The 261848-nt window shown below is 31.8% G+C and overlaps 2 protein-coding genes and 1 long non-coding RNA gene across 12 annotated transcripts; 1 reads left to right on the top strand and 2 right to left on the bottom strand.

The window, feature by feature from the left end:
* Positions 1-49306: 49306 nt before the first annotated feature.
* LOC139513445 (corticotropin-releasing factor receptor 2-like) lies at positions 49307-230576 on the top strand. Of its 9 annotated transcripts, XM_071301926.1 has the most exons (14): positions 49307-49353; positions 78729-78787; positions 148992-149109; positions 203075-203194; positions 210406-210509; positions 213402-213502; positions 214391-214511; positions 218508-218661; positions 220121-220199; positions 220748-220838; positions 221943-222028; positions 224366-224501; positions 225722-225763; positions 229711-230576. In XM_071301926.1, exons 3-14 carry the CDS (start codon positions 149013-149015, stop codon positions 229933-229935), a joined length of 1356 nt encoding a protein of 451 aa, XP_071158027.1. In that variant the 5' UTR covers positions 49307-49353; positions 78729-78787; positions 148992-149012; the 3' UTR covers positions 229936-230576. The 9 variants fall into 9 exon arrangements, with proteins under 9 accessions (XP_071158027.1, XP_071158023.1, XP_071158029.1 ...); XM_071301922.1 differs by lacking the exons at positions 49307-49353; positions 78729-78787 and adding an exon at positions 91127-91352; XM_071301928.1 differs by lacking the exons at positions 49307-49353; positions 78729-78787 and adding an exon at positions 96960-96982.
* LOC139513446 (uncharacterized) lies at positions 75052-91717 on the bottom strand. Of its 2 annotated transcripts, none has more exons than XR_011662447.1 (3): positions 91633-91717; positions 76046-76158; positions 75052-75145 (listed from the first exon to the last, which is right to left on the bottom strand). It is a non-coding gene; the product is annotated as an uncharacterized lncRNA (long non-coding RNA). The 2 variants fall into 2 exon arrangements; XR_011662446.1 differs by lacking the exon at positions 91633-91717 and adding an exon at positions 91530-91601.
* A 9225-nt stretch (positions 230577-239801) lies between the features above and the next one.
* On the bottom strand, positions 239802-250408 carry LOC139513406 (glycine amidinotransferase, mitochondrial-like). Its single transcript, XM_071301837.1, has 8 exons — positions 250328-250408; positions 249751-249905; positions 246953-247216; positions 244350-244521; positions 242839-243004; positions 242611-242732; positions 241787-241937; positions 239802-240260 (listed from the first exon to the last, which is right to left on the bottom strand). Exons 2-8 carry the CDS (start codon positions 249888-249890, stop codon positions 240139-240141), a joined length of 1137 nt encoding a protein of 378 aa, XP_071157938.1. The 5' UTR covers positions 249891-249905; positions 250328-250408; the 3' UTR covers positions 239802-240138.
* Between the last annotated feature and the right edge of the window lie 11440 nt (positions 250409-261848).

Genomic DNA, 261848 nt, shown 5'->3' on the forward strand with positions numbered 1-261848 from the left:
CAAAGTACCAATTTACTTTCTGTTTCAATAAGATGTACTTGTTTTTCATATTTTTCTTTATAACCAAAAGCTATGCCACCAGATTTTACTTTTGACTTAGTTTTTCTATTTTGCATAATAAATTTATAACCCGGTATATCTATCATATCAAAGTCATCTGTTTTTGACTCAGATAAACAAATAAAATCATGCTTATGAATAAGTTCAACAAATTCCGGATATTGCATCCTATTTTTTAAACCACAACAGTTTAATGATAACACATTACATATTACTTCGTTTACTTTGTTTTTTTTGTTCATTTTTTATTGAAAAGTTATATCTTACTTTAAGTAAAATCACTTGATTCAAATCGGAATAGTGGGAGTTTGTGTCATAATTAGAATATAATTAAGTTTGATGCTGCATATATGATTATTTCTTAAGGTAGAATTGATTACAATTTTCAGATTCGCCTCCCTTTTGAGAAATAGTCTTACGTCTATTAAATCTTAAAGGTTTTACTAAAGATTCATAGAACGAACAAATTAATTGCACAATCTAACAAGGACAAGGTCGCCGCACAGCAGATCACTCATGATTTGAATAATAGGTGAATTTGATCCCTGATCGTCTTAAACTTGATATATCGTTGTAAACAGGGTTTAATTATTTATATAATGTTAAGAATAGATGTATGCGTTCATCAACAAGGAGTGTTTTGATGTTAAAAATATTTAATCAACACGTGTTATTGACAAAACCCTGGAAATTGGCTGGAATCGGTATAGATACATGCAGGCGTTGAGCGATGCAATTGAGCAACCAACATGTCCCCTACTGCTAAGGACTAGTTACAGAACAAAATGTTTAAAATAGAATGTTCAATGCCAAATATGATTAAGAAGTTCCTTTATTATTATATTGGTATATAAGTTAAACATTGAGGTCATTGATATCACATTTCAATGGTATTTAACGTACCAGTAATGCTAACGAACGTTTGTAGTTGCACGTACATTTACTATGCAAAGGAGTCAGTACTTTGAAAATGGCATAACGTATCATACATATACTACGACTTACATAATGAGTCTTTAATATCCGTTTGGCGTAGCCCTTGCTCATCCCGTCATTGTGTTGTTTGTATTATCTTTCATCATTTCTTATGTGCTTTGTCAGTGTGACTTTTTGTGTATCTTTAATACATATGACGTGGCTCTGTACTTAATCATCCCGCCATTGTGTTGTTGTTCTATTTTATTTTTGGTTTCTTGTCTTTCATATTTTCTAATGCTTTTCTATATGCCCTTTTGTGTTTCTTTGATACATAATGACGTGGCTCTTTCTTTTTTTTTTTTAAACAAATACACAAAAAACATATTGAGAAGCGGCAAATAGAACTAGGTAAACTCCAATTTAAATTCTGCATAGGATATACCTAAAAGAACTATATACTTTGTCTCAATAATATTCTTTTTATTCTTTGAACGACAAAATCATTTTATAACTCTGCCTGTTTAACGTTTACATTCTACGTCAGAGTTGATGTTAAGCTAGCCATTCGGTCCAAGTACTTAAAATCTTTCAATCCTTATGGTGGATTTTTATTTAACATATTTTTCCTCGGAGTTTTTTTTTGTTATTTTACTTTTTACTTTGTTGTTACTTCGTATCATTTTCATGTTGATATATGGAGAAATTAAAATGCATAATATTGATTGAAAAGAGAACTCAAAAACAAAGGAATTTGACATGAAATGTTAGTTTATATGATAAAATAAATCTCCTGTCAGAATATAAAAAGATTTCTTACAAATGATTATTACATTTGTCTGATGTCGAACAGTTATCTACACTTTGCCCTTTTATTGACATGTCATATATAATACGTAGAGTTAAAACAAAACCGCTTCATTTGATCCCATCTGGTATCTTAATATTTTTCGTCCAATAAAAAAGTCTTACATTAGTTTGTTTAACTTTTGATCACATTGTTTTTTTTAAACCATAATAATATTCATATGAGAATTACGTAATTCAAACACAAATGGGAAACTTCGTCCTACAACAATTTTTTCTCAATGTCAAAATGGAATTGTGAAGATTATTTTAGATCATATCTTATCCATCACGATTAATTGTTCATCAATTTGGCCATTCCAAGTCGTGACATCCAGCCAGATATAGTTTACATACATCGTTATACAAATCAATGTTTCTAAGTTTAAGGTGTAGTTCTAGGTTTCACAAGATATTCTAATTAGCTATTGACTTTGATGGAACATCAATAAAAAACATGGTTGTAGACACGATTAAAGTAATGAAAGGAATTAATAGATTAGGATATAACTATTTAATCCAAACCATTATAATAAGGCTATTATCATATTACAACAGCATTACATTTAATTTCATCACTAATTTAGGTATTTATTGAAAACACATAATTTCACTAACAGGTTTTTTTCATTTTTTGTTTAAATTAAATTGATTTTTTTTTTAATCATTATTGATATCGATTCAGTTACTTACATTTTAAATAAAGATCGATATTGTGTTCTGCTAGGTATTTGAACTTTTTGCACTAATATGTGTTGATGCTGAAGTTCACATTATCCTATTATAAGTAAATGGGGTTTCCATTTCAAGGTAATTCTATTTTCTTTACTCACTTATTCTATTATTGCTTTTTGTATTTGGAGTGTCCAAAAATCATTAATAACTGAATCTTTTGCTTTTTATGAGCTACATCATGGCTTATTTTAAAAACACATTTTGGTCATTGGACAAGAGTGTTATTTTTCTGAACTTTCCAAGATGTTGCTATCTATAATCTGCTTCGAACAAAAAATCGACCGATAAAAGAATATAACAAGACAAGATTTATTCTTTCAGCAAATTTGCTTTTAGGAATTGAAATCATTATACTCATTCAAAGACACGATGTAATTCTCTAGGCTTCAAGAACAGAAAGATAGTTTACGTTATACTTCACTAAACTGATCGAAATAAAAAGAGATTAGTCCTGAACCTTCTTTTATTCGATTGCCGTTTTTTTGCCATGATAGTGTTGGTAATTATTCGGCATATGTTTTATTGTATTCGAATAATCTTCGAGAATTATTGAATTTGAATAAACTAATCTTACGTGCACAATAGTAAAAACATGTTATAATATGTTCCCAACTACCTTATGTCCGTACCAAGTCAGGTATATGACAGTTGTTATTCATTCGTTTGATGTGTTTGAGCTTTTGATTTTTAAATTTGATGAGGGATTGTCTGTTTTAAGTTTTCCTCGGAGTTCGGTATTTTTTGTTATTATACTTTTTTCTGCCATTCTATGTTTATTTATGTAGTTCGTATATTGTATGCCTATAGTTGTTAAGACTTTGGTGAATACAGATCAATAAATATTGTCCCTTGAGTGTCTAATGAATCTTTCTTTACATTCAGGCATTTAACATGCATAACATGAGGACATATTACAATCGAAAAAAAAAGAAGAAAAAAAAGGCAGAATAGACAGGAAACTATAAAACTAAAATGTAAAATCAAAACATTTCAGGGGATGTGGTACGACTGCCAATGAGACAATCGTTCGGTTTTAAAGATGTGTACCATCGGCGAGTATATACTGGAATTTTAATATTGTAGGTTTTCAGTATCAAAATCTTCAGTATATTGTCCCCTTGGAACCAAATGTATATTTGACAACTGTACTGAATGTAACTTAATAAGAACAGATCTTCTTTGTCTCAATAGCGGATTATTTAGTGCAAATGGAACTATTGGATATATAATAAGTAATTGCTGACACAATTGAATTCGAGTATAGATCGTTGTCATGTTACAGAAGACAAATATTGTAATCGTTTACAATAGTTATCATAATATTATTAAAATTCTCTGAGTGAAACACTAAAATTTGCTACAGCAAAAAAAGATGTAATATTGTTTCTTGATTTAACACAGCTGGTCTAAACAATATTGGATCTGCTTATTTCATGTGGCAAATGTTTGTCCTTCCTCAAGGGATCTCAACACATGCATATATGATATTGTGATAACTCCACTATTATTGTGTCTGAAGAACTAGACGGCTCGACAAACTATTGACTATAGTATAGACATTAAGCTTTTATTAGTCTTCTGATGTATGGAGGCATGTAGAGGGCATAAATTGCATACCAGCTGTTTACGTAACTGTTTAAGTTTGATATTAATAGTTATCATGTAGTCGCATCAATATTTTTTTATACACATTTTATACATCTAAATTAATGATAACCCTACGATTGACATAAATCGTTCGAATATTTAAGATTATATAGAGCTTACACCACGAATTACATATACTTCAGTGAAATTTGACCTAGGTATGACGTAATACATTTTTTTCTAAAAATGTCCTGAACTAAGTCAGGAATATGGCAGTTGTTATCAAATAGTTCGTTTCTATGTATGTTGGCGTTTATTTTTGTAACAGTGCAGTGTTTCTGTTGTTTTCTTCTAATAACTGGTGCATTACCCGCGGTTTTGGTTTGTTACCGTATGTGTTTTATGAATATTGAACATCGGTATACTACTGTTACCTTTATTTTGTCCATTTATCAGCAGGTTGTATTCATTCTCCCGAGACATAGTGCCAAAATCGTCTGCATTGTGTCAAGTGACCTATGCAACTAGCCCAAGTATGTTTCATGAAAATACGACCTATGTAAGTTGACAGATGTGTTTCATCTTTGGCATCGGATATTATAATATCAAATGAAAGTGACAGATTTTTTAAAACTGTTTCAGACATTTTTGTGACAATCTTTCAGAAATGCTTTTGCCGAAAAAAGGATTTTGTTTTAGCAAACGAGAGAAAAGATTCGTTGAAGTTTTACAAATTACTGATGTTTTTGTCAATTATCTCTATATTTTTGAATTTAGATAATTGTGACTGTTCGGCATTGAATGAATTCACTCATAAACTATCTTGATAAAAACACGAAGAAATAAGGCGAAGCTACTGTTGAACTAAATAAAAAAAATCGATCGAGTATTCTTCCGATACCATAGTTGTGTTGTTATGTCTTATAATTTTTTTCTCGAAAAAATATGTCCTTGAATTTGACAGGTTATAGGAAAAAGTAAAATACAAAAATACCAAACTCTGAGGAATATCAAAAACGGATAGTCCGCAATAAAATGGTACGATCAGAGGCTCAAACACATCAAACGAATAGATAGCACCTGTGATTATTCTGACTTGGATTAGACATGAAAACGGTGGAATAAACCTGGTTTTAGAAAAATAATTGAATTGCTCTTAAAAATTTCTGAGTCATAAACATATATATTGGGTGTTTCAAAGCACCATAATGTCATTTTGGGGGTTTCTTTAGAATATTTTGGAAACTTGAAGTAACATTGTTGCTAAAGCTTGTACACAGGAAGAAACAGGGTGAACATTTGATTGGTTAACTTCCAGTCATGGTCATTTTCTTATATGCAATGAACTATTATGTTAATTTACCCCATAGTACTGGACAGGATAAAACTTAACTCATGCCAAGTATTTCTTTGTTTGGAACATAGATAAACTCTGCACAATTTTTGAAAAGTGCAAATTTAGCAAAGACTAATTGGGAAAAATTAATGGTTGTATTACACCTTCGCCGACTATTTTACTTTATCTATGATTAGTAAGTGAAATAATATGATGTCACATCTTATGGTCTTCAAATAAGTTAATTTTAAGTAAAAAAAAAAAACATTCGGTGACAATTTCTACTATAACGATTCCTCGTTGCTTTGAATATTCAAAGTTTTTATACCATTCAAAAATGTTCACTCAAATGAAGTTTATTTTTTTAAATCTTTTTCGATGTATATCTGCCAGTTTATGGTCCCCTTGAAGATCTTGCATAATGACTTCGTAGTATAATTCATATGAATGTTATACATGACGTAACAAACAATATAATACAGCTTTTTTAGACAATGGTGTGTCTTTTGTAGACGAAAAGCGCATCCGGCATACACAGTTTTAATCCTGGTATCTATGACGAGTTTATTAATATACAGAGGAACTGCATCTTGATGCTTTTACATTATTTGGCTTATCATATGTTGGAACGAATACGTAAATGTGGATAATAAAAAGGTTATTTTTAGCTTAAAATAGCATAATAAGTTTTACGATTTTTTTGTATAAATGGTTACTGTAACTTCTTGTGTTATGTTTAAAGCACTTTACTTCAAAAAGTATATATAAAACAAATTCAAATATTTGTAAATGCTGAAAATGACCCCCCATTGTATGGATTTAACAATATAGTAGTAATAACGTCAATTCTTAGGTAGTACGCCAACCTCTTTCATTTAAAAAAAAGTTTATAATTCTGTTTGCAGCTAGTTTTGAGGACAGTTTGTGATTATAACCTTTAATGTTCTATCATTTTTTAAATCACTTCAGTCTGTCAATCTGGTGTAACTTTTGAACATCGATATACTACAAATACCACATTATTTTAATGGTATAACTAGCTTGTCTCCATATCCATGATAATTAAAATGCTCTTTCCATTCAGATGACGCCCCTCTTTATGCTCTCATTATATTTTTCAGATATGATATAAACAAAAAAACCACAAAAGTTATTAATATTATCAAGATAGTATCTTAAATCTTTTAGAAACAATTAAAATACATTATGCAGCATCTTGTATTCATAGAAATAAATAAATAAGTATGATTTGTTTTTGTAAAATGCGCATATGCTTATACAATTAAAAATGCAATATGATAGAAATATTCCATCTTTGGAACAAAACAGTAACATTTTCTCTGAATATTGAAACTTTAATGGAATACAGCATTATTTGATTTTAGAAATTTAAGTCTTGGCTAAACCATGCATCTATAAAGACGTTTATCGTTAACATCATAATTTGTGCAGATCGATGTCGTCTGCAAATTTGCTTGTCTTCAATTGTTAAATATTTCAAATGTCATGGCAATAATTTAAATAATTAACCTTCTGAATTATACTGTTAATAACAAAATTCAAATTTATCATTAACTGACAGTAAAATGTTTAACAAAATACTAACATTTGATTACAAGAAATTGCTATGTTACGATGGCTGTCAAATACCCTCATGAAGATGGATTATTCTTCTAGTGAATTAGAATAAAATGAACTGCTATAAAGATCTGTCCTAATCAACAACAACGTTTTAATTCGATAAGAAATATATCAGCCAAAAAAGTTAAATTAAATTTCCACTTCGATAAATTTTGGTAGATTTGTTTGAAATGGAATTTCCCTGACATGTATGTTACTATATAAAAGAACCTCAAATTAATCAAAGGAAATTAAGATTTATAAACAAAATCAAAATTTGTCTGCAGTAAATTAGTTAGCATGGTCATCATTGTATACCGGAAAGCACTTTTGAGCCCACATCTTCTAATGTTTTCTCTGTTTTGTTTAGACAAAAGTTAAATTACAAAAATACCGAACTCCGAGAAAAATTCAAAACGGAAAGTCCATTATCAAATGGCAAAAGCAAAAGCTTTAACATATGAAACGAATGTATAACAACTGTCATATACCTGACTTGGTAAATGTATTTTTTTAAGTAGAAAATGGTGGATTAAACCTGTTCTAAACCTCTCACTGTATGATATTTGGTTAGTTTTTCCAGTAACTGTCAAGATTTAGAACATAAATAAAACCCCATTCTTTTACGTGGCAGGTTTTTTTCTGGTATTTCTTTAACTCATTGTTTATACACCCAATTCCATTTCTTAACGTTCTATTGTACTTGCGAGGAAATATATTGATGTTAAGTCACCTCCTAACCAGTTTGAACATACTTTAATAAACAGTACAAGTATGAAATGAAACAACCTTTTAAAAATGATGCTTTATGCTACGTCATCAATGGAGAACCTAATCGTGCAAAGTGGAGTTACCGTCAATTTTGGATTTTGATCGTCATCTTTTTTTAATGTTAATGCCTTGCAGCTACTTTAGACTTAGTAATGTTACTGTTTTGGCCACTGAAGATATATGTATTGTCGAAATGCGCATCTGGTGCAGAAAAATTGGTACCGTTAATGTTATTACTACCACTGGGTCGATGCCTCTGCTGGTGGACTTCAAAGCTCTGTTCCTTTAACGGATTTGGCTATACTTTTTGGACCTTTTGGATTATAGCTCTTTATCCTTTATATAAGCTTTGGATTTCTATATTTTGGCCACGAGCATCAATGAAGAGACATGTATTGTCGAAATGCAAATCTGGTGCAGAAAAATTGGTACGGTTAATGTTATTACTACCACTGGGTCGATGCCTCTGCTGGTGGACTGTTAGTCCCGAGGGTATTACCAGCCCAGTAGACAGTGCTTCGGTACTGGCATGAAAATACAGATTTTTTTGTGAAAAAAGACATACAAAAAACAAACTTTTTTTTTTGTACGTCAACGATTTTTCTCAGAATAGTCGGTCTTTTGTCAAACATATATTCTTTTAAAAATGTTACGTTATTTTTTTTGTAGATAAAAAAAGACATTTGTCTATTTCGAAATTAAGAAATATGTCTGCTGGTTAAACCCTTTGATAATATGGAATCTGTCTGCTTGGTAAAGGGTCTTCAAAATTATGCAATCTGTCTAATTGGTGGAGGCGTAGTACATTTAAATTGTAATATAATAATCATGTAATGAATTTCGAAAGATCTTTCCATTAAGTCGTGTAAAACATTTGGCTACACTTAATAAAGAACTTATTGACGAACCACTTGATGGATATCTTTAGAACATATCGTATTATTAAGAGGACATTTTCTCTGTAATGGATGCACATATCGAAATCTAAGCATACATGAATTATTCACCTTAACTTATTGTTACTGAATCGAAAGTTACTTTATAAGAAATGCTCGTGGCAATTTAAAAAAAAAATGTATTACAAACAGTACGATGTTTTCGTTTTTGTTTCTTATTTTTCGTGGAAATATATACTTCGTAAATGGTCAGATATGCTCCTGTTACAGAAATTCTGTATTTTGAACAAATCAAAGAACTGCGAATACACAAATCGTGTCTTCGTGTGCATTACCACAATTATAAATTAATACGCAAGACGCGCGTTTCGTCTACAAAAGACTCATCAGTGACGCTCAGATCAAAATTGTTATATAGCCAAACAATTACAAAGTTGAAGAGCATTCCTACTGGAATCGACTACGAAGTACTGTCCCCAACATAATGGTGTATGACGGTTCCTTATCAGCAGCTTTATTATTTTTCGAATTTTATTGACTGCATTGAATCTTTAATACGGAATTGTTTAATATTGCTGATTGTACTTGTACATATTGTATCTTTAAAGAAAATGTATTTATTTGTGTATTCATTTCAATGGATATTACAATCTAACTATTATTCTAAGTAGGCACATGTTTAACCCCGCCACATATCCGCGTACTTGTCTCACTTCAGGAACCTCGTCGCAACCTGTCTTTACCTAAATAAAAAATGTTATTTACGAAATATTGTTTGATGACAGTACTGTGATATTCCCCCCTAAATTTGGGGTAATTTGAAGTTGTTTATTTGAAAGGACACTCATACGGCTGGTAAAACACTTTATTCTAATGACTACATGTCTTGTTTTCTTAGTACATGGTTTGTACGTTGTTTTATTGACGACTACCAGCTTCTACTTTTATTCTAATTAAGAGTTTATTAAACATTACAGAAACTTTTCAGATTAATGTTATCAATGGATTATGCTTTTTAAGTTGGTAAGGATCACAAGATAAATCAAGGTGATTGATCTGGGGAAAAAGAAATGCTGGACTGAAGAAAACCATGTCATTGTTTAATGAATTGATGAATGAACGTTCTTTGTAAATCGCCAATTTAATATCTTAGGACGAAATAAACAAGCTTTCGAGTTTCGAGCATAATATTCCAAACAACATGTTTCTCACGAAAAATCCTCATAAAATGATAAAATTGCTCTGACTGCTCACTTATCATTAAAAAGGTAATTGGGATACTTGCTATGTTCAGTGCAACTTTAAACGTTTTAGAACAAGCAATGAAATATCATTTATAGCACGTTTTAACAAGTATTTATAAATCAATTATAATTATATACACATCTGAAGATTCTCTGGGTATGGAAGAGTCTGGTGAGTAAACAAGTTTGGATTTTTATATTTTTGAAAATCACTCATTTAAAGTAGATTTCTAGTTCCCAGAAATAATAGAGAAGAACTGAATGTGTTCATATTAATGATGGAGCATGACTTTCGTTCTGATTTCCATATTAGGGTATATTTGCTTTACCACTTTCGTTTTGTTAGGGTACATTAAAATTTCATCTTGAGTATCTGGCTTAGAGTATAGGCTTCAGTTTTCAGTCAGAGAGTTTACTTTTGTGAAATATACTTCACCAGTGGATGTTCGATAGTTGTTGAACAGTCTGGCCGCCGTAGCTCACCAAATTAATAAGCGGAATTTTTCATATGAAAAAAGTCGGTTAAAATGTCACCTGCATGCTTTTAATTATATTTGATTTTACGATATTTGTAATGGTTATACCGAATAACCTTTTGTTTGTGAAGGTTAAGAGGTTGCATTATTATAATATCATGCTCTTCCGGCAATGTGGTTGTTATTGATAGTTTGGTATGTTATTGGAACAAATTAAACTTAGTTGTTGGTTGATAGTCATTTAAAAAGAAAATTACAAATAAATTTAAAACATTATACAAAATGTTCCGGTTCTAGAATCGTCGAAAAATGAACGGATTGTTTCAAATCTATGATTGAAATTAAGTATCAAAGGTACCAGGCTTAAATTTGATATGCCAGATGCGCATTTTGTCTACATTAGACTCATCAGTGACGCTCACGTGAAGTTACGTATATTTGAAATAGTATATAATATAATTTGTAATTATTTCTACATGTTAAGTGTGTGTGGACTTTCTTTTGGTTTGATATCTCAATGCATTTTACCCATGTTTCCTTCACATTTACAAATACGTGAGTCTTACTTCGCTTTGTTGATATGATATAGCGCTTGGACATTAACAGTTTATCAAGCTCTAACTCCTGTCCATTAGCCAATTCAAACAACAGTCTACACGATTAACAGAGAAGATCACTGAATATCAAACACAGTAAAAGATGTAAAAGAACCTGTTAACAAAAGCTATACTGTATAAAAGAACATTTATTTGAAATTTAACAAAACATGAAGATTGTTTTAATTCAAAAACATTTTCAGAAAATATTTAATTTATTAACCCGAATAATGTTTCATTATTGATAATTAATGTAAAATTGGTTTTAATTGTGTGTGATTTAAAAAAAAAATTCAATAGTAGTCAGACTATTGAATATTCCTGAACTATCATATCTACGTATTTTTTTATACCTCTAGGTTTTTTGTTTGTAGTATTTTCCCAATAACAATACTCCATAGTACTTTTACTTGTACTAGCAGACCTTATGTCATATATATATAATAATTCATATTATCAAATACAAAAACAATAATTTCGATTTTGAATGTATACCCTTCAAGCATAATAGTAGCAGATGTTACGTTCATATTTTGTTTAATTTAGTCTGCTTCGTATAAATTTCTTGCATTTTATTTTATGAAATGGTTTACACTTACTTCAAAACATAAATTTTCAGTAATTTTGCGAAATATGAAAAGTTAATATGCAAAAACTAACAATTTGAAAGATGACATCGTTAACAATATAAAATCAGTTCGAACTAGTTCTTCAAGGAGTATGAATATATTTTCAAAGAAAGGATATATATGAATTATGAACGTGAGTACTTTAAAAGTACCTTGATAACACATATTTATTACTTTCGAACAGCGGCATACTACTGTTGCCTTTACTGTCCCTTAATCAAACTAAAGCACCATATTATTCATGTTAAGTTGCTAAACAAAGTACAGATAAAAGCTCAGTTAGATTGAATATACAAACTTACATGTACATGACGTAATAAAAAGCACCAAATATATATACATGTTTCAGTTGTTAGCCTCTACAAAGAAGGAAGCACTGTTACATATTTTAATCTGTGTTATTTTTCATGTTCTTACACGAATTTAACTTATATATTTAGAATTAATAAACTCATCATAGATACCAGTATTAAAGTGGTGTACGATAGACTTAAACAGCTAAGTTAATCTATTCCTTGGTAAAACATCTTTAGTATTAACCCAACATTCGAATTGTGGCTAAACATTCAACAATCAACCTTAGTAAACTAGTTTGATTAGGTAGCTCCCCGAATCTGTGTGCAGCTCCATATTGAGGTGCACACATTGCCTTTTGATGAGGTAAATTTGTTTGCCGAATTGAATATCAATTTTCATACAACCCATGAATTCTATCAAAAGACAAACAATAAGAACTGCGGCATTTTGATTTGTTTTAATTACATGTATCACCAGCATAAAATCTACAAATTAGTCATCATTAGACTCAAATAATCGTCCGATTGCTATAATATTAAGTTGTGCAATCAAATTTTTGAATGAAATTCCATTTTTAAACACAAGTTATTATGTGAATTCCGGTCGGGTTTCCATCCCTGTCAATTCTAATATCATCAAACAAACTATGACAATTATGGAAGACAATGGTGTTATGATTGCTTTTGACATAAAGCTCTAAATAACAAGAACATTATAAGGTTGCATTGAATGTTTGTCTTTCCCAGTAGAAAGAAACAGAAAGCGCTCACCAAGACTTGCAATATTAAAATATGTGTCTCCATTACTCAATATTGGGACTTTTATTATTCCTTGTTATTATAAATGATATGGCGGACGTAATTTAATGTTAAGTAAGACCGTTGAGCTGTTATAAATAATGTTGGCTACAGAGAATTCAAAATGAATGATAATAGTCCTCTTGGATCTAGTATGCATTGCGTTTTGAACGTTAATAATCAGTGGCATTTAAATGATGATTCGGTTCCAAGTAGAAAATTCAACATTTTTAAAATGTGACTATGATAAAATGAGACAGAAAATATATTTGTATTAAAATGATATATAAGATTGAAAATACACAGAATGTGTTATTAGTAATGAACATCCTAAAGCTTTAATGAACAAATTTATTCCAAAAAGTAGGGTAAATAGTTAGAAAAATTGATAAAATTTTTAATAAAGACGTAAGATATGCTACGACGAAACAGAGGCAATGGACCCGCTACTTAGAAACTCAGGATAGTAGACGATACTGATAATATAAAAAGCTACCAAGGAAGTGGAAAACGTTACTAGGAATGAAATAAGCTTCACGAAAAAAAGCAGCTGAAAGTGCCAAACAATAACTACCAACACTTACTGTAAAGTGTGTAAACTCGGAGAGAAAATCTATATCTGATATACAAGAGTCGCACATATACCTAAATGGCACATCATCTACAAATAATTAAAAAAAAAAACAGAAGTTTTAGCTGAAATGTTCCTTTGAGTATTTATAATAGAACCATACATGAAGCTGATAGAAGTAAGAGATCTTATGACTTAAATATAAGAAGATATGAGTAGCAATGAGATAACTCTCCATCCACTTCATAATTTGTTAAAGTAAAACATTATAGGTAAAAGTATTGTCTTCAAGACGGAGCCTAGGCTCACATCGATCATCAAGCTTTAAAGAGATCCCACAAGTGACTAGTGAAAACCATTTATATGGGAAAACCAACGGTCTAATCTATATAAAGAAACGACAAACGAGAAACATTTACGAACAACATCAACAATCGACAACCAATTGAACATTAGATTCCTGACTTTAGACAGGTGCAAACAAATGCAGCGGATTTAAACGTTTTGATAGGTACCAGCCTCACCCTTACACGGAACAAAAATGTTACATCAAGCATAGAAATTGTGAAAATAACTGGAGCTGGCACAACTTAACCAATGTGATACCATACCGCATAGTCAGATATAAAAGGTCATGAAATGACAATGTAAAACAATTTAAACGAGAAATCTAACGGTCTAATTCATGTACAAAAATTGAACGAAAAACAAATATGTAACAAATAAACAAACAACAACCACTGAATTACAGGCTCAAGCATGCTACAACATGAATTCAATAATCAATGATTTCGATTTTCGTGTTGAATTAATGCTATGCTTCCTTCCTTATCAATGCAAAGTAATGGAAATTTATGATTTGCCAGAAAAATATTACACAAAACGCTTTTACACAAAACTGCTCCAACAAAGTTATGAGGAGGACAGATTAAAATTGACACTCCGTAAATTTTATGGACACCATCACGATTTGGTGGATCCATACGATGTTTCGTTGACCAAACTAGCTAAGGACATTTTTACCACATGGTAGATTGTGTTTTGTCATAATGTCGTCTAATCTTTTAATTACCAAACGTGACTTATTCCCGATTGTGACTGTTTTGCCGAGTGTGAACTCGCATTACTATAAGACGTGGTACGGTACTTATACATCCCATATTCATGTATTTAGTTTAAATGTTTAATGTTATATTTGTAATTCTCATCGGATTTTGTCAAATGTGTTGATGTCTTTTCTATTATATTTCTGTGTTATGGTAAAGAAAATTAATCACCGCCTTCATTTATCAGATTTGATTTCGTTCAAAGTAATCAGTACGATATTTTACGTTTGAAGTTAGATTCATAACAAACCTGACATAGTTTTATAATATAGTTAATTGCTACATCAGTTTTATATTAATAAGAATTAAAATGTGCTTTGTTATTAAATGCAATATCAGTATTTAGTTCAAATATATAATCTTAAATTAATCCTAATTCTAATGACGTCATTTTTTCGTCATTTTTCATTTTTTGATGCTCTGTTTTACTAATTCTAATGACGTCATTTTTTCGTCATTTTTCAGTTTCAAATAGGACGTCACTTGGCGTAGAGGTTTATACGTATTCGGATGTGTCTACTTTTGTGTTTCATATGTCTGGTTATGTAAATGTATTTCAGTTGTTTCCTGTAATTAGTTAATACTTCAGCTTTATCATGTACATCTTTTGAATATTCATTTTATTAAATTTACTGTTTGCAAAAGTATAAATTACTCTAAATTATAGGGATTTTCTGGTAACTTAACGGAAAACCCTTGCCGTTTTTGGCACAACCTTTTTGATCTTTTGGTCCTCGATGCTGTTCAACTTTGTACTCGTTTCGGCTTTCAAACTTTTGTATCTGTGCGTCACACATAGGTCTTGTGTGGACAAAATACACTTCTGGCGTATTAAAATTTTGAACTTGTTGCCTTTTGTTGGCTGTTGTTCGTGTGATTCTTTGTCTATTGTGTTCTCCAATTTATTTATATTGTAGTCCTGTGTTGTCATTTTGATGTTATATTTCACATGGCCATAAAAGTGCGAGGTTTGGCATGCCACAAAACCAGGTTCAACCCACCATTTTTTCCTTTAAAAATGCCCTGTACCAAGTCAGGAATATGGTCATTGTTATATTATAATTCGTTTCTGTGTGTATTACATTATAACGTTGTGTCGTTTGTTTTCTCTTATTTTTGAGTGTAAATTCACATTGCGATAAGACGTGTCACGGTACTTGTCTATCCAAGATTCATGTATTTGGTTTTGATGTTATATATATATGTTATATTTGTTTTTCTCGTGGGATTTTGTCTATATGTGTTACATTTTAGTGTTATGTCGTTGTTCTCCTCTTATATTTAATGCGTTTCCCTCGGTTTTAGTTTGTTATCCCGATTTTGTTATTTGTCCATGGATTTATGAGTTTTGAACAGCGGTATACTACTGTTGCCTTTATTTAAAATGAAAAAAGAAAAACAAGGTATTACAAAACTATATGAGATTGATATAGAAAAAGATATTGGAGTAACCGCAGACAATTATCTTGCATTTGACAAACATATCCAACCCAGGCAAACAAGACAAACAAAAGAGCCAGTATCACCCGACAAACATTCAAATATTTAGATTATATAACATTCTGTCTGTTATTTTAAAAAGAGTTGGTTAGAACACAGTTAGAATATGTCAATAGTGTACGGAATCCATACAGAACAAAAGACATTTAATCATTAAACAATTTCCGAGAAGAGCAACTAAGATACTGCCCTGTCTCCATGTCAAAAGTTGTGAAGAAAAACTACAAATATTGAAATTACCAAAAATGAAATGAAGCCGAATGCGTGGTGAAAAGAAAGAAACATTCAAAATATAAGCCGAAATATATGAGAGTGAAGCAATCAGTGAGCTTATATATTAGAAAAAAATCATCATATGAATTTTAACTATATTTTTAATATGGACAATATTTAAAGAGAGGAATCAGAAAATATGATAAAGTGATATGAATGAACATAACGGAACAGCTACTAATGCGTTCATAGCATCAATAGGTAGGTAGGTAAAAACGTTCTTGTCATAAATGTTTATATAAATGTGTACAATCAAAATTACTTTTTTAAATGGTCCGTCACTTACTTCACAACTGGTCATACTTCTTGATAAACGGTATGCATATTAAGTCAATAATGAGTTGATGTTAAAACTATTTTATAATCAATCTTTGAACATTTTACAGATAATCAAAGTCATATGAAACGAGTGACTGGTGAAAAATAGTGTAATCCAATACTTGAACCAATGCATGTATATATCATAAACTTAGTTTTCTTTTCACGGTTTTATTATTTTTTACGGATCCATTTGGTATAATCGTGGAAAAAAATATTTCACTCGACAGTGTTGTTGTGAAAATATTGCAGCTAATTAATGGTTGTGTTTTGAAGTCGAAGTTTACCGATTATCATCTTTGTAAACAATCAACAAAGAAGCATGAATATTCAGTCAGGCACGTGTATAATATGTACAGTAAGATATAATTTATTTCGATGACGGAGAGCGATGTTTACGATTATTGATTCTTTCTGCCAATTTGCGTTTCCCCCTTCGCACTTGCGTAATTGCAATCACTGGATTTTACGAGAACGGTCACGCCGGGGTAACTGCATACGGAAAACATGTCAGCATATTGTTGTCTGGAAGCTAATATTTAAAAAAAATACATTAAGCCAAATTTAAGAATTTTCTTCAGAAAAAGTATATGTACATAAGTTTTATAATAAAAACTAGCCATATTATAACAGTTATAAAAAAAACATACGCATCATTTTTTTTTAAAGTTGATGAATACCTTTGTTACTTTGTATGTGGATTTTTCGTTGTATATTTCATTTTTTTTAAACCCCAACCTGCTGAAATAAATAGAACTAAACAAAAAAATCAAAAACGAAATAATTTAAAATACAGAAATATCCATAGTTTTGTATGCCATACAGAGTAATTCTTCGGTTTGAATTGTTGTATAAAAATAGAATTTTATAAATGATATGAGTGCGAGGCGTCTTTTCGGAATTTAACTTGATCTTAGCCAACATAATTGATAACGATTATGTATATTTACCTTTGTGCACTTCGAAAGTCATAAGAAGTTTTTTGACCTATTTAGATAGGCTCAATCTTTATAAATAACATTATAAATATTTCGCGTTATTAAGAATTTTAATAAAATTTGTCTTTGTCTTATCATAATGAACTATGATGCATGGTAATGTTGTTTCCAAAGTAACCTAAATATTGAAAATACAATTATGATATATATATTATAAGCTATGACAGTATCACACATTTGCATAAGACAATACAATACAATGAGCTTATATGTATGACCACTCGATAGTCGGAAATATAAATATACTTAACATTTCAACATAATTTTAAGAAACAGGAACCATAATGGTCTTGATACAAGAAATTCGTTTAGTTTATCCCTGGGGTATTATGGTTACCCGGTATAATATTATACAGCATGGATTCCACATAATCATTACAGATATAATTCAAATGTGAGGTATTTCAAATAGGATATAATGACATGAGACACTTAGACACCGATCTTGTCTAGACAAGGAAATACTCATTTGATTCTATCCAGCAGAATCATTATAGTAAATGTTGAATGTTTTTCGTAAACTTTGCATTTTCGTTTTTTTTCAAATTTTATTAAGTTTCGTATGACATTTATCTTCATAATGTTTGAGATATCACGTATTTGCAAATCTAAATGAAATGTATGCTGAAGGATCTAGAAACCCACTCAGCACTGTTCAATTGACATGCTCTTTATATAAAATATAATTCATCAGATAGGAAAAAGGCAGAAAAACAAAAACACAGAACGGACGTGGCAGGACATTTCTACGTCCTTTACAACATAAGGACGATAAGTACATATTTGATAGTTATTACAATTGCTGACAGCTACTTCAGAGTCAATCACAACTAATAAAAATATGATGCATCTAAGATTAAAACATGACACGAGTGAGTTAATGCTGAGACTACGATACACGGAGTAATAATAGTCTTAGGTTTAAGTATCCAGAACCATCGGAAATCTTTAATCTAAAAACAAACATTCAATAGTAATAACTTCGTAATCATAACTACTTTTGAGCTTAAAATACTTGTTATTATCAATCCATCTCATACGTGAATACACAAATTTTAAATGTTTACGACGTTTATGAACAAAAACCTTACTACTCCAAAGTAAAGGATGTTTGCTCCTCTTGTTTTAGAATTTTTGCAAGATTTTCGAAACCCATTGGTTTTGTCCATGTTTTGTCATTAAAACAAATTGTCAATTAATCTGTCATCATTTTATGACATAAAATTTTTGAAAATCTTACAAAATCCTAGTTATTTTTATAGCTTCTAAATAAAGGCAACAGTAGTATACCGCTGTTCAAAACTCATAAATTCATGGACAAAAAACAAAATCGGGGTAACAAACTAAAACCGAGGGAAACGCATTAAATATAAGAGGAGAACAACGACATAACACCGAAACGTAACACACACAGAAACGGACCAAGCATCAGACAAAACACCACGAGAATAACAAATATAACATGAAAACCAAATACATGAATTTGGGATAGACAAGTACCGTGCCACGTCTTATCTCAATTTAAAAGAGATAGGTGGACAATTTTAAAAATCAGAAAAACCTAGAGATTCATTTCCCGCCATTTTTTTTATAGTTTCATATCTCGAAAACAAGCACACGGACCCTTATTTTTTTCTTCTTTTTAAGTTGCGTATATACAATAATTTTATAACAGTCTTTTAAAAAGCTTATTATTCTTAAACAGAGAATCGAGCAGCCTTCAGTCATTTAAAGGCAATCCATATCCGGTATAACGTAGAAACAATGGAGATTAACATTAGTCAAACATATATACACATATTATTCTGAAGAGTAAAAGATCATTATAAATAGCGATTGTCGACAGACTGTTTGCTTCTATCCTATTCCGTCTCCTTTAAAAATCCGTCATGAACTTTTGTATAAGAATAACGAATCTAACGTTATGTACCATATGCTACCGATTAAAGCAATACACAGTTGATGTATCTGAAGACCGTCTAATGCATTTGTCAGATATTAAACTTATAGATAAAAAAAATTAGGATAGTGTTCTGAATTAAATGCATAATGTGGGAAAATTACAGTCAATCATTATAAAATGATAAACTAATTATCTCTTTAGATATCATCCATTTGTGATAAAAGGCTACAAAAGTCGACTCAACTACAAAATCATTATTAATAACTGATACTGTTATCTTCTTTACACATTCAATCAGCTTTTAAGAATATTGAATTGTATAACTAGTTGAAATTATATTTTAGCTAAAGACATGCGAATGGCACTAAGATCAATGTTTTATAGCTATGTAAACAAATTAACGAAACTAGGTGGAATCCGTCCGTTTGACTGTTCGTCGATCCGCTCGTTTATCCTTCTGTAACACTTTCGTAACTATTCCTGAATTGCTTGATATAATAAAACTAAACTTTCACAAGATACAAACACTTAATGGAATTTTAATTGACTATGTGTCAGTCTCTTTCAAACTCAAGTGTTTTAGTTTTCAATTAAGGTCATAATTGTCGTTTTTCATAATCAGGTGCCGTAGCCTTGTTATTTTGTGTAATCGAATGTAACCAATAAAGAGGTGCAAGCGGTCAACACTTTGCATACACCATATAGATTATGCAGCAATACTCATAATATGTGCCATCAAATAATGTGATTCCAAGCAATTTCCTGAACTGTCATATGAATAGATAAACTGATACAAAGACCACTTTTCAGAAACAACCTTAATTTTATATTGACATGAAAGTATTTGTTACAAGCAATCTGTGTACAAATGTACAAAATTACTTATAATGATGATTACAAGAAGGACGAGTCAAAATCAATTGGTTTATGAACAATTGAAAGTCTTTCTTTCACATAATTTACAATACGTTATCAAATATTAAAAATTATTTGTGAAAAAAGTAATACAAAAGTCGCAATTTTTAATGAACACACTTCTGGTAATAAATGGTAGGTTTCGTTACACTGATTATGAAAATATATGGTTTCTAAAATCTTTTCTCAAAAAAATTGCCTCATTGCTGGTAAAACACAATTACGGTTTCAGTATCAGCAAGTAGTCTTAAATCGGTTATGTGTTCTTTGTCGTTCTGTTAATTGTTTTTTCATAACAACTTTTTCATGAGTCAAGTCCATTAGAACTGGGTTTTTATAGTTTTGTCTTATAAATTACTGTTTCGTTATTTCTCGGGCTATGAGACTCACACTTCCAAATCCCATCACAGTCGTTATTTGCCGATCTTTAGACAGGATCCTTTATTCCAGGGTTTGTTGTTGCTGGGTGTCTGGCACTATTTGTTTTCGTTTATTGTTTTAGAATCTTTTCTCTTCTTTTTAATTGTTTCACAATTTGTGCCATTGCAACGACGTAAGGAACATATCCGATATTATCTGATAAACGGTTATCCCATACCGGTCAAACAACTCGTGATGGCGTCTTGATAACTTTACCAGGGTCGTTTTTAAATATCCAGGCATGTTAAACAACGTCTCCATCAAAAAATGAGGATGTGATATCCCGATTAAGGTACAACCAAACTTCAAAACCAAATTTTATATCCATGGAAGAATTTAGTAAAGATTTTAATTAATTTAGGATAACGAAATACCAGGCTTAATAATTTACAAATAATACATAGATTACGTTCGTTAAAATCAAAAACGTCACAACAGACACAGGCATAACTAACGAGTTGTAAAATATGAACAGCGTAAGATGGTGCCAAAGGAACACCACCATCCATATCTAAATCTAGGAAAGGATAGTTATTAGTGTTTACATTTGATTTATTTTTAGTGAGTTCCTTTGGGTAAATTTCGGCAGTATTTTTCGAAAATTCTTGATTATTTAACGAAAAAATAACATCATAATCACATTATCAATTAAATGCAATTAAAAAGGGTCTTTACTGAGTTTGGTCATAAACTGTGATTCGTGAGAGCCCAAAAACAAGTCTGTTATTTTACAGACGCAACTAGTGCCTATAGGAAAACCAACAATTTTTTGATAATTTTAATCCGAAAAGTACATAATTTCACCAAGGAGAACATTAAAGCCCCAGCCACACTGTCACGTTTCAAGAGCTACGTTTTATTGTGTTTTAAAATCGTAGAGAAACGGGAATATAGTAACGAAGCGTATCGAAATGTAGTGATCCTTTGTTCAAAACGGGACCTGCCCCGTATGTTTTTGAAAATTCAACAACAAACGTAGCGATAATTGAAACGAAGTAAAAACCTAGTAAATACGTATCAAAGCTTAGCGGAACGTAACAAAACGTGCAAACTACGCATCGAAACGTACCAATGTGTGGTGGAAACGTGGGTCTACACGTATTAATACGTATCAAAACGTGGTAAGAACGTAGCACAAACCAAGTAAAACCTAGCTTTCAAAATAACGGCACATTTGTATTCAAAACGTAGTTGAAACGTAGCATTTTAAACCGTCGCAAAACGTGACAGTGTGACTGGGGCTTAACAGTTTTCAATCGTCTCATCACACCTCCAGAAAGTGTATCTAGCATATTTACCTTTTGCATAAGAGAAGAAGACTTTAAATGAGTTGCAGCACATATATTACATTTATATTTACCAAACGTCTACTTAATTAAAAAGGAAAATGTTTGGTTGATAAGATGGTGTAGGGGGTAGTGTAAGGAGTAGAAAATCAAAACTGTCAACAGAATCAAAATGACCACCAAGGGCATGTAATTAATCTACATCAAAGATTTTTTTTTACACTCCAAAAATAGTTAATTCCACTATTTTCATATATTCATTACAAAAGTGTATGATAAGTTCTTTGTTGGTGGTTAAACAACTTATTAAGAGCACTGAAAGATCAGTTGTAGAACACTTATTAGAAGGATGAAATGATATTTTACCGGTTTTTAGTGGTGAAGCTTATGTAACCGATACATTGTGGTTGTTAACTATATGAATTTATGTGAGGCGCACGGACTTGAATGTAGATGAATTTCAAAATTCCTTCTATTAAGAACGTCCGTTTAGTATTTACGGCATTTCACTACCACATGTTTTGCTGCTTTGTCGGCCGGTACAAACACAAACCACTTTGAACGTTCTTGAGGTTACTCATTATTACTTATTCTGGAAATAGGCGCATTATGTTCTTTTTAATTATTTTTTAATTATTTTTAAAATGTGATATTCGAGTATCAACAACATGCATACATTGTTGATTAACTGTATAACCACAATACAACTTTTCAAACTTTTCAAATGATGATAACGTCGCGTTTAATAAGTACAACGACACAAAACTCACGTTCAACAATTCCCTCTGTAATAGACAAGTGATTGCTTGACATTGAAACGAGATAATCATTCATTTTCTACATTTTTTACTTAACCTGATCGATTGGTTTTCATTATTTTATTATGGCGCTTCCCTTGTCAAATTACGCTTTCAGTGTTAGACAGATGAAGAAATACGTAAATTGTTAATGCAAGATGGATTTTACAAAACTTTGTAATTAAATAACTGATTAACATGTATGTTGGAGATGTTTTCCCTATGTATTTGCGGATAAAGAAAAGTATTTGAGATAATTACTATGTTCTATATTAAACAAATATAACTTGCCATTTATTGGTAAATCCACAGAGTATTTAACATATATATCAAAAGCAAAATGAGAGCATAAACCAAGTTACAATCTTTTCTGATTTGTAGTAGAATATTTACTGTCCGTTTGCAATTCTTCCGATGAAGAATACGGTCAGCTAGATATCTAAATCAAAATGTGGTAGTTTCTCACGTTCAATTGTGACTTTAATGATTTCTCTCGCAAAGAACATGTCTCCCTTGCTCCTGTCCATCAAAGGCACAGTGAAATTGACCTTTGGCCTTCCAATTTAACAATTAAGATATATTGATGATGTTCTGTCATTCAACAATCCACATTTCAGTGAGTTCTTGCATCTCATTTATCCAAGTAAACTTAAAATTAAAGAAGCAAGTGCAACTAGAAAGTCTGCCTCATATATCGATATTTCCCCCTATATTCACACAGATAAAAGGACTCGAAACACAAATCTACGACCAACTTGTTGAATCCAAATGCAACAGAAATAACATACCGCCTGTCTGATCATATGGCTGCAACATGCATTTGTTATTTGAAATAGTTTTGCCATATTAAATTTTGATGCCAATTAAAGCAATTGATTTCAATTATTATTAATGACGTAAAAAGTATAATCTCAACAATACTGAACTCCAAGAAAATTTTTAAAAGGTTAAAACAATTTTGTGACATCATTCTATTGTTGTATCCGTTCTTTATTTCAGTGATTGGACTATCATTTACCTGTAAGAAACCATTATGATACATTTAGCTGTCCAATATTTTTCAGAATAGCCCTCCTCTTTGGGCAGCTAAAGGTAGCATAACTGATTCTTACAGGTACATGATAGTTCAATCACTGAAATAGAATAACTATTAATTACCCCAATTGTTTTCATCATGTAAACAAAAATACAACCAAAGAACAAATGACAATTAAAAAAAGATTTTATTTAAGTAACCTTCCAATACAATAATTTTGTCAGGCATGAAATCGGTTTTTTTTAGGAAAAAAAATCACTTTCAAATTGATTTTTAACACCACCAATACTTATATCACAGCCATTTTTCTCATATTTTTATGTTGTTTCTTTTAGCACTAATTTAATAAGTTGATTATGCTCGTTGTAAGTCTGGTTTTTGTTGCTTATTTGAATTTCTTTTTTTCAAAAAATGTTTCCTCGTCTGCCTTTAGGTTATCAAAATTGACCTCTGGTGTGCACTTATTCCTCCAAACACCATTTTCAACTACAATTAAAATGAAAAAAAAACCAATAAAGTAATGCTTCTCAAATTTGGCGGATCATGCCGCAATACAAGGGCCATGAACAACCTAAATCTCTTCCTGTGTACAAAGTGCGAATCTAGAACTTCCTTCATAAACTAGGGGACTATAATACTAGTAGTTTTTATTATTTTCAGGTTTGGGCGTTGATTTACAATTTTTTTTTTTTAAAGTCTTATATTATTGCTAAACATGAATATATTGCAACACTTCGCTTATGAACGACGATGATTATGGGAAGCAGAATAAAGGAAGACATAACCGCATTTTATCTGTCAAACAAACATATCGTGTGTGCACCTTGTTCGCAGTGATCGTTTTATAAATGGTTTATATAAATTACGTTTCGGTAACATTTTAAAATACACAAAGCACTCAATGCACAAATTAACGAAAAAAGAACGACACGACCTTGCAGAAAGAAAGAAAAACAGAAAAGGGGAAAAAGGGGGGTATTCAGGTGGTACCGTTTGGGTAAACAATAGCAGTCTCTTGAAAATTCCAGCAACAGAATACAACTGATTGCATGTTGTTATTTCTTTATTTGTTCACATTAATTATATATTTGAAATAAAATCAACTGCGGTGCACTCGATATGGTTCAACAAGAACCTGTCTTCATATGCTATTCTTTTTTTTCTCATTCACCTAGTAAAAAATAAAACTCGAGATGAAACAAGAAACTAATGGGAGAGGACTACATTTTGAAATATAATATATATAAAACTTGCCATCATTAGCTGCTTTGACTATATCCTCTTTGTAATCCACACTGAAGAAATGTATCTGAATAGATTCTGAATACACATTTTATTTTAATCAAAAGTTTGAAACAACGCAATCACAAATAACGACTTCTCTTTCTTCGTTTTTGCATTAAGGATATACTTTCACCACCTTATCCATTTTGAAACACAAAACGCATGTAAAGGTGTTCAGGGAAACTATGAGCTGAAAATATATATGAGTAGTCCTTGCGCACACAAAATCATTATACGCACACCCTGTGTCTTATTGTTCATGTAGCAATACATGTTGCTTATCTTCAGCTGTACTTTCTTTTTGTCTATTTTTTTTTTAAAAGTTGAGCTACTGTTTAAAGGTGCCACCAAGTAGGATATATTTTAATGTAAAGAAATTTTTTCACAAACAATTTTTATACTTGATGAAAATAAATCCTTGCTTGCTTTTTCTTTTGTTTATCCTTTTTTGACGTGTTAAACAATGTTTTAAGTAAGACATAATCCTCTAACAGTCCATTCTGTAAAATATTGAACAGGTCTTCGGTCTACGGCCTCGTCCCTGTCCAATATTTTAAAGAATGGACTGTTATCGGCTGATATCCCTTACATAGTTCCTAATCAAATGGCAAATCAAAAGCTCAAACACATCAAACAAATGGATAACAACTAACACATTCCTTACTTTGTATGAGCATTTTTCCATGTAGAAAATAGCTGTAATTTATAGTATACATTTATATACTATATTTATATATGTTTTAATAAATGACGAAAAAACATTTGACCTGTATTGATAAATCGCTTGTTTTAAAATGTTAGGTTTAGAGGTTTACCTTTGAGGGCAAATTTGAAAATTAACGCATCGAATACACGCAATTTCGAAAGTAACATTTCCATATAGGAGTTAGCATGTGTAAGAATAGGACAAGATATTTCATCTAAACAAGAAAATGTCTGTACCAAGTCAGGAATATGACAGTTGGTATCCATTCGTTTGATGTGTTTCAGGTTTTTGATTTTGCCATATGAATTTCTACTGAGTTCGGTATTTTTATGAATTTTATTTTTATTTTCAGAACGAAAAAGGTTTTTGTTTTGGCTTTGTTCAATTATTTTCAAAAAGTTATTTGTAATGTTTATTATCAGTGCCAACTGATAGATACACATTTGTGTCATAACAAAAAAGACACATTCATATTTATTTCTCATAGGATGACGAATTAACAATTACAACTCCACATTCCTATTTCATTGTTTGTTTATTTTGAAAGATAGATGTCTAAATGGTATTGTATGAGTTCTATTACCAAAAAAAAAAAAAAAACCACAAAAAAACAATAACCATATTGACAAAACTAATTTAGTAGAAAAACTTGATTATAACAACTCAATATTTTCAAATAACAAATTTTTCACATTTCATTTGTTCATATACAATGAAACTAGAAGTATTGGGAAATTTATTCCTGTGTAAATGGATCTAGTGGCTAATTAAGGCGAAGTAATCAATGTTCAAATCTCGTAATTAACAAATGAGACCAATCAATGTAACAAACTTTTAAACATGCTTTAAGGTCACCTATTTCATTCGAAGTTGTTGTATTTTTGACAACATCCGATTGACACCTTTGTATCCATGGTGACGTACCATCAAGTATGTTTGTTATACACGGATACATCCTACATTATTGCTAATTAGGAAAGAGTTGGACCAAAAGTTACATCATTTTGATTTTTTTATAAACAATCGTTTGGGAATTCAAGTACGTGATTCTATACTGCTTGATGACAGAATCATTGATAATGCATTATCTTTTTACAATGGCAACTCGCATCCGAATTTCATAGCATACCACTCATATGATAGCGTGCGAACTGAGGTTGGTGTGTGGTGAAAATGGAGAGGATAAAAATAGTGAAGGTGTCAAAATGAGAACAACCCAACAAAAGAACAGGAAACAGCCGATCGCCATCTTGAATACATGCATAACCCATGTACAGCTAAGGAGCTAAATTGAAGGTCACATGAATACGAATGTAATTAGGACGAGTAATTGACTAGCGATGTTGCTAAGCTTATTTAAACAAAATTGAACCAAATTGACTGCTAAAAGGAAATAATAACCTCACTATTTCATTATGATTCAATAAAAAAAATCATATTTTGATTTTTAATATCTCGAACCTTATTTCCCTTTAGCATGAGTAAAACGAAATGTGGGAAAAAATATCTTAATGGACAGCTAACCAATAAAAAAAACAGTAGACAAGTGTCAAGCTCTTTTAAAATCATCAAGAATCTTGAAAATTGTGAATATATTCATATCCTCCTCATGTTATTCAAGTCACATATACATTTAGATATGGGATAAGACCACTAATGTGATTCCTGAAATAGGAAAGGCACAAGCTTATGTTATGCGTTAAGATTTAAGTGTTATATTGAATCTTACAGGCAAAGAAATGGTGTAATAAATCCGAAAACCTACTGCAATTTATCCGACCACGTTTTTTCCAAACTTTAGGTCAACCTTGCCTGAAGGAGTTTGGTTTTAAAATAATCTATTGATTTTATCAAACGACAATTGTTTTTTTAATTTGTGAAAAATTATGGCCAAATTATGGACAAACCAACTACTGAGAATATGATTCCCGTCATATTTCAATCCACTATCAGTGTATCAGATCCTTTCTAGAAACAACACATTCAGGGCTATGTGACTAAAATGAACATAAAAGTAACCAAATAATCAAAGATCAACTTTACATGAGAGAGTTGGATCCTTGGTCTCATTTCAGGACAGATGGACTACTGAGCTGAAGAAATTCACCAGGACTAACAGTGTACCAACTCTTACAAGTCTCCAATGCAAATTGAATGACTGAAATGATGCGTTCGTCTTTGACATGAAGTTTTTTTTTTACCCGAAGCAGGTGAAAATCAAACTGACATATCTCGAAAATTGAGTCATGAATTCTTTTTTGCTTACTTTGATAGTGCATATCTACATTGATGTATGTAACAACGATCATTGAGACAGACCTTTTTTGTAGTATGCCTTAGTCGATATTTTCAACTGAAACAGCGGTAAACAACAATTGCCTCAATTTACCATTTGTTCGCACCCTTGTTCAGTTCTCTAGGTCCACCCTCTTGGTTTGTTTTTTAAAAAGGGATTTACGAGCTCGAACATTGACACAACAGTAAACAATTGATTTTGCAGAATAATGTGTAAAGTTAACTGAGGAATGCTTGTCATATTTTGCTGGCATGATAATCTTTTTGCATTTTAGATTCCCAATGACGATTTGATTAAATTCAGTATTAAATATTCTGAATGATCATATACATATATAAGCTCTTATTTACACCTCACTAATGATAAGGTTAGTGATATATCAGTTGATATAAAAATATTGTTAACTGGTGAAGCATTAATAAACTTTTCTGTTATCACAAAAAAGAGATGAACTGATATATCAGTGAAATTACATAATTTTGTAAAATCTTCTCAAATACTGGTATCGACCATGTCAAAGTATTTAGACAGACAGAATGTCGGGGAGTAAAACATGTCAGGGGGTCCCATTCCTACCCATAAGTACTGTTTGCATGACAGCTACTACTAGCGCGTCCTATGCAGTACCATTGGTTGATGTTGATTTACTCTCTCATTCCCAATAAGTTTCTTGTTGCTTTGATGTTTTTAGTTTATAATTGTTTGTAATCTGCACATTTGTCATTGATTTGAAATACTGCAAACGTTTATCTGTCTTCCGTTTTGAAATCCCCTCGTGTAGCTTTAATGTCATCACATTATTTAAATTTGTCTAAAATTCAACTATATATTATTTGCTAACAATGGAAACCTTTCTTGTCATCATCGATTTTCTGAATATTTATTTGGTTATACATGCATTTTAAGAATTACGTTGATGTTTGTGTGACACTTTCTTCAGACTTTGAGGTGAAGTACTCTTTCACTACATCAATCATTTATCTTTGACAAACAGATTGAGGCATTGCAATCCCATTTGTGTTAAGCATTGCATCTCTTTTTTTTCATGAAATTTGAATGAAGTTGATTTTTGTTTTCCTGTCAATTTAGTTTTTCATAATTTCAAATTTTTCCATTTTGAAATTTCAATTTCTTTAATGTCATTGTTTGAACGAATTAATGGGTATGTTAAAAATGTTTATCTTTGATATGGCACCTTGTAATTAGGAAACCATACGGCATATGTGTATTGAATTAAAAAAAATCACATGCTACACAGGGGAACAAGTGCTCAGTGTGCGATATTTTCTTATTGACAACATACTTGTTGAATTTGGAGGCAGACTTTTTAACAAATTGTCGGCATTTATATGGGACAGTGCGACTCGTCTTTTCGACCTCTTCATATTGCCATATGAGTAAAAGTACCTTCAGACATTTGTCAGCAACAAGACGACCAAAGTAGCAAGATCGCTTTATTTCACATTCAGATAAATTGATGATGTTCTTCCCATTAACAATCCAAACTTTCTGATTTGTTCCATTAATATATCCTTCAGAACTAGAAATTAAAGAAACTCAAGACACAGCTTCCTGTGTTTCATTTTAGATGTGCACCTCGAATTTGATATAAACAGTCATCTCATTACCAGAATCTATGGCCGTGTTCACATTGACCTTAACTCGGTGTTGTGTACGTGTTATTAACACGTAAACTAAAAACAATTACGTTCCCATTGATAAAACTTAATGTTTACATGTAGTTTAAATCTTGTTTTGTCTACATGCAGTCGATAGTCAATGCAGACGTTTTTAGAACGTGAATTTTACCCTCTATATGTGTAGGACTCGGAGGTGCGATGGAGACGCTGAAGTGCGATCGTCACGCTGAAGTGCGATGGTCTACGCCGAAGTGCGATGTTCCTTTCACTGATGTGCGATGGTCTATTTGATGCATACTGTCTAGTTTAACATCTACAGATGTGCAATTGTTATGAGAAGTACATGTATGTTTTAATAGCTAGTACATGTATATGAATTTACATTCATTTTGTCTATGACTGTCCTAAATAACAACTGCATACTAAATGACAGACCGTCCTCTTTGATTTTCTTCATGTGAACTTAATTCTGCATTAACATTTTATATTTACTTGGTTCCTCTCATGAGTACCTTGATAACCGTAATATTATAACGCAGAGTGTCTGTATGTGAACCCGTATGTAGTAAGAGAATGTCACGCCCCATCGTACGTAAAAAGGAACAGTTTGTAGATTTCGCAAAAAAGTTTGCAACAGACGGTTACCTTTCTCCTATTTATCAATCTTCGCAGTTTCTCGCATATAGTTTTTAAAGTTAACAATCCCCTAAAAAACTTAAATATCCAGAAAACTGCTTTTAACATACAAATTGACATATATATATCCATGAAAAGCTTTGAAAATGTAGTTTGTGTGTGGACAATCGCACTACAGCGTTATCACCGTCGCACTTCGGCGTAGCTATCAACAAGATGGCATCACAATGCCACTATTGCACTTCAGCGTAATAACAAACGTACTTTAGAGTCGAACCATCGCATCTCAGCGTAACCATCGCGGTTTGGAGTACCATCACAGTTCAGAGTTCTACATATTTAAAAATGAAACATGTTTTTTTTTAATAAAATAAAAAAATAATTAATAACGAACTTAACAGAACTATTTGTCTAATATTGATATTTTGCTTTGTTTTAATTTTTTTTTTATGTATCTTTATTAATTTCTTTAAGATTCAAAGCATCATAATTGTCAAACACACAATTTATTTGAAAATGAATAGACTGGACGAACATAGAAATATTTGCCATTTGTCTTTACTCAATGAACGATTCCCTCATAACTGAATTGGGCAAAACGTAAGCATGATTCACAAAACTCATCAACTCTCTATGATATTTATCTGTTCAAAATGTGCGTTAATGCGAATAAATACGTATATATACGAAATTTGCCCCGTCTACTTGTGGAAACCGTTGATTTGCCGAAAATCGCTTATTTTATCAATTATTGTTTTACCTTAAGGTATACGTATATACTTCGGCATGTTATATTTTGTAATTGTGAAACATGGCGACTGCCTAACAGCACACAGATGTGGAATTATTGTCACTCCTTTGTCTTTGCCAAATACTCCTTGCAGGAGAATTGCCATTTGAAACAAACAGAAAAGATAGAAATGCAGTATGCAGTAATCCTAAACATCTCAATCCATTTTCGACGTCTGTAAGAACGCTGGAGGGGGAGGGGTATGTTTTTTTTCTGTATGAGATTTTTTTTTTGTGCGAACGCTTTTTTTCCCGTATAAATCGGCGCTATCAATCAAATAATTTTTCAACATTTGACACTATACGATCATATTTGGTCATCTACTTGACCAGATTTGTATTTTTTTTCTCCATCAAATTGGGGATCAGAATATCTTTGATGGACAAAACATTCCCCGCCCCCTTTAAAGTCAAATGCTCGTGACCTAACTGCTAAGAAAGTTGTCAAAGAAATTTGAACTCGATTCTATACATTCTATGTAATGAGCTTTTAAATGACTTATAGCTTGTTTACAAGTGTGAACAAATCTCATGTATATGTTATTAAACCAGGTGTATAGATGATAACATATTTAATATGAAACCAGTGTACATCATATACCAATCACTTATCCATGTACTTGTACATCCCGTAATTGTGCTATGGTTAATTTTTGTATTCTTGTCATGCATTTTTTTTAATGTGCTATGTAAATATACCTGTTTGTTTTTGTTTTGTAGTGATTATGGTTACAGACAATGTTGACAGCTTTACCATTATTTTTTACATTTAACCTATTATGTCTATTTGTTTTGTTCACGCATCGTTGTAAATATAATGAAATAGTAGACGACTGTCATACAAGTGAGAGTTTCAGATAGTTTATATACAGGTTTATTCACTATTTTCTACACACGAAAATGTCTCTACCAAAATAGGAATAAGACAATTGTTATGCATTTGTTTGATATGTTTGAGCTTTTGATTTTGTCATTTACCTTGTGAGTTTCCGTTTAGAATTTTCTACGGAGTTCAGCATTTTTGTTATCTTACTTTTTATAGATATCTTGTTCTAAAGCACCATAATTATTATTAGGAAATCTGATCGATAGTCAATATAAGTATTCATATATTGATTTTGTTGTAAGTCATTTGTACTTTTGATTTCAGTCTCAACTTGATTCCCTCAAAAGATAGTATTATTTCTGCTCAGGATCTAAATTCAGAGACAATACAATTATTTTATCCGGAAGTAAAGAATAATTTACACTGTTAAAGTGCAATTTTATAAAACAAATAATTGTACAAAGTCAGGAATATGACAATTGTTTTCCATTCGGTAGATGAGTTTGAGATTTTGAATTTGCCACTTTCCCTTAGGAATATTCTTTGGAGTACGGTATTATTGTTTTTTTATTTATTAAAGTATATATATATATGGAATAAAATTGCCCTCACTTAAAACCACACAGAAAGATGAAATGAAATGTCATTCAAAAAGGAGGTTTTACATTTCTTTTTATGAAATACATTCTTAAAATGTTTGAAAACTTAGTTTTTGCGTGAATTATTTAATATTGGCGATGGTACCATATTATAAATATTTGTTTTAGAGTAATTATAATTTAAAACTATCAATCAATATTTGTTCATATTTGACACATGTGGAGCAGGATCTTCTTACCCTTCCGGAGCACCTAAGATAGTGTTTGGTGGGATTCGTGTTGCTTATTCTTTGGTTTTCTGTGTTGTGTCATGTGTACTATTGTTTGTCTGTTTGTTTTTTTTTCATTTTAGCCATGGCTTTGTCAGTTTATTTTCGATTTATGAGTTTGACTGTCCCTCTGGTATCTTTCGCCCCTCTTCTATTTTCAAAATTACTTATTTTAAAAATCAAATGTTTAGGCATTTGATATGAACAATAAGAATCATAACAATTTCAAAGCAAAAACATAATCTTGCAAGTTCAGCAAATAACAATCTTGGTTCAGAAATTAAGTACTGTTCCAGGGTTAGGCAGAGCATGGTACATTGATATCACAAAATTGCATCTTAAGTTATCTTTTTATAACACCTTACCCATATCATTATTTTTCATTGTTCAAATCTTTTTTATTTTTCACCGTTACATGGTAACGCAAGATAAGGTAATACTGCTTGAAAGGTCATTAAAACATAAAAATACACTAATTTGACCATATTTTTAATATCATATAATCAAATACAGTTAAGAAATGGCAAAAACAACTTAATTATATGTTAAATAGTTACATTTAAGAATGCATTTCTGTACATAAACCTCTCCTATCTTACTTTCTATGTTAATACCAACGTTTTCTATTGAACATATAATCAGAGAAAGCGAAATTGTCCAAAAAGGCTGTTTTTTTAACATTTTTGAGCAACAGTTTCAAGAAAAAACACATTCACAGGAACATTTCATTTATTGTTATTAAAAAAAATGCTGTTTCTGAATATTTTAATGAAGAAAAACAATTCGTGTTTTTTTATTTTGTACGGGAAAAAAGTTTATCAAAATAACACAAAATTTCGCAGTACACCAAATGACCATTTTGACCCTTGAAATTGACATTTAAAAAAAATATTTACTTTAGTAAACTGTATCAAAAAATTTGTCAATCAAATACTTCAGTTATCAATTCTGTTAATTGTTTTCAACTATTGATGACCTTGACCTTAATATAATGACCTTCAACATATCGCCTAACTGCTAAAATTTCAGAAAAAAATGGGATCATCGGAACTCTTTTTTTGCTATTTTACAATACAATGCTTCATTCAATGAAGACCAGCAAAAGAACATGAACTTGGTTAGTTAATGGCAACACAAAACAATCAGTTGTTTTCTATGGTGTGAGTATTGGAAAGATTAAAAACTAGAGGCCCACAGCCTAAATAGCTCAACTGGAGGCAAAAAATTAAAAAAATCACTTTTTAAAAAATTCATGTTCCATATGCCACAATCCAAAAGATCATAAACTTAGTTAGAATTATAAGTTAATGGAAACACAAAAAATCAGTTGTTTTCTAGGGTGTGAGGGTTTAGTCACGTTTCTCCAACATTTGATAATTAGACTAAAAACAACATAAGGGATTAGGAGGTCCTCATAAGGACTGGCATCGTGATAATTACCTGTAATTCACCAATATCAGGTCTTAACTAAAATATTGTAAAAAGGGATATTGTTATAAATATATATATCAAAACATTAACAAACCATATATTTTTGGTCGAGTATAACCAGAAACGGTTACGTAATTATGTTCATCCGCTGTATTTGATTTACAAAATTAAAAAGGTTATTCAACAAAAAAATCCTTATATAAACAAGGGAAATTCTAATCGAACTGAAAATTTCATAAAAAATTATGAAGAAATAATCTCGAAATTATTTTTTTTAAAAGATTTTTTTTTATTAAAAGTAACATGAAAAATCGAAAATGTTCACTGACTGTATCTCATTTTAGTAATTTATTCTATTACTTGATATATTTTTGTATTTGTGTTACATGTAGATGTTAAAATCTAAACCGATGCAAAACAGCCAAGTTTTATTTATGTAAAAAGTCCCCAAAAGCGATTGTCTTCTAGTGCGAAGAACCATATATCTACCTAGTCGTTCTGTCTGTATATCACTAGAGCCGAAGCCAGTTTTCGTGGTATGCTGCCTTAGCAGATGAAATAGTCAGTCGTACATCTGTCCACTTTTTCCACGAAAACGGAGCTGATGCAAATTGGGTACATCACGTCGCGTCGTGATCTATTTAGTGTTTAACTGTGGGAACTGGCTTGATGAATATTGTGCACTGCTAGTATTTTCGATTTGTTACTTAAGCTTTGGACAATAAATGCAAGTTGACTAAGAATTTTGAATAAACTTGTTAATGTCTGTGTCATTTGGTCTCTTGTGAATAGATGTCTCATTTGGCAATCATACCACATCTTCTTTTTTATGTATAATTGTTAACTTATGTTTCATTTGGTCTCTTGTAGAGAGTTGTCTCATTGTCTATCATACCATGCACATCTTTTTTTATGTAAAATAAAAAAATACATCCCTGTGTAAGACTATATGGACTTTTACAATTTGTGGAGACTATCAAAAAATATATATATCTTAAAAAAAATATACCTTTTTAACAATATTTTGGCCAAGAACAGGTGAATTACAGGTAGATATCAAGATTCAGTCCTTAAGAGGACCCCATAATCCCTAATGTTGTTTTAGTTTAATTACCAAATGTTGGAGAAACGTGACCACACCGGTGTGAGTATTTAAGAGATTAAAAACTGGAGGCCCACAGCCTAAATAGCTCAACTGAAGGCAAAAAAAAAATCAAAATTCACTTTTTTTTAAATTCACATTTCATATACCATTATTCAAAAGATAGTCAGATTGTTATGGGATCTTGAGAGTGTGTAGGTTCCATCCTTCTTAAATATTTAATCTTACTACACCTTGCATCAAGCTACTATATACATTGTATTTATCTATAATAGCTTAAGAGGAAAAGTAAAATTTGAAAAAATCACAAAACATTGACATTTAAAAAAAACCAAAAAAAAACTGAACATTTGTTGAATTTGAGATATTAATTAAAGGTAACCATCTTTGATGTTTTGTCCTAAAATATTCTGAGACAAAGACAGTTGAAGGTCTTGAAATATGCTACAATTTAAAACAAAGACATAAGTCTGCAATGTGACTGTATTTGACTTCCTATCAGAGCAAAAAAGAATGTGTCCAAAAGTACACGGATGCCCACTCACACTATAATTTTCTATGTTCATTGGACTGTGAAATTTGGGTCAAAATATAATTTGGCATTAAAATTAGAAAGATCATATAATAGGATACATGTGTTCTAAGTTTCAAATTGATTGGAATTCAACTCCATCAAAATCTACCTTGACCAAAAACTTTTACTTGAAGTGGAGCAGAGGACCAAATGAAAGCACAGACCAGAAAACACAATGCCACTCTGATATAACACGTGGGGCATATAAACATGAATTTAATAGATGACCTTTCAATAAAGTTTCTTACAAAATGTTATGTTTAGACGACTGAGGTACGAACAATGAAAGCCAAATGAATGATATCCCCCACAATGAAATTTTGTCACAGTGCTACTTTAAGATTTAGTAACAAACAAACAACATTGTGAATGACTATAAATGTAAGTTTTCATGGATTTCTTGATGCTCTATTTCGTTCAGCACAGCCAATAAATCATTGTCACCAGCGTCTAAATCAACACTGTCTATACACATTATTGTCCTCCCTGCATTCATAGCAAGTCTTGAAAAAAATGATGCAATTTGGCTAGGTTGTAACCATTCATTGGAGGAAAACTTTCGTCTTCCATTTTCTGACATGTTACGCATGTTCATAGCAACAGCTGCTGGGTTTTCTTTCTTGCCACTAGCCTCTCCAATCTTTAATAATTCTGTAAAATATGATTTCACATTCTGTAAAAATCTGACGTATTTTTTCTCTTTCTTTAATGTCCAACCCATTGGAGGTATATTCAAATTGTTGCTGCTAGAGGTTCCAAGATCAGATTCAATAATGACATGAGTAGAAGCATGAAGATTGTCACATTTTTCCGCCCATATCTTTTTAGCTCTGTCATAAGTTGAATTATTTAATAGTTGTTTCGTGTGTTTTCCAATGAGAATGTGATCTTGCATTTTTTCAAATGACTGGTATGCCTTGGTGCAACCATACTCTGGACAATAGAATACGTTGTCAACATTATTGCCTTCATGTTCTTGTAATGAAGTGTCTAATTCCTCTAAGACTGTAGTACAACTTGATGATTCAGGAATGTGTTGTTCTATTGATTGGTTTGATGATGAGGAACTTTGTTCATTAGCATGGTTTGATGATGAGGAACTTTGTTCATTAGCATGGTTTGATGATGAGGAACTTTGTTCATTAGCATGGTTTGATGATGAGGAACTTTGTTCATTAGCATGGTTTGATGATGAGGAACTTTGTTCATTAGCATGGTTTGATGATAAGGAACTTTGTGCATTTGCAAAGGCAGTTTGATAGGATAATAAATGGTGTTCATGAACTTCTGCTGATGTTCCTTGTTTAAGATTGATGTGCCCTGATGACTCATGATCTTGAAAGTCATCACTGATGATCTGTAAACAAGTAGCTGGTTGTTCATCGCGAAACATTTGCTGTACCTTGTTGTTCTCAATCAAGCAACCATCTCCTATTCTGTATGCTTTCCATGTTTTTATTCCAGAAGTTGTGTACTCTGAATTTGTAATAAAGCTTACACCTTTCCAGGAATATGGTTTAAGCTGATGCTTTGTTGTATCAACATCAACAACTGATGTATAAACTCCTTTTACTCCAGCTCCACTATCAATCGCTTCTTTCATCTGCATAGCTGTAGTGATGTTGTGGCCTTCTGCAGAGAAGATTCTCATTTTTGCCTCATATGGGCTATTTTAGCATTACAGTAGCTTTTACCACTCTGGGCCTCACTATAATCATAACGTTTGATTTGTATACCTAGAAATATAAATAATGCTTCTGTTTTGTTTTATATTTATAAAGATACAACCTACGAACATTGAGAGTAAACATATATATTGAAATAATTCTTATATGATTTGCATATCAAGAAAAAAGTTAATATGATTGGTCGAGAGGGCTTCTGGTAGTGTCTTTTAACTTTAATTTATTTTTTTAAGATAGATGATCCTGACAAACTTACCTCTTTTCATTTTGATAAATGTGAATATGTAGATATATAAATAAAAACAACAGCAGAAATAAAGGCAACAGTAGTATACCGCTGTTCAAAACTCATAAATCCATGGACAAAAAACAAAATCGGGGTAACAAACCAAAACCGAGCGAAACGCATTAAATATAAGAGGAGAACAACGACACAACATCGAAACGCAACACACACAGAAACAGACCAATCATCAGACAAAACACCACGAGAATAACAAATGTAACATGAAAACCAAATACATGAATTTGGGATAGACAAGTACCGTGCCACGTCTTATCTCAATATCTCAAAAATAAGAGAAAACACAAACGACTCAACGTTAAAATGCAACACAAAGAGAAACGAACAATATATAACAATGACCATCTTCCTGACTTGGTACAGGACACTTTTAAAGGGGAATAAAAGTGGTGGGTTGAACCTGGTTTTAAGGCATGCCAAACCTCGCACTTTAATGGCAAAGTTAAATATAACATTGAAATGACAACATAATATTACAGGACTACAATACAAATAAATAGGAGAACATATTAGACACAGAAAAACATGATTAATAGATAACAAAAAGCATCAGGTTTAAAATTCAATACGCCAAAAACGCGCCTTGCCCACACAAGACTCACCAGTGACGCCCAGATATAAAAGATCGAAAGTGAAAAAAGTACAAAGTTGTACAGCACTGAAGATCAAAAGTTGAAAAGGTTTCGCAAAATACGGCATTGTTTTTATGCCCGGGATAAGAACATTCTTATTATATAGAACAATTCATGCTATTGCAAACAGTAAATTTTATCAAATGAATATGAAAGAGATATACACAAAGAAACTAAAGTATTAACTAATTACAGAAAACTGTTGTTCAAAAGTCGTAAATAGATTTTTAGATAACAAATCCAAGTTAAAATCTAAAACCGAGGGAAACACATCAAATATAAGACCTTAGTTTTTAAAAATAAAAAAAAAACTTAATCTTTTTTTTAACTTGGTAATGTGGTTGCATGGAAATTGAATGATTGCGTTAAGTAAATGTCAGATATTCCAGAAATAAAGATTGATGAGCTTATAGTTGTCAATAAAAGTAATTAGCTGTTTACATAAAATGAAATCAATGTTAAATGGTGTTTTTCGATAATACTCTAGTGAAAAAATGTGTCGTCTAAAATGTTGATCTATAAACATTTAAACTCTGCAGCGTACAGGGCGGTTTTGAAAGTGAGAGAACTAGATGTTTAATCTGAACATGTAATTAGTATGTATTGATCGTTTACGATATTACTTTAAATATGATTTGGAATACCTATTTACAAGTATGCTTTCACTGTATACAATACAAATACAATTCATATTTTGTCAGCTATCAAAGAAAAATTTCATAAAACATTACGTATTTTAAGGATAAAATCCTGATCATTATTTTTAGTGAAAATTTGATAGAATTTGAGTTTTCTTTTTCTATGATGCAGAATTTTTAAATGAGTTACAAGTATAATAATATAAACGGTACCAATTTTTCTGCACCAGATTCGCATTTCGACAATACATGTCTCTTCAGTGATGCTCGTCGCCAAAATATGTAAAATCCTAAGCTTATATAAAAGATGAAGAGCTATAATCCAAAAGTTCCATATAAGTTTCGTTTTATCTACTTATTTTTTCAAAGCAATATCATTTCAAAATTGTCCCCAAAACAGCTCTTCTTCAGAAACCACTGCCTTTTTTTTTCTTAAAAGAAATACTGATTGCAAATAACATATAAGGTTTATCCAAAATAATAGTATTTCCTGATTAGGTTAATATGTACGGTACAGTTTTGCAGTTGCAGTCCCAAAAAGGCTTTATAATGGGTGCGGGAATTTCTCGCTACATTGAAGACCTGTTGGTGACCTTTTGCTGTTGTTTTTTTTCTATGGTCGGGTTGTTGTCTCTTTGGCACATTCCCCATTTCCGTTCTCAATTTTATTCTTTGTGTGATAATTCTTTTTTGCGTTTAAACATTTCAAGTGGCCTTTCAATTGCTATAACATTAGTATAAAGTAAAAGGTGAGTGATACAAGGTTTGATCTCTGCGTTTTATAATCACTATTCATTAAGTTATTAATAATGATTTATTAAATTCTGAAAAATACACCTCATACTAGTAGGTTAACATTGACACACCAAAAACCATGACAACTGCATTGAGTACAACTTTCAACTCATTCATAAATCGTTTTCAGGCTGCACCTCTATGCCTGAAGGTTTATTTTAAGTACTAAATGGCACATATGAACACACTATTAATCTACGAGTTAAATTGTGTCGAAACTTATTGTAATGACACTGCATCTTCTGAAGTTTTCCCGTATATTGTAACACTAAAAATATAGGACATCATTGGTACTGCATTTTATATACGACCACAACTGTATTACAATACAATGTAGGATGTCATTGGCACTGCATCTATATGACCACAACCGTATTACAGTACAATAAAGGATATCATTGGCACTGCATTTTATATACGACCACAACCGCATAATAGAGTGATTGATTATTTAACAAATATAGAGATACTAGCTGCAGGTTACATCTGTTGTCATTTGATATGCACCATTTATTCAAATTGATAGATTTTTCTGCAAAAAGAATAAGTGAATTTGTATGCAAGATAAAATTGATTACTGGACACCTCTTCCACAATCGAATCGAAATTTTCAAATCGGTTACATTTTGTTTGATTTTAGCATTTACCATTTCTTGAAGTGTGAAGGAAAACCAGTTACTTGTGTAAATTTACAATCTTTTGAAATATCCTGACAGCATAGCCATAATATACATATTCAAATTAACTACTTAGTATGGCACAAATTTGAAAATTCATTGAAAGCACAATGTGGCACGTCTTTCAAGTTCAACGGAATCAATATTTTTAATAGCTTACTACCACCAACTTTTAGAATATACAATGTATTAAAGTACAATGCCTTAAAGTAAATTTTTTTTTTTTTTTTTTTTTTTAATTATAATCTTTATTGCAAAATTACACCCATAAGGGTCAAGCAATACAAACAAACAAATATACATTTTAAATACATTTTAATTACGATGCAATACAATACAATATAATAGAACAGATTTTAAAAGTTCAATTATAAATTTATGTATAAAACACAATCATGTCGAGCTTGTCTGAAATATACACGCGTTTTTGTAATTCTTTGACTTTTCATGGTTTTTTTTTCAATTTCTTTTATGATGGGAGATGAGCATGCATTGTTAATTTAAATAAGTCCTAAGTTCTAATTCTAAATTCTTAATTTGAAAAAATACAAATTGAAAGCCTACATGCAATACAATAGACAAGACATTTGAAAAATAATATTTTGATAATTTTATCATGAACCCGAAAAAAGAAAGAAATGCATAATAAACAAATAGTTCCTTGTTTATATAAATGCATTGAATGACCGGTTGATATTGTAAATTGGGTCACATATTTCGCTTACCTCAGAATTTAAGTTTAAGTAAATTAAAACAAATGTTAGCATGTTTCTTATGACGTGGTGGTTGATTTTTTGCCACGAGACGCAACTCGTTTCGATGGCTATACTTTATGTTTTTGCATCGAATTGTTGATTATTTGTTCTTTTAAATTTGAATGATAAAATCACTGGCCATATTTGTTTTCTGTCATAGAATAAGAGTTGTGGTGTTCCATTTAAAAACTCCGATAGTGATTTAATACTCTTTGAAGACCTGCGTAGTTTTATGACCTTCAAAAAGAACATAAAATTTTTCCAACAGAAACAGAACCATTATTTATTAGTAAAACAGGTTTATTCTCCTCAAAATTACATCTGTTAACATTTAGTAATGTTGTAAAAGTGAAATATGAGAAAACTAGCGTTGACTAAAACATTCTTCAAATGAAAGGTAATTGCCCTGAAAAGGAAGCGAAAACTGAATTTTTGCTATAATTACTACCAATTCTATCATCACAATTTGGTACTAAATGTAAAAATACACGATTCGTGGAAAAAAAAGTCCGGATTTTTTCTAAAGAAATTGTATGCCTTTTTTTATACTCATCTGCGCTATCATCTGATAAAGTAGTTTATTTAAATCGTTAAAGATATCAAAATATTCAGTATTAAAACCTTTAAAAAAGTTTGTCCGACAAATAATAAATAGAAAAATTCTCTTTATTGATGAAGGTATCAATTCAAATAAGTATTAACTCAGTTTAAGTATAAGTTAATTGTAACAAATATTAGAAGTTTCAAATAAAATGACGGAATTAAAATTATGCGACATAACCAACCTATCGGAACGTATATCGGCATAATGCATTGAAGCATGACAGAGGGAACACAGACTACATGGAATGTGATGATCGTGTAATACACACATTTTGTTGGTATAGATACTATCTAAAAAATAACTAAATCTGCTATTTTGATTCTTTGCATATTTTGTTATTATATATCGATAGGATTTTTATTGACAACAACCTATTAGTGAAATACTTTACCAAGTTAGCGATCATTAGATTAACCTATCATGACATCGTAATTTCACTTGACCGAAATATTTCTTTCTCAAAGGTTGAATTCTTTAAACTGCTTTATCGAAATTAAGTTTGATAAAATAAATATAATGAAGCTTAAGCGAGATAATATACTTATCATTTCGATTTATAAGTTATATTGCTAAAGTATGAGTTTCAAACACAACAGAATGTAAAAGCTGTAGAAGATTTCTTTTTTTAGCATACTTCTTAAATGTATGCCAATAGTTATCAAAGGTACCAGGATTATCATTTAGTACGCCAGACGCGCGTTTCGTCTACATAAGACTCATCAGTGACGCTCATATCAAAATATTTATAAAGCCAAACAAGTGCAAAGTTGAAGAGCATTGAGGATTCAAAATTCCAAAAAGTTGTGCCAAATACGGCTAAGGTAATCTATGCCTGGGATAAGAAAATCCTTAGTTTTTCGAAAAATTCAAAGTTTTGTAAAAAGGAAATTCATAAAAATGACCACATTATTGATATTCATGTCAACACCGAAGTGTTGACTACTGGGCTGGTGATACCCTCGTGGACGAAACGTCCACCAGCAGTGGCATCGACACTTTTGTGAGAGGTAGAAGAAACTCAGATCACTGATGAATCTATCTAATATAACTTTGTAATTTTTCTGTAAAATTTTGGAAGATGAAATTTATGAGGATGCATCTGCAATAAAAAAAAATATGAATACACTTTACTAAATCAGTTAATACTATTAGTTGTTATAACGATGCATGAGTTCTAGAAAGAGTGTGTACAATTTTTTTTTTTTACGAAACGGATTTCGTTTAACTAATACGTATGAAAAAACGGACGTGCATGAATATGTGATTTCAGTTTTGATAAGTAAGCTGATACTTTTAGTGTCATGACATACGTATGATTTTATATTTTCGAACCTGTTCTGTTCCAAATAAAAAACTTAGAATTTGAGACCTAAATTACATCCGGATAAAGTTGTTCACAGAACATAAAAATAATGTGTGGGGGCATGGTGACTTAAGGTCACTTATTCTTGATTCAAATGTTTGAATATCCATGTACATGTATGTATAATTATATTAGCATGATTTGTTTCATTTTTCATTATGTTAAAATCATTTATTATGGTTTATCTGAATTAGGGAAGTAAAAAAACAAATGCAAAATTAAATTGAATACACACTCGATAGACACAAATAATCGGCTTAATTTGCATATAATTTTAAACAATGTAGTCCCATCAAAATATGGTTCATTTTCACTTATTTATCTAAGTGAAAGAATTCCGATTACAAAACATCCATGAATTCTAATGAATAAGATACATTTTACTTTTGGCACACATATAATCGAAGCGGTCATATCGTGTTGAATGATAATTAGTCATGAAGCGTGGATAAACGGTTCTTTGACAGACAACTTAGGGAAATTAATTTCAATCTAATTCAATTCCTTCATAAGGTTAAAATTACATGCCTTCTTCTATTACAAACGCCCATAGACAACATAATACTATACTCATAACCAAAACTTATTATATCTTAATTATACTAATAAAGACAAAGTACAAAACCTCAAATTTGATATCGTCACGACAGTGTTCATGTACTGAACTAGACAGAATAGACCCAATAAATATATCTTGTTTTTATAGGATTCAATTTGCTTGAAACAGTCAATATCAGGTAATAAATCTGAATTTTCAGATACAGTTAATCTATTTTTTCAAAGAATCTATAAATATCCGTCATTGGCAGTCATGGAACGTCATCTTACAGGATTACTTTTAAATAAACAATTGACAATTCCTAAATTAAGTTGTACTTTCACAAAAATAAAAAAATGTTGTACATATGTCTAACAAGCAGCTGCAACAGTTGAACAGCTAGAATGAAATATTTCCCTGTACGAGATAGTTGAATTTCAATTGCGATTTTCATTTGTGAATAATTGTAGATGAATAACTCAAAGTTAAAATATAAAAAAGAAGGTTTGATATGATTGCCAATGAGACAACTCTCTACAATAGGCCAAATGACAAAGACATTAACATCTATATGTTACCGTACATCATTCAATAATGAGAAAAACCTCAACCGCATAGTCAGCTATAGTTCAACGTATGGTCTTCAAAAATGAGCAAAGCCAATACCGCATAGTCAGCTATAAAAGGCCCCGAAATCACAAATGTAAAACCATTCAAACGACCTAACCTTGGACAGTGGTGTAAGAGTAGAACAAAAAGAATGCACTATAAAAATCACTTGAAAAGGCTTAAATTCATGAGAAGGATACAAATAGAAATACATTTAGCAAAAACACGTGGACGTGGCTGGGTACTTATAAATCCCAACAACAAAAAGACACTAAGTACAGATCTGACACTAAAAGCATATTCTGTAAAGTTGAAAAATAGGTATATGGTTTTAAATAATTTTGAAAAGAACGTGCACTTCGTATACAAATGCCTCATCAGTGACACTATAATCGAAAAAAAATCAAAAGGTCAAGTAAATTTTAATAAAGGTGGTCGAATGCAAACCAATCTTATTATTTATATAGTATGATTTTCATAATCTCATGATCCACTTAAGAATTCATCTTTATCATACTCGTGATCGTAGTTTCCAAAAGAGGGGCAACAGATACCATAGGGACAGTCAAACTCATAGATTGAAAATAAACTGACATCGCCATGGCTAAAAATGTGCAAGACAAACAGACAAATAATAGTACACAAGACAAGCACAACATAGAAAACTAAAGACTATGCAACACTAACCCCACTGAAAACTGGGGGTGATCTCAGGTGCTCCGGAAGGGCAAGCAGATCCTGCTCCTCATGTGGCACCTGTCGTGATGCTCATGTTTTTTAAGAACCCGTTAAATAGTCTAATTCGGTAGGCCACATTCATAATGACAATGGAAGGGGGTTGTCATTACGACATTAGGAACATATCCGATATTTGCACCTGTTAAATACCCTTTTACTGGATAAAAAGTATGCACGAGTGAATCAATCAGCATGATTTGTACAATGAATCATGTTTCGCCAATTTAACATCTGAAACCTGTGTCACTATCATCACTGTATATAATGCTAAAGGATGATTCTGGAACACTGAAATGTTTTACATTAGCTTCTCAAGTATACTACGAATAGAATTGTAACGGTTCAATACTATAGTTAAAAAGTTTTATGTAATACCAAATACCAGATGGCCCACGTTTATAGTTGAAGGGTTTGTCAATAATTTTAAAGCTATGTCTCCAATAACTAAGCATGAAAATATAATCTGACATATAAAAGACACAACTTTCTCAAATAAACGCCATTAAGCGTCGACAAACTCGACTGAATGTCTTCCATAGTATATAATATCTTATTTATTCTCCGATCTGGTATTTTATACAGCAACAAGGCTCCGTATCAATGAAGATTACTAGCTTAACAAGACGTTTAATAGGTTCCCACAAACATTTGTCTGATTTTGATAAAAAGACGCTTTAATAAAATATAGCTTGATTGATTCTGCTACGATCTTACACAAGTTTTTGTCTTGGTCAATGTCTAATCCATCATCTAGGTACAGAACAAATTGTAAACCTTCAGATTGTCTTTTCTGTAACATAGTCAGTTTAGAAAAAAGATAGCAAGCTGTCTAAATATTAAACATTAAGAAATGTTAAATGTTAGAGAATATAAGCAGCCATTAATAGTTGAAGAAAAACACAAAAACTCAGTATATGTTTTGCTCAAAGATATATGCATAGAAGTAAACAAAATGAACGTCAAACTTAAACATAAAATAATAGAATCATTCAAACGCAGTTGAGTAACACTCTTATCCTTATATTTAACGCTACATATTTCATGAAATGTGTTTTTACGCTCTCATTTCTATTATCAATCATTTCTTTTATTTAGATTAAAGTGAAATGTGCTTGTTAACATTTGACTATCTAACTCTTATGTCATGGATCTTGAATATCACTGTATGTAACAAAAAATCAGAACAATTCAAGCTGATTAATAGTTATATCAATGCGGAGGTTGAAGAATAAAATAAAATGATATCGAATGACCATCTCTGATTCTGCAGTGCCAATTTTAAAATCATATGCACCACCAGTATTCAAAAATAACAATGCATAAACATTTATATATACGAATTTGTTGATTTGATTTTGCCCTAAAGAGAAAAGATTCGAAATTAAACTCATATTTTAAAAATATTTGGTGTTGATACTGCATACCACTACACCCGGTCACCTTGTAAGCGAAGTGACAAAGAAAGCTGATGTAGAGCGACACACATGTGTTGATGTATTAACAGATGGTTTGCTTATCGCTATTTTTTCCTAATAGCTCTTTTTATTTTTGCTTTTATAGTCTGAGGCTCATTTTCTTAATTACATGTACCGGCTTAAGGATTGTCCTCGTGTTGTCAAATATTATCACTCCCTCCATCAGAGATATCAGCAATCTTAATATAATTCTTTGGAGTACGCAAAACAGGATACAACAGAACCAAGACAATGCCATTTTTAATAGCCCATAAAACTTGTGTTAAATCTTTAAGATTTTTGTTGTTGTCGATTCATTGAATCCTGTTACCTTTAGAGTGTCAATTATACTTAGTGCCGTCGATTTTGTCGCTTAAATAGTTAATTTTCTCAATGATTTTAGTGTCCACAATTAATTTAATACCCTGCATTTGACGACTTTCGCATATTAAGTTGTTTGTAAAAGGGACATATTTGAGATATGCCTGTCGTTCTAATCTTGAGGCGCAGTAAAATAAACAACAGTCTACAGTCGAAACGTAATTTGAAAAAAAAGTCTAATAATGAATCTACATGGTGCAAACTGATTTAAAACATTTGTCTGTATTTAAAACGATAACCATATTAGATCTATCTTTAGGAACAATGATGAGATGATTGAAGCTCTTAATTTTATCTTTGATATAATTATTGTTCGTTTCAGTAGTACAGGATATCGAATCGATAAGTTTTAGGTATTCCCATGTGCCTCAATTTTGTCCTTTTGATAGTAAATACAGTATTGCATTGTCATGAATAAAGAAAGGCAACAGAAGTATACCGTCGTTAAAAAGTCATAAAATCGATTGAATGAAAACCCATCAAGGTTACAAACTAAAACCGAGGGAAACACATTAACTATGAGAGGAAAACAACGTCATGCCCCTTCTTTTTTTTACACAACTTCCCAGTTAAGGGCGTACGGTACAGTTAAAGGAGAGGTTAAAAGACGTTGCTAACGTTAAATGTTATTTTTGCGACGTCAAACTGTGACATATCGGGAAAAGATGCATTTTCGACTGATTTTTATCATTCAAACGTAATTAACTTGAAACGAGTTCATGGACCCCTCGTTTTTAAAATGCCATTTAGTTTGATTACGTAAGAAGATTATGTGTGCCAATTTTCCTTTTTTTTTTTATATGAAACAGCAATGGCAATTAATTTAACAAAAAGCAGCTTGTGTTTATCGTTTAAAACAAAAACGTTATGTATTTCTGTCGAAAGGAAAAATACGTCCACAAATCCTAATTTTGAGTAAATATCTGAAATTTCAATCTCATTTTAATTTACTCATGAAGGTATATTTTTATAACATATTTGATTTTATCAGGTAAAAAATAGCCTATATGGAAATTTTTATCAAAATTTAAATACGGGATCAAAACTGTATCGTATATTTCGTTCCGAAAACAGGAACCTGTAATTCAGTGGTTGTCCGCTACAATTGTTTTTGTTTTGTTTATTGTGTTAAGTGAAAACCATGCCAGTGGTGTTTTCTTCTGCAGTGTATCACATGTTTCCACAGGGGGGGCTTTGTAATAGCTTACTATGAATGATACTTGGTACAGGGTAAGCGTCTCATGCTATCAATGCATAACACTCAGGTTACAAAAATGTTGCATAGGGAAAAGGACAAAATCTGTATATTTTCAAATTAGACCACTTTTCTGGTATAGACTTTGGGAACATGACGCTTATGATTTGTTTTGTATAAATAGCAAACCTCGGTAAATGAAGTTTAATGAAATGAGAATATGAATAAACTTAACGTCTTAATTCAGATATGTCATATGATGGGACAGAGGAATAAATCACAAACAAAACAATAATTGATAAAGTAATACTCTTTAAAAAAAATGCTCACTGTTACTAAGTACAATTATGTATTCCACCGGATACTTTTGTACTTCATATTTTGTTTTGTACAGCAACATTTATATAGACACATTAAGAGGACGATGAGATATTCTGCAATGACAAGAACAAACTGTATAGAATTTCAATTCAGAAAATAACATTTTAACTTTGCTCATGTGTGGTTTTTACTAAATATTAGAAATAATTGGTTTGATAGTTGATGAAAAATGAAGGAATGATTCCAGTTCGCTACGGAAATCATTCTAATCAATGAAGAAAACACGTTGGATAGTAATAACCACTTAAATTGACTTGTTCTCAGAATATTCCAATAAACTGGTATATAAAGTTTCTTTGGCTTTAAGAAAAACAAATTTATTATTTGAAAAGAAAATATATTAACCTAGCACGAGATGTTCGCATAAACATAGTTAGAAAAGTTTGAACTGGTTTAATGAGACAACTGATTGGCTGGAATTATTGGATTTAAATATCTGACGTTTTGTCTATTACAGGTTCGGATATTACACTTGTTGGGATAATAACGAACCATTTTATTTGGAACTATTTACAGACAGAAAGGTAAGGTAAGGTCTAGCTGCTAGCATTTATTTAATAAAGATCACAGTCCATTTTCTATATGTCATTGCTTTCTGTGTAAAATCGTACCATATTTTGGAAGTTTTTTGACTCACAGAAAAGTTTGTCCATATCTTTATTATAATGAGTACTATCTTGCAGTACACTATTTCAAAAAGAATACTTAGTTTGAAACATATGTTCAGGAAATGCACAATATACTCTGTTTTGACAACTATCTACATAAAGTTATAGGAAAAAATGTGATATTGTTTTCTAGTTTCAAATCTTGTTTTAACAATAAATCTTGCCACCTTCTGATCGAACCGGTTCAATTGCAGTATTGTGCAAGTTAACACATTGAGCAAATATAATTTCAAATCAAAGTTAAAATTCATCATAGTAGTACCTTGTGACGCTTTCTATCTACCAAAAAAGTAAAAAAGGAATTCCAAAGTTCGCTTTGAATATTTCAGCAATAGTACAAATACCACATTTACAATTATTAGACAGAAAGGTATCCCCTCATTGCCGTCATTGTAGAATGGATGATAATCATTCAATTGGTTTTTTGTCAGAATATATACTACGTGATGGTGCTATTAAACAATGTGCATTTAGATTTCAAATAATAAAGAAATAACAAGGTAAACAAAACGTCTCTTAGCAGAAGGCAAAATCAAAGCCCAAATATATCAAACAAGCAGAAAACAACTGTCATATTCCTAACGTTTAAACGAATATTAATACATGTTTGTATGTTGTTGATATTCGCATACCACATTTCGGAAACAGAAATTGATAAAGGAACAAATAATACGCTCATTTCTAGGATGAAATTCTTTAACATGACCAAGTTTTCTTCCAATTTGAAACATCCAATCACAAGAACAAATTAAATATAATAAGATGAAACTAACAAATAAAATATCATAACATAAACGTATCATAATTAGACAACTTGAGTTTGTGTGTATACCTCTATTACTCTATTTTGCATCTTTTCCTGCATATTAAAGTTGTCATGTTACTATTTTGTAATCTAATTCATTATTGTCATTTTCCTCTCTTTCGAAATAAAACTATTACTTTACCTCATATGATCGTTACGCTGAAAAAACAGAACTAAATATATTTTTTTTACTTCAAATAAGATAATTATTGTGAAACTTAAGGTCAATAGATATCGAGATGGATGTTATCAAAGGTCACAAGTTTTGAAATTACCACTGTGGCTGGAAGTTTAAATACAGGTGAACAAACTCATCAAAGATAACACGCCTTCGTTTTTGGTATAACTGATAATATAGAATGGACTATGGCTTTTTATGGAATCAGATCAATACACATTGTTGTAACAAGATTTTGTATTTCAACAAATCCTATTTCTTAATTGAATTCGACTATCAAAACTTGAGACAGACCAATATATAGTACTATAAACAAACTGCTATTGCACCCTTAGTTGTACTTTGCATTTTATTTAAGAGCAAAGAACCAGAAGACTTGACAATATAACTAAACATTCAACCCATGTTCGTTTGAGCTATTTGAATATTTTAATTCTTAATTTTAATAATGGTGTACTTTCATAGAGGGAAATCAAAGTTGCTGTTTCGTTCTTATATAACAAGTGATGTAACTGGGATGAATCTGACAAAAAGTAACTTGATTTATGTGTAAATAAATGACAGAGAATGTTGTTGATATTCGGTTACCGAATTCCGAAAATAATTTAGAAATTGATAAAACAGCGAGTAATACGCAAATTGCTAGGGTTAAACACTAAATTCAAGTACTTTTTGGACGCGTCTGTATTTTTTTTTCCGATGTTTTTTTCTTATTTGTATCTATCGGATGAGTTGAGCATTTTCAACTGTATATAGATAGTTCATAAGTTGTGCTGTAATATTATTTTCCTTGGTTAGAGGAGAACACTCGAACATGTTAAACCGGGTAATATTCTTTATGTACCTGTCCCGAATAAGGAGCCTGTTGTTGGTTAGTTTTCGTTGGTTAGAGGAGAACACACGAACATATTAAACCAGGTAGTATTCTTTATGTACCTGTCCCGAGTAAAGTTGAAGAGCATTGAGGAGCCTGTTGTTGTCTAGTTTTCCTTGGTTCATGTCTCTATTACTAGTATTTAGTTTTCGTAAATTTTTTTTTTTTTTTTATATAATAGTTATCAAAGGTACCAGGCTTATAATTTGATACGCCAGACGCGCGTTTCGTCTACATAAGACTCATCAGTGACGCTCAGATCAAAATAATTAAAAAGCCATACAAGTATAAAGTTGAAGAGCATTGAGGACCCTAAATTCCAAAAAGTTGTGCCAAATAAGGCTAAGGTAATCTATGCCTGGGATAAGAAAATCATTAGTATTTCGAATAGTTTATACTCTTTCTATAAGTTAGACCTTTAGGTTTTTGCACGAAGAAACATTTTATAGCCGACTTGACGGTATGAGTTGTTCTCATTATTGTAGGCTGTATGATTGCTAACATCCAATTCAATTGAATTTTGGTCGATAGTTATCTCATTGCAATCGAACCACAACTCCTTATTTTTTATCAATGATACAACTTTTCAAATTGACTTTTTTAGTCAGATAACTGATTCAACTTAGATTGACTATTCTTCGTACTACACACACCATAATAGTTATAATTTAGAATTCAATAACAACTATTAGAAATTTGACTTTCTTAATTTTTTGATATACATATTCTTATGTGGTGAATACCAACGTGAGCAAAAAAAGTAAAATCACGAAAATACCGAACTCCGAGGACGATTCATACGAACAAACTCTTATCAAATGACAAAGTCAAAAACTCAAACACATAAAACCAGTGGATAGCAACTGTCATATTCCTGAGTTGGTACAGGTTTTTTCTAATGTAGAAAATGGTGGATTAAACCTGGTTTTATATTTAGCTAAACCTCTCACTTGTATGAAAGTCGTATAAAATTCAATTATGTTGACAACAATGTCTGAACAAAACAAACAGACATAGGAGGGGAAAATGTCAAAAAAGTGGTACAACAGACAACATAGTGATATAATCTAAATCACATAAAAACAAACAAATTCGTAACAAAGAAACACAAAAAGACACATAGAAAAATCAAATAAGCGAAATTGAAGACAAGAATAATAATAAGATTATTATAGCACAAAAACACAATGACGGGATGTATTAGTTCGGTGCCACGTCAAATGGATATCACCAAAAAGAGACTAAACAATAATAGCAATATTCAAAAGTGTTTCATTAATATTATTTTTTTAAATTATAAGCATATTTCTGTAAAGCGGGTTAACGAAGACATAGTGAAAAAAATGACCAAACTTAACAACGCTAATGGTGTGATAAAACTAGGTGGGTTTTTTTTTTTTTTTTTTTTTAACTTTTAATGAATTATTTGAATGTCATTAATTCAAATTAAAGAAACAGGTAATATGATTGCCAATCAAACAACCATTGAATACAAGGATAATTACTTTGATCTTTTTGTTGGCATTTGTGTAATTGAAGATTCTGCTATAAAAAAAACATTTAAAATATGAATTACACAGGTTATTCCAAACAAACAAGAAATGAAGGCTAGTTCTAATTCAATAAAACAAGATTCAAATTAATACCGATATTATTCTGGAGTTTGTTAAGAATATGAATTGGTCAAAGTTATGATTTTGCTATCAATAACTTATACAAATATTACAAATCCGTTAATCTTGTATTATTACTGTTTTTTTTTAACGTTAGCGTATGATTTCGGTTTTAAATCAAGTTTGAAGTTGAAGAACATTGAATATTAGAATTGCATATAGTTTTGCCAGATATAGATAATTTTATCAATATCTGAGTTTTGTTTTTGCAAATATGCATTTAACTACCGTATGTGTGTCAAAACGATAATTCAAGACAAAACATGTATCGGGAACCAGTATGAAGTTGTTGTAACACTGATCGAAGATAAGCGTTTATGGTATAATGTGGTTGCCAAAATTGTGAAATATTATTACAGTTTCACGGGTCTAGAATACCTGCAAAAAGTCAAATTTTAATCAAAAACAAAAATAACGAACACCAAATAAAATTCTTTAAAAAAAGGTATCTTTTCAAATGGCAATATAAAAGCTCAAACACATCAAACAAGTGAAAAACAACTGGCACATTCATGGCTCGGCACAGGCACTGTCTTATGTAGAAAATGATAGATTTAACATTATATCAATAAGAAGTTATAATGTTATCATTACTTATTTGTGAAGTCTAGTTAATCACTCAGATTAACGTAAATAAAAACATTTCCACTATTCCAACGTTAGTTATTGTTGACTTTCTAAGACTTTCTTATAAGAGTTGGCGTAAATGTCAACCATTTAAAATACCTCCGAGCGCTGTGTTATATACGGTTATCGACACAGAATCCGGAAGTTACACGGGGATTTAATAAAAATAAAGAAGTTTCAACATTGAATATAACACTGGAACTCCGTTTCATATCCATGACAACTATTGAACAGGATATGTGTTTTATATGGACAATTAGTAATTTTTTAAATGCCAAAAGACAATTATACGTTTTTGATAAAAGTGTTTGTAACTTTGTTAAAAAGTAAACAGCAAAATAACCAAAAAAAATTCGAACTGCCAAGAAAATTTATAACGGAAATTCCCCCCGAACTAATGACAACATCAAAAGCACAAACACATCAAACGAATGGAATATAACTGCTTAATTAAGCATTTCCTTATGTAGAAAATAAAGAATTAAACCTGATTTGAAATTTGTATAATCTTAATCACTATAAATACAAACAAATGTGTTCATAGAAGATAAAAAGATTAAGATCACATGTAGACAAATCACATAAGCAAAAATAAAAGACAAGAATACAAAAATTACCATATGTGCCTGTCCCAAGTCACCAGTCTGTAAAAAGTAAAAAAAAAAAAAAAAAAAATACCGAACTCCAAAGAAAATTCAAAACAGAAAGTCACAAATCAAGTAGCAAAATTAAAAATTCGAACACAAAGTTTTTTTGTTTCTGTTTTGCTCGTTTATAGTTTATTTATTTTATTCATGTGTTGTCCCGTTGCGACATGTTACTATGAGAAACAGCAACTTGTTATAGAGTTTAAATTCTTTGAAACTTATGAAATTGGTACAAATATGTTTTCTTGGTTTTTTTCTAATTTCTGAAATGCAAACAAAACAAAACCATACATTATGAGGGCCACCTTTTGATGGAATTTATTGGTTTATAAACCGCACTAAGTCACTCACAAACATATGACTGTCCTTTTGACTCATTTGTGTTTGTGAGTGAATAAGTCCGAGTTCCAAAACCAATGATTTTCCTTAAAATTGCGTTTAATCTTTCTATACAATGGTGTTGGAACATTATATAGAAACAATATTATATATATAGGATATGACAATTTGCTATCACGCAGCGGGACGTACCAGATCTATAAAATGTTTTTTTTCCTTTTCAGGCATTGGGTATTGATATCACCGCATGTAGATTTGTCGTTCCGATGTTTACGTTATCTCAGTAACTGAGATAATTTAATATTCAGATAATGAATGAAAATAAAGAACGGTTCCAACTTCATTAGACAAATTAAACCTGTATGAATGTTTTGGGTTTGACCTTTCCTTATGAATAATTATGGGGATGAATTATTTCCCTTCAAGAATGTACGAAGTATTTGTACTGAAATCATTGCACTTGTCTGTTACGTCAGAAGACAAACATGATAAACTCCTCTTTGAGAACATGTAAACCAGTATTCGTTACATCTGGAATGTTTCTTGTGATACTCTGATTAACGGCAGAGAAAATTAAGAAATAATAGAATACATAATTTATTTCTATCAACTAATTGGTCTAAACTCTTATTGGCTTGTATTTGATTCATTAAAAGGGGTTGTTTTATTTTTACTCCAGATTTGATTAAAACCATGTTTAAATTCTAAATTATTGAATGGTAACGATATACTTCGTCATTATTTTAACTTAACTGTACTGACATGAATTATCATTGATATGGTTATATTTATAAATTAACTGTTTACAAAATTTTGAATTTTTGAAATACTAAGGCTGTTCTACCTAAGGCATAGATTACCTTAGCTGTATTTGGCAAAACTTTTAGGAATTTTGGTCCTCAATGCTCTTCAACTTCGTTCTTTATTTGGCATTTTTAACTTTTTTGGATTCGAGCGTCACTGATGAGTCTTTTGTAGACGAAACGCGCGTCTGGCGTATATACAAATTTTAGTCCTGGTATCTATGATGAGATTTATTTAAACCGAAAGGTATGTATGAAAATAAACTTAATCTCGCTTGCTACACACACACAAGTGACTATTAAAGTTAAAACTTTCCAAAATGAATACTGCGAAATCATGACTAACCTTAGTTTAAAAGTTTAAATTAAAGTCACCAATTTAAGCAAATATCCACCCATCAATTTAACTCTCTCTAGACATGAGGAGAAAAAAAACAATAATTCTATGGTAATTATTTTACAATATTGCGCAACGAAAAAACAACTCCAAAATGAAATTATTATAATTCATTTAATTATTTGACTTTTACGTTTTGTCAAAACTCATCATAGATACTAGGACTTGAAATTCGACTTCATCCAATATGTCGTGCACAATTGTCTTCAATCTTTTTCACCAAAAATAATAACTATTGAAACTGATCGTAAGTTATACTGAAATATGTATGATTTACCAGTATTTTGACTTTTTGACAAGAAATTGTGTTAAAAGAGCCGCAGGATTTTAAAGATGAATCGTTGCTTGTTTAACTTCAACTGGTCAATATTTACATAATCAGGTCGACAACAAATCAACAATTAATAAAATATTTGGGTTCTACGAGGTATGTCTAACGGGGTAAAATTTTGACTACCAATAAAAATGGTTATGTTTAGTTGGGGCAGACATGGGTGTCTTGTAGCAGCCAAGCTATGGTCTTCTCATAGAATTCTTACAAAAAATCTATAACATACAAATCAAACACAGAGCATTGTTTCCCTATTCGAACCGGACATAGTTACGTATTTATATATCTTACAAAGCCAAAATAACACTCAACTCAGCAAGGGATTTGCTTGATGTTTAGAGCTATTCAATGTGTAATTGATAAAAACGACCAATTTTCAAGTTCAACTCAAATTATTCAATTCTCTGAATCCTTTTCTTAAGTAGACAATACTTCAACATATCATATTTTGTTATAGCACCTCTTCGAGGATTGCTTACGTTTTTGGTTTTCAAATATATTGTCCTCGAGGATCACATAATATAATTTTATTGTCGAAAAAAGCATCTGGTGCAACTTAACTGGCAACGTTAATGTTATTTTACAAAATTGTGATAAATATTTCTGTACCTCAAATCACTATTTTTATTTCAATAATATACAAATATAGCCTTTGTATGAGGTCGATACAAGGATATATTGACCTGAAAGAAGTATATTGACTGAGGACGAAGTCCGAGGTCGATATACTTCTTTGGGTCGATATATCCTGTATTGACCTCATACAAAGGCTATATTTGTTATATTATTAATTTCCGACCATATTTGTATCAAAATCGTCATTTAGGTTTGTTGGGATTTTATAGATATTACATTGTCTCCTTGACAATAACAACATATTAGTTGTTATTTCATTTACTTTTTTTTTTGGACATCTTATGTATTTGAAGATTTTTTTCGTCAAATAATCGATCACAGATATCATGTGTTTCAAAACGTTTAACAATATCCTGAAATTCATTACATGACGTCACAAAGTATATCGGTTTTTAGATATTCTAAAAATAACCGTGCAATATGCTTTTTGCCGGTCAATATGGTTTTTGCTATCCGCCGTTTTCTCTCTACCTTCGAAAATATAGTTTAACATGTGACTATCTCTAAACGAATCAAATTTGATAAAATATACGAATTAATAATATTAAACTATATCTATTTTCTTGTTACATTATATACTTTTGTGATGCACAAATCAGTCTTAATTTATGTATAATTGCACTTCAAGTATTCCATTATTCCTATGCATATTTATTATAATTATTTGGCCTTGTATGTATGTTTCTTTTTTTTTTTATCTACTAGTAACTCACCTTCGAAATGAATGACAGAGGGACATATATACAAAACTTAATGAATAATTGAAATCAAGATATTTGCGTTATAACGCAAACCTCGCAAAAGTTTGCGTTATATCGCAAAGATTTGCGTTATAACGAAAAAGTTTGCGTTATATCGCAATATAACGAAAAAGTTTGCGTTATAACGCATAGGTTTGCGTTATAATGCAAAGGTTTGCGTTATAATGCAAAGGTTTGCGTTTATAACGCAAACATAGGAAGAAAACAAAAGTGTGGCGCTAATACGCTTCCGTACTTTTTCGCTCTGTCATGTATTTCAATTTTATTTTCATAATCAACGTGGTAACTAACTGTGCTTTTTCTTCTTGTCAACTTGTTACTTTATTCATATGAGGCTGACTTCATACAAGCACTTCTTACAGAAACAAAGACAAGAAGTTTTTGTTATACAGATGTAGTTCTCTTACCTAATAATTAAAACGTTGGTGACTATGTTGAACGCATCTATCCCATCGAACTTATGATAAAAAATACGATAGACAAAGATAACAAATCTGACATTAAAACTCATAAGTCGAAATAGAAACTGACAATGCTACGACAAAATAAGAAAAAAGACCAAAAGACAAACAACAAAAAACAACATAGAAAACTAAAGACTGAGCAACATGAACCCCACCATAATTCAGGGGTAATCGCAGGTGCTCAAGAACGAAGTAGGGACTGTTCCGCATGCGGAAAGCGGTGTTGCTTATTTAAGTACAAACCCGGTCATAGTCTAACTAAATAGTCACATTCAGGGAAAAAATATGGTATTTTGGTTACAATGGGACCATACCCGTCTTCATCTGTGAAATATATATTATATAACGTATATGGCGTCCATAGAATGATTTTAACCTCACCACTCAGAACTGTAAATTTGATAGCTCCCTTATGAGCTGCAACTATCTATCAAAACCATGATAGAAAATACAAGCACTGGAATATCGTATTACCTTGGAGATATATACTCTACACGAAATAAGATGTAAACCCATCGATGCAGGCAAAATACTACTAGTATATGTAAAGTTTGACAAATGACTACTAGATAAACTACGATTGTACAGAATTGGGTATAATTGAGAATTTTAACCCCATAGTTGAATTAAAGCTGACATGTAACATATGTTGAGAAGAAGGATGGCTATAATATCGAAAGTAATCGACTTTTAAAATGATTTGCAGTGCAACAGCATTGATTTTTAGTTTAAATTGAATTCAGAAAATTGGAAAGATAAAAAAAAAAAGATATGGTGATACTAAATATATCGTTCTTTACTACTCTTAAGCAAGAAGTTCAATGGATTCAATCTAATTTCAAAACAAAACCATTAAAGAATCTTACTGGAAAATCAAATCGGTTTTTCTTTCTTTTTACAAGAACGTTTAATTCGAATTGCGTTGTAAGACTTAATTTTTAATTGTTGTTTATTACAAGCTGCGACAGTATACGGAGACCTACTAATGCTTAAAAACTACAGAAAATTACTTTTGCTAAAGTATATTTTCAAGAAATATAATTAAGAGTTCCGATTTTCATATTAATCAAATCAGTCTTTTCTATTAAGAAGTGCAAATTACTTAACAAACCATAGTTGAAAATATGATTGCAAATAAATTAATGAAAAATGTTTTGAACGTGGATAAAGTATATTGAAAAAATAAATAAATAATTGAGCATGGTTTTGAACCGAATCAACCTTTTCTTTGGAAACTGATTATTGTAAATGCCAAGTTATCGCCTGTTTCGTGATAGAAATAAAGGTTTGATATATGAACAATGTACTTTCCTCAATGACTTCGGTATAGATGTCAATTAAATTTGATAAAAATATGGGTTTTTTAACATTTTATTTCAGATATAAAAATAACTGAATTTTAAAAGACTGAATATCTTTAGTGCAGACGAAAATGTACTTTGCTCTCCTCTTTTAAATTTATTTCATCGAGTTTACATGCACTAGTACAAATTTGTTTGAATGTTTGAATGATGTTACAGTTACACAAAACCAGCTGAAGTTCATATTATTAGCACTGAATTAGATGTTGAAAAACTCAAAATCAAAAGGATCTTGATCTAGTGTGTTTTAACAAAAAGCTGTGCTGAAGGGTTGAATTTAAAAGAGAAATTCACCATACTCTGTTAACGATAGCATATTGTGTTTTTTTCAGTATGAATACAAATTTTAGTTTCCATATGTGTATCTTTAATAATTTGTCTTGAAATATTTTTGACAAGAGCAGTCCACTTTTATGTTTACTTCTGTCGCAAATGCATTTTAAAGGCCAGATTACCATTTTCATCCAATGAGCAAAACTTATCGGATAACACAAATTTTATATTCAAATACATGTAAATGAATATACACATTTGTGAAGGTGTTAGAGTGAAAGAAAATATTGGTCATGGATCAAATAGAAAACATTTTCTGTTCATTTTATCTTAATATACGAGAACACTTTGCAATATAAATACATTTCACTATTTATATCTCATAGTACAAAACGCAATATCCGATATCTCAAAATTTATTGAAAATCCCAATATGGGCAAGTAAAATCCGTGGATGAAGGTGTATTTTATATAGATAGTAAAAAATAGTCCGACTAACATTAATCACAAAATTTCGTTTTGAATTTGCCCATCTATCATTCGGCTTAATCATATATCATTTGAAAGCATATCATTGTGATTGTACCATCTTTTTTTGCCCGCTCGTCAAGTATTCCTACGGTGCATTTATTTTTGTCAAATGGCGGTAGAATGGTCAAGAATGTCAGAATTTGCATATTCTGACTCAAATAAAAAACAATCTGTGTGGAAATGAAAAACAAATTTTAAGACCACATATTATTTATCAATTGTAAGACACACTTTAACATTACACTTATGTTTTTTTCTTCAAATTCATAGCGTTTATTCCAGAAATGACAGTTAAATTGATAAAAAAAAAAAAGAGTGAAAACCAAAATAATTGTCTGTGATTCAATTATTAATCAGCTTAAAACTACATAACATATTGCATTTAGTGATGAGGTAGGTTTTTAGCATCATCATACTACTGCTATCACGCTTCTTTCTTATTATACAACTAATCATAACAACGTATACAGTTGCACTAAATACAACTACCTGCTTAAAAGTAAAATAACAAAACTTACCGAACTCCGTGGAAAATTCTAAACGGAAAGTCCCTAAGCAAATAGCAGTATCAAAAGCTTAAACACAACAAACGAATGGATAACAACTGTTATACTCCTGACTTGGTCTAAAGCATTTTCTAAAGTCGAAAATGGTCGAATTAACTTGGTTTTGCAGCTAGCTAAATCACTCACTTGCATGACAGTCGCAAAAATAATCGTGAAAAGAACCAACAAACATAATAACTAAAAATATAAAAAATAGGGGTATAGCTGTCAATAGATATATTTCTATTATGAATTACAATATACGTTGAACCACAAACGTCAAAATCATTCAATCGCGTAGTGGTATTAACTATTTTTGTATTCTTATAAATTCTATATATAACTTTTGGACTAGTTTAAATCTCGGTCTATTTCTTAAATTTATTCTTACATACTTTTGATTTTTTAACCCTGTATGCTAACATTCCCATAAAAATTTTAAAATTGTTTGTACGCACATTGAACGACAAATTTATGTGACGTATAAAATTTTCTGACGTCAGACACTCAATAAATGTGTTCGTAGATAGTAGATGTTTTTGTGTTCTGTTAAATTGTTCCTTTTAATATTGATAAACGATGATGACTGATGTACCCATATTTTGACTATTATATTTATTGTGTCTGTTTATTTAACGCATCAATGTAAAAATATCGGAAATTGATGAGACTGTCATTAAAGTGAGAGGGTTAGCGCTATAGAACCAGGTTTAATCCACCATTTTCTACATTTGAAAATGCCTGTACCAAGTCAGGAATATGACAGTTTTTGTCCATTCGTTTTTGATGCGTTTTGTTATTTGATTTTGCCATGTGATTATGGACTTTCCCAATTGATCTTCCTCTAAGTTCAGTATTTTTGTGATTTTACTTTTTGTTATCATCTTAATCACTTAAAAAAAACAAAGAAAATGTAAACGAAGAAAAACAAAAAGTCACATTAAATAGAAGAAAATGAGCAAAAACGAAAGTCAAGAATACTTGAAATTATCATGGCACAAAGATTGCTTTTCAGCTGTTTTTGGTAAACAACATTTTATGTAGTCAACATTAGGTTGGAGAAGCACAATTCGAGCGTCCCTTTTGTTGACAAATCGCGCGTCTTGCATACAAAAAACCCTAGTATATATGAGTTTATTAACAACCCTTGGGTCGATGACACTACTGTTGGGGGTTTCCGAATCGTCGGTATTAGAAACCTAGAGTTAGCACTTCTGTATTGATATGCATTATCACTGATATGGGGTAGATATGCATTATCACTGATATGGGGTAGATTTAGACATTTCAATTTCTAAAGGGAATTCCATACTAAAATTAATGACAAAAGAGACGATTTTTCATTCCCTATTGTTAACTTTCCTTTTTTAGAAGGCCTTTGGTTCCATCATACGGTGTGTATATATCCTAACTCGTTCGGTTTGCCCGTGTGTGAAGTGATGTCATAGATGTTTAATTAATGCATCACTGGTGAATTATTATGTCAGGGATTTCGTTACCATAAATAACTTAAAACATTTACTAAATTCTTTCGTAGATACAAAGATTTGATTTGTAAATTTGGCTGTACCTGTAGAAAACTAGAAATGGTATTTAGCATCCTAAATTTTACGGTAATATTACTTAGTATACTTAAAGCGAAAACTATGTGATCCGAGCAATCTCATCGAACCTTTAAACAAACTTATTAGTAAGGGTTGTCGTACTTATGTTGTAATTAGATCTCTGAATATAGTTGACATTGGCACTAATATCGACTTTGTAATTAGCAAATTAAAACTTAACTAAATTTGTATTTTCTTTTCAAACGGGATGTAAAGAGACACACACACGTTCATTTTTATCTATAAAGAAGTCACTCCTAACTATCCTACTGCGATACATTTATCTTTGGCATTGCACAAGCCATGTCTTCTTTGACTATTCATGACGTTAAAATACTAAATCCGTGGGATGTGTTAAAATTGATTTTAGTCTCTGATGCATAAAATTTTATTATTAATTGTTTGGCTTTTAACTTGCTATCAGTAACTGCGAGTACTTTCATATCGTACCTGACCTGTTGTTACTATTTGTAATACCATTTTGTTATTTAATGTTAACATGGATCTTGTCTATATACCAGCTTTGATTATTTGGAATTAATAAAAAAAATTACTTCTTCGTACTATGAACATCACAATTATTTCATTTTTCCTTAAAAACTGTTTTTGCACCTGTACAGGAAGTTTTATCTAGCACCAATTGCTTAGTTTTATTGTTGATATTCACCCTATATGAACCAAGTGTTAGATTAGTTTTTATTGATATTAAAGACATTTCTTGATATTCCTAAACGGCAGATTTAACTCTTCCGGAGCACCTGAGATCACCCCTAGTTTTTGGTGGGGTTCGTGTTGTTTATTCTTTAGTTTTCTATGTTGTGTCATGTGTACTATTGTTTTTCTGTTTGTCTTTTTCATTTTTAGCCATGACGTTGTCAGTTTGTTTTAGATTTATGAGTTTGACTGTCGCTTTGGTATCTTTCGTCCCTCTTTTAATACACACAGGAGAAGATGAATACTTAACAACAAAATTATTTTCATTTACCTGTGTATAATATGACGCAGGTTTTTTCAAAAGTGATGATTTTCTAAAAATTGTTGAACAGTTCACAGTGGTATCATACTTTAACTTTGTTAAAACCTGTTTATTTACTTTTTACCGTAATTATTGTATTGATTCCTTATCATTTTTATTAACTATGTATTTGCATTCAGGTATCACATATCAAATTTATTTGTGCATTGTGTGTTTAGTTGCGTTTTTTGATTGAGTTAAGCCTTCCAATTGATATTTTATAATGTGTCTTTCTTTGAATATATTATACTATTGTTTCAGAAAAGGGAGAAGGTTTGGTACCATTGAAACGTTTAATCCCGCTGCAAATGTTTGCACCTGTCCTAAGTCAGAAATCTGATGTACAATAATTGTCATCTGTTTATGTAGTTCATACGTGTTTCTCGTTTTTGTAGATTAGACCGTTAGTTTTCCCGTTTGAATGGTTTTACACTAGTAATTTGTGGGGCCATTTATAGCTTGCTCTTCGGTGTGATCCAAAGCTCCTTGGTGAATGCCGTACCTTGACTTATAAGGTTTACTTTTAAAAATTGTTAATTGGATGGAGAGTTGTCTCATTGGCACTCATACCACATCTTCCTATATCTATAATCATAAATTAACTGTTTACAAATATTGCATTTTTACAAACACTACAGATTTTCTTCCTCCGGGAGGATATAACTTTAGCTGTATTTTGACCTTGATCTTGACACACAAATGCACTTTCTGAATTATTGACAACCCCAACGGGCAAACAGAAAATACAATAATAAGCTTTCGAAAGACATATGATATAATATATGATAATACCGTATATTGGGTTGGTAAATTAAATCGTTAACTAAGCGTGATTCTGAAATATGCCTAAAAATTCAGTTATATTCCATTAGTCTACGATACATAACTTTGATGTATATGTAAACAAATATCTATCACGTTTAAATTTTCGTAAAATAACACTTTAAAAGAAATGATACCAAGAGAGAAATAAAACGGTAAAAGTTGGAGACCAAAAACAAAAAACACATTGATTAAAAGTAAAACGACGAAAAACTAACAATATACAAAACAAAACGCTCACAGAAAACTGCAGATTGATTGACGAGAATAGCACCAAAAATAAATTTATGCGAAAAAGAGGTGTAAGAACTTCCGGATTCACTAGTCGTGTTTCTCCTGAAGTATTTCTTGAAAAACAATATTCAGTGATTACGAATTATAAAAAAGCAGATTGAAAAATACTGTGAATTCATTTATTTTCGTGGGGATCAATTTTTCGTGGTTTTAGGGAAACTTTCATATCCACGGATATTTCATTTCGTGATTTAACCAATCTCTGCATAAAAGCCTGTAGGAAATTAGCAATCCGTTGAACATTTGAATTCGTGGTTTACCTGTTCCCAAGCAACCAACCCCACAATTGGTACCCAACGAATAATAATGAATCCAAAGTATTACTATTTTTGCCATCGTAACTTGAAAGTAGCTATCACTAAAGCCTGACTGAATTGAAAACAAATATTTGCAAAATAAATTGTCAAAATACTTCAAAAACAGAATGTACACACAACCTTTACTTCGATAATGGGTCTGATGTAAAATAGTTTTGGGAGAAATAGGTCAAACTTCTTTCGGATGGGAAAGATTATAGGACTAGGGTATCAGAATGTTATCCTTATTTCATTTGTAATTGAAAAATGAAAGTGTAACAAATTCAGGTAGAAATGTATTTCTTACGGATCATCCAGACTGATTGACGGTCCCAGATTCAAATGTTTGAACATGGGTCTTTCAAGTAAACATACGTACTTTAAAGCCCATTTTACAAAAATTGCACCATATGATTTTTTGACGACAAGTTAAAATGTTAAGTTTGACCTTTGGAATACCAATACTGTGATTTATAGCTGTATAGTCCGAATGACAATTAAACTCCTTAAATAAGCGACTTTTCCTTACTCGGTCACCGTACTATAGGTCCTACTTCTTTAGGATGGGAACGATTATAGGACTAGTGAACCAGAATTTCATCCTTATTTCATTTATAACTGAAAAATGATGCATTTCATACTGTTACTGTTTGTTCTATGTGAAAAGACGTCGATGCTATAACAAATTCAAGTAGAAATGTATTTTTAACGATCATCCAGACTGATTGAAGGTTCCAGATTCAAATGTTTGAGCATATGTCTTTAATACTAGATAAGTAAGGCATCATTTAAACAAAACGAGTTAATTCGAATACGTTCTACGATCACCAAGGATAAAGCACAGGAAAAAGTATTAATGGAACTAAAACTCACAGTCAGTATGAAAAGACGTTAATTAAATCCTATACTATAATTTAAGGACAAGGAAAGTCTTTGTGTAATACTTCCATGAAAAAGGGATTTATTTTATTTGAGTAGATTGCCAGAAATATAGATCTGAGCTTTTTGTTAAAACATCACGTACATCTATTAAACGTATATTTATTCACAAAATTGAAAAATAGATTCATTTGAAAAGCATTCTAATCGGTCAGTTAAGAAAGGCAATCAATCTCGTCACTTTTGAAAAAAAATGTCTCGTGATGATTTATCTTGTAAATATATTTACGATATATCCTTCACACAAATGCCAATTACCTAGACAGCATTACTTAATTGATGTAATGTTAAGGTAAACAGTGGCATCGTCTACAAATTGCTGAGAGGATGTTATGTTATTTATGGTCATCTAATATGTCGTCTCTAACACCGCTTCAGGAGACTAGGAATGGTCAAATAATCAATACAAACACTGATTCGGTTGATGTAATGGACGAGGTTCCAAGACAAGTGTCAACGTCTCAATCCTTTTCCCATTAAGCAAATCTTTCCAAACATCGTGATAAAGATCAACAATTTTAACTGACGAATCAAATGAGATGTTTTAATTTTCTTTTCTTGACAATTTATCGTATGCACACAGTAGCATAAGTCAAATCAGAACCCCATATTCTTTTTCCTTTTCTTTTTCCCATTTATCATAACAATGATTAAGACAAACGACTTATTTTATTCAATTTTCTGATTATTCAAATTAACACGTCGAAACTTATATGTTATATAGTAGAGTGAAGATATGATAATGAAAAGATATTTAGTAAGACAGATACAAATCCTGATAAAGCTCATTCATTAAGAATCGATTTGGTAGAAAATGTCCCATGTATTTTTGGAGGTTTGAAATTTCTTATTGCAAATAAAACCTGTTTACTACTTTCATTTTAGTACACACATTGTCTACCATATCGTTATAGAAAGTATATTGTGAAAAAGTGTATACAGAGTCGGCATTAATATGTATCAGTAAAAACATAAACATAAAACTCTAACTCCACACTGCAACGTAAATACAAAATGTCACAATTTTAAAATCAGGTTGCCAATAAAAAGGTCGTTAAACCCATCTTCCCCTAACAAGAAACAAATAAAATAGCCAGACAGTTGAGTAATGTGAAGAAAAAAAACAAAGGTCTGTACAAGTATCAATATCAAAAAGTCTAGCTCATACCAGAGAAACGATATTGTCATTTAAACAGTTTATCTGGTATTAGTTACACATTTAGATACATTGAAGTATACCGCTTTTCAAAAGTACTAAATCGATTGAGTAATAACAAATCCAGTTTACAAACTAAAATCGGGGGAAAAACGTCAACTAAAGAGGAAAGTAACGAAACAACCGAAACACTGAAGTGCAACAACAAAATAAACGACAATGCAGCCTTATGGTTTTTGTAGTTACTGCTATATCAAGATGTCACCACGGCCTCATATACATGATTGTCACAGCCTCATATTGTCACAGAATAGAAGTTCCACCATAATATTTATTCTGAAGATAATTTATTATATAACAAAAATTCCAGTTGGAATCAATGTTATGTGATACATATTCCATAAGCATAATAAAATGACCGATGCTTCAGAATTTTCATCACTTAAAATAAATTCTTAAAAGAAGTGTTGTTAAATAATAAAGTATAATGGTATAAATATAATGGTGAAAGTTTTATCGTATGACTGGAATAACATTTACACTTTTATCACTTTGACAATTTGACATGTCATTCATCGAAAAGAAAAGATATTATGTAATAATTATTCCGAATGGGAAAAAGATAAGTTTACTATATCAGTGTAACAAATATAATACATATGGAAAAACTTTTCTATGACAAAAATTCCGCAGAACATATACTATTATGCTATTGTTTCCCATAGGAATAAATATTATTAGGAACAAGTATACAATATCAACGATTGACACAGCCTCACTTTCGTCATTGTCACAGCCTCATGTTCAAGATTATTTTAGATATTTCTTAGCTGAGTTAGATAATTATATAAATCATGACATTTGTCTGACCCAAACTGATATAAGGGATAATTATGTAATTTGTGTTTAAAACCACTTCGTTTATTATAAAGCACGTTACAAAGAACGCTATGAAGATACTCAAAAGTTTTATCGGCTTTACAAATTCGATACTCAAGTTATATTGTAGATCAAAATCATCAATAAACTTTTAACTTATCTAATAAATGTCATGTTATAAACCATTATAATATACTTATAAACCTTGCTGATGAACTTTTGTTGTTTATCGAAGACAGTTAGTTCCTTGAAATTATTACAATAAAAATAGATGTTTAAATACAGTTTAGATACAGTATCTGATTAAATTAACTGTTATTACAATCGGTCGATTTGTATTACACAGAATGACGGTAGGTGCCAATAAATAAACCATTAGTCTTTAGAATGGCATAATTTCAAATTTTAGAGCATACCATGCCTCATTTTTACAGTACTAGTATTCCGTAATACGCGTTATACCGACAAACGTATCTTGGTTATTTGAATTGCTTAAATACAATTCTGACATTTATTTAACTATTATTGGTTGTTGCTTTGCTTTATAGGCAGTGGTGACTATTCAATGCATCTTAAGGATGAAACATAAGTATTACTATGAAGTGATTAGATATAGAAGTGGGTTTATAATTTTAACTGGTTTGCTTGAAGTTGAAAAATAGATGTTTGGTTAACTTCAATGACAAAACAAAGAAACCCAAAAATAGCTTGAAGATGATATATGCGATTGAGCGGAGATAGTATTCATTCACTAATAATGGATACCTTGACTGACATTAAGTATTTGCGCCAGACGCGTGTTTCGTCTACAAAAGACTCATCAATGTCGCTCGAATAAATAAAAGTTAAAAATTCCAAATAAAGTACGAAGTTGAAGAGCATTGAGGACAAAACATTCCTAAAAGTTTTGCCAAATACAGCTAAGGTAATATATTCCTGAGGTAGAAAAACCTTAGTATTTAAAAAAATATATATCCTGAGGTAGATAAGCCCTTGTATTTAATTTTTTTTTATTAACAGTTAATTCGAATAATGACCATATCAATGATAATTCATGTAAACACAGAAGTGCTGACTACTGGGCTGGTGATACCTTCAGGGAATAAAAAAATCCAACAGCAGTGATATCGACCCAGTGGTTGTAATTGAACTCAACATAGATACCAGGATTGAAATTTAGTGTTTGCGCTTAACGCGCGATCCTCTACAAAAGGTTCATAAGTGACGCTTGAATAAAAAAAAAAGTTAAAAAAGGCCAAATAAAGTACAAAGTGATAAATGTAATATTCTAAGAATCTCAATCGATTTTGAACTGTTTACTATCTTTGGTTTAGTCCTAAGTTAAACCAACTCATCACAATATACATTATGATCCTTACATTAGTACATGATACCCCAGTTGGACTAAATATGTTTTTACAGAAGTAACATGACAACCAATATCTTAGTTTTAAAAGATATGACAAAAAGTGAAATAACAAAAATATTGAACTCTGAGTAAAACTCAAAACAGAAAGTCCCTAATTAAATTGCAAAATTTAACACATCAAACACATGAATACAACTGTCATATTCCTGATTTGGTACAGACATTTTCTGTTGCTTAAAATGGTGGATTTAACCTGGTTTTATAGATAGCTAAACCTCTCACTAACCACTTAGAATGTTTACTATCAACTGTTGTATGATCCCAAATTTTGTCACATGTACCTACTAAAGTATTATGTTCGTGCTCACCTAAGTTTGTCAATATAACAGAACTATAAACAACTGTCATACAAGTGGGAGGTTTGGCTATATATAAAACCAGGTTGAACCCACAATTTGCATCGGGAAATTTCTTGTATTTAGTGAGGAATGTGACAATTATTTTCCAGTTGCTCTGTTGATTGATAATGATAGCGTATTATTTTTGTCAGTTTTTATTGACATCCACCTTAATACGAATGTGCCTTGGAAATCGGGACTATTGTTAAACTGTTTTCCTCTGAATAATGTTTATAGAAATGACAACGGTTCATTCATACTTGTCCTCAAAACATTAATGTCAGAAGTACAATCAGATTATATCACGAATTGTAAAATGCACTCGGTTAAACTCCAAGCTGTTAAATAAAAACAACAGGTTTATATCGACATACAACCTCCTCATGAAATGTATTGCGAAACCATTATACATTAAAAGATACAACAAACAATATTTTAAAACATATTAAAACAGAGCTACTGAAAAACCTTGATAAATTAATTCCAAAGAGAAACATGAGATGAAAACACTCAATACCACATATAAAATGATAACGCAAACATCACAAAATCGTCAAAACAAACAATTTTAAAAAGACTAAGGAATGAAAATGGAGAAATTTAAAAGGCAAAATTGATAGAACTATTTTTTTTATATTACCAGATGAGTTGCCAAACACCATAAGTTAACAAAGTAAAATATTAACTAAAACAGGGATATGAAGACGATCAATTTGTTCCATGAAACAAGATAATCAAACTATAGGGAAGGTTGTTTTACCCAAAAGAATGGTACCGAGCTTAAACTTTTAAAATAAGCTTTCGGAAGAAAATGTGTTGTGCTGCTATACAAGATGGTTCAGGGGCTGGTGCCGGCATCGCCTTCGGATCACCATGTTACCAAGCAGAGAAAGAAAAACTAACGTTTGAACATGTTTTCAAAACAATATTATTTTTGACAGGAAAGTAAACATTTATTTTAAAATAAAACCAACCGTGAGGAAATAGCAACATAATCATTCATTTACGTGATTAAGATTCTTGTAAAAAGTGAGAAAAAAAAAATACTGACCTCAAAAGGAAATTCAAAACGGAGAGTCCCAAATTAAATGACAATATCAAAAGCTCAAACCCATCAAACGAATGGACAACAATTGTCATATTCCTTACTTGGTACAGGCATTTTCTAATGTAGAATATAGCGGATTAAACCTGGTTTTATGCTAGCTAAACCTCTCATTTGCATGAGAGTCGAATACAGTTCCATTATATTGACACCAATATGTGAACAAAACAAACAGACATAAAAGGTAAAAATGTCCAAAATAGGGGTACAGCCAATGCTGTGTTATATTCCCCATCGCTATAAAAACAAACAGATATAAAAACAAACAGATTAAAAAACAAACATTTACAATGACCCAATAACACAATGACGGGATGTATAAGTACAAAGCCACGTCACATGCAAGAAAGAAACTAAATAAGACGCACAGACAAAGCATATTAGCAAAAACGAAAGATTACAGGAATTATCTTAAAACAATAACACAAAGAAACACAAAAAGGCATACAGAAAAATCATATAACCAAAAATGAAAGACAGGAATACAAAAATTATCATATAACAATAACACAATTACGGGATGAAAAGTACAGAGCCACGTCAAATGGATACCTCCAAAAGAATAGACTAAACGGTAAAAGTAATATTTGTTTGTGTCGTGTAGTAAACATGGTACCTCCACATTACAGAACCTCACGTCTTACTTCTGGGGAGGTCAGTAGATGTATTTTTAGATATATCTTAAATACCCTTTTTCATTATAGGCAGTTTAAATTTCTATGAATGAACTATTTATAAAATTTGAACATCTCTAGTTAGACTTCTGATATACCGAATTTATATATTTTGATAGATATTTTTTAAGATTTTCAATTAAGTTTGAATGAACAAGGAAGGTTTGATCCAAATAATCATTATGTTTTTCAATTCTTTTATTTGATAACCAAAGGTAACTAAAAAAACAAGTATATAAGAATAAGAATACTCTATTAATCCAATTATGAACCCTTGTGGGTTTTAAATTTCATACAATGATTACAACGATTTGTGTCATAACAATGAAATAATAAAATGAAATACATCACAATAGAACATGGAATGATCGCCAATCCTACCAGATCTTAATTAATAATATACTACCTTGTTAGAAATATCGTAGATGAGCAGTGTTGCTTTGTGTTATGGCAACTGATGTTTATGTGTTGGATATTGTGTCGTCGTTCACATTGCTATAGGGTTAGGCAATGAAGAACCTTTCATACCTGCAACACTATTGGTATATATTGTTATAGAAAACATTTTTAAGAATGAAAACAGTTGATAATGCGGCTGTATAACAAGACCATTATCGAAATTATAGTCAGTCAACATTTGTTGTTTTACATTGAGGCTGAACTGAAAGCACCTTTATATACTTATTTTATCTTAAAATTGTGATTTTTGTCTATACGACAATATGTTTAAAACGAAATAAATAAAACGATCAGTTAGTAAGTAAATTGCTAGACGGCTTTGTGATTAGGATGAGACATTTTGAAATCTTCGGTATGTAATTTAACTAAACACCATATTTCATGCATATTTAACTTTATTGTAAATCAAGTTAATTCATTTACGTTTTAAGACATTGATGGTTACAGCACTAGAATAACTTGTTTATTCATTTACAAATTCAATGAATCTTTATTGATTGTTTGAATTAATCTTGAGTAAACAGAACATATAAGAACAATAATACGTAGGACTAAGATTACGTTTTTATAACAAAAATGTAAAGTTGATTAATTTTGGATGCAATTTCTAGTTGTAAACTATTCATTTGTTTTAAAGGCAATATTATCAAGAACTAGATATATTGCTTTTTTGGTGTTTTTTTTCGTAATTTAACTCAAATGAACACAAAGTCAGATGATGCGTCTTTTTACAATGAAAATGTCTTATAATTGATATATATTTTTTATGGTACATACAAAAAATACGAAAATAAATAGGCATAGATCAGAGATAGACACTCATTTCCTGTTTTGCAGCTGTATGCATGTATTGAATTTTAAGCTTTGCTGCAAAATTAATTTGAGATTTAAAGTACGAGTTATTTTATCTGAGAGTACAGTATTTACAAGATGTTCATTTACTAACAAATTGTGAAACACATATTTCAATTAACGGAAGAACTGTCACGCAATCCGAAGTATATCGTAGGTGGATGATTAAATTTTAGCAATTCCTACTTCATTTGCACAATTCTTAAATAAACCTGATTGCACACATTTTGATATCAATAATGTTTTCAATTGGACCTCTATGTTAACAGAACCTTTAAAGCTCAATTATACAGGCGTACACTTTGCCTTTGGTTTTGAAAGATAGATCAGATTTTGTTGTAAAAGAGATGAAAGTACCAAGGGGCAAAAAAGAAAAAGAAACATAAAAGAGAAAAGAAAAGAAAACCATTGAAAGGCTTCGGAATGACAAATAAACAATTCAAAAGATCAAACGAACGACCTGATTTATACAACAAACGATAAAAAAAAAGATGACACACAGTAACTTACGACAACCACAGCAATACAATCTCCTTTTTGAGAAAGCCACATAGTGAATCATTTAGTACATCTCCAACGAATGTAGCGTATATACGACATAAGAAATCTGAAAAAAATCATAATCGTGTGAAATGGCTAAATTTATGACCAGAAGTGGAAACAACTAAAGAGCGTTACATGTGCTTTATTGAGTATCAACCAGTTAAACAACATCAATGGTTAAACCAATAAATACAGTCAAAGATCTTGATGGTGTGAATGTTAACCCAGCTAACAATGTTACGTCATAATTACGTCGTGACAATGTCATGTTTTCGTCGCATTGACGTCAGGTTATTACGTTGTATTTACGTAAAAGTGTATGGTTTTCTTGACGTTGTCACAACGTCGTACATTAACGTTGTGGTGACGTAAAATTACGTTTCTACAACGTTATTCCTGACATTACAACAACGTTTATATCACGTTATGTCGATGTTGTCACAACGTCATTCATCAACGTTGTGGTGACGTAAAATTACGTTTCTACAACGTTATTCCTAACATTACAACAACGTTTATATCACGTTATCGCAACATCATACATTATTGTCGAAATGCGCATCTGGTGCAAGAAAATTAGTACCGTCAATTTTATTACTACCACTGGGTCGATGCCTCTGCTGGTGGACTATTAGTCCCCGAGGGTATCACCAGCCCAGTAGCCAGTACTTCGGTACTGGCATGAAAATACGGATTTTTTGTGTTATTGAAATTTCCCGTTACAAAATATAAGAAATTATTATAAATTAAGGAATGAATCTCCCTCATGCAAAGCTCTGATTCCTTTCACGGATTTGGCTATACTTTTTGGACCTTTTGGATTAAAGCTCTTCATCTTTTATATAAACTTTGGATTTCAAATATTTTGGGCACGAGCATCACTGAAGAGACATGTATTGTCGAAATGCGCATCTGGTGCAAGAAAATTAGTACCGTCAATTTTATTAACGTTGTGGTGACGTAAAATGTAAAATTACGTTTCTACAACGTTAATATCACATTATGTCGACGTAATATACTTGCACTTTTATATCATACTTTATAATTGGCCAAAAAATGATCGTATATACACACACAAAGTATCAACTGTGTTTGGGACCTGTAGATGATATATGTTGGTGTTATTCTCTGAAGGAATTCGTATATTCTGCATCATCATCTTTTTTTTTTGTAGCTTCAATCGAATTACTGTTTCAGTAATTGTGATATAACAGAAATGAATCCTAGGGCCATCTATAGCTGAGTGGCTGCCTATTCGTATGCAGTTCTTGATAGTGCTTGTAAAAATAATATGCATTTATCATATATGTTACTCTATAAGAGGGATGTTGCCCCGGTCTCTTTAACCCGTCTTTAATTGCTGCCTATACGATATGGGATTTGCCCATTGTTGAAGGCAGTACATTGACCTTAATAGTTATTTTCTGTGTCGTTTGGTCTCTTGTGAAGAGTCTCGTTGGCAATCATAGTACCACATCTTCTTTTTTTTTATATTCAATTTATTTCATCGTAGTATACATTTCTCATTAAGCATGTTCACCGTCTGAATATAATATCTGGCTAGATAAATACCCACCCATGAAAGTTATAAAAAAAAGTTTATGAAAAGTAAATAATGTCTGCAAATGTTTGCACCTGTCCTAAGTCAGGAATCTGATGTACAGTAGTTGTCGTTTGTTTATTTTATATAGATTATACCGTTGGTTTTCTCGTTTGAATGGTTTTACACTAGTAATTTTGGGGCCCTTTATAGCTTGTTGTTCGGTGTGAGCCAAGGCTCCGTGTTGAAGGCCGTACATTGACCTATAATGGTTTACTTTTTTTAAATTGTTATTTGGACGGAGAGTTGTCTCATTGGCACTCACACAACATCTTCCTATATCTGTATATCAAAAAGTGAAGAATTGATCGTTAACTTTGTTTATTTTAAATGTTCTCCTGGGTCCCTGGTAGTCGTATTTCCGGAGCTGCTGCAATTATCCTCTTAACAGTTGGTTCCTGCAATGATAATACAAGAACTTATTTGTACAAAAAGTTAAATTGTAATTATTCTAGGTCAAACATTATTGCAAATAAATACTAGATCTATGTAGCTGTGTGTAAGACGTGGCTTTCCAAATCTCCTTGAAAAACACATAAACCACATAATTATATATTCAGTTAAATTAAATGTTACCCTTAATTTATTGTCCCAAAAGAGTATAGATCTTGATCTTCACAATGCTAGTTACAAATGCATATCTATAAGGCCACCCTTAAAACATTGTTTGTTTGGTATTGCCTACCCACACTATCAGCAGGTGGGTAGGTAGGTAGGGATTTTTTTTTTTTTTTACATTTAAAAGCTTTATACATGTAAATCATGAAGTCTCTAGATCAATGTTGTCTAAAGCATTGCAGCATTGTTGTGTGTACATGCTGGTGGTTTCTTTGAAAGGGGCCAACCGTCAATGTCACATTCTACATCATACACAGAAACAACATCAAGAGCATACCAGGCACTAGTAAGACCCATTGTAGTGTCTGGGACCCCCATATGAAAGAACAACAGATCCAATTAGAAAAGGTACAGAGACGTGCTGCTCGTTATGTACACAAAAACTACGATTACACGAGCAGTGTCACAAACATGCTAAATCAGTTGAAATGGCCACCACTAGCTGAGAGACGCTTAAAAACCAGACTTATTTTATTTTATAAAGTAATACATTGTCTTGTTGCCATTCCCTCGCATATCAGTCTTGGACAAACAGACAGCAGAACAAGACAAAAATTTAGGCCTAATAACAATTTCGTACTGAATTAAAAAAAAAACATAGAATACAAACAATAATAATTTTGGAAATATTCCAATATAGGTTGCACTAGTACTATACGGGGAAATAAGGGTATCCTTACCTTATAGCGTGTTCCGCCTGGTTTTGGGGGTGCATGTTTTAGGGTTTCCCCAATCAATTCTTCAATATCTGATGTCCTTGCTGAGGGGTACATGTAGTTCTTCATGTAAGACTCTACAAAAATTGACATTGATAAAATTTGCATAGTGATATTAAATATAATTTAAAAATAAACCGTAGACTGTCAGGGAGCAACAATTTAACTCTAAGGAGGGTCATGGTTTTTGATTGAGTCAGTGAAGTGCACACAATTTTATTAATTTTTCAACGATATCAATCAAATTTTTTTTTTTAAGTCTAACACTATAAGGTATGGGTGGAATCTGGATTCAGAATATTTTTTGTCCTGTACTCGAACAGAATATTTTGTTTCATCAATTTGGAAATCTTAAGAAAAAACTCCATGACCCCTCCCCCCTTTTTTTATAGTTAAATGGTGGTTCCCTAATTTCAAAGGCAAATTCGGTATTTTCATTAAATATTTATGAGTTTGAAGCTATAATATTGATTTTGTTAGGTGGCATATTGATTTATCATTTAACAAATTAAATACACAGCTTTTTTACATTTTTTATTACTTTTTACATTATGACATATTCCAATCTTCATTATGACTGATATATCTTTTTAAACTCCACAAAGAACCGGTAAAAAACAAAATTCACAGTATTGTCAGCGCCGGCAAAATAGCCATTACTTTTGAATTATGCTATAGCTATTTATAGCTCGCTTTTAATCGAGTTATTATAATCATATTATAATTACTGTTTTACCGGCAAATAAGCCACTGCCAAAATATAAAGAAAAAAAATATAATTGAAAATTATGACCATAAATGTATGTTTTACATTTACAAATTTGCCATATATATGTTCCAGACCATTGAGTATTTGGACAGTACGAGTACGGTCCGGACCGTATATACGTATACTCGTACGGTCAGTTTCTTTGAGAATTAGATTGTTTAAAATACCAATATATTTATATTGATTGTTCATCACAAAGTTCTATAACAAAAGTTACTGCAAAATGCACAAAAATAGGATATGATTTCCATATGTCAAAGATGTCTACAAGGTCTGACAATCTTTAACACAAAATATTAGTATGAAATGTTGTAACATCAACTTAGTCGAAACGTCAACTATCGGGCGATTGAACCTCTGGTGTATACACAAATTGGACGCTGTGGTATCAACTCAGTTGTAAACATTTAGGGTCGATTTATTTTTCCTAACAAATGTTTTCCATTTTTACTAAAATGAGGAACGATAAAAAAAAATCAAAAGCTTTGAATGTATGATCGCAAAAAGAATAGTTAAAAGCAAAAGAGATAAAATAAATAACAAAGCATCCCTATATCTTTACATCCCAGCTCCTTTGTTCTAACAGGGGTGATCTGAGCCGGATCACCCCTACCAGATCACCCCAGTTTGAGTTTCTTTGTTATGCATGCTTTCCTTTGTTCTGTAACATTTTGGCGGGAATGTCAAATCCACTTTAAAACTTATAATTGAAAATACGGAAAAGACTATCTATCAGAATTCGCGTAGAAAAAAATCCAGTGAATATGCTGGGATTCGAACTCAAGACCTTTAGCATATCAAGCAACGACACATACGACTACACCAGGACAACTGGATACGAACTATCAATAATTTAACATACTTAAAGGAAGCAAGATATTTTTATAAGTGGGGCGAGTTGGCAGACCTTTTTTTCAGTGGGGTTTAAACCCTTTTCGCTATAAAGTGAGTTGTCAGACTGATTGTTCAATTTTATTTTACACTTTTACAAAAATGGGTCGAGTCGGTAAACAAGAGTGGGGCGATTTTTTTATAAAGTGGCGATATAGTGTGGGCCGATGGGCCAGTGGGGCGAATTGACATTATTTGATATCTACTCATCGTGTTTGGGGTCATAAAGAGTATACATCATATAATAATATATAAAGTATATTATAATGGTTGTGTGGCGTTCTAAACTAGATTTTATGAATTGTAAATGGTTTTTCGTCTAATAAAAAACAGCTGGGATGTAAAATAGTTATCCCATTCGGACTTGGTGTGTCAGTGTTAGATCACCCTCTGACCTCCGGCCATCGGGTGATCTGACACTGACAAACCGCGTCCTCGAAGGATAACCTTTACTGAATCGCTCGCCTAGTAAAACATATGTCATTTTGATATTTATCTTTTCCTTCATTACAATCAGATATCTTTCCATATATGTAGATATTATTTAATGGTATTTTGTGAGTCTTGTTATTTTTCCTTTCTACAGGTTTCACCTTTCTTTTGGCGTTTTTCAGATAAAAAATGTGATTTATTGACAAGAAATCCTATAACTTCTGGTTTACATGTATTTCTTTAAATAATCGGGTTTTTACCAAATTTCAACCGAATGTATCATCTAAATTGTCAAAAGATAAAAGCTCGTGAGTTTAAAATAGTATAGTTATGAAACTTTGGTCGATGTTTCTGATCACCAAGCATTTACTGTAGTTTTGTCAAAAAAGGGTATTGGCTGACAAAATTATTTGATATTGACAGAAAAACATAAAGAAACAGAACCATTTATATCATATACAGTTTACTCTATATCATTCAACTTTTTTATAAATAGTGAATGAGTATTAGCATTCAGGAATGAATAACATTGTAAAAAATAGTTTTCTCTTTCAGGAATGAGATACGATAGAACACTACCAATGTCAAATTGTTGACTTTTCTGCACAAGAAAGGTTAGTTGTTAGTATATAGTTAAATTTAAAGATAGTTCGCGTCAAAGTCAGCGAACCTAACAATCATTAACCATAACTATATATATATATATATGCATAAACATTATTTTTACCACACCAACCCCCATAACCATAACTATATATATATATATAATATCAAGTTTAAACATGTACTTTTGGAATCACAAAAAAAATTAAAATATATGATATGTATTAAATAAAATAGTAATAGACGTACTGTGATACTATCCTTTTACTTCTTTTTGTATCTAATCAAAAACGTTTTCTTTTGCAAAATGACAATTAGGCGCATATTTGATGAACGTTTTAAACTAAATCAACTATTTGTGAATATTAAAGTCATAATGGTACTCTTTCAATTTACTTTCAATGAAAACCCATAATGCGATTTTGAACGCCAAATAGAAAAGTTATATTTCCAATTTGAACAAAGGTAAAATGTTTGCATGGTTGATGCTATACACGATATAGTAGAAACACTAACTCCAACAGATATGCCACTCTTATTCCCTGAAAAATCCTTCCGAAATAGTTTGCTTGCCCTGAATAACAATAACAAAAACACTTAAAAGACTGAAACTTAAATATTATACCAGGAAATTTATAGATGTCAAGAAATAGACAATTGAAATGAAATTAGAGATTATATCGGTTATATCGGTTATGCCCGCGTCACACTGTCCCGATTTTTATATACGATGGACACCCGAATGCGAAAATTGTAAGTTCGTACGAAGTTGGTCCCGATCTCGTTAAAATGCCAAAAAGTGACCGAAGCAAGTACGATGAATAACGAAGTCTATACGATGGTGCCGAAATTATATACGATAGCAAAAGATGGACATACGAAGGTTAACCGAAGACGGGTATTTAGCTTCATATCTCAGCCGAAGCGTACACGATGGATCACGAAAGCTACACGATGGATTACGAAGGCTACACGATGGATTACGATGATGGCGCGATGGCCATACGATGTCTAAAAGACGTCGTGTACAGCTTACGATGCATTTAAGTTATATGCCGAAGGCATCACGCGTTTTGTGATACGAACAGAATTTCGACAACATATATCGTTTCTGTACAAGTCTGCCATACATGGCGGGAAATCGATCTTTTTGTCTAATTCTATTAAAACTTAGTTTATTATCTCCTCGCCGACTACATGTAAGTTGCGTGTAGATAAAATTGTTATGGACACTCTAGAACCAAAATGCTCAAAACTTGGTATGGTGTTACTCGTTAAGAATATCTTAAGCGCTATTGACTTAAAAGTTCAACGGTCAAGGTCACAGTGGCAGTTGTAATACAAGTCAATATCACCCTTGTGGACACTCTAAAACCAATATGCTTCAAAACAATTTAACCACATTTGGTATATTGTTCCTCCTTGTAATGATCTGACATTTTTTACGTTCAAGGCCAAAGGTCAAGGTCATGTATATGGACTTGTTTTTTCTCCTTGAAATGGCATAATACACAGGAAATTGGTTGCTCATTTTTTTACCTGCTGGTTCTAAAGATAATATTAAAGGTATTTCCAGTTACTGAATGTTTTGTTTGATTTCTAAAAAAAATATTTTATGTATCAAATATGCATATTTAATTTACCATTTTCTGCATGGGTTATATACAAATATAGTGTCCATATTTGTCCCCAATATGTTACATACGAGGGGATGCCACGCTCGGTATTGCCTTGTTTGAACTGTAAAATGTGTGCACTAGTCTGAATAATCACCCCTAATTATGCCCATGTTTACTGATCTATCTTAAAGGTAAGGTAATGGGTTCGTTGATCCCTTTTATTCAAAAGGAGCTCTTTCCAGGAGAATATCATAATAATATAGGCAAAAGAAAGGATGCGAGGAAAGCAACAAATGCGGCAAAATATGACATATAGAAAAACAAAATGGTTATGGAGTAAACATTCGTGTGACAACAACTCAGACGATACATAAAAGATTAGAAAATTGAAGAAAAGTTGGTTTCCCTATATACGTGTACCTGCAGTGTTGGTGTACGAGGCGCGTTTATGATTTTCATTATGTTACTTGATATGGAAAATTGACAAAAAATAATATTTTACTTGTAAAAGTAAATCCTGAGCCTGTAATAGCTGCTCTTCTTGTTCCATTTAAATTAATAGAAAAAACGCTGTCGCCTTTCTTGTTCTCATAGAATCATATGATATGAGCTCCATGTTTTGTGAACGTCTTTCTTAACTGTCGCATTAGACTGACCAGTGAATATCGCGCATAGCACTTTAAATGTATTTTAGAGCGAAAATTAACTTACATTTAGCTGGATTTATTGCCGTCGTAGTTCCATCTTGTCGCCTTCGTACTTTTATTCGATGGCAACACGACGGGATTACGAGGTCTTCATGAAGTCGTGTTGCCATCGTAAGACCTTCGGGTAGCTTCCTGATTCATTCGTGTAGACATCGTAATGTCAAAACTGTCCGATGGAAACGATGGAAACACGAATGCAATACGATGTTCAAAGATGCATTCCCGGTAACATTACGATGGTGAGGATGGTGATACGAACTCAATACGAACCCTCAACATCGGACGCACCTTCGGGGATTTTTTAACATGTTAAAAAATTTAGAACCCTTCCCGAAGTTTTCCCCGAAGGCTAGAAAAAGTGGCCGATGGTTCTACGATGGTTAAAGATGACACTACGAATAGCCCGATCTTGATACGATCAGTCCCGATTTTGAAAATTTCCATTATCGTGTTGCCATCGGCGTAAAAATCGGGACAGTGTGACGCGGGCATTATCATTTACTTTACGATTTTTAAAAGATAATCCCTTGCACCATAGTTGTTGAATATAAGGTATGATGTCATTAACCACTCCCATTTGCAACACCAATTTTCATTCCTATTTTACATTAACATTTTGTAACATTATATAAGCGTATGATACCAATGGTATGCGAATGACACGTGATTTTGTATAACTTTCATAGTTATATATAATCAGATTCATTGCATGCATAATGCCTTGTATTTGGGCATTCAGTTCCAGAGGATATCGTAGGCCACTTGAGACAGTGCTTTATGATTTAATGATACATTGTGTCTGTTCATGGCTTGTTTTTACAACTATGTTATTAAATCAAAAGTTATGTCAGACTTAATTTCAGAAACAGACCGAGATTTAAAATTATCCAGATATTCTTAAGAATTTATAAGAATCCATATAGTGTTTATACCACTAAGCGAGTAAAATGATTTTGTCGTGTGTCGTTCAAAGTATTATCAAATTTATAATATATCAATAACATAATGAGATATAATAGAACAATAACGTAATGACATATAATAGAACAATAACATAATGACATATAATAGAACAATAACATAATGACATATAATAGAACAATAACATAATGACATATAATAGAACAATAACATAATGACATATAATAGAACAATAACATAATGATATAATAGAACAATAACATAATCACATATAATAGAACAATAACATAATCACATATAATAGAACAATAACATAATGACATATAATAGAACAATAACATAATGATATATAATAGAACAATAACATAATGGTATATAATAGAACAATAACATAATCACATATAATAGAACAATAACATAATGACATATAATAGAACAATAACATAATCACATATAATAGAACAATAACATAATGACATATAATAGAACAATAACATAATGACATATAACATAATGATATATAATAGAACAATAACATAATCACATATAATAGAACAATAACATAATGATATAATAGAACAATAACATAATCACATATAATAGAACAATAACATAATGACGGTATCTTTAAAAGTACAGAGTCACGTTATAAGAACCAAAGAAACACAAAAAGTCGTATACAAAACACACCAGCAAAAATGAAAGATAATACAAACACATTGACAGGATGTATAAGTACCGAACCACGTCAAATGGATATCTCATAAAACAGACCAAACAGTAAAAGTAATATTAATAATTGAACAAATATTGAACAAAGACAAATAAAAGAACAATATAACATGTAGTTAAGATGATAAACAACGTCAGTATGCAGAATTTATATATCAAGACCATCATGTATTATTTGTGAAGTTGAAACGGAATATTTATCAACAAGGTCTTGATACCTTCTGATGATTTTTTTTTAGAAAAAGGACGAGTCGTTCTTTGACATACCCCTGGTTCCTCAACTTTCTGCTCAGACACTGGTGACGTTTTACTATGTTGTGTCATGTGTACTATTGTTTGTCTTTTTTTCATTTTTAGCCATGACGTTGTCAGTTTATTTTTGGTTTATGAGTTTGACTGTCCCTCTGGTATCTTTCGTCCCTCTTTTACAAAGTCTGAGTAGGAGCTGCAAGCTCTTGAATATCGAATAAGTTGGGAAATGTATATCATATGCTAAATATTCTTGCCTTTGTTTGTACTGTATTTCTGTCGCGCAATGTTGTCTGTAATTTTAGCGGTATGTTTTAACATTGACAAAAAAACGGGAGGTTTGGCTAGCCATAAAACCAGATTCAACTCATCATTTTTGTCTTCAAATGTCCAGTATTAAGGGGCTTTCCGCTTTGAATTTTATCTATTCTTTATGTGTCTCTTATAGCTATTTTGAATTATACAGCCTCGGTTTTTTAAAGTCTGTAATAAACCCAAGTAGTAAATCTCCAGCAGTAATATGATTTATAACTCACATTCCTTAATTCTCGTTGATTTTTTTTATAAAGTTTTAAAAAAAAACTAGGGCTGTCCATCCAGTTAAGTTGACCTTATATTTTGGCCAAAAATGTATGATTTTATAGCTTCAAAGTTTAGTTGAAGCCTCCTACGGGAAAGAAACCCAAAAGCGCTTAATGTCGCCATGCACCGCAAATTTCATGTGGAAAATTGAGGATTAATTGATTGTTGGTGGTTTAATATCAAGTGTCAGATATTTCATGAACTTTTAACACGAGGACAAATCAACATTAACATCAACAGGAAGGTTCAATTAGCTGGTTCATCAAAGAAAACGTAACGTCTGCTGGATAGGTGCAGACATTTTGCCTTGCTAAAGGTAGTCTATGGCACATTAAAGGGGTTCCAGGACTCTTAAACGCACAGAGAGCAATCCTACTATACTGGATATTTCTGTCAGTCTGCATGTGTTTACGTTTGTATATCTCAAACCACCAGAAGGACATCCGCTATACGCAAGGATTAACTGCTGGACGGAAGAAGTACAAAAATGATTTTTTTATAAACACCTCTTTTGGTTATAAGGGAAATATGTATCATTTTAGGCCGTAGTTTATATAAATTTTTTAATACTCAATTTTGTCTGTTCCAGGCCACCTTTGTTAATAAGTCTGCCCCACTATTGCATTATCCAGCGGTAAGCAGTATATACAGAAGGGCGACATGGTTCAACGCGATTCAACAGTCTTCGATCCGTTTGTTTTTTTTAATTACATAATACATTTGTCACCATTTACCGTTCCTCAATAAACCATCAACCAGACACCATTGAATTGCATCAAATCATTTTGAAATGTCGATACTGAAAGGTATAAACATGAAAAGTTTGAAATGTCAATACTGAAAGGTATTAACATGAAAAGTTTGAAATGTCGATACTGAAAGATATTAACATGAAAAGTTTGAAATGCCGATACTGAAAGATATTAACATGAAAAGTTTGAAATGCCGATACTGAAAGGTACTAACATTAAAATTTTGAAATGTTACGCTTACACACATGTTTATCAACATAATGTTTGAAATTAATTTATTATAAATTGCACTGAGGTGATTATTTGCTACGTGTTGTATGCCTCACTGTAACTTTGAAATAGTATTCGAGGCCTAAACAATGTTTTCTTGGAAATTAGCGTAAAATGAAAAAAACACCTTTGGTGTGTTTCGTGCTATTTTTTTTAATTACCTTCAATATGAACAGTCAAACTTCCTGAAGAAAAAAAATCAAAAGAAACATAATTGTTAACTATAGAAGGTAGAAAAATGTTATGTTGTATGAACAACTTCTTTTACATGACTTCAATGTACTAAGTACTCAATATCTGCTTTACGCATCTGAAATAGCAGGTGTCCAATTATCTTTCAATTTATCACACAAAGATCTGGATTATGAATCTACTAATATTTGTTCACAGATTACTAGTAGATGGTCGGTTTATGTCAATAAAACATAATATATTAACTAACGATTGTGCATATTTTCAAATGACGTTACTCATAATCACGTTAGTTATACCAAATGTTCAATGCGAGTTCGCAACTTCTACAAATATACCATCGGATAAAAAAGTAAAATCACAAAAAAATAAATACTGAACTCCGAGGAAAATTCAAAACGGAAAATTCCTTATCAAATGGCTAAATCCAAAGCTCAAACAAATCAAAGTAAAATTGAGAATGGAAATGGGAAATGTGTCAAAGAGACAACAAACCTACCACAGAACAGACAACAAGGATGGATTACTACTGTCATATTCCTGACTTGGTACAGGCATTTTCTTATGTAGAAAATGTGGGTTTAACATGGTTTTAAAGAGCTAAACCTCTCCTTAAAACGCTGGTCTTTAGATAAACAACAAAACTACTTGATTCAATAATTTGAAACTATGACACCCTTTGTTGTAATAAATAATGAACTATATCTAGAACCCCTCCTGTAGCTCGATAAATCTCGCTATTATGCATAGTCATCGTCAGAATACATTATAAACTCTGCATGTTGTCTCGATAAATGACCATTTTTACCATTTTTTTAGAAGCGGGATATGCATCGACGTCTTTGTCAACTTACTATCAACTTCAAACACTTTTTTATTGGCGTCTTTGTCAAATTAACTATCAGCTACAACATTTTTTTCTGACGTCATTGTTTGTAAGCTTGATTGAATATTGTACCTTACTGTGTTGTAGTTCTGTGGTATATGTTTAAAGAATTTTGGCTGCTGAATCACATTTCCTGTCACCTTCAAATAGTACGGTGTGTTGATTGCTCGTGACAATATAACGCAACAATAAACAACTTTCATACAATAGTGAGTTTTATCTAGCTTTAACCAACCCATATTCTCGGGTAATGCCTGTTCCAAGTCAGGAATATACCAGTTGATTCCTACTGGGTTCGTTTGTTGATAAAGTTTTTCAGGTTTGTTTTTTTTGGTATTCACTATCTTGAATCTACCTTTGAGGACGACATTTTTGTTATAATATTTTACATTTTGCACCAAACCTTAACAGTATTTACTACCATTTGGGAATTTAAAGATATGTACAAATCATGTTTTAAAACCCCTGTTATAAATGTCCATTCAAACAAACACAAACTTACAGCTATCATCAAGGATATATCCGGTCACGGAAGGTCATACTAGTTTGCATTGGGAAAGACAAATTAAGACCAAAGTATTTTACCGACTCCAAAAGGAGCGAGACCTTATGCGTCGACATAAGCGTCTCTTGTTATTCAGGCATCACTAGCCCATAAGCGTCTCTTGTTATTCAGGCATCACTTGCCCATAAGCGTCTCTTGTTATTCAGGCATCACTTGCCCATAAGCGTCTCTTGTTATTCAGGCATCACTTGTTATTCAAGCGTCTCTTGTTATTCAGGCATCACTTGCCATGCAAATTCACTCTGTAAAATTTCACAATCGAGAGTATGACACAATACTAAACTAGTATATATCTAAGACCACGAATACATTCTCTATAAAAGGTTAAGATACCAAAGACTGCGAATACGTGTCACTACAGAGTGAGACATCGACACATCGTAACGGTGAACCAATACGTGATGATGACAGTAAAATTTATGTAACGTTGACCTCAGCCTTTTGTGGTGTAATGAGCACTCCCTGTTACTGAGACATATTTATACAGAAACTCTACTAATGATTTTCACTCACTGAATAATGCAACTTTGGTGACTCTACTGATGAGATCTTTCTTATTAAACTACTTAACACCTTGACTTTCATCTAAAAGTTGGTCATTTGAGAGCAAGCAATAACGACATTTTTCATATAAATGTTCCATTTAAATTGTTTTAAGTTGTCTTTTGTTCAAACGTGTCACAGACTCTTCCTGATTTAGATGACCGCTTTACCACATCTATATCACATATTACCACAGAAATATACCACTTGACGTTGCCACAATCCGTTTTCTGTCCAACGCTTTTGATATCACCAAATGTGACTTAGCACCGATTTGCCACAAGCAAAAAAAACCAGAGTCAACAAATGGAAACGAGATATTGAACATCGAAACCACTGTTGCCTTTATTTGACATATTACGAATTCTTCTAGCTCTCTACATAACAAATAAAAAATTATATAACAGGACTTTCATTTTCCTATCAATAAAAGTACACAAAACAATCAAAGTCAAAACCTTCAAACTATATTAATACAAGTAAATGAATTGTAGAAAATATGTACGATTACCAAACAAATCTCATTGCAATAGAATATCATAATTCATATTGGACGCGCCGTCTGCCACTTTATCAAAATTGATATATGCCTATGTAGAAAAAAAATAGTATTCCTTTATATTTTTTCTTAACAAATATAGTCAAGTTAAGACAATGTTAAAGACTGAATCATTTCCTTATGACATTGCAATGAAGCGAACTTTCTGATCAAAACTGAATTTGCCGGAGTGAGATATGTCTTAATGTGTCGGATGTTTAAACATGATCATATCTTTATTGCTTAGTATTAAAAAAAATCTATTAACTTGTTCCTGGAACTGAAAAAAGATATACAAGGAACAAAAGTATATCGAAACATCGTATTGAATAAACAGACAATTTAAAAATTATATAATCATTGAATTTGTGTTAAAAGTAGTGAAATACATAGGTGAACGGGAATATATAAGGTACATTGTTTTTCGAGAGGCATCGGCCAAACATGCACGAAAACCAAAACATTGTAGGGGAACATCTTTGAATTACCGCCATAATATGCTACCTCCTCACTTTCCATAAGTCAGTGTAGTCTCGATTACCCAGACGACGCTCTACTTTGAAAAATAAAGCGGTTGGATGATCGAGACTAAAATCAGTGCAGAGGGATAAACTGATACCGCTGAAGTCTTAATGGTACCTCCTTATCGTTATATAATTCAAACCAAAATGGCGTTATCCTTTCAAAACATATTTACTTAAATCTGAAGTTGTAAGATGACAAAAAAATGCATGGAAGTAAAGACTAATATAACAGCATATCACATGTATGGAAAATTGTCAAAATAATTATATAAGAACTTAGTGATGCATGAAAAAATTGTAATAAGCAGTTGTCATCTTTTTTTTTGTTATTTATTGTATGACCTGACAGTGTATTGTGTTGTCCTAATTGTAAAGTACATTATGTTACATAATATTATTATATATGTTTTTGTTAGTAGGAGAATACTTTGAAAAAATTGATTTAATGTATCATGCTGTTGAAATAGTTTATTAAAACTTGTTGGCAGAAATAGTCTATTCTACACTTGCCATTGATCACGGAAAATAATAGCTAAATTTTTTGTGTGTTTTAAAAGCGAGATGATGCTGCCGATGAATGAATAAAATAATATTTGTCTACTTATAATAGTCAGGTCACTAAATACCGCTTACGTTTCTATATTCAACCTTTTGATTACTTTACACAACGTTGTCTGGAGCGGTAGGAGTTTTATATTTATCTGCATAGGTTTTATCGCCGACGTTGCTTCTAGACTTGTTGTTTTTTTAAAAGAATGTCTAAGTTTATATTCAAGGGGCCTTTATAGCCTTTGTAAGGCTCCGCCACTTAGTTGTCTGGTCATATAGTTCTATCCTTGTCCGGCACTCCGTCATTCTCTTATTTCGAAACGAACAATTATATGATATTTTTTCTAAACGCCTGCATTGGACTGTCATACAAGTGAGAGGTTTAGCTAGCTATAAAACCCGGTTCAATCCACCATTTTTTACATAAGAAATTGCCTGTACTAAGTCAGGAATATAGCAGTTGCTGTCCATTCGTTTGATGTGTTTGAGCTTTTGATTTTGCCATTTGATTAGGGACTTTCCGTTTTGAATTTTCCTCGGAGTTCAGTATTTTGGTGATTTTACTTTTCACATATGAGAGTTTACTACAATGAGTTAAAGATCGAGTTTATGTTTGGTTCCGCCGCTCCGTTGATCATTGCTGAAATTGCGGACTGTTTTATGCTCTTTTGGTCGGGTTGTTGTCTTTTTGACACATTTCAGTTTCCATTTTCAATTACTTTTTTATCATGAAAAGTTCTTTATTTGTGTGGACGATGCCATTTGTGTGATTTTGGCACATCTATTTTTAGTTAGAAACAGGCCTTTTTTTGCCTTTCGCGTAAATACTAGATGAAGCTTATAAATCATCTGTACCTTAATTATATTTCTTTCAATGAATGAAACTATAGGTACTGTGAGAAAAGCTCACAAAATAATACCCCGACTCTTGCTAAGTCCATAGGTAAGGTTAATCTCAAACATATTCTTGAAACCAAAATAAATATGACGTGCACTCAATAGTCTAAATGAGGAAGATTCTGAGAAAGTTTCAATTAATTCGTAAATCGATTGAGATGAACCAAATCTGGGATACAAATCAAAACCGATGGAAACACATGAACTTTTAGAAGAAAACAAAGGAACAACAAGAACAACAAGAACAACAATAACACCAAAGTACAACAAAAACAAACGCTAAATCACATATAAACGAACTATTTAATAACAACTGCCAAATTCCTGGCTTAGTACAGGACAAACGGTGGTTTGAACCTGGAAATCTCCCGCTTTATGACAATGTTAAAAATATCGCTAAAACACTACGTGACAGAAATACAGTACAAACACACGCAAGAACATTAATAACAGAGAAACAAGAAAGAGTTTAAACATATTGATTCAAATGACAGCAAATCTTGGTTGTATTACATGTACCAGTGGCATTGTTGTAGCAAAAAAAATGACCATCACTTCTGAACGGCAAAATTGACCATGACCTCGATTGTAAATAAGTTACAAATCTTATTAAAATTTGAAAACCATTGGTTGAACAGTTTAAAGTATCTTTAAGAACAATACCCTGTAAAGGCAAAAGTGGAGATAGGCAATATTAATGTTGACCTACTTTTTGTCATCAGTAACAATTTATACTAAAATTGTAACGATATTGAGTCAAGATATTGCACGGAAACAACAGAAAGTGCCATTTTCCAATCAGTTACAATCTAAGGGTCATACATTTTGTAAATATAAATCATGAAGGACAAAAGTGGAAACTGTTAATATCAAACATAACTTCACCTTTGTCATTAGTACCAACATTTTTGGATGTGAAAAGCAATTGTTTGAGAGTTTAAAAGTAATTGCGCAGAAACGGCATAAAGTGTCATTTTTCTTATCATCAAGGATCATAACTTCTAAACGGTAAAAGTGAGAGAAAAAATCAATCTTATGGAAAATTACCTCTTTTGGGAATGAATAGCATTGATTTGAAATCTGAATAAGTTAATGCACAGAAACAACTAGAGCCGCAAAACCGCCTGAACGCACGTCTTCTCGCACACTTGCGATAAAACTCCAAATCAATTATTATAATCGATAACTTGAAAAAATACATCATTCCGCATACGAATTGAAACCCTTCAGTTTGAATGCTATAGGTTTATATATAATAAAACATGCCATACAAATTTAAATGTTTGTCTCTACATATCATAATGGTACATGAGATATGTCAACATTTATAAATTTGAAACTAGCAGACCACCTGAAATGCGTACAATTTAAATTGTCGTGGGCATTGTTTCTATCTGATAGTCATTGTCATCTTACCGTCGGACTCAGTTACATAACCCTTAATTATAAGTCAAGAACTGTAACTTTTTATTAATTAAAATATAAAAAAATTTGATAAATGGTATATTCTCAGATCATACGAATCAATCTCTAATGAATATTTTAGAACTCAAAGCAAAGTATGAGACATGATTACCGCCTCAAGTCAAATACAGGCAAGAATGCTAAATGTATTTTAATACTTAATGAAATGCAATATCACGGTTAAGCTGCTTACTTAGATCTTTACATAACTCTGATACAATTAAAAAAAATAAAAAAAATATCTTTTATTTAAATGTACCCGAGTTACGGTTATATCATAGATAACTTTAACGTGTTTAAATATATAAATAAGATAAAATATGCATGGAAACACAACCGGATGATAGAAAATAACACCTTACTATTTTGCCAACAGGTGAAATTCACGCCCCGATTGTCTTCATATTTTTATGTCATTTTGTCATTTTCTTAATGTTTTATTCATGTGGCTACAGTGACAAAATAACCTGTTATAGTTTTTAAACACAGACTGTGAGAACTTATAAATAATCGGACTTTGATTAATCTCGGTTATAATGTTATAGTTTTAACTTACATTCATCAACATGGATAATACAAAAGTCAGGTAAGAATACCTTTTTTACTTTTATGTTTGTATAGCTATTTTCATTAAAACAAGTCACTTTAAAGGCTTCTGTATGTCCTTGACTAATTCTCTTAGATTACATCCATGCGATTATCATGGAAGACTACGAAGGATGTTAAACTGTAACGATTTACATATTTCATATTATGTACATACCTCATATTACTGTATGAACCCTTTGGACGAAAGAAAAGGAAAATAATATTAAGTACTTTTCCAAGAAATTCACTTTGTTAATATAAAAAAAAAGATGATATACCCCAATGAGACCGCATCAGTAAGACATCTAGAGGTCAACATATGACCTTCAACAAAAGACAAGCGTTGGCATAGTTACATCATGTTTCCATGTCTTATGTATTCCTACGCATTATTAATAATAATATGATTATAAAGTAGGAAAATCTGGAGATATAACTTCTAAAAGGTCAGCGACCCACCACAGAATAATTTCCCTATAATAAACTAAAGCAACTGCCTCGAATTTGTAAAGGAAACTTATTCACTTAACAATTGCCATTTTGTTTATGCATGATGTTACGGAAGTTTTACTTTTTGTTGTATGATATATGAGTAATCTATCTTAATGTGAGTATATGATTACATGGTTTTCGTGTCTATCTTGCGCAATGACAGAATAAAATAGTTGTTCTTTAGTAAGAGACGTAGATTATTGATGGACATTTTATGAGTGGGGGGATTAAATTGGACGGCGGTGTTCAATTAATGTATGTTAAATAATAAAAGGTCAACGATATCAATGATGTCTTTTGAAAAATGTAATAATTTAACATCATTTATAGATTGCTATTATTACAGAAAGTTAAAATTCTAATTAATTAGTTTACATATTGCAAGAGGGTTATCCAGAATATAAACAAGCGACTAGTACCGTTTTTTTAAATGTATTTTAGTTACAGACTTCTAGAGGAGCGCTGTCAAAACTCCTAATCGATGGTAAACTTATGCATAGTATTTAAAAACACGAATGTTAAGATACTCAACTACTTGTTTAGTAACCAACAGTGAATTAATGATTCCATTGTGGTGTTTCGAACAACATGGGATTTGTACGAATATTTTAGGCTTATTTCAGAAATAGTCCTACCCTTTTAATAACTCTTGCCTGTCAAATGTCATTAACCTCGTTAGTGTTTTATGCAAATTAGAATTGTGTTTGGCGAATTGAGTGTTATTGTCAGATCTTTGACTCCCCTTGTAAAATTCATTCACAACTTTTAATGCGCGGTCGGTTGAGAGTTTAACACATTGTTAAGATATCTGTCTATAGTTAAATAATACAATATTGACCTACTTGTCTATTGGTCATTTGTGTCGATGCATTGATGTCCAATTGACGTAAAGTTATTCATAGTCTTGTGAATATTTTCCCACGTATTACATTCATTTTTGTTTTACTTATAGTTGATACAGTCCCGAAAGGGATCGAATTATAAAAGTATGTCAATGCATGATTGATGGCTAGAGACTAAGCCTTGATAATTTCAAAATGCCGAAAGTAGAATCTAGTAAGCTTTGACGAAAAGATCTCTATCTTATCCTGCTATAATAGTAATTTTCCAACTTTTAATCGTTTTTGTTTAATAATTTAGGAAGATTTAGGGCTAGCATTACATAATAACAGTAAAGAACAATGTTGCTTTTTAACAAATTGAAAGTCGTTTGTTATTACTTTAAAAAAAAAGTTGATGATTATAAGTATGATGTATTGGTGAATTCGCCTTCCTTGTTCTATTGTAAAGTACATGTCTTTGTTTGGAAGAACAAATTACGCAATCATATATCCTAACTGTGTCAATTGAACTGTTGAAGTTGATTAACAATTGATTTTTAGGTCTTAAATTGGTTTATAGTTCTATATTCTTTCCATTAACGTTTTAATGGTAAGTGTCAGAAACCACGTAAATGCATAAATATAAAATGTGTCCATCTCTTAGGAAGACAATTCATTTTACAAGCAACCGGTAACTTTTATAGTTATTTTTTTTTTAAAGAATAATTAATCAAGGACATGTTTTATAGTTTCCTTATGTTTAATCACGGGGGGAGGGTAGGGGTGTGCCATCATTTTGCCTCAAAAAACGTACCCATTTTAATATAACATTCACTGAAATTCAGTACCGATAGTTGTATAAATATTTAAGAAAGAATGACCTATACTTATACACAATATTTAAAATATGACTCATGCTTATATAAGCACTAACTCATCATCACTCATAATTCATAAGTATACCAGCTACCCTTGAGTTTTTATATATGAATTGACATCGTTTGGTGCGTATCAATAGCATATTTATATATGATATGTTAGTAGATCATACCCCAAATCAATATACAGTTATCAAACGTAAATGCATTTTAATATAGGATATCATTAAAAAGGAGGGTCATTTTTATATAAAATCTCGCAAAATTATGACCCATATTTTTGGCACATCCCCGTATACCCAATAATAGGAAGTTACCCCCCGTGTGTTTAATGAGCGTGTAGTATGCATTGTAGTTTTTCTTGTATAAATTATACAAGAAAAACTACTATTATCATTAAACGACTAAACTAACATGACCGTGTATTATTGTGCATAAGTAGTTAATATAATTAGTTTTTAAAGGTTACCAATCTTTTTTCCTTCTTTTTGGATTCACTAAGTGTCCCAGAGTAAAGATTCTATATGCACTGCAACCAATCTATTACAGTCATATATCGTTTTGTAGCATCATGTCCGACTTTCTGTACCAGGCAGTTCAAATTTATAGATCTTTTTTTAAATTATGTTATACATGGCATGGCTAAAATCTCTTTGTTCTTACTGTGCTATAATCTGGATAATGCACAGCAAAGGTGTGCATTAACTACCTCAGATATCGACTGCACAGTTCAAATCTATTTTTACCTTTAGGGGCGGTTCCTAGATTTTTAAAGGGGCGTTATTCTATCAAATTAAAAAAAAATATCACCGAGTGTAGCGAGACTAAAAACAATATTGACGATTTTAAGCTAAAACACGATACCTTGTCCAATCCTAGGGTGAACGACATGTTCGCCCCTACCCCCCGAATCCGCCAGCTGCCTTGAAATTACGACAAAGTTGAACTTTGTTCAAACATCGTAGTTTCAAAATAGGAAAAAAGAAAGGTTTCTCGACCTTTTTTTTTTTTTTTTTATCTTAGCTTAAATATAAAATGTTTTGTTATATTTTGTGTACAGCATAAATCTTAAATCAGCGTTTTAAAGTTAGAAAGATAGTTAAAAAAAATTTTGATTATTTCTGCCAAAAACGAAATGTATATAAGAATAAAAGAAATCTGATTTGGATTAGTTTTAGACTCAATGGAATTTATAACGACTTTTTAAATATCTATTCCCCATATTTTTGGATTTAAAGGGGGGATCATATTTTTAAAAGTTTGTTTAAAAACAGGGAGATTATCATTTAGATGGACGTGTCTTACATAGTAATAATAATAATAATAATACAGTTGGTACAAAGAAATTTTGGGAGGGGGAGTAAAAGATTGGAAAGAGAAACGTATTTTCTGTTTATTCAACATTTAAAATTTAGGTAATATAACATCTTCCTCGGTTTATCTTTCTCTATTAAAGGGGCATTAGCTACGAGATACATAAAAATCTAAAGTTTGATTTTTTCTGTTCAATCAATAATGAAAGTGAAATAGTGAAAAAACAATTCGATTTTTGCAGCCAAAAGGGTTCAATTTTGTCAAATTACACAAAGAAACATTGATAATTAGTTATTCACTTGCAAGTGAAATAGTCGACCTCTTTAAATCCGTATTCATGTGAACTTCAATTTAACCCCTAGCTAGAGATTGACAACGCATGCATTGTACGTGTACTGGTTATTTAAAGAAAAAGAATGTCAACAATGAAAGTGAAACTACGGTAAACCATTTGATTACTAATTCGATGCACATAAAATCATTCTTATACGGTTAAAAACAATGAGAAACATCTATTTTAAATCTATAAATAAAATCAAACAGACATATGAAAATCCAATTACACGTGTTGGTTTAATCTATTCATATCTTTATTTATGTTTACTTCGCTTATATGGTCATCTGAGGTCAAATCGATAGTTAATTGTATGGTGTCTGGACTAAAATACACACGAAACGAACCTATATATTATCTACCTCATGCTGTGTAAACTGTTTATTTTAGACTTTTGATAGTTTGGATAAATGTTTTACATTGTTATAAATCAAATATGAGAATTTGAGTCAAATCGGTGACCATGAATTTGACAGCTAGTGCCCCTTTAAAGCATATCATTGAGGGAAAGAAATTCAAAAGCAATTAGTCTAAACTCAATAACCCTTTCAGTTATGAGTTTTTTTTTTTATCATACAACGATTTGAAAGTACACAATTTGTCAAAGTCTAAATCGTCATTTATTAAATAAAAAATGGGAAAAGATTTAACAGAAACATAAAAAAATCTACCATTAAATCGCAATTTTACAATAAGTCTAAACCCCAAAAAAAAAGTTATCAATTTAAAACTTACCAAAGTCGTATTTCCCCCTTTCTTTACCCTACAAGAAACTCTTATGATCCGTGGATTGCGGAATATCGTCCACATCTAAAACGTTCACGTAAATTAATGACGTCATGTGTTAAAACAGTTATTGGCCAATCAAATCGGTATATAAATTTAATCTGCACGCTCTGGATGACCCTTTAACCCGAACTCCTACGTCGTTCGGGTTAATAAGGGTTACCTAAGCTGTGCAGATTAAATTCTATATACCGTCCGACTTGCTTGGTCAATAACAATAACTACTTATTACTCACTATAACATCATAGTACTCTTACAAAAACTATCATGCACCGAGCAAGATGGTGGACTAGTGATATACAGTAAAAGTTATTCATTTAATAAGCATTTGTATAGATATTGTTGGCCAAGAAAAAATGAATAGTTAGTACTTTAACACCGTATCTTCATGTGCACAACCCGGGGGTAATAACAATATTCATCCTTAATCAATTGATATGTCAGTATAATTTATGTCACGATGAAATGTGCTGTCAGAATCACGGTCCAGTTCCATTGAATGACCAGACGTTAATGGTGACATGCAAACAAAGCTTAAGATTGAAGGAAATAAATGATTGCTTATTTGAAGTAAAGTAATCAGTAAACACAGGTTGAAAGTTTATGCGACAGATTAAGTTCACTAGTCGGTATAAGGTAACATATTTTCTTTTGAATTTGTAACTGGATATCGCTGGACGCAGATAAAAGACACGGTAGTTGTTTGGTCAAATATCTGTTATGTGTCTGCTTTACATTTGAATTACTTGGAAGAAAATAAAATAAAAATACAAGTCAACACAGTGAGGAAAAAAATGTATTTCAAAATTAACTAGATGATTATTAATACTGTTACAAGTAACACAAATCCTGTTATATGCAGTCGCTGTTTGTACATCTAAGTTAGTAAAGCATAGGCGATCACGTGTGTTATAAATAGCTTTCTGTGCGTATTCATTGGAAACGTTTATAAAATTTAAAAAACAAGATGGTAAATACAAATGAGAGAAAGAAAAAAGAAATGTAAGTAGAGTGCTATGATTAATGTTTAATATGTATACTACTAATTGTGAACGTCAACAGTAACTATTGTTTTCAGGTTTTATACAACTTGAACTCCAGCTGAATTGATGAAAAATGAGAAAAAAAAGATATTTAAAACTGCATTTTGATGTCTTTTGTCGGGAAAGTGCCACACACTGCACGAATAAGACCCATGAAACAATTCTTTGGGTGGTCCTCGGGTGGTGTGTTAGCAAAATTTTAGGTACCTGTCTAATAACCCCCCCCCCCCCCCCCCCCCCCCAATTTCTAGTGGCAGTACTGGTTAATACCAGTCTCTTTCCCATTGGGTGTATTAATAGTCTGTTCATGCCCTCAATGTGCATTTCTTATTTGAAACTGTACACCTACGGCTAACAAAAATCAATCAATCGGATTTCACCTTGAAGTCATTAGTCGAGCAATAAATGTTCAGAAAGTCCATTCTTATTCATAAAAGAACACGTTGATCAGGTATTACTATTAAACTTGTACCTATTACTGAAACAGAGTATAGGCTGTTATTTACGTAATTTTTGCTACCAGAATAATTTTCCTTGTGTTGCATATGTTGTGTTTATTATTTGAAGATATCGAACCGTATTTTGTAAAGATGCTTAAAACATGTAATGTGAAAATGGCATCATTATTAGCCAAAAAATTGAGAGATGTTTTTCAAAATGAATTTTTAACCTGATTTGTTGCTTTGATTTAAATAATTATCCATTGACGGATTGATTAGATATATAAAAAAAAATGAGAAACGGAGTAGATGGTCAGTGGGATAAGTTATCCAACAATTCGGGTTAACCACAGCTAAGAATACGATCTCAATTTCGGGGACGAATAATTAAAACTAAATTGCATTGTTCAAGCTATCTCGGTTCATGCAATTTTTTTTTACATTTTGCCAATATCGAAGTTATCTTGTTCATCCATTGACTCGAATATGCACCATTGTCTGATCTACAAATAAGACAGAAACGGCAGCACTCAAACGAAATTAACAGAAATCATTGTAGCTTTTATCACAAATATTATTAAGAAAATGGCAAAACGTTTTTTAAGTCCAATACAATTTGAGGTCAAGGAAAAGTCAATGGGCTATGCCCCAGGTTTTAAATGATTTCGAAAACAACTTTGATAAGTTGAAAATCATATTACTCATTTAAATGCTTTTTCTGCTGAATTATGATTGAATACATGATATTGACATTACAGCGAATATACATGTATGTGTAAAATCGGCGAAAAAACGTTCTCAAAAATTTATGTAAACCCTTATTCCTAAAAAGTATTTGCAATGATAGATATTTTAGGGGTGCAAACTTAATCGATCAAAAACAGCTATCCACCTGAGAAATTGAAGAATTTAACATGGTTATATGTTTGACTAATTTTCCAAAAACATATGATAAAAAACAAAGAAAAATAAGCAATTTCAAGTTTTCTATCATATTTTTTTTATCAGTTCTTCAACGTTTTTTTTAACTTTTGGAATGGCATATTTTGTATCGTGCATCACTGTTTGATATCAATTGTCGAAATATGCATCTGGTCCAATGCAATTGTTACCGTTAATGAAACTTCTTCCAATGGGGCGATACCTTTGTTAATGAACTATTAGTACCCGAGGGTATATAATTTAATACATAATATATATATGAAAAAAAAATATTCAAGTTCACTGTAAATATTTGATAAGTATATCTAATATGTTCACTAATCTTGTAGATCCATGATTACTTAGTACAATAGGTATCTGATGTTAATTGAATGCATTGAATAGGATGAACCTTCTGTTAGTTTAGCGATATATAGATGTTGATAGTTTAAAGTATCTTTATCAAGAACATTATTTTTATCAGTGTGAAAGATAATGGTTACATCATAAGATGAACATTATTTACAGAAATGTATCATGCAGTGAACATGTTTATTAAAAAAACTGGTCGCGCAGCTAACTGTGCTCAGTTTAAACATGTAAACCGCTGCAGTTTTTTGCACCTGTGCTAAGCCAGAAACCGGTTGTTCAGTGGTTGCCGTTTGTTGATAAATGTTTCTCGATTCTCTTTTTTTATATATATATATATAAACTAGACCGTTGGTTGTCCTCTTTTTATTGCTTTACAGTAGTCATTTTGGAGCCAGTATAGCTTGCTGTTCGGTATGAGCCAAGGCTCCGTGTGAAAGGCCATACTTTGACCAAAAATTGTTTAAGAAATAAATTCATGGAAGCCATAGATTTGTTGGAAATTTACACATGGCCTGGGCCGTGATATTCGAATTTTATCCTGAGCGTTAGCGAGGGATAAAATTAACGAATATCACGGCCCAGGCCATGTGTAAATTTACAACAAATCTATGGCTTCCATGAATTATTTCGATTCTAATAGGACAAATACGATCATTAAAAAACTGAATCGATGATGGGTATACCGTGTGTGTGGCTGTTCTATTTTACCCGCTGTTCGATAAATATAAAACAAATCTAATAAACCTGCATGAATGATTTCTTAACTATCCGCTAGAAAAAAATGTGATTACTTTATTTACTTCTCAGTAAACATTTGCAATTTTGAATTTACATTTTTTATCGTAAGCTACCGTCAAATTCACTGTTGACATGTTGTAACCAAGGAGCCGCCATGTTGACTTGCTGAAATCAGTAAATGCGCGAATAATGCAATACAACAGAAAACAACAACACCTACCTCAAAACTTTATTCTAATGCAATTGTATCCGAGTTTAGAAGGTAAACGCAATAAAAAAAAACCTTCAGCTTTGACGTTTTCATTCGTATGACGTCATGTTTTGAAATGACGTTAATGCGCCAAAATCATTAATGGAATTTCGCGGAATTTTAATTTATTTTGTTTTTGTCCATTTTTCCGTTCTCTAATGTGTAAATTCTTTTTGTTATGCGTCAGAATCAGAATAAATGTTCTGTAAGGTTTTATTCAATTGTAATTGTTAACACAACTTGAACGAAATCCACAACCGTTTACACACAGGTTACGATACATGTGGATTTACGTGGGAGGCATATTTAAACAGCCATTTGTTTACATCTTGGAGTCTGCGCTAAGTATAGTTAACCTATAGTTAACCTATAGCTGTTCAATGGAACCTATGGGAGTGCAACCCGAGTATAAATCTCAATAACCGAAAATTATACCATAGCTATCCATGGTATAATTTTCACAATTATACCATGGTTTTGTTGTATAAGGTATTCAAAAGAAAAACATTGTCAAGACCTAGCCGCGGCCGTCTGATTTTTTTTATAGAAACAACAGTCAGTGTGGGGCCACTAAGCTAATTTGCCCGCTTTGCACCAGCTGAAATAAATGATTGCTTAGGGTGGGAATCGAACCCACATACACCAACTCTGTTGTCCTATATTTTAAATGAACCAAGATTCGCTCCCAGAACAAATAAATAAAGTTTAAAAATGTGTTGATTTTCAGTTATTAAATGGTAAACTTTCTATAGGCTCCACTGTACAGCTACATTTACATGAATCACATCTAACCGTTTGTTTGGCAAGGCGGGTGGTTAGTTTTTAGGGGATGGAGGGGACAGGAAGCACGCCCCTTTTAAAGAACTTTAAATATGATAAACAAATAACCCATTTAATAGTATTTTCAAATGTTGGCTTGCTTTACTCCCACCCCCGCTTTAAAAGTGCTTGATCCACACCCGGTTTATTAAACACTGCTGACATCTCGACTTTTAATGAGGCTACTCTATGTTTGACCGTTAAAATTAGATAGCGTTTTACTCTAAACAGGAATATATATATGTTAGATATACTGTTCCCAGCTCTAAATGAGCTATTTCTTTTTTTTTTTTTAAATTATATCGTCGCATGTCAATGAATTTAATGGTGAACATTTTGAAATCCCGTTTCATTAATGTACGCCATGGGCGAGGGGGGATATGACCTCTATCGGGACTCCGGGATCGGGTGTTTTTAATCTCGGGATTTCGGGATTGACCCTTTCGGGATCCGGGAATTCTTTTTTTTCGAATTTCGGTACCTCGGGATTTCGCGTTTTTAAGCCCGGGATTGCGGGATCAGGACCCCTCCTACCCTCCCTCATGGGCTTCTGGTTTCAAGTTAAACGTGGAATAATTCATACAAACTCTCAGACAGATTCTTGTGAAATTAATTTCCTCAAAATCATTAATCAATATAAAAAAATTAAAACATTTCGAACATTTTGAAAACAAATAATAAAATTAAAAAAACCTACCCTTTGCAGTTCAATTGTACATAAGTTTGGGAATGCAGCAATCTTCCAAAATATCAGATATCTGTACTAGAAGTTTCTTGTGTCCTTATCCACATTATCTAAAACAGTTTTTTCGTCACCAATGTAAAGATGCATCCATCGCTGTCGAAAAATCTTTTCAAACTGATTACCCGCTGTTTCTGAAGCCCGTGCTAGTTTTAAAAAGCAGGCGGAGCCTTAAGTGTAAGGTCCGAAAAGGGTTATTTTACAGATTCTTATTAAAATAATTTCGAAGTAAAGAAACAAAAATATATGAAATACACAATTTTAAACAGCGAAAGATGCAATAGGTTAAAACAGATATTTCATATTTTTTGGAAAGTTTTGTGTTGTTTCGTAAATTATACCATTGTTTTTGTTGAAACCCCTCGGCAACCTCACTCGACTTCGTCTCGTGAGGTTATTGCCGGGGGTTTCAACAAAAGCTATGGTATAATTTACGATACACCACAAAACAGTCCAAAAGATATGAAATATCTATAACATATATCGAGAATTTTATCACGGTGTTGTTTACAAAGCGAAAGAAGCACGTCATATTAGAATTACTTTTAACACATTGTGACTAGAAAGGGGGTTTCTAATAAGCACTCATACCACGTCTTCTTATTTTTTCTATCAACTGTTATCTGTAAATACATTTATGATGTACATAATAGAAATATGAAAATGTGATATGATATATGATTGCCAATGAACACAACTCTCCATCCAAGCCTTAATGTGTCAAAAATAAACAATTCTAGGTCAAGTACGTGCGATGATGAAAAAATGACAGGGAATTCAACCTTACCGTAATAACTATGGATATTGTAGTGATACAAATCAGTATACTCTGGTGTGTTGTTATATATTATATCAATATTTCACGGTATATAACAGTTACATGTATATATAATATTCATCCATTTGTATAACATTCTATTTGTTTGCGCATTAAACACACTCGAAGTGAAATTTAAAGTGATAAAAGGAGTGTGTTAGGCTCATTAATAACAACATTGAACTCAGTTACACCACCAATAACATTAAGAACGAAAACCTTGACTGGCCTGGTTGTTTGTGCCATTGGCATTTCATTTGTGCAAATGTGGCATTTCATTTGTGCCAATTGGCATGTGTCAAAATAACATATTTCCTGTATGCGAATAGTACATATTACTTTTTAGTTTTTAAGTAATAATCTCTTCCTTTTACCAACTTTACATGTTACCTATCGGATAAGAAGGATAAAGTCCTTCAAATTGCATTATGTAATTAGTTTTGAACACATTATCTTCAGTGTTTGCATGATATTGAAACTATGGGGATAATACAGACTTTTGTTCGTTTTAGATTGAATTATGTTCATCTTGTTACCGTGTTACAGGTATACAATTCGAGTAATGTGTTAGAGCGCACAACTTCTCCACAATTGGTTATACGAGACTCGTTCTTGGTTACAACTTACAATGACATTTTTTTCTTGCTTTATTTTACCTGAAAATTCGCACAAAATAAACATCTTTTTGGTCGAAATATAACCTTGTAGCGCAAATGAAATAATGATTTTTTTTTATATACAAGTTTGCACAAATCCGCTATGCGTGTTAAGTTTTTTTCATTTACTGTCAACAGAGGACATTATAATTATAAGATAGTCAAAGTAAACATGGTGATGATCAAACCATTTGTTACTGACAAAGGTAAATTAAATTGATATGGAGACAAAGACAAATAGTGACCATTAACTATGTTTCAAACCACAACTATGCATAATATTAAGTATATAGGTGAGTGAAAGTGCCCACAGCTGATAATATGAAATTAATAACACGAAAAGCTTTTCTTTCACGTCCAAATGCAATTCGCATTTTTATAAGAATGTTACATTTATTAATTTTGTTCTTATTTGTTTCCGTTTTTTTGTAATGAACAATCGGCCTGACAAAGAGAGGTTTAAATATGTTTTTACTCCCTTAAAGATGGATATTACAAGAAATGAGAGTATTAAATCTCCGCTACTCGACGTGGCGGTAGATCAAATAGAGGTACCCAATAGATAACTTGATATCAACGTTCGTCTTTTTAATAAAATCATCCTATCCTTATATATAACGTGCAAATATATGATCAAATTCTTCTCAAACAAAAAATAAATGTAGTGCATTGTATTACAAATCAATCTGCAATTGTAGAGTTGTGAATGTAACTCTGTTGGACAAAAAACATTTTAAATATATTTCATCAATAATTGATAATTTTCTAGAAGCTGTTTCTTTCGTAACATCTTTTAATGAAAAAACCTGACTCACTGTATTACAACAACTGTTATGTAAGATCTGCACATCTTTTATTTATTTAAGCATTGCGTTAAATGTCTAATAATAAAGGGTTGATCATTTTTCACTGTATAGTTTCCAATTAATTCTTCAATCCTATTTAACATAGTTTGTAATTTACTTGGTCATTAATCTATTGTCAAAATTAAATCACAAAAATACTGAACACCGATGAAATTTCAAAACGGAAAGTCCCAAATGAAATGGCAAAATCAAAAGCTATAGCACATTGTACTGAGATAGTTATAATTAAAAAAAATATACTTCTGTTGATTCATTCCATTGTTGATCCCATCATGCCACTGAATTTGTAATTTGTTTTCCAAATATGAGTATCTTTTCATTTGCCTCTGTTATAGATTCGTTATATATTTATTGAACTTTCAAAATGGCGCAGTAAACTGCATGTGATTTTTCTATCAAACCAACATTTAATAAAAATGATGGTCAAGTTAAGTTCTATTTGCTGAAGATACTACTTAAAAGTCCAAATAGAAGAAGCAAACAAAATCTTACAATAATGTAAGCTTTATCATACATTAACCAACAACTGAACAACTTGCTTTTCATTCGTTCTGTTGGCTGATATAGGTAAACCGTTTGATTCTTATATGACGTGCTTCTTTCGCTTTATGAATAAACCCATGCTCTAAATCCAAGAATTTGTTTTTGCACATGGGTATATTGACTACTGCAGAATACTGAATTTTATCAAATTGGCATGCATTTAATATATTTCATTAAATTAAAACACTTCCAAACTATAAAATGATGCACATGTTGATACTAATTAATTTATTATGACTGTAATGTGTTGCATTCCGAAATTGACATATTGACCTAGATACGACAACCGTTCATGCTGGCTGTTCAAAAACTCCACCCTCTGAAAAATCACAGTGCCAGCCGTTTGCTTCTTTACAAAAAAGGGAGGTTCATGGAAGAGCCTACATAAATGCTTTACCCTTATACACATCAGACATAGAAATTACCTTAATTGTCCTAATCAGAATCGAAATAATTGATGCAAGCTATACTTTATTGTAGTTTTAACATGGGTAGGCATTAACTTCGTGTTATTTTAGCCCTCACTATCGCTCGGGCAAAAATAATCACGAATATAATGCCTACCCATGTTAAAACAACAGTAAAGTATAGCTTGCATCAATTATTTTTTTAATTTTGACAGTTTTTATGGGCTTCACTGTTTAGCAATTATCTTGAAGTTCGGTATTTTTGTAAATACTTGAAACTCGTAGATTTGAGAATACATTTATCTCTTTTTATATTTTCCGCGACTTAGCATAAGGTGGCCTCATGAAGATCTTAGATAGACAGACAAGACAAACCCATTTTATTCTTTAAAACCATTGTATATATATAACATTTATCAATATGGTCCTACACTATAACTGCCTCATTCAAGGTGGATAGCTGGTTACCCGTAATTATATTTTTTACAAATTAAACATAAACAACAATATTTCATCCCTAGAAAATATACAAAAATGATTTTTAAAAGAGGAAAATCGAACATTCGGCTAAACAGGATGAACAGAAGACGAAACAATGAAATAACAAAAAAATACAGTTTAATCTGTAATAAAGGCCGAGGTTCAGAAAATAAGAACACCTTAACTTATTGGATAATCAATAGATATCAAACTAGACTAACTGATCTCGAAAATGTTGAGTTTAGATTTTAATTAAACTGCTTAGCAAGTTTCACTTATCGTTACATTAGTACGATTTATCGTCCTCATAATATTCAAACTGTTTAGTGTGCTTTTATTGATATCCATTTGACGTGGTTAGGTACTTGTACATCCCTTCATTGTGTTAATATTCTATGATAATTTTCGTATTCTTGTCTTTCGTTTTTGCTCATATGCTTTGTCTATATGCCTTTTTAGTGTTTTTTTTTATACATATGACGTGGCTCTATAATTATACATCCCGTCTTGTCTTTCATTTTTGCTAATGTGCTTTGTCTATATGCCTTTTTATGCTTCTTTGATACAGAGTATGACGTGTCTTTGTACTTATACATCCCGTCATTATACTATGGTGAATTTGTGTATTATTGTCTTTAATTTTTGCTAATATGCTTGTTCATTTGTGCCATGTTGTGCTTCTTTGTTTCTTTTTATAGTGATTAAGATTATAACATAATGTTGACTGCTGTACCTCTATTTTTGACAGTTTTACCTATTATGTCTGTTTGTTTTGTTCACACATCGTTACCAATATAATGGAATTTGATGGCACTGTAATACAAGTGAGCGGTTTGACTAGCTTTAAAACCTGGTTTAATTCACCATTTTCTACATATGAAAATGCTTGTACCAAGTCAGTTTTATGACAGTTGTTGTCCAATCGTTTGGTGTGTTTGAGCTTTTGATTTTGCCCTTTGATTAGGGACTTTCCTTTTTGAATTTCCTCGGAGTTCAGTATTTTTGTGATTTTACTTCTTTTTTTTTATGTTTCATCCATATGTATTTTGGATAAAAGAGCCCCAAACTTTCATTTGATACCAACATTATTCAAATATTTTTTTGATTTATAAAATTGCAGCTATGCGGAATCATGCATGCCTAGGAATTATTTTTTTAAAAATATGTACCACTTTCATGGGTTAAGTGAAGAAGTGGTTCTATACCTGAAACAATATTTTATAAGATCATACAGTATAAATGAATAGAATCTAGAAAAAAGTAACTTAAGCTTTTGTTCCAATACTTACAAGATTTGTAATGTATGTAATGTTTATCAGTTGATCATTCTTCAGTACAAAGTACCAACGTATTGATTTTTCTATTTTCATTGTAAGCCATTTCTTAATTAAATGGAATTCTCTTTGATATGAAACTATCCGATAAATATGTTTTACTTGCATAAGTTCACATTGCCTAATGAAATATAGAAAGAGTAGGAAAAGATGTTAAATAAGCCTTGAACACCATGTCAGTCAAATTGTTTCTTTGGGAATTCTAGTCAGGATATTTAACGAAGACTTTTATTTGTAAGGTTGTTTCAACAAATACTATGAGTTGATCCAGGGCCATCTAAAGCAATCATTATGTAGCTTTAATCAAAAGGAATAAAAAGTGTTAACATCGTTTCAAATTAACAACTGTTTTGATGTTACTTTTGGGGTAGCGTAAAATACAACATCTATATCAATAAAATATTTCAGTTGAGAGAACACACACAAAGTTAAATATAAACAAAACGCCAGTAATGTATTTAATAAATGAAAAGACATGTTTTATCCAGTGGCACAAAACCAGAAGTTTTAATTACATTTAACATTTATATTTGTTTACTCTTACCCGAGGTGCATTAACCATCAATAAATAGCTTTGTCAGATGTTTTAATTGCATGGAATATCATCCTATCTGTATTTGTTACCGGAAGTGACGTGAAATTGAAGCATATTGAATTTATAAGGGGACATACACATGTTAACTTAGATTTTGCTGGTGCATTGTTTTGTGAAACACATTAATCACCTTTTATCCATATGTAAACATGTGTCTATTCTGAAGTTCTAGACCGAGATATGTAAGACGCAACGATTGAGGTTTCACTATATATTATCATATTTTTTTTTCGCGAATACATTAAATAAGAAAAAGAGTCAGAATATTAAATATTCTTTTGGATTTTTTGGTGTTTAATTGTCCCAAACACATTTATATTTTATTATTTATATCAAATATCATAAGAATGAGAAACATAAAAGGCTAACACTAATGTCATGAGAACGCGTTTAGTTTTATTACTGCAGACAAATAAAATTGTCATACTAAAATTTGATACACTTTTTAAATGCAGTATAATAACAACAAAAGATACTCAAGTACAATACAAGAACATCCTGATTTGTGTACATGATATTTATCTACATAACTATACAATAATGTAAAATGAACTTTAAGTAAAAGGCGTTTACCAAGGTCAGTTTTAAATGTCTGTAGGAGTAAATTCAGTAAATAAATATACGTCATCAGAGCTTTCTGTCTAAAAGTGAAGTCATGTGCTCTTCTGATTGGTAGATAATGTTTGTAATAAATATTTTTGGGTAGATGGATCAAAACTAGAGTTGAAAAAAATTAAATAATAAATGCTGAATGTACTAATTTTTTTCCCTACAGGATTGAAAAGTAATGGGGGTCAGTATAGGAATTCAGTGCGAATCTACATTGTTTGTAAACAAGGCCATGTGAATGCCCAAAAATGCCGCATGACCCTATGTTTTTATTGTTGCAAAAGATAGGGCTACATTTGTACTTTCATGAATGATATATGAAAGTTTTTAATTTCTAAAGGTAAATCAGATATGAATTTAATTCCACACATAGATTAGCATTAAAGTCAATGGGAGATTTTTTACTGAATTTACCCCTGTAAGGATGTGTATAACAATCTTCTAGCTTACTTGTACAATAAAAAGACATCTTTAGTAAGGGATGTGTATAACAATTGTCTAGCTTACTTGTATTATAAAAAGACATCTTTTGTAAGGAATGTGTATAACAATCGTCTAGGTCTAGCTTACTTGTACAATAAAAGACATCTTTAGTAAGGGATGTGTATAACAATCGTCTAGCTTACTTGTACACTAAAAAGACATCTTTAGTAATGAATGTGTATAACAATCGTCTAGCTTACTTGTACAATAAAAAGACATCTTTAGTAGTAAGGAATGTGTATAACAATCGTCTAGCTTACTTGTACAATAAAAAGACATCTTTAGTAAGGGATTTGTATAACAATGATCGTCTAGCTTACTTGTACAATAAAAAGACGTCTTTAGTAAGAGATTTTCATTCTGTCTTCATCAATAGGAATATGCTTATGAATAAATAAATGTAGTACAGTAGCATGCATTACTAAATCGAAAGTTTTGTAAACTTTTAAACAGATGATATTTTCTTTTAGAATCGTGATTTCTCATGTTTCGTTTGTTTTAACGATCGAAATAGTTTTCTCTCTTTTAAGTCATCACCATGAAACAAATAAGTGTTGTATATCCAGACAATTTGTTAGTAAAGAAATAGTGTCTGTTCTCCTTGTTACGAGATTGTCATAACTTATACATGATCTCGCTTTCAGTGTAATATATACATTCCATACACCGATTGTTGCCCGCTTAATGACACCATATATCACTGGTGTTAAACTGATCATCGTAATTGCAATTACCAGGATCCAAACATGGCGGAGCAACAAAAAAAACCACGTAAACTCGTCTTCTTCTAATTTCTTCATATAGGCCTACACGCGGTTTTTTTCAAAAATAACTCAGCAGCTAGGTTGATATTTACGTTATTGTTACATGTGTGTGTGTTCTTAGTATCATATCTGACCATGTTACCGATATTAAAGCAATCGAAATTTTACAGAAGATCATTATTTGATATGGTAATCGTCACTTGATTATTATATAATCGTCACTTAATTATTATATAATCGTCACTTGATTATTAGATAATCGTCACTTGGTTATTAGATAATCGTCACTTGGTTATTAGATAATCGTAACTTGATTATTCGATAGTCGTAACGTATCAATGATAATTTTTTCCGACTCTTATGGTTAACGTCAAACATTCTTAGTTTAGATAAGAAAAAAAATATAATATTTTATGTGGGGTTTCATTTTAAAATCAAACTTTTACATTCATGCTATTTTTACAGTAAACTGACCTATCAGAAAATATTTATCTTAATCGCGATCTGATTCGATTAATTTCTCAGAGACAGATTTTATTTTCTTCTGAAATTGCCGGTAATAGAGTAATTTTTCAGGATATTCAGTCTTGCTTACGGGACGAGATGAAAGTTAAGTTTATTCGAGAACGGCGTAGTGGTGCGAAGAAAAGCCATAAACTAAATGATTTAGATTAGTTTTCTTTCTCATTGCCTTTAAAGTAATCAGACATCTGTTTATTGAGCTTCCTCGTCTGGACATCTACGAGTTATGGACTGTTATAGAACTATTCACAGTTTAAATATACATCAATTACATGTATGTAATTTTCCCTATCCAGTCTAATCAAGGAGAGACACGAGAAAACATTTGTTGTTCTATGAAAGCCCTTAAAACGTCTGATAGTTTGTAGGTTGGAGGCCAGCTATCGTTTTCAAACGATGAATCTTTATTGCATTAAAAACAAAGTTTCATGAAAGTTTTAATCAGTTAATGTTCTGTATGTAAAAGTCCTGTTAATTCGAATAACAAAAAATATATGGCACTTTATCTGGTTTCTGAAAACATTCGTCAAAGCAAAATTTGAATCGATAGATGAAGTATGGTGAAATTTCAAATTTCAAAAAATTTCACAAATTTTAAATTTTGATATTTTAAAACTTTGATCAAAATTTCAAAAATCTAAAATTTGGAAACTTTTTAAAATTTGAATTGATAAGTGTTACACGGACCAGGTGCTTATTTACTTATATTTTAGAAATTTTAGATATCATTCAAAAATATTTATATTTTAGTGAAATTTTACTTAAGGAAAACGTTGTCAATCATTAATTAAAAGTAAAATCATTGCAAAACTGTTTGCGGACATATTTTTTTTTCTAATGTCAAAACTTAGTAAAAATAAGGACTCGTTTTTTATATATATACTTTAGTGTATGTTTGCACAAGACTTGCCGAATTGATTATTCGGTGAAGGAAAACGAAGATCTAGTATATTCTAGGATTGCAGAAGGACCATTAATTAAAGAACTATCAATCATGATACCATTTACCATTAATAACCACCGAGAAATATCGAAGTAATCTGAGATAAATCTTCAATTGTATTTAAAACCTATCGACTTTCTCCTTCAATTATCAAGACGGCGGAATATCGCATTATGTGTGTGTCAAGGTACAGACAAAAGCGACATCTAGAAAAATTATTCCTTAATACGATTAAAATCTACTTGAACAATCTCATTCTTGCAGGATACCATGTCCAAAATCACCAATAAATATAAATTATAAATACATATACATCAGATGAAAGAAAAATAAATATTGTAATATTAAAAATTTCGAATGGTATATAAAAATACTTTCAGAACCTAAAAGCAATAGTTCATAAGGTACTAATGTATTTCAGATTACAAGTGGCTGAGCTTGAATAATTAGAATGATGTTAAAATTATCTTTATTCGACAGACATTCTTGTGTGTTTATTACTTTTAATTCACAATAGTCTAGATAGTAGGAGGAGGGTTGGCATTTCCGATATTTCTTTTTTCCATGTTCCATGTATAAATGTCCAAATTAGAAATTTGATTAATGCTGTGATTTCTTCTTTTGCTTTTGATGTGAAATCACGTGTCATTTTTTAACACGACAAACATATGATACAATTATGCTATGCCAATGGTGCTTATCCATCACTGAAAGTTATGCAGGTGAACTCTCAGTCTGGTTGTTTAATAATATACTCGAATTTACACAGTTTGTCTTTAACATTTACTCGTATCTTCTTTTATTGACTGGAGTATAGAAGTACAGTTATTTGAACTTTTCCTACCACAGCGGTAAATCCAATGTTAAAGAGGGCGTCCGTTTTTTCTGTGCGGGATTAAATATCGTTTGATAAATAAAATTCAAAGTCAAACTGAAATAGGACTTAGATACAAGAGAACTAAGCTAAAGTTGAATTAAAACATTTATATGTGACATTGTGAATGCAATATGTATGTAAATGTGATACACGTGTGAATCAAATAATTATGTATTTCCCATTTGGTAATAGTGGACAGAATTTAAATTAAAGCTTATATGTTTTTTTTATATATCTGGGACATACATAGGAATCGAATTTACTGTATTTGACGAACATGAAGAGTAGCTCTTGTGTCGAATATTTTTAAATAGACAAGCAATTTACATAAATAAATCATCCATTGTTTTTAGATAGAATAAACTTTGTAATATCCCCATACCTGTAATTTTGGAAGTTTGGATTTGCTAAGAATTGCTCATGGGTTGAGTTTAAACCATGGTAACTATTTGGTCAAAGTACTACTAATTTTTATAACAATTAATTAACAGCAAAACTTTATGATAAATAGTGGAGATACACCACTATAAAGACATTTTATTTGAACTAACTATAGATGAAAATATAGATGAGTGTGGAGATAGAACAGTGTAGTTCTGACAAAAAGTCGTGTTTTAAATTGTTTAAGGAGAGACCATTGCACTTGGATCTCAAATATATAGCTATCTCCATTATTTTTATTATCAATTTGGACATAAAACACTACAAGATTCACACGACGACCGTGTCGACTCATGAGTAAAGTAACTGATACAAAATCGTGATAAAATATACTTTAAGAAAGTTCGATGCTTAGTTTATAAATAAATAGCCTTTAATTAAACTAGTATGTATTGATAGGGGATTAAGTGAGGAATCAAAAAGGCAAAAACAATATAGCGGTCAATGTACTTGTTTTAGAGATATCACCCACTGGAATTTTGGCGGGAAAATGTTTTCTCTTGATTTTTCATAGCTTTTTAATTGACCAGTTAAACTTCTCAACAACTATTAAAAATAAATTAGATTTTATAACACTTTTACAAATGGCTTATAATTATATATGTAAAAGATTAATAAAAAGAAATATGGGAGTTCATGGGCAAAATTCTTTAAGGCATTCAAATAGATAAAACCAGAGGATTTCGAAAATCCTGTATTGGTTTTGTTATTGGTTTGAGGCTTGCTGTATTGACCCGAGGCGAAGTCGAAATCTCAATTAACTACTGATTGATTGATTGATTGATTCTCTTTATTTCCTCCATTATACTGATTGATTGATTCTCTTTATTTCCTCCTTTATATTGATTGATTGATTCTCTTTATTTCCTCTAATATACTGAAGATTTACATTTGAAACACAAGTATACTAATTACAAGAAATGAACAACATATAGATAAAAACTACAATTGAAGCACACACACACACACAAAAAACAAAAAACGAATTTTTTTTTTTTACATATAGATATATTAAACTATTACATCTACACACGCTTAAAAAACACGTGTCTCATGTCTATCTCTAGATTCACCTTCCGTGACAAGGTAACACTACGACTATTGAAGTTATATTTTTATATAGCGGATGTGGTCGAGTGGTCTAGAGCGCTGGACATGAGGCTAAGCGATTGGTGCTGTAGTGTATCAAAGGTGTGAGTTCGAATCCCGCTGAGGGACGGACAAAAATTTGTCAGTATAAAATCTAACTCTAAAACACTGTTTGGTGTAATTTTCAGACTTATATATATATATATATACAACTCGTCTAAACATCAACCCAACAATGTTAGATCTGTAAATTTGCTTTCGCAAATTTTTGGTTCTTCCCTCGCCGGGATTCGAACCCATGCTACTGTGATATCGTGACACCAAATCGCCTGCACTGCTATATATGTTTAATATATCTACATGCTACATTTTTTTGTTGCAAATATTTTAGTGACCAAAATTAAACTCAGATAATTCGCCTTTAAATTTTCCGTACAGATGAAATATATGATCTGCCAAGTAACACATCATGTATCTCCAGTTGTCAGAGTTCACAGAATGCATAAAATCTGTAATGCCACCAAGTAAAGCTACGATTATATCGCTAAAAAGTATCATCTTGCTGAAAAAAGCGTACGGATTCCTGGACTGGTTAAACGTCAACAGTTCCATAAAACATGCTATTTCTTACATCCAAAAGTTTTTTCACAGTACAAAATTAAGTGTTGAACAATATCTGTAGAATAACATCCACATGAAGAGCACTGGCCATCCTTTTTTGCTATTGAGCCCAGTTTTACCATGACTAATAATTTAGTATTCAAATGCGGATAGACAACGGCAAGACTTAAAAGTCTGTGAATAGATAGTCTGTTTTGTATTTCATAGTAACGACAAAGTTCTGGTCGACTCTGTATAGATGATTTCCAAATATTTTCTTCTCTGATTTTAATTGATTGACTAACAATTTTGGACCATAGTTTTTTATCCGGGATATACAAATCATCCATGGAACTCTCAAGAAAGGAATGCATATCATATTTAATTAGAGTTTTTTTATTAAGTCATATGTTATTGAACGTTTATCGGATTCGCCAAGCAGCAGTTGACTGAGACGTAGAGTAAAAACTTGTTTATGAGTTGTATTGGATTTAGCTCTGAACAACCGTCCGAGGAACAATTATAATTCATACAAAAAAGGTTTGTTTTGTTCATTTAAGAATTGAATGCTCTTTTTTGTAAATTTATTGGGGTGTAAAAGCGTTGACCGAAGTACATTTTGTATGAAGCGCGCACGGTCAACGCTTTTACAACCCTATAAAGTTACAAAAAAAGCATTCAATACTTCAATACTTATAATTACATTTTTACCTTTAGGATCATGAAAACACGCCTTTTATCAAGTTTTTATTTCATTTACCTGTGCACTTTATTGTGGGACCTCGTGTCATCATGAATGAAAAGTTGCATTGTGTAATGCAATTGATTAAGGAATATCACGAGATTGCTAGTTAGCCAATCAGAATAACGTATTATAATGGAACATACATCTAATGTAATTATTATGTGGTATAAAAATAGAAATGCAAACAATGGAGAGAAAAAATATACCCAAACCCTGTATCCGAGCGCTGGTGCTCTAAGATCTAAAACCCAGAGACATTCAAAAATACTTTAGACTAAGACTAGATAATAGACTGGTATCCTGGCTATACCTCCTTGGCAAAAGAACTCCTTTGCGAAAATGGATTTGCATGAGCAGTTTTTTAAATAATAAGTCCTTTACCAGAGTAGTTAAATAAAAAATAGAAAATTATGTAATCTTGGTGGTTTTGATTTTTTTATTAGGATAGATCATTATAATAACTATAAACTATTGCCATGCATTAGTTGACGGTCTTCAATCTGTCTTTCAAAAATAATGCTATGAATGATATCAGATATCTTTTTTTTTTATACAACTCAATACATTAAATAAAAACTAGGTTTTTGATTTTCTAATTTTTATCCAAATGATGCAACCTTCAATGCAGACTGTGCTACATTACATGATACTTAATTACAAAACATAGATACAAGACTACATGCAGTTTTGTTTAACGTAGAGACACTTGTGCCATGAGAGGATTTATTGAAATTTCAAGATGAACGTATAATGCAATGTTATACTGTGAATACAATTCATTATTATTCGTTGGAGAACAATTTTCGGGGAATAAGTGAGTAGGTGAACCACAAATTTTAATGTTAAACGAATAACACATTTAATGTATGCTGGTATACGGAATTTGTCAAAACCACGAATTCAGATATGCACGAATGTTCAACTTTTCCTCAATCCACGAAAATTGATACACTCGAAAATAAATGAACCCACAATAGTTGGTTGTAATGATTTCCCAAACCATAATTTGTTCAGAGATTAATTTCAGTTATATTTAAAAATTAACGCGTAATTTCTATAAAACATGCCTGTTTTGAGTGGATTTGGGCAGTTTGCTGGTCAAGGCGAAGGTTATTCACAGAAAATCTTAATTCTAATAATATTTTACGCAGATATAATGCTTTACTTTGAAGGAAACGGTATTTGTGTCATAAAAGTGGTTTTGAAAAAAATATTTTTACAATTTATATTTATTTATGTCAAGTATGACAAGTATGTTATGCAAAGTGTTCTTTTGACAGGTGCTTTCCTTGCGTTTAAAATACAACTTCAGTTACTGCGACGATATTATTCGAAACTTTGACACTGAATTGTTTACCCCAAAATGTCGTTGTGTTGCTTTTCTTCATTTTGAACATTTATTCATTTTGATTTCTAACGTTTTGCTCTCGATGGAGGTAAGGGTTTATTCAATTAAAAAAGAAGCATTTTTTTCACAAACGATTTTGAGATTTAAGAATTTAAACCGAGTATTAATTTTGTTTTTTAGGAATAAATATAAGTATAAATGATAAAAATATGAAAAAAAGGAAAAGAAAAGATTTGTTTTTGGTGTGTATATATAAGACAAAAAACTAATGACATAATTATATATTTCTGTTTTTATATGTATTGTCATTGGGAATCAATTAGAAAATATTTTTACGTTAGATCTAATTAATCGGGCCTAACGTACTAATGCCCGCGTCACACTGTCCCGATTTTTACACCGATGGCAACACGATTATGGAAATTTTCAAAATCGGGACTGATCGTATCCAGATCGGGGTATTCGTAATGCCATCTTTAACCATCGTAGAACCATCGGCCACTTTTTCTAGCCTTCGGGGACATCTTTGGGAAGGGTTCTAAATTTTTTAACATGTTAAAAAATCCCCGAAGGTGCGTCCGATGTTGAGGGTTCGTATTGAGTTCGTATCACCATCATCACCATCGTAATGTCACCGGGAATGCATCTTTGAACATCGTATTGCATTCGTGTTTCCATCGTTTCCATCCGGCAGTTTTGACATTACGATGTCTACACGAATGAATCACGAAGCTACCCGAAGGTCTTACGATGGCAACACGACTTCGTGGAGACCTCGTAATCCTGTCGTGTTGCCATCGAATAAAAGTACGAAGGCGACAAGATGTAACTACGACGGCAATAAATCTAGCTAAATGTAAGTTAACTTTCGCGCTAAAATACATTTATTTAAAGTGCCATGCGCGATATGCACTGGTCAGTCTAATACGACAGTTAAAAAAGACGTTCACAAAACATGGAGCTCATATCATATGATTCTATGAGAACAAGAAAGGCGACAGCGTTGTTTTTATTAATTCAAATGGAACAAGAAGAGCAGCTATTACAGGCTCAGGATTTACTTTTACAAGTAAAATATTATTTTTTTGTCAATTTTTCATATCAAGTAACATAGACGTTGCGCACGATATTGGTGTCACTTTGGAAATATGGGTTAGAAGGCGGGTTATTCAAATCCAAGCTCTTATCCTATACAATAAATATCCATGTTATGCATATCATTCGAAAGGAAATAAACCACAGAAATCAATAACATAGATGATTTTGTGCTTTGTCTATTTTTTAATGAAAAACTTTGCTCATTTCGATGCCTATAACGTCATTTCAAGGGTGTCCCGCTGTTACAATTTTGTTTTATGTGAGTCTTTAAAATCCCAGTGCGGATTCATTAGTAAGTAGAATTGCTAAAAATTTTGCAATTGTTTTGTATACATTTAACCTAAAATGAAGTAACAGACGTTTTTGATTTTAAGAGAAGGAAGGTCGTCAAAAGAGTTTAAATAAAAAAGAGAAAAAATGTCCCAATTAGCTGCTCAACCCGTAATTTTTTTTCTGTCTTCACTTTCATAAGATATTATGGACGAAAATGGATTTTAATAATATCAGAAAAATTATACATGTCCCGAAGAAGCTATCTGAAGTCATCATTAAGTAACTGCGGTCTTATTTTAAAAACATCGTCATTTTTCCCGTGTCCAATAAAATGTCCCGATGTACATAATAACACAAAGAATAATTTAGAGGCTTTTTATCAAACGAAATTCTACTATATCTCAATTTTTTAACACCTGTTTACTGACATGAATGGAAAATACATTTAATTTCCTTTAAAATGATATGATATGTACTTTTGTTTGAGTTGCTGTTAGAAAATCCGAAACGATCTAAGATGTCCAATGAAATGTCCCCGTAACCGTAATTTGACGTTCGCGTTATAATAACGTTAAACTGTATACGAATTTTCTTGCATATTTGGCATAACATAATTTCATGATATTGTATGATCTATATAAAATAAAGTTCTCGTTTAATATGCAATAAAATATAGATCTGCATTGTTTCAAGGATATAAGATGTCGAAATATTTAACTCGGATACGTCATAAAGACAAGGCCTCGGAGCTATAACAAAGATATAACTTACTAATGACCACACTCCCACTTTATAAAAGCAAGATACATTGAAAAAGAAAATGCGATCAAAAGTGAAATCTTCTTAATTATCCTCCTAAGCCAGATAGTATCTGTAATTCGAAGCTATACACATGAATAAAAATTCTCACAAAAATTGTATGAGAAAAAGTACACCTTAGTCGTGAACATTTCAGTAAAACGTGCAATCTTTTTTTTCGTCGCATCGACTCATTTAACAAAACGTTTTATCAGAGAAATACTTGTATGTCATAAACATTTCAGTATAGCTAACGATAATTTTTTATCTACTGTGAGTAGAACAATTCCTAGTCATCTACCTAGCAATATGTGTTTGAAAAATAAGGTTATTACGCTTAGGAGTAGTGTGGCAGAATGAAGATTATTTTCTCCAATCTCCAACAGAATTGCCTGGTACATAGGCATGTGATGAAACTAGTATATTGAAATTTGAAACTTTTCTTTTACCATAATTTGAGAAAGAACGAAAGAGAGAGAGTGAGAGAGTAGTTGTCCGACATATATGATGGATGGCACACAAACATGTAGCAGCTAGCTCCAAGGTATTAATTTACAGACACTCCCAACTCATTCTAGAAAAAAAATCAACCAATCAATCTGCGGTGTAAAGTAGATCTTTTTTTTTATCTTCGCAGAACGCCACAAAACATAGCTTGAATTTTAATTTTTACATCGCGATGACCGTGAGGGCATTCCGATGTATTGCTGCCATAGAGATTTGACTTTCGTTTTTGACTGGTAACCGATCGTATAAATACGCGGATATCATCGAGTGCAAAATAACATTTCTTATCGCTTGTTATAAATTCACTTCTTCAATGAATACTCATAAGAACAGAAATTTATAATACGAAAATATTATGTCCTTACAAATATTTATATGCATTAAAATATGCACACGTACAGAAAAATTGTGTTAACGCATGCGGAAGAATATCAGAAGAAAGTTTTTTTGGGAAAATATGAATGTCTACTCAAATCCAATCTATTGGAAAAATCGAATTGTTATAGAAGAGTGTCCACCATGCACTTGTACTGCACTTTTATTAGAATCGTAGAATATAACATTTGATATACAATTGGATGAAAATTATACATACATGTAACTGCTATATACAATTATGAATATAATATATAACAACAAACCAGAGTATATGTATTTGTATCGCCACAATATAATAGATATTAAAGCAGTGAAGTTGAATTCCTAGTCATTTATTCATCATCCACGCACGAACTTGTCTCAGAAAAAAATATATCTCTGTACATAAGCCTCCGTTTTCCGGTATAGAAATGTGACTTTTTTTCTGAGACAAGTGCTTGTGACCATCCACAAGAACTTGCGGTCATCCGAGGTTCAGTACTTCAGTACTTTGATTATACTTTTAAAACAATGTAAAAACGAAACCAAAAAGATTGAAACCGAAAACATAAAAATAATCAGATGAATGTCAAAGAAGATTTTGTGTAAACCGATACTCAGTTATATGTGGAAAATGGAAGCGCGGAACCAAAAATATTGTTGAGTATAAAAAATGCATGAAATGCATTCCTGACGGTCCATAGTTGTTCGCTTGAGAAAACACTGAACTATGTAAACATGCACATATAGCAGTTACTTAAAAAAATCACATCTAGTAAAAAAAATAATTGTATTATTCAAAATCGGATTTCGACCTGCTGGTAATCTGTGATGTAGGTATTGGTCTGTGTAAAAGTTTTCCATACTTTGCCAAATTCTTTAATTTCAAAAATTAAAAAAAAAGTATTGATTGCCGACCCTTTTTTTAAGCTTGAGTTTGTGAAAAAATATCAGATGAAAGGATAGCTTGCTAAATATGTTTCTGAAAGCAAAAACAAAACAATACATAATCACGGTTCTCATTTTCACAATTAGGTAGAATATGCGGCCGTGTAAGACCAATTAATAATTTCTATATGCAAACAACAATGAGCAAAACCCTTACCTGATAGTCAGCTATGAAAAGCCCCGAAATGACAAATGTAAAACAATTCAAACGAGAAAACTAACGGCCTGATTTATGTGCAAAATGTGTAAATTCCTACATAACATGAATTTTCTTAATTATTTGCCTGGTAAAACAATCCTGATCTAAAAAAAATAATCAATGAAAACGTTTTCTTTTTAAAAAAAAAATCTAGACCCCGACCAACTTTAAATCATTGAAAGTTGGCAACGGCAACATAAGAGCACGTATTTCTTTTTCAAACATGATGCACATTTTGTAAAGTTTTTTTGTTAGAGATTTTTGAAATAATGATATAGTAAACATTTTCCATAAAATCGGGATTGATGTTAAGATTGTGGACTTACTTATACGTAAAAATAAATAATATGAATTGTAATGTAATTATAAGTCACTGTTTAAGAAAAATTAAATAAAACCAAATTCTTGGAATTTTATATTAACGTTATAGTATAATAGTCTCAGGATTAAAGTGTTGATAAAATAAGATTATGAAAAGAAAAATAGCTTGCGATATACTACCTACATCTTTCACATAATCAAAGACATATCAAGAAGCATTTGAATATTTATTGAGGGAGCGAAATTACCAAATTACAACAAACATATGCAAAGAGACAGAAACAAGAAACGAAATATTTACAATTTCACTAGCAAAGATAGGAGACGTCTTCTGGCAGAGAGAGCATTGCTTAATTTTAAGAAATAGAAGAAACTGATTGTTGAAGGCCGTGCAGTGACCTATAGTTGTTAATTTCTGTGTCATTTTGATCTCTTGGGGAGAGTTGTCTCAATGGCAATCATATCACATCTTCTTTTTATATATTTAAATTATTTTACAAGACATCAAATTGTCATTTTGTGCTATTGTTGCAGACAATTCTTCGCAAAAATAAAAAAATGTTCATGTATCTAAAATTTTGTTTTAATTCAATGGAATTTTGCATTTGCACCGGCTTGAAAAAATAAAACCATATAAAGAAGCAACTTCGGACATCTCTTTACTTTAAGCGGCATTTTCAAATGAGTAGAATATAAGGTCAACGTTTGAAACTTTCCGTGGAACAACGTCAAAATCGTCGATTTATTAGGAACGTCGTGTAACGCTGAGTGGCACCAATACCGTGCGTAACGTCATAATGAAAATCATAAACGCGCCTCGTACACCAACACTGCAGGTACACGTATATAGGGAAACCAACTTGTTCTTCATTATTCTGATTTTTTTTATTTATCGTCTGAGTTGTTGTCACACGAATGTTTACTCCATAACCATTTTGTTTTCTATATGTCAATACCTTTAATATTGTCTTAAGAACCAGCAGGTAAAAAATGAGCAACCAATTTCCTGTGTATTATGCTATTTCAAGGAGAAAAAACAAGTCCATCTGCATGACCATGACCGTTGGCCTTGAACGTGAAAAATGTCAAATCATTACAAGGAGGAACAATAAACCAAATTTTTCAAATATTTCAAACAATTTGACATTATTTCATATGCTTCAACTATTTTTTTTTTAAGATAAGGGCTTGTAACAAATTTAATTTGCTCATTTTAAAAAGATGCAGGTTTTTTTTTGCTGAATAGGTGCAATTTGGTAACTGAGTGCAATTTTGGTACTGTGGTGTTATATACACGTAACCATAAGTGTGTATTATGCCAAATAGGGTGAAATGTGGAAGGCGCTACCTTAAATGCCAGCTTTATACATGTACCTATTTATGATATACCTATAAGCTGTATTGCTAACTATTAAATAAATACTAAGACAATGTTCTATATATATTGATTGGTTGTTGGTTGTTGAACGTCCAGTGGCAAATATTTCATGCATGTTCAGAACGAATGTCCTAGGCTACATTAACATATTGTTTATGTCTAAAATAAAATTATAACTTCAAATGGAAAATGTTTAGGGAACGATCATTGAACTTGAAAAGCCAGGAGGGTTTTTTATTTACCGGTAATCATCTGCAGTTGAAAATAAAATTAAACTTGATGGTGATTATAAAATTATAGATTCTTTATAACTTTAAATTTCAAAAGTACACTTTCATAGAAATTCACTTTTCGCAACCATTATGAAAACATGCTCATAATGGATTTCAAATAAAATGAATTTACAAGTTGTGTGCTAATTTGAAACAGTCACTGTTACAGTATAAGCCTGTAAAGTGCATTTTTTTAAATTATATAAAACCACTTTATTTAAGAGGATACATATACATTAGATAAGTAACATTCTGTGGTAAACGTACTTGAGATCAATAAACAACATGTTTATGTATGTCATTAATGCATTTGTTAAAGATTGACGAAGTTTGAGATGAGATGTATAAACTACGTCAAAGGTAAGAAACTGAGATATAGAATAATTGAGATTGTGTAAAACACCGGTGGTTTCTTGGAAGCATGATTGCCTCTGGTGCGGAAGGCCATGTGTCGGCCCACATGCACTTGTCTCAGAAAAAACAAATCCTATATACCTGTGTTATATTAAGGTATTTTTTTTCTGAGACAAATGCCTGTGTGTCGTCCCCTGTTTTGTCAAGTTAAGAGCATCATAATTCGTATTTGATGCTTTATCGCCAAGCATGCTGCATTTAGAATTTAGAGCAAAGAGACTGTTCGGCTCTGAGCCGTATACTATGTTATCCTCCAAATAGCTTGATCTTTTCCCCCGCTGGAGTTTAGAAGCTATCAATCAGTTAAACAGTAAGGCAGACTGAGTCTTTAAGTCATTATTCTAAAATCGTGCAGACTTGACTATATTTTATTTTACTAGAAATCAAACAATTAGTTCCTTTTGTAGCTGACTATCTGGTGAGGTTTTTTCCATTGTTGGAGATCTTACGGTGACTTATAGTTGTTAGCTTCAATGTCATTTGGTCTCTGGTGGAGACATGTCTCATTGGCAATTATCATGCACATCTTCTTATTTTTATATTTTTATTACTGAAAGGTGACTTGCGTGTAACGTATACTCTGTGGAATTTTAACAGATGTGGGTGTCTCTTGTCTGCGTCTTTAATTCGGGTCTGATTTATTTTAGAAATCTGTCTGATCATTTTGTTGGTTCAAGTATAATATATCAAATCAACTCCACTCATGTTGTTAAAAGTTGACATAATTTAACTATCATGCATAATACATTGTTTTTATGTTATTAATTTTGAATATAGATCAAACGCTATTACTTTACCTATGTGAAAAAGACTCTGCCTAACGTGTAAGTACGGAATTAATGCAAGCTAACCATTAAACCGAGACCAAAGGCCACGACCGACTTTTAAGTTCACATTGCAGCTTTGTTAACATGTACATATTATATTCTCGTAACATACTTTACTGCACAAGTAACTTACTGGTAGTGCATCACTCCCTCGTAGCATTATTTTGTTTACTTGGTTAATTTAATTCTTTATAGGCGAGTTTTTATGGTGTGCGTATATAGGAAGATTTCCGCTTGCGATTTATTTTAACCCCGCCATATTTTGCATTTGCTTATCCTAAGTCAGGAGCCGGTAATTCAGTGATTATCGATTGTTGTATATCATTTTTGTTTTTCGTAGGTAAATCAGGCCGTTAGTCTTCTCGTTTGAATTATTTACATTTTTTCATTTCCAGTGCCTTTTATAGCTTGCTACGGTTTTTGCACATTTTTGAAGGCCGGCTTGTTTGATACAGTGTATGCACAAAAACCATGATGGTGTATATAATGACTTCTTTACTCAATAAATATCGTTTAATTTATCTACAGTAGCAGCTTGAACATATACATCTATGTAATCATGATACAAAGATTTGTCACTGCACACCCTTTCTTTGAAATAGATAGCTTTATAGGCAGAGATAATAATGTATTTGTCACTGCACACCCTTTCTTTGAAATAGATAGCTTTATAGGCAGAGATAATAATGTATTTGGTATTGCACACCCTTTCTTTGAAATAGATAGCTTTATAGGATGAGATAATAATGTATTTGGTATTGCACCACACTATATACGAGGCAGTAACCTATCAAACTCAACCGTAGATAATATCAGATTATTACATGGAATTTTTCATATCGCATGTATTATCAGCCCTATGTTCAATATCAGCCCAAGAGCCGCATGGAAAATGATACGTTATAATCTTTTTATCATATGCTTCAACAGTAGAAAACAATAACAGATTCATATATTGATCCTTTTACGTGGTTCCCGAAATTTAAAGAGTAAAAAAGATCATGGACGTCGGACCCAAAATTTTATACATTCACCAATATGAAATCTTTCTATCATATGCCTCAACAGAGAGAAAAAAAATATTTTAATATGGACGAATCGACAAAAAAAATAATTAAACAATTGGAAAATTCAACTTTTTTTAAAGAAACTTTCTAAATTATGTTTCAGAAAAACTTAAAAAATGCATTTATTTAATAATTTGTTTGGTTTTTTTATTTTTATTTATTTTATTATTTTACACAATATACTTTCCAGTATTCAAATAATTGATTTGTACACTACTCTGTCATGTTTTGTACACTACTTTGTAATGTTTTTAACTGAAAACGTAGCAGTGAGGTGTATTTTCCGGAATTGGCCGAGTATCACCGGAATGCCATGTGATAACGGTACGGAAAGGCATGTGATAACAATCGAAGCATGTGATTAACTTTTCATGCTCGCTAAGCATTAATTCGAAAAATATGGAATATACTTGAATGTAATGCTATTATCATACGGTAAAAATCATATGTGATTTAGTCTTAATAGTACGGTGACCAAGTAAGGAAAAGTCGTTAATTTAAGGAGTTTAATTGTCATTCGGACTATACGGCTATAAATCACAGTATAGGTAGTTCAAAGGTTAAACTTTACATTTTGACTTGTCGTCAAAAAATCGTATGGTGCAATTTTTGTTAAATGGGCTTTGAAGTACGCTGGTTTACTTGAACGAAAAATCGACTTTGAAAAGTTTTGATGTCTACATTGTAAAATAACATCCGTGATATGATTTCTGTAATATTTACATTGTTGTTACACCTTATTTTAACGATTTCAAATAAAGTTTAGCAAAATTAATCCGTTATTAATGAGTTAATGTAAAAGATTAACGCTACGAATATTTTGTATTTAATAGAGAACGTTTTAATTTTATTTCTTCATTTTTTTAACGCAAAATGTAAAATAATTAACATGTATGTGATATTTCATACCTTTAGTAACCAATAATATCAAATTCATTTAACTCAGAAGCATTATTTCAGCAATTTAAGCCAGTCACACGTCTTAACGCTCATATGACGGAGCTATTCAAAGCTCATATACAGCCTCTTATAGATACATATAAGCAATGGGGATGTGCTGTATCACTTACATTCAAATACTGTGATACGTTCCCTGAAGCAGCAGACATTTTGCTGTTAAATGGTAGAGCAGAACAAGTGGGAAATTGGTCACTTCTTTGAGATCATCATTTCAAATGTAACCTTATGTTATTGTAACCAATTACATACTCGATATGCTTCAACTTTCTGAGAACATTCAATCACCTTTTATAGATGGCTTCTTTGCTTTTAGACAGACTCTTAGACATTTTAACGGTACATGGACCTACATGGCAACAGAAAAGACCGTTATAAAAGATTCAAGGGGATCAGGTGGCACTGTAGGCATAACAATTCGATTGATTGATTGATTGATTGTTGATTGCTTTACGCCGAATTAGCACAACAAGGCTATATCGTGGCGAGCATAACAAATCGAAAGTCTGCGCTTGTTAGATTGACCCCTACTAGAAATTTCCTAAAATCCCTTAGTCGTGTAATGCTGAAAGGGGCTGGAATTGCTGCAAATAATGCAAATTCACGTATTTGGCAAAACTTTTAGGAATTTTTGTTCTCAATGCTCGTCAACTTCGTACTTTATTTGACCTTTTTAACTTTTTTAGATTCGAGCGTCACTGATGAGGCTTCAGGTATAATAATAATTTTATCCTTTATTGCTGAGGTTGAATTTCAGCCGGCAAAGTAACTACTGTAGCTTTAACAGAATATGTGTATAATAGATCAAGTGTTTGAAAAGCGTCAATTTCCAGAATAAATCGATTTTTTAATTCATTTTTTTTGTACATTTTCGAGATATTTCATTGTTAATTGATTTAAAATATCTGTATCCGAAATGTAACCTAAATTGTTGTATATATTTTTAAATTTTGAAAGTATGAAAGAAAAAAAAGAAAAACAGAATTTGATCTTTGACCTTTTTTTATGCAAAACTGTTACCACATTTCTTTTTGACGACATCGATATTTCAAAAGTTCTCGTTTGTCCGAATCCAATGATATACAATTATTTTCCAAACTAAAAGACAAATTGAAAGAGTTGGTATTACTTTGCTTCATAAAAAAGAATGGCCAACGTAGATACAAGTATCTTGTCTTAGGGAGGGATAAATCATACTTTGTAAAGAATCACTCTGATTCAAACAAAAAATTCTCTGAAACCGATATTATCAAGATGCTTGATTTCTTGATTGACATCATATTTGTGACGTTCGGAGGACGTGTTTTTCAACAGACTGTCGGCATCCCAATGGGAACAAACTGTGCCCCTCTACTTGCCGACTTGTTTCTTTATTATTATGAGGCTGACTTCATGCAGGAACTTCTTAGGAAGAAAGATAAGAAGTTAGCAATATCCTTTAACTCTACTTTCCGCTATATAGATGACGTTCTTTCACTAAACAATTCAAAATTTGGTGACTATGTGGAACGCATCTATCCCATCGAATTGGGGATAAAGGATACTACAGATACAGTTAAGTCGGCTTCATATCTTGACTTACATCTAGAAATTGACAAACTTTACGACAAAAGAGATGATTTCAGTTTTCCAATTGTGAACTTTCCATTTCTAAGTAGCAACATTCCAGCAGCACCTGCATACGGGGTATATATCTCCCAATTGATACGATATTCCCGTGCTTGCATTTCCTATCATGATTTTCTTGATAGAGGGTTACTGCTCACAAGGAAGCTATTAAACCAAGAGTTCCAAATGGTGAAGTTAAAATCATCCCTTCGTAAATTTTACGGACGCCATCACTAGTTGGTTGACAGTTATGGAATAACCGTTTCACAAATGATATCGGATATGTTCCTTTCGTCGTAACTACAATCCCCTTCCCATTCATGAATGTGACCTACCGAATTAGACTATTTACCGGATTTGTAATCACATAAGCAACACGACGGGTGCCACATGTGGAGCAGGATCTGCTTACCCTTCCGGGTCACCTGAGATCACCCCTAGTTTTTGGTGGGGTTCATGTTGTTTATTCTTTAGTTTTCTATGTTGTGTCACGTGTACTATTGTTTTTCTGTTTGTCTTTTTCATTTTTAGCCATGGCGTTGTCAGTTTGTTTTAGATTTTTGAGTTTGACTGTCCCTTTGGTATCTTTCGTCCCTCTTTTATATATAATATAGCTATATAGTATGTTTGACGATTAAATCTAAAAAAAATTGGGTCTCATCACCGTACTATAAGTATATGATAATAAAAGATCTCACCACTGTTACTGGTGTGTACAACATGATATAATAACCATCAAATCTGATTTTTTTTTTACTAAAAGAAGGTCAAAGAAGAACAGTTCGCCAGAAAAAATTTCGAAGCTGTGGCCGTCGTGAAAAAAATATATTTTATTTAATGTCCAGCAGTTTTCTCTTAAAAAGTATATGATAATGATGGTTCCTGCTAATTGTCAATCTTTTTTGCACAATGCTCTCGATTTGCAAGTTTTAACATCTCTTCCGCTATTACTGTTTCTCTATGAGTGACCACAGCCAGTCAAAAGCACAAGCAACTAGACACCGACTCACAACTGCTTCAATTAAACAGGTATATCAATGAAATATTGTTTTATAAAATAATGATCATATATACTGTAACATATAAAGTAGATCAACAATGAGTAACAGGTGTATAACGTATCATCTAATTGTCGTTACTGCTCACTTGAGATAAGTGCCGGAGGTTCAATCACCCTTTTATCTCATTCTTGTCGTAGTGTTTAATAAAGTGACAGGAAAAAAGGTCAAGCTTATATTTTTCATGAATGTAAACTAGTAGAGGTTTTCTATTTAACAAAACTTTGTAAATTGTTTTGATTTAAATTTGAATTAGGTCGTTAGTGTTTTTTCGTTTGAATTTGTTCTATTTTGTCATGTCAGGGTCGCTTATAGCCGACTATGCGATAAGGTTTTTTTTCATTGTTGAAGGCCGTACGGTTGCCTATAATTGCTTACATCTTCCTTCGTTTAAACGTTGGTGTATATATATAGTTCTCTTAATGACAATCTTTAGTGACAAATCCCATTTTTTAGCTCACCTGGCCCGATGGCAAAGTGAGCTTTTCTCATCACTTGGCGTCCGTCGTCCGTCGTCGTCGTTAACTTTTTACATTTTGAACTTCTTCTAGAGAACCACTGGATGGAATGAAAGCAAACATAGCATGAATGTTCTTTATGAAGTGCTGACCAAATGTTGTTACTTTGTAGCCGATCCATCATCCAAGATGGCCGCCAGCGGGTGACTTAGTTTAACATAGGACCCTATGTGAAATGCATACAAATGACTTCTTTTAGAGAAACACTGAATGGAATGAAACCAAACATAGCATGAATGTTCCTTATGAGGTGCTGACCAAGTGTTGTTAATTTGTAGCCGATCCATCATCCAAGATGGCCGCCAGCCGGGGACTTAGTTTAACATAGGACCCTATGGGTAATGCAAACAAATGACTTCTTTTAGAGAATCACTGAATGGAATGACACCAAACATAGCATGAATGTTCCTTATGAGGTGCTGACCAAGTGTTGCTAAGTGTTGCTACTTTGTAGACGATCCATCATCCAAGATGGCCGCCAGCGGGGGACTTAGTTTAACATATGACCCTATGGAAAATACATACAAATTTCTTCTTTTAGAGAACCACTGAATTGAATGAAACCAAACATGTTTGTTCCTTTACTTTTGATGTGCTGGCAAAGTGTTGTTTACTTTGTAGCCAAATTTTATCTTTTTTTATATGATTTCAAATAACCAAGTAAAGTCAGGTGAGCGGATACAGGCTCTTGAGAGCCTCTAGTTATAATAATTATACTACTAAAATTTGATGAGAGTTAAACTTTGCTTGTAATAGTGGGCAAAAACCTTACAAAGTCTTTCTAAATTAATGTTTAAAAGCAAACGAAGGTATAAATATAAACATGCTGAATAATTGTTCAGAAAAAACGTAACTTAATTGTATGTTTGGCATGTAAATTACTGTTTATACTTGAATATCTAGGTAATATCATCCACGACTCACTCCATACTTACTGTATGAAATGGATAAAACGGGAAAAAGCTGACAAAAAATCTTTGGACTCTTTTTTTAATTCAGTAATGAAGATAGTTGATATACGTATTCAACATTTTAAAGAACATTTTACTATAAACAATAACCACAATAAACCTATTTCTCGTATCAATCATAAACTAAAAGAACTAGCCAAGGAATTTGTTTTTGTCCCGGCAGATAAAGCTGCTAATAATATTATTATTGTTTGACGTAAATTTTACATTGAGGTTCTGAAAAAGGAAATCACCAATTCACCAACATTCCAACTGACTCCATTTTCAGAAAACGAAATATGTAACAAACATAAACTTTTAGCCACCGCTTTACAAGCAGAGCCAAATACAATGAAAGTCCCAACTATGTATTGGCTTCCGAAGCTACACAAAACCCCTTACAAATATAGATTTATTTCGTCTTCAAGCCATTGTTCAACTACTAAATTGTCTATTCTTCTTACCAGCACACTTGGTACAATTAAAAACCTGATAATAAATTGTTCAAATAAGGCCTTCGAAAATAGTGGAATAAATTACTTTTGGAGTGTCAAGAACTCGTTGGAAGTACTTGATAAATTGCATGCTTATATTGGTGATTTTGAATCTGTTCAAAGTTTTGATTTTTCTACCCTGTATACCACATTGCCTCACATTCTCATTAAGAAAAAATTCACACACCTAATTAAATGGGCATTCAAAAAATCAGAATGTGAATATATATGTTCAAACTCTTTTAGGTCATTTTTTAGTAGCAATAAACAAAAAAACTATGTTAATTGGACATGCTTTGATACTATATATGCCCTTGAATTTTTACTAGATAACATTTTTGTTCGCTTTGGGGATTCCGTATATCGTCAGATTATCGGAATTCCAATGGGGACTAACTGTGCACCACTTATTGCGGACCTGTTTTTGTATTGTTATGAGTTACAATTTATGACAAAGACCCATCGAAACAACATCTGATAAACAAATTTAATAATACTTTTAGATATTTGGATGATATTTTGGCTCTCAATAATGACGACTTCAGTATGTATATTAATGAAATTTATCCTGTTGAACTTACTTTAAATAAAGCTAATACTAACAATGACCACAGCCCTTTTCTCGATCTTGATATCTATATCACTAATGGAAAGCTGAATACTAAAATTTATGATAAAAGGGATGATTTTTCATTTCCTATCGTTAATTATCCGTTTTTAGATGGTGACGTTCCCTTGTCACCATCTTACGGTGTTTATATATCTCAACTTGTACGATTCGCTCGTGTATGTAACAATGTTTTAGATTTTAATGAGAGAAATTTATGTATTACTGAAAAATTATTACACCAGGGTTTTCGATATCACAAACTAGTCAAAACATTTACTAAATTTTATCATCGGTATAAAGACATCATTCGTAAATATAGCTCTACATGCAGACTTCTAATACGTTCAGGTATTTCACATCCAATTTTTTATGGTAATATTCTTTATAAAGCACAAAGGTGTCAGTATTCACCTCAGAAACTTACAAAACCTTTGAATAGACTTATTAAGAAGGGATATAATTACGATACTGTTGTCAAGTCATTAAAGATTGCATATTTTGGCGTTAATATTGAGTCACTGATAAGGTCTTTGCATCGGAACTAAACACATTTATTCTTAAAACAGTTGCTGGCATGACACGGGTTATGTTCTTCTCATATATATTATGATGGTATGATACTAAACCCCTAACGGGAAGGATTGTGCCTGATGTTCATATGATGAAATCATAATCTTTCAGTCAGTTTAATTGAAGTCTGGAGCTGGCATGTCAGTTAACTGCTAGTAGTCTGTTGTTATTTATGTATTATTGTCATTTTGTTTATTTTCTTTGGTTACATCTTCTGACATCAGACTCGGATTTCTCTTGAACTGAATTTTAATGTGCGTATTGTTATGCGTTTACTTTATTACATTGGTTAGAGGTATAGGGTGAGGGTTGAGATCTCACAAACATGTTTAACCCCGCCGCATTTTTGCGCCTGTCCCAAGTCAGGAGCCTCTGGCCTTTGTTAGTATTATATTATTTTAATTTTAGTTTCTTGTGTACAATTTGGAAATTAGTATGGCGTTCATTATCACTGGACTAGTATATATTTGTTTAGGGGCCAGCTGAAGGACACCTCCGGGTGCGGGAATTTCTCGCTACATTGAAGACCTGTTGGTGACCCTCTGCTGTTGTTTTTTATTTGGTCGGGTTGTTGTCTCTTTGACACATTCCCCATTTCCATTCTCAATTTTATAACATATTTACTAATAAAAACCAAAAGTCTGGTTTGTGTGACTGTCATGTTTCGCAAACTAGTTAGTTTTTACGCTTTTTTAAATTGACATGCAACGACAATTACATGTAGAAAGATATTCTTTTTTATCAAACAGTCTTTGTCAGGATTGTAATTGGGGAAAACAATAAATGCCAAGGAAATAATAGTGAGAGACAAAGAAGAGTTTGAACAATGAATTTATCATATTAAATATTTGTTCTCCGGAAGGATTCTTGCTTTAAAAATAGTATATAGTTTGGAATTGACGGAAGTATACATGTACAGTTATGCAAACATATTATAGTGTTATATAAGTCTGATTTCACAGATAACTTATTTACGTTATAAGCATATGGTTATTCCTTGTATTGTATATAGATATAGGAAGATGTGGTGTGAGTGCCAATGAGACAACTCTCCATCCTACGGAAGCGTATTAGGGACATAGAAAAAATAAAAGTAGTAGTGAGCTTTTTTTTCAAAGTCGAAATTTTGACATTTCAAATCTGAAAATTTCGACTTTAACTCGAAATTTTAACTTTTCTTATGTTGAAATTTTGACTTTCTAAAATCTTGAAATTTCGACTTTTCAAAGAGTCGAAATTTTGACTTTTTTAGAATTCGAAATTTTGCCTTTATAAAAAGTCGAAATTTTGACTTAAACTCAAAATTTCGAATTTTTTTAAACTGGAAATTTCTGTTTTTTCTAAACTCGAAATTTCGACTTCTTTTTAAATCAAAATTTCGACTTGTTTTAAACTCAAAATTTCGACTTGTTTTAAACTCAAAATTTCGAATTTTCCTAAGTATTTATACGTTTGCGATTACCACATTCACAGTCATTTATATCAGCAAGCGGAGAGCCATATACATCATAAACTTAATAAGCACATTTTAATAAACTAAACCATTTTAAAGAGGTTATTTTAGATAGAAAATCTTGTTCTTGCCGAAGAATAAATAAAATATGTTTCACGTTCAAATACATATTTCAAGTCTGGACTTCAGATATGTGTATCAAGACAACCCGTTATTCCGATACGATGTTACGACATACTTTTATTTAACAGTCTGATAAGGGCAAGGGTTAATAGTTGTGTCATAAGAATGTCAACTTGTAGAGTTTAATCAATATTCCAAAAAAAAAAGAACCATTTATTCATTTCAAAATTCCAAAAACTAGAAAACCGAGCCGCTCATTTGTCGTCCTGAATATGCATGGCATTTTTGGCTACTCGATTTACCATTGTTTAAACAAGGCAAAGTCAGTGACTTGCTATTGGGAAACCAAACAGGCCTTTGAAACTGCGATGCTATATGTTCTCAGATATGACGATTCTATGACAGTGTCGTGGGAACTAAAACATGGAACAAAACCTATTTCAAAATATAAATTGCCAAAACGCTTTAATAATTTGCGTCCATGGCTATTCCTTCTAAAATTGTAATAACTGTGTTTGAATACTAACATCAAAGTTTTAAAAGAGATCAAAGTCGAAATTTCGATTGTAAAAAAAAATCGAAATTTTGAGTTTAAAAAAAGTCGAAATTTTGAGTTTAAAATAAGTTGAAATTTCGAGTTTAAAATAAGTCAAAACTTCGAGTTTTAAAAAAGTCGAAATTTTGAATTTAAAATAAGTTGAAATTTCGAGTTTAAAATAAGTCGAAATTTTGAATTTTGTAAAAGTCGAAATTTTGAGTTTAAAAAGTCGAAATTTTGAGTTTAAAAAAGTCGAAATTTTGAGTTTAAAAAAGTCGAAATTTCGAGTTTAAAGTGAAAATTTCGACTTTTTGTAAGTCGAAATTTCGAGTTTCAAAAAAGTCAATATTTCGACTTTTTTGAAGGTCAAAATTTCGGGATTTGAAAAGTCAAAATTTCAAGTTAAAGTCAAAATTTCGAGATTTGAAAGGTCAAAATTTCGAGATTTGAAAGGTCAAAATTTCGACTTTGAAAAAAAAGTTCACTGCCAATTTTATTTTTTCTATGTCCCTAATACGCTTCCGTACCATCCAAATAACAATTTATAAAAGTAAACCATTATAGGTCAATGTACGGCCGTCAACACGGAGCCTTGGCTTACACCGAACAAAAAGCTATAAAGGGCCCCAAAATTACTAGTGTAAAACCATTCAAACGGGAAAACCAACGGTCTAATACACCGATTTTACTAAAAAGTAAAGTAACAAAATTACCGAACCCCAAGGCAAATAAATCCAAAACGGAAAGTTCTTTATCAAATGGCTAAATCAAAAGCTGAAACACATCATACCAAAGGAAAACAACTGTCATATTCCTCACTTGGTACAGACATTTCCTTAAGTTGAACATCAAGCTAAACCTCTCTTCTCTATGTGTACTAAGCATACAACCTTCATCTCTGACATGTTTCTGTCGGACCTTTATATTGACCACAATTGATTAATAATGGGTTATTATGCTCTGACTGAATGGTCTTGAACCTTTAGTTGGTTTTCCATAATTGGCAGTATATCATTCTTGACTCCAATAAACAAAGTTTAACTAAGTATCGAAAAATGATAAGTGATTAGACGTTAAAAATCCGAATCCCAAAGAGTATTACCTGAATTTGGTAACCAGAATTTGTAGCCTCTACAAAACTATGCAATGCTGTCAAATGCTCTATAACTGGACTTCTTATATGTCATTCTTAAAGCCTCGCTCACACCTTACCGGATAGCACGAACGGACGCCTAACGGATGAAAATAAAAGTTGTCCGTTGACAAAATTGTTATCCGTTGGGAGTCCGTTGTTAATGCACTGACCAAACGGACGCCTTACGAATGCATAACGGACACACACCGGATATGCAACGTACGAGAAACGGAAACGTACCGGACAGAACGGATGTCGAACGTACATCCAACGGACGAGTACCGCATAAAACGGACACCTACCGGAAGCGTACAGGATAAAACATAAATCGCATAAATATTCAAAATGTTTCTGTGTAACTGGTTTTGGTTTGTTCTTCAAAATGCCGTTAAGGGGCAGTGTCTGGCCTGAATAAGAGCTGATTGATTGTGAAGACGTGCCCTTACTCTAAGATCAGTTATGAATAATGAGAATTCATGAACCTTAATAAATATAATTGGCATTTCTGACGCGAAATTTTCAATTGGCATTTATTCGTTTCAGATCCGTTTATCATCCGTTTTATCCGTTATACGTCCGGTAGAAGTCCGTTTCACATTCGTTCAACATCCGTTTTATCCGTTAGACGTCCGTTAGACGTCCGTTAGAAGTCCGTTGGTGAATTTATCAGCCAGATCTCCAACGGATGTATAACGGACACGTAACGGATACAAAACGGAAACGAAACGGACGAGTACCGTACAAAACGGACGCCTACCGGACGTGTCCGTTCAAAATTTTGAACATGCTCAAAATGTTCCACCGGACAGAATAAAAGGATAAAACGTACGATAAACGGACATGCAACGGATATGGACGGATTGAAAAAAAAGTTATCCGTTAGGCATCCGTTCGAGCTATCCGTGAAGGTGTGACCGAGGCTTTATATTGCTCCATGTTATAGTGTATTTAGTAAAGAGACGTTTAATTCATATCAAATTTGAACTTAAAATAAAATAAAAATAAATAAATAATCTTTATTTCAAGAGGATGATCCCATTAGTTAAAACTAATCTTCCTGAGAGTCCTCAAAATAATAATAACATATTTATAAGTACATAGAGTATTATATTAATATAATATAAAGTTATATTTTACACAATATACAATTGTATTTAAACAATAATGAAAAAGCATATTAATTTGCACAATTGATGAAAAATTTGTAACATTTTGTTTTAAAAGATACAAGTGTATTACTCATTTTTATTTCATTTGGTAAACTGTTCCATATTTGAGAACCTGAATATGTAAATGTTTTCTTTAAAAAATTTGTTTTTGGTTTTGGAAGATTTAATAGTTTTTCATCAGCTGAACGTAAGTTATAATTTTGATTATCAGTAAAATGAAAATTTTCTTGTAAATAGTTAGGAACCATACCATTTAATGATTTAAATACAAGTATTGCCTTTTGGTATTGAATGCGTTTTTCCATATTTAACCAGTGTAAACTATTAAACAATAAACTGGATGATGTCATTATGTCAGCTTCTACTATAACCCTAGCAGATTTCTTTAATAACTTATTAAGTTTATTTATTCCACTTTCACAACAGCTTCCCCATATATTGCAAAAATAATCAAATAATGGCAGAATATAAGCATTAAAATAGATAATACGTATATGCATAGGTAAATATTTTCTTATCTTTTGTAATAACTTCCATATTTGACAACAAACCTTTGATTACGATCGACAATTTCGAGTTGGGGGAGGGGGGAGGGGGATATTATGCAGTAAAATTGGAAGATTGGAAGATGTGCTATAGCCATGGTCCTTTAGTTTACTGTCAATGAGTGAGCTCTCTCACGATATATCCTCTGCATTTGACGCGAGTCCTCAAAACCCCAATAATGGTATTTAAAATTCCAGGCTATGAAAATTGTCATCATGACGCATAATTTTTTTTACAAAATACTCATCAGTGTTCCTCGAACGAACACAGGAGACTGCCGAATGAATTTCTTAAGTTTAATCAATTTTACAATGAACGCTATACAAGTTTTATGAAAACATATGTATAATAGTCATTACGTTTGTTAACACTTTTTTTATTCATTCATCCCTCAGTAATAATAAATAGATATTAATCAAGATATGCAGTTGCCTGTGTCTACTCTGTATTGTTATATGTATATGCCGATAGATGGAATATTGATATTCTGGGTAATTATTACTTGAGTACATACTAATATCAATAAAGTAACATAAGCTATACGGACTGTGCTTACAAAAAATCACACAGTAACCAACAACTTAGTTGACTACAATGGATTTGTTTTTTGCTGACTTGGTACAGGCATTTTCTTAATGTAGAAAATGATGAATTAAACGACCTGGGTTTAAAGCTAGCTCAACCTCTCACTTGTATGACAGTCGAATATTATTCTGTTATATCGACAACAACATCAGTGGCGTAGCTTGCCTTCTGTTTAAACCGAGGCAGAGTGTCAGGGGGGCTGAAGCTATTGAGGTTTTTACAATTTGAACAAGAAAAAATCGTTAAAAATAGTTGCTGTTCAATGTTATTTCATCATAATAATGTTAATTATATGCCTTACTATCTATACTTAAAGCTATAAAAATAACAAAATACGTGAAGGTATCACCTTAGACAACCAATGAAAAGTCAGTTTCCTGACTTGCTAGCAGTTGCAGAAAGCAGGAACATATATATTGACCTGATATTAACCTGATATTGACATACTGTTCCCAGCAGAAAGCCAGCTCAAATGCCTAATGGCTCCCAATATATTTCCAAGCCGTAGTACACTCTAATATAGTTGGCTGGGTACTGTGACATGAGTTAACGTCATATTACAAGAAATCATGACCTTGCTCGGTGGATAGAAGAAACCTGTTCAAAATGTTCAATACAGAAAAAACGAACGCAAATATTAAGGTTTATTTGTAATAAGTTTTGTGATGATCATTTATTTGGTCGTAGGTCACGAATTAACGAATTATAGATAATAACCACAAAATGACAGCTGGATTGAACAAACGAATTTCAGGATAAACTAGGAGAAAAACATATGCTACATGTAAAGTGTAGCACGGCACTTGTTTTAGTGGTGAATTCCTTCGAAGGTCTTGAAATTATATACTGAATGACTTTTAACTTTTTTTTCATTCACGATGAACATGACAACCGGCGAATAACTAACATTTACTTTATTCTAAAGTCTTCATTATAAAGGAACAGTATTTGGTTAATTTTTTTTATATATAAACTGACATTATGTATTAACTTTAAATATTTTAAATTCCCTGCTTGTGAAAACGTACCAAATCATACCCTTTACGAATTATTCAAGACTTATATAAATGGGAACATTTGAATTAATTTTCACTCCTCTACTTGGAAAATCCGTTACGGTAGTTTTCTGTAATTCAAGTTTGTCAGTCACGGTAAAAGGAAATCGACAACAGATTTATTTTGTCCTACCCCATTGCAAGCGAAAACAGTGAGTAGAATAGATAAGGATCCAACTCACGAGTCACCCGATCAAATCACTTTACCATCGAATTAGGTAAATTATTTAATTTTGTGTTAGAATAATTTCTAGTATATATGAGGGCCTGGGTGAGGTTTTAAGAAAACAGAATTAGGCGACAATGATTAAAAAATAAATATTTGATAATCCCATTCTAAGCATTGAAACCCACATGTTCCCCTACGACTATGTTCATTGACTCTGGTACCAAACAAAACAAAATATGCATCTATATATCATAGTGCACAGAAAATAAATTATATGTTGTGTTTCTGAAGTTTCACATTAATAAGACAATTTTGGAAAAAAGGGTCCATTAACATAAAGGTATACTTAACTTTTGAACTGTGGGGCTCTCCTGGCGGTCTAGACTCGCTATTTTAAATTCATAGTACGTTTTCACAAGCAGGTAATTTAAAATATTTCAAGTTAATACATAATGTCAGTTTATATATAAAAAAAAATAACCAAATACTGTTCCTTTATAATGAAGACTTTAGAATAAAGTAAATGTTAGTTATTCGCCGGATGTCATGTTCATCGTGAATGAAAAAAAAGTTAAAAGTCATTCAGTATATAATTTCAAGACCTTCGAAGGAATTCACCACTAAAACAAGTGCCGTGCTACACTTTACATGTAGCATATGTTTTTCTCTTAGTTTATCCTGAAATTCGTTTGTTCAATCCAGCCGTCATTTTGTGGTTATTATCTATAATTCGTTGATTCGTGACCTACGACCAAATAAATGATCATCACAAAACTTATTACAAATAAACCTTAACATTTGCGTTCGTTTTTTCTGTATTGAACATTTTGTACCGGTTTCTTCTATCCACCGAGCAAGGTCATGATTTCTTGTGATATGACGTTAACTCATGTCACAGTACCCAACCAACTATATTAGAGTGTACTACAGCTTGGAAATATATTGGGAGCCATTAGGCATTCGAGCTGGCTTTCTGCTGGGAACAGTATGTCAATATCAGGTCAATATCAGGTCAATATATATGTTCCTGCTTTCTGTAACTGCTAGCAAGTCAGGAAACTGACTTTTCATTGGTTGTCTAAGGTGATACCTTCACGTATTTTGTTATTTTTATAGCTTTAAGTATAGATAGTAAGGCATATAATTAACATTATTATGATGAAATAACATTGATCAGCAACTGACCCCTGACCCCCTGTCTCGGTATAAACAGAAGGCAAGCTACGCCACTGAATAACCGCGCCAACAAGACATAACAAGTTGCTAAGTTATTGTTTAGTAGCCAGTTTGCTGCAATAATCATTTAAAAGAAAATACAGTGAAGGAAAATATATTTTTTCTGGGTTTTTTTTACCGAGGCGGTTGTCTCAACGTAAGTTACGCCCCTGAACATTTGAGCAAAACAAACAAACATAAGTAAAATTGTCTAAAAATTTAATCACTATAAAAAAATAATTTCTCAACAACACAGTATAATTTAATTTGGGATATAACGCGTCTTCTGATTGGCTGACGTTATTTTGTTATCAGCCCTAAGACATAATTTAGTCATGTGACCGTGACGTCATGAACGTTTTTTTCATGTTTTTTTACGGTTTGAAAAGGAATTTAGAATTAAATTATAAGAAATGACTGTAATATTTTTTCTGTCTATTCGAAATAACATAAAATATTTGGTGCTCACTATTAAATAAACCGCTTCGCGCGTTATTCAGTGTGCACCAATTTTTTTATGTTATTTCTTCATAGACAGAAAAAATATTACAGTCATTCCTTAAATATTACAAAAAATCTTTTTTTCAAATAGTTATTTCAATATTTCCCTTTATTTATCTGCTTACGTATGACAGTTATAAATCAGAAATAATCATTGAAGGTGAAGACCTTATGGATTTTAGGATTTGGGGACAACGAAATTTTCTCGAATCCGACGATGTTTTTTAATTTGGAAACCCGATTTTTCCTAGAGATGTTTCCTCCTAGATTTTTATACCTCATTATTGCGCAGGACTTTAACCTTTGATCTGAGCCTAGATAAATTTTAATAGAGATTCCTTCTCCTCCTATCCCGAAGTTCTGCACTAAGTTAACCCTTCAGTTTCACATGTTTGTACAAAAAATCTATATGATTTCATGTTTCTCAAAACTATTGTACGATTACTGACCTTGGTCTAAATATTTAATATGGATTCTTGGCCATAAATTATTGATTAATTAGATTTTTGATTGAATCCGGTTAATTCAATCATTGTTCTAGTATATCATATATTATATATATATCAAGTCAATATAATATGTCTACAACTCAAAATGGTTTAAAACAAAACCTTTATGTATACTTTTTATGTAAAAGCATTGTATAAGGAAATGCACAGCCGACAGTCAAATTTAAGGAAAAAAACACAAACGAATGATACTTCTTATCGTTATGGCAAGTTACGTCAAATTAGGACACTTTTCGTTCGTTCGTAAGATGTTGAGAAACCTCTAATAGACCTTATCTTTAGTCACTGATATATGTCTGATAGATAGGAGTTTTTATCTTGGTCTCTTTGGCTTACATTTATCATCATAATTCATATTTATTTTGATGTCAGAAAGGCAAGTGCTTCTTTTTAAAGGACTTTATGTGATTACATAAGGATAAAATTCTATTGGACATCAAATGCAAAGTGAGTATGGAAATATCCAATTGTAGAATTATTTAATTCCAAGTTGATATTATTAAGGAAATTTAACCTGGTATAAGTCACGGCGTACTTGATATCTATATATAGACTATGAAAAAAGTTAATACTTGATAGATAATTAGAAATGACATCATGTGACATGATGATTAAGAGGAACTAGTGACAACACCAAGAGGGAGAGAGAGTGTGTGACGTTGTGCACTGTGGTTAGATGACTTTCTGAAATAATTCATTCGTTTAAGATCTGGTTAAGAAATTGAAACTGAATTATATATTCATTCCGTAAAGTAAAAAGAGATAAAAAGAATTTGGCAAAACAAAGATGATGTAATATAACATAAAAATGTCTTCTTTAAAACAATGAAAAAAATGCGGAAACATTCATTTCGAATGAATTAATAAAACGAAACTTGCAATACATTGATATAGATTAAACTATTAACGGGTGACACTAGTTGCTGAATTGGATGAGCTTATGGCAGCTTAGTCTTCTCTCTCCGTTAAATGAAAATAAAACTAGAAATCCAGGACTATCAAACTTGCCGTTAATGCAGAATTGGATTAATGTATTTTCTAACTTGGTCTTCATCAATGAATTATTGCCGCTATTTATCTTTGTATACGTGAACAATGAGGTCTTGGGATTACACTATATGGAAATAAAGTATGGGAATAAATCTTATTGGTGGTGCTACTGTGGTTAAATATGTGGTTATGCTTTTATTATCAATGAGGTAAGGTGCATTTTATTTTTAATTGAAAGTTTTGTGAAAATAAGTTTTGTTGTTTCGATGTTAGAATAAATTATTTCTTTTCTATAAAAGGGGATAGGCCTTGGTAACCCAAATATTTGCTCTGGTTTAATTTTCTGATATTTACACCATTGAAAAGAAAGGGGTCTATACATCATCTGTCATAGTCTAGTTGGAATTCACCGTTACCTTTTGTGTTTATAGTACTAGTATATTAAATATGACACATTTTTAGTACCCTTAAAAAACGGTCGAAAACATATTTTATTGAATACTAATGACTGTTAAAATGTGTATTGAAAATATTATCTTAAAGTAATTCCGAAATGTCCTTGAACTATTTGTAGCCTGAGTGTAAATAAACGGTTAAGGTTATTTTCACAAATTTACTATCATGTTTGAAGTATAAACAATTCGTGCTACGTTTTTAAAGAATTTCGACAATAACGGAGAGAAGATGACACCATTTGCCTCATCAAAACGACCCTTTTTGTCGGGACACTTTGTCGTCATGTTTAAACAAAATGATTGGTAACATCATTCAAGTTAAGAAGTATCTCTATCAAGTCTTATAAAGTTTCAGTTCTACGACCACTTAACTGACATATTTCTATAAGAAGTGTATGTTTGAAAACTTGTAAAAATAAAGGGTTTGGTATGAGTTATTGTTTGTAAAATTATTCAATCCTTTTATAATATCTTAGATGTATTATAACAAAATAGGACGATATAATATATACTACATAAGTACGTCTGAACCAGTGACAGCTCTATGACAGATTTTATCCATTGGATCACCAGTGATTGTGTTACAAGGCTGAAAACACACATTTATATTTAGAACAGGAGTTCAGAAGTGTCAGTCGTGTTGTCACTTTGAAATAATAAACCTGTTGAATTTGACATTGTTAGCTGACCATTGTACACATTAAATATGAACCAAGGCCTTACTCAAAGGTTAGTTTACCCGTGCCAAATTCTAAGTACATTGTGTGATGATGGAAGTGTTTAACGACCTTGACTGGCTTTACAGCCCTCGTACGGTCGGACATATTGTACCTGAAGTCTTATTAATGACAAGATCTTTTAAATGAGGCTATTGCCTTTGTTGCATTATTTATATTTCTAATTTATAGGTCATAAAGTGGCATTTGCATACTTTTATCATACTTTTCTTTTGCTGTTTATAAACAGTACGTTCAAAATAAAACAGGAACCAAAGTGAAAATCCAAACTCATAAGTTGAAGAGAGAATCGACAAAAAGATATGGCTCTGTCTTAACACGGATCAGCAATTTACCGTCCCCTTCCGAAGGACTATCATCGTTTCTCAAGACCATACTCGCAAATGGTGTCAAGAGTGAATCGAAAATTCAGTCCCTGAAATTTTCTTCCCGGAACCGGTATCGAACCAGAAACCTTTGTGTTAGTATTCCGGTGCGCTAACCATTACACTAGATTGTCATTTAGAAAACTTACACTTTCTGATTACTGGTATGCTCTGTTCTGAATCGTTACTTGTTGCTCTATGTATACGGATTTAAGGGGTTGTTATATTCAAGTTATGGACGTTCACATAAGAATGTTAAAATAAGACAAATAAATGAAACACCTATGGCACTGTAGAGAAAGCAATCCTCTTATACACCAACTAAACTATTTCTGAATCATTTACTGTTGTTTTTTTCTACTAGAAATTCCATTACGAGTTAAATTATCGGTTCATTGTACTACTGGTATATAGTTTTGCGTGCTTGAGTTGAATCAAAAACGTACAATTTCAAGAAATAGAAGTATAAAAATCTCCAGGGTACCTTGACTTTTATGCATAACTAACCGAACAGACAACAAATGATTTAAACTGTATTTGCAATAGTAAATCAAATGTCTTTTGTCTTTTGATTTACAATAGGTTATTACACCGATGCCATTGTTAGACATACATACAATCAATGTATGGAGTGTACGGGATGATATGATACATCTCACCATATTTTAGAAAAAACGTTTTAGAAAATGCCAAAGGTATCACTTACATGCACTCTCCGCGCGCATCAAAACTCTTAGAAACACACCTAACAAAAATATGTTGTTTATGATAGCCAAATGAAATTAAACAAGTATGTACTCGTCATTAACGAAGGATACGTGACAACCAACTATAGGTCTTCCCTTCATCATATATGACAACAAACTAGGTCTCCATGCATCACGTGACAACCAACTATAAGTCTTCCCTTCATCATATATGACAACAAACTAGGTCTCCATGCATCACGTGACAACCAACTATAGGTCTTCCCTTCATCATATATGACATCCTACTATAGGTCACCCCTACATCACATATGATAACAAACTAGGTCTCCATGCATCACGTGACAACCTACTATGGGTCACCCCTACATCATATATGACAACAATCTAGGTTTCCATGCATCACGTTCAACCTACTTAATAAAAAAATGACAGTATTCTTTTTTTAAATAAATGAATACTTTTAAACAAGGTTTAGGTGTTTGCATACATAAATTCAGTTTGATTTCATACTACATCGTATATGTATAGATTTAACTCGCGGAAAAAATTACTTTCATTTCCACTAGATCTATTTAATATGCAGGTCTTGTACATGTCCTTTAGCTTGGTTAATTTGAACATAATGTTACTTGAAAAAAATAATTAATTTGATGAATGAACTATTCTTTGCATAGTAACATTCTGTTCTATAAACATCTCAACAGCTTTTTTGAAAAGATTCCCTTTTGTGACAATTTTACCAGATAACTCAGTTATAATTTAAAAATATGAATGATTCTAACATTTCTTTATCTCACATTCTTTGTTCAAGACTTATGATGGCTAGAGTTTTTGGTTTTTTTAAACTTAATCCCACTCCGTTTTGAGCTTTAATATTCCGCTCAAATTCGCTATCTTGTTTGTCTGTTTCTATCTTATCTTTTGATATTTCGTTGGAAATAATTAGCATAACTTTGACCTATAATGGTTTACTCTTACAAATTATGACCTTTGATTGACAGTTGTCTCATTTGCACTCATACCACATCTTCTTATATCTAGTTAATTCTACTTTCATCTGTATCGTCGTACTCTTGGGAATTATTATCTGGAACTTATTATACCAGCAGTTTCTAAAGAGAGTATAGTTTGCGAGGAAATTAACTGTCTGTATTACTACAAAATTAAAGTATACACAGGATGCACAATTAATGCGTTTTTATGCCCCACCTACGATAGTAGAGGGGCATTATGTTTTCTGGTCTGTGCCTCCGTTCGTCCGTTCGTTCGTCCCGCTTCAGGTTAAAGTTTTTGGTCGAGGTAGTTTTTGATGAAGTTGAAGTCCAATCAATTTGAAACTTAGTACACATGTTCCCTATGATATGATCTTTCTAATTTTAATGTCAAATTAAAGTATTGACCCCAATTTCATGGTCCACTGAACAAAGAAGAAGATAGTGTGAAGCTCAGGTTAAAGTTTTTGGTCAAGGTAGTTTTTGATGAAGTTGAAGTCCAATCAACTTGAAACTTAGTACACATGTTAACTATGATATGATCTTTCTAATTTTAATTCCAAGTTTTGACCCCAATTTCACGGTCCACTGGCCATAGAAAATGATAGTGCGAGTGGGGCATCCGTGTACTATGGACACATTCTTGTTTTTAAATATTATAATTGCGATCTTATTATATATTTGTACACGTTTGGTTGTGTCTCGCCTGCAACGAAAGTTGCAGAATACGAGACATTGGGATTCCTATTAGGCGTCGATGGATGAAACACGAAAACTATTTGTTCACAAGGGTAGAAGACCACGATGCTTTATAACTTGAATACTGATGCCTTCTATTCCCATATGTCATATGTCTTTTGTCTTTGACCTTATTTCATGATCCAAAAATGTTCAGTTTTTAGCTCACCTTGCTCAATAATCATTGAGGTATCTATATATATACTCGCCGCGATATAGCCTTTTTGTGCTAATGCGGCGTAAAGCAACCAACAATCAATCAATCTATATATATATATATAGTTTACAAATGTGTCTTTTACAAAAAATCTTATCTGCAACTACTCAGCCAAATTTAACCAAAGTTATATGATAACTACATTTGTTATATGGGTTCCTTGCAATGTCTACATGTCTGTCAGACAAAGTGAACCTGAACTCGACCTCGTTGATCAAGGTTACAGTTAAGTGATAAGGTTCGTTTCTAAGATACTTGTAGCAGTAGGTAAACTACAGGTATGCGTGGTGTATGCGGTGATTATAAGGTGTACACATCAATCTGTAAGGTTTCATATGTCCTTGGCATCATTTTCGTGGTTCATTGATCGATGATAAGTTTTTGTGTTTTGGTCTACTTATCAAATACCATAAGCAATATGTCAACTGTATTAGGTGTATGGAATGATTATAAGGTGTACATGTCTATTTCGCAAGACTTATCTTTAATTTTTCATGAATCATTGATAATGCTTAGTTTATGTAATACTTGAAGCAAAACCTTTATCCATAAGAATTTTTACACCTGATTTTAAGCCCTTCAACTTAGAAAAGTTGGTTCAAGTGATGCTGTCAAGTCAAAGTGTTCGTATATATTGATATAAGAAGGGTACACACACACACACACACACACACACACACACACACACACACACACACACACACACACACACACACACACAGAGAGCAACATGTAACTTCTGGAAAGCAAATACTAACATTTCACCTATCTTGTTATGTTATACTTACATTCCACCTATCTTGTTATGTTATTTGAAACATATCATTGATTTCTTGTCCGATTTTATTTTCTCGCCTTTTATGATGATTGTCGATCAACGATTGCAGTAAATTATTGCTCTTTTGAACTTTTTTAGCTTTAAGTAGTAACCACGTCGTGATTTCTTGATAGATAGTTCGAGTCAATCAACCGCTGGTGTTTATTTGACATTGATGTTTTAGTCAGTTATTATTATAATATGAGTATATGACATATCACTTGAAAAATAGGAAACCATTTCTGACTCTGCATGCCGTAACCCTCTATTTATTTAACATATTTTCAACTAAGAGTACAATAACATATTTTCAAAGATAAGAGTACAAGAGGAAAGGCTGTTGGTTTTCTATTAAATTTCCGTACGTCTAACATTGAAACAATAAAAAGGGCATTTAACCCTGACGCATTTTCTGAGTTATCACAGTTATCTATTTTCCTCGTTAACCAAATGTCCACTAGCATTACTATATTTGTAAATTTATTATCAACAATATTAATCAAGTAAACATGTAGGACTCGTTTGAAGGTTATGAAAGTTAGTAAAAGCTAGAGACTTTATTATGTGTCCACTTAACGCGTACACTGCTACATAGATTTTGATTTTATTTATGCTGGTTGTCAATTCTCTGATTATCCATCTTTTAAGGTGTTCTGCTTTCGAACTTCTTAAATATCATTCTCATACTCTTAAAGTGTTCTAATTATATAAAATAGTACACCAATGTACTTAGATATAAGATGGTGTGGTATGAGTGACAAGAAGATAACTCTCCATCAAAATCACAATTTTTAAAAAGGAAACTATTATAGGTCAATGTACGGCCTTAAACATGGATCCTTGGCCCACACCGAACAGCAAGCAATAAATTAGACTGTTTAGCGGCAACAGCTTCTTGATCATACATCATTCATGTTAATCTTTTGGAGGGTGTCACTACTCTTGTTGTAGTTACTGCTGTATCTAGATCCCAATGGGCACAATCAATATATATATATATGATTTATACTCTGTTTAGTTTTACACACTGTTCTATTATAAATAGCATTTGTGATCAACCTGGACATTCATAATATATTTGCAACTGGACGTTAAACAGTCAACAATGAATCAATTCGAAAGTCTTGTTACCTAAGTAATCAAACAAACCGAAAATCATAATTGTTTTTTATCTATTTTTTCGTCATGAAAGACTGAAATAAAAAGAAATGTAAAGCTACATGTATCATATAAATACGTTTAACATATAGGTAGACAAGACAGGGGATACAAACCAAAAAGCAATACATCATGGTACATGGTTACCCGGAAATAGTTTAATCTTTATTTTAGTCAACATCTATTCAGTTTTAGATGTAACAACTAATGAAAGAGTGACACGACAAAAATATACAGTTGACGTCATGACTTTCTACTGCAAGATTCAAAATCGTAAATGTAACAGTCCTTAAAAATAAAAATAAAAACATGAACACTGAAACACAAAATAATAAAAATAGATTGTTTGACGTCATATTTTTCTACCACAAAATATTTAATAAGTAGTTTATCAAAATAGAAATACTATCATTGCAATACACAAACGGGAACAGTGAAATGTCACCAGATTTGTTGTAAGTTTTACATTTATCTACATGCATACGATAGCAGTGTCACTTAATTTTTGGGTTGATCGGAGCAATTACATTTTTGCCATCGAAAAAGTAAATATATACTAATATTTTCTAATTGAAATAGCCATTATTTACTTTAATTTTTAAATGATATAAATATCCTTATTTCAGGCAATATACGTTTAACATACTGACTATACAATAAATAAGTGTCATTGCTATTATTTACTTTATGTTTCATGAGATGACAAAGCAATAATGACTTACACGTTTAGTTTCTGGTTTTCACGGATACCATACAGAGATATAGAACAAAGTGCTTTACGTTTGCGCGCATTGTCATTACATTTGCGCACAAACCCCAGTTTATAAATTACATGTAAAGTTAATGCGCACAAATGTAATCAAAAGCTGCTCGCAAACATAACGTATTTTAATCCCAAAATACAGGCAAATGTATAAATGGTCTCCTTTAAATTATATATAGACACTTTAGATCGAATATTTCATTGTTTTTTGTTTAATTCTTGTATTACGAATTGTTATAAACATGTTTAATATTAACGCTTATGAAATTTGTTATACAGGGGGAAGAGAGCTCAAAATTAAAGCATTTATAACTTTAAAAAGAAAAATGATTCACTATAATACACGAAGTCACAAAAATCTCTTGTCACAAATTTTCATTGTGAATTTTCTAGATACTAAAGTTAAGTTTTAGCAACGGTAAAAGCAATTGCACTAGGAAAATTATGTTTTTTATTTATTAATAAACGCTCCAATTTGAAATGAAAATTGTAGATATTTGCTGGTGTCATTTTCATTTTGATGAGATTAGCATGTTTCATGTATCAAAATAATATGAGCAAACACAAATTAAAAGTAAAAATATCAATCTTTTCTTTAACCGATGAATAAAAAATGAAATACTATACTTAAACAATTCATAAAATAAAATTCCTCTATACTAATATTCAAATACTAACTATTGTGATTTTGGATCCTGCTAGAAATTTAATACACACCATATATAATCCCCTTAGTACAAATCTGGATATCGCGATTTCTACTATAGTATTTTTAATGATTTTCGTGCGTATCAATCATAATTTCAATTTCCACATGTGCTTGTAAATATTGGAACTCCAAATTGTACTACAAAAGCCAAAATTGCTCACACATTCGTGTGAAAAAAATCATGTAAAATTCACCTCAAACGAGCTTATACATGTACATGGAGCTCACGGGAAAATGTTCATGTATATGTCATGTGAATTGATCATATTCACATTAATCTCACATGAAAGTTTCCAAACGTGAGAAATTTTTCCAATGAATTTCACGTGAACTTTACAAAAATAAAAATTTGTATTTTCATGATTTTAATTGAATTGTTATTTGAATTACTTTTTCACAAGAAATCCAGTTGAGTTTCACACGAGATTCACGCGTAACTCACATAAACTTATTTCACGAGAGTTTCACGTTTACGCTCATTTGAGGTGAAATTCACGTGAAACACACGTGGATTTTCCTACAGTATTCAAATTTGTATTGTAACATTTATATGTAAAATACGTATAGTTTGATTTTACGAGCGTTTGAAGTTGTTAAAAATATCGACCCTTTATTTTCTTTGGGCAAGGTATCTGCCCCTTACACTTAATTATGCAATGTACCATATTTTACGTAATATTATTTTATAATGCAGATTCAATCTGAATGAGCCGGTATGGACTACGAGCACATGATGATGGAGTTCGAGGGAAGAGCACCATACAAGTTGGCATGTCTCCAACGTCAACAACAATACCATGAGACATATGTTGGTGAGTACACTGAGGTTGTTATGTCATAAGAGCCATACAAATTACAACGTCAACAACAATACCATGAGACATATGTTGGTGAGTACACTGAGGTTGTTATGTCATAAGAGCCATACAAATTACAACGTCAACAACAATACCATGAGACATATGTTGGTGAGTACACTGAGGTTGTTATGTCATAAGAGCCATACAAATTACAACGTCAACAACAATACCATGAGACATATGTTGGTGAGTACACTGAGGTTGTTATGTCATAAGAGCCATACAAATTACAACGTCAACAACAATACCATGAGACATATGTTGGTGAGTACACTGAGGTTGTTATGTCATAAGAACCATACAAATTACAACGTCAACAACAAAACCATGAGACATATGTTGGTGAGTACACTGAGGTTGTTATGTCATAAGAGCCATACAAATTACAACGTCAACAACAATACCATGAGACATATGTTGGTGAGTACACTGAGGTTGTTATGTCATAAGACCCATACAAATTACAACGTCAACAACAATACCATGAGACATATGTTGGTGAGTACACTGAGGTTGTTATGTCATAAGACCCATACAAATTACAACGTCAACAACAATACCATGAGACATATGTTGGTGAGTACACTGAGGTTGCTATGTCATAAGAGCCATACAAATAACAACACATATATTATTGAGCAAGATTAGTATTGGGTCGATGATAATGAGGAGAAGGTTAGTTCAGTGGCATTGTAAGGAACATTTCATTTCGGAATATTCTGTTTGGTTATCAATGTCTTATAAAATTGAGAATTGAAATATTTGTACAGGTTATTTGTTTAAAAATCTAGTTTGACATTCATGAAAATATTTCCAGAGATATTTAGCCCAAATCACTTTATTTTGTCACTACCGGCGATGCCAAGGAAGACTACAAATATACACTCTGGTCTTATACCCACCCTTTAGCGTATGACTTGGCTTCCTTTGTAAAATTCTGTATTATTTCATGTAATGATCTATGCTCATTTTAATAATCTAAGCAAATTGTGGCAATTTTGGACGACTTATAGCTTTTAAACTAGCACGGTGACCCATACTTTTTTTATTATACTTTTGAATACAGCATCTTCATTTTGTTAAAGTAAATGAACATTTTATCAAAAGTAATATATACCAATGATCTACCTTAATCCATTTAAAAATAAATACGAGTGATGTTGCAATTTTAATTGTGCCGTTACTATGAAGAAGCGTTCGGGTCTAAACTCATATACTATATATACCCTAGATGTACACGTAACACTTTGTTCACGTACCCTTTTGCTTAATTTATCAGTCACTCCTATTATAACCTGGGAACTCATAATATGAAGATACTTGCCTTTTGTTGAAGATTGCTTCATTGACCTTTACATTGTACATTGTATATATACTTTTTGTGTTACTGGAGTGCTATCGAAACCAACATTTGATTTTTTTTCGATAAAATAGAAATATAATGTTGTCATCACTAACCATATGGTGTAAGTACAAATAATGCATAAAGTTTAACCAATATTACCAATCCAGATTATATGGTACTATTTAATCCTGAACCATCTCTGAATCTAGAAATATATGTAGAATACGAAAATAAAATAATGCCTTTAAGTAGAAACTCTCTACTGCTTTTCTCGAAATTATTCATCTGTATACGCTTCATTTATATAGTATAAATGGGGAAATCTTCTGTCTTCCTAAGGGACATCTCTCCTGATTATAGATTTAACATAGTATTGCTGCAACGGCTGCGAAAATGTCAAGATCTTTGAATTGTCATTAGGAAAAGTAAAATAGACAATAATTTAGATACTGGAACAACCTTCGGAATCTTTACGTACATGCATAGTTATGTTTTATATTTAAAGGGAGATAAATCAAGTTTGTTTCGCTGTACATCAATTCGCATAATCTATCTATAAATTAAGATAAATAAGATATTGATACATATTAAATCTTTGCCACAAAGGTTTGATATATAAATTTTCCGGATGATTTGTTCATTTAACCTATACGTTTTCTTCAATTCTTGGGTGAAAATATCAACCTTACCAATTCACAGGTCATCTTCGCTCAAGGGTTACGAGGTCGGGACTGCATATCAAATGTGCTTACATACAAACGGGTGTCAACTTTTATCTTAAGTATGCCTTGATTCAATGTTTAAGTAATTATTTTTTGGATTGACACAAAACTTTAAACCATGTCATAGATCCAACATATCTATTATAAGTCAGATATTTTATTTTGTCATATCACTGATGATGACTCCATATAATCGCCTGACGGATGGTGTACGCACATATTTAGCTTGTTTAGTTTAAACATATTTTATTGTCCAAAAACATTGACAATAGGATTTTGCAACTTTGAACATCTTCTCCATTTAGCTTGGGATGATTGCACTTCGACTTGGAATCACTCCGATGGAGTTTATGCGAAAAAAAGTCGAAGTCCTACGGTAAAATTAGCTTTACGATTCATAAAAATGTTCTTAAATTATTATTGTAATATTTTAGATTTACATTTAATGTATGCTTTTGGTTTTAGTGAGGATTTTGTTTCATGTCTTTATCCTGTCCTTCTTGACCTTGTGATGTCGAAATATAAAAGAGGTCTCCGCAAAAATACTTATTTCAAGGATTAAATTTTTCATGGCATTAATTTGCTTTTACTGCATGGTTAAAGGGCGATAAGTCAAGTTAAATTTTACGAAAGAATGGACCAAGACGAATTAAATTCCACAAAAAATTGAGGCGAAAAAAATATGTGTTGGTTTCCATGTTTATGTTGTATAATTGAGACAAAATTTAAGTGTTTTCTACTCATATACACTTTTTTATACTTATACATCGAAATGCAAACTGCCCCATTTTACAATGAATAGAAATATTCACATTCAATGATTAGGTATAAAGAATGAATATGCCTTAATTGTTGAATAGACATTAATTCAAGAATATATTTTCATTTGATAACAAAATCAATTTGCTTGCCCCAGATGCTGACATATCTTGCTCATAGTTGAGTCTGGCATATAAAGATTTTGACTGGGATAAATTGAATATTTGCTTTTGAAACGTTTAATGCCTTGAGATTAGTTATTTCTCGGTAAATGGAAAATATTCAAGTAATAAACTATATGATGAAGATATGTTCTTTTAATTACAGTTTTAATGTAGATAAATATATCACAAATAAAACTTAAACAACTTTGTGCACGTGTAAACGATTTACGATAATAGAGATATGAAACTGCTGAGTTCATTCCAGTATAACAGATAAAACTGCTTATATCATTCCGGTATAACACATAAACCTATTCCATATTAACATTAAAAAATGAATCTGGTTTTAAGTCTACGTACTCTCCTTCAAACTAGTTATGTGACTATAAAAACTATGAGTTTCTCGCTTGGGTGTCTAACAAAATTTCAAAGAGTTACCATTGCTGTATTTCAGATAAGAGACATACACAAATACATGTACGTTAGCGATGATCAAATCATGAAAATCTCTTGTTATTTAATTCGTAAAAACGTTGATTGAATTACATCATGCATAAAGCGCGTTTTAACAGTCCTATAAACTGACAAAAGAATCAATTCTTATCATTCAATTTTATGTTGAAACCTTGAAATAACGAGTTAAATCAACCCTTACGTTTGTTTTATATGCATTGTTTCGTATTTATACCTACATTTATCCTGCAATTGGGTGTCGTACTATACAGATACAGCCCTACAGATATCGCTATGCTGTATCTGTATACTATACAGATATCGCTTTAAAGCTCCGCCCACTGCCGGACTGAGTATTGTTTGAACCTGTGTGACCTCAAAATGTGTATTCCAGTTGCATTCCAATGACGATGACAATTGTCGATTTCTAAACTTGAATGTGTATGATTGTGTTACAAAATCAACCATGTCAATTTCAGCATGCATGGTTAGTGACTGTCAAGTCTGAAGCGTAGGACAACTCGTACACTTCAGTTTCAAATTTTACAATGTTTTGTCATTTGTTTTTACTGTTTAAATTGGTTGTTATGTTAACATATATAATTAAAAACCAATTGTTCAGAGAACAATTGAAGGTCTTTCCACTAGTAAAGATCTATTTTGATATGGAAATATGAAAAATCAGTTTAAAATGTTAGTTCCTATGGCTTTATGATGTATTAATATCAATTTAAAGCAAAGGTCAAAATCTAGAACGTCCTATTAACCTATGACCTTGACCTCAATTTCAAGGTCACAAACCAAGGATCTTAAATCAAAAGACTCTAGGTCTTTAATATGTTTGGTTAAAGAGTAATATCACTTTACGGGTAAACCTAAATATAAGATGGGCAAAAACTCCCATTTATTATTTGCGCACCCTTTCAACCAAAATATACAAGTAAGGACATGTCGCAAATAACAATTTATGAAAAATTAAAAACCAATTGTTCAGAGAACAATTGTAGGTCTTTCCACTAGTAAAGATCTATTTTGATATTGAAATATTAAAAATCAGTTTAAAATGTTAGTTCCTATGGCTTTATGATGTATTTATATGAATTTAAAGCAAAGGTCAAAATCTAGAACGTCATATCAACCTATGACCTTGACCTCAATTTCAAGTTCACAAACCAAGGACCTTAAATCAAAAGACCCAAGGTCTTTAATATGTTTGGTTTATTAGTAATATCACTTTACGCGTAATTCTAAATGTAAGATGGGCAAAAACTCCCATTTATTGTCTGCGCACCCTTTCAATCAAAATATACAAGTAAGGACATGTCGCAACTAACAATTTATGAAAAATTATTTGTCGATATGTCATAAGGTATTTGAAAATAAATGAAAATAAGCCAAAATCAAAATTTAGAATATGACCTTGACCTTTGACCTTGACCTCATTTTTATTATTTTCGACCAAGGACCCCAAATCTAAAGACCCTATGTCTTTATCACTTATGGTTTACCATTTAGAAATGCATATCACTTAATTAAATGGAAAAGGGGGAATAACTCTCATATGGAGTCTCCGTAAAGCTTTGGTCCAAATGAATATCCTAATCCTGAAGATGTAACGTGCAATTTGGTAAAATAAATTTGTCGTAATCTTTAACGGTTGCGAAGGAGTAGTGGCCACAAGAAAAACAGTGTTTGGGGAGATAACTCTTACAACGTAAAGTATTTTGTTACACAGTTGTAAGGTTTTAAAGCGTATAAACTATACGATACCATATTCCAAATATCTAAGCGACATCTTTTGAAACATCAATAATACGCAAGAAAAAAAATTAGGCGGAAGAAAAAAAAAAAAAAAAATAATAATAATAATAATAATCAGAACAAATTCAATAGGTCTTTCCACGGAAAGGTGGAAAGACCTAATTATTCACCTTGAGCGATGTATTATTGTTGACCATTCGAGATTCTCTGTTGCGAACCCGTCTTCAGCGTAATGTGTGATTTTGTTATTACTACGCGGGCCTCAACGGATTACAAATCGAAAATAAATGATCATAAATGCTAAATATGTTAGTTTTTGTGTCTTTCAAAACACAAACAATATACAAAATAAATTGCAGGATAAAGACAATAACTGTCTAGTGTCTTTAAATATCAGCTGTATTTGTACTCGGCTCGAAACAGGTGTAGTAGCTCGCTAAAAGCTCGCATACACCTTGTTTCCTAGCCTCGTACAAATACAGCTGGTATTTAAAGACACTAAACAGTTATTGTCTATGTATAGTTTGCTTTTCTCGATAAGTGCAGCGAAAGCATAATCAAAATAATTTACAATACTAGTATAGTATATCACTATATGGATTGAACTCTTTTAGAACACATTAGATTTGTTTCCCTTTTACTGTGTATAGATTTACCCTTGTTATCCATTTTGCAGTGTTTGACTAAAAGAGTCGTATTTTGTTTATAAATGCAAATGTAACTTGAGAATTGTAATTAGTATATGGAAGGGCAAAATTAATTCGGTAATTCGGTACGTTGCTTAACGAAAAAGTAATTGACTTTCTCTTCATTTGACATCTAATTTCCATACTCGTCTATTACTCTATAGTTAGATTGAATGAAGGTCAATAGTTTGTATTTTGTAAATACATATGTAAATATGGGACATTTTCTGTTTGTAAAAAGATACAATGTATGACGTCACTAGTATAATCCAGTATTTGGAGTTGGCAGATTAAGTCAGATTTTACCATTTCTTTATCGTCTCAAGCTAATAACCTGCACAGATCTTTTACTCCGTAAGATTTGAAGAGTCAATTCAAATACATTACCTTAGATACTAATTGTAAGCAATCGCATGGAACACTTTGAAATAGAAATGCAGATAAGTAGAGTAAGCAAATCGTTTCATTTGTGAAATTGATAACTATAAATAAAGAATGGAAGTTCTTGCCTAAAGCTGACTTTTTTGCCCAATAAAGGAGCTTAACTCGACCCATCTTTAATCAATGTGAAAGATTATTTTAATAGTCGACCCAATTTGCATTTGATAATCCCGAAAAATAAATCAAAATTCAATCGAAGTTACATAGTAAATCAACGATTAAGAATCGGATAGAAATCGACCTCGTGCAAGTGCACATGTACGTGAACATTACTATGACTTTGAAGAAGACAAGTCAGGAATATGACAGTTCTTGTCCATTCGTTTTTGATGCGTTTTGTTATTTGATTTTGCCATGTGATTATGGACTTTCCGAATTGATTTTCCTCTATGTTCAGTATTTTTGTGATTTTACTTTTTTTTCATTGATTTTAAAACATTGACTTTGATTGATTTTGGAACATTCAAATACGATATAAAAGATGAATTTTGGTCTGTTTTTGTAGGTTTCTTATAACAGCGCAATGTTCATCTTTTTTTGTAGGTTTCTTATAACAGCGCAATTTTCAAACACTTACAGACTTTCCTTAGAGATTTGTTCAATGTTTTAAAACTTTCAAAAACAATTGACTCTTTTAGCGTGGGAAAAGAACTTGAAAATAAAAGACTTTGGTTTTATATTTCAAAGTGACGGAAATGTTTCATCTGCTTTCTTTAACCGATGGATATGGTTATTGAAATGATTTAAAACACGCGAACGTTTTAATGTTTTTTTTTCTCCATATTTTACAATTTTTAAATTTCTGACTTAATTGTTGTTTGGTTTTTGTCCAGTTGCAATTATTTAATGAATGCCTAGGACGAGAATTTATAGGTAGGTTCTGCAATATGATCGACCGGTATTAATGGCGGGAAATTTAAACTGCGACTGTAATGAACAGATAATCCAGTTTTTACCAGCTTATGGTGACTAAGGTATCTGAATGTAAATGACTTGTCTCAATGAAAGCTAAAAAATCAATATGTATAATAAAAGAGTGTGTTGTTGACATTTTTCCCTTTAAAAATTCAATGAAATTAATATATTTTAGCTTTTTTTGTAGATTATAAAGAGAAAAACATATTTTTTGGATAATAAAACTATATAAGCAGATAAATATCTAGTATAGAAAGGCGTTTCATAAATAATTCCAGAATATAAAAGGTTTAAAGACCTTATTTTTTTTTAAAATTCGGAAAATATAAATTTGTCCAATAAATTCAATATTTTATTATCTCCCCTTTAATTGATTTTTTTTTCTAAAAAACTAAATACATGTATAAAATTCATTAAATATTATTATGCTTATAGCTGTTTAATGTTTCTAACAGTTTCATAATCTTACTTGAACATTTTCTGTAATCAAGTGAAAAATATGCAAAAATTATCAAAATCCATAACTATGACTGAAAGAGGAATAAAATTCAAGCAGACAAATTCATTTGCCGACGACAATTTTTTTTATATTTTGTAAATAATGCTATAGCAATAGTAAAGAGACAAAAATAAAAAGAAATAAATATCCTCGCTTTTCCTGGGAAGACTTTGAAAACCTGAATTTTTGCAAAATTTTCAAAAATTTGAAATTTGACCTTTTGGTGACCTTGCTGCACTTAAAAGGAAATTTGAGAGGTTACCATAAGTATAATCATTAGTTTCATATTGGTTCATATTTATGATAAAGCCATACTAAAATGCCTACAAAATATTCATTAAATGTAATTTTAAGGTCTATTTTATCAAAAATTGCATGTTTTTAACCTTTAATCTTGGTAGAAATTCTATTTTTAGAAACAGCCCTTTATAAGGTATATCCTTGAAAATTTTGGGAATTTTTTTTTTTTCTACTATTATTATATGATAAGACCTTCCTTGTAACAGAATATTAAGATGATCATGTAACCTTGCTTCTGTATCACTTTGCATGGATTTATCTGAGACAGGCACTTAATATATATTGACAAGCTTGACAGTAATTTAACGTCCCAATTACGACTGGACATGGCACCGTATTTATACATCTCACACAGCAAAACCAGAACAACATATTGGCAAGGGTTTTACTGCTATTCTGAAGAAGACAATGTGATACATAATGAAAGAAAATGTTTTCTAAAGTATGATTTTTTTTTTTTTTTTTTTAACGCCACTTTTAATTGCCGCTTTTGGGTTATTTCGTGGCGGCAAGTTTTTATTGATGGAGGAAGGCTAAGTGCCCGGAGTAAACCACCTACCTACGATAGTTAAACTGTCAATCCTTGTCAATTAAGACTGGAGTCAAGCACCCACACGAAGAGGGTTCGAACGCACAACCTCATTGTTGACTGACTAGTCAGGAGCCTGTAATTCAGTGGTTGTCGTTTGTTTATGTGTTACATATTTGTTTTTCGTTCATTTTTTTACATAAATAAGGCCGTTAGTGTTCTCGTTTGAATTGTTTTACATTGTCTTATCGGGGCCTATTATAGCTGACTATGCGGTATGGGCTTTGCTCATTGTTGAAGGCCGTACGATGACCTATAGTTGTTAATGTCTGTTTCCTTTTGGTCTTTTGTGGATAGTTGTCTCATTGGCAATCATACCACATCTTCTTTTTTTTATAGTGATAACAGTAGTAACTACTTAGACCACCGAGGCCCCTTGTTCTAAAGTATGAAATCAAGCTTTCAGCCGTATCACTATCGCTATCAATTTTTAATTTATGCCGACTCGAAATTTTCACCATTTACAACATTTCAATGAATATTCAAGAGTTAAACTGGCTTTCGTGCTTAATACTCTGGAGAATATTTTACATTATATATAACACTTGACGAGTAATATCAGATAATTTTATTTTAATATGCCTCATTTTTTTTCGGAAAAAAAGAGATAAGATATCATTACGATTTAATATAACTGTAAAGATAATCTATGCCAATTAAATTGAAATAAATGGCAAACACAGTTGAAAACAATTTATTAATACTTTGCAAATATTAGATGTCGTGGAATAATAACTAGTGATTAAATATCAATATTACTGAAATGATATTGCCCTAATCAAAAATTTGCATTTCTTCAAAATCTACATTTCAACAGAAGAAACGATTAATTCTAGAGAAATATTACTTTACTTAAGGCAACATTGCAGAGATATATTGCAGATTACATTGACTTAAGATTTCTGTTTTTAGGCGTACATTGTAAACATTTTACAAAATTAAACGCCGAACTAATTTATCTATTAGAAACGATCAATGAGATGTGGAGGCCAAATTGAATCAGGTCTTTCGTTTAATTTTAGGTACAAACAGAAGGTCTGTTTGCATTACGTTCTATAGTTGAAGTTCTCCAATTTGTTTAAAGAGAATTTGTTTATTACATTTGATATATTCATGATCAGACATCTTACAGGTTACACATGTATATTTGAAACATTAAACTTGTGCAGATTTTTTTTTTAATTTTGAAAAACACGCAAAATGGAAATATTGTTCAAAATTGTTCAGATTTGAGGTCATGAGTCTATATAATCCGTTTCAAAGCCACCAGTATTTTGAATTCTATCATGTCTGTTCGGTCTAAATTGATTTAACATGGTTGTATTAGATACTGATTATTGTATCACGAATACAACAAATGAATATCGAAACAAACAAAATGCTTGATTCAGGCATGTCGTTTTAATACGACAGTGTTGAATTTGAAATTCTATACGTCTAAATTTCATCTATCTCATTTATCATTGTGTTAAATGATTATTGTGATGTCAAAGCAAGAATCAAAGACGGAAACACCCTTTCGCCACCCTTTAATTGTGATATAGACATTCGACTGGTATGATTTATTTCACCTTTTCTGCTCTCACTATACTTTATGATTATATTTTTACAATAACGTTCCTCAGTAACAAAGCCTTGAGATCAAATTTCATGAAAATTTGTCCATTTACCCAGCACTATTTGTTTTGTTGTATGCAGATGGTGAGGGGGCTCGATGCAAAGTCAGAATTAATGCAACAAGGTCTACACGTATCTGAAAAGTATTGCATTCAGTTGTACTAAAAATTTTATTGAATCTGTGTGAGAGACATTCTATACTAATATATAGAAAGTCCCTGATGGAAAATTACGTGTTTTGCTAGAGGAAAACGACCAGTATTCCGGTTTCTTTTATGGTTCTTTTAGGCACACATTTGGAAAATCACGATTCGCCAACATGATTACTTATTATTGCGTGTTCCCAACAGATAAGACACGTGATATTTCTAAAAAAAAATCTTATTGGTAATCATACCACATTTTCCTTTTTATAAGTAATAACTCAAAGCATTATGAAAAACCGGTAATATAAATTACGTATGAAAGCATAAAAACAAAAACTACCTAAAGTTAAATACAAATACGAGATTTCTGTACCTATAGTTCATGTTTTTGAGTGAATACCGTATCACGTACGCTCAAGACCAATAGTTACTTTTTAAAGATCTGAATACATGTTAGCCTCAATAAAACCAATGACGACATCAGTTTAAAGTCTGAATACATTTAGCCTCAATAAAACCAATAACGACCTCAGTTTAAAGTCTTAATACATTTAGCCTCAATAAAACCAATGACGACATCAGTTTAAAGTCTGAATACATTTAGCCTCAATAAAACCAATAACGACATCAGTTTAAAGTCTGAATACATTTAGCCTCAATAAAACCAATAACGACCTCAGTTTAAAGTCTTAATACATTTAGCCTCAATAAAACCAATGACGACATCAGTTTAAAGTCTGAATACATTTAGCCTCAATAAAACCAATAACGACATCAGTTTAAAGTTTGAATACATTTAGCCTCAATAAAACCAATAACGACCTCAGTTTAAAGTCTGAATACATTTAGCCTCAATAAAACCAATAACGACATCAGTTTAAAGTCTGAATACATTTAGCCTCAATAAAACCAATGACGACATCAGTTTAAAGTCTGAATACATGTTAGCCTCAATAAAACTAATAACGACATCAGTTTAAAGTCTGAATACATTTAGCCTCAATAAAACCAATGACGACATCAGTTTAAAGTCTGAATACATTTAGCCTCAATAAAACCAATAACGACCTCAGTTTAAAGTCTGAATACATTTAGCCTCAATAAAACCAATAACGACATCAGTTTAAAGTCTGAATACATTTAGCCTCAATAAAACCAATAACGACCTCAGTTTAAAGTCTTAATACATTTAGCCTCAATAAAACCAATGACGACATCAGTTTAAAGTCTGAATACATGTTAGCCTCAATAAAACTAATAACGACATCAGTTTAAAGTCTGAATACATTTAGCCTCAATAAAACCAATAACGACATCAGTTTAAAGTTTGAATACATGTTAGCCTCAATAAAACCAATGACGACATCAGTTTAAAGTCTGAATACATGTTAGCCTCAATAAAACTAATAACGACATCAGTTTAAAGTCTGAATACATTTAGCCTCAATAAAACCAATGACGACATCAGTTTAAAGTCTGAATACATTTAGCCTCAATAAAACCAATGACGACATCAGTTTAAAGTCTGAATACATTTAGCCTCAATAAAACTAATAACGACATCAGTTTAAAGTCTGAATACATTTAGCCTCAATAAAACTAATAACGACCTCAGTTTAAAGTCTTAATACATTTAGCCTCAATAAAACCAATGACGACCTCAGTTTAAAGTCTGAATACATTTAGCCTCAATAAAACCAATGACGACATCAGTTTAAAGTCTGAATACATTTAGCCTCAATAAAACCAATAACGACATCAGTTTAAAGTCTGAATACATTTAGCCTCAATAAAACCAATGACGACATCAGTTTAAAGTCTGAATACATTTAGCCTCAATAAAACCAATAGCGACCTCAGTTTAAAGTCTGAATACATTTAGCCTCAATAAAACCAATGACGACATCAGTTTAAAGTCTGAATACATTTAGCCTCAATAAAACTAATAACGACATCAGTTTAAAGTCTGAATACATTTAGCCTCAATAAAACTAATAACGACCTCAGTTTAAAGTCTTAATACATTTAGCCTCAATAAAACCAATGACGACCTCAGTTTAAAGTCTGAATACATTTAGCCTCAATAAAACTAATAACGACATCAGTTTAAAGTCTTAATACATTTAGCCTCAATAAAACCAATGACGACATCAGTTTAAAGTCTGAATACATTTAGCCTCAATAAAACCAATAGCGACCTCAGTTTAAAGTCTGAATACATTTAGCCTCAATAAAACCAATGACGACATCAGTTTAAAGTCTGAATACATTTAGCCTCAATAAAACCAATAACGACATCAGTTTAAAGTCTGAATACATTTAGCCTCAATAAAACCAATGACGACATCAGTTTAAAGTCTGAATACATTTAGCCTCAATAAAACCAATAGCGACCTCAGTTTAAAGTCTGAATACATTTAGCCTCAATAAAACCAATGACGACATCAGTTTAAAGTCTGAATACATTTAGCCTCAATAAAACTAATAACGACATCAGTTTAAAGTCTGAATACATTTAGCCTCAATAAAACTAATAACGACCTCAGTTTAAAGTCTTAATACATTTAGCCTCAATAAAACCAATGACGACCTCAGTTTAAAGTCTGAATACATTTAGCCTCAATAAAACTAATAACGACATCAGTTTAAAGTCTTAATACATTTAGCCTCAATAAAACCAATGACGACATCAGTTTAAAGTCTGAATACATTTAGCCTCAATAAAACCAATAGCGACCTCAGTTTAAAGTCTGAATACATTTAGCCTCAATAAAACCAATGACGACATCAGTTTAAAGTCTGAATACATTTAGCCTCAATAAAACCAATGACGACATCAGTTTAAAGTCTGAATACATGTTAGCCTCAATAAAACCAATAACGACCTCAGTTTAAAGTCTGAATACATTTAGCCTCAATAAAACCAATAGCGACCTCAGTTTAAAGTCTGAATACATTTTAGCCTCAATAAAACCAATAACGACCTCAGTTTAAAGTCTGAACACTCTAAGGTCAACTGAACACTAGGGAGTTGCTAAGCTAATTGTCTTCAGGACTTATTAGACTTACGGAACCAGGCCAAATAAAATACAACACAAGAACTCAACGTCACACTGAAGGTACATGTGATGTAACTGAGTTTCGATAAATTATGAGACACTATTCATTTCTGTTTAATTCCAATATCTTCAAAAAAGTACCAACGCTTTGCCTATGATCCGTATATTGTTAAAATCTGAACAAAACAGGCGATTCGTCTGATTTGCCAGACACATAGTGATATACACGGTAAAACTCCTTTATATTATCTTTTAGTCTAGAAAAGGAGTAGGTTCAGTAAGACCCTTTTTTGGCCCAAAAATATAGCTATTTTACAAAATTATTAAAATGTAAACTATAAGTTATTAATTGGAAAGAAGAATACTTCTGTTACATAAATATGTGCCAATTTGACAATACAATGCACATGTATCGGATACTAGCATCAATAAGTTATGCTAAATTACTGAAATCTTCACAATTTTAGAATTTGAGTTAATTATTAGACGGTTTTCGTCTTAAACGATTGTGGCCGCATTTGTGTTCATTCTTAATATTTAAATGTAAGTTGTATTTGATGTTAAGACATAACATATACAAAGGTTGAGGATGAACACGGATGCGGCCACCTTCATTTTTGACAGAAAACGTCTGAAAAGAGACATATTATGGCATATTTTATAGATTTTTTTTTATATTTCAGCGTCTTTAATGATGACTAATTCAGTTCAAATCTTCTACGTATATTAATTGAATCTACCGCAGTAGACACTTTAGTGTTTAAAAAGTGTCTAAATCTTTCTTCATATGAACCTGAAATTTGGGTCCAAAATCGGCCCTTACCGGAAGAGTAAAAGAAAAGAATAAAAAAAACATGAGTAACCGCCGACACGTTTCTCTTCTTTTCCCTTCTTTTTAATGATATTTCAAAAGTGTTACTTTATTACTATTAAAGAATTAAGATACTGTCCTGATTATGTCAACTGTCCTGCCTTTAATGACTGAACCAATATATAAATACCACTCGTTCTGCTATTCTCTGTCCATTATTCATCTTAGTTCCCCATCTTTGTTATTTAGAAATTGCGTGGAAGAAAAAATAAAGAGAGTAATAACATGCTATAATCGGAAATAAAATTTGTAGTACAGGAGAGTGTATTCCCTATATATAATATTAATGTCACTGGCTTATTTCATGGAAGCTGTAGATCATACGAAAAAATGACCCGTGAAAAAAAATGTCGGCATTCAACTCAAAAGCTAACCAAACCTTTAAACAGACTTATTTGGAAAGGTATAGGTTACGATGCTGTTGTCAAGTCATTAAGGATTACATATTTTGGTATTACTATTGATTCACTCATAGATATAGGTTTCTTCGATCGGAAATAAACACACTTATTATAAAACCAGTTGTTGGCATGCTACGGGTTATGTTCTTCTCTTATATTTTATGACGGTATCATACTTAATCCCTAACAGGAGGGATTGTACTTGATTTTCATATAATGAAGACATTATCTTTCAATCATTTTAATTGAGGATTTGATCTGGCATGACAGTAACTGCTAGTAGTCCTTAATTTGTTAATTTATGTATCATTGTCATTTTGCTTAGTTTCTTTTGTTATCTATTCTGACATCGGACTCGAACGTCTTTTAAACTGAGTTTTACTACATGCGTATTGCTATGTGTTTCTTTATTCTACATTGGCTACAGGTATAGGTGGCACGGTAGTATTTGCATTCGAGAATTTAGGTTGCTATTTTGTGTACCCTACTTAGGTTAATGTATCTAAACAGTGTGATTGGACAAAAAATACAGTATCAACTGAACATACTTTCCCAAACTGAGGGATGAAATAGGTGTAGAAAAATATGAAACAATTTTACATACAGATGAAAATGAATTTTTGAGAATTTTTTTAAATTTTGTATTCCCTGCACCATAAAAGACCTAAAATTACTAGTGGCCTTAGGTTTTTAAAAATAGCAAAAAAAGTAAACGGTCATGATACATATTCAAATTCATTTTTGAATAGTAAAATGAAAGTACTTCAGTTAACTGTGAATGTAGAATTTTTTGCAATGTTAGAAAGTGGTGAAAATTCTAAAAAGGCTATCATTATCCCTTATGGGCCAGGAAATACTACCATGCCACCTATAGACGGAGGGTTGAGATCTCACAAAACATATTTAAGCCTGCCGCATTTGTGCGCCTGTCGCAAGTCAGGAGCCTTTGGCCTTTTTTAGTCTTGAATGTTTTTAAATTTTAGTTTATTTATATGTTTTGGAGTTGGTGTGACGTCCTTTTTCACTGAACTAGTACACAATTTTATTTAGGAGTCAGCTGAGGACCACCTCCGGTTGCAAGATTTTTTTCGCTGCGTTGAAGACCCACTGGTGGCCTCCGGCTGTTGTCTGCTCTTTGGTCGGGTTGTTGTCTCTTTGACATATTCCCCATTTCCATTCTTAATTTCATTTTAGTTTCAAAATAATCGCTGGGTCCATACACCTATTTCGTAAAACATCCTGTGTGACCCCTGTCAATTTTGACCTCGATTTTAAAGCTTACAAGGCAATGATAAGATGTACCACTAGCGTACTGCATTTAAAGAGAAATCGATCCATATTATATATGATATTTCTGTAGATTTTGTAAGGTTAATACTTTTTGGTGATGTTTGCTTTAAAAGTGACAAAATATAATAAAATCGTCGTTTATTTCAGACATTTATGTAATTTAGATCTCGGTAATGTAATCAAACTTTGATATTTTTCTTCCAATATTTCGATTTATTGCATTTTAAGAAAGTTATACATGCTATAAACATCTCCGACTGTGACAATCATACCATGTGTAACAATTAATTTGTCAGATGTTAGCGAAGAAACTTAATTATCTTCTATATAGTTAAATTTCTATTCAATTGCGTTAGTATAACCTAGTATTCTGTCATGTTTAAAACTGTTTGTGATATTTGCTTGAAATATCAGAACAAACAATTTGTCATCACCTTTTGCATTAATGGAAAAATCTTGTCCTATTGTTAGGAAGGACAACATAAAGACTGAAATGTGTCATCTCTGCTTGTGACACTTGTAAGAAATATTGAATGCAATTTGTTGAAATCTGACTACTTCCACTTGAGGTATGTTCCAAATGACACTTTTCCCTTTTTATATTGACTGGCGAGATGACATTGAAGACTGCAATCGATACACAAAGATAAAGTATATGAACATGTATTTTTGATAATATAACGGTTTTAATGTATTTTCAGCAAGTTAATGGTCATTCTGATAGTATAAAGTTTTCAAAACCTAAAATGAGAAGCTTGGGTAAAGCGGTTCAACTACTTTGTAACAGCGATCCACATATGTTTTATTATAGAAGTATCCGTAAAGTATTATTATTTCAGAATTCCATGTAAATGTAGAAAAGAAGATGTGGTGTGATTGTTAATAATACAAGTCTTCACAAGAGACTAAATGACAAAGACATTACAACTATAGGTCACCGTACGGCCTTCAACAATAAGCAACGCCCGTACCTCAAATTCAGCTATAAAAGGTTCTGAATGACAAATGTTAAAGAATACAAATGAGAAAACTAACGGCCTTATGTACAAAATAAATAAACGAAAAACAAATATGTAACACAGTAACAAACGACAACAACTGAATCAAAGGTTCCTGACTTGGGACAGGCACATACATACAGAATGTTGCATGTTTGCGAGATCCCAACCCTCCCTCTAAACTGGGACAGTGATGTAACTGTAAACCTAAGAACGAACTATAAAAGTCAGTTTAAAAAGGCTGGATACAAATAGAAATACATCTCTAACAAAAATACAGAGTGGACGTGGTTGGGTATTTGTACATCCTAACAAATAAAGACACTAAGTACAGATCTGTGAGTACTCGCAGCTACTGACAGCAAGTTCAAAGCCACTAACAACTAATGAATAATCAATATTAACTAATACTTGAAATGTCCTCCACTTACCGTAGATATGGGCTGACTACTATCAGTTGATTTACAATACGTATGTTTGCATTCTTACGGTACCCGCATTACCAGTAGCTAAACATAACGTAGCATTGAAATGTATATTGAAATGTATCTCGTTTCTGTGTGTGTTGCATTGTCGTTTGGTATTTTGTTGCACTTCAGTGTTTCTGTTGTTTCGTTATTTTCCTCTTATAGTTGAAGTGTTTCCCTCGAATTCGCGTGTTTATGAATTGGCTACTACCAAAAAACAATATACTTATATTTCCTTTCCCCATTTCCTTTCTCAATTTTACTTATGTTACTTGTGACAATCCATTAAGTTCGAACTGACTAAGATATTTGAAACTCATACAGTCTCGACATACTTGTTAACAGTCTTGCTGAAAATTTTAAATGTGAAAGAATCAATGTTTGAAAATGTTCTGGAAGTAGCTTACTTTGGTTTTATTAGTTTGTTTTCCATTAAGATAACTATCTCAAGTTTTCAAAGGACGAGGTTTTGACTACAAAAGCCAACATAAGAGAGGGCATTAGATAATCAGGTATACGTTTCAAAAGGAGTCTTGTGAAAGATAAGACACATATATATATATACAATGTCAAAACAAGTAACAGCAAAGTTAATTTTTGAAAAAAACTGCAGCTCAAATCGATTATAGTGAATAAAGTATGCGATTTTATATAAAATATGCGAATGCAACACATTTACTGGAAATGCTTCTTATTTACACAAGTACAACTGAATTAGTTTGTTCATTACATTTCAGTTTTTCAAAACAACTTGTCTACGACATCAATATTCAATCAATTCTGCAGAAAAAAATGAAATTCTATAAATATATCAAATATCATTATTTCCTAATAAAATCTTCTTTTTGGTCTATGCACATCGTTTTGTTATAATTTGCTTCTATTTTCCAAGAAATTGCATTTCAGCGACAAAAACGAATTAACATGGTTACAATCGGTCATAAATAGCGAGGAAATTGCTTCTTTACCCTTTAATTTCTCCACTTTTCTACTAATGAGGTTCCTTTTCACAGATTGGGTGGAATATTTGTGTTTTGTTGCAACTCAACTGACACGTAGTTTCTGTATTTCCCTAGTTTAATTTGAAGCTCTTTTTCTCGATCAACGGCATTTCCTAACATAAAATCCAATATTTATAGGTTCATTAATAAGAGGTATTATTTTCACATCTGACCCGAGAAATGGCTGCTATTAAAGCTTGAAACGATCATTATTACTCTGACTTTGTAGTATTTTCTATATATATGGCGGTGGTATGGGTGGTGGTAGTGTTAATTGCATAAAACCTTTTGTTGTCTCTTGTGTAACCTATGAATAACTAAAGTACTTATTTTTGTTTATTTCAATATGTGTACTTTAACTTTCTATCCCATACCAGTCTAGCCACCCCCTTCCGGGTTCTGAACTTACATTTTAAGCCTATCAATTTCCGTTTTAGTATATAATCGAACTAACAGAAACAAGAATGATCACAGTGTCGGCAATTAATCCAAGTGATTAAGAGGTTTCAATTAATAAATAATGTAATCAAATCATTCTGTGATATCACTGGCAACATTTTTAACGGGAAAGTCAGATTTATAGATAATGTCGACAGAAATTTATGTATGCAATTAAATAAAACTTCTTATCCCCCATGCGACGCGTTACGGGGGACGTAGAAATACCGGGCGTCCGTCAATTCGTCCGCCCATTAATTCGTTCGTCTGTCCCTTTCTTGTAAGCGCTCTGGAGTGCAAAATTCTTGCCAGATTTTAATGAAAGTTACATCAGCAATTTCTCAGACAAGTTCGAAAATCAGTGTTTAACAACTATGTGTCGAGAAGTTGTGCACTTCGGAATATAAATTATATGGAAAAGAGCATTTAAAGCGCTATCTGCATTTCTAACGGATTATTTTGAAAAATCATTAGTGATGTCTGTCCCCCGGGAAAGATTTGGAAACAGGAGTCTCTTGGAAACGAAAATTCTACGGAAAATTGCATTGTTACTGCTCTCAAGCCTCCATTTCGTGTAAAATTTTTGGAATGCATATTGAAGCGAGGCTTATATCACTGATGTCTGGGAAAAGTTCGAAAATCAGCGCTGATCAATTTACTTTACAGGAGTAATATCCCTTTGAAATGCAAATATATAGAAAACTGCATTGTAAGTGCTCTCAAGTGTACAATTCTTACCAGATATTTACCAAATTTTTATCCTCGGTTTCTATCAGCTATGTCTCAGATGAGCTTGTAAATCAGTGCCAATCAAAAAGTGTTTCTCTTTGGATTTATAAATCATTAAAGAAAATTGAATAGTAAGCACTTTCACATACATTTCTTGTAGGATTGTTTTATGAAATGTAGATCAAAACTTTAAATCAGCAATGTCTTGGTGAGTTCGAATATCAGCGCTTTTCAATCATATTTCTGGGAGGTATAACTTATTCTGAACATTGCATTGTAAACACTCTTGCACTTACATTTCTCTTTGTATTTTTATGATACTCTAATCAAAAGCTTCTGTCAGCAAGGTCTTGGAAGATTGCAGAAAACTTTTTTACAGGAGTTATGCTTCTTGGTAATGGTAATTGTATGGGCAATAGGAGTTATGCTTCTTTGTTATGGAAACTGTATGGATAATAACATTGTCATCGTGATCGTGCTTACTTAACTTATAAGATATTTATTAATCATTTGATACTTCTAATTTAACCCCAAAATAATTATTATCAAAACTTATAGTGCGACAAATTAGGTTTTTAAACAATTTTAAATAGCCTCAAATCAGGCATGTTGTCTTGATAACAAAATCTTACTTTTATATTTTATTTCAACCAGATGTCATTATAAAGTTCTGTAGGATTAAATTATAAAATAAAAACACACAAAGAAGTTTACATCTGACATTTAAAACCTTTTTTTTTGTAATATGTATGTAACACAAGTTGTTTTATGATTTTTGCAATTGTGTTATTTGTTTTGTATAAACACCATCAACCCCTCGGGGTATAAATGTGCATTTGTGAATAAAGATTAATTTATATATAACAAAGAAATATTTTGATTGTTTTTCCATAACTTATTTAACCCAGTTGGATATCATTCTTGAATTAACGTTTTTATGAGATATACATCAGAGCTTATCATATATCATCCAACAAGAAGAGACGGATTTCACATTTGGAGCAAATCATTGCCGGAATGCATCTAGTATATGCCTTTTTTGCTATGAGCTCTTTGATTGTTAGCCGCGTTATTATGTCGCTGCTCTGAAGCAAGGGTTATTTTTTTTAACCCTGTCTGTCCGTCCGTCAGTACCTTGTAATTTTCACCGAATTTGTTTCAGGAATTATTAAATTATCAGACCATTCCTATATTTTGTAACATGCTTCATGTGAACATGAATTTCTGTTTGAGGTGTTTTCATATGCTTGGGCAACAAATCCTGCATAACGAATACTTGTAATATTCTTAAACACAAGGGCCATGTAAACACATTTCTTCCACTATTTTTGTAGGTACTTCGGAAAATTTGCGTCCGGCATTAGGCCTCGTTTTGGCATGTTACGTGAAGTTTATCATTCATCCGTACATGTCTTTCTGTTTTCATGAAATGTTCGTCCCAGTTTCCTCAGGAACTACGAAGTAGAGCAACATGAAATTTGGTATATGTACTACTACATATACATATATATATCATTAAAAATATTCTTCCTGTGTAAAGATAAGCAATGACATATAAAAACAATATGAACAATGTGTCGATAATGCAGATACGTGTAATACTACGTATATAACCGAGCTTTGGAAAAATATTTTAGCAACACCGCCATATTTTATTGATGCAGAATGAAAAGTTCTTTAAAAACTTAGTTGTTATTATTTCCATTACTTTTTCTCTTAAATACTATTTCTGGGAGATTGTAAACATTAAAGTTCACTCGATTCGTTACTGAGTATACACACACAGCTGCGTTTCAAACTTCGATTAAAATTTATTTGTAGCATTCTAATCTTTGTCAAGTTATATTTTATAATTCTGGAGCACATAAAGTGATATTTTGATTTATTTAAGCAATACTTCAATTCTTTTATAGTATACTTATTTTCTCCATAAAAATTAAGATATAATATCTCATGTAATTGGCAAATGCTGGTTAGGTAATTACAGTTATAAGTAAAGTCCTATTAATTCAACGAGATAGAAATTACTTTTATACAACATAATTACTTGTTTTGATGAAGCAATTAAATGAAATGCATTTAAGATAACGTACTTTAATACGGAATGTAATAATCAAAAACATCTTGTTGGTGTGTGTGTTACTGAGTAATCTTTTTCTTATTCGGTTATAAGGGTGAAATCTGTATTATTTTTTTATATTCAGATATTGCTTTTATTTTCATATGAATGGTCAAATCAACATAGAACTAAAGTTGTCATTAAAAAACTGTATTAAAAATGTAGAGAAAAAGAGTGAATGTTCAGAAAAAATGTGTGAACTCCATGTGATTTGCTGAATAAAAATACTGAGATTTTTTGTTCTGGAGGTTTATGGAATTTTTAATCACTTATATAGCCTCATTGCTTTTTATATTAAATCATCTGAATTTTCAAGCATTCATAGCTATTTTGTTTTTTAAGTTTAAGTAAAGCGAAAGTCATGTCAAAACTAAACCTCATCCTCGCTTGTGCTGAACATAGTACAAAAGGAGGTGCTTCTGATCTGAGCAACAGGCCAAATATGACCTCTTGTTTTAGCTTCAAACATATTTTTATTTATTACTCAAAATGATTTTAATCCGTGTTTAGTCATTAAAAGGAAAAGAATGTCAACTTTGCAAGTGGAAGAAAGGTGAACATTTTCATGATTTTGGTTGACTGATTCAACCAACAATTAATCGTTCTTATTCAGATAAAAACGATGATTTACTTATTTGTTTAGCCTACAACGTGAAATCAAACAGAACTTAAAATATCCATTTGTACGTGGTCGCAATCTATTTATATTTATGTTTATATCGTGATATGTGGCCGTCGGCAGTCTTCGGAGGTCTTCTCGATGGCAAGTTAGATGGCAACTAGACTAAAATACACACGAAATGTTGATGTATAGTACCGAGTCTAAGCATTGTTAATTGTTTATTTCAGACTTATTATAATTTGGATGCACGTTTTAGTATGTTATAAATAAAATATGAGAATTTGAGTTAAATCGATGAACATGAATTTGACAGCTAATTTCCCTTAATTAAAGAGGTAACGGGCAATTTGTGGAGCCAGGTTAATATGTTCGATCAGGTTTATTCGATCTCTTCAAATGCATTTTACCTGTCAAAACATTCCAACATAACAATCAAACGATTTGCACAAATATATTGTATTTACTTAGACCTTCTTCTAATTCAAAACTTATGAAGCAGTATATGAACATCTGCTAACAGTGTGTACAAGTGGTTAGGTTAAAAAAATCTCAAGTGGTAAATGTAATATAAATATGAATTCAAATTGAATAGGATAAGTGAATAAAACATGTCCACAGTCATATGAACTTATATATGTAAAATCGTCTCAACTGAACCTCATTTAAAAAATAACGATAAAAAAAACTGTACATGATAGATGATAAGCATGATTATTTAATAACTGCTAATTCAAATATTCAAATTAAAAGCACTATCTATGATGATTAATACGGCATCACCTTTGGGTCTTCTTATTACATTTGACAACTCCAATTTTGCAACTTAAACCGGGCAAAACGTTGTGAAGCATTACTTAGACAATTCGTGCATTAATCATTTATTCAAATATTTGTCTGGAGATCTATGGATATTTTTTCAATTTAGGATCCGTCATCTTGTCAAGCAATCAGGTTGTTGGTCTTTCTGTATATAGATTGATTAACTACATTGTTGGTCAGTATTACTGAAAACTTACTTCAAACTACAAATTAAAAAGAAAATGGTATTTAGAAGAACTAGGCCATGATAAAGGTCAAGCTATCTAAAAGTATGAGTTTTTATGTTAATACCATGGCGTTTTTCAAAGTGAAAGGATTATTTTTATAATGTTATACAAAAGTTAGGCAAATATATGCATACAAAATAAATAGATTTGGTTAAAGGTCAATAAACAGCAACCAATCAAAACAAGTAAACAAACATAGAAGTCATCGTTAGGTCTTCAGTGATGGACAATTGTCCAAATCCTATTAAAAGCTATGAATCGTTAGAAGCTGGATGGTTTTATATACATTAATCATTGTTGAAGATTGAAAGATGACCTTGATATATATGTACGATTTATTTTCTACAATTTCTCAATAGCAAGAAAATTAGTATCGCTAAAAACATCTTCTGCATAAGTACCAATATATAGATAATGATGTTCTTGTCACGTTTTAATGGATTTATCCTTAATTGGATTCATTCAATTTTCCATATTTATTCTGCGTAATACTATGTGATTTCTTTCTCGAATGTTATCTGTTATATACATGGATTTATATTTTATATGCGTTTTTTGTATTTATACGTTTATCTTCCTCAGCTGGATTCAGTTCGACCTCAAGCTGTTGAGACGTCAACGGTGGCAACTACGATTGACTATTTGAGCGCCGAATACAAGTCTGTCAATAAGGCAATATACAAATGTAGTTTTCTTTAGTCTTTCGATGCTTTTCGTGTAGTTTCATTGTATGATTGTTTGTAAAAACACTTCAAAATTACCAGGCTTATGATATTTTGGTACGCCAGACTCGTCAGTGGAACTTCAATCAAAACAGTTGAAAGGACAAGTTAATTACAAAGCTGAAGAGTCATATATGTGGCTTAGTCCATATATTTATTGGTTAGAAAAACCTTTGTTATTGATGCTTCAAGGTTTATTATATAAATATGCAGAACATTTATCGCGTCTATCATATTCCATGTCAACATTAGAATTCTGACTATAGGGCAGTTAATACGGAATACCCCCCCCCTCCCCCGAGAACATCCACAAGCAGTAGCATCAATTGAGTGGTTGTAGAAACCTATCCTGGATACCACATTACTATATGGTCACCACCAGACTTGCGTTGTATCTATTCCAGACAATTCAGTGGTCAGTCTCGAATCCAAATTGTGAATTGAAACACACTGAGTACTAATATTTTGATGTATGTTGATAAAAGTAGAGGTGGTATGAGGACCAATGAAACAACTCTCCATCCAAGTCACAATTTGCAAAATTAGACCAATATAGGTCAAAGAATGGCCTTTAACACGGAGCCTTGACTCACACCGAACAGCAAGCTTTAAAGGAACCCTTAAATGACTAGTGTAAAACCATCTAAACAGGAAAACCAACGGTCTATAATCTTTATAAAAAACGGGAAACGAGAAACACTTATGCACCATACTTACAAACGACAACAACTGAACAACTGGTCCTAACTTAGGACAGGTCCAATCAATTGCAGTAGGTTTAAACGTTTTAACAGGCGCCAACGTATGGTTTATTTCTCTTTATTTCATTAAATCGTAAAGGATACCAGTGTCACTGTACATGCATTCACACATTATTAGCGCATGCGACAAGTTTGCGACAAATTTCCCCCATTAAATAACGGAACAAACGGCTGTACATGACCTGAATATATAAATGTACTTCTGATTAGCCAGTCACTATTTTTAACGTCTTTGGTTTTAACCCTAAATACGTAACTTTCTATTCATACATTCCACACATTCAAATTTATGTTATCTTTAGATGAGATCATGATCAAGTTTACAAAATAGTATAAACCTAGTATCTTTACAGACTGGGTGGTGGCGGGGTATTTTATTTTTAAAGCTGTCCCCATTAAAATGTTTTTATACTAATATATTATATTATAGTATAGTATACGAGTTGAAACGTTTAATGCGTAACGAAGTCTCATTTTATCATTGAAAACCATACCATGAATTATAATAAAGCCGTGATAATAAATAATTCGGTTTTGACATACAAATAGTCATAATAGCTGTACTGTACATCTAACAAATAAAAGCATTACAAAATGATTATGTTTTTATAAATGGTGTTTTAATTCTGAATTGCATCTAGATATAAATTATGTAATATATATGTGACTTTTAGATTTAACGGATACAAATGGTCACAACACATTTGATCTGTACATGTAACATACAAAATCATAGCAAAATGACAATTTTTGTATCAGCGGTGTTACAATAAAATAGATTTTATCATGTCTTGATTCAATTATGCTAATCAAATAATGGAAAAAATGTTGTAGTTTTAATGTTCATCATAGGCAGAAACTTGGCATGAAGAAAATATAGTGTTTTAAGATTGGTACTAAGATGACTTCGATAAAAGCATTATTCGTCGTTTTATTTAATTCACATCATTTTCTCTAGCCTTGATTCCAATGAATATTATACATATTTTCTTTATTTAGCTGACAAAGCTGTCCTGGCTACAATGGCCACTCAATAACAGAAAGTAATGAATATTAAACTAAAGAAATAGGTTTATACTTCTTTCTGGTATAAGGGTCTCTATACACGGACGGATTAAGTGGCTAGAAATCTCATTACGTTTGTATTTGTTTGGAGAAGTGACATTTTAAACGTGTTTGGACGAAACTCTGTCTTGTCACACAATATCATACACAATGGACAATTAATTTAAGTTTTTTGTTACATGTAATTATTATAGATAAGGTCTTAACATTCGTGTTCCAATTTTATCGTATTGGCAATTTTAAACAATATACGATTCGGACGGTGATATGAATATGTTGTAAATGTGAAGTAAATGTAACCAGTTGTTTGTACTGATCGATTTTCATTATATACGTGAAATTGAAAAGTGACATTCAAGGACAACAGCAGCTGTTCCGTTTTATATAAAATGTATTGAAAACTGACTTAGTAAGATTTAGTAATAGGCATGTTACCTTGTTGTTTTGATTTAAGAACCTAGTCGTTTATCATCTATATAAAAAGTCAGGATCATTATTTGTTATGGATGACACCATATCATGTTGCTAATTGGAAAAGAAATCAGTCAGTAAAATATCCGTTTGAATATGAAAATTGATTTGACTATCCGATTTTGAAGTGAGAAAAAAAGTTGTCCGTGGCTTAGATGTTAGTTTATGCGCTGACGATAAATTTTGTTTAGGATTTTTAAATGTTTTTTTCAATAATGTGGGAAAGAAACTTTACAACTAAGTCTAATAATGAAAATTTCGAAAGCCATGACAAACTGCTTATAATAATTGAAGGCTGTCTTCCTTTGTCTGTATTGCTGAGAATTATATATTAACCAGCTTATTGAGACTTTGTCATTCCTCGGTAATAGTGGTCCTTGAAGGCGATAAAACACAAGACATTGATATTTATAGGACCGGACATCAGCGAATAATTGACACTTAATAACATAGGGTGATGACGTACACTGTATTAAGCCAATTCTATAACCAACCTTTTTGTGGTAAAAAAGAAACTTGCACGTTTCTATAAACATCTTCATCACACAGATAGTTAGCGGAAAGACGTCTTAATTGTCGACCGTCTGCACGTGTTGTCAATTGTTTATCCCTATTACACTAATTGGATTATAAAAAAATTCTTAAAAAATTAAACGTATTACATACCTGTTACTAACTAATCACGCTATTAGATATCATTAACTTTTGAAAACAACAATACCAGATGAATATGTTACATTTAATTGGCTCGAATTAATCGTATTGAAATAAGTAATTCAAAAACTTTTAAATTTGATCGCAAGATGTTGTATGGCTATACAAACGAACGGTTAGCGTATTCCATTATATCAGTATTGCTATTTATACATGCGTTGCTCTTAAAACCGGGGAATTGTAAAATTAACGACGTGGAATCGAATCCTAACACTACTGGTAGTGACGTAACACAAAAACGGGGAGGTTTCAATTTATACCCGCATAATAGAATTGTTCCGAAAAACAATACACATTTCAATAATAGCCACTTATCTGGTAAATTGAATGTTTCAAGTTGGAATTTTACTGGAATGGAGTTGTGCTATTTATTATTCGGATCCGACCCAGGTAAGCTTCTGTAAACTGTTTATTTATATTAATAACTATGTAAACATATGATTGATTATACTGAAGTAAAAAAACTTGCAATGTTTCTAAGATTTTGTAAAAGTCATTGTAAATTTAGTAATTCAGCATTGCTTAGGAATCTTGTTATTTTCGCGATATCCGAATTAAATAAAAAAACATTTTACAAATGCATTATTGGTTGTTGACAACATGTTTGGTTTTGATTGATTGAATGGTGTTTGAACCCACTTTCAGTACTATTGCATAGGCGGATCCAAGGGGGGGGGGGGGGCTGGGGGGCCCGGCCCCCCCCCCCCTTTCGTGGGAAAAATTTGGTTGATTATATAGGGAATCATTGAAGCATGACTGGAGCGGCCCCCCCCCTTAGGTCAGTCAGCGCCCCCCCCCCCCCTTTAGGAAAAGTTCTGGATCCGCCACTGTATTGTTCTATTTCGTGTCATTTTTTTATTAGTCGAGGAAACCGGAGTGCATGGAAAGAACCTACGACCTCCGATTGAAAAACTTTTGATTTTGACAATTCAGGTATTTTTATTTGACACTGGTTAGTTATCATATAATGAAGTCGTTGAGTAGTTGCAAAATCACCTCTTTTGAATAATCTCTATGATTTATTAAGAAGGATTACCAGAAATGTTCACCATCATTGTACCGCATAACGATTGGGTGTATGCTGGTGAAGTACCAAATATGATAATATTTATTAAAAAAAAACATACATCTACATTTGTCATTCGGCATGATATTCTAGATTTACTGGAAACCAAGTGATTTTTTGTTTGATATACAGTTTATTTTCGGCTGTACAAATTAACTGATATACCAGTGCTATTATTGTGGTGTTCCTTAAGAGACCTACATTGGTTTGTTTTTATATGTTTAACATTTTTATTTCCAAAGTTCTGGTTGAACTGTTTAAAGCTGTAACATAGCTTTGGTCTAGAGCTGTTATGGTAATAGAATAATAATAACATAATGGCAGAAATGTGTGTATCTGATTAACATATGAACAAGATGAAGAAAATAATATTTAGAAAGGTTTTTGATCGTTCTACCTAAGAGAACATAAAGGTTTCTATTATAATAAAACGATCTGCATGTGAGAAATGTCTGATGATCAAAACGAAAGCACCCACACACCTCACTTCTTATATATTTTTTTCTCTTTCTCTCTCTCTTCTTTTTTTCAAATCCATATAATTGAAATTATAAAGATAAAGTAGATTGTAAGGAAATATTTGCATTTTAAATGTAGCATATAAGGTGAGGACGTTTTTATAGTAATTTTTTGTTTTTGCATAGAATAAACTGCTAAAGTTTAAATCGTTCACAAAAACAAACAGATCTGTGCAAACATGTATGGACATTTATTTTTCACGGCAATAACTTTTTAATTATCTTTTGCAGTAATTACTGAATGGCAATTATAACCAAACTGTTCATATATAGTACGTATGAATAAAAGTGTATTCCAAGTAAAAAAATAAGTAAAAATTCGGCATACTTTCGTGTTTAATATCCTTAGATTATTTCCCAGATTCACTTATCGTAAAATGAAATGTAACCATTATCTTAACACAATGAAAAAACATCAGTAAGATATGATTATAAACAAAAATTACAACTTCGTGCAACTTTTTGATGTGTTTACCCTATCACCCGAGATTATAGTTTTTATATCCAAACTATTTCACTAAATATAATCTTCCAGATCCTATGCGCGTATGATTTTTAATCCAACGTGTAAGTTAACCTATCAAAGATATTGCCCAAGTTGATTATGCTTATTTTAATTTAATTTCTGTCGGATTTCTCGTTAGATCGCTTTTTTAAACCCAGTCTGACTTGCGTTTGAATTGTAGGGGCTGGTTTTAATCAGACTGTTTTTAACCTGAGGTTTACCGGGTGTGTTTTTTTTTCTCACTATTTATGTGTAAATATCTGCGTATGAAAGGTTGTCTATAGAGTTCGTAATATTCATTCGATTTCCTGTTGGAAACCAAGTCTCGCCAGTCCTCCTATGTTGGAAACCAAGTCTCGCCAGTCCTCCTATTGTATGCATAATACTTTAGCTGTATTATATAATAATAGTTTGTATTCGTACTATACAGAAGCCTGACCATAAGGACACTGTTGTTTTCGATATTTCTTATGTTTTAAATTTAGCATTTAAGCATTTTAACACATAGTAAAAAAAAAGAGAAAAAAAAGACGAACTTACAGCAGTCCAAAAACATTTCACAGAACAGTTATGGTGGAACACCACATATCCACAAAAAACTAGGGTTGACATATATTCAAGAAGGGCAGTTTTTGACTAAGACTTATTACCACCATAAGCAAATTCATTGTGTAAAGCAGTCCAACAGGACTGTCTAAGAATCGGTCATATCTCTAATGTTTTTTTTTAGAAACTTGTAATGATATAGATACGATTGCATAGACGTTTAATCCCGCTGCAATTGTTTGCACCTGTCCTGAATCTGATGTTCAGTAGTTGTCGTCTGTCAATTTATGTGATTCATAAGTGTTTCTTGTTTTTATATAGAATAGACCGTTGTTTTTCACGTTTGAATGATTTTACACTAGTAATTTTTGGGGCCCTTTATAGCTTTCTGCTCGGTGTGAGCCAAAGCTCGTGTTTAATGCCGTACCTTGACATATAATGGTTTACTTTAATATTTTTTTTAGTTTATGGAGAGTTCTCATTGGAACTCATACCACATCTTCTTATATCTAGACTATCTACGACTATGTTATATTCGTCCAATAACTAAAACATATAATACATTGCAGTTCTTGAATAAAATCCAATTGACATATTAATAACAGTATTTTATGATGATTATTGAATTCCACTTACATTGTGTGATGGAGAAAACATAAAATGGAATGATGTACACTAATATAACATGTTATTATTGATGACCGTCTTTAACTTGTTTAAAGGAAATTTTATTTACTCACACTTGAAGACTTATCAGAATTTTGAAAGAAAAACAATTTTCAAACAACAATTTATTCAATTGAAGAAGAATTTGTTGATTTTTGTTTTGTTTTATTAATAATTCACTATACCACTGGTATATAAATATCTGTAATTTGCCTAAAAAGCATTACAGGATAAAGAAGGAAAAAAAATCACCGTGTAAGACGTAATTTTCAACAAGGAAAACAGTCACAGTAACCTAAATTAGTTGTCATTCATAAGGTTAATCCGTATTATCCCCTACTTTATATGACAATACTGATCGAACCTCGGTATTTTTCTTAGCGGTTTCGATTTTTACTTTGTGTGTATATGTTTTCGTTTGTGCTTTCTAATGCAAATTTGCTTTAAAAATAAGTGATGGCTTAGACATTTTGAATCCGAAGAATGTTCCGAATCTATCATTTTTTTCAAATAGTTTAATCTCGTAACAATAAATTCGAGTATTATCATCTTTATAGTGAAGTCTATGTCTGAAAGGTACATAAAGATTACCATTCGATAACGGGGGGATTTGTCTATAAAATCAGAAGCTAGAATTAACAAATAATACATTTAATGAAGTTTCATATTACGGTTTAATAATAATAATCGGTTAAGAGGTTTAATTTTGGTCTCATTTGAGGTTTTCTTCTTTTTCTTCAATGAACCGAAATAATAATTTCTGATTTAAGTGCAATTGTGATTTCCAAATTAATATTAAAATTACTTCATTGAAACACAAATCAATTATTCTGACGCGAACTACGTCCAGTATCAGAATTAATAGTTTGTTGTTTTCTGTTGTGTGAGATTAAAACTTAACACAATTAAAGAAATATATACTGAGATTTGGAGTGTTGGTCAGGCTTGTACACGTTTCTGCGACCAATTCAAACTAATTTATTTCTAAAGCAGAATAATATTCAGCAAAAATATATAAACAGTAAGAGACAAAATATGCCAATAATACGAAAATACGAAAATAACACCCGTCCCGTATTTTTATTTAATAATATTTACAAATGTGTCACTTTTAATCAAGTCTCAATTCTACAGAACAAGTAATCCGCGTCTTATCGCAACTGTTTTTTTTCCTTAAAATGTTTTTTTTTCTTTGAAACTTCAGAATGTCATACTTTTGCTGAAAACACCAAACATGGACATTATTTGATGGGAATTGCAGTATGCAATATAGATGTGCAATAACATAAAATAAGGAGATGTGGTATGATTGCGGCAATGAAGGAACTGTCCATAACGATAAAAAAAAAAACTGTTCACCATTCCTTCAACAATTGATACAAGCCGTATCGGATCATAAGCTAAAATGAAAATAATGCACTGGTGTGACAAAAATAGAAACAATTCAAAAGAGGAAGCAGCGGCCTACTAAATGATACAACAATGAATGAAAACAATTTTGGCTTTGGACAGGCAGATTAAGAATGTGCCGTATTTTAACATGTTCATGAGTGCTCAACCCACTGGTGTGGTGTAAAACACCCACATAAAATAGAACTTCGAAACAAATCAGTTCGAAAGGTTTATTGTCGTATCTCACTACTTTCCAAGGTATAAGTAAAGGGTTGATCGCTCACAAATATGCAAATCCCTCCCATATTCTGTATGTACCTGTCCCAAGCCCATTTCTATTCCTGTGACCTAGTATCCTTTGGTAACTGTGTGTTGTATTCGTTTTATTGTACATCAAACTGTTTTTTACTCGTTTAAATTATTTTAGTTTTCGATGTGCTTTTTACAACTGACTATGGTCATTGATGGAGGTCAAACTGTGACCTATAATTTCTAACATCCTCGTCATTTGGTCTCTGGTGGATTTCTGCCTCATTTGTATCTGACTGTTTATTGTAATGTCCAGTGACAAATATTTGAAACATTCTCTGTTCAAGGAGAGTGACGACTTCGTTCAAAATGAATGATTTGAATGAACATCCAGTGGTATACATTTTTGGAGGACTTTTTCTTCGCACAGTGAAAAACATATACCCCACACAAAAAAGGCCAGACTTGAACCATGCAGTGTATTCATTACCTGTGATGGGTTGGGTTTCCATGAATAGGAGTATACAGTTGGAGAGGCAAACGATTCATCAGTTTTTTATATTTATATTTTGGTATTTCTGATAATTATGAAAGTGTCTGATAAAAAAAAATAGCAACCTTGCCTCTTAATTTAAATGCTAGTTCTTTTTGTAACAACCCCTTCCTAGAATAAACGTCTTATTAATTTCTATTTCTGAATTTTAAATAAATTGGTAGGAACCAGACAGTGCAATAACCCGTGCCTTCTGATAAATTTAATGCACTGAATTAAGCTCCTCCAACGCTTTGCCTTTCCTATGCAAGCGGTCAACAGGTGGTAGGATAGTGCAATAATATAAAAAAAAAACATCCTATAATGTTCACCTCTTTATATAACAGCAGTTAACTCCCTCGAGGATCAAAGGAAAACTTAAAAGTCATGTTACGACATGTTATTACACAGGGTGCTATTTATTACTATTACATTAAACAGAATACGTTTGCATACAGTATAATAGCACTTTGCACTCTGCATTGTATTTTTGATCCAAGTGAATTATTGAGATATAAAACATCGACTTTGTTTAACCTCTGAAAGTGCTTGACCTCTGAAAGTGCTTGACATTTTGTGTCAATTTACCACAAGTCTTCCAAGTGACCTCATTTTAAGAATTTTTTCAAACAGTTTTTATGTAGCAAACGTAACAAATTGGCTTTTGTACACAATTTTGTCTAGGGGCCAGCTGAAGCACGCCAACGGGTGCCGGATTTTCTCGATGTACAGAAGACCCATATGTGGCCTTTTGCTGTTGTCCGCTCTTTGGTCGGGTTGTTGTCCCTTTGACATATTCCATATTTCCATTCTCAATTTTATATTTGAATGTCTATACATATGTGTTAGGAGTGCCTATAGTTTGCCTGTTAAAGACTATATTAATACCAATGGGTTAATATCGCTGCTCCTCGAATGTTCGTCACAGTTGTATTATCCGGAGCGTATCCAGTGCTTCAGTACACGCATTCTAAACAGACACTCCACTTAAACAAAGTTGGGGATTATAATTAATATAAGCGTTTACGAATTTCTGGCGTGGTTAACATTCATTATGATTTTTGATTTTGATTTCCATTTTTTTCTATAGTTATAGGAAGATGTGGTATAAGTGCCAATGAGACAACTCTCCATCCAAGTCACAATCCACAACAAAAAAGTAAACCTTTATAGGTCAAGGTACGATCATCAACACAGAGCCTATGCTCACACCGAACAGCAAGCGATACTTTTTTACGTATTTGTATTCCCAAACCGTTGACCTAGAATGTATGTGACGGGCTTTTCATAAAGAATGCAAGGAATTACACGTAACCTATGTAATCATACATTTGATGTACTACACTTAAGAATCACTGCTGTTTGATTGTCTTTTCTTACAGCGAGCATATTTAGTTTACTTCAAGAGTATGACTTTGGCAATAGCATAATTTACGTAATAGGTGTATATTTGGTATTATATGTAGACCAAAGGTTCCTCGGTAAAAAAAAACTAGATGGTTTAATCAACGTTTTTGAGCTCTTTTGGTTTTGAAGCTCAAAATGTTATATGTGCATTTTGATTCTCATATGCGTATCTGACAGATCTTTTTCATGAGACACTTGTCTTCAACGCTGGAATCATTATCCTAATTATTCTGTGTTTTATCATAATGTTCTTTCTTTCTCAAAGCCGTACGGTTACCTGCCGTACATCCTTTAGTCTGTGGTGAATAGTTGTCTGTTTGGCTATCATACTACACATCCTAAATCATACTACACATCCTAAATCATACTACACATCCTAAATCATACTACACATCCTAAATCATACTACACATCCTAAATCATACTACACATCTTAAATCATACTACACATCCTAAATCATACTACACATCCTAAATCATACTACACATCTTAAATCATACTACACATCCTAAATCATACTACACATCTTAAATCATACTACACATCCTAAATCATACTACACATCCTAAATCATACTACACATCTTAAATCATACTACACATCCTAAATCATACTACACATCCTAAATCATACTACACATCTTAAATCATACTACACATCTTAAATCATACTACACATCTTAAATCATACTACACATCCTCAATCATACTACTCATCCTAAATCATACTACACATCCTAAATCATACTACACATCCTAAATCATACTACACATCCTAAATCATACTACATATCCTAAATCATACTACACATCCTAAATCATACTACACATCCTAAATCATACTACACATCTTAAATCATACTACACATCTTAAATCATACTACACATCTTAAATCATACTACACATCCTAAATCATACTACACATCCTAAATCATACTACACATCCTAAATCATACTACACATCCTAAATCATACTACACATCCTAAATCATACTACACATCCTAAATCATACTACACATCCTAAATCATACTACACATCTTAAATCATACTACACATCCTAAATCATACTACACATCCTAAATCATACTACACATCCTAAATCATACTACACATCCTAAATGTTGTACTGTGGTCTTTGGTGGATAATTGTCCTATTGGTAATATTACTACATTTCCTTAGTTTTGTCCTGCAGTCTCTGGTGGATGCTAGTGTGTTGTCTTATTGGTAATAATCCCCCATATCCTTATTTTTGTACTGTGGTCACTAGTCTGGTGGATAATTGTCTCATTGACAATCATACTACATATCCTTATTTTTGTACTATAGTCTCTGTTATGTAGTTGTCTAATTGTCAATTATACCACATATTTTTATTTTTGTGATATGGGCTGCGGTAGATAGTTGTTTTATTGGCAATCTTACTACATATTATTATGTTTGTACTGTTGTCTCGGGTGGATAGTCTTATTGGCAATCTTACTACATATTATTATGTTTGTACTGTTGTCTCGGGTGGATAGTCTTATTGGCAATCTTACTACATATTATTATGTTTGTACTGTTGTCTCGGGTAGATAGTCTTATTGGCAATCTTACTACATATCATTATGTTTGTACTGTTGTCTCGGGTGGATAGTCTTATTGGCAATCTTACTACATATTATTATGTGTGTACTGTTGTCTCGGGTAGATAGTCTTATTGACAATCTTACTACATATTATTATGTTTGTACTGTTGTCTCGGGTGGATAGTCTTATTGGCAATCTTACTACATATTATTATGTTTGTACTGTTGTCTCGGGTGGATAGTCTTACTGGCAATCATACTACATATTATTATGTTTGTACTGTTGTCTCGGGTGGATAGTCTTATTGGCAATCTTACTACATATTATTATGTTTGTACTGTTGTCTCGGGTGGATAGTCTTATTGGCTTTCTTACTACATATTATTATGTTTGTACTGTTGTCTTGGGTAGATAGTCTTATTGGCAATCTTACTACATATTATTATGTTTGTACTGTTGTCTCGGGTAGATAGTCTTACTGGCAATCTTACTACATATTATTATGTTTGTACTGTTGTCTCGGTGGATAGTCTTATTGGCAATCTTACTACATATTATTATGTTTGTACTGTTGTCTCGGGTGGATAGTCTTACTGGCAATCTTACTACATATTATTATGTTTGTACTGTTGTCTCGGGTGGATAGTCTTACTGGCAATCTTACTACATATTATTATGTTTGTACTGTTGTCTCGGGTGGATAGTCTTACTGGCAATCTTACTACATATCATTATGTTTGTACTGTTGTCTCGGGTGGATAGTCTTATTGGCAATCTTACTACATATTATTATGTTTGTACTGTTGTCTCGGGTGGATAGTCTTACTGGTCCGAGACCACCATTGTCGTCCCTTGATTTTCGTTGTTCACAAATATAGTCCCTAGTGTTGACAGTGGGTTACTTGCCATTAATTTTTATACCCCTTCCAAATTTATTTCTCCATGTTCACTGCCTCAAATTGCAAGAAGGGGGTTGAAATTACACTGTAAAAAAATTTGGGTCCAGAATTTTAAAGGAAAGTAGTGATTTGGTCCAGCTGAAAAAGGTTGAAAATGAGCACTTCGGAAGCTGTCAAAAGATTTCAAGACGCCCTAAACATAAAATTGGCCATATTTTGAGTTAGAGGCGATGAAGTTTTCTATAAATTTGATATAATTTGTCCCAAAAGTAGTACAACACACTGTAAAAGTTTCTTTGAGAAAGCGCAGGTGGGATTTTTTTTATTTTCATTTATGTTCTAAAAGAAATGCACTACGAATTAATTGTGTTCTCGGACCTACTGGCAATCTTACTACATATTATTATGTTTGTACTGTTGTCTCGGTAGATAGTCTTACTGGCAATCTTACTACATATTATTATGTTTGTACTGTTGTCTCGGGTGGATAGTCTTACTGGCAATCTTACTACATATTATTATGTTTGTACTGTTGTCTCGGGTGGATAGTCTTACTGGCAATCTTACTACATATTATTATGTTTGTACTGTTGTCTCGGGTGGATAGTCTTATTGGCAATCTTACTACATATCATTATGTTTGTACTGTTGTCTCGGGTGGATAGTCTTACTGGCAATCTTACTACATATTATTATGTTTGTACTGTTGTCTCGGGTGGATAGTCTTACTGGCAATCTTACTACATATTATTATGTTTGTACTGTTGTCTCGGGTAGATAGTCTTACTGGCAATCTTACTACATATTATTATGTTTGTACTGTTGTCTCGGGTGGATAGTCTTACTGGCAATCTTACTACATATCATTATGTTTGTACTGTTGTCTCGGGTGGAAAGTCTTATTGGCAATCTTACTACATATTATTATGTTTGTACTGTTGTCTCGGGTGGATAGTCTTACTGGCAATCTTACTACATATTATTATGTTTGTACTGTTGTCTCGGGTGGATAGTCTTATTGGCAATCTTACTACATATCATTATGTTTGTACTGTTGTCTCGGGTAGATAGTCTTATTGGCAATCTTACTACATATTATTATGTTTGTACTGTTGTCTCGGGTGGATAGTCTTACTGGCAATCTTAACACATAATCTTATTTTTTGTTCTATGGTCTTTAGTGAATCATATTGACAATCATACCGCATGTCTTTAGCTTTGTCATGTGGTCTCTGATGGACATTTGTCCATTTGGCAACTATACTAGATATTCTTATGTTTATACTATGGTCACTGTTAGATAGTTGAGTAATTGGCAATTATTCCACATATCCTTATTTTTGTACTATGGTCTGTGGTAGATATTTATCTTATTGACCATCATACCACATGTCCTGTTCTTTGTCCTGTAGACTGGTGGATAGTTGTCTAATGGCAATCATACCACATATAATTATATTTGTACTGAAGATCGATTCAAACATTCATATAAATTTTATACATAATAATGCTTCAACGGCGGGGGCTTCCCTTTCGCTGAACTAGTAATTTACATTATTTTTTATGATTCATCTGAGGCCTACCTTCGAGCGCGGGATATCCTGCTGTGTTGAAGGCCCATTGGTGTCCTTTTGCTCCATTTTGTTCTTTGGTAGGGTTGTTGTCTCTTTGAACCATTCCTTGTTTTCATTTTCTATTTTTTTTTATGTAGATCAAATTGATATGTCTATTTTAATGGACCTATATTGCTTGGTTTCTGTCCAATTAACATTACCAACATCTCCGATAAATAGCATGTAACCGTAAGCGATTTGCGTATAACAGATTTATATTGCAGCATCGAAATTTTTGGTGTCCGATAGGCAAATTGCCGATTTTAAAAAGGTTGCCATTTTTGAAAATGTTGTTACTACAGTTATATAGTATCATTTGGTAATATTTTGATTATCAATTTTATGACATTTTAGATTTATGTACTTGTATCATCATATAAATTAATGAAAAGGGGTATAAATGCAAATATCCTTTAAACTAAAAAAATATATATTATAATATTAATGTAACTACAAAATAAATAAAGTGAGACAATCGATATGTTACCAATAAAATTAGTTTGGATTTTTTTTATAGTTCGCATGATGATAATTTTAATTATAAAACAATAAAATCATTAAATTTAATTTTATACTGCACGGTAATGTCTGTAGCAGTGAGTGGTGGTTCTTGAAAAAAATATGTCGATAATATACCAGAAAACCTAAAATTTCAGGAGGCAAAAATAAAGGTCCATTCATACAACCCAGAAACATAAGATTTCGGAAAACATATTCCGACATATATTGCCCATTAGCATACTAGAAGACAAGTTAGGACTAATACATGTAATCAATCTTCATTATCCAGTCTAGCATGTTTTATAGCTGTTTAATTACTACATTTGTTCCTGACTGTCAAAGTCACTATCCACAGATTCAATAAGTCCAGAATTAACGTCAAATCATTCGAGATTGACAGAAGACCAGAGAAAGCATGATCGAACATATTCTGAAGGATATTATTCCTTTAATACAACGATAGTGAACTGTGCCTTAGCGAACATTAATTAACACCATAGAGGAAGAAAACTCATTTTTGACAGCTTGACGATGTGTACTTTAAAAGACATGCTTGTACTTTAGCAAATTTATTTCAATTAAAAACAGAATGGTTTTGAAGTTGCATCATTGTTTAATTTAAATATGTCCAAAATTGATATGGAGGGTTTATTTCTTTTAGAGAACGGACATCATTAATCAGTCTAGGACATGAGTATAAAGATGAAAACAACTTAATATGTAATTTGAAACTATTTTCAGTTTCCTGATTCTTGAAATGAAATACAATGAACAATCCTTTTGAAAATATCTTTACGATGTTTCAGACAGAATTTTGACAGATACAGTTAATTTCAAGTTTCTGGTCATTTTCTTAGAACGCATTCAAAATAATCAATTGTCTAACACATATTTAATGGCAGTATAAAAAAAACAAGAGCATTTACCAGGAACAATAAATGTACTTGATCAAGATAGTCACATTGTTAATGTGTATGTCTCTTTCTTAAAAGAAGAAAGTAAAACGGCTGACTGTACATTAAGTACCATCATAACAAAAGAGATTAATTAATGGCGGCCATTCTGGCTGTTTTTTTTTTTATTGTATTATACCGTTATTAAATGAACTTAATGATGAACCTTATCAATCTCTGAGCTCTATATTAGAATATATTGAAAAGTTCCTTCGTCTAAACTGGCTCTTACAGTATCCTCTAGTACGAGATCTGAATTTATAGGCATATATTGACGGGAGAAAAATCATTACGATTTGATACGTTTGTCATTTTCATTACAGTATGCAAATGAAATTCTTGATGAAAAATTATCGGAATTTTTTTAATTTCACGGAGTATTGTTTGGAGACAGTATAAATCTATGTAGATCTAATTAATCTGCTTTGCACAAGAAACATGTTCCTTAGTAAACTTTGATAAGCTGCGCTCGAGACAAGTCTAGTAAATTATTCACCAGTTGAAATACAAAATTATTGCTCACATTGGAGTAAAATAAAGAACTTTAAAAGTAAGGTAAAATGACACTTCCAATTTCTTAGATTGTTTTGTATTTTGCATGAGTAAACCAAAAATCCTTTTTTTTAGAATTCGGTTTAAACAATTTAAATTTGAGTGCCATTTAAAAAAATCTTATTAAGCACCCTTTAATATGTCATGTGTGAAAACTTTTATACTGTTATCATATAGAGCGTTTGTGCTGATTTGAATTTGTGTGTTCTTTGATAAACAGTTTAAGGTTGATATTTGGATGATAGTGCCTTTTTCAAAATGTGATCAGTAGATGATAATTTGTTCCAAATTTTTATAACTTTTGTCGATTTAGAAATTGACGTATGTTATGATCAAAGATGGCACGGCAGACAAATCATTGATTCACTTTAAAATGATTCAAGAATAGTTTAAAAAAAAAAAAGTCAACCTTCATTTTCTAGATGTGTTATTATTCTAAATTAATTTCTCGTATTTGATGATATTATGAACAAGATCAATTTGAGACTATTAGATATACATAATTGATAAGACATTGATTATAAATAGTTCAATTTAATATTCGATGTTTATTATTATCAGTATGCTCTTATTTATAAATTCAACCAAGTTTTTTTGTCATAAAATAAGCCAATGTTTTTCTCGTTTTAATAGTTTCAAAATTTTCATATTTGATATACATTATTGATAAGACAATGATTATACATTATATTCGATGTTTATTATTGTCATTCTGCTCTAACAAACATAAAAAAAATTACAAAATAAACTCAACATTTTGCTTTTTTCGTTATTTTATTTGCTATGAGTTATATCTTAAGTTTTCTCGTTTTAATAGTTTCATATTTTTCATATCGGGGCCTTGTACTGTCGTAAGGTTTTTCTTATTGTTGAAGGCCTGTAATTGTTTACATTCTCTTCATTTGAACTCTGAAGGACAGTAAGAGTTGTCTTATCATTGGTAATCATACCAAATTCTGTTTGGCGGAACAAATATACGTTCACAGATCTAGCATGTGTTTAAAGTCTTTACGTCTTTATTCTATTTTTGTCATCTACTTTTACATCGAGATGACCTTGAGGTCATTCCGATGTATTGCTATCGCCTAAATTTCCATTATGCAAATTAGTTTTGGGTTTCAACCGATCTATAAAAATTACAGATCCGCGGACATTGTCTAGTGCAAAATAACATTCCTTATCGCAATTTTTAACTTCATTTCTTCAATGGATACTCCCATAAATATTTTTTTAAACACAAATTAACAATATGAAAATGTTTTTTCGTTAAATATATATATAGAAGTAAAAAATCATTGATAATATCTTTGCAAACGTACCGAAAAATTGTGGTAAGCTTGCCGAAGAATATCTCAAGAATGTTTTGCGACAATCCCGGCAAGGACCGGTAACTCTGTAATTGTTTTTGCGGGAAAATATGAACGGCTTCTCATATCCAATCTTTTAGAAAAATCGTTTTTTACAGAAGAGTGTCCACTATGCACTTGCACTGCACTATCATTTGAATAATAGAATAGAATGATATACAAATGCATGAAAATTATACATATACATGTAACTGTTATATTAATATATAACAACAAACCAGAGTATACTCTGGGACTTTATTATATTAATATAATAGTCCCAGGTATACTGATTTGTATCACTACAATATGATAGTTATCACGATGAGATTGAATTTCCTGTCATTAATTCATCATCTACACACGAGGTTGTCTCAGAAAAATATATATCTCTGTACATTAACCTCAGTTTCAGGTATAGAGATGTGATCTTTTTCTGTGACATGTACTTTTGACCATCCTCAAGAACTTGCGGTCATCCGATGTTCAGTACTTCAGTACTTTGATTAAGTTCTACTGTAAATATTTAGATTCATGAGCAATTTGCCCAATTACCTAGTAAAATTTTGCATACAAACTGTTTCGCCGTGTTCGAGGCTCTCAAATTCGAGTTATACAAATATTTGATGGACATTAAGTTTATTTGCTCGATATAAACACATACAGGAGAACTGCAGTAAATAAATATACGACAAAGTAATATAAATTACTGAATTATCAAGTTGGATTTTATATGACATCCTCACCATCTTTTGAAATCGAAGCTTTTGAAAAAAAGTCCCAAGGAATGTGTCAGTGATTTGCTATAAATTAAATAGTTGTTCTCTTAGGATTTTGTGATGAATGGAAATCTAGTCATAGTAATGCTTAATGTCTATTGCAATACGATTTAACTCTGAATAGATGAATTGCTGCATGTAAATAGACTCGGGAGGGCTTTTCGTCTATATCAACGATACAGTTGTTATTTTTCACCAATTAAGTACAAACATTGGTACTCCTATATAATATAACGCGCAATAGATATAGGTAAATTGATACGGTTCTAACTAGAAAACAATGCCTCATGATATTAAATACAAGATTCAGAAGTATAAAATTACAAGATCGATTAAACAGAAGGTGCTCGGGTATATTTCGAAAGGACGTGATTAGTGAATTATGATGATACAAAAATGAGTGCTGTTTATGAGGAAATTTGTTCTATGGAACATTAATTTCTCAACATCCTTATTCATTCGTTTAACGAATGTATCATATGGAAGAGCTGATCATTAAATTATATTTCATTTGACGATATAGACTGAAAGTAACCACTAAGACAACATTAAATAGATATTTTCTCCAATTTAATTACAAATCTGTTAAGATTTATGTTAATTTTGTGCAAAACTGCTGATACTAAACGTAAATTACACTATTTTAGAAGTTAACGTGCCTGAAAGTTGAGGTTTGATCGATATTCCATCAAAAAGGCTCTATAAAAAAGAAACTTGAAAGCCACGCGCTATAATCGGCATTTATACTTCATTTTAACAAAATTTCTAAATGAGATTAAAAAAAGATGCCCTTAAATAGTCATTTTACAGTTGAATACCATATAAACTTTAATTATGTTGCCATAGATATAGGAAGATGTTGTATGAGTCCCAATGAGACAACTCTCCATCCAAGTCACATTTATAAAAGTAAACCATTATAGGTCAAGGTACGGTCTTCAACTAAATATTAAAGTATGGTAACACTAATATGAACCCTCCATTTAAAAAATTGCAGCTTAACTTTTCAGGAAAGATTTTGAATTAAAATCGACTTAGAATAGAAAAAAAGATCGCTTCGTGATAAACACATTGCATTCAAACGCATGCAAATTTCGAAATATATATTCAATGTATGTACATTGTCGAGAAATACAGAATTTATTTGTACGAGCTTTAGAATCAGGATGCTTTTCGAGGCTAGCCGAGTTTTTTCTCCTGTTTTGTAGCGAATACAAATAGATATCTTCGTTTATCGCTATTTTACGAAATTTCCATTTGATCTCACTGTCTGATAACTTTCTTTCTCAGTGGGGTCGAGTGATATGAAAATTATCGCTAGAAACTAAGAGAACACGTGCTGTTGTTAATGAAACTAACATGAAATTAACACTGTCGTCATAGGTAAAATAGCGATAAACAGATTATCATTGGTCATCTCAAATCGATTGCTTTTCTCACTTTCGCCATACCGGCTCAAGCGAGAAAATCAATCAACGATAATCTATTAAACTCAAAAACAATTCTATTGAACCTCTTCATCATTGACCAACACTTATTGTATTTCACACTAGATATGCAATCTACATCACTACAGTTCCTTAGTTACTTTTTTTAAGAAAATAAAAAGTACATAGAGTTTAAGTAAAAACCAACATGAGCGTCTCGCAATTAGGTGTATCGTAAGTTACTATTAACGAGCTCTTATATTAAATACTCAATCATAAAGGTCTGAGATGTTGTGATTACTTTTTAATCATAATATGAAAATCAATTTTATATCTATGGATAACGGAGTTACTAATAAAGCGAAATAATCAAATATTTTCTGCTTTACGAATTTGCCTAAAGAAGTCACGTTATATTCAGCTTGATATTAGATCAATCGTTTATTTACCTAATATTAGCGCCACCGACGGACCTAGTCAACTTTAAGCAATTATACAAATTGATTCTTCTCAACTGTCACTGATTGGTCTTGTTTTAGGCGAACCTCTGTATGCAGTCGAATCGTTGAGAATTAAAATGACCAAACGAAGGAAAGTTTGTTAGTCAGTGGTTTGTTAATCAAGTATATTGACTGGCTGGTATTCTGTGATTGACTCTCCATTGGGAACTGGTTGTTACTACGTTGTCAGTTAAGATACAATCTCAGCTGTCATATGTCAGAAAAGTCGACATATTTTTTCTTTACTCCCAACAAATACAGCTTCCAGGCATTTAAAAATTTGATAGATTAATCTTTTTATATACCAAACCATATGCATATAAATAATGAATTAAGGCTTATAGGTTAATCTTCATGATGCATTTCAAAGGGTACAAATTAATTTCTGAAAAGAAATCTTCATCGCTTTGAGATATACGTGTTTTTAGATTAAAAAATGTTAAATACAAATAAAAGGATGAGCTGGATAAATGCACATTTGACGAGATTAAAAAAAAACATTTAAAAGATTAAAAAAGTATAATAAAAAAAACTTTTACTGAACGACAGTTTGAAGTTGGTACGTACTTGATAGGTGTGCTACTGCACACGTGCTTTTCAAAGAAAGTTGTTTAAGTCATAATGTTCACAATATTTTGTCTGTGTTTTTAACTAATTTGGAAAGACGTGATATAAGAGAGAAAGTAACCGAAAGGCACAAAAAGAAGTCAAACGGTCTCCACCAAAGACACCTTAATTAAACGACATGAATCCAGTTTCCAAGTACCAACTTTTCAGAATCATTTTAATGAATAGTAAAACGCGTAAATGAAATGGGAATATAGTTACCTTTAAGTAGAGAACAATGTTAAAACAAAATCAAATAAAACATGCAAAGGCTAACATACGAGCTTCTATGATAAACAAACGTCTATTTTTTTATCTGTTTATCTCGAATTCGAAGATTTGCAATTTATACAGCCCTAAACTAATAAGAAAATACACTTTGTAAAAACAAAATAATTAAGGAAAGAAAATAACTGACTAGATTTCTGACGTGGGATAATGTTAAAGGATTGGGATCGGGTAAAGGTTATATTAGTACTATTATTCTACAGTAAAAATGGAAACTTTGAAACAAATTGTTTTGTCAGATAATCATCTGATGCTTTAATTAATATTTCTCATGAAGTACGAATAGAAAAATAGCTTTCTATGATATACATTGTAATATCTGGCATTGATTATTATAAATAGGATAATGAAATAATGGAAGGTATAAATAAGGAGTTGTGTTATGATTTCCAATGAGACGATTATCCAGAAAGACTAAAGGACAAAAACATTAACAATTACATGTCTCTGTAAGACCTTCAATAATAAACAAGCTACACCGTATTGGAAGCTTTAACAGATCCCGATGTGAAACCAATGTTCTGACTTAAACTAAAACCACAAACGTAAAACATGAATACAGATAGCAAACAACAACAAATCCTGTATTACAGGTTCTTTCCTGAGGACAGGTACTAGAATAAAGTAAGGTGGTTGGTATTTTTGTGAGCACATCCCCCATCCCCACCCCAAACCTTGGACAGTTGTGTAACAACACATCATAACAAAACACTGTGAGTTTCAGTCTGAAAGGGTTTGACACATCATATCAATACTAAGCACAAAAACATAGGCGATGTTATTGTCCGGTGGAAGTTCTGTCAAGTCAACATTTCGAGAGACTTATTCCTACTCTAACCGGTTTATAGCATATATCATTAGACAAAGTATAATGAAACTCTTTTAGAGGAAGTCGGAAGCTTTTTTGCTAAAATATGTAACATTATTTTTTTCTATTTATTTCATTTATCTCAAAAACGATATTTCTGAATCGTTTATATTGTTATTTCACGAAATTTACGTACAAATCATCATTAATCCGTCTTCAACATTTGCTGAAAGGACATCCCCTCAATTGGAAACAGAGGAACTTGAAGATCGTTTCCTTCACAAGAACGTACAGACTATAGCAGAGACTATTTAAAGTCGCTTATTATAGAACTCCCGCTAACATTTTTCTCTTTATCCCGAAGTCTAACTTTTCGATTCTTCATTCTTATGCCTTTCAGAAATATACGAACAGAAAACATGACTGTTTTCTTTGGTAATTGTAAATGTTATAGAAATGTTTTGTTGAAAAGTGAACTAATTTTGCCCATGCCTACTGTGACTAAGATTTTTAAGAGGATAAATGAACCGAAATATCGATTATTAGCTTACGGTAAGTTCAAAAGAGGTAATAAGATACACCACGGAAAAATCAATCTAGCGTATGATAGCTTCTTCATTTTGATAAATTTTCTTAATGTTAGAACTTTACATATTCCAATCACAATAAAAGGCTATATGCAACTGAAATCTATTTGTTAGAGTAATCTACAACTCGTATGTTAAAATCAATAGGAAAATATCTGATTTCATACAATATTACTTATGGTTCAATCTTAAAAAATAAGTTTGCGCTATGTTTGAAATTGAATTCCTTATGGTAGTCAAATAGAATTTGTTTATTGATTTGATATTCATGTTTAACGATACTTATATTTTGTTTGATTGATGTTGATGGGAAATGCCGATGGAAAAACTTTGTAAGTGGCCAGTGTTCAGACGTTTAAATTTTGACTGTTGGATTGTAACCTATAGAATAATTCTTGCATAATGACTGAGACAATTTTCAAAATAGTTGTTACAGTTGTTACAAAAGATGATTTCGCATTTGTTCTACAGTTGTTCAGCTGCAACTTGGAAAGAAATTAAGCGCAACCATTACTTATTTGAGGATAAATAAGACACTGCATATATTTGTGACGGACTAGACTTATTTTCATATGTACGCTACGTGTCGCCGTAAAACTGCATTTACGGCCGTCAAATCGCCAGTTGACGGTTCGTACGGGTGTGTTCTTTTATGTTCTTTGAATGTTCTGTCTTATTTCTAAACATCTCATCGAATTATAAACGGCATCAGATAGTTTAAAACCGCAATTGTATCCTAAAAATACATAAGAGTGACATAGTTAACCAAAACCAAAATTATGTTGGAAGTAAAGCTATGTATTCATTTTCCTATACAAATTAATTCATTTCGGTTCACAATGTCTTTCAATGCAAAATTGACAAACTCAAGTAAAATTTCAATATTGTATACAAATGCCATCAACACTCTGACAACAGAAACATGCAGCACTCAATTACTTTATTGATTTTATGGAAATTTGTTAACTTGTGAAAAATATGATAGAGACTCTTCAATAATCAATTTCCTTTATGATTATACCACTTTTAGATTGGGACGCTGCGAGTGAAACAAGTACAGGGTAAATTGGCCTTACTCCTTTTGGTATTTACCGTAAATTGGCCTTACTCCTTTTGGTATTTACCGTAAATTGGCCTTACTCCTTTTGGTATTAACCGCGGTAAATTGGCCTTACTCCTTTTGGTATTTACCGTAAATTGGCCTTACTCCTTTTGGTATTTACCGTAAAAGTTGAGTTGTATAAATGACAGTCCTTCTCAACATTTGTGAGTTGGTATGACCCGACCTGTCTGTCATCTTTGTTTGATCTGAATAAATAAAATTGTAAACGTTTCTTTTTTTTTTACCAAGAAAATGTTTGAAAGAATCGAAATACACGTACTCAGACAATGTACTCACTAATCTGATGTTCCGTAGTTGACGTTTGTCTATGTAATTTATACGTGTTTCTCGTTTTTTTTCGTTTTTTATATAGATTAGACCGTTGGTTTTCCCGTTTGAATGGTTTTACACTAGTAATTTTTGGGGCCCTTTATAGCTTTTTGTTCGGTGTGAGCCAAGGCTCCGTGTTGAAGGCCTTACATTGACCTATAATGGTTTACTTTTATAAATTTGTTATTTGGATGGAGAGTTGTCTCATTGGCACTCACACCACATCTTCCTATATCTAAATCAAAAGTAAAGCAAGAGAAAAAACAACTATAAAGACACTCTCTTCTAAAGTTCCTGTTAGTATTTCATGAGATTGTGTGTGCCGTGTTATATAATCTCTCATAGTGTTTTTCTAAGAAGTAACAATGAAGACATCATTCCTGATAAAGAACAGACAATGATAGCCAAACCCTTTTGAAAATTGTTGTATGTCGAAAAACAAATTTTACCCAAACAAGGTTTTCAAGTCGTATTTGTTCACCCAAAACAACCATGTAGTCATGTAGACTTTTTTTCGTTGCTTTGGGACTGACTACGAGAAATGCTATTTGGGTTTTATTATAATCATCTTGTTTTTAATTTAATAAAGAAAATAAGTAAGTATTACGATGGGATCGTGGGAATTACTGATTGCCTACGATTATTTATTAATTTGTTGGTGTATTTCAATGATTTTTGTATCAAATTGAATTAAGGATTATGTCAATTCTAGAGACCTTTACTAGGTTGACATTTCCACGACATTGTCTGCAGTCACGACTTTTCTGCGATATCGATATCACCGGAAGTCGCTTGTGTTGCATTTGATTGTAGAAATATCTTTAAAATGTTATTAATTTCTATGGTGTTTTATGTATATAGATAACATCTTATTACAAGGTGAAAATTATGTAATACTAGTTCTTGCCTCCTTGATTTATGAACATGTTTCTAATCTGTCCATTCTCTTACATCGTTATCATTCTAAATTAAAACACCTTCGAAATCAAGTATTTGTTATAAACACAAAAGTGTTTTGGGGAATGTTATCGTAAATAACAAAAATGAAAAAAAATGTGCATTATAAGATGATTTAAAACACTTTACAGGAAAGATTTTGTGGGGAGGGAGTATGCAATGTTTTGTTTGGAACATTTCATTTCGTTTAAGATTCATTGATACTGGTTAAACATTTAATCATAAAGTAATCAGCAATCTCGTAATCAGAATGTAATGTATTCATTATTACAGCCAAATTTAAACGTGATTTATTACAAGTACTTGTAACATATCTATGTTAATTTAATATAAACACTAGAATTATAGATAATGCAAAGTGATATGATTGGCAATGAGGCAACTATCCATAGAAAAAAATGAGAATGTAAACAACAACTGTAATTGGCTACCGTGCGGCATTCAGAGATGAACAAATACCATATCGTATGGTTAGCTATAAAGGCCCTTAATAGCAAAACGTAAAACAATAAAAGATTGTTAGTGAAATTGATATAGATTGATTAGAACTTTTTTTTATATATTCCGTGCAAGTAAATTCCTACTGATTGGTTAGTGTCTGGTGGTCATTTCCTAGGATTTACTACCGGGCAGAGTGTCTGATCACACACATTTATTGCATATAATTCATGTCAATCTTGTGACTGAAAATGTCTTACTTATCAATGGAACTGACGGGTGTGATAAATTGATCATTTTTGCTGCTGACTATTAAAGCGGTATTTATTTGCACGGGCACGGAAAGAAAGGAAAGCTCCAAAGAAGCGGCCAACAACAATACGACTGAACAATCAGAAATGCACATAAAATGCACTTGGTTGAAAATATAATCATGTTCCTACAATAAAACATGGTTCTATTAAGAGACGTTTTTCCTACTTCCTTATTAAGAAAAGTGCATTATTCCGGCGTACGTTTTAAAAGGTGGCACGGTAGTATTTGCATTCTAGAATTTAGGTTGCTCTTTTGTGTACCCTACTTAGGTTAATGTATCTAAACAGTGTGATTGGACAAAAAATACAGTATCAACTGAACATACTTTCCCAAACTGAGGGATGAATCAGGTGTAGAAAAATATGAAATAATTTTACATACAGATGAAAATGAATTTTTGAGAATTTTTTAAAAATTTTTATTCACTGCACCATAAAAGACCTAAAAGTACTAGTGGCCTTAGGTTTTCAAAAATAGCAAAAAAAGAAAACGGTCATGATACATATTCAAATTCATTTCTGAATAGTAAAATGAAAGTACTTCAGTTAACTGTGAATGTAGAATTTTTTGCAGTGTTAGAAAGTGTTGAAAATTCTAAAAAGGCTATCATTAACCCTATGGGCCAGGAAATACTACCGTGCCACCTTAATCCCGCGTTTAATAGACATATTTTGAGGCAGAAAGTTAATTATGTGGTACACAAATCTCACATAAGCTTATCATACAAAATTAGATATTTATAGCATTCATATAGTTATGACAGTGTAAGAGCTTACTATACGACTGAATACACTGGTTAACTTTTGAAACCTTTAATTTTAAGTCTACTTCGCCACTCGTGTTTGGGTCACTGTCTTATGGTTGTTTTCCTTCGTGTCCTTTCCAAACGCAAATATAGGATGTTGTTAAATGCATATAATAACATGTGTTATTATATTAGTAAATGAATAAGACTAAGTATACACTGTACGGAAACCCATTATTAAAGAAAGATAATCAGATAAATACTGGCATTATTGCCATAGCAGAGTCTAGAAGGTATTAATGTTGATCCAAGAATTAAGGTCAGTTGTAGGAAAAAGGTCTTATGAGAGCAAATTCTCACTTATGGAATTATTGCAAATTGATTCTGTCACTAATGCTTAAATAAACTTAATACAATGGAATAGAAATATCACCGAGGTAGTTTATTATGCAGCTTCTGTAATAAAGTGATGTCCTTAAGAATCTAAGAAATATGGCCACTTACATCTTATATCTATTTAATGAGATAGTCTTATAACTCTCCGGGACATTTTATTTTATAGATTTAAACTAAACGCTACATTGGCGTTCCTTCCGTGGCTAAAACGTCTTTTTTCTGACCATCGAATTAAATATTGATGCTTATTGGTAGTTGGTTTAATAACCTGTACCAAGTCGGGAATATGACAGTTATTTATGATATATTTGAGCTTTTGATTTTGTCATTTGATTAAGGACCTTCCGTTTTAAATTTTCCTCGGAGTTCAACCTTTTTGTTATTTTACTTTTCACTTCTGGTAAATTCTGCGCTTTAAACAACAAAAAAAAATTAAAAAAAAAAAAAAAAAACATACAAAATTCAGAATATAATCGGAAGTGAGTACATTCGTATCAAAAAAATATCAACTTAACCCACTTTACGGTATACGGCATCAAAATGTAAATTCAGAATGTCAAAAATATACAATTGTAATTAAGTCAGCCCGAACAAAGTGTACAATAGTCGAACTGCTTGTTAACCGAAAGGCAATTACTTTTTGGTATTTAATCGATTTTAACCTAGTAATATTTGATAAGACAAGAATAGCAATTATTCCATCAAGTGTCCTTACTAAATTGGTTTTAGACGTTTATACAAATGGCTAACCAATAAAATGTATTACACTACAAAGTCAAACTGTCATTTCAAGTTTTAGAACCTTTTAAACTCAAAGTTTATAGGTATAACATTGGTAAAATCAGTTGATTTTTCTGCAGTCTGTTTTTTACTTCTATTGGTCTGAAAAAATAACATTGAGTTAATGTTATCTGTTGATAAAAATACAGCTGTTATAACTATACCTTTACAATATACCTAGCTGTATGTTGGATATTATTTCATTGACATCTATTCTAATTATATTTCGATTTGACTAAACGCTCGTCATATAGAAGTATTTGTAACCAATATACCTGAGCAATATACAAACTAAGAATAATTATAAGATATAAGATAACAGATTATATTTACATACAAAAAAGAAGATGTGTATGATTGCCAATGAGACAACTCTTCTAGAGACCAAATGACACAGAAATTAACAATTAAAGGTCACCGTACGGCCTTCAACAATGATCAAAGCCCATAACGCATAGTCAGCTATTATAAAATGCCCCTAAATGAAAATATAAATACATTTTAAAAATTCATATAAAAGATAGCACGAATCACCCAAAAGAACTGTAAGGCACAATAGCCTCATTACATGACAATACATGTTACTTTATTTAAGACCGTTTTCCGTTAGCGTATTTTACTCTGTGAAAGTGAAATAGGAAATTGAGAACAATTTGTTTTCACCAGAGAGTAAATGAGCATAAAGTTGATAAACGGAAACTAGATATGTACGTTCTCTCCCCCCCCCCCCCCTAATAACATACCTGTATCTATCATGGTCTGTGTCAGTCGCATACACATTGCCTATATGACATGAACATAAATGTATCTAGGGTTCAAGGCCAGCAAACTTTATTTAAGTAACGAAATCATTTTAATTTTGTCAACTTTTTAAAGGATTCATAGGATGTATGCAGCACTTATTTGCAACCCTTTTAAAAATCGTATGAATTTACATCATTTATCATGGTAATTCTATAAATTCAATAAAAGGAACCTTGACTTGAAGTCAATAGCTGTACTTAAAATAAACAATATGATTAAAAGCTGCGACAGGTGACAAAGCTAACTTGCAGTACTTAATCATTCTGCTGCAGGTGATAAGAGTCACTTCCATGAAACATTCACATATGCTACTTCATCATTATTACCGAAGACTGCCTATTTCTCTTAATAGAAAAACGAAACAATAAACACAGACACAACGGGATGCGGTTTCAAACAAACACGAACATAACTATACGTGTTGAATTTGTATATATTTATATTAAAAAAGAAGACGAGTTTATATATAGTTTAATAAAGGCGTTGTAAACACATTAGAAGTTAATTACTTATTCATCTTTTTTATAAACTACTTTTCCGATACACCAGATGTTGAATGGATAATGTGTTTGAGTGATGATTTTATGTAAATAACATATTTATGTAGATAATTATAGTTCTAAATTAAATTTACTTTTTTTTTCTGATGTCTGATGTTATGAATTAAAATTATAAATGTACCCCACCATATTATGTATGTAACTGTCCAAAGCCAGGACCTGTAATTCAGTGGTTGTCGTTTGTTGCTGTGTAACATATTTGTTATTTTGTATATAAATGAGGCCATTAGTTTTTTCGTTGGAATAGTTTTACATTTTTCATTTTGGAGACTTCAATAGCTGACTATGCGGTAGGGATTTTGCTGATCGTTGAAGGTCGTGTGGTGACCTATTGTTGTTAAATTCTGTGTCATTTGGTCTCTTGTGGAGAGTTGTCTCATTGTCTATCATGTCACATCTTTTTATTTTTATATTGAAGTCAATGGTATAACTATCCATGACAACAGTTTGTTCATTATAAAAATATGTGTTCTGTATATTCAAACCATCGTCAACAGTTTAGAAAATATGAAAAAAATATATTTCAGTCATATGACAACAATACCTGCTGGTATATAAATCATGATAATGATGTATAATATTAAAGTATTATCTTGGTTATCAACGTTTTTTATTTGTACACTTTTAACTTATAATCCATTTAAAGGCAGACTGAATAAAACTGTTTATTGTTAAAACAAAACAATTACAATATTCTTACATGGATAGTTTTATCATATAATGTAACCAGTACATTCCCAATAAAACTATTGTACATTTATAACACAATAACAGTTACTGATGATAGTTTGCTTGAAAGCATCATTTGAAAAGAAATGTTGAAAATACATAAACATTTTGTCATACTCTGGTCTTTATTTATAGAAGTTATGTTGAACCCTTAGAAGCCGTTTGAGTTTTAGTGGTGTTGGGTTTATGGCGCGTTAATAACTTATACCCCAGGCCTTGAAGTCATAAAAATTTCAACCACAGATCTCTTTTATTCATATTGTTATTTTCCTTTCAGATAATGGAAACAGTTATTGTAACATGACATGGGATGGTCTGTCTTGCTGGCCTGCCAGTCTTGTCGGAGAGTTTGCCATTATACAGTGTCCTCAGGATATGCAAGGAGTAGACAGCACACGTAAGTATATCTTAGGTTTTCAATTGAAAGTTCACAAAACTATAATTCCTAACATTTCATTAGAGGAAACTAGAACAACATGAACGATTTTTATATGATTATTATTGATAGAATATAACAGAAGTGTAGATGCAACATCAAAAACGAAAGAAGACAGGAGGATAGCATCAATAAGACCACTAGGTAACCAATCAGAATAACAGTACTACTCGGTTAGCATTAGTCTAACATATATTAACGACTTCATTTCTTCTCTAATGAAATTAATCTATATGCACGATAATCGGAGGGTGCCATCAATGTACGAAAATCGTTGGGTATTGTGGCACCGTTAAAGTCCATAATTCCTCTAAAGTCCACAACACCGCTAAAGTCCACAACAAATTTCCGCTAAAGTCCACAAACTTTCCGCTAAAGTCCACAAAATTACCTCCGCTAAAGTCCACAAGAAAACGCCGTTAAAGTCCACAATAACAAGTTCCGCTAAAGTCCACAAAAAAGCACCGTTAAAGTCCACACCAATTTTTTTATTGTTAAAAACATATTATTCGTTATTTTTATCCCGTTAGTACAATACAAAGCATTGGCCTTTCTTCTCGGTAGTATTTTTTTTTATCAGTTTGATACATGAAAAAAGAACAGTATCGGTATATGATTTTGTTCTATCAATTTTGATCTTGATGGCCAATTTGGACATCATTTCTAAAAAGTTTGTAAATTCGTTATTTATTATTACTGCATTCAACAAGTGATTTTTTTCTCTTATTCTTTGCATATAATCACTTTTTGACATAATTAATGTACAAAGCAAATGTGCCTCCTAATCTATAACATTTGAACGGCATGCAACAATCTTGATTATATCATTAAACAAAAAAATACTAAGTTTATGAATTCCCAAAGGTCTCCTGTCGCAAAACTTTTAACCAACGTTTAACGTTATTAATTTCTGTTATGATTTTCAGAAATGAAAAATGAAGCCAGTATGATAAATTCCAAATAAAAAAGAAAATATTCTATGCTTTAAGTTATATTTTTATCGATTAGTATCAGATATCGATGCGTTGAATGGGTTTCTACCAAAATGTCACAACAAAACCTGATTTGATCGATATAGGAAGATGTGGTATGAGTCACAGTGACAATAAGACAACTCTCTATCCAAGTTAAAATTTATAAAAGACCATTATAGGTCAAGGTACGGCCTTCAACACGGAACCTTAGCTCACACGGAACAGCCAGCTATAAAAGTCCCCAACAATTACAAGTGTAAAACCATTCAAAAGGAGAAACCAATGCCCATAAATGGGGCTTAAGAAAATATACATACACTAGTTGTTTATCTTGGTAAAGTGTTTTAATCACATGTAAAATTACTCACAAGATTAATTTCTATAAACTCACAAAACGCTAAATCTGTTCTACAGTATTAAACCAATTAAATTGTATTGAAAAGAACAGAAACATTCTTTGATATTATATAATTCGTAAAAGTTTCAGCTTAAAACTTCATACAGTCTAGTCTTCCATTTAGCCTTTTCAAAATACTAAAAAAAGTATCTTTAAAAGAAATTAACTCTGAAAGCGATATCGTGAACTATGATGTGACGTACATTTTATCAATCAATATGACTATAGGATCGTTCAACAATTGTTGGTGTTCGGGCTCAATGCAAGATGAACGTTCCTATCGCCTTTATTCTATATCCACATCCTGTCTTTATCCTATATTCACACCCTCCAATGCTCATAGACACTTATTTTTATTAGTTCTGGATTTCTCAACACACAAATACGTCGGCAAGTTTTTTTTTTTATTTGGTCATACTTTTCTTCGGTTAGTTTTGTTTTTCATTTTTTGTGTAAATCAAATTTTTGGATAAGATATAAACTTTGTGTTGTATCATCAGAAATTGAGAATTAACGCTTCAAAATAGATAAATTACCAAATAAACAAATAAACCTATGAGAGGTCTGCTTCTATTGGTACTAATTTTGATTAAAATCTTACATGAAATAGTTCCTAAATATTTGTTATGAAAAATACCCGTAGATTTCATGATATATATATAACAATTAATTATAGGTGACAAATACTTCTGACCATTTTACTTTACTGGCTTATCGGTTTTTGAAGTACAACGTTCCTAAATGTTTTAAAAACTTATCTTCCAAAATATACATGTATGTACTTCCACAACTTCAATTGCAATTTGAGCATTTGAACTTAATTTCATACTAAAAAATGTAGCGTCACTTTTTAGCTCACCTGGCACGAAGGGCCACGTGAGCTTTTCTCATCACTTTGCGTTCAGCGTCGTCCGGCGTCGTCGTCGTCATCGTTAACTTTTACAAAAATCTTCTCCTTTGAAATTACTTAAACAAAGTGTAACTAAACTTATCCACAATCATCATAAGAGTATATAGTTTAAAAAATGTGTCCGATGACCCTGCCTGCGAACGCAGATGGCAGACATGGCTAAAAATAGTACATAGGGTAAAATCCGTTTTTGGTTTATATCTCTGAAACTGAAGCATTTAGAGCAAATCTGACGGTGGCAAAATGTTCATCAGATGTAGATATATCTGCCCTGAAATTTTCAGACAACCAGTTGTTGGGTTGCTGTCCCTGAGTTCTTTGCTATTATCTTAGATTTATTATAGTATCTAATGATATCTTATACTATAAATTATGATTTTAACCTTATTTTACATGATTTCCAAAGGATCAGTAAATACAGGTGAGCGACACAGGCTCTTTAGAGACTCTAGTTTATTTGGTTAAAGTTTTTATTTCATTTTCTGACTTGATAAATTTGACAAATGCACATGTATGGTCGACCTCATACTAAACCATACGAGTATACTCATACGGTACGAGTATACGTTCAGGTATACTTATATGGTCCACATTGTACGCGTAAGGGTTCAAATCAGATATACTCATATTGTCTGGAACATATATATACATGTAGCATTGTTGAAAAAAAACTTATACTTGTACTCATCATGGATAATACACAATACAGAACCACATCCGCGTATAATTTATTCAATTCATCTTTCATTCTGAAACAAATTCATTTTCCTTTTTGAAAACAAAACAAACAGTTGTTTATAATGTCTGTGTCATTTTGGTCTCTTGTGGACAGTTGTCTCATTGGCAATCATACCATATCTTCTTTTTTATATGCAAACCAAAGAGTGATGGAAATCTGCTGACACCACAAAATGCATGAATGTGTGGTATTCTTAATCATTATTTTGATTTCAAAAAAGATCATGATGGATCCAAGTCTATTTTTGAGATTTACGGACCGTTTTGGCTGCTGTGGAACATAACAGACGCTGAATGGAAATCTTACTTATGTTTTATAGATATTGCAAAGGAAATTTAAATATCAAATATAGGCTCCAAATTATGTCTCCAGCATATACATAAAGAGAACGCTATATTGGAGTTTCTTGTGGATGGACAAATATTTACTAAAGACGAAAAAGAGTATAATAGTTAGATAACTTTTCAGAAATGTTGTCTGTTTGATTGATAGAAAATCGCATAAAAATCGATAAAGCAAATACTATAATTTTTTCATTCATCAAAAATATAATTTATGCTGACAAGAAATACTTTCTAAGAACAAACGTCCGTGCTTTTAATTAGATCTATAATATCGGGTGTAAAAAACAGAAAATTGTCTTTTAATAATGAAAAAAAAATGTTTGGACTTTAACGGTGCATTTTTGTGGACTTTAGGGGAACTTGTTGTTGTGGACTTTAACGGTGTTTTCTTGTGGACTGTTGTAAATGTATATATTGGTTATTTCCAAGTAAAGGAATATTGTTATTATTGTATTAAGAGAGTTTATATAAGTTGTCAGAAGTTATTTCTAGTATTTAGTATATTGAATGAGTAATTAACGTACGTTTTACTTTATGTTATTAGCTGTATCGATAACGTCGTATATGGCGCAACTTTGTCATGTATTGTTCAGAACGTTACCGTTGGGTCAATATTTTAAGCGTGAACCCAAAAGTGTACATTTATGAGTTCTTAACTGGAAGAATTAATATGTCTAGATATGTTTATTTATAAGAGTGTTTGATTATAAGCATTTTGAGTCGAGGACTCCTATATTTTATGTAAGCGTTTTACGTTGTTTTTCTTCCTGCTTAGAATATTTACTTCCGGTAATTTGAAATAAATACCGTCAGTAAATACCGTCAGTGCAAGTTCGTCAGTCTTTGCTGTGTTTACTTTTGGCTTGCAGCAAGGCTCATCCCGGGGGTTCCTAGAGGTAAGAAGCAGCGCATTAGCTGTATGCCTCGCATTTTATATTACAAGTAAGGGTTATAATTTAGAGGTAAGAAGCAGCGCAGATAGCTGTATGCCTTGCATATTTATTTATATTGTCAAGTTAATCCCGGTTGGTCCGTACGAAAATACAAGTAAAAGACTATTATTTTAGTAGCTCCGCCCGTATGTAAATTATATATATTATGGTTGGAATATTGTACTTGTATGGAAATATATCGGCTGTTTAATAAAAGTATCATTTTTACTATTGACTAGTTATTCACGCTACCAATGATGATAGAGAACAGACAACAGATTTGACGTCCGTATTTATTTATTACCCCGTGCATTTACTAGTTTTATGAGATATTCGTATTTGCTGGCTTTATAACTATATCAAAACATAGCAAGAAGCAGAAATTACGACATGGACTTTAGCGGAGGTCATTTTGTGGGGTTGAGTATATTCCTCTTCCCAAGTTGTAATTACCTTTTTTTTTTTATCTTATCAATGTGCTAGTTCAATTTTGTCTTGGTTGTTCCAGGCTGCAATATTCAATTATGTTTCTATTTAATTAAATAACTTATTTGTTTAAATTACCAAAAGATAAACACATTGTCATTTGAGGAAAATGAGAAAATAGATACTCCCTAAAATGTCAGCTAAGGTTAAATTCTTTTTTTACATTATATTCTACGTACTCCTTGAAGTAAAAAGTCAGCTAAGGTTAAATTCTTCTTTTACATTATATCCTACGTACTCCTTGAAGTAAAAAGTCAGTTAAGGTTAAATTCTTCTTTTACATTATATCCTACGTACTCCTTGAAGTAAAAAGTCGGTTAAGGTTAAATTCTTCTTTCACATTGTATTCTACGTACCCCCGAAGTAAAAAGTCAGTTAAGGTTAAATTCTTCTTTTACATTATATTCTACGTACTCCTTGAAGTAAAAAGTCAGTTAAGGTTAAATTCTTCTTTTACATTATATTCTACGTACCCCCGAAGTAAAAAGTCAGTTAAGGTTAAATTCTTCTTTTACATTATATTCTACGTACCCCGAAGTAAAAAGTCGGTTAAGGTTAAATTCTTCTTTCACATTGTATTCTACGTACCCCCGAAGTAAAAAGTCAGCTAAGGTTAAATTCTTCTTTTACATGAGGAAAAGGATGGGACGAGTTCAAACTTTCAACTATTCATTTGGGATTTTCGTAGAACAAAGGTTTGTCAAACCCAAGCTTGCTCAACACTGTAATTCGAAATAAAACTATTGTTAACACAGAGAAATTAATGTAAATAAAGCGGATATTTTTGTACGGCGTGTTGCCTGAGCGTGTTGCGACAAATAAAGCGGATATTTGTGTACGGCGTGTTGCGACAAATAGTTGTTTACTGCACGGGGATCAGAATATGTATTTTTTTCTATCAAAATTGTCTTTGCTTCAGGGTTCACTATATCCAGTGTGTGGTGCTACACAGTGGATAAAGTCCCCTCTATAAGAACTATATTTTTTCATATCAACTCCATGATCTTCTTTTTCTACCCTAAACAAACGTATTTTGGCAAGGAGTTTTAAAGACAGCCGTAAGTTCTTTCATTAAAAAGAAAATTGCTATCTTATACTTAAGACTTTGGGAATACATCACAAACGAGAATTGCGAATAAGTTTGATACAAAGCGTACTTAAGCGACAAATTACATTGTACATCGATACAGATTGAATCATCACACGTAGATAATTAGGGATAAAACAGTAGTTATACAATCTTTCTTGTTAACTTGACGATGAAAGGGAGCGAAAGGAAATTGATTGTCATAGCATAGCTGATTTATTCGTTCCTAAGACGAAAACTATTGAGAATGATCCAGAAAATATTAATCACTTTCATAAACATGAACGAAAGGAACATTATTTGTAGTCATTTTACGCTTGTTAAAAAATCGAGTGTTATGACAAAATAATAACAGGACTTATACTACGCATTCAATGGTGGTTTGCCTTAGTTAGATCTAATAAACACTTCATCTACCGATAATCTGTCCCCCAGTTACAGACAGTTAGAGGTCCTCTCGAGATCTTTATGGCCATAATGTAAATTGACCTGTCAAAATAAGTAAGATTCCTCTAATGAAACATCATTACAATAAATTATTGTAAGCACTTCTGTATTTATTGCTTTTATAGGAACTAACGTGTTTCAGTTTATTATACAATAGATTGATAAATTTATAGCTGGCTTAACGTTCAGTGGCAAGTGTTTTAAAATGTATTTATATAGGCCCCAACACATAAATAAAAACATTTCGGTTAAGTTTTACGACAGAGCAAATTCAAAGGAATAAGGAGTACTGAAAAAAATGACTGAGTGTTCAGGAAAGTTGGGGAATAGACATGTGAACATGCTTCATGTTCTTACTGGTCCTTTATTAAAACGGTAAAAAAGATTAAGGATCTGAAGAATTCCCAAGATCAATCAGGCATTCCCTGTTAAGAACACGAGAAGGCTGAGAAAGTCGCATTACAAAAGCTTATAGATTAAAACATATGTAGTTCATCCCAAAAGGATTTGACGGATTCATCCGACAATCTGCAATGTCTACAAAAACATAAGAATCATTATACAATCAGAGGTAAGTAAGGTAGTTTCATACACATACCTTGTTTTAAATCATGGAACTAATTGTTTTCCAAGGATGCATATAAAATAGAAAATAAAAGCAAAGGATGCACAGATCAGTATAGTATCAACTTGTTTTGGACATTCAGTTTACTATAAGGACACTTTTAATCTTATCAGAACTGTAAAAATAATCTAAACATAGAAAAAATCGAAGTATAAAGAAGACTCCTGATTATAATCTTGATATACTCTTTTTTAGTAACGTATCTAATTTGAAAGCATTATTTCTTTACAGAAAATGCATCAAGATTATGTACAACTAATGGAACCTGGGCATTGAAATCTGACTACAACAGTTGTTTGACAGATACAAACCCAAAAGACTTGTACAATGGAGTTGTAAGTACTGTTATTAACGTGTGTATGCTGTATTTACTTTGAAAATACTGCAATCTTTAAACCAAAGGTGGTCTTTATTTGGTCATACAAATTAGTTAGGTTTTCCATTTTGTCTTCGAACAGTTTTAAAGGTGCCTTCATTTGTTGAGCATTTTCCGACTTCTACTAACAAAAATTCACTAGATTTGTCAAAGTGAAACCCGTTTGCAATAAACGTATCCTAATCCTATGTATTTGAATCAATACTTGCATGCTTTATTTGTGTCTGTTAACTTACTGCATGTTCAAAGAATAGACTGCAAATGACTTCCTCTTATATACAATGAATAAAGGGTGGATACGGTAAATATTATTGTAACCTTTAGCAGATGCCGTGATCAACACCACTTAAAGCAAACTGCAGAATTTTTATTCCATTAGTACTGAAATTAGATACCACAGATTGCATTTTATTGTGACATCTTTTTTGAAACCAGGTGCACAAATGTTCATCAAGAAGTCTCGTGTATCAGATCTCACATACATTTCGTTTCTTAGAGATTTACTGGTTTTCTCATAGATAGAATCAAAATATGTTCTGCATGTATTGACTAAAGGAGTTTTTTTTTCTACATTTTTCATATTTTGTATCAATTATTAACACCACGTAGACTTTTCATTCCATGTAAACCATGTATTATGGTACCAGAGGCGTGATTGAAATTCTTCTCATCTTTCTTCCAAAATAGCTCGACTAATAAAATACTAAAAAGTGTCGTAGGTTTAGCGTCCTCTATATATACACTGGAATATAAAGTGCGACACTAGAATGATTTAATACTCGGACAAATTTCATAATAGCAAGACAGATCTAAAAACATGAGAACCGTTGTCCTTCTAATATCACAACGAATTAGTCTGATGTCATGACCTATTGAAAACAAAATTAGCGTGGAATTCAAAATTATCATTAAAGTGCAAGTACCATAGTACGATATTATTATTTCCCCTGTTCTGAGTAATGGCTTTTGAATTTTTCTTCCTGTCGTTCACCAATAAAAACAACTGGATCATTAAGACGGTTGAATCGCTGTACATTACTTTTTCCTTTGCTTCATTAACTTAAATCATATACAATTGTGTAAAAAAAACATGAATAAAAATCCAGTATCAATTTTTCAAATTATGGCCTATTCAAAACCATTATATTACTGAAAACCCGATTTCAGCTGTCAAAGAAAAAAATGAAACAAATTAATATTGAAGTAAATCATAGTTTATTGATAATAAAATGTTAAAAACCGAAGTTAAACAACTATATTTCGTCATTAAAGATGTATTTTGGTATGTTTCAATGACAAATTTAAGAGATTTATTATTTAAATTTTATCAGAATGTTAACCCATAGCAGAGGCATAAAACATGTCACATGTTCGACAGAAAAATATGATATTAGGTTGCTATTAAGCTCAACATTTCAGTGAGGAAAAAGTTATTAAAACAAATGGCTAGTCATTTCCATTCCTTTGTCCCTTTGACTTTCTTATTTTAATCATTCTATTGGTTGTACAGTTTTTGGCTGTCAATGCATTGAAGTGAAACACTTAGCTGGATTGTATTATGGCGATAAAGTCTGCTTTATGATGAACATACAATACACGAAGATGTCCTTTATTTTCGCACCCTTTTCGATATACATTTGCAATATGTCACATACGTTTTGGTGTGGATTTTTGTTGCAATTTTTGTCATCGCTTTGACCATTTAAAACTAATCATAAGTTATTTCAACGCAAAATGAGATGCTGAAAATATGTTTAAAGTTTTAGGAAACTAGCTTTTTTTACATCCTCTCTAGTTTATATAAGGCTTCACTAGTTTTAATTATTATAATGTAACATAATCTGATTACATATGCATATTGACTGAAATAAATAGCAAAGTAAAAGTATTCAGTAACGTTGTTATATCTGCATGCCTCTAGTTACGCGTATGCTAAAAAGAGACATTTTAAGTATTGTAAACATATTTATATCATTTAACCGTTGGATCGACCTAATGGAAATAGAATTAATGTCATTCCAAAATACCGGTATTAGATCTTACTATTTACTTTCTTTTAATTTTATTACATCTAATACAACTTGAAAGGGAAGGCGTAAATACTCTTTCCGAATGAATTGTAGCTGTGGGCTCCTTGATACAAATTAAAAATAAAACTTCGTACGACACATTCATCTCCAAAGAGCCGGTCGATGATAAATACAAGTCTCGGCTACTTGACAAATATGTTGTTGTCTGAGCTATAACAAAACCCTAAATCTTTTGTCCATGGAAATTACACGATGTTAATTGCTGGATAAGTACGGTGTCAAATCACAACAGTATTCCTCTTTCTGGATATCTACAGACATTCGACATTCATATAGGGGGAGGCTGTGCTCCACTTCTGTTACACATATGAGACACACTGAATATTTTCCAATTTATAGATTTATTAAGAAACATTTCAGCCCCATCTGAAGAGAATGGAATATATATCACCTAGTTGGTACGTTGTTTCAGGGCTGATAACAATGGAATTTAGTTTCAATTGTACCAAATGCGCATTTCAACAAATAATGTCTCTTTAGTGAAAACTGGCTGTTTTGTTCTCCTGTAGACACATAGAAATAACAAAAGTTGGAATGATTTGAAATAAGTTATCAAGGGACCAGGCGCGTTTCGTCTCCATAAGACTCATCAGTGACGCTCAGATCAACATTTCATTCTTTGAAATGCCAAGGACCGACTACTGACTCTTACCAACCTCCCTCGCGTGGAAGTAAAATGATTCATTTTTAGTTCTGACTAAATTTCATTTTTATATAGTCTTACAGAATTTTTGATAAATGTTTTTTTTTTCTCATTTCAGGAGTCTGTCCATGAATACTCACGACGAATTATCTATAATCTAGGCTTCATAGTCTCCACGATCACACTCATCATTGCATTATTTATTTTCTTGTACTTCAGGTGAGGAACTTTAGTAATTATCTATAACGGTTTAATCGCTACTTTTAATTTATCTATGTATAACAAGTTGTATTGAAAATGACAATGCCAGAAGAAATGTACATCCTTCAAATACAAAGGCGGAATTATTACGTAGGTTGTTTGTATATCATCATATATCGTTTTCATATATCAATATCTTTTACAGTAAAATAACATGAGTGGTTTTCCAGTTTGATGGATAAGTCAGACAGTAAAAACAAGCCGGTACCACTATGATCAAAATTTTCTGATTTCTTGGGTATAACATAACATAAGGGATATAATATTACATTCTCTGTCTGTTATATACAGACTGGTAAGGGGAGATAAATCATTAGGGAAGATCCAAACATCTAGTTGTTCTTGAAACTTGTAAATACCAACAATTTTGAAAACAAATGGTGAATGTACTAGATGATCATCAAACAACACTAAACAAAAATGCAAGAAACGAGACAATGATACCAATATCTCACCCACATTTTTGCCATTATATTTAAAAAATAAACAACTGTCATACAAGTGAGAGATTTAGCTAGCTATGAAACCAGGTTTTAATCGAACATTTTCTTCGGGAAACTTCTGTACCAAATCAGTTGTTTCCATTCATACGTTGGTCGATAAAGTCTAACGTGTGATTTTGGATGTTTTTATGGACTGCCCCTTTTTAAATTTATCTTTTTATTTGGTATATTGTAATACAGTGTCACATGCAAGTACTAAGTAGCCTTTTCTATATGAAGTAGCACTGCTTTACACATCGCCTTGTACTTAAATTGCATTAAATGTGTTTAATAATGTGGAATGTATCACTGTTAACATTTTTGTCAGTTTATGATGATAAAAAGTATAATTTTTATTTGGCAGGAGTTTGCGATGTTTGCGGAATATAATTCATAGCCATCTGATAGCAACGTTTATTCTGCGTAACTTGCTTTGGATCATGATGCAGCATACATTATGGCCAATCGTACAAGCTGACGAGAAGGTAAAACAGTTTCCATTCATTTTCTTTTAAGCGGAGGATAAACTACTTCGTCTACAGTATACAGTTTTTGTTAATCTGGAATATTAAATAACTATTGTTGTCCTATAATACTCTACTACCAAGATATTTGTAGTCTTCCGATAGTGATTAGACTGTTAGAATGCACTGCTTAGCTGCCAATATATATCTTTTAAGTAATAAATCATTATTATATTAAAGTAAATGCTCGGGGAAATTCAGAATGTACAAACTAAGAGCTTTTTACAAAGCAACAGTTAAAAGGATATATAATTGTCAACATTATATCCTTAAAAGATATGAAAACTTGTAAATAAATAATATTCGGATATGATTATAAAATAAAAAGACGATGTATGATTGTCTATTAAACAATTATTAAACAGGGTCCAGGTATACAAAACACATGTACTATAATAAGCTAATGAGTGGCGCGGCATGACAAAATGTAAAATAATACATAATAGAACACCAATCTTATGTAAACACAGTTAGAGTACAAGTAGGATATAAACAACATACGACAACCATTGAATAACAAGCGTCTTACTTGCACACTAGTAAATTAGTTTTAGTCGGAAACGGTCATGTTGGTATAAACATCATTTTAAAAGTCTAGAAAATACATTAGTTAGTCATGTAAAATCTCTTGGTCAATTGTCAGACTCAACCACTGCAGTAAATTCAATACTGTTCAGGCAACTGGGTTGCAGTCAATTCTATAAATGAATTTAGTAGGAATCGGTCATTTTGGTCTAAACATTAGAATAAAGTCTGAACAACACATTAGTTATTCGTGTGTATTATCTTAATATATTTTCCTACTTAACAACTGCGGTAAATTCAGTATTGTTCAGGGAATTGACTTGCAGAGTCAATTCATTACTGTTTAGTAGCTTTGTAGACAGTTTAGTATGACGTTATTGTGCACAGGTAAAACAAAGACTGAACAGATCTAAAATTGACCGCAAGCGGATTGTTTGAATAGTTGTTAATGAACATACACATATCCTCAGTGATTGATATAATCTTGCATCCAGTTCATGTTAAGTTATGGGCATAGAAAACTCTAGAGGAAAGAACCGAATACAAGATAATATCTTAACGTTTATGAAACCAAAATGTGGACTACCATGCATGCAGAATGCAATGCAGAAGAGCTCACTGGATATAGTGCACAGTTGATTTTCAGTTATAAAACTACTCTGGAGCTCATAAAATGAAGCATTATAATCAACATTATTGTCATCCGAGATATATAATATTATTTTTACCGTTGTAATGAAAAGCAAACACAAACATGCCAATACACTTGCCCTAATTGACCTTTCCCTTGAAAATCGATAAAGCGAAGGATTGTTTTGTCAACATGATCCCATGGTAATGCTCATGTTTTTCTAATGTTGTCTCGTGCTCATCAACCCAAAATGCATACATGTAAAACCAATATTGAAATATAAATATAAAAACATATCCACATTTTGGTACTTATGGGTGGGAGAGGGGGGAACTTATCAAGAACCTCATCAACCCAAACAGGCAATATGTATTGCCTGACCAAACATAGCCCTTAAACCAACCACTACTTGTATATTGAAAGAATGAGGATGTATCACATGTACTTCCGCCAAAGATATCAACCAATGAGGTTATACACATATCCTCAGTGATTGATATAATCTTGCATCCAGTTCATGTTAAGTTATGGGCATAGAAAACTCTATAGTCCATACAGCATATTTGCAGGCCAATCTCAAAATATACCACTAGCAAGGCTTTCCCTTAAGGAATAGTATTCCCAATACTCAAAACAAATTCAACACTTTTATTAAATATTATTCCTTTTAAAATTACTTAAAAACACTTCTAAACATTTAAAGATGCATGTAAACAGTTCTTTATAAATCGTTCATAATTCAATAAATTCTCATGAATTTGACCACATACGGACGTTTAAAAGTTGAGTTAAGGCAATGAACTCATATCAAAATGAACATTGTCATTATTCTAATAACATCTTCAGCATGTGGAAAGCTTGTAAGCAAAGGGACTTAACCTCCAAGTGTAAACTATGCTGGCTTGTGATGTCTCTTTCTTTACTGTTGTTGAATCAAACACACTCTTTACTTCATAATCAGGAACATTGACAATTGTATATCCACTCGATTCTTCACATGTCTACTGAAAATATATTAACCAATAACAAATTGTGTATTAGTACTAAAGACAGCATTAGTCACACTTTGAAAAGGAAAATCCCTTTGCCTACAATCCACGTGGAAAACCACTAGGGAATCAGTGTCCCTCGAACTGTAGACAAAGAAATTTAAATTAAAAAAAAATTAACCATACATAAAATTTAAGTATACATTTGTACTAGTATACAAAATCATTCAACATTATATTTATTTATTAATTTAGATAAAACAAAACAAAACAAAAATATTGCAACCATTATTTAATCTCCCATGACAAAAAGATTTTTGTGACATAGTTCAACACATCAATGAAATTAATTACACATCCAATAGAAAACATCATGAAATTACGGAAAAATTATTAGCATTACTTTCAAATAGGTTTATTTGAACATAAAGCTGCTTCCATCACAGATTTTTTTTTTTTTTTTTTAATTTTTTTTTTTATTATTACCGTGCCATATTGGCATCTTCTACCTTTTTCAACACTGACATACATAATTTAGTGTAGTACCAATATTTTCCCCATGCATTATTTTCCAATTTTCAGCAATCAAAACATTACTTCAATTGCAATTTGTTCTCACCATATTCTGATTAGAAAAAATCCTTTCCTTTTAAAAAGGTTGTTCAAACTCATTGACATGAATCATCGTGCAATGTCATATTACTTCTCCTTCATTCGTCACCCTGTCAAAGCTGTAGGTAACACCATCTGAAAACAAAAACATTCTATTCAATTCTATGTACAATCAAACAGACCGCTGAACGCGGACCTCGACGAAGACACCTTATAATTCAATACACATCACTCCGATAAAAAACATGAATATCAAGTGACATGTCACACTAAATTATTCCACTTTCTCAATAATTCTATTCTTTTGTAACAAAGTCTTTAAATAGCATTTCTATCAGTATGTACGATGTAAAAATAAATGAAAAGTCCACAACACAGTCAAAAGTAACAAACGAAACTATTTACCCTATAAACAATTTATTATTCTCCTTTCAACTACAATTTTCCAAAATGGCCAGAGCCCCCACTTCCACATATATTTTATATAGCGATAGCACTTTGCCCTGCGTTTAACCGGCGCACGGCATAACAAATATCTGACCACCTGGGTTGATAATAACTACCTAAGGTCTAAATCCCAAAACATTTTGCCACCAAGGTCAAACATTACCATCTAGTCCCATCAAGAAGCCGCCAAGGCGAATATAAATGACCACCAAGGTCTTGACGCCCCCAAGGCTAGTATTTTTAATTCATTGTTGCCATCATGGCAAATGTAAAAAATCATAAAAATGACCACCTAGGTCTATTGCCACCAGAGCATATAAAAATGACCACCTAGGTCTATTGCCACCAAGGCATATATAAATGACCACATAGGTCTTTTGCCACCAAGGCATATATAAATGACCACCAAGGTCTTAAAGCCACCAAGGCTATATTGCCACCAAGGCAAATGTAAGTAAAAGTTAAAGAATATAGTTACTTTGCAGACAACACGTGGAGCACGACCTTCCCACAGCTTGGATATTGAAAGAATGAGGATGTATCACATGTACTTCCGCCAAAGATATCAACCAATGAGGTTATCTTATAATCCTGAATTCATGAAATATTTGCCAAAACAATTTAGCAAACAATGATATATTAATAGAAAATAACGAATGTATGATATTTCTGCCTTCATTGGCATCATAAATGTAAGCAACAAATATAAGAATGTTATTAACAACCATTACCATGTTTTTCTCTCTTTTTTAGTGGGCATGTAAACTAGAGGTAGCATTGTTTAACTATGCTCAAATGACAAATTTCTTCTGGATGTTAGTAGAAGGACTATACTTACATATTATTATTGTCTGGACTTATTCTGCAGATAAGATTAGAAAGTGGTACTTCATCATTATAGGATGGTGTAAGTTAGTCATTAAAAACAATAATTTATTATATGATTATAATAGTTGTCACACCATATATACATTACATCCTCGTTATCAAGACAGTACCATTAACTTCTATAACAGCAAAGTCGTGTATAAATTGTAAAACGCCGATCTGTGATTTAGATTATAAAGAATCTCATGTACCATAATTAAGTATACATCAGTCAATGGCTTTTTCGAAACTTCTGAGGACGCAAATGTATGATGCAAGATAAACAATTAAAAATGTTCCCATTATGTAATGATTATCATTGATATTAGTGATTGGGAAATAATGTAGTGCAAGACATGTAATTTATTTCCAATTAATCTAAGATAAAAGACCATTTAACTTAAGAATTTTCATTGAATCCTTAAAAAGTTAAGATGCTAAATGATAAGTAAGAAGACTTCTAAAAGTCAGTTGTTAAGCACTGTTGTTTATCTTGTAGCAAAATGGATATGATAATATCAGTGATTATTCAGTACTGGTTATCTTATTAGTGTCAGATAAATATCTATTTTAATAAGTGTCGACAGTCGGATTTTAAACTATAATAGATAGAAGCATTTTCCTTGTAACTTAATAGCAACAGTAATCATATAATAACATAACCGCGACGAACTTCGGACAAACATGATGTGTTTGTCTGTATTGACAGGAAAAAATAAATGGTAAATACGAACAAAACAATTTACAATTGGCACTCACTCAAAGCAATTTGATTCCTTATTAGTGTTAAGCCTGTTTATGAATTAGACTATCTTTTACGGTTAGACGTATTTTCTTCGTGCACTGAAAAATATTTATAATGCGAGGTTTTCTGCCAGTCCAATACTCAGAATATTCTTTTAGAATATTTAATTGGTATCTACAAATACACTTAAGATCAATGCATACGCCTATTATATAATGAAAATTAAATCAACACTTTATGATTATTCACATATTATCTTAATTAATAAGAGTGGAACATAAAATTGTTTTCTTTGTAACTAGATACAAAAATTAACTTATATTGTAGATAAGCAATTATGAACATGTGTCTGGTATATTTGTGTTTGATGAACTAAATGTTTCTCATATGTTCCTTCATACTGCTTTTTTTTTTATTAAGGGCCACACAACTTGGAACGTTATGGAACCTCATATCTTTTCACACTAACATAAACATATTGAACCCATTTCATTTTTCTTTTATGAAAAGGTGTACATAGTACATTTCGCTATTGAATATTGTGCTCAGTCAACATTTACATGAGAACAAATGGGAGGAATACTTGATATACTAGTATACTTAATATAAAAAAAATTAGAAATATAAGGTTGAACTACTACAAAGAAGTAAAAGACGAATATATTGCCACTAACTCACAGCAGATCAGTTTATATAATCTGATCCATAGTGAAATTGAACCATTTTAACTCGGCGGAGTTTATTTAAATTTCAGTCGTACCGGCTGTTATAATTGCTATTTGGGTGATTTTGCGGACACAAGTTACAGCAGATGAAACTAGTGATGTAGCAGCGTAAGTTCATACTGGATACCTCAGTTTTTTTACCAATCTTTTCTCTGCAATAATTTCTATTCACTCCATTAAATTTAACGAGACTTTTAATAGGTGTATATATGATAGATAAAGTCCATAATTTATCAAACACACTGATAAACATGCTTCAATAAATTTCTTCTTTGATTCAATATAAAGTTGTTATAGATGTTCAGCATGAAATACTTGTGTTTGTTCATACCATGTTATTTTATTGAAGAACTGTAACCTTATCGTGTCAATTCATGCTGTAATAGATAACCAATTAGTTATAGATTTTTTTCATAATTTTCTGTACTTTTTCCAATCGACAAAGACTTTTTTAAATCTGTAAATCAAATGAATGACGAAGTATCATTATACAATGGCTTTGATTTGGTATGATATACAGTTAGTGCTTTGATACAAAAGAAAGATTACATGATTTGGTTTTTTATTCAAATTGATAAGCTTTTTATTTTGTGCAATTAACTAACAATAGGTTGTTCGGTTTCTATGTTAATATATATGATTTCTACTTTATCTAGGTGTTTCATGCCAAAGTCTAAAAACTATGCAGAGTCAGAAGCTGATAAGCTGGATTACATTTACATCGCACCTATTTTGTTTGTATTAGCAGTAAGCATTATTATCATATACGAACATCAAGCTGAATTCTTTCTTTTTCTAAATTCAAAACACAAGAATGGAGATGAGTTAAAGATACCAGCATATACTTTACTTAATTATTTCTTTGAACCCCTTTTTAAATAACAAATCGGCAGCTCCGAGTTATCTATTCGCCGAACATTTTTTGATCGAAAAGTAAAGCTAATATTCAGCAAAATTGGAAAAAATCTAATATTCGTAGAAAATTATATTTTTCTTAAACTTGAAAGTAATAGCATTTCACATGTACTCATATATTGGATGTTGATTTGATTAAGTGAAAAATTATCACTTCTGTTAAAAAGATATAAATCTGAAATATTCTTCAATATGAATTGTATAACTGTTGTTTGCTGATTTAACGGCTCAAATCAATCTTTTAATCTAAAAACATTATGTCAATCCATCATTTTAAAGAAACAAAAATTAAAAAAAAAGATGATATTGATTTCCGTGGCACGATGTGTGTTGCTTGAATAACCATCAATATATACATTAAATGCCAAAATATGGAACGCAAATTTAAAAAAAAACACGTCATGTTTGAAAAATGTGTTTGATAGCGAAAGGACACGAACAAAAGCTGTATTGTAAGAGCTGCAATCATGGAAATATAATGTTGCATTTTCTGGTTGTTTCAGTTCCTAATTCAAAAGTCTGGGTAATATACATTTTAAAAAGCATGAACTGCTCAAATCATCTGAGGACAGAGCACATATAAAAATAAAGTCAATAACATCTCAGAACACAACTAAAATCAGTATATTGAATCGGCATAGCTACTTTAAATGTTTTTTTCATGTTAACCTGACAGATGTGCCGATTTAAGTAATCAATTTACAAATTTCTACTTATGTTTTGTATAAGATCAATTTCATATTACCCTTGTCATAATTCACTTGTCTAGCATTTATAGTGCATATGTTTCTACTGAAATATTGAGTCTTTCTATCTTACGTTGTTTATTGTTTGAATTTTATAAAGAGAGTGACCACTCGCGTTTAAAAAGTTCATATTTACCTTCAATTCATTTTTAAGAAAGATAAACATTGATATAATGTCTCATTATTACAGGTGAATATAATTTTTCTGGGCAGCATAATATGGATATTAGTGACAAAGTTACGGTCATCCCACAGTCTCGAAACAAAACAGCTGAGGTAACGTTCATTACATTAATCTCGAATTGATATATAAGTACAAGTTTTAATCTACCTTTTGTGTTACATGTCATACATAAATGAAAATACCCACATATTTGGGGACATTTCAAGTGGAACAAAATATCCGCTTAGTATATGAAGTAATGACTTATCTTAAAGGGAGTTTGTGGACCAGTTTGGTAGAACTCAATTGCTTTATTAGGTTTGAAATGGACACAACGCTAATTTCATTTTTTTTTCAATTCTGAAAGAACGCTTTGGTGCGGTATTAGATATGTTGTTGGATTTTAATCATATCTTTACTGTTTCAAAAATATTATTATGAATGTATACCGTATAAAAGATTTCAAATACGGACTCCGGTTTCTATATATTTGGCAAACATTTTAAGAACTAAATAAAAAAAACCTAATTGGGATATTAATACACATATTGAGCACAGATATTGTAATAAACAAATGTCAAATACAACATGATTTCAGGGTATTTTGTAGCTTTCACAGAAGGTGTGATTCATAAATAATCAGTCCTTTCTTTCTTACATTCAGTAATTTATACATCTAATCTAGAAATAATGTACTAATCATCTCAAAATAATTGTTGAATTTCTTTACACAAAGGTTGAACGGAAAAGGCATTTATCCTCAATTATGCTAGTTGTTTCTTTCTATTCTGTGTATTTCAAATATCTGTAAAAAAAAAACAACAACAAAAACATACAGAAATTAAGATTGTTTCAAATGAAAAATCAATTCATTATACAATATTTTGTGTTTGACTTCTACGAGAAGGTATCGTGCCTTTGAATAATAAACTCATCATTGATTTTTTATGTTTTTTTTTATCTATAGTGTTAAATGATAAAGTACATGTATTAATTACAATCTTAAAAGATGAACCAATCAACTATGTATGTCCGATTGTGATAGGTTTAAACAATTATAAATGAAAATATTTTTAATATCTTTAATCTTGTTTCTTTATAATAGGATGTAAATGAAAACAGTTGAAATTTTCAACTTTTAGTTTCATTGTTGCTAGTCGTGAATCAATCTTATTTTCATCTATTGAGTTGTTGTTTGGAATTCTTAGTTTGTTATTGGACTAATCTTGTTCATTAAGGGCTCCACGATGTGCTGTTTTTGGATATGGTATTGATTTTTAACAGGAAATAGAATGTTTAAAATAAATCCGAATCGGATGACGCAAAGACATTCGGAAATCGTGTTCTTTTCAAAACAATTTCCTAGTAAATTCGAACTAAATAATTAGTTTTTCCAGAAAACAAACTGAAAATTTACAATAACTTATCAAAGATACCAGGCTTTTAACTTGGCTTATAACATATGACTTAAAATACAAGTCTTCTAAAAGTGGAGAGCTTTGCAAGAAGCTAGATGTAACAATGCAATGATCAACATGATAAAAATTGAAGGACTACATATGTTTTAATTAACTATCTGTCTATGAGGAATAGCTTCTATATCATTAGAGTGCATGTACAAGTAAAAATTCGAATATCTTTCCTGTGAGTTTACACCTACAGAGTGCCACTCGTTTGGTTGCAAATGCAGTAAATGCTGCGCACCCTTTCGCACATTCAGCTCACATATCGAATCGAAAGTTTGAATTTTACATTCTAGAATACTCTGTCTATGAATTTTTCAATCGATTAATAGTGTTTTATTTTTATAAGTTTTGATGGGCTTCCCCTTTATGAATTTTCCTTTTAGTGCGGTATTTTTGTTCTACTTTTCTTCAATACCAGTGAGCCAAACCAGTCATTTTACATGGGCCTCAATAGACAAAGAAGCAAAATTGCATAACCAGAAACGTCGTAAAGTTATCGTGATAATGTTAGAAATGTATATTTGCACTTAGAAGGGTTTGTACTCAAGCTGTTGTTACATTTATGTTGCTATATATAGCATTTATATTCATCTACAAACAAAATATGATTTTTTTATTGCCAGATACTATGCTTTCATGCAAAAAAATCTGTTACTACTGATATATACTTCATACTACTAGATTTATATTGGTTATTTCTATCGTTTGGTTGTTGTCTAATTATATCCAATATATATTTCTATGCATACAATCAAAACAAGATCAAATCAATTCGAAGTAAGCTTTTTAAACCCTGTGAGTTGATAAGAGTAAATAACTTTTGAAGTATTTTTTTTGTATTTGTCCGGAAATGATGTTCGACACATGATATTAATTCGGCTTCAACTATGGATAAATTGTTGGTAAGTTGTGTTTGTCAATCAATAACATTGATGCCTAATAAATCAATAACTTAACCTCATGATAATTTGATTTTTTTTTCAGGAAAGCAGTTAAAGCAACAATTACACTGTTTCCATTGCTTGGTATCACCTATGTTATATTTATCTGGCCACCAAGTGATAACCATATTTTTGTAGAAGTACATCAATATATCAATGCATTTTTACAGTCGTTTCAGGTATGTTATAGAATATAATTATGTAATCTTTAAAAAAACCAATTGAATATGTGTTTGGTTCTACTGTTCCATATATTTGATTTGCCAGCCTAACTAAGGACAAAAACATTTAATAAATGTCCATATGACTCGTCCAGTTACCTCTATATGTTATAAAAATATTTAAAAAACAATGAGCGAATATTTATTTTAATGTGTTCAAATCATACGTCATTTAGTTATCGTGAAGAAGGCGATTATGTAAAACAGGAGTAAGTAAAGACCTGTGTTTTGTTTTTTATCCTTTCTATGCGAGGGCCATGGAAAAGTGTAAATTCAGAGGTGTAGTTATGTTTATGTAATATATATGCTCAAAGTTTGTTACATGAGACACTATCAATATTAGTGTTGACAAAAGACAATGATAAAAGTTAATTTTATTCTTTTTTATCAAGATGGAAGTTGCTTTTGATAGTGTTGCAGCGATGGATTTAAGTTTCACAAAAGACAAAAAATCGTCTTGTAATTTTCTGCAGTTATTCAACTAGTAATCTTACTGTCAAGTCTTTGTCCAGAATCAATCTAAAAAAGATTTATCCTGACATACTTAAAACGACAATATAGTGTCTGTGATAGATTATAAAATATCCCAAAGGCGATACAAGTCTACCATTTAATTAGAGTGTTTAAACGTTGATAGCATATAAATCGTGAAAATCGAAACTGTTCTGCAGTAATGATGCGACTTAGGTATATATTTTTTGAGACTGACGCCTTGACAGTTGGACATAAAGTAAATACAGTCGAAATATCAACAAAGTACTATGATCAATATTTCATTTTCATCTAAAATAGGGGTTGTTTTTTGTCGTTTTTATTTTGTTTGTTTGTCATTTCTTTTTACCAGGTATTATCTGCATGGATAATGTTCTAAAAAGATATATATGTTTAAGTAGAAAAATGAAAGATAACAAATATTCCAGATTCAGAGGAAAAATCAATACGGCAAAATCAAAAGCTTAAACACACCAAGCACATGGATAACAACTGTCATATTCCTGACATGATACAGACATTTTCTAGAAACATGTATTTTTAAAATCTGAGGATTTTTTTGAAATTTTTTTATGATATGATGTTCAAAAAACTATTTTATTCTCGATTCTAGTGTATCTATATGATTAGATTACGTTAATGGGGATATGATAATTACATAAAAATAACAATTTTCTTTGTTGTAGGGGTTCTTTGTAGCGTTGTTTTACTGCTTCTTAAATGGAGAGGTAAGTTACATATAGCTTTTAATCAAAACGTAATAGTGTGTAACTTGACATTGACGCTTAATGATTAATATGTGATACATTAGTAAAATAAATAGTTTAAGTCATATTATAAAATAATCAATTATGAAATCTACCTTTCAGTGCTCAGAATATTATTATTGGTGTTATAATATTTCTTGATTAGATATTTCAGGTAAAATTATTCATGTATAATTTTTTCAAGCAACAAATGCAAGAAAGATAGTTCTAACGAATGAACAATAGAATTTATAATATCAACCTACGATGCTTTTTTTTCTTGCTTTTAATATACAGTGAAACCTGGGTAAACCGAACCCTGATAAAACCGAATTTCAGTTTAAACCGAACAATTTTCAAAGTCCCACAAAATTTCCCTATCAATTAACGTTAATCTAACCTGAAAAAACCGAACCCTGTCAACACCGAATTCCGAACGCTTTTTGAAGGCTCGTTAGTAAATTTGTATCTAAAAATTACCTGTCAAAATCGATCAATACCAATCAAAACAATAAAATATAATTAATTATTTGCATGATTTAATTAAACAAACACAGGATGGCAGAGTATCCCCGAAGGTATTTGAGGTTTAATGAACTTGTGAGTTGTTATAACAAACTAATTAGCATGTCTGTGTGCACGTATAAAGTGATTTTTTTGTAAAGAAACGTTAAACTGGTCAACTACCCCCATCGCCGATAATGACAAGAAAGGAACTTTCCCTCAGATCAATTAAATGCACCTTACTCAAATAATTACGGCCACAAAATCGAAACTGCCATTCTGTAGCTAAACTGTTTAATTAAATAAAAGTTTTAAAGCCTTTCACCGGATTAAGAAGTCGTGTAACACAATAAGGTCAATGGATTTCAATTGCTGGATTCCCATTAAAGGCCCTATATATTTGATTCGAATGCTCCCGAAGACTTCCGTTAGCTATTTAGCAACGATAAAGTCCGAGAATAAACTGGACCCCTGCTGTTGTTTCACTGTTATCGTGTGCCGAAGTATCAATCAGCGGGTGACCAGTTTAGTCCGAGAACTCATGTGTACAATGATATTCCCCATTCAACTACGGAATCGTCATATGACAGTGACTGTGAATCTGAATTGGTCAGTGAATTAACGAATGAGAAAATAATTATAAAAAGCAAAATCGCTCCACGTCGGACATCTCCCAACGACGAGCGTGATTGGCGCAGTGGCGTTTTATTTATAAACAAAAATGTAGCAAAACGTCTATCTTTTATCTTCTTTTATTTTTACATTTACATCTAAATCAACACAAAAATAAACTGTCGGCTGTTGTGTCACCTATTATTCCTGCCAAAATTATTTTGGTGTCGACTTCCGTCTACCTCTACAATCCGAACACCTGTGAAAACCGAACAAAACGCAAAGTCCCGTGGGTGTTCGGTTTGGACAGGTTTCACTGTATCTATAATCTGTATGATACGGAAACTCCCGTTATTCAAATGGTCACAATCACACCTTGACATTCGAAAATTTTGCATGGAAGTGAATTTTTTTCATAAAAGCGAACAGCTTATTCTGCATCTTTCTAATGCTACACATGTTTTACCTCATGGTTTATCAATCATTTAATCACGTGTTACAATAATGTTAACGAAACAAACCTTTTATTGAACAAAACCTTAACACTCCCTTGCACAAAATGGTCTCCTTCCTTCTGAATACAACAGTTAATATCACTCACAAGTGTGTTCGGAGACCTTAATGATGATTGTTTTTCGTAGGTGCAGACTGTTATAAAGAAGAAAATAACAAATTGGGTGGAATCGAGAGCAAATTATTCTTTAATTACTAGGTATCTAGAACTGTAGCTGTGGATTGGATTTGTTGCTTGTACGCAGTCTGCACTAAACGTCAAACATTTGGAAAATGTTGTCTTTGTGATTTGAATATTTACAGAAAAAAATATCGCATGTTTAAAAGGGCTTTATATCCTGGCACCAATTTTTATATTTTATCTTGAAATTCCTGCTTACTTTATTTCGAATTACACAGGAAAATTTCATGCACATTAATTTCACGTGAATTTAAATTCATGTGAATCTCAAGTAAAATTCACGCGAAGTTCACCTCAAAGGAGCTTATACATAAAACTCACGTGAAATCCGTTCCAGCAATTCGCAGGAATTTGGAAAATAAAGTAATTCAAATAACTTCTTAATTTTCAATTTAAATAAAAATCATGGAAATACTTACTGTTTTTTTCTTAGTAAAATTCATGTGAAGTTCGTATGAAAAATAGCACGCAAGATTGATGTGATGTTCAATTTATATAAAATTCACATGAAAATTCTCAATTTTGTATCATTGATTAGCTCGTTTGAAGTAAATCTCATTTGAAATTCACGTGAGCAAAAGTTGCCTGAATACTTATCTCAATTTAAAGTTACAAACGTTTCCTAAACCACATTTTTGAATTTGATTAGAATTGCCTTCATATTTCCATATATAAGAAACAAAGTGTGGAAAAAGTTGGTGCTTGTCGGTCTGATTTTAACCAAATCATTAGACTTTTCTACTAACACAATCTCTTTTCTAACTGTATATAATCAAATAGCTGAAAGCATGGTATGATATGACAAATTTACTAATCGCATGTTGATCGTTGTTTGTTGATGGTGTCTTATGATGGTTTCAGAGTATACTTCATGTTTTTACCAATGCATTTTCTTATTTGAAAAGTGAAGAAATGTTGTTATTGGTTTGTCAATGTACTGCTGTCTTTTACTAATTTGTTTCTGAAAGTTTTCGAAGTTATAGGTTATAAAATTTGTCATTCAAATTAACATCCTAATGCGACTCTTTATATGCCCTCTTCTTATTTTAAACTCAGCTTTATGGTAATAGCGTTGCGCTCTTTTGTTAAAAATGCAGTAGGTGTTACGTTTTTTTCTTTTTTAAAGCCAAAGACTCCAAAAACACCACTTCGAATTTTATGAATTGATTTCATGCAGATATATCCTTCCGGCATAACTCTTAAAATTTACGAATTATTGGTGACCCAGTTTGGTAATGTTATTGATTCTTTATTTTTATTCCGTTTTTTTTTCGTTTTTTTTCATATCAAATCCCTGAATCGGTTTGCCTAGTTTATTGGGGTATGAATTTGGCATGGTGCGTAAAGTTTTTATACTTTAGGAATGATTTCTTTTTAAAAAAGTGTATTCGACTCAAAAGATAATTTTCAAAATTAAAGGATCGCAACACGTGTAGAATTTCCCTCAAAGTTTATATTGAAGGGGCTAATGGTATCAACGATTGCACTTTAAATGGCTCCAAATGATGATATATCCTCCTTTTATGTTATTTTTAAAATTGTCCTAATACAGATGACATTAGCTTTAGTACTTATTGTGAGAAAACAAAAACAAAGGAGTAACGTCTAGTTTCAAATAACATCTCTGAAAGTAATAACTTGCATTATTGTATGATATGCATGGAAACACAGTTAAAAGTTATAATCAAATCAATTTTAAATGTATCGTATAACAATTTGACATTGTATTGCATAATTATGTTCAATTATTTACGGAATCTAATCATCTGTACGACAATTATCTTCGTGTAAAAATAAATAATGTTGTTTTTCGTGTTAAAGTTTGAAAATTACAAGCATAATATAGTGTTTCCATGCACCGATTATGTTTCTTGACAACGTAACTTACAGTTTAATCAGACAAAATGATCACAATTACACACACATTTAACCTTTTTTAAAAGTCCTTAAAAAAAGACACGTTTTTTCAATTATATGTATATAGACGACCAAATGAAAGATGTTTCAGATGCCAGCATCTGATTATGTCTTTAAGACATGCACATAATAATAGAAATTGATTTTCATTTGAAAAAGTGTTTAAAAAAACCATTTGATTTATTAATAATTACTTTTCCAGGTTAAGACGGTCTTGAAGAAAAAACTCAAAATATTCCAAGACACTCGGGCTTTAAGCACAAGATACACAAAGACATCGATGGTTCAGGATATGAGTGTCATTGGTAGAGACAGTATAGCACCAACAAATGGTAAACTCACTTCCGGTAGGAATGGATTCCGTTTTATGTCGAATTCACAACGATTCAATGATGATGAACAGGCAGAAAGTGAAAATATGTTGTGAAAACGGAGAACTAAAATATCAGTTTGGTACGTCCAAAACTTTGTCAGTAAAAGAAGGGCGAACGATCTTTAAATGCGTGGCTTAATGGTCGAATAGTGATTATCTTGATGTGTTGCCCTTAGTTTGGTACTGACTAAAAAGTATGGCCGCAAGAAACTATAATTTACTATACGTAAGTAAAACAAAGGAATCCTTCAACTGAATTCACATCATCGTATATTGTTTTTATTGGTGTTCTGGAATAATTTATTGATATTTATACATTCAGAATGATCAACGTTGACTATCGTTGTCTTTGTGTCTACATGCAATGACCACGGATAAAACAAATAGAAAACACTCTGTAAATAGATAGACTGAGGAGTCTTTTATCTTCATATAGTGTATAATATAACAAATTTGATACTATTTAATAGTCAGAAGTGCACAAAATGATATTATTGATTGCCTACTAACCATAGACAAAAAGCAGTTCATACAATGTAATACACTTCAAATGTATATATCTCATAAACATGTACATTTCACAAGCTATTATTCATGGATTATTTAAACTAATACTAGTGAGAACTGTTATAACCTGTATTAACTTGTTCACAAAATCGGTTCAAGAGGAAATAAAAGATAAGATTTATTGTCAATTTTACCTGACTACTTCTGCTAAATGTTTTGTACATGTGTTACATCCTGATATAATGCTATAGAAAGGGTCATATGAAAACGTATTATATACTAAAGTAATGTGGTCAACCTAAATAATGTTCACTGTGTTTGTACCTATAGGAACAACACGACCGGTAAAACACGAAGAACAGGATATGCTTACCCCCTCGGAGCACTTGAGATCACCCCAAGTTTTTGGTGGGGTTCGTGCTGCTCCGTATTTCATTTTTCTAAGTTGTGTTTTATATTCTGTTGTTAGTTTGGTGGTCTTTTTATCGTTGTCAGTTTATTTTCGACCTTTGAGTAAGAATTTCATATTAGTATAATTTCGCCTTTCTTGTATACATGCTGTCCTGCATAACATAGCAGTAACGAAACAAATTTAAGAAACAAAACAAACTTTGTATTTGCTAAATCGTTGACATTGGCAGAAATGCTCAGAATGCCCTTAATTGACGAATTATACAATTGTTATTCCATTTTTGCCTATTTTTTTTTATGCAAACTCAAATAGATATAGAGAACAGTAAATAGCAAATATTATCAATAGGACAAAACAAACAAAAATAATGAAATACCGAACTCCGAGGATAAAAATAGAAAGCCTCTGATCAAAAACGCAAACACATCAAATGAATTGAAAACAACTGTCATATTCCTTTCTTGGTACAGGTATTTTCGTATGTAGAAAATTGTGGGTTAAACCTGGTTTTAAGTTAGCTTTTCCTCTCACTTGTGTGAAAGTTGCATAAAATTCAATTAAATTGACAACAAACAATGTGTGAACAAACCCAAAAGACATAACAGGTATATTTTTAAAATATGGGTGCAGCAATCAACATTGTGTTATAAGATAAATAAAGTAGTCAGCAGGGTCAGACGACTACTTATTTGAGTTATTACCCTTCAATGACGTTTTAATCAATTTTTGGCGTGTTTACCTTTTATCTTGAAAACTATAAAGTTAAGGTAAGAAAAAAAAATTAAAAGAACACACGATAAGCAAGGCAAGATCTACAATTAGTCAAGTACCTAAAATCGTCAGTTGACTCTTAATGTGAGTTCTTGTTTTTTAATGACTATGTTTACAAATACTTGCACAATTGCCTGATATCTTTAAAATTTGATAGATACATAGAAACTTTGAAAGAGAAATCAGCATTACAAGATCTACAAATAAATCAAGATAGTCGAAATCTTCATTTAAATTCTTTCAGGGGTTAATTGTATTGCTCTTTAATAATGATTTTTCCTATTGATTGCGTTATTGCACATTATCTTGACCCTTATAAAAGATAGATAAACATTTTAAATAACAAATATTACCAGCATAACAAGATCAACAAATAATTGAAATTTTACTGAAATTGTAAAAAGACGCCTGACTCTTGACTTATTGTCCTTAACATGACTATTTAGTGTTTTGGGCAAAAACTGAAAAGGATATATAAGCACATCAAACAGAAAAATTATCAGCATTTCAAGTTAGTTTAAATCTAGGTAAGCAACGCATGGTCTTTAGAGCCTATAGTTTTCTAATTATGGATGAAGATTATCAATTTCTAAATGGATACAAAATAAAATCGGTATAAACCGTAATACCACATTCAAATATGGTTCGAATAAAGACAATAATACTTTGACCTATAATGGTTTACTTTTGTAAATTGTGACTTGGATGGAGAGTTGTCTCATTGGCAGTCATACCACATCTTCCTATATCTAATGAATAAATAAAAATAAAAGTCGAATTCATACATTAAGATTTATTTGAGATTTTGGGAATTGAGTTATATATTAGTAGACTGCAATATGGTGACCAATGTATTTACAGGTTTTCTCTTTCGAGTTTGGAGAGGGCAAAAAGAAGTAATAAATAGTATGTTTTCCTTGCAAAAAATCATTCGCTTTCAGTAGTATCTACAATATGCAAAAGTGACATAAATCTGTTGTTGTTGTTATCAAATAAACCATTCATAGTTTAAAATATGGGCGATCAAAATATGAGTCGTCAAAACTCGTGATTGATCGTACCCATTATATGAGTTTGTGACCATAAAATATTAACGATACGATTTCAAAACTTTATTTCGGTTTACTTGTAGGTTTGCTTCGTTTTTCGTGATTGCTAATGGTACATAGCGCTTCAAGAAGCAGAAAGACACATTGATTTGTTCCAAAGATGTATTTAATTTCAATATTCCTCGGTTTCTGTGAATTTGCAAATTGCCAAATGGACGGACAAATGAACATCAGACAGGAAGAGATGCGACAAAAATAATTTAAAACGTAGAAAATAACTGAAAAAATGCTGATAGGTACTTGTAATGACTAACCCAATACAATTATGAAAAGAAATAACGTTTTCACTAGTTTTATGCGAAAAACAGAATACATTCAAGGAATTTGCTGTATTCTAACAATAATTTTAAGGGTCTTGAATACCAAATAAATCGTTTTGATAAAAGGAATTTAACGTTAAGGATATCATTACTTGTGTTTAATCCCTCCCCGCTGTTCTAATCATTGTAATTGCAACCATTATTAGTCGGCGAATTGTACGAGACATGACTCTGAATAGCAATACCAGGAGCATCATGCAAGCTAAATCTATTGAAATTAATGAAGTGGTGTATCAGGCGTAAAAGTATTTCTGAACTTATTTTGATAAGAAAATAAACGCATTTTTGTACAATGAAGTTAAAACTTGTATCGTATTTTTTTATTTTTTTTATGTTTTGCTGAAAGGCGACTCGTTGTTTTTTTTTTATTGAATTACCTAGACATTTTCGAAGGATTTCTGACATTACTGAATAGAGTATGGTCTTGAGGAAACGATGATAGTCCGTCGGATGGGGACGATAAATGGCTGACCCGTGTTAAGAGAGAGCCATATCTCTTGCACGTTAAAGACACCCTTGTAGATTTCGAAAAAAAGTAGGCTCATGCCGCTACAAGGCAGCACTCGCACCCGCAAAGTGGAAAGGAATTAATATAAGTTGCAAAACTTGTTTCCCAATCCACTATAAATAAATATGTTTGAATTAACTAAACTACTGAATAGAGAGAAAACGAGGAAAGTAATATAAAAATAAATAGTCATTGCTAGAGTTTGAAACTGCTAATATTTTGAAATGGAATCTATTTTAAACTTTCGCAATATTAACTAGTAACATTGTGTAGCTGTTTGATTTTAATTAAGAACAGGGTCTTTTTTAACCAAGGACATGATAATTCTGTAAACAGTTCTTGATTTCGCTATAAAAAAAAATTTGCAATCATACCACATCTTTTAATTTTTATGTTGAAAGCATTATTTTGTGGAGCAGGCGGTTTTATTCATTTGCTGTTTCAATTTCCACATAAACAGGAATAGTGCAGTAAAAACTAAAATCACAACAAAACTGAACTCCCAGTAAAATTTAAAACGGAAAGTCCTTAATGAAATGGCAAAATCAAATGATAAAACACATATAGAAAGATCAAATCATAGGGAACATGTGTAAATGACTTCGATGGGTTTTTTTAATTGCTCATAATATAATTAATAATTTAAATAAATTACAAAATACATATTTTGATAGATTACTATCAATTTCAACATTGTAATAAAATTCTCCGTTTGAAAATAGAAACAGGGAAAGTGTCAAAGAGACGACAAACCAAAGAGCAAGGCCCCAAATGGGTCTTCAACACAGTTCCGCACCCGAAAGCGGGTTTTAGCTACCCCTAAACAAAATGTACATTTAAAAGTGATGTGTAGCCACATTATATCCCAATCCCTGAGGCCTGTGGTCAGTTATTATTTTAACATCACCCTCGACATTAGGGAATACTACAAAATATTATACAATGTATCTCTAGCAGGCACGAAGTAATCGTACTCAGTAATCGTAATCAGCTATAATCAATTACATTGTGCAATGTAATCACATGGCATCAATAATCATGCAATTTCTTATTACAATTTAAAAAATCAGATGTAATCATTTTTACTTTTATGATTACTTGCTGATTACAAATTTTGTATTCAAAAATACTTTTCAAACAGTTTCTTAAAGGAATTTACAAATGTTTCATTGTGAGATTGAGTCCTTGTGATACATGAATATGCTTTAAAAGCATTTTATGTTCCCTGATGGAATACTTCTATTAACCACTCCAATTTTAGTTTACACATATTTTTTTATTAACTACAAGATAATTAAATAGCATAGAACATTTAAGGAATTTAGTTACAATTGTAACTTTGTAATAATCAGCATAAATGAATCCAATTAATTATTAATGAAATTCATTTTAGTTTATTACATTTAGTTTAATTTTTCCATGAATACTTCAATATGTGCTGTCTAACGATAGATATCTCAATCAAATGTATGCATTATGAAAATAACTACTTATAACTTTATTGATATTGCAATTAAGGCGGTTGATTATTTTAACCCAAGCTCACCAATTGTTTGTCAAAAACATTGACGAAGTGATTAACACCTGTAAAAACCTATGTATGTGTCAATTATGTCACAACAGTCGTTTTGGTATTTGCATAGCATTCACTCATAAGTAGATATCAAAACTTTGAATATTTCAAAAAACTAACTTTTACTAAATTTTGCAATCAAACTATATCAAATTGATTCAGTTATGCATTTCATGATGAGGTTCTAACTAAATAAGTTGGCTCAATTTTTTTATGAAACAGTTATTTCTTCAAAAAGTGGTCAAGAAAACTAAGTAAACACTAGAATGATTCGCAGGAACTTTTGGAGCACCTGGACCCAGGCGTTTTTGCAAGAGTGTTTGTGTTGCTTAATCAGAATTTTATCTGTACTTGTTAAGCGTTTTAAAACCTTTTTGTCCAGAAACCTTAGCGTGTTTTTTTCTTTTACTTTTATTGCCTTCTGGTATCATTTGTTCAGAAAAGACAGATTTTCTTGGATGTAAGATTTTGCCATGAATATTTAATAAAAGTCTTTCCCATGAATATTTGATAAAAGTCAACAGTAGTTCACATGGAAGCTATTTAACCAAGAGTTCCAAATGGTGAAATTGAAATCATCCCTTTGTAAATTTTACGGACGTCATCACGAGTTTGTATGATTTCGAATATGCTCATTATGACGTAACTACAATCCCGTTCGCTTTTCATGAATATGACCTACCGAATAAGACTATTTATCGGGTTTGTAATAACATGAGCAGCTATGGGGTTGTCAGTTTATTTTCGATCTATGAGTTTGAATGTCCCTCTGGTATCTTTTGACACTCTTTTATCAATGTTGAAAAGTTGTATATTCATTTTGTAAAAAAAACAGGGGAAAAACAAATGAATTGCATGAACAAAGGGGTGAAATTGGGTTCCCTCACATGGATATTTTTGGTAAAAACATCGGATTTCAAAAACTGATTTTGTTTTTAACAATTTTGGGGAAACGTCATATGTGGATTGTCAAAATGCACTTCTTTCCATTATAGTTGTTTAAAGTGACCAAAAATATTTTTAAAAAACCGTATATTGACATGAGGAATAGATTGGTTCTAGAAGAATCGATTAACTGTGGAGCTCGATATGTTGAACCCACAGATGACATCCCTTTACATGTTAATTTACATTCCAACTGACTCCATTTTCAGAAAACGAAATCTGTAACAAACATAAACTTTTAGCCACCGCTTTACAAGCAGAACCAAATACAATGAAAGTCCCAACTATGTATTGGCTTCCGAAGCTACACAAAACCCCTTACAAATATAGATTTATTTCGTCTTCAAGCCATTGTTCAACTACTAAATTGTCTATTCTTCTTACCAGCACACTTGGTACAATTAAAAACCTGATAATAAATTGTTCAAATAAGGCCTTCGAAAATAGTGGAATAAATTACTTTTGGAGTGTCAAGAACTCGTTGGAAGTACTTGATAAATTGCATGCTTATATTGGTGATTTTTAATCTGTTCAAAGTTTTGATTTTTCTACTCTGTATACCACATTGCCTCACATTCTCATTAAGAAAAAATTCACACACCTAATTAAATGGGCATTCAAAAAATCAGAATGTGAATATATATGTTCAAACTCTTTTAGGTCATTTTTTAGTAGCAATGAACAAAAAAACTATGTTAATTGGACATGCTTTGATACTATATATGCCCTTGAATTTTTACTAGATAACATTTTTGTTCGCTTTGGGGGTTCCGTATATCGTCAGATTATCGGAATTCCAATGGGGACTAACTGTGCACCACTTATTGCGGACCTGTTTTTGTATTGTTATGAGTTACAATTTATGACAAAAATAAGCAAAGACCCATCGAAACAACATCTGATAAACAAATTTAATAATACTTTTAGATATTTGGATGATATTTTGGCTCTCAATAATGACGACTTCAGTATGTATATTAATGAAATTTATCCTGTTGAACTTACTTTAAATAAAGCTAATACTAACAATGACCACTGCCCTTTTCTCGATCTTGATATCTATATCACTAATGGAAAGCTGAATACTAAAATTTATGATAAAAGGGATGATTTTTCATTTCCTATCGTTAATTATCCGTTTTTAGATGGTGACGTTCCCTTGTCACCATCTTACGGTGTTTATATATCTCAACTTGTACGATTCGCTCGTGTTTGCAACAATGTTTTAGATTTTAACGAGAGAAATTTATGTATTTCTGAAAAATTATTACACCAGGGTTTTCGATATCACAAACTAGTCAAAACATTTACTAAATTTTATCATCGGTATAAAGACATTATTCGTAAATATAGCTCAACATGCAGACTTCTAATACGTTCAGGTATTTCACATCCAATTTTTTATGGAAATATTCTTTATAAAGCACAAAGGTGTCAGTATTCACCTCAGAAACTTACAAAACCTTTGAATACACTTATTAAGAAGGGATATAATTACGATACTGTTGTCAAGTCATTAAAGATTGCATATTTTGGCGTTAATATTGAGTCACTGATAAGGTCTTTGCATCGGAACTAAACACATTTATTATAAAAACAGTTGTTGGCATGACACGGGTTATGTTCTTCTCATATATGTTATGATGGTATGATACTAAACCCCTAACGGGAAGGATTGTGCCTGATGTTCATATGATGAAATCATAATCTTTCAGTCAGTTAAATTGAAGTCTGGAGCTGGCATGTCAGTTAACTGCTAGTATAGTCTGTTGTTATTTATGTATTATTGTCATTTTGTTTATTTTCTTTGGTTACATCTTCTGACATCAGACTCGGACTTCTCTTGAACTGAATTTTAATGTGCGTATTGTTATGCGTTTACTTTTCTACATTGGTTAGAGGTATAAGGGGAGGGTTGAGATCTCACAAACATGTTTAACCCCGCCGCATTTTTGCGCCTGTCCCAAGTCAGGAGCCTCTGGCCTTTGTTAGTCTTGTATTATTTTAATTTTAGTTTCTTGTGTACAATTTGGAAATTAGTATGGCGTTCATTATCACTGGACTAGTATATATTTGTTTAGGGGCCAGCTGAAGGACGCCTCCGGGTGGGGGAATTTCTCGCTACATTGAAGACCTGTTGGTGACCCTCTGCTGTTGTTTTTTATTTGGTCGGGTTGTTGTCTCTTTGACACATTCCCTATTTCCATTCTCAATTTTATAATAGTTACGATGTCAATGTAAACAGTTACAACATGACTAGCGGGACAGTATTTCTTTGGGGATGATGAACAAGAGCAACCCGAAATAGTCATTTCGCATTCTCATGGTAAAGGTTTCAAATATGCTATACTTATTGCAAATCTTTAATGCAGTATCTAGGTATACGAAATGATGGTTGAAATATAATCTTTGAAATAATTATAATATATTGTTAACTGTAGAGATTATAGGTATAACAGTTACTAATATCAATAGCATCGAAAACACTGTTTAGCTAATTCTTATTCCAATAACCTACATTTGTTTTCATCTGCAATGGTTTAAATAGCCTGTTTTATCAGATAGTCCGTTTCTATATATGTTGGCCTTTGGTTTTTTACAGTTCAGTGGTTCTGTTGTTCTTTTGTTTGTTTTTCCCTTGAAGTTGATATATTTTCTTTTAATTGATTTATGACTATTGAACAACGCTATACTACTGCTTCCTTTATTTATTAATGTCAATAGTATGACAAAAATAATATATAATTTGTATCAATCATTGAAATGTGGAACTATTTTGAGGTCTACTTCAAACAAATTCAGATTTTTTACTCCATTTAATTGTTCAGATTTGCTTACTTTGGATTTGCATGGCGGGTGGTGTATTCCTATCAAGACTCTTACCGTGTCGAACCCTATTTCACATGCAATTCACTCAGTTTTTGTTTGTTATCTCAATCTTCTTGATTTAGTTGCGATATTTGAACATTGGTAAAAGACTTTCGCCCTAATCTATCCAAAGACACACATGGATGTTACTTTTCTTGTCAACTTCAGAAATTTTATATATCAGTTATAATGACAGGAAATTAAAAAACTAGTTATCTTTTGTAGGTCATCATTGAATTAGACATATATCATTGTAAGTGGGAAGTATCAAGTTCACCCCTTTTTGTAAAGCTGACTTTGAATTAACACGTAACTCGTGGTTGTGTATTTCATTAACTATGTTGATTAATGAAATAAAATATAATAGAGAGGCGTAAGACTACCAATGGATATTCTAACTCGAAATCAACGACCACAAGAACCGTTTTTCTAAACACAATTTAAAAAATTAAGACTGCGCAATAAGAACACCACCCAACACCGAAGTGATCTTAGGTGCTCTGAAATGGTTAATTATCCTATGATAGTAACATACAAAGATACATCCATACATCCATACATATTAAATATGATATTTTCCGGACCGTCAAAAATACTCGGCTTATAATTTGTTACGCAAGACGCGCGTTTCATCTATATAAGAAAACATTTTTGGCTGCAAAACAAAACACCAATTTTTCTACACAAGAAAATGTATGTACCAAGTCAGGAATAAACAGTTGTTATCGATTCGTTTGGTGTGTTTGACCTTTTGATTTTGTCATTTGATTGGGACTTTTTTTATATTTTCCTCGGAGTTCAGTATTTTTGTGATTTTACTTTTTGAAAGCGTGCAATCAATTCAAAAGTGTTGTGTCATATGTGGACAATGCTATCTCGGCCCGGGGTAGAAAATCTGTGATTGGAATAATGTTATAAACAGATAATTTTCAGAAAATGACATTATCAATGATATTCATGACAACCTTAACGTAAATATTCGGCTTTGGTTCTCGTCTTTCAAGATCAAAAGATCTATTCTGTGATGACTATGTACACCAAATTTGATAGGAATGTCAAAACTTTTCGTATTAGTGTTGACAATTATTTGACCAGCGCCGGATGTCATTATTGCAAAGACTTGCACAGCTTCATTTTTAAAGAAACTAGTAATTTTCAATAAAATGAAAATAGCAGTTTGTTTTGGCTGATATATTTCAATTGTTCAAATGTTTGCTGACAAACTGCCATTATTTCATTTCAGCTTAGTCAAAATTTGGGAAATAACTTTTACGGTCTCCACGACGACGTATATCACTCGTTACACAATGAATTCCTCCGCCAAATCCGTATACATCTCTGAATGGTACTCTTAGACATTTGATACCTTCAAAAAATTAAAAAAAAACATCAAAATTAACAAAGCATGAATTTCACTATATAGATTTACAATTTATTTATCGCGTGTCCTGAAAACTTGTATGTAAATAAACAGCAGAAAATATCAAAGGGATATTCAAACTCCTTAGTCGATAACAAACTGACAACGCCGACAAAAAACGTAAAGTGACCAAAAATAAACATAGAAAACTAACAGAAGTCGTTGGTGATGTTTGGTTCTTCGTAAAAAGGTAAGCAGATCCTGATCTACATGTGGTAATCAGTTTTAATCATAAACAATAAATTGAAAAACAGAAATCAATAGAATCATCTTTTTACCAAATATCAAAATGGAGTCTTCCTATTTCACAAAATATTACGATACTGATCCCTTTGCAATAAATACTCATTAAGTTACATGAAATCTAATAAAATAATGTTAATTTGATATGAAACAGGCGAATCAATAATGAAAACAAATTATAGAAATGAGAGTCTTTTCTCATATTTTAATTATTTCTGGAATGATACGTGATACAGGAAATACACCTTAGGTATAAGGGAAACAAATATGATACAGATGCATTGATACCAGAAAAAGGTATTCGAAGAGAATACGCATGGGTTAACATTTACACTTGTCTGCAAGCTTTGCAACACAAAATAAAAAACTTGACGTCATCAAGTTAAACAACAGACAAGTGTCAAAACACTATGTGAAGCACTAAACTGATCCTTATCCAGAAAATCTGCTTTAAATACCAAAACAAAAATAAAAACAGTACAACAAACATATGTTGAACACATTTTACAAATATTAACGGACCATGTGATTTTTATTTAATATACCTTTTGTAGGGCAAGTTTAACAAGACCGACATCATTTTTTGAAGAACATTCTTAAATCCATAATGATTGGAAATTCCCAAACGTAAGAGAATTTTTTTCTCTTATCATAAATGCAATACATCAAAAAGCATGGACTTAGTAGTTACCAAAATTATCAAAATAAAATAATTCGAGTCCGTCTAAAATATTAGTGACCTATACAATTGATATGATATTTGTGCTGAAATTGCTTCAGTATGAAGGAAATGTATTGGGCCAAATTTCTACGTTAATCACATTAAGAACCAGTAAAAACTTGTTTTAAATATATTCAAAATATAATATACTTGGCAAGATATCTCCTCTGTTTAAAGTCAAAAATCCAGTCACTAGTTTCATTTGACATATCTTCATGTTTTGTTTATTATGTGTGTTGGTGTGAGATCTGTTTGATAGACTCTGTTAAATGTATTCACATAAATTTTGAGTAGACAACAATCATTTGTTGAAGACTGCAAGATAACCTCTGTAGTCTTTTGGTTATCTGCGTCTATTGGTTGGTGCATTCCCATTTCACTCACATGTTGTATATTTGTTTTTCTTAATACGTGCTTGTGTGCATGCTAAATTTAAACTTTTGTTGTGACTAAAAACTTTTTAAAGTAACTTTTACTTTACTTGTAAAAAAGAGGACGCCATGTTTACCTAGTGATTCTAAATAGTTGATGGTTGGTATTTCTGTTTCTTCTACAATAGCCCTGTCAGGACTCACAAGAAGAAGGTTCATACATAACCAATAACTTGATTGACATAGTTCTGGTATATTGGTTGTGAACGGCATTGGAGCACTTTGAATCTACAAAATTAAATATATATTTTTGGTGATTAAGGCAACAACAGTATACTGCTGTTCAATAGTCATAAATCGATTAGGCGAAAACAAATCCGGGTTACAAACTAAATCCGAGGGAAACGACATCAATTGTAATACTTAGGATATCAACCGAACAACAGAAACACTGAACTGCAACAAAACAAATGCCAACATATATAGAAATGGACTATTTGATAACAACTGCCATATAAATGTATGGGTCGAACCTGGTGTTATGGCTGGCCAAATCTCCCGCTTATATGGTAATGTGAAAAAAGTATTTCGCTAAAAGAACAACATTTTGTGACAGAAAAATAGAACAAACAAACAAAAGAATACTCAGCAAAGAGAAATGTATAAATATATAATGTAATAATACAGCACGGGACATTGTTGGCCAAGTGGTTTCAGTAAGGTTGTGAGTTCGAATTCCGTACGGGGAAGGTGCACTCGAATCCAATCTTTATTGACTAGGATGGTCAGTTTTCTACCGAAGGTTTGTGGTTCTCTCGGGGTAATCCGGATCCCCCATATATAAAAACTGACCGCCACGAAATATGCAATAGTGTTGAAAGTGGCATTTAACAAATCAATCAATCAATAATACATTATAGTATGTAATCCGTAGGATAATAACAGATTTGGTAATACTCACTTCCCAATTTGATCCACTGAAAATCCTTTCCTTATCTGCTGGTGCAATGGGGCGCTCTGGGCAGTTCATTAAAATACCTTTCCTTTCATTTGTGGGAGGAACTAAAGGTATTAAACTACAATCTGAAAAGTAAAAATTTGAAACAAATAATATTTGCTAATTCCAGATAAAGTAAAATCGAGAATTATGGATGAATCAAATATCAAAATTTAAATATGAATAACTAACCTATGTGTACAGGTGAAAGATCGCCTGGAAAATGTATTTCGTGCACTCTATAACCACGTGACTTGGTGTGGCGGCGTAACCATTCTATACCTTTTCTGTTAGTAGTAAATGAGTTTTGTACCACCAAATCTTTTCCCAGTCTTAAAACATCCGCTGCATCAAAAACCTAGAAAGATTTACAGGCTTTTAACTCGTTAGCAAAGAGGTACTGTTACGAAATAATTATGTTTTCTATCAAACTGTTTTCAATTCAAATGTATGTTTTGAATAGCATGCAACTCTTAATGTCTTTGCGAAATAATAAATGGTTATTGACAACTACCTTTTTCGGTGACTTTCAGTTCTTCAATTTGTTTTCTTCTTTGAATCATTGATGAATTGTCCATCGCGCTTACAGCAAAATTTTAATTTTACATAGTTAAAATTTTCGAATATAATAGGAAACGTTATGTAGTTGAGCATTTTATGATTTCACCTTAGATTTTTATGAAAAGATGTCTTCTTCTCTGAGTTACTCCCTCCATTTTAGGAGCACCTGTGTAATACCGAGACAGAAGCTACTAATTTGACATTCAAACTTTATGGAAGCAGAACTAACGTAACAAACTAATCAAAACTATAAATATAATGCACCAGTGCATAAAAACAGTTTGAGAATCACGAACCCAAGCTATGTTATCACCATAAACATTTCAAGTAATCTTCAAGCCGAGCTCGAGCGGGGTTTTTCTAGTACATGCATAAAGTGTCCTGTATTGACACGTTATACTGTACTTCGATGAAGTTGTACTTTAAGATTCTTAAGAGAATAGTTTAACCTTGAATATCTAAATCATACATTGGTGTGTTCTTAAGATGATAGTGTTATCTCTAACCTTCATGTACTGAGGTGTATTTTCAAACAACTGTGTTATTTCATTCTCAAGACAACTATATAAATATGTCAGTATATAAACATAGTATCTATGATTTCCACATTCATTTTTATTTGTTTTCCAGATTCACTTGTATTAGATAGTGAAATCGGCATCCTCAGTTTATTGTTGATGTTCTTTTAGTGAATGATTAAGTTTGGCGACCGTTGTCCGATCCTTCCCCCTCACAGATACCTAACCTTTCTACTTTAACTAAAACCAACTTAATTATTATGTTTTTAAAAACCACTGTGATGCAAAAAGGTGGTTTATAAGTTTTTTGTTCATACTTCTAAATGACAAGTTATTGTTGTGGTCCTTTTTTTTTAAACGTGATATATTGTGTTGAGCAATACAAACTCTGTTTATTGTAAATGATTGCCTAAAGAACGATATTCTCTTGAATTACATAACTTTCTTATTATTAGTATATATTATATATATCCGAGAAAAATTCAAAGAAGTGTTTTGTTTTTCAAACCATGGTTCTTGTAAACCTACCTAATTCTCAAAGTTCATAAATCAAGAATCACATCACAAAACTTTAATTGTAAACAAAAATCCCCTATTATCATCAACCAATATTTACCAACTTACTGGTTCCGTTTCATTTGTAACGTATTTATAACTCTCAATCCAGTCTTTTCTTTCCTTTGATTTGTCATCCCAAGGAAAATCTAAGTTGTACATAGAGTCTGCCATGGTTGGTTTAGGAGCATTCGTCCATAACATATTCTTATCCTTTTCCCATATGTCATTCAAAATCTTCCTGTTATAATTTAAAAAAGAAACAGTTTTACGATTGTTAAAGTAAATTCGAACTCATAATGTATCTTCCTTATACAGTTCATCTGAACTATTAAAAGTTGGAAATGTTTTAACTGAATGGTTAATTTAAATTAATTATGAAAATTGTTCAAATTAAATCAATAAAGGAAATTTTTGCCCAGTTACAAACACTACCATGGGATAAACTATAATGATTTCTTTTTGAGTTATATGTTTCAGCACATGTATAATTAACCCCAACTTTATCCTGGTAAACTTGTTGTCTCCTTTGGAAATATAAAACCTATTAAAATGATTTCCTGCTTAAGTTTTTTATTGATATAAAGTTAAAACCTTCTCGCTTCCACTAGACAACACTCCTGTCCTAGCGGTCAGGTTCAATTCTTATATATGTGGATGAAAAATCAAAGTCCCCAAAACATTAACATGACAGCAATTGCTTTTATAGCCTTTAAGGCTTTGTTGATTTTTTTTTTTTGATTTTTTTTACAGAAGAGTGTCCACCATGCCACTTGCACTGCACTATAATAATAGTTGAATAGAATGGTATACAAATAGAAAAAAATATCTCTGTAAATTAACCTCAGTGTCAGGTATCATGAGAGATGTGATCTGTTTCTATGACATGTGCTTTTGACCATCCACAAGAACCTGCGGTCATCCGATGTTCAGTACTTCAGTACTTTAATCTCTTATTTTACTATCCATACTACAATACCGCTTAATTTTAGAATGGATAGTCAAATAAAGGATTGCATCAGACTATCATATTACAAATAACGATAAATAAAAGGACCAAAATAAAAATAATACTTCTAATTTTTATATTGACAGCCCAAAAACCTAGTTGCAATTTAACATTCATTGATATTGGGAAGCATATTTATAAGCGCAATTTGATATCTCCTATAATGTTGGTTACATAGAATTGATTTGAATACTTCATGACATGTGAAATTCTGTGTTGATTGGATACAGTATTTTGAGTTATTGTCATCTTTAGTTTTATCATGAAGAAACCCCCATGGGAGACTAATAATTTTGTGTTTCTGGTTTCAATAATTATTTTAATAGTTTTAAAAAGTCAGCATTCAAATACACAAATTATTTTAAGTATTTAATCTTAAACTGTGAAAAATTAAAAAATATTAGGAATATTAAGCAACTCATTTTTTTTATATTAGGTCAACGGTATAAGGGAGACAATTCCAATTGACGTAATAAAAAATTGTACTGAAATTCATTAGGACAATATCAGCCAATCAAATTGCAAGAAATTACTTTAAATCAGGATAATAGTTTTTCTAGGGTAGTGGTGATAAAAAAAATTAAGGTTTCTGTGTATTGTTTAATGAATAACTGTATAGATTTCTATGTAAAACGTGACTGTCTTCGATAATTTACGACCTGTTATTGCCAACTAATCATCTTCAAAAATACCTTAAAGTTTGTCACAAAGAAGATGGTAAGTGTTATAAATAACTTCTGAAATTGATTCTGATATTGCAAAAGTAGAAACATTTCTTCACTATTTTCCGTATCAAGTTATAAATTATATTTTAATGAATAGGATGTTGCTAATATGACATTTTTTAACAGTGTTTTTTCTTATATGCATTATGAATTATTATATACGTTATAATGTTGTCTTTTTAAAGATTATTTAGGGTATAATGACAGAGACAATGAAGAGCAAGATTTTTTTTTTCTTCAAGACGACTTAATATGGTAAAAATTATCAATACTTGAACATGCCAAAAACTCAATACACATGTACAATGGACAATGGTACCGAAAATAGAATTTAAAGGATTATACATTTTTCCAAATGGTTTCATGTAAAGTTAAAAATTTCAATAAACTGAGAAATATGTGTTTAACCACTATAATTCTCTATCCAAACAGTTGTTGTTTCTAATTTTTACTGTTTGTAACCCTTGGATTTAATTCGTGTGTATCGTGCATGATCGACGATTCATATCACAGTGAAACAGATATATTGGAAACAAAGTTTCGGAAAGATTATCTTTTGAAGTGTTCACCTAGATGGAATTACAACTAACAAAACACAATCAAATATTTGAATATATATGTATGTTTTTTTTTTTGTTTTTTTTTTCATTTATTTTTTTCAGAGTTTTAGTGGTACGTCCATTTCCATTGAAAAGTACACATTTTGTTAAGGGAACAGATAAAGCCGGCATCTGGGTGCGGGATTTTCTCGCTGTGTTGGTGGCTTTCGGCTGTTTTCTGCTCTTTGGTCAGATTGTTGTCTCTTTGACACATTCCCCATTTCCATTCTCAATTCTATGTCATAAGCAGTTGTATTAGAGTAGCATGAAGTCGTATCAGCTTACAGACGGTAAAACTATTAAACACAAATGTATTAAGTACCAAAAAAACGTAGATACCTGTATGCCATGGATTCGAAGTATCTGGCTCTATTACTCATCGGTGTTTCGATGATTTCGTTACCAATAACTAACAATGTGTCACGTGGACAAGCAGCACAGTTCTGATTTTCAATTTCAAAAAATGGTGTTTTAATTGATTTGCTGTAGTCAATCTTTTCTGGGCGTAAGAGCTTCACATTACACTGATATTCTAAAATCCGGGCAAGATTATCAAACTGAACTCTTGCTTTTTGTATGGTTTCATCCTTCCTCAGACCGGCTCTGAAATAGAAACAAAAAGAGAAATACATCAGATGTTGAAATGTATTGTTACGGTATCATCTCTTCAATTATGAGCTTCATGATGGAAGTTTAACGAAAATTTAACGTTAGCTTGTGATGTCACTTATTTTATTGTCATAATCAAGTCAAAATTGACACATTATACCTAAACATAGTCAATTTAAAGCAAGTTTTTTGTAAAATTGGACATTTTACCCTCACTGATTTTGTGACTGATTTTTTAATAATTTTGTTCTTATCTTATGCTTTAACACCACTGTTCCAGTATGGAAGGAAGCAGTTTTACCCCTAAAACATGATAACTCGGGCACATTCTTTATGTTCCTGTTTAGACTTAGGAGTCTATAATTCAGTTGAATGATGCCTGTCAGATGTTCTTGGACATAAACGAGTCTGTTAGTTTTCTCGATTGGTTGTTTGGATTGTTTCACATTTTGTCATGTCGGTTCCTGTTATAAAAAAAGCCTATACGATATTGGTTTCTTTATTGTTAAGGTCGTACAGTGACCTATAGTTGCCTATTGTTAAGGTCGTACAGTGACCTATAGTTGCCTATTGTTAAGGTCGTACAGTGACCTATAGTTGCCTATATGCACGTCATTTGGAGCCAATTGTATAGTTTTCTTCACAGAAAACAGATAAGCTTTGGTAAAGTTAAAGAATTGGTCAGATTTAAGCCAAAAGTTCGGTTCTGTTTCTATCAACGTGCAAAATCTGCGTAAAATATCTGAATAGTCAAAATTTCCACTGTGCATATTTATATTTAAATTACAATAAGTTCTAAAGTTCCAATTTCTTCTCATAATATTGATCACAGTGATTATTGTGTAACTATGGTTTAGCGTCATTTATCATTCTTGCAAAATAAATTGTATTCTTCGTATTATTTTTTTACAAAATTTAATTTAATATTAATTTTTCATAACAACCCTCCTGTTTGATACCTCGTGCTTAATTAATCTTTTTTTTTTGTTGAGTTCACTTTTGTGTGTGTGATCCCAACAATCTTTTTCCCATAAACAAACTTCATTATAAAACAAACAAGAGTGCATACACTGAAATATCTCGCCTTCTTTACTAACCATTGATAGTATGTTGATAGTCCTAAATATAAAATGTATACAACTAACATGATCCAAGAAAATGAGGTCAAGGTCAGATAAACCAATAAAATAAACAGAAATATATGTACACCTTACCATCACTCAATACACCAAATATAGTGGACCTGTTGCTTATAGTGTCTAAGAAACAGACTAAACCAAGAAAACTAAACATTGACCAATGAACCATTAAAATGAGGTCAAGGTCACATGAACCATGACAGACAGACAGACATGTACAGCTTACAATTCGTCCATTAAACAAATAAAGTTGACCTATCGCTGATGGTTTAAGAAAAAGACCTAATCACAAAAACTTAACACCGAGCAATGAACTGTGAAAATGAGGTTGAGATCAAATAAAAGCTGCGAGACTGACATGTACATCATAAAATATTTCTATACACCAAATATAGATGACCTATTGCAAATAGTAATAGAAAAAAAAGACCAAAACTCAAAAACTTAACTTTGACCACTGAACCATGAAAATCAGGTCAAGGTCAGATGACATCTAGCAGCTATAACGGTACGCCTTACAATCATTCCACACACCAAATATAGTAGACCTTTAGCATAAAGTATAAGAAAAACATACCAAAACACAAAAACTTAACTATAACCACCGAACCATGAAAATGAGGTCATGGTCTGATGAGACCTGCCAGTTGGACATGTACACCTTAGAGTCCTTCCATACACCGAATATACTAGACGTATTGCTTATGGCTTATAGTGTCTGAGAAAATGAGGTCAAGGTCTGATGAGACCTGCCAGTTGGACATTTACACCTTGGAGTCCTTCCATACACCGAATATACTAGACATATTGCTTATGGCTTATAGTATCTAAGATATGGACTTGACCACCAAAACTTAACCTTGTTCACTGATTCATGAAATGAGGTCGAGATCAAGTGAAAACTGTCTGACGGACATGAGGACCGTGTAAGGTAAGGACATACCAAATATAGTTATACTATTAGCGAGGACTGTGTAAGGTACGGACATACCAAATATAGTTATCCTATTACTAATAATAAGACAGAAATTAACATTACAAAAAATCTTATCTTTTTTTTTCAAGTAGTCACTGATCCGTATAATTGAGGTCAAAGACAATGGACATTTGACAGACGGAAACTTCGTAATATGAGGCATCTCTATACAAAGTATGAAGCATCCAGGTCTTCCCCCTTCTAAAATATAACGCTTTAAAGAAGTAAACTAACGCCGCCGACGCCGGATCACTATCCCTATGTCGAGCTGTCTGCGCGTATTAAAATTACCATCATGCATTTTTAATTAATATAAAGTTGCTATATCAAATATTTATAATGATATGCAGTTGCACATACACAGAGTAATGTAGCTGATTTGTAGAGTGGATAATTATATATATAATACGTACGTAAATGTATTGAGATCTGCAGCATCCAGTTTACTTCTATAAGCCGGTTCATCTTGTGGTATACATGCGTAATCTGGGATTCCTAGAATTATTTCTTCAAGAGGATCCCATTCGTTATACGAACTGACTATATCCATCATTCAGGGAATGCAGGCCTTTTGTGAAATTAAGTAACAGGTGATAAAAATGCATTATCTTTGCCTTTAAAATACTGTGTCATTATAACAAAAAATGGATCGATGATTACTTTATCAAATGAGATATGCCCTTTTCAGATTACAAAAAAAAAATGTTTTCTGTTAATTGGTTACATGCATTTACCGCAACTGCTGCATTTAACGATTTCTAACTGTAAAACAAAGTTTATTCAAGAAGGGCTATGATTAAAAGAAAAAAGTCCAAATGAATGAAGACAAAACAGAAAGAAACATTAAATAGATTCAAAGAATTATCGTTAATGATTGTTAATTCTAACCCACATAATTTTTTAATGATAATGTGCATTGGGATCTATTTGCATTGCCTATTTTATTCTTAACCTATTATGGAATAAAAATAAGTGAAAAAACTAACTTACCTCAACTTTAGTTTGACGACTAGTGATATTTACCGATATGTGGTTTGTAACTAACGAGTGTTGACCATAGCTAATCTTAATTATGTGTTTATCAGCAAGGCAGTTTTAAAATTGCAGATAACCAGACTAATAAATTACTTTGAAGTATATAAATATTTGAAAATCTAACAAAATGTCACTTTTTCGGTCAAGGTGATATCTGGACACAAGGATTATACGACCCTCGCGCGACAAGGTTGCGGAGTGATGCAGTAATGTTTTCCGTCTGTCCAGACTGGGACTATTATACTATATACATACTATAGTCACAGGTCAAGAAGTGTTTTCTTTACATATAATTTCCCAAAAATTGAATGTTTTCATGATTTCTCGTTTTTAAATATTATTACTCAAACGATGCCAATGATTGGTTCTGTTTAATATGCCAGGTGTTGTAATACAAGAGGAGACTTCCATACTTCTGCGTGAAAGCTGACCACTTACTAAACTACAAATTGACATGATCTTGAACTCTCTGAAGGCCAAGTGCTCACTGATGTTATTGTTGAGCCCCAGTTATTCCCCTCTATATCTAAAAACAATATGGTGAAAGTTTGAAAAGTAGGTCAGTTGTCAGAATACATGGTAAACAACAACAGACGCTAACGACGATAAAAAACATTCTAGATAAGTTGATAAGACCTATATCTTTGTTGTTCTTCAGTGGTTGTTGGTGAAGTATGGTTGCCTATAATTAAAATGCTGACATCAGGGGCGGATGCAGGAATTTTCGAAAGGGGGGGTGCTAACCCAGGGCACCCAGGGCAAAGGGGGGGGGGGGGGGGTGCAAAACATATGTCCCGATACAAATGCATTGATCGGCAAAAATAAAGGGGGGGGTGCGCACCCCCGGAACCCCCCCCCCCCTCTGGATCCGCCACTGGACATCCACTTTATTTGAACTTGGTGGAAATTTGTCTCATTGGCGATCATAATGATATCGAATCTGCATTTTCATATATAGTTATCATGAAAACCCACCGTTGGAAAAACACATCAACCGTAATTAACAAAACTCCTATGAACAAAGATATTGGTCTTATCAACTTATCTAGAATGTTTAAAGTCAGCATCCACCAAATAAAAGTGAGAAAACAGTTTATTATCTGACTAAGGACAATCGACCTCGAAAGTTTCAGGTATCAAACGAACAATTTGAGAGCATACAAATTGTTGTATTTGTTTTGAACTTGTTGGCATAAAAATTAAAGCGTTGTATACAAAGGAGTCATTTCCATAAACCTCATCAACTCGATAGAAAAGTATTTTTTTCCTTATTTGCCCTCGGTCTTCGTATCCGTTGTATCCAATTTCCGGTAGCGATGGTACATAATGAAGTTTCAACTTCCAGATAAAACTATTCACATTCGAAGAACAATTGTACAATAGCAGGTAAACTAGGCAGTATATTAGAAGTTACCAGGATCTGGGTTGCCCACTAAATAAGACTTTGAATATACAAAATTGGTACCGTTTCACAGGGACTTTCTATATTAATAGTATAGACTGTCCCTGCGTTTCGTAACTTTATTAAAAAATTGCTAGTTTCCTTAGTTAAAAAAAATACCAAAAAAATATCCATAATACCAAGCACACAACTATGACATGTGTTCAATCTTTCTATGAAGTTTCAGGGATCTGGGTTTTTAAACTGTAGGAGTTGATTTCATAAAACTAGTACCATGTTTTAGGAAATTTTGAGGAAAAATTATTTAGTTCTTATTCAGGAAAAAAAGGACAATTTTTGAAACAATTCCAGGTAGTTTCAATGTAAGAGCAGTAATTTTTTGGAAGTTTCAGATATCTGGGTTGCAAACTGTAGAGTGTTTTGCAACTTTTTCCCAAACGACACCATCGCACTATACTCCAGTTATGGACTTCGTCCAACAATGCCAAATAACATCATTAATTTCCAGTTACTAATATAAGGAGTATATCGACTATTGCAACAATGATGACGTATTACAATATGGAAAAAAAGTAATGTTTAGGTCTATCAAAATGTATAAATACATATCAACGATTTTAGCTTTGGCTGTAAAACTCATCTTTCAACTTGGTATTCATTTATCCGACATTTTAACAAAATCTTGAATTGTTTTTTCTACACGGTAATTTGCTTAATCATAGCCATGATAGCGTAAATAATTAGATAAAATGGATCATCAATTGTTCTGTTTACCATTTCCCCTATTCGATTAAATTCCGCACAAGAACACAAAAATGAAAAAAAAATAGTATCTCAAATGTTTGTAAAACAATTGAAAGGTCTTTCCTGTAAATGTGGTGTTTTTTGTAATGTACTCTTTACGACCTTTCATTTGATATACGACAAGGATACCTTCTGAAAATTTTCACTTTTTACACTTAATGACCCTATCCACCTAAATTTTCTGAGATCCAAAGTATGATATTTGTAATGTTGACTTGATTACCGTTCATTTGATATGCTACAACACCATATTCTAGAAAGTTTGATTTCTTGCACTTAATAACCCCATCCATCTCATTTTTGGAGGTCAGGAATTTGATATTTCAAATGTATACATCATGACCTTTCATTTGATATACAACCTTATCTTAGAAGACAATTTATTTTTTGCACTCAATGACCCCACCCAACCAAGTTTTTGGGGACGTCAATTGATATTCGGAATGTACGCTTTATGGACTTTCATTTGATATGCTACAAACTAATTATCTGAAAAGTTTGAATTTTTGCACGAAATGACCCCACCCTGCCCACTGGGATGAAAAGGGGGTTTAAATTTTTCATTATGACCTTCAATTTGATATATCAAATGACCCCATTTTGCAATGTGCCAAAAATGACACAATATCAATTTTATAAATAGAACTTACTAGGAAACTTAAGCCCCAGTCCCACTAAGCCACGATCGCACCACGCTCACCGCGATCTAAAATAAATTCAGATCGTGGTGAGGTCGCAGTATGAGCGGCATGAAAATGTAAATTTTCGTTGCTTACACTTTGCTACTACGTCCTCATTACGCGTCTACAACGATCCCACTACGATTATACCACGTTCTCACCGCGTTTATCAAGTCTGCGACCTCACTACGCTTATCAAGATCTTTCTACGTTCTTTACGTTCTCACTGCGACCATACCACGAGTTATCCGATTGCAACACGATCTTACTGCGATTATAGCACGTTCTTAGCACCTTCTTACCACGATTATACTACGTTCTTACCGCGATCTAAATACGTTCTCAACAATATCGTCAACATCGTGTTCCATATCAATACCGTTCCATTGCTTTTATTTCTGATTAATACATAGATTTCTCGGAAACAATACAGTCATTACACCAAAATCTACTAGAACACGTGGGCGTGGTGGTAGGGGTTGAGTTAGAGGCAGAGGGAGCAAAGTAACGAATCCTGATCAATCAATCAGAGATGTCGGACCGACCAAATTACAACCTTTCGTTGGTCCTTAAAGCTCAAATGACGATATTTTAGTGAACGATAGCAGATATGACACAGATATGTCAATAGATATAGGAAGATGTGGTATGAGTGCCAATGAGACAACTCTCCAATCAAGTAACAATTTATAAAAGTAAACCATTATAGGCCAAGGTACGGCCTTCAACACGGAGCCTTGGCTCACACCGAACAGCACGTAATAAGGGCCCCAAAAAATTACTAGTGTAAAACCAACGGTCTAATATCTATAAAAATGAGAAGCATTGTTGAGCCGTTAGAGCAAATTGATAATTACATTCAGACAAACAAAATCTAGGGAGCTTTTTTATATATTTTATGTGAAAATGACAATGAAAATGATGGTCGTAGTGTGAACGTAGACAGGTCGTAAGAAGAGCGTGATGAGGACGGCAAGGGCGTTCTAGAATCGTACTATGGTCATGAACAACGTGGTATAGTCGTAGTGGAAGCGTAGTTGGGTCGCGGTGAGAGCGTGATGGTCGTAGTGAGGTCGTGATAACGTCGCTGTAAGATCGTATCGCAGTCTCTTTTAATAGAATCACGCTTTCGCTACGATTGTACAGCGACCTTTGCGATCTAACTACGATCTTACTGCGCTCTCACTATACTTCTACTACGACCTGATTTCGCCACGACCGCACCACGATTTTTTGAACATGTTCAAAGTTGGCCACGCTCTTCGCGATCTCGAAGACCTCACCACGACCGTGATACGACCTTACTGCGATCTACACGATCGTACTACGATCATCAAAATTTGCATTTTTTTTTCACAGATCGTAGTGCGATCGTGGCCTAGTGGGACTGCGGTATTACAAAGTCAATGCAAAACGAAAATTTCAAATTGATTTTTTGGTGTTTTTTTCCATGGAATGTTTTTGGTATATGGTCAAACATATAACTATGTTTTCTTTAATTTCTAAAACATTTTAAGTGGTAACCTGTTGTTGATTCAGAAATACATGCCTTCGCTCGCAAAATTTCAAACTACAATTTCTCTAAAACGACAGCAGATATCTCAAATCTGTTAAGTGATAAATGATCTACAGTTCACTGTGTCTAAACCACACCGGCAAAATTTGTTCGGACTCGATGGTATCTAACATCCGGCACAACGACGGAACATTAATAGTCAGAAGAAAGCTAGGTTTCTCCTTATTTTCTTATTTTTTTTATGATATCGAAGAATATATATACATATACAACTATTTTCTATTGTGATATGCAATATTTTCTACAACCGTTCTGTATTAATGGAGAAATAAGTCAAAATGCATGTCAAAATGACGAATTGAGTGAACCTTGCCTCGAAATTGTTTAATTTCTCGTTAAATTGTTCACATTGTACGGAAAGAAAGGTACGGGAAGATAGATATTGACACGGAGATAGCAAATTTAGTTATTATGAGCATCTCAATAATTGTATTTCTGTGTATGGAACGAAAGAAAAGGGTCATGTCAAATTAAAATAAACCGGTTTCGTCAATGTTGTTACTACACAATCACCCGGTTTCGTCTATATATATCACCCGGTTTTTTTTTGGTTTTTTTTTAACAAACAATTTATGAAAAGAAACTTTGGCACGGATCTGAACATTGTCTTTCGAGAATTTAAATATATACTTATTGTAAAGTAAAAACTTGGCGTGTTAAAATCTATTTTAAACGGGCACTTTTGGACAAAGTTTATAATTATGATAATACACATTTTCCTGATGAAAGGCGTATCCCTTATTTCACTTAACTTCAAACTAATTTTAAATGGAATATAAATACCGAATAGCAAACACTGGTATCTAATTATTTTGTAACATAATGTACATAATGAAGTTTCAACTTCCAGATAAAACTATTCACATTCGAAGAACAATTGTACAATAGCAGGTAAACTAGGCAGTATATTAGAAGTTACCAGGATCTGGGTTGCCCACTAAATAAGACTTTGAATATACAAAATTGGTACCGTTTCACAGGGACTTTCTATATTAATAGTATAGACTGTCCCTGCGTTTCGTAACTTTATTAAAAAATTGCTAGTTTCCTTAGTTAAAAAAAATACCAAAAAAATATCCATAATACCAAGCACACAACTATGACATGTGTTCAATCTTTCTATGAAGTTTCAGGGATCTGGGTTTTTAAACTGTAGGAGTTGATTTCATAAAACTAGTACCATGTTTTAGGAAATTTTGAGGAAAAATTATTTAGTTCTTATTCAGGAAAAAAGGACAATTTTTGAAACAATTCCAGGTAGTTTCAATGTAAGAGCAGTAATTTTTTGGAAGTTTCAGATATCTGGGTTGCAAACTGTAGAGTGTTTTGCAACTTTTTCCCAAACGACACCATCGCACTATACTCCAGTTATGGACTTCGTCCAACAATGCCAAATAACATCATTAATTTCCAGTTACTAATATAAGGAGTATATCGACTATTGCAACAATGATGACGTATTACAATATGGAAAAAAAGTAATGTTTAGGTCTATCAAAATGTATAAATACATATCAACGATTTTAGCTTTGGCTGTAAAACTCATCTTTCAACTTGGTATTCATTTATCCGACATTTTAACAAAATCTTGAATTGTTTTTTCTACACGGTAATTTGCTTAATCATAGCCATGATAGCGTAAATAATTAGATAAAATGGATCATCAATTGTTCTGTTTACCATTTCCCCTATTCGATTAAATTCCGCACAAGAACACAAAAATGAAAAAAAAATAGTATCTCAAATGTTTGTAAAACAATTGAAAGGTCTTTCCTGTAAATGTGGTGTTTTTTTGTAATGTACTCTTTACGACCTTTCATTTGATATACGACAAGGATACCTTCTGAAAATTTTCACTTTTTACACTTAATGACCCTATCCACCTAAATTTTCTGAGATCCAAAGTATGATATTTGTAATGTTGACTTGATTACCGTTCATTTGATATGCTACAACACCATATTCTAGAAAGTTTGATTTCTTGCACTTAATAACCCCATCCATCTCATTTTTGGAGGTCAGGAATTTGATATTTCAAATGTATACATCATGACCTTTCATTTGATATACAACCTTATCTTAGAAGACAATTTATTTTTTGCACTCAATGACCCCACCCAACCAAGTTTTTGGGGACGTCAATTGATATTCGGAATGTACGCTTTATGGACTTTCATTTGATATGCTACAAACTAATTATCTGAAAAGTTTGAATTTTTGCACGAAATGACCCCACCCTGCCCACTGGGATGAAAAGGGGGTTTAAATTTTTCATTATGACCTTCAATTTGATATATCAAATGACCCCATTTTGCAATGTGCCAAAAATGACACAATATCAATTTTATAAATAGAACTTACTAGGAAACTTAAGCCCCAGTCCCACTAAGCCACGATCGCACCACGCTCACCGCGATCTAAAATAAATTCAGATCGTGGTGAGGTCGCAGTATGAGCGGCATGAAAATGTAAATTTTCGTTGCTTACACTTTGCTACTACGTCCTCATTACGCGTCTACAACGATCCCACTACGATTATACCACGTTCTCACCGCGTTTATCAAGTCTGCGACCTCACTACGCTTATCAAGATCTTTCTACGTTCTTTACTTTCTCACTGCGACCATACCACGAGTTATCCGATTGCAACACGATCTTACTGCGATTATAGCACGTTCTTAGCACCTTCTTACCACGATTATACTACGTTCTTACCGCTATCTAAATACGTTCTCAACAATATCGTCAACATCGTGTTCCATATCAATACCGTTCCATTGCTTTTATTTCTGATTAATACATAGATTTCTCGGAAACAATACAGTCATTACACCAAAATCTACTAGAACACGTGGGCGTGGTGGTAGGGGTTGAGTTAGAGGCAGAGGGAGCAAAGTAACGAATCCTGATCAATCAATCAGAGATGTCGGACCGACCAAATTACAACCTTTCGTTGGTCCTTAAAGCTCAAATGACGATATTTTAGTGAACGATAGCAGATATGACACAGATATGTCAATAGATATAGGAAGATGTGGTATGAGTGCCAATGAGACAACTCTCCAATCAAGTAACAATTTATAAAAGTAAACCATTATAGGCCAAGGTACGGCCTTCAACACGGAGCCTTGGCTCACACCGAACAGCACGTAATAAGGGCCCCAAAAAATTACTAGTGTAAAACCAACGGTCTAATATCTATAAAAATGAGAAGCATTGTTGAGCCGTTAGAGCAAATTGATAATTACATTCAGACAAACAAAATCTAGGGAGCTTTTTTATATATTTTATGTGAAAATGACAATGAAAATGATGGTCGTAGTGTGAACGTAGACAGGTCGTAAGAAGAGCGTGATGAGGACGGCAAGGGCGTTCTAGAATCGTACTATGGTCATGAACAACGTGGTATAGTCGTAGTGGAAGCGTAGTTGGGTCGCGGTGAGAGCGTGATGGTCGTAGTGAGGTCGTGATAACGTCGCTGTAAGATCGTATCGCAGTCTCTTTTAATAGAATCACGCTTTCGCTACGATTGTACAGCGACCTTTGCGATCTAACTACGATCTTACTGCGCTCTCACTATACTTCTACTACGACCTGATTTCGCCACGACCGCACCACGATTTTTTGAACATGTTCAAAGTTGGCCACGCTCTTCGCGATCTCGAAGACCTCACCACGACCGTGATACGACCTTACTGCGATCTACACGATCGTACTACGATCATCAAAATTTGCATTTTTTTTTCACAGATCGTAGTGCGATCGTGGCCTAGTGGGACTGCGGTATTACAAAGTCAATGCAAAACGAAAATTTCAAATTGATTTTTTGGTGTTTTTTTCCATGGAATGTTTTTGGTATATGGTCAAACATATAACTATGTTTTCTTTAATTTCTAAAACATTTTAAGTGGTAACCTGTTGTTGATTCAGAAATACATGCCTTCGCTCGCAAAATTTCAAACTACAATTTCTCTAAAACGACAGCAGATATCTCAAATCTGTTAAGTGATAAATGATCTACAGTTCACTGTGTCTAAACCACACCGGCAAAATTTGTTCGGACTCGATGGTATCTAACATCCGGCACAACGACGGAACATTAATAGTCAGAAGAAAGCTAGGTTTCTCCTTATTTTCTTATTTTTTTTATGATATCGAAGAATATATATACATATACAACTATTTTCTATTGTGATATGCAATATTTTCTACAACCGTTCTGTATTAACGGAGAAATAAGTCAAAATGCATGTCAAAATGACGAATTGAGTGAACCTTGCCTCGAAATTGTTTAATTTCTCGTTAAATTGTTCACATTGTACGGAAAGAAAGGTACGGGAAGATAGATATTGACACGGAGATAGCAAATTTAGTTATTATGAGCATCTCAATAATTGTATTTCTGTGTATGGAACGAAAGAAAAGGGTCATGTCAAATTAAAATAAACCGGTTTCGTCAATGTTGTTACTACACAATCACCCGGTTTCGTCTATATATATCACCCGTTTTTTTTTTTGTTTTTTTTTTAACAAACAATTTATGAAAAGAAACTTTGGCACGGATCTGAACATTGTCTTTCGAGAATTTAAATATATACTTATTGTAAAGTAAAAACTTGGCGTGTTAAAATCTATTTTAAACGGGCACTTTTGGACAAAGTTTATAATTATGATAATACACATTTTCCTGATGAAAGGCGTATCCCTTATTTCACTTAACTTCAAACTAATTTTAAATGGAATATAAATACCGAATAGCAAACACTGGTATCTAATTATTTTGTAACATAATGTACATAATGAAGTTTCAACTTCCAGATAAAACTATTCACATTCGAAGAACAATTGTACAATAGCAGGTAAACTAGGCAGTATATTAGAAGTTACCAGGATCTGGGTTGCCCACTAAATAAGACTTTGAATATACAAAATTGGTACCGTTTCACAGGGACTTTCTATATTAATAGTATAGACTGTCCCTGCGTTTCGTAACTTTATTAAAAAATTGCTAGTTTCCTTAGTTAAAAAAAATACCAAAAAAATATCCATAATACCAAGCACACAACTATGACATGTGTTCAATCTTTCTATGAAGTTTCAGGGATCTGGGTTTTTAAACTGTAGGAGTTGATTTCATAAAACTAGTACCATGTTTTAGGAAATTTTGAGGAAAAATTATTTAGTTCTTATTCAGGAAAAAAAGGACAATTTTTGAAACAATTCCAGGTAGTTTCAATGTAAGAGCAGTAATTTTTTGGAAGTTTCAGATATCTGGGTTGCAAACTGTAGAGTGTTTTGCAACTTTTTCCCAAACGACACCATCGCACTATACTCCAGTTATGGACTTCGTCCAACAATGCCAAATAACATCATTAATTTCCAGTTACTAATATAAGGAGTATATCGACTATTGCAACAATGATGACGTATTACAATATGGAAAAAAAGTAATGTTTAGGTCTATCAAAATGTATAAATACATATCAACGATTTTAGCTTTGGCTGTAAAACTCATCTTTCAACTTGGTATTCATTTATCCGACATTTTAACAAAATCTTGAATTGTTTTTTCTACACGGTAATTTGCTTAATCATAGCCATGATAGCGTAAATAATTAGATAAAATGGATCATCAATTGTTCTGTTTACCATTTCCCCTATTCGATTAAATTCCGCACAAGAACACAAAAATGAAAAAAAAATAGTATCTCAAATGTTTGTAAAACAATTGAAAGGTCTTTCCTGTAAATGTGGTGTTTTTTGTAATGTACTCTTTACGACCTTTCATTTGATATACGACAAGGATACCTTCTGAAAATTTTCACTTTTTACACTTAATGACCCTATCCACCTAAATTTTCTGAGATCCAAAGTATGATATTTGTAATGTTGACTTGATTACCGTTCATTTGATATGCTACAACACCATATTCTAGAAAGTTTGATTTCTTGCACTTAATAACCCCATCCATCTCATTTTTGGAGGTCAGGAATTTGATATTTCAAATGTATACATCATGACCTTTCATTTGATATACAACCTTATCTTAGAAGACAATTTATTTTTTGCACTCAATGACCCCACCCAACCAAGTTTTTGGGGACGTCAATTGATATTCGGAATGTACGCTTTATGGACTTTCATTTGATATGCTACAAACTAATTATCTGAAAAGTTTGAATTTTTGCACGAAATGACCCCACCCTGCCCACTGGGATGAAAAGGGGGTTTAAATTTTTCATTATGACCTTCAATTTGATATATCAAATGACCCCATTTTGCAATGTGCCAAAAATGACACAATATCAATTTTATAAATAGAACTTACTAGGAAACTTAAGCCCCAGTCCCACTAAGCCACGATCGCACCACGCTCACCGCGATCTAAAATAAATTCAGATCGTGGTGAGGTCGCAGTATGAGCGGCATGAAAATGTAAATTTTCGTTGCTTACACTTTGCTACTACGTCCTCATTACGCGTCTACAACGATCCCACTACGATTATACCACGTTCTCACCGCGTTTATCAAGTCTGCGACCTCACTACGCTTATCAAGATCTTTCTACGTTCTTTACGTTCTCACTGCGACCATACCACGAGTTATCCGATTGCAACACGATCTTACTGCGATTATAGCACGTTCTTAGCACCTTCTTACCACGATTATACTACGTTCTTACCGCGATCTAAATACGTTCTCAACAATATCGTCAACATCGTGTTCCATATCAATACCGTTCCATTGCTTTTATTTCTGATTAATACATAGATTTCTCGGAAACAATACAGTCATTACACCAAAATCTACTAGAACACGTGGGCGTGGTGGTAGGGGTTGAGTTAGAGGCAGAGGGAGCAAAGTAACGAATCCTGATCAATCAATCAGAGATGTCGGACCGACCAAATTACAACCTTTCGTTGGTCCTTAAAGCTCAAATGACGATATTTTAGTGAACGATAGCAGATATGACACAGATATGTCAATAGATATAGGAAGATGTGGTATGAGTG

Source organism: Mytilus edulis, chromosome 2, assembly GCF_963676685.1.
Source record: "Mytilus edulis chromosome 2, xbMytEdul2.2, whole genome shotgun sequence".
NCBI classification, from domain to species: domain Eukaryota; kingdom Metazoa; phylum Mollusca; class Bivalvia; order Mytilida; family Mytilidae; genus Mytilus; species Mytilus edulis.

Bases quoted from the DNA above. Each gene is read 5' to 3' on its own strand.
- LOC139513445 (XM_071301929.1), top strand. From the start codon at position 176,418: ATGTTGTATGGCTATACAAACGAACGGTTAGCGTATTCCATTATATCA. The intron at 210,510-213,401 runs GTAAGTACTGTT...TTCTCATTTCAG, and splicing joins AAGACTTGTACAATGGAGTT to GAGTCTGTCCATGAATACTC. The intron at 214,512-218,507 runs GTAAAACAGTTT...TCTCTTTTTTAG, and splicing joins TCGTACAAGCTGACGAGAAG to TGGGCATGTAAACTAGAGGT.
- LOC139513406 (XM_071301837.1), bottom strand. From the start codon at position 249,890: ATGATGGATATAGTCAGTTCGTATAACGAATGGGATCCTCTTGAAGAA. The intron at 247,217-249,750 runs GTACGTATTATA...TTTCTATTTCAG, and splicing joins GCAGATCTCAATACATTTAC to AGCCGGTCTGAGGAAGGATG. The intron at 243,005-244,349 runs GTAAGTTGGTAA...AAATCTTTCTAG, and splicing joins TTACAAATGAAACGGAACCA to GTTTTTGATGCAGCGGATGT.